The sequence below is a fragment of the Canis lupus genome, chromosome 4 (genome assembly GCF_003254725.2).
Source record: "Canis lupus dingo isolate Sandy chromosome 4, ASM325472v2, whole genome shotgun sequence".
Taxonomy (NCBI): Eukaryota; Metazoa; Chordata; class Mammalia; order Carnivora; family Canidae; genus Canis; species Canis lupus.
Window position 1 is genome coordinate 37120036 of NC_064246.1, and position 232348 is coordinate 37352383.

Consider the following 232348-nt stretch of genomic DNA (forward strand, 5'->3'; position numbering starts at 1 on the left):
ATGAAGTTGAGGCTATCAGATATACCTTAATCAAGGCCACACAGCTAGTTGCTGGCAAAGTCAGGATCTGAACCCACACTGCCAGCTTCCATGCCCTTTTTGAGCTCCCACTCTGCTTTAGCAAATGTTTTGTTTTGCTGTCTAGAAATTTTCATCTTTAAATATGTTTATATAAATAACTCCCCGTAGAACAAAAGTGGTTGGAGAGTGTGACAAAGGGCACAGATGGAAAGAGGTCCTGAGTATGCCCATGTAACAGACACAGCTGGAGCTCTGATCCCTTCAGATGCCCTCACAATTTCTGTGTCCACCAGCAAGACTCCCAACAGGTGGTACCTGCATCTTTGTCAAAAATCTGCCCCTGGGCTTTAGAACCAACTTTACCCCTGTGAATTGTGGGCCAGAAGTGCCTGGGAATTAACACATACATAGCTCCACGGGTTAGCTCTTCATCAATATTTGCCAGGTGCTGGGATATAAACACACCAGTTCCAGTACCCTCAGCCAGGGGAATTCTGAGATGTGCATTTACCCCATTTTCTTAATCTTCCTGCAGGATTCCACTTCACCCACCCACTGGGATAGCTGACTTAATAACCACCTCATACTGGATGCCTTCCCCTCCTGGGTCACCTCCCCACTCCCCTGCTGGTGTCTTTGCACCTCCCAAATAAACCACATTCCTTCAATCTTCATCTCAGGATCTGTGAGCTGCCCCAAGGGTCTGGATCCCATCCTCTTATTCCATCCTGAGCATCTGGGCCCAGCCATTGTGTTCTCCCTTCCTGGCATCTTCCCTTTCCCTCACTACTGGCCCCTCTCATGGGAATTTAAATGCCTCCAAATCTCCTCAGTGTAGCCTCCTATCCGTCTGTAGAGATTATGATATTGCCTGTCTCCCTCCAACCCCAAATTTGCTGAGAGGGTCATCTGCTTGCTTTCTTTACTTCTTTTTCTTTCTAAAGATTTTATTTATTTATTTGAGAGAGAGAGAAAGCGAGCACAAGCAGGGGGGAGGGGCAGAGGGAAAAGAAGAAGCAGACTCCCCACTGAGCAAGGAGCCCAGGATCATGACCTGAATTGAAGGCAAATGCTTAACCACTGAGCTACCCAGGTGTCCTTTTCTTTACTCCTTACTCTGATTTACTCATCAATTCCCCCACCCAAGTTTGCCTTCCACCCCCACCACTCCACTCACTGTGCTTTCATCAAATTTCCATTACCTTCTTTGCAAGTCCAGAGATAATCTCTCAGGCCATATCTTGTCCTCCTGATGCAACTGCTTTCCTTCTGAACCATTCTCCCCTTGGCTTCTGAGGCATCATTCTCCTGGTTTATCTGATTACTGTTTCTCATTCTTCTTTGTAGTCTTCTTCTCCCAGCTGGTACCTTAATGTTGGTGTTCCTCAGGGTGGACATAGGGCCCTTGTCTCATCTTATTTGGTCTATACTCTCCCTTCACGTACTGACACCCCTCTCATGACTTCCATCATCAGAAACCCTGTCTGTCTCCAGCCTGACCACTCCAGAGCTCAGTTTTAGATGTCTCAGCATGGCAGCCCCACAAGCTCCTTCTTTTCCCAGGGCTCATAGGGTATCTGTCTTCCATCCACTCAGCTCCCCAAGACAGGACTTCAGACAGGAAACAATCCTTTCTCCCTTCACAGCCACAACCACCCATAACCAAGAAGATCTGTTGACTTTACTGCTAAATAGATGTCAAACCCAGCCCCCCCCCCCATCCCAATAAAAACTGCCATGGTTCAAGCATCATCATCTCTCACCTGGACAATTTCACAGCTTCCTCACTCATGCCCTGGTTCCACTCCTATCCACCCTCACTCTGTCCCAGGGGGAGCGTGTTAGATCATAGGTTTGTTCTTGCCACTTTTCATGTCTTGTGAACTTCCCCCAAGATTCAATGTCTTCATCTGTATCATGGGGCCAACAATGTTTACCTAGAAGAGTTGTAGGGGGAATGAAATGAAACACTGAATGTCGAATAGGGTTTGTAAACTGTGAAGTGAAGTGCTCTTGTGGGCAGCGAATTACCAATTTTCAGGGCCTGAAACCTTAGGAAGCATCCCTTGTGTGGGCGTTGTCCGTGGTGCTGAAAATTGGTCCTGCACCCCGAGGTTTTCTACTTTTCTGGGATGCTGGTTGAAGACGTTGATCTGATAGATTTTATTAATTTACTACCCGGATTTTTAAAAGATCACGGAGATTTATGGTTCACCAGGTAAGTGGGAGGAATAGAAGCTAAGGGTTTAATGTGAGTTAGCTGGACTATTAACTAGCTGTGTGAACACAAGTAACCCATCAGAATCTGTTTTCTTATCTGAAAAACGAGGATATACATATTAACTTGCTCCTAAGTGATTGGAAATTGAAATTATATGACACACAACAAAAACTTAGGATGGTGTCTGCCCCTAAATAAACGTTACGTTAATGTTAGTTGTTACCATTTTTAATGGGTAGCTTCACGGTGCAGGTGAGAAGGTTTTATCACCTCTCGGCAATTACAGATTTGTTCTCCTCTGGGAGATCAAAGGGGAAGGGACGATTTCTCTGCGAAGAAATGTTGAGGACGGGGGTAGGCAAAAAGGCCTCAGTGATGTCCTTTGCAGTTCAGATTCAACTGGAAGCCCCTGAAAACCTATTTTGGGCTCCTTCATCCTTCCAAGACCACTGTGAGATGATTAATGCTAGTCCCATTTAATAGATTGGGAAACGGAGTCTCAAAAATGGTGAAATGATTTGCTCAAGGATACCCAGAGAGAAGAGAACCGAGCTTGCATAGGCCAAAGATTGGGCGGGCACCCTGGCTGGGGAGGCCGGGAGCGAGGGAATCGAAGGCGCCTCGCTCCCACCCCCTTCGTGTCCCCTCAACTTGCGGGAGCGTGGGCGGTGGCGAGACAAAGGGGCGGGGGCGGGGAGAGAAAGCCGGAAGTGCGGCCAAGGCGGGGGCGGGAAATTTCCTCGCGGGGGGAGCTCGGAGATCGCGCCGACCTGGGCCCCTATCCAGGCGCTGCGTGTCCTTCGAGAAGTGCCTCTCCCTCTCCGAGTCCCAGTTTCCTCCCCGGTAAAACAAGTAGACAGTGTTCGCGGGGCTGGATTGAGTGAGAGACCTGACAAGCAGCGCGCCCCGCCCGCAGCCGCGCGCAGCAAATGGGCAGCCGCTCCGCCCCTCAGTCTCCCTGTCTGTGAAATGGGAACCAGGTCGCGGAGGGCGGGGAACCCAGGAGCCCCGGGACCTCGGTGAGGACGCGGGGCGACGGCACCCCTCCCTCTCTCGCTCTGGCCTCCGCTTCCTCGCCGGCACCGCCCTCTCCCGGCTTCGGAGGCCGCCAGTCGGCCAGCGCGCATGCCCGGGGCGGGGCGCGAGGCGGGAGCGCGGAGCGGGCGCGGGGGACGGCGGCGCGGAGTCCGCGGGTGCGCCCGCCAGCCCCGCCGGAGGCAGCCGAGGCCGCTCGGGCGGCGGCGGCGGCGGCAGCGGCCGGAGCCCGAGCGCAGCGCGCCAAGGAGACGGAACGGCAGCACCGCCGGGTAAGCGCCCAGCCCGCACCCGCTACCGCCTATGGGCGGGCGGCACCGACCCCATTCCTCCGCTCCGGGCCGCCCCGGAGCTGCTGTCCAGGGTCCTCGAACCACCTGGGCGGCGGGGCTCGCGCACCCTGCGCGGCGTGTGCCCAGCGTGAGCCCGGGCTGTGTGTGCGCGCGCGGCCGGGGGCGGCGGATGTCCATTTCCAGGCTCCTCGGCGGGGCGGGGCGGGGCGGGGGCGGGTCCGGCAGCCGGGGCCGGGCTCCCCAGGGCCCCTGAGGGCCCGCCAGCCCTGTGTGTAGGACGGGGACCCCGCGCCGGCCGCGCCGCGTGCGGCCGCATTGTTCCACGGGGCTGTGCGAGAGGGGGCGCTTCCCGCCACCGCGGGGAAGGGGTCCGCCCGCGTTGGTTCATCTTACCCCCCTGGAGCGAGCTCTGTGCTCGAGTGGCTCCACTGGAACCACCGGCACCACTGACACTCGCTGTCGCACACGCTCAGTGTGGTACCCACTCTGGGGCACCATCACACACCCCATCACACACTTACCGCGTTCACGCACCGGCATCTCGCTCCCAGAGGAGGCTACGATCTTCTCTCTCTCTCTTTCTCTCTTTCTCTCTCTCTCTCTCTCTCTCTCTCTCACGCGCGCGCGCACACACACACACACACACACACAAACACTGTGGCCCTTGGTCATTCCATCACACTCATACACACAGCCACCTGTGCACCCACCCAGTACACCAAGTGGGAGCCTTGCTATACACCCAGGCATAGCTACGCATTCACACCAGACATCGCCTATCACAGCACACTCAACTCAACAATACTCCCTTATCACAAAACCCTTACAGCTACCCTGCTGTGGCCTGCTTGTCCCTGTTCACACTTGTTCATGGTGTCCCTCGTGTGCCCCTAGACCGTGGAGCAGGCTGGGCACACACTTCCTCTCCCACACTCTCCATCTCTTAGCTTACTGCCCATCCTCTGCACTCACTCAGCCCAAGTGTGCACAGCCCTGCATGTCTACTCTTGCCCTCCTATGGATGGTCTGGGGGCCATTTCTGGAAAAAGGTAGGCTATCACCCTTTGTTAGACTCTCCCCTGCAGCCCTAGGCAGGAGGTTTGGCCGCTCCAAGGATAGTAGGAGACAAGGGGCCGAGAGGGTGAGGGGCAGCAGACTTGAGTTGTCAGTCACACACTCACACCTGCTGAAGCAAGCACTGCAAGCCTTTGTTGGTCTTGTCGCATGGGGGGAGGTGTTTGCAGGTGCCTGCCAGCCCTGGTTTCATATTGGGAAATCTTAGAGGAACAGGTAAGGGCTGGCCAGGTCTCTGGGCCAGAATAAGCATTCACAGAGGCTGCTCTGCTGAGGAGTGGGGCACAGACACCTTGCATACAGCCAGGCCAGCTCTATGAGTGAGACCCTGAGGCCATGTGATGCATATGTGCATACCCACAGGGTCCAGGTAGCCCCCACAAGACATAAATACATAGGCCATTCTGCACATACAAGTTGCATTGTATACACACCAAGTTCTTCTTAAGCAGAATGTAGGAGCCAGGTCCTGGCTCCCCAGGCTGGCCTAAGCTGGCACAGACATCCAGAGCAGTTCTACATGCTCCTCTGCATGCCAGGTGAGCTGGCCCACACACCTAGGGGATCGTTTCAGTATTTTACCTCAATCAGGCCACATAAGGGTGCAGGCTCATCTGTTCATCTTGGTGGGTATGTGCATGTAGGGACAATCACGTTTCCTCAAGGCCAGGGGATTGGGAGGACCCTTGGCCCGGCCCCAAAGAGCAGAAAGGGACTTTAAGAGCCAAGCGTGACTGTCCCAAAATCTTAGCTGATACAAGCAGGAAGAACCCAGTCTTTGGGTTCAGACACAACAGGCTTTGAACTACAACCTCCTGTACCAGCTGTGTGCCCTTGACAAGTCTTTTCTCCTTCTGACCCCAGTGTCTTCATTTGTGAAATGGAATGATAATACCCGCCTCATGAAATCATTGTGGAGTCCAGTTGACAAAATGAGCCTGAGAGCGCTAGGCCCAAGGCTGAGCACACAGTGGGAGAGCAATGATCTGGGTTCCAGTGGGAGGGCTGGCCACACAGAGGGAGCACCCCAGGTCTGGGCTGCCTCTTGGAGAAGTGGCTTAAGGATATGGAGGATCCCTCAGGAGCCAGGAAACACCCAGTAGAACTGTGAGCAGCAGAGCCTCTGAGAATAGTGTTTTGGCAGATCTTTTCTTTTCCTTTTTCTTTTCTTTTTTCTTTTCTTTTCTTTTTTCTTTTCCTTTCTTTTTTAAGATTTTATTTATCTATTCATTAGAGACACAGAGAGAAGGCAGAGACACAGGGGAAGGGAGAAGCAGGCTCCCCGCAGGGAGCCCAATGTGGGACTCAATTCTGGGACTCCAGGATCACGCCCTGAGCTGAAGACAAAGGCTCAACCGCTGAGCCACCCAGGCATCCCGTTTTGGCAGATCTTAAACCCAGGGCTGGGCCAGCAATTCTATACGTAACTACATCCCTTCCCCCATTTCACAAACTGAGGCCCAGAGTGTGGAAATACTTAACTCAAAAAAAAAAAAAAAAAAAAGAAAAAAAGAAATACTTAACTCAAATTCATGGAGCAAGTCAGTGACAAAGCTGGCAGCTGACCTCACATTTTTCTAATGCCCCGGTCAGGCTCTTTGTCCCTACCCCACACCTTCTTCTATGTCAGAGAACTGCCAGCTAGGAACCAAGAGGCCAATGTCTTCCAGGAGGGGTTTCAAGAGAGGCATGTCACCAGCTGGGCCATGCCTGCCTTTCTGTTTCGTCTTTTGGAAAATAAGAACACAGCACCTGCGCGGCAGGTGTATGGGGTCTGCACATAGTAAACGTTCTAAAGGCTTGATGTGTGTGAGGTCACCTCTCAACCCCTCTTGGTATCTAGGTCAGGGGTCAAAACTCAGGTAGCTATAGGCCAGGGGGATAGCCTGCCTAAGGGACTGGCTATAAGAAAAACGATCCAGTGATCGATTGCAATGGGCTGTCAGCCCCAGTGTCCAGAACACCATAGGGAGGGGTGAAGAATATGGCTAATTGAAGAGCGCATCCCCATCCAAGAAGGCAGCCACTGCTTGGCTCTGGCTGACTGTTGCCATGCAGGAAGCATGCTCAGATTGCCAAATTTTAGTTTTTCCAAGAGAATCTGGAAATCTGATTTTCACATGAAATCTTCTAACTTTTAAATGTTGATCAGTTAATGCCTTTAAATTTTTCTTTTTCTTTTTTTTAAAGACTTTATTTATTTATTCATGAAAGACACACAGAGAGAGGAATCCCTGGGTGGCGCAGTGGTTTGGCGCCTGCCTTTGGCCCAGGGTGCGATCCTGGAGACCCGGGATCGAATCCCACGTTGGGCTCCTGGTGCATGGAGCCTGCTTCTCCCTCTGCCTGTGTCTCTGTCCCTCTCTCTCTCTCTCTCTCTCTCTCTCTCTGTGTGTGTGTGTGTGTGTGACTGTCATAAATAAATAAAAAAATTTAAAAAAATTTAAAAAAAAAAAAAAAGAAAGAAAGACACAGAGAAAGAGGCAGGCTCCATGCAGGGAGCCCAATGTGGGACTCAACCCCGGGTCTCCAGGATCACGCCCTGGGCTAAAGGCAGTGCTAAACCGCTGAGCCACCCAGGCTGCCCTAAAAATTTCTTTTTAGCACTCTGGGTCAAACAAGCAGGTCTGAGGGCTAGATTTTGCCAATTTATACCTCTGCTATGGGCCGTCCGTCCCCTGCCCCCTCCTGGGAGCACAGCTGGGCTCTGACAGGCTGAGTAGATAAAAACAGGCCTTCCTTATAACTCAGTCCAGCCCTAAAGTGAGCAGAACTCTGCACACCCCTCATCTCTAATCCTCACAACAGCCTCGTGGGAGCATGGGCGTCTTTGTCAAGGTCCCCAGTGAAGAGAAGGGACTTGCCTGAGCTCATAGAGCTGCTAAGTGGGGAGCTGCCTCTTCTTTCTTCCCTTCCAACTCCAGCCACTCTGGCCTTTTCATTGCTGCCTCAGATACTACCTCCTCAGAGGGGCCTTCCTCGACCAGGTGTGTAAGCCAGCTGCCCCCCACCCCACCATAGTTCCACAAGCACCCCAGTTCAATTCCCAAAACCAAGTGCCCCATTGTCCTCTGTAAGATGGTGATGACCCCATCTACCCAAGTCCCATAAGCCCAAAGCCTGGTTTGGTGAATTGTATCAGCTCAACCCCCATCCCATGACTCAAGGTCTAGGCAGGGGTCCAGAGGCAGAAAGGGCAGAGTGACATGTGTCTGGTTAGGGGAAGAACAAGAAGCCGTAGGAACTCCTATGAAGCTGGTGGGCAGAGAAAGTTCACTGGGACCTGAACATTTAATGAGAGCCAGGCAAGAGGGTATGTAGAGGCTAAGGTGAAAGATACTGTGAAGCCATGGATGAGCCCAGAGAGGTTATAGCGCATGCATGCATGCGTGCACGTGTGTGTGTTTGTACGGACTTTGGGGGAATGCGCACTGAAAGGTAAAGCTTAGTGGGTAAGTAAGTACACAGGGGCTTGGAAGCACATTATAGAATTGGACTTGACCCCAAAGATAATGGGGATCATTAAGGTTTCCTTTTTCTCCCATTAAAAAAAAAGTAATATATGCACACATAATCAAAATTTCATCCATCACAAAGGGGGATACCAAAAAAAAGGTCTCTTCCACCTCCAGATCCCTGGTCTCACTTCTCAGAGTCAGTTGCTACAAGTTTCATGTGTTTCCCTCCAGAAATTTTCTTTTTATAAATAAACCCATATATGTGTATATGTCCTTTTTCTCATCTGCATGCATGGAATTCCACAAGCTCTGGCTTTTTTCACTTAATTTATCTTGGGCATCTTTCCTCATCACTCCACACATTCTGACAGCTGTTGGGGCTTCCATGTGGCTGTCCCATATTTTATGAACTGGCTTCCTGGTTTTCTTCTCATCACCAACCATATTCTCGTGTACCCAGTGTACCATGGCTCCATCTTCAAGACCATTCCTGGAGATGGGCTTGCTGACCTAAATGCCACGTGCATTGTAAACGTTTATAGGAATTGACAAATGTCTTTCCAAAAAGATTATGACCAATTTACTTCCCCAGCAAGAGCAAGGAGAGGTTGGAGCCAAAGAATGGCATGTTAGACCAATGTCTTAGAAAGATCATTCAGTCATTCATTTAACAAATAGGCATAGGGAGCTACTTGCTTACTAGATGCCAGTTATTGCTCTCAACCCTGAGGGTATATCAGTGAACACGACAAAGTCCCCATCCGCCTAGAGCTGATGTTGTAATGGGAGAGACAAACCACAAGTAGTGAACAAGCTCTGTGTAATGTATCAGCTGGTGATGGGTCCTATGAAGAAAAGCTGAGCAAGGCAAGGGGGATGGAGAGTGCCAATCAGTGCTGGGGAGGATGGGTCAGGGAAAGCCCCGGGGAGCAGACCATGCAGATATTAGAAGACAACGCATTCCAGGCAGAGGAAACAGCCAGTGCAAAAGCCCTAAGGCAGCACATGTCCAAGGATCAGAAAGGCAGCCAGTGTGACTGAAGTAGCATAATCAAGAGAAAGTAGTAGGAGACAAGGCCAAGATCAGTGATGGGGTCAGAAGATGCAGGGATATGTAAGCAGTTTGCTTTTACTTGGCATGGGTTGGGGGATGGGGAGACACTGCATGGTTCTGAGCAGAAGAGGGATGAGCTACCTTGAGTCTTACTAAGATCCTTCTAGCTGCTGTGTTGAAAATGAACCGTATTGGTTGAAGGGAAAAGGCAGGATGATCCAGGTGGGAGATGTAGTACAAGTTCAGCTCAGGAGAGTGGCCAGATTCTGGATGTATTTTGAAGGGAGAGCCATTATGTTTTACTGATGGATGGGAGGTGAGGTGTATGAGAAAAGTCAAGGGTGTCGCTAGGGCTTTCAGCCTGAGCACTAGTGAGATGGCTTTGGGAAAGATGGTGATGGAGCAGGTTTAGGGAGAATCCAGTACACTGCTCACTCTGGCTGCTGGTATGTAGTGGAATGAAGTTGCTCGCAGAGCCAGCTGCTGCCAGAACCTCTCCCTGGATGTCCCCCAGACACCGCACAGTCAGCTTGTCTAAAACACAACTCCTCTTTTCCCCAGATCTCCTACCTCGCACGCCTCAACCCTGGCCAGAACCCTGAGGGCCACCCCAATCGCCACCCCCTACAGCCAGCTGGCTTCTGTCATTTTCCCCAAAGATCTCTCAATTCTGCCAACTGTCTATCCCTTGGACCTTTACTGTACCAGCTCTCATCTAGATTATTGCAGAGGATGGCTGGGTGAATGAATGAAGAACTGGAAGAGCGAGAGATTAAAGACTGGTTGGCTACCCCCTCTCCGCCAGCCCCCATACCATCCCGGAGCCGTCCCTGAAAACATGCATTTCAGACCATGTCCCTTCCTCAACTGTAAACCATTCCTATCTCCCCAGGGCCTCCCACAGACCAAAACTTGGCCTACAGACATACTTTGTTTGACCCACATAGTGTTCTTTTTTCTTTTTAAATCTTGAATTAGGATTTAACTTTACGTTAAAGTTCTGGATTTCCTGCTACTCACTGATACTACCAGGATGCATTTCTCCAAAGCACTACTTGGCGAGTGGAGTATTGGCTCCACCTTCAGACAGGGCATGCACACTCTGCTTTGCTGCTTTCCCTACCATCCCCTATTGTTTTATACCTAGCCTGCTTCCCTCACTTAAATTATCTACCTGGCCCCTGTAGCATCAGAGTTTATGACCTGGGGCCTAGAGGATAAAAACATAACCTCAGGGTAGCATGCTGCATGGGGTGGTGGTAGATGAAGGTGAAAAGACTGTGAGGACACCTGGGTGGCATGGTTGGTTAAGTGTCTAACCCTTAGTTTCAGCTCAGGTTGTGATCTCAGGGTCATGAGATCGAGCCTTGTGTTGGGCTCCTAGCTCAGTATGGAGTCTGCTTGAGACTGTCTCTCTCTCTCTCTCCTTCTGTCCCTCCCACCATGTTCTCTCTCTCTCTCTCTCTCTCTTAAATTTTTTTTTTTTTTTAAAGAAAGACTGTGGGGAAGAAAATGTTCCACTGTGGTCAAGTTGTGAAAAGGGCCTTGAATGCCATTTTAGGAAGTCTGACCTTTAGAAGCACGGGAGTGATATGGTGGGACAGGAGAGGACCAGATGAGGGCAGAGAACCCAGTGAGGAGACCCAGCTTCTAGAAAAAGGGTGAGAGGTAGAAGATAGAGGCTCTTCCGCACTGGATTCTTCCCTGAGTCTGAGTCTGTTTTCTTTGTGTTTCAGAACCAGATAGCACTTGGGGCACAAGTATGGTCATGAGGGCAGTTGGGCAGTGCTGAAGACCCAGCCTGGCTCCAGCTTCTTTGAAAGAACTCCAGCCGCCCAGCACCTCAGCCCACAGCCCTCTGCTGCCCACAGGATGGGAGCCTGGGGGCTGGGAACCCAGCCATGAGGGACTGCTGCCCCTCCCAGCAGAAAACCAGCCCTGTACCCCTTAGGCACAACCTTGTACAAAGCCCAGGCATGGATTCTAGACACAGCAGCCCCAGTGGGGCTGGGGAAGGGACCTCCTGTTCTGAGGGCCCTGGAGGGAGCTCAGCCTGCCCCTCCCTGACCTGTATCCCTCCCCAAGAGGCAGCCACCAAGGAAACACTGGGGACACATAGAGCCTTGATCTCAGGGACAACAGAAACCACTTTCTCTGGGAAGCCAGAGCCTGTGTCCTCAGTGAAAACTGAGCCCACATCCTTGGAGAACAGAAATCCTGTGTTCTTGGAGAAGATGGATCCCAAGTCGTCAAAGCAGGCAGATTCCACTTCTATAGGAAAGGAAGATGCTGGGTCCTTGAGGAAGGCAGATCCCACGTTTATAGTAAAGACAGAGCCTGTGGTCTTGGGAAAAGGGGATCCTATGGCATCTGGAAGGATGGATCCTGTGACCCCAAGAAAGGAGGATCCAGGATCCTTGGGAAAGGTAGATCCGGTGTGCTCTGACAAGGTGGACACAGTGTCCCCAGGGAAGGAGGATCCTGTATCCTCTGCCAAAGTGGGTCCTGAGTTCCCAAGAAAGGAGGGGCCCAGGTATTCAGGAAAAGAGCTTCCTGTGGCCTCAGAAGAGATGGCTTCTGCATCTGTGGGAAAGGCAGAGCTTGTGTCTTTGGGAAAGAGAGATCCTGAGCCCTCAGGAAAGATGGATCCTGGGTCCTTAGAAAACACAGATTCTGCATCTGCGGGAAAGCCAGATCCTGGGTCCTTGGGGACACTGACTCTAGGGTCACCTGGCAAAATTGAGCCTATATCTCCAGGAACAGTGGCTCTGGGGTCCTCAGTAAGGATGGAGCCTACTCACTTGGGGATGACAGATCCTACATTTGTAGGAAGTACAGAAACTGTGTCCTCCACAGAAGAGGACCGTCAGATCCTGGGGCAGATAGATAATGCCTCCTCAGGAAAGGGAGACCCCATGTCTATGAGAGTGATAAAAACCATGTCTGCTGGGCAGGTGGATCCTGTATTTTCAGGAAAGATGGAACCCACATCGTTGACAAATGTGGATCCTGTGTCTTCAGGCAGGGTGGGTCCAGTTTCTTTGGGAAAGGTGGATCTTGTGCCCTCAGGAAAACCAGAGCCCTTGTCTCCTGGGCAGGCAGAACCAATGCCTGTGAGGAAGGCAGAAACCGTCTCACTACGAAAGGAGGACCCAGTGCCCTCCACAAAGGTGGATCTCATTTCTATGGGAAATACAAAAACATCATCTGGAAAAGTGAATCCTGAATCAAAAGGGAGGATAGACCCTGTGCCCTCCGGTCCAGGGCATCCCAAATTCTTGGGGATAGCGGGACCCTCATCCTCTGTAAAAGCTGAGGCAGTGACTGGGGGGAAAGCAGATCCACTGTCCTCAGAGAAGGCAGGTCCTATGGCCTCTGGAATGGTGGGTCCCACAGCCTCAGGGAAGGCTGATCCCCTGGCCTTCCGCAGGGGGGACACTGTGTGCAGTGGGAAGGTGGAAGGTGGTCCCTCTGGAGAAGTGGACTCTGTGTCTTCAGGAATATTGGCCCTCGTGACTCTAGAAAAAACAGTTCCAGCATCCATGGCAAAAGCAGAAGCTGTCCCGGAGGGAAAGGTGGATCCCCTGCCTCCGGAAACAGAGAATCTTATGAACTCCGCGAAGGTGGATCCCAGGGCCCCAGGAAAGGCAGAACCCAACTCTGGAGGCAAAACAGACACAAAGCCCCTAGGGCAGGGGGGCCCGGCTTCCCCGGGAAAAGCAGACGCCGCGTCTCCGCAGAAGGAGAAGCCGCTGGCCCGGGAGAAAGGGGAGCCGGCGTCCTGCGGAAGGGCAGACCCTATTGTCTCTGGGAAGGCGGAGCCTGTGGTCCCCGCGCAGGCCGAGGACGCTGCGCCTCCGAGAAGAGCAGAGCCCTCGTCCTCGGGGAAGTTGGCCCCGCTGCCCCTGAAGAAGGCAGGGGCCGCCTCCTCCAGGCAGTCGGACGGCAAGCCGTGCGGGCCGGGCCCTTCTCCCGCGGGGGCCGCCAGTGGCGGAGGCCTCGCGGGGCCGGCGCCCGCGCCCGCGCCCAGCGCGGAGGCCTCCAGCCTAGGCCCGGCAGACCTGGGGGCCCCTGGGGCTGACGGAAGCCCCGGCCCCGAGCCCGCGGGACCCCCGCCCGCGCCGCGGACTCGCGACAACTTCACGAAGGCGCCGTCCTGGGAGGCGAGCGCCCCGCCCCGGGAGGACGCGGGCACGCAGGCGGGCGCTCAGGCCTGCGTGTCGGTGGCCGTGAGCCCCATGTCTCCGCAGGACGGCGCGGGCCCGGCCTTCAGCTTCCAGGCGGCGCCGCGCGCGCCCAGCCCCGCGCCCGGGCCTCCCTCGCGCCGGGACGCGGGCCTGCAGGTGTCGCTGGGCGCCGCCGAGACGCGCTCCGTGGCCACCGGGCCCATGACGCCGCAGGCGGCCGCCCCGCCCGCCGCGCCGCCCGCCTTCCCCGAAGTCCGGGTGCGGCCCGGCTCCGCGCTGGCAGCCGCCGTGGCGCCCCAGGAGGCGGCCGAGCCCGTGCGCGACGTGAGCTGGGACGAAAAGGGCATGACGTGGGAGGTGTACGGCGCCGCCATGGAGGTGGAGGTGCTGGGCATGGCCATCCAGAAGCACCTGGAGCGACAGATCGAGGAGCACGGCCGCCAAGGGGCGCCCGCGCCGCCGCCCGCCGCCCGCCCGGGCCCCGGCCGTGCCGGCTCCACGCGCGCCGCGCCCCCCGAGGGCCCCGCCAAGCGCCCGCCTGGCCTCTTCCGCGCGCTGCTGCAGAGTGTGCGCCGGCCGCGGTGCTGCTCCCGAGCCGGACCCACGGCCGAGTGATCTGCCCCCCTTTTGTACGCCCGGGTCTCCAGCCTTTTCAGGCTCCCTTCTTGACCACAAGCTCCTAGGAGGGATCCCCTCGACGGTGGGAGGTTCCCCCCCCCCCCCCCCCCGGCCCGCCCCGAGGGGTGGGCAGCCTCCAGCCTTCTCCTCTTCTTTCCGGCCTCCGCGCCCCCCCCGCGCCCTCCCCCCCCTCCCCCCCCCCCCCCCCCCCCCCCCCCGCCTCGACCCCCCGCCAAACACACGAATGAACCCTCTATGCCCAGCCCCCTCCCGGTCATGAGACCAGGAACCCAGCCCTGACACCCACCCTGTCCCCCTTCCAGATCTCAGCTCCACTCCCTCCCGGCCACACTGGGTGATCTCAGGGCTCTGCTCAGCAGGCCCACACCTGAGAGCTGAGGCAGGTTCCTGAGAAGTCCAGGCTGGTAGGCTGAAGTCCTCAGTGGCCGCCTGGTCCCCTGAACGGGAGACACCGTGTACAAAAGCCCCAAGTGTGCAAGGATTGGTATGTGAGACTCCTGAGTGCACAAGGCTCCAAACAGGAGGTGCCCGGGAGAGAGTGTGTGTCCATGCAGTGGGCTGGCCCCCATGGCCCCAGACTGTCTTGCATGCTGGTAGACGTCCCCAGTTCCTGTCTCCCCTTCCTCTGGCCCAGCCCCCAGCCCTATCCATCCTCACTGGACACCTACTCACAAATCCTGACAGGGGAAGGCAGCTGCAGGAATGCCCTGGGGGCACAGTTGAAAGGAGAGTCTCAGACAGGTCTGGGAATCACAGTCAGAAAGAAGCTCATGGAAGGTCTTGGGTCCCAGGCAGCCTGACAGCTGGTCTTGGGTATTAGGGGCAGGACAGAGAGCTCACTCTACAACCACAGTTGTCCTTTAAAGACTGCCATCTCCCACCCCTTGTCCCTGTGTGCTGTGAGCCCCCACGAGTTCCCCGCTGACCACTCAATACCCCTGTCCCCAGCCCTCCAGCCACAGTTTTTGGCTATAAACTGTCACAATATACATTGGTAATAAAATTCCCCCCCAACTCTTGTCAGCTGTGATTGACTACAAGCAGAAGGGGACCGAGCTGCATAATTTATCCTTGTGTTCAGAAAAGGGTCGGTGTAGTTTGGGGTGACAAGACATCCTCCAAGGTGGACCAGAAGAGTGGGGGCCCATGTGGCGCTCTGCAGCAAAGGTCCTGTGGCAGGGACATCAGAGGTCTGTGGTGTCCAGGCCAGCATTGGTGAAGGACAGCTTCTCCTGCTGTCCACCTGTGCCCGTCTTCCTTCCTGACAGCACCACACTCAGAGGTTCCCCATCTTGCTCTGTCGGACTGTGTGTGGGCTCCTTCTGTGGGGAAGACGGAAGATGTGAAGATGTGAAGGGCGGGGATGGGGTGATTTCCCCAGTCCATAGGGGCATGGGGGTGGGCCTTCAAGCCCATGGCATATGGTTCCTTAACTGGGGTCCCACCTGCTCTTCCTGGGGCCTCAGTTTCCTAGCTGTGTCCCAGAGGTGGCCATGGCCACTAATAGTGCAGATGGGCTCAGCTGAGGGGGTGGGCTTGAGGGGGGGTCCACTCTGGCCTTTGCCTTGATCCACGGACACAGCAGGACTTTGGTGCTCTTCCCAGTCCTGAATAATACCAGACTGTCCTGTGCCATGGAGTCAGTCCAATCCAATTCCTGCCGCCTGCACCTGAGGCAGGCACTGTGCTGGGTGCAGTCTATCCGTTACCTAAAGTACCCACAGGAACCCGCTGAGGGAGGGATCATATACCCCACATTACAGATGTGGAAACTGAGGCTCAGAGGGCTCTCATGTCTAGGAAGAGGCAGAGCAAGTTTTGGATCACTGGTCCTGTTGGCTCTAAAGACTGTTGATTGCTGCCCTGGTTGAATTTGGCATCTCCCTCTGCCACCCTCAGAGGGACGCATCACTCCCAGGGCCCCACTTGCAGTTTATCATGGCACACACTCATCTTCCTGCCTTTCCTCTTCCCTTCCCCATGCAACTGGCCACATGCTCACACACCTCCTCACAAGTACACCCTCCTGGGCAGCCCCAGTGGCACAGCGGTTTAGTGCCGCCTGCAGCCCGGGGTGTGATCCTGGAGACCCGGGATCAAGTCCCATGTCGGGCTCCCTGCATGGAGCCTGCTTCTCCCTCTGCCTGTCTCTGCCTCTCTCTCTCTCTCTCTCTCTGAATAAATAAATACAAAATCTTAAAAAAAAAAAAAAAAAGTACACCCTCCTGTGGACCATCCCCCAGGCTCTGCTACACCAACACAGAAACACCTAGGGGACAGAGCCCCAGCCGCCATCCTCTCCAGGGCATTCCACGGGCTTTTTCCAGACTAGGGCTCTTCTGGTCCCTGGTAAACTGGAACATCTGGGGGGCCCCAGGAAGGACGAATCAGGGCTCCCCAGGGTCCGCACCATAGGCTCCCCAGTGGTAGCTGTTGGTGCAGCATAGCCTAGGAAAATTCAACCTGCCCTTGGAGACAGGAGACCTGAGTTCTGATCTGCCCTTGCCTTGTAAGCTTTCTGACCTCAGGCAGGTCAGAACCCAGAGCCTTCTGGCCTTTGTTGCTTGTGAAGATTGGATTAGATCACCGGTCAGTTGTCTCAGACCTTCCACACATTTATGGAGGTCTTGGGTGAGTCAGGGCACCAAGAGATCCTTGAAAAAAGGCCCCACCTGTGTTCCTCACCCAGAGACCCCAAGGCCCACCTACTGTTAGAGGAGAGGCAGCAGAGCCTTGGGCAGGTTCTCTGAAATATAGCAATCCCTCTATCATCCTAGGACAGGCTCTTTTCTGGTTTTTGAAGGCTCTCAGTGGCCCAGCCTCTCTTCCTCTCCAGACTCTTCTCTCAGGCTCTCTACCCCTCCCAACTTACAAGTCCAGCCCCACCTGAGGCCCCCAACTCCACTCCCCAAGAGTCAGCCTTGGCCTCCACTGGGGGCTACCTGCCTGGCCACAAGTTCTAACTCTTCTTCCTCAGTTCCCCCAGACATTCATTGGAGTTTTTCCCCAAAGCATCTTCAACCAGAGATAAGCCATCCACTCAAAGGCCTTCAGCACTGCTTGGTGTCCTGGATTGCCATCCATGACCCTAACCTTTGGGGGCCCATTTGGAGGCCTCAATGTCACTGCCAGATCCCTGTGCACCATTCCCACATACCCCCCACCCCCTGCTGATCTACTCCCTGGTTCTCTATCCTCGCATTAGAACCCCAAGAGTTTTAACAACATGCTCGAGCCCAGGCCCATCCTACCCATTGGGTCAGAATTTCTAGGCTGGGATGCTTCATGGGCATGTGAGGCTATGGCTGTGTGAACTGTTGATTTACTCAAACCATCTAACCTACTGAGCAAATTATGGCACTGCTGTTTTTTTTGAGCCTAATTTCTTTCCTTTACTAGAGTATGTCTACCTCCGGATTTCTTCCCCACACCCCACCAGCTTTCATACAAAGGGTATAAACAGAGGGAACCAGATTTTTTAGCTCTTACTTCATGCCAGGTGGTTTTATAACTGCTCTAACTTCATCCTCAAAAAGCTAAGCGTGGTTAGAATTCTGATCCCCATTTTCAGATGAGAAAACTGAGAACCAGAAGGAAGTCACCCACCCGGAGTCACAGTGAATGAGTAGAAGAGCAAGAATTAGACCCCATTCCAAAGCCATGGGCTTCCCATGGCCTGGTGTGGAGACATGCCAGTGTCAGAAGCAGGTCCTTCAGCTCTGTCCTGAACCCCACTCCTTTGAAGAAGGACCCCAAGTCAAGAAGCCCCAGGCACCAACTCATCCCCCATCTTGCCTTGATTTTCTCCTCATTCTTTTCCACATCGACAGAGTTGTCATCCAGGGAATTGAGACTGTGGGAGAGATGATGGAGCTCGATGGTTAGTAGCCCGAGTCTTCCCTGTCTATGGCCTTGAACCACCATTGCCTCCACCACCATCACCACGATGACCATCTCCACCTCTGTCACCATCACCTCCACCATCACCACCACCACCTCTACCACCATCACCACCACCACTGACCAGAGTGGCTGTGAGAATCACTGCTCACCTCATGTGGTCTAGGTCACTGGAAGAGGATTGGGACTCGAAGCTCAGGTCCTTCGTGGGGAGGTTCAGCACAGGGTTGGCCCTGGAGAGAAGGCCTAATTCAAGCACTTATGAACCTGAGACACTCCATGGAGACTCTCACCCACCCTTTGACCCCTGCTCACCGCTCAGTGGTGTACATGTTAGTCCCAGGGATGGCAGAGACTGAGGGCATCACCCCTGGTGCTGTCCTCCGGGCCTCCATGGCAGCCTTCGTAGCCCGAAGCTTCCGGCTGTAGCTGCAGAGAACCAGGGGGTGGGGGAGTCATTACTTTCTCTGGACACCCACTGTGCGCCCAGTGCAGGCACTGAGAGTGTGACTTCACAACACCCTGGCAGGTGTGAGTGTTAGTACCATTTTACAGAGGGTACAAGTAATAGCCAGAGAAAGAAAATGGTTTGCCAAAAGCCACAGCTGGCCAGTGGCAAGGCCTGGAGTCAAATCCAGATGTGGCTGCTGACTCCAAACATATTGGAAAGGGGAAAAGACAGTATTTATGAAATGCACAGTATGTGCCAGATATCTTTCTGGTGGCAGGATGCACACTGCTTCCTTGTGTGCCTTGAGGAATCTAGTGTTACATTCATGCTGCAAAGGAACATGAGGCTCAGGGAGGGGAGATGACCTATTCAAGTGGTCACCACAGGTCTCTGGGGATTAAATTCAGATATACCAGGTGCCTAAACCCAAGCTTTCTCTACCTGCCAGATGTCTTAGATGGTGGGAAAGGCTGAGTTGGAGATACAGGGGGAGATGGGAGCAGTACCTCTTCCGGGTACACATGAGCGCCGTGGTCATAATCACGATGATCAGCAGCAAAGCCACTCCCAATCCTATGATAACGTTGGTGAGCAGCTTTGGCAGGTCCGACTCCTGGCTCTCCTGGGAGCCCTGGAGAAGTATGAAGGAGGTTGGGTGTGAGCATTCCCCACCCCGCACTCCCGCATTAGCTCCGCCATGCTGACACTCACCAGCACCACCAGCCCCAGCTGCAGCAGCTGCGTCAGTGAGTCCTGGTCATTCCGGATCATCCTGGCCATAGAACCTCACTCAGACCCGAGGGACATTGGCATTCCCTAAGCTTCCTGCCCACCCCAAGGGGAGCCCCACTCACACACTCAGCTCATCAAGTGTCAGGGCTGACCCATTTGAGAAGACAAAATAGGCATCAAGGTAAGAGCGTCCCCGGGCTCTGGAATGGGGCAGGGGTAAAGGGTAAACAGTCCGGAACCACCCAGGAGGCCCCTCATGTTTCTGCTTCTTGTCCTCACTCCAACCACTGGGCCTGTGGACACTCACCGAACTGTGGATTCTATGTCCTGAATGCTCACAACGTAGACAGTAGTCCTGGTGGCCTGAACAAGAGCCCTGCAAAGGGGGAAGATGTCACAGAAGCATGGGGTAGGGGCCTTAGTCTAGGCCTATGGCCAGGACTCTACCAGTGGAATTAGGAATTGTGTGAATTAAAAAGGGGCACCTCCTCTGGACAGCTTCATTGGCTATTCAGGTAGCACCTCTGTGCAAATTAGACAAGGCAGCCCCTTCCTCTGGGGTTGGGTTTACGACTTAGCAAGCAGAGTGCCCTTGTGCAGTGCACAGCCTTCACAACTATACATCGCAGCCCTATTTAGGCCTCTCTCTGCCCAGCCAACCCTAGGCTCCTAGGAAATTGAGAGAGGAAATGCAGGTATAGGTACAGATCAAAGACAGGGACAAAATCAAATGTAGGTCAAGGACAGTTTTCACATACATCCTGTCCATACTCCCAGGCCCTGTTCTTCCCCACAGCCCCCTCTGGGCGCCCCAAACCTACGCAGTAATCTCCTCCATGTTGGCGCCCACCTCCTCCTTGTTCATGGAAAACTGCAACCTCACACGGTAACTCTGGTCCACAGTGAAGAGCTACAGGAGGAAGACATGGGGAAGATGAGGCACAGAGGATGCAGGAGCTGGCAGAGAGTATTGGGGTCTAGAGGCAGGGCCCAACACTCACATTCAGGGTGATTTTGGCTTCCTGAGCAGGACCCACTGAAGGTCTGTCCTGGGCCTGGACTGTCACTTGGTAGGTGCCTTGGAGAGTGGAATCAAGGTTGGTCACCAGCCTATTGAAGGTAGAAGAGCACAACTGAGTCTTGGAACTCAAGCTGGAGTCCTCTGGAACCTACTTATATACCTCCCAGGGTGGGGAACTGTCTTGAGGCCCCCTTACTGCCCCCCATCCAGGGGCTCCCCACAGTTACTCAATGTTGCCAATGAACAAGTTGGCCTCTGAGGAGGTAGAGACCCGGAAGAAGCCCTGGAAAGGGATCATGGCCCCATCCTTAGCGATGAAATCCACTTGGAGGATGGAGAACAGAATGGCCCCGTTGTTCCCTGAGTCATTGTCTCTGGCCTGGGGGAAAGAATAGACAATACCTAGGGGTCAGGCCAGGCCCCCTTTCTTCCCCAGCAGGAATCAGCAGCTGAGATGGCCCAGGAGTCTGGTCCCAGTATCTCTATCAGCCTCTTCTAGGCCACCTCAACTTAGCAAACACCTTAAACGGCGTGCTTGCTCTGCAAATCCAGATTTGAACAAGTCCCTGCCTTTGGGCCCCTAACTCAACGGGTCACGGTCCAAAGTCCATCTGATGTGGAAATCCTGCCTTGCTTCCCCCCACCCACTGCCAACACACACACACACACACACACACACACACACACACACAGGCACACACATGTACACACTTAGGGACATTCAAATTTCCTGAGCACCTACTGTGTGCCTGGCCTTCCCCTAAATCCCTCATTTCAGTGTTTACTGACAATGAGTACAAATTCCCCTAGGGGACCATGAAATGATTAGAGGAGAGGGCACAAACATTCTTACACATTCTAGTGCCTTTTAGGGAAAAATATAGCCAAGATACAGACCCGTGAGTCTACTGTTCAGAATGAGGCCAAAGCTGTTGTTTAAGTTTCAAGAATGAGTCCATGTAAAGAAAATGGCTCCAAGCTATGGCCAGACTCATGACATTAAAATGTAATTCGCTGAAGATTGGAAGACTCTTCAAGGCTTGAAAGAACCTGGAGAGAGAATTACTCTACCCATGTGATGAGAGGAAACTGGGGCTCGGAGGGAGACCCCATCCTGCTGAAGACTTAGCTAGAAGTGGAGGAAGGCCAGTCCATCCATCTTCAGTACCTGTGCTCTTCCCACAGCACAGGGAGGGGCACACACATGCCACCCGACCTCTTCACCTTCCAATATCACTGCCCCCTGGCTCACTGACAGCTTCTTCCCGGAGGCAAACTGAGCCCCAGAAAGGCAGGCAGCTCCCAGGTCAGTAAGAGGCCCCACCAGGCCCGGGCACCTGGGCTGTGTGGGAGGCCTTGCCCGCCCCTGTGGTGCGGCCAGGGCCCTCTAACAAACACACCCACGTCTGACACCATAGAACACTAAAAGTATTTTTATAGTTTTACTCTGGAAATTATTTATCAGCAAGGAACTCATTTAATTTACAATTGTTATGATTTGTCTGTATGACTTGGAATTGTGGTGTAGCGAAAAAAAAATCTAGCCTGCAAATAGTTTTTATAGTCATGAAATTTTTATGACAACCAAGTAACAATTAATGAAGTTTAACCCTATCAATTAGGCAAGTGTTTGTCTCCATTCTGGGGCTTTCTTTTCATAGGTTGGAGCCAATAAATTTCCTTTGTAGTGTTAAAACATTTGGAGGGACAGTGAAAGGCCTGAAAGCCTTGGTCCTGTGTCTCCTGGGACTAATATGATGGGCTTACCTGGACAGAAGCCACCTGCTGGTTGGGCACCACAAGTTCTGGGATGATAACTACAAGTGTGGACAAGAAGGGGTCAGTGGGATCAGTGGAGTCAGTGGGGTTAGTGCCAGTGCCCACCTGGCTGAGAACTGATCACAAGCCCAGCTCAGGACGCAGTCTCCCCATATCTTCCCGCAGCCCCTCTACCATCAAAATCCCCCATTATAACAGCCTCTGAGCCATCAGTTAGCAGCTCAGCCACTCCTACTGTGCAGACGGGGAAACTGAGGCCCAGAGAGGGAGGAGCTGGCTCAGAGTTGGGGCCGAACTGTGGTGAAAAATCAGGTCTCTGGGATCCCTGGGTGGCGCAGCAGTTTGGCGCCTGCCTTTGGCTCAGGGCATGATCCTGGAGTCCCGGGATCGAGTCCCACATCGGGCTCCCTGCACAGAGCCTGCTTCTCCCTCTGCCTGTGTCTCTGCCTCCCTTTCTCTCTCTCTGTGTTTCTCATGAATAAATAAATAAAATCTTAAAAAAAAAAAAAATCAGGTCTCTCCTGTTGAAACCCTGGGGGAGAGGCGAGATTAGAGGTCTTCCTTTCTACACTTGATCTTAGCCAAAAGGCTGAGAAGCGAAAAAGAGGCCTTCCTTTCTAATAGTCCACTTGGGGCCTGAGGAGGGTCTATGGGAGCTGCCCAAGGAAATCCTGGCAGAGTATGGAGGGAAAGCCTGGCCCACTTACCGAAAGTCTTATTGTCAGGCAGAAAATAGGGGGCATTGTCATTCGTGTCCTCAATGGTGATAGCGAGGCTTCCTAGAAAACAAGTTTGGCTGGTTCTGGCCTCTAGGCCCAACCAAAAAGCCTGGGCACTTGCCATGCTCCCCCCTGCCTCCCTCCCAACGTCTCCCATGCACTGTCCCCAGCCCTGCTCCTGGCCTGGGGTGCCCGCTCAGTTTCCACTGGACTTTGTGGCAGGGAATATCCTCCCCATACCTCAGAGAGGGTAAGCACCTATTCCAAGATCATCCAGTAAGAGCATCAGGCCAGGCAGAGCCTGGCCGGGGCATATCCCACCTGACCACAGCATGATACTGACATTGCTAGCGTGTAAGCTAGGTTATTGAGCTGGCCACTGTGTGCCTCAGTTTCCTCATTTATAATATTGGATAGGGATCATCTACCCCACCGATTGCGTGGGAGTAACATAAAGAATGCTTTTAAGGTGTCTGGCATAGCTCTCGGCTATAGGAAATTCTCAAAATAGGCTCGCTGTTAATGTGGTTATTCTAGCCATCACAATCCGAGGTGGGATGTGAGCACTGTGAAGTGTACTTTCCTCTTTACCCTCCCTCACAAGACAGTAGCATCAGTGAAGCACTGACTTTGTGCCAGGCACCTCACTAAACACTTTACATGTGTGTTTTTGTTTTGCCTTTGCTGCCAGCCTACTGCCCAACGCCACCGGAAAAATGGGGACAGAAGCTTAAGGAGATGTCACAACTTTCCCAGTGACACAGCTGGTAAGGACTGGGGCCCCAGCCCACGGTCCCTATCCTGCAGCCCACCCAATCCCACAGGCCAGGCCGCCTCACCGTTGTCACTGTAGGCCTGGAAGCGGGGGTCCGTTGTGAGGTCATTGGCCCGAACAACCAGCGTGACCAGGTCACAGGTCTCGTAGTCAATGGCCTCACTCTGATTGATGACCACAGAGCCATTGGCCAGCACAGAGAACCAGCCGTAGCACAGGCTGCCCACGTTGACCCCGGCCTTGGTACAGATGGTATTCACAAGCTGTACCTCCAGCTGAGCCATGGTATCCACATCCTGGGGAACCAGCTCAGCCACCAGGCCGTGCTGTGAGCCATTCTCGGCTACACGGATGCCCTGGAGCGAGGCTGAGTCCAGAGTGGGTGGTTCGTCATTCACGTCCTCCACAGCCACAAGGACTTGTGCCCTGGCCTCTTTCCCATGGGGATCTGGGTTCTCGGCACTCAGTGTCAGATAGAAGGAGGCCTGTGTCTCGTAGTCCAGGCTCACATCTGCAGGCAGCCGAAGGAACCCCCCAGCGCCCCCAGACTCTAGCACCAAGCCCTGGAGCAGGAAGTTGTTGGCACCACTCCCTGTCAGGCTGAAGCTGATACGGTTGTTGGCTTCTGTCTGATCCGCATCCCAGGCCTTCACCACGCCTACCAGCTTTCCTGTGGACGAGGGCAGACTTCACAGAGACCCCTGGCCCAGCCGCTGGAGGCTTCCTCTCCCCTTACCACCCCCAAGAGCCGCAGGGAGGGCTCAGATGCCTCACTGGGCCCCAGCCCCAGTGCCCGGCCTGGCCCAGGAAGGACTTACCTGGGTCCCTCTCCTTCACCGAGAAGGAGTAGATAGACTGGTTGAAGATGGGCAGGTTATCATTGATGTCCTGTGGGCAGAGGAAGGTCTGAGCCCAGGGACACCAGGAGCCCCACAGTTCAGCCTCCCTAGAGCCAATCTGAGAGCTAGTGTTTCCTCTGACTCAAGGCACAGACTCTCTGCCAGCAGCTCCTCACTTCACAGACGAGACAAGGGCCTTGGCAAGGCTGGAACTAGCCCAGGGCACACACCTGAGACTCACAGACCTGCAGCGGGACCTCTGAAGTTAGTGATACACTTTCAGGGAGCTCCACCTCCTCCCTGCTTCTCTGACTACAACTCAGAGCCATCTCAGACTCTGCTTTCCAGAAGGGTGGCTGAGTCCCTATCAGTGTCCCTGTCTGGCCTAGCTTGACTCCTCATCTCTTGGATTTATCCTATTGGCACCAATACCACTGTTTCTACAAGGCCCTGTGGCCCAAGTTTTCCCTTGTCCCCTCTTTTCTCCTATCCCTCCTGAGTTCAGCTGACCCCAGGACATTTGCTCTGTGCTCAGACGATGCTGAGCTCCAGGCAACTGCCAGGGCTTAGGCCTGGTCCTGCCCTCAGACGCTCACTGTTTTCTGTTCTTGCCTTCCCTCTCTAGCCCTGGCCACCCACACCTACAGAGACTGCCACTGTTGTCACAGCACAGAACCACCTCTACCTGCTGCTTCCTCCCCAATCAGTGATGTTTGCTGGGGGTGCCCTTGGCTTTTCCAGACCTTCCCAGGGCAGCCCACAGATGTCTGCTTTTGGCTTCCACTTTTCTAAATAATGGTTCAACGGACATCTTCAAGAACAAAGCCATCTCCCCCTTAACTAGATGTATTTTCCGATGGTGATTTCCCAGCACAGCATTTCTGTCTCAATGCATGTGGCCAGCTGCTCCCTAAGTCACTGGGGTGGCTAAGAGCACAGCTCTGAGTCAAATCCAGCTTCCCTTCTGCCTCACATGTGACTTGACTTCTCTGAGCCTCAATGTCTTCACCTGCAAGAGGGCTCATAGTCACCCCTCTAGGGACCGTTGTAGGTGTTTGTTTAGTTTGTTGGCGTAAAAGGACCCACTAGCTCAGTAAATGCAATTTTGCTTTCTTCCTTCTTCCTGGCCTACTTCACCCCGAGGACAGCTGAACAAACTGACAAGTTCTAATTCTGCTTCTGTTTCTCCATTTTCCCTGAGGTCTCACTCTGATCCTTGTAGGAAAGCTGCACATCCCAACCCAGTGGGACACAGGGCTGCTGTGTGGGATGATGAAGGCTGTGCACTGCACAGGCCTAGGGGGCACCATCCACATCATGGACATTGTAGAGGTGTACTTTTGTTACAATGCTTTTTTAGAGGGTGGTGCCCTGTGGACTGGTGGCCACCGAAGAAGCAGACGCACTGGGTTCAAAACCCCCTTCTGCAGCCCTAGGCAAGCTGCTCACCCTCTGCGCCTCCACCCTTTTCACCCCTTCTCTTTACCTTTGAATGGTAGTGAGGAATAGGAGCGTTTCAGACAGAACTTCATGAATGATATTTAGAGCCAATACAGTGAGTCGTTCCTGCCCTTATCTGTGGGAGAAACGTTCCAAGACCCCCCACGGAGGTTTGAAATCACAGATGGTACTGAACCCTGTGTATACTGTTTTTTTCCTATACATACCTACTCATGATAAAGTTTACTTTATAAATTAGGCACAGGGCAGACCTGGTGGCTCAGCGGTTTAGCACCACCTTCAGCCCAGGGTGTGATCCTGGAGTCCCGGGATCCAGTCCCATGTCGGGCTCCCTGCAGGGAGCCTGCTTCTCCCTCTGCCTGTGTCTCTGCCTCTCTCTTTCTGTGTCTCTTGTGAAAAAATAAATAAAATCCTAAAAAAATTAAATTAGGCACAGAAAAAGATGAACAATAACAATAAAATAGAACAATTATAACCATATACTGTGATCACAGTCGACGTGAATGCAGTCTCTCTCTCTCTCTCTCTCTCTCTCTGAAAATATGCAATTGTCCTGTACTCATCCTACTTCTTGTGATGATGTGAGATGATAAAATGTCTATGTGATGAGACAAAGTGAAGTAGGTGACATGGCCATTAGATGTAGCTAGGCTGCTCCCAACCTTCTGACGATCTGATGTCAGAAGGAAGATCATCTGCTCCAAAAATGCTATTGGCTGTAGGTTTCCCAAACTGAGGAAAGAAAAAAAAAAAGGAAAAAAAAAAAAAAGGAAAAAAAATGCAAGGGGACACTGCAGGTGGACTGGACACACTGAGTACCTTCCTCAGGTCAGGCACTCTGCAAAGCACTTTCCATTTGTTAGCTCACTTTCTGGTATTTTTGTCACCATTTTACAGATTAGGAATTTGAGGGCATAGGGAGGTTGAGTGACTACCCTAGGCCGCACAACTGAGCCAGAATCCTAACCCAGGCAGCCTGATTCTAGAACTCTCTTGCCCACCATACCGCCAAGGGTGGAAATGTGACTCAACGTGACAAGGATAGAAATGTGACTCGGGAGGGGTAGGGCGCTGGCTATCTGCTGGGAGCTCCCCAGCACGGGGCCCCTCATGGCACCTGGCCCGCGGCTGAGCCAGGTCTTACCTCCACATTGATGGTGACATTGACTCCAGTGCTGAGGACAGGCATGCCACAGTCAGCCACAAGTACTGTCAGCACAATTCGGCCCCCCAGGGTAGGTTCAATGGCCTCTCGGTCCAGGGGCCCCAGGTTTCTTAGGATGCCTGTATCAGGGCCCACTGAGAAGTTGTGGCTGTAGGGGTCTGGAAGCAGGCTGAAATGCAGACGGCTGTTGTTGGTGTTGGGCTGATCGTTGTCCTGAGCCTGCGTGGATAACCAGCATCGCAGCATCAGCTGTCAGGTGCTCCCCGGCTCCCCTGTGCCTCCCCTGAAGCCGGGCCTCCCCCTCCAGCTCTGGACCTCAAGGGCAGTGACTGGGCCAAAAGCCAGTGGGACGCTGGACCAGTCTCTCAGCCTCAGTCTCCCTCAAGGAGGGTCAGATCGACAGCTTGCAAGAGCTTCTGAGGTCTTAAGCACTGAGGTCAGCCATCGACCCTACAAATATTGACTGCATATCAACCATGTGCCCACCCTGGTGTAGGCGCTGACACAGAGCCATGACCAAGACAGTGCCCTTAGGGAGCTGAGATTCTAGTGGAGAGGAGGCACGGGGCAGTGGATTACAGATATCCAAAATTCAGAAACAAACAAGTATAACATAAGCGTGAAGTCCAACAAGATTCTGATCTTCCCACAGTGATGGCTTCAGTGCTGTTTTGTTTTTTTTTAAACAGCACATTCTTCACCCAATTCGTGTATGTGTGTGTGCGTGCATGTGTGTGTGTTCCTGTCCTGCCAGGGTCCTGTACGTGTACGTGGCCTGTCTTTGGGGTCGATCCAGCATGAAGAATACAACCACTTTGGTCATGCTACCAGGCCTTTGCATATGCCTTCCCCTCACCCTGAATGCCCTCTACACCTCTCTGCCTGACTCCAGGCCACACTAGCGATACACCCGGGGCCTCCACATCCCCTGTGCTATCTTGAACACAGCACAAGTGACACCCTTGGGTGACTCTCTGGCATCCTTCCCCTGAAAGTCACACATGGGCAGCAATGATGGTGGAGTCATCTGAGAGGACTGGGGCCCAGGAAAGGACCTAGTGCACAACAGGTGTTCAGGACATGTGGCTTTGAATCCAGAGCTGGGCTACCCTGGCTTGGAATCTAGCTTTTCCCCTTCCTCCTTGCCCATCCCTCACCTTCAGTTCTTTCATCTCAGTTCCATTGGGATCTTGTTTATTAAATGCCTCCTGTACAGGCAGCCAGAGATGGCTTTTCCAGAAGCCTGACCCCGTCTGTTCACCTCTCAGCACTCTGAATTCAGTCCATTTAATTCACCAAGCGCTTCTCAGGGCTCATGCCGGGCGCCATGGTTACAACAGCAGATCTAAAATGCTCCTGCCCCAAGGAACCCACAGACCAGGGAGGAAGTATCAAAGAGCAAGAAGAAAAGGCCCAGGCTTCAGGGTAGAGAGGTCCAAGCTCTGGCTTCAGGGCGCTGCTTATTGGCTATGCAAGCCCAAAGAAGTCACTTAACTTTCCTGAGCCTCAGTTTTCTCCTTCTGTGAAATGGGGACGATTGGAGCAACTATTTCACAAGTAGGTCAAGATACTAGGGATGGGAATGTGCTCTGGAAACCTCATAGCCCCAGGAATATAAGAGTGCTCAGTAGCCACATGATTGTGATTCTGAGGACTTGGTTTCTTTCCCACTTCCTCTGAGGCTCCCTTTCAAATGACTCCGGAAGATGCTTGTCTTTGGTGTTTCTCTGGAACCAACCGTGGATTTTTATCTCATAGACTCTGTCAGCCTGGCCACTGATATTTCCTTTTTTGCACTGGTCATCAGGAAGCTCAGAACTGAATTTTCAGCCCCCTCCTAGCAATTGTGTCGTTCTGGGTTCTAACTTTGCCTCTGTGCCTATTGGCAATACAATTCTTGTTTTCTCTTTCTCCTTATTTCTCCCATTTTTTACCTTTTTAGTCAATCACTCAAATCCTGTTTGGAATGAGACAGGGGCTGGATTTCAAAAGAGCAATATGTTTTTGAGGGCTTGCTCTGTGCTAGGCTTGGTGCTGAGCACTTTATATGCATTACCTCATTATTCCCTAGTGATCCTGGGACTAAGTACCACAATTGTCCTCATTTTCCAAAGCGGGGACAGAGGTCCTAAGAGACGGATTGGTTTCCTCAGGACCACAGAGGAGAACCCAGACTCCAATCCAGGGCCAGCACAATTACAGAGCCAGACTTGGTCCCCTGCCCCTGTCCCACCCCCCAAGTTCAGGTTGGCTCGCACCTGGAGGGATATGAGGACATCGCCATCCTCCTCCTGGACAAAGATGTTGTAGGAGCCACTGACCACAGGCCAGTTGTCATTGATGTCCAGCAGGATGATGTGCAGCGTGGTGGAGGCCGACAAGTTCTCGCCATCTGTGGCCTGCAGTGTGAGGTAGTACTCGGCCTGCTTCTCTCGATCCAGCAGCACGCTGTTCCTCACTGTCACCATTCCTGAGTCTGGATCCACCTTAAAGATCTCTGCCCTGTGCAGGGTGGCCGGAGTGAGCAAGCAACAATACAGGATGCCCACTTATATTAGAATTTCAGATAAACAATAAAAAATATTTTAGGATGTCCCATGCGATATTTGCCATCTGCTTATACCAAATAAAGGATTCGTTGTTTATCTGAAATTGGAATGTCACGAGTGTCCTACGTTTGCCTGCTCTGGTTTCACTGCAAGGCAGAGAGGTGGGCCCAGGCCCCACTCATCCGCCTGCCCTCTGCCCACCCTGAGACCTTACCCGTTCCCTGGAAGCAGGCTGTAGGTGATGCGGCCACCCTCACCCGTGTCAGGGTCAAAGGCCTGTGAGGCAGAGAGAGAGAGACAATGGGACATGATTTGGAAATGTCCCTCACTGCCAGCCATGCAGTTAAGGAGACAGGGCTGTCCCCTGTCACACACGCCCACACATGTGTGCACACTTGCTCAGACCTGACGACATCAGATGATACAGAAACTTGGGCAGGGTCCTCTTCCGTGTCCCTCCCCACCCAGTCCCAGAGGGTTCCTGTCACTCACGTGGATGCTGTTGGTGACCACAGTGCCGTTTGCACTGTGCTCCCAAACTCTGATGTTGTACAAACTGTGGGGGAATGTGGGCCTATGGTCGTTAATGTCTCTGAGGTGGATGGTCACCAGGGCGACAGAGGAGTTCCCACTGACTGAGTCAATCGCCATGACCTGAGGATGGAGGAGGAAGCAGCAGCATTGGGGTCAGAGTGCCCATGGACTGTGCTCCCTGGCGTCCCAGAGCACGCACCCCTCACCTGCACCAGCATCACTGTTTTCCTCTCGTAGTCCACCATTGCAGGAGCTCTCACCAGCACCTGCACGTCCGATGAGCCTGCCGCCCGCTCAGGGGAGACGCTGAAGGCTTCGGCATCAGGGCCCCCCAAGGACAGCAGGAAGGTGCCATTGTTGCCCTGTGGAGATGGGTATATGGTATAGCAGAGACCCCAACCCCTCCAACATACCAACCTGCGTCTTGCCCCAATCCCTGACTGTAGGCTCCTGCATCAGAGGCCCGGCCCTCTGAAGTCCCTTGAGAGAGGGGCTCTCATAACACTGTGACAAGAGGGCCCTGGGGAAACTAGGCTGCTCACTGTCCCTTGCAAATGTGGGCTCATCAGAAAAAGATATCCCCATGTGCCTAGGCTCTTGGGTTGGGCTGGAAAGACAGAGCCTGGACACACTCCCCTCACTCCCATAAGACATTACTGAGTCTTCCTTACCAACTCCCACTCAACACAGTCCACCACCATACCAGCACCAAATACCAGCAACACCCAACATCACCCCATTACCCACACCACCCTCCATTCCACACCCCTTCTGCTTCACTCAATGCCAACCACCAACTCAATATACCCACCCACCTACCACCACCCAATACCATCCTCCACTCCACATTTGGTACCAACCCAATATCACCACATACTACCAAACACCATCCATAGGTATTCATTATTCAATGCCACCCAGCTCACCCACCTCTCAATATCAATTTCCACTTAAGAATACTCTCCAATTTTGCACTCACTCAACCACTTCTATGCTCAATACTGCCACATTCCCCAATATCCAATACCCCAACATCCTGCAACTTCACCAAGTACCCATCACCACCATCTCCTCAACACCACTGAAAACTATATACTCCACTCAACATTACCTAGCATCCACTATTAACCTTCACTCAGTGCTGCCTTTCTGTTCACCACCACCTAGCACTGCCCTGAGCACAAAACTACACACCAGTATAACATCACCCAACATTTGCAAATATCACCTAACAACTCTGATTTTCCAACACTGTTTATGATCAGCACCACCAATCACCCACCATAGCACCTTGTTCTATGGGTCACTCCCCACCATCTTCCCTAGCCATCTCCCACCATCACTCTTGCCCAGCCACCCCTTTTCTGGGTGCACCTACCTTGTCTGGGTCGTAGACCACCATGGTGAGGTTATCAATGGGGATGCGGGTGGAGGCATGCTCATTCACATAGCCAGTGAAGTTGACTTGGGCCTCTTGGGGTGTGAAGGTACAGGCCAGAAGGCTGCAGTTGTAAAACTCAGGTTGGTGGTCATTGACATCCGTCACTGTCAGTGTGACCCATATGCTCACCTTGGCCTCCTGCCCATAGATGTTGGGTTTTGTCTCAGTGGCCTTAGGGCAGAGCAGAAACCAGAGGCCAGAGGTCAGAGAACCAAGGATCAGAGAGAACGGAGATTAAAGGTCAGAAGTTGAGGGTAGGGGTGCAAAAGGGGCAATGGACCCCTCACTCACCATGACCTGGACCTTCACCTCCTCATCCTCTTCCAGCAGCTGCTCACGGTCCAGGGAACCATTGACCATGATCACCCCATCTGACTTGATGGCAAACCAGCCGGGTCTTGTGGAGTCTGATGAGAGGCAGTAGAAGCTACTGCTTCCAGTGGCTGCAGCAGAGCCCCCACCCCTTCCTCCACCTGGGAACACCCCAATTCTCACTGGAAATGCTGTAGATCACTGGGTCATTGATGCCTTTGTCACTATCCACAGCCTCTACCTTCAGCACTGACGTTCCCTGTGCAGAGAACCACGTGGTTCAATGTGCCGGACCCTTTCCCTGCCTCTTGTGTCCACCCAGACCCGTCCAGGTCCTCTAGCACACCTGGGGTGTATCTTCGGCCACAGTGGCTGAGTAAAACTCCCTGATAAACTGAGGGTCCAGGTCTGGCTGGTCGACTACAGAGATGGACAGGAAGACAGGCGAGGAGCACTGGATGGTGAAGACGTTGTTGTATAGGCCGCCTGAGTCCTGTGGGAGATAGGTCTCCGTAAGGCTGAGCCTCATGGTCCTGGCCCCCCTCTGTCTGCACCCCTACTCACACAGGCCCTCAGCTCCAGCTGATAGAAGGCACTCTTGTTGTTGTAGCTGAGGCTGCCATTGAGGACGATGGAGCCATTGGGGAAGATCCTGAAGAGGTGCTGGCTCTCCCCATTGCTAGGGATGACCTGAGGCAGAGCAGTCAGGGCAGGCTCCCCTCTGAGAGACCAGGGCTCAAGTCCTAGCTCTGCTCTTAACCAGCCCTGCCACCCTTACCAGGTCACCTAACCTTTCTGAGCCTCAGTTTCCACCTCTGGGAAATGAGCTCAGACATATCAGCAGTGGGTTGAGAGGAGGGTCCAATGAGGTAAGGTATATGCTAGGCACATCGTGGGCACTCAGTAGACGGGAGCTATAGCTAGCTAACATGCCTTCGGAAGAACTGGGTCACATACTCTGTTGTGTGTGTGACCTTGGACAAGACACTGTACCTCTCGATTTCCTATTCTGTGTACCAGCCACCCCATGAAGCCACATGAACTCAGGAAAAGCCCAGTCGGTGCCCCAAGGCAAGAAGGTGGGAAGAAGGGTTCTGTCCATGGCAGTCACCCTCCTTAGGTGGCTTTATCAAATGAGGTCCAGAGGGGGCCAGCAAAAGGTTTGGGAGCCAGGGCTCACCCCAACACTCAAGGTTCCTGCAGGCTGTGTGGGAGATGCTGCCCCCTGGTGGCTATGAGGAGCAGTGGGGCCCGTATTCCCACAGGACTTGCCTGTGCTCACCTGCTCTATGGAGTACACCACTGCTCCTGCAGACCCCGTGTCTTGGTCCTTGGCCAGCACAGAGAACACCAGGGAGCCAACTGGCAGGGTCTGTAATGAGGAACTCCAATCCATCCCTTCCACGACTGAGCACTCATTTCCCCTCCCTGAGTTTATGTCCCCGATTATACTGCAGGAATAACACCTAGAGCCTGACACTCAATGCTCCCTTTTCCTTCTCACTTGGGCTGGGCCTCTGGAGACCACTGGGGGGAGGGAGGGCAGGGAGCAGATTACCCCCCTTTCCTCTCCCTACCACTTCGGCTGGCTTATGATTTGCAGAGCACCTCAGGAGAAAGAAGCACAATCATTCCAGAATCCAGGATGTGCCACTCCCCTGCTCAAACATCCTGTGGGCTCTCTGTAGCCTACAGCAGTACATCCCAGACAGCACCCTGCAGAGCTGGAAGGTTCTTTGGGGAGGCCTTTGCCCTGTCTGTGACCTGTGCACACCTTCATTATTTCCACAAAGTGGCCAAAGTGATCTTTGAAAATCATAAATCAGACCACATCACTCTTGTGCTAAAAGCCCTCCAATGGTTTCCCTATTTTGTCTAGAATACAATCTTCACTCCCTCTATGGCCCTCTGATGTCAGGCCACTGTCCACCTCTCTCACCTCACCTCCTCCTCACCTTCCACCCTCCATTCACAGCACCTTCCTGGCTATATGCCTAGAACACTCCAAATTCATTCCCAGCTTGGAGCCATTGAATCTGCTGTTCCCCTACCTGGAACATCCTTCTCCTGGAGCATCCCATGGTTGGTTCCTTCTTGCCATGTAGGTCTCTGTTCAAATGTCACCTACTCAGAAAAGCCTTTCCTGGTTGCTCAACCTAAACCAGCCCCCTTCCTGGTCACTTTCTTTCACTTTGCCCTGTTTTACACTCTTCATAGAGCTTAATAGCATCTGAAATAATCCTGCTTATTGAATGTTTCATTGATTATTATCTATATTCTTCATTAAAATGTGACCAGATCTGCCTTATTTACCAGATAGTCTTAGCACCAAAGCCAGTGCCTGGTACACAGCATGAGCTCCATCAGAGTCTGTCAGATGGCTGACTGGACCTCATCAGTCTTATGTCTGGCCTAGTGTGTATTTAGTGTATTTGGGGCCCCACACCAAATACATTTTCAAAGCCGCATGGTAATGAAGATCAAGGAGTGGTGTTGTGTTTGCTGCTCAGGGACCATTAGGGAACCTCCTCCCCATGCAGTCCGTTCAAGTGGAGCTGCCCTCCCTTGCTAAAGGGGAAGGATCATGATGTAGACCTACCCAATCAAAGTATTCCGTATCCCTAGGTTGATAGGTATATGACCCAAAATGGGTCAATGAGAGTCAACTCTGGGGTTTGGGCCAGAACCACAGAGAAAGAGACAGTCTGCGTTCAAGTTGCAAAGCCTGGAGCTGCACGGGACACTTTTATCACCACAATAGAGAATGGCCCCTTACCTAAGGATAGGGGCAACAAGATAAGGAGAGCTGAGAGGTGAGAGAAATCTCTCTCTCTCTCTCTTTTTAAGAAATCTCTTCTTGATGACACAGTTGTTTCTTGTTTTTGTTTTTTAAGATTTATGTATTTATTCATGAGAGACACAGAGAGAGAGAGAGGCAGAGACATAGGCAGAGGGAAAAGCAGGCTCCTCACAGGGAGCCTGATGCAAGACTTGATCCCAGGTCCCAGGATCATGCCGGAAGCCAAAGGCAGACACTCAACCACCAAACCACCCAGGCGTCCCTTGATGACATGTTTTGTTGTTGTTGTTGTTGTTTTTTGATGACATGGTTTAAATGCATGTATCCAACTTGCCTGAAGTTAGTATACCTCTAAATTTTTCAGATACATGAGAAAATAAATTCCTTTTCTTAAAAAAATTTTTGCTTTTATAACTGGAATCATTCTAATCCAGTTTGACTGATTGCAATATGTTGCTATAACTCTTGTTCATATGGTTACATTCCCCCCAATTTGGTTCCTGCAGTGGGCCCTTCTAAGGGGTGCTTCTCCTTGATCCTAGACCCCCTGCTGACCATCTCTGGTCCTTTGCACACTGACAAGAACTTCTGGGATGCCTGTATCATACACACACACACCATTAGAGCAGATGTTACCTCATTGATGCTGGTGGAGAAACCACTATTCTGGAAAACGGGAGCATTGTCATTTCTGTCCTCCACGATCACCTGCATTTCCTTCCGTACCTGCAGGTAAGAAAGCCCAGGTGAGCCTGGAAAATGTGAGAGCTTGAGAAGACAAAAGGGAAGAGTGTCTGAGTGGGACAACTCCTGGTGTTCCAACTCCTGGTGGGACAACTTGCAGTTGGCTTTGCTTCTCGGGCAATTAGGCAATATTCAGGGTAATCTCATTTTTTATACAATTTCAAACACCAGAAAAGTTGCAAGTATAGTACAAAAACTCCCAATACCCTTCATCCAGATTTAGTCATTGTTTGATCTCTCTCTCTTTCTCTCCACATGTTTACAGAACCATTTCAGAGCAAGATGCAGACATAATTAGGTCATTTTTTAAAAATTGAAGATATGTCTGTCCTGCTATAGGAATGTTCATTTTAGCTTTGTCTGCCATAGTTTTTAGCATGCGGACAACCTAAGTGTCTGTCAGAGGAGACCAGCAATAGCATCATGATATGCTCCTACATGGAAAATAGTACAAGAAACAGGGGACTCAGGAGGAAACATAGGCAGAGCTCCAAAGCTGATTGTTGAATGGACAGGGAAGTTCAAGATAATATGGAAGATGGGATCCCATTTGGGTTTCAGGAAATGCACCAAAACTACAATCTTTCTTCCATGGATGCATAAATATGTAAACACACAGTGAGAGATGTGGAAGAAGGGTGACTGTGGACGCTTTGGCTGGGAGTGGGCTGGGAAGGATCACCCAGGGGACTTGAGCTTGAGCTGCAACTCTTGAGATGTTTATGAAGAGAATGCATTCATGAATATCCAAGTCATTAAAATGATTTTTTTTAATGGATGGGGCTTGGAGAAGCTATTATAAAGACAAAATCCTCAACTTTCAGAGACATAGGGCACAGCAGTATAAGCTTGTTATTTCAAAAATGAGCACTGACGTTCAGCAGAGGGAGTTGAAAGCAATAGCTCAGGGTAGGGAAATATTTAGCACTTGTTTTTTATTAACATTTGTATTAACATAAATTAATATAAGTAATGTTATATTTGTAATATAAATGATGTATTTGCATAATTAAAGTAAATTAATATTATTGTGTGACCCAAAAAGGACAAGAATAATTTGGATGAAAATAAATATTAAAATTCAGTTTTTGTGGCATGCCTGGGTGGCTCAGTGGTTGAGCATCTGCCTTTGGCTCAGGTGGTGATCCCAGGGTCCTGGGATCGAGTCTCACATCGGGCTCCCTGCAGGGAGCCTGCTTCTCCCTCTGCCTGTGTCTCTCTCTCTGTGCCTCTCATGAATAAATAAATAAAATCTTAAAAATAAATAAATAAATTCAGTTTTTGTTAACTAGGGCTCTCTCTGCTTGCCTGAGATAGGGGACACACTCAGGAGTGGCTCTAGTCCCTTGCTCCCTGATCCCAGGACCAGTCTCCTCTTCCTCCCCCTTCCAACTCACCGGGTTGTTGTGGCTGTCGCTTACAGAGATGGTGACTGCGAACAAGTAGAGCGTCTGCGGTGGCAGGCAGAGAGAAGAGGCCGAAAGTGAGCCCCTGTTCAGAGTGGGAGCACAGGCAGGGCCCCCATCCCCCTGCCCCCCTCACAGGGTCTTCCCAGGCTGCCACCCTTTACCTCATAGTCTAGAGGGCTGGCCAGCTTCACTTCACCAGTGGCCGGGGTGACAGTGAAGAAATAGGCATATTGGCCACTAATCCCATAGGTCAGAGAGTCCTGGTCCTGGTCCTGAGCCACCAGCCAGAAGGCCTCGGAACCTGGAGGTGGGACACGGAATGCCTATGGTCCACGGCCCCATGTTTTGGCACCAGCCTGGCTCCACTGGGGTAGGGAGCCTGTCTTCTCTGTGTGCAGAAGTCTGGGACCCCCTCAATCCCCAGGTCTCTGGCCTTGGTGGCCATTAACATGGTTCTGAGGTTGTAGGATTGAGCCCCGGGTTGGGCTCCGTGCTGGGCATGGAGTCTGCTTAAGATTCTCTCTGTCCCTCTCCCTCGACCCCTCCACCTGCTCACACACTTTCGCTCTCTCTAAATAAACGAACAAATAAATAAGTCTTTTTTTTAAGTTGGCCTAGAAAAAGAAATTAAATGTAACAAATCAATAAAAGCTACAAAAATAAAAGACATATATTAGGTCCCTATATGTGAAGAATTATATGTTTGTCACTAAACTAAAACTGGTATTTAAAACACCATAATTATAGGGCTCCTGGGTGGCTCCGTCAGTTAAGTGTCCACCTTCCACCCAGGTCATGATCTCAGGGTCCTGGGATGGAGCCCAGCATGGGAGTCTGCTTCTCCCTCTCTCTCTGCCCCTCCCTCCCCTCATGCTCTTTCTCTCAAATAAATACATAAAATCTTAAAATAAAAAATTTAAAAGCCAAAAATAAATAAATAAATAAATAAATAAATAAATAAATAAATAAGGATGGCACCAGGGACTATATATATATATATATATATATATATATATATATATATATAAAGCCTGCCTAACATAGCAAAACTATTGTACAGTGTTAGTGTCAGGAAAAGAGGTCTTCTGTCAGGGAGAAAGGACAGGGAGTGACCAAAGGGACGAGAGAGGGGACCTGGGGGTGTTTGCAGCACCCTATCTCCTGATCAGTGATAGTTATTTGTGAGTCAATGCACTTTTCTGCACATATATTATACCTCAAAATAGAAAGTCTAAATGACAAAGTTTTAAAAAATCTGACTGAAAATGCTTTCCCATTGTAAAAGAGCTGTAGAATTTATCTCAGGTAGAAGAAAATCACCCTTTGGTTTATGAAAGGACCCCCCCACCAAAAGAGAGCCCAGAGAGGAGTCTGTGGTTATAAAAGATCCTTTGGTCTGGACCAGGGAGGGAGGGGGCGCTGTTCTAAACAATGAAATGGGGATGCCTGGGTGGCTCAATGGTTGAGCACCTGCCTTTGGCTCAGGGTGTGGTCCTGGAGTCTCCGGATCGAGTCCCGCATGGGGCTCCCTGCATGGAGCCTGCTTCTCCCTCTGCCTATCTCTCTGCCTCTCTCTTTCTGTGTCTGTCATGAATAAGTAAATAAATCTTTAAAAAAATAATAAATAAAATAAACAATGAAGTAATCAGTTTTCTGTTTCCTGGGGGTTGCAGAGGGCAGCATGCGTCAGAGCCCCAGGGCTGGGGAGGCGAGGAGACATGCAGGGTTTGGGTGACCTGACCAGGCCCAGAGTGGACACTCTCCAGTGACAACAGTGAGTATGGCTTCCTGACTCATGCTACCATCTCCTCCCTTCTCCTCAGATCTTCAGTAAAGCCTGGAGCTGGCTGGATGGCACCAGGGACTGGCCAGGGAGAGGGAGGAAAGAACAAAGGGTGAACCTCAACCTTGAAAAAAACATCCACAGGAGGAGCCTCTGAAACTAGTATGAGAACTCAAGCTGTTTTATTTAGATATCAAAGGCTTACTCTGGAGAATGAGATCTTGAGGGCCTTTGAGTTATAATATTTGTGACATTCGTTTGACCTTTGTGTGTGTGTTTTATCTATGACCAAACAGCTATGAAAATATATGTAAATATCGGGATCCCTGGGTGGCGCAGCGGTTTAGCGCCTGTCTTTGGCCCAGGGCGCGATCCTGGAGACCCGGGATCGAATCCCACATCAGGCTCCCGGTGCATGGAGCCTGCTTCTCCCTCTGCCTATGTCTCTGCCTCTCTCTCTCTCTCTCTCTCTCTCTCTGTGTGTGTGACTATCATAAAAAAAATAAAAAATAAAAAATAATAAAATAAAAAAAAGAAAATATATGTAAATATCATTAACATATATACATTACTTCTCTTTTGGACAAAGAACATTTATAGATACCAAATAGTTTGACTTCAGCCCAGTCTTCCAGGGTGCTCATCTCAGTGTAATGAGACCATCACCTCCCTCATCCTGGGCATTAAATCTTTATTAATATAACCCTAAACAGATTTTGCTGTCCTGGCAACCACACCCAAATGTATGTGGTCTTTGTGCCTACAAAGTCTATCCCCCATCCTTTCCTCACATACTCCAGTCTGGGATTCTGAATCCCAGGGCCAATTCTGGGTTTCACCGTCTTTGATTCAGTCTCTTGTGTCTTCTGGTAGCTTTAGCTATCTGAGATCCTAATTCCAATGCTACGACAAAGACTGTGGATTGTCCCCTAATATTCACACCCTTTCTTTCTCTCAGAGCCAGAGAACTTCAGATTTTGAGCTGGGCACATGGCCAACCAAAATAAAGACCTCATTTTCCAGGTCTCCTTGCAGCTAGGTGTGGATAGGTGGCTAAGTTCTGGCCAATGAGAAGTGAGTGAAAAGAGCAGTGTGTAAAATCTGGAGCCTATCATTATGAGAAAGGGCCGAGCCTGAGGGGCCCCTTCCTCCTCTAGCTGACTGGAATAGGGTGTGACATGAGCCTTCTCGGACCACGTGGATGAGGGCCACAGCCTAGGGAAGGGCAGAGCCTGGAGATGGAAGGAGAATGCCAGACACCAAAAGTGTAGAGCAGGGAACAGTCTAATGGAACAGAGCCCCAGAGAGCCCTGGACTTGTTGATACAGATGGCTATATGAGAGAATGATCAGCCTTGACCTTGTTTACACCTTTGTTATTTGGGGTCCGTAATGCTCAGCCAAGCCTGTATCCCAATGAATAGAGTCTTTTTTTTTAACCCATATCCTGCCTGCTAGGAATTAGGAATTCAGTCCCTGTGGCTTCCAACAAAACGATGTTTCCCAAATCTCATTCCCTTTTGTACACTGCCACAATCTTTACCATATCCAGTGTCTCATTATTTATGATCCTTCTTTTAATTGACTTATCGTTTCATGTAAATCTATTTATTTTAAAAGCAAGTTTTAGGAGTACCTGGGTGGTTCAGTCACTTAAACATCTGACTCTTGGTTTCAGCTCAGGTCATGATCTCAGGTTAGCGGATCAAGCACCACTTTGGGCTCTGCATTCGGTGTAGAGTCTGCTTGAGGTTCTTTCTCTCCCTCTCCCCACTTGCATTCTCCCTCTCTCTCTCTCCTTCTCTCTCTCTCTCTCTCAAATAAATAAATAAATAAATAAATAAATAAATCTTTCTGGGGATCCCTGGGTGGCTCGGCGGTTTGGCGCCTGCCTTTGGCCCAGGGCCCGATCCCGGAGTCCTGGGATCGAGTCCCACGTCGGGCTCCTGGCATGGAGCCTGCTTCTCCCTCTGCCTGTGTCTCTGCCTCTCTCTCCTCTCTCTATGACTATCATGAATAAATAATAAAAAACAAATTAAAAAAATAAATAAATCTTTCTTTAAAAATAAAATAAAAGCAAGCTTTAGATTGTGGCTGTAAATAGAAATCCATTTCACTTGCCATAGATAGAAAGTAGCTCTATAAACAAAGGCAATTAAAGTAAAGCACTGGGGGGCAGCCCCGGTGGCTCAGCGGTTTAGTGCTACCTGCAGCCCAGGGTGTGATCCTGGAGACCCAGGATCAAGTCCCACGTTGGGCTCCCTGCATGGAGCCTGCTTCTCCCTCTGCCTGTGTCTCTGCCTCTCTTTCTCTGTGTGTCTCTCATAAATAAATAAATAAATAAATAAATAAATAAATAAATAAAGTGAAGCACTGTTATTAACTTCTGGCAAGAAGTGTGTAAAAGTCTTTTAGCCAGAAATCTGCTCCCTGTTTAGAGGGGAGAAAAGCAGGGGGTGGAGGAAATTTAGCAAGTGTGAGAGGTGGAAGAGAAAGAATGGTCTCAGGTGGATCCTCTCTCCTCGGGGTATCAGAAACACCAGCAAGAGATGGGATGGGTAACAGAAGCAATGTTCTCATGGGGTATCTTGGTTACTTGACACTGTGTGAGGGCCTTGACACAAAAGCTGAAGAGGAGAAAACAAACTTCTAGAAAAAACTCCCTTCAGGCCACCTTTGCCCCATGATGAGCCATGGAAATACTCCCTTATGGGAAGCCAGCCCATAAGGGAGTCCCTGGGGCCCTCTTTGGGTAGGGGCTTGGCACAGTCTGTGCACAGGGATGGTTACTCACCCACTGGTAGGTCCTCAGGCAAATTCACTCTTGTCATGTTTCCAGAGAATGTCGGGGCCACATTGGCTTCCACTGTAGGAACATAGACCACTGGAACACCTAGATGCCCCTGTAAAGCTTACTCCCCACCTACCCTAATGGGAGCCCACACCAGTCCCAACCTTCAGCCTAGCTCACCCGCCTGGGGTCCTCCCTAGACCTCCCCAGGGCAGCCAAGCATGGAGCTGGGTCATGGGAACTGGGGGTTTGCTAATGAAGCAGTGCCCCTCTCTTCTGGAGGGCCTGCCAAGGATCTCCACATTAGTACTACTCTGGTAGGGGAGGGGAGGCACCCACCAGATACCATGAGGGTAAGAAGCAGGAGGCAGGATAGCCACGGCCACGCCATTATGTCTGAAAAGACCAAGGGAAGACGCATCAGGAAAGGGGCAACTGTACTTAGGCCTCCCTCTCTTTGGTGGGAGGGTCTGAGCCAAGCTTGCCCACCACTACCCTTTCAGGGCCCCTATCACCCGCTGCCACTCTCCAGATGTTCCAGGGTGGAGGAATCAAGTTAGAGGGGGAACCCAGAGGGGTGGGCAGGGTAGCTGAGCCTGGTCTAGAATTCCAGCTTGAGAATGACCCAAACTTGGCTCTAGAATTCAGGGGCCTTGTGTAGCAGGTACTGCTCTAAGCATGTTATATGCATAATCTTGATATCCCTGCAACTATGAGGTGGCTGAGAGAATAAAGGGCTTTCCTGAGGCACACAGGGAATCTATGACAAGACCGTGCTCTGAACATGAGTTTTGGATTCCAGAATTCATTTCCCCAACCATGACTCTACCCTGCCTATGTGAAGTGTCTAAGCTAATAGCATCCTTCACAATCAGGTGCCCAAAGAGGGACAGTGACTTAACCAGGACAATCCAGAGGCTCTATGGGTAGACAGGGTCCTTTGTCCTACTTGCTGACACATCTAATAGCTGCCTTTGCCACCTTTCCCAAAGTGTGCTCCATGGAACACTGGCCCTGTGAGATGCTCCACAGCAGGAGGGTTACCTGGTCAGGTCAGTTTGGGAAGGACTCCAAAGCTATGGGAGAACCAAGAGAAAATGACCCCAATCTCTGGCTGATTCAAAAAAATGGGGTCCTCCAAGGGGGAGAGAAAGAGATAGCAGAGTAAGAATGACTTCCAGAGCTGAACCTTGACAATCAAAACCCAGAAGTCTTCTCCCTCATGCCACCTTCCCCTCCTCCCAAGTTCCTGCCTCAGGGATGTACCCATTTGCTTAGGTCACCCTTGGCTCTCCTTTTTTGGAGTGCCCTACATTTAATCTATGGTGAACCTGGCATTTCCCTCCATCCCACAGTAGCCACACTCACAGCCACCTTCCCCCATCCCCTGGCTCAGCCCCTCTCCAGGCCTCCCTCCCTTGGGTCTTTAAACCAGTTCACTTAGCCCAAGTAATCCTTCCTCAACCCCTCTGATGACCTCTCTCCTCTGTTTAAAGCCCTTTGATGGCTCCCCATTGCCCGAGCCCAAACTCCATAAAAGGGCTTCCATAGACCATCCACACCTGACAGCCACCTCCCTCCCCAGCTTCATTATTTTTAAGATTTTATTTATTTATTCATGAGAGACACAGAGATAGAGAGACAGAGACATAGAGGGATAAGCAGGCTCCTTGCAGGGAGCCCAATGCAGGACTTGATCCTGGACCCCGGGGATCATGACCTGAGCCGAAGACAGATGCTCAATCATTAAGCCACCCAGGCATCCCCCCAGCTTCATTTCTAACTATGTCCCGCTTCACCTCTCATGCCTCTCATGGCCATAAGAGGGTTGATAATTTTAAATATCCACTGACATTTCCTGGGCACCTGCTATGTGCTGGGTACCTGGATTCATTCATTCATTCTTTTAATAGGTATTTATGCACGTCTCCTAAAGGCTAGATCTTTTTCCCAGCATTGGGCGAATAATTGCAAGCAAAAGAGCCAAGGTGCTGCCTTCACTGAGCTCAAGGCTTAGTGAATAAGACAGACCCTAGGGTGCCTGGGTGGCTCAGTTGGTTAAGTGTCTGCCTTTGGCTCTGGTCATGATCCTGGAATCCTGGGATTGAGCCCCGCATTGGGCTCAGCGGGGAATTTGCTTCCCTCTGCCCCTCACCCCACTCTTGCTCTCTCTCTCAAACAAATAAAATATTTTTTGGGGAAAAAGACTCTAAACAAGTAAATGAAGTGCTGACTGCTTGCTGCATTCATGCTATGAAGGAAGGGAATGTGGCCATTGTAGGAGCATAAAAGAGGTGCTACTTCAGGCAGTATGGCAGATAAAAAGGGCTACAAACCTTTTGACTCTACTCCCAACAAGAGATGAAGACTATGTCTGCCCCCCTTGAATCTGGTACATTCATTACGTTTTCATTCTATTTATAAGGTTTTTAACATCTCAGGGCACCTTGCCAACCTTCCCCAGGCAAGCTGGTTCCCAGAGATGGCAGATGACTTGCCTGCAAACACTCCTTTCCTGTACAAACCAACCAATCCAGAGCCCACACTCCAACTTCCTCCTTCATCTAACTCATACACCAAGTCAATATTCTCCCTGCCCTGAGTCACCCCAGATCCAAGCACTGGACGACTAAGGACGACGCCTATAGACTGCCAAAATTATTCCAACTATTCAATCCTAAGCTTGCTCCACTGCCTGACCTGCAGCCTCCTTCCCACCTTCCTTCCCATGGAAAATGCTTTAAGGCTCTGGGTCACGCTTTCTCCTCTCTCCTTCCACGTCCTGACCGAATGCTTCCCCGTGTGGCCCTACATGGCATGGCAGGCCCTCTCCTCTAATAAAAATCTTTCAATGGCCTTAGCTTTTCAATGTCATTACACAGTCATCTCCATAAATTAAAAATCCCACTGGTTTTATGATTAAGACATCTGGGCAGGCCCCATGACTGACTGATAGAATATGGCTCCAGTGATGCCATGCCAGTTTCCAGGCTCTGGCCCCAAGATACTGGCAGTTTCCCCTTCTAGTCTCTTGGAACACTCTCTCTTGGAACTCAGCAGCCATGCTACAAGAAAGCCCCAGCAGTCTCTTGAAAAGACTCATGACCAACAGAGCCCCTGGCCAACAGCCCAACTGAGCTTCCAGTGAACTGCCAACATCCACCCACCCATGTGAGGGAGCTGTGTGCATAAACCATCCCAAAAACGACGCTCTACCTCCCAACGAGCCATCTGGTCTAAGCCCTGCCCGAATGGTAGATTTCTAATATAATAAATGACTGTTGCTGTTTGCCAGTAAGTCTTGGGGTGGTTTGTTACACAGCAGTGAATAATGGAAATGCATAGGGCAGAGTCTCTGAGGAAGTGACATGTCTGAAGGACAAGAAAAGGACAATCTGTGAGGAGTGGAAGAGAAAGCTCCCTATTCAGTATGGAGGAATCAGCATTCATCTCCACTCGAAACACCACTAAAAAAAAAAAAAAAAAAAAAAAAGAAACACCACTAAAACGATGGTAGATTATAGAAGTTTGAAAGAAAAAAAGAAAGAATTGAAAGATGAACAACTTATCAAGCTAATGATAGTTAAAACCAGAGTAGGTGGTACCTGGGTGGTTCAGTTGGGTAAGTGTCCAACTCTTGTTTTAGGTTTGGGTCATGATCTCAGGGTTCTGGATAGAGCCCTACATCGGGCTCCCGGCCCAGTGTAGCATATGCTTGTCTCCCTCTCCCTCTGCCCCACCTGTGCTCACTTGCTCACTTTCTCTCTCTCTCTAAAATAAATTTTAAAAATAAAGTAAATTAAATAAATTTTAATAAATAAATAAATAAATAAACAAACAAACAACCAGAGTAGGGATGGCACCCACAGGTTCCAGCTCAAAAGCCCAGCAAGGCCAAGGATTGAAGGTTCTAGAAGTTCCTGGAAACAGAGGTGCAGGGTGGCCTAAAAGCGGGAAAATTGGTTGAAAGTTTGCATATGAAGCCATTAGACTCCCAGATACTTCTCCCCCCATCCATGCAGTGAGGGAGCTGACACCCCACCCCCCACACACACTAGAAAATATACTTAGAGCCTACTTCCTGGAGAGGCTGAATCGGAAAGATCTGTCCCCAGGGCACTAGGCCTGGTAGAGGTGGGGCACCACAGCAAAACAGGTGGCTAAGTGAAAGACTGAACACCAAATGGTGACCCTCTCAGCCCTTACCCCCATCTCCGTCCCAAAAGCACTGGCAGATGATGATAGAGCATCTCCTCCAACCACCAGAAATGAAAAACAGAGAAAATGGACCCACTCAAGAGAAAAAGACCTACAGATTCTGAAATGTGGGGCATCCATTGGGTCACATTATGACATGGCCTCCAAAAGAAAAGTTCCCCCACAACCCAGGGACCCCACTGGACTTAGAGCCTTGTTCTTAGTCATGAACAAGGACCATCAGACATTGAAGGGAAGACAGATGCCATAGCATGCTGGAGCTGCTAATGAAAACTGCCATAGCTATAAGAATTTTACAAGCTGGTTGGCATTATATTTGTGGCTTGAAATCAGCCAGGGTGGAAGTATTTACACCATGGAAATTGGCAAATACAAAAACAAATTGTAGAAACCTGTACACCAGTGATGGACACTGAAAAATCCAAGCCAAATCAAACAAAAATAATGGGAAGAGGAAACTCAGAAGCTGATTGTTATTATAAATCTTGTAGTCTTATTTAAATTTTTAAAATTCAGTACACAGGGGGTACTTCCACTGGCTCAGTTGGTGGAGCATGAGATTCTTGATATGGGGGTTGTGAGTTGGAGCCACACGTTGGGTGTAGAGAGTACTTAAAAATAAAATCTTTGAAAAAAAATTCAGTCCCATACTACACTGCTAAAGCAAGCACTGTTTTAAGGTTGCTCCGGGTTGCCCGGTCAACATGAGAGAATGGCACCTGGTCAACTAAGATCTGGGTGTGTTCTAGGAATTGGAAAGAGGAGCCCTGTGGCTGGAGCAAAGGGAGAGAAGGGCAGGGAGGGAAACAGGGATAGGGAAGCAGGCAGAGGCAGCCGGTACCTGACCCTGTAAGACTTGGTGTGGATGGTCTGCTGTATTCTAAGGAAAATAGAGGGTCATTTCGAGGTTTTAACCAGGGGAGTGACAGAGACTAAGAGGCAAGAATAGTGAGATATTTTGGAGGCAGGACATTTGAAATTCATGTAATTTAATCTCTGCAGCAACCCATTTTGCGGACAGAGAAACAGACTCAAAGGAGCTCACAGCTACAAGTGAGGGGGTCTCTCCCATGCACAGAGGGAAGAGTGCAACCTTCACCTTCTGCCAGGGCCCCAGCAGGAGGGGAAAAACCCAGTTCAGCTGTGAACCCCAAACCTTCAAAATATTTGTCCTTTCTGACCTGGTAACCCAACAAACCTAAAATAAGGAAGCTCTTTCAGCAGCAAATTGCTCATCACGAGTGGTTATTTATGATCATGGAGAATGGAAGTAACTAAGCGTGGAAACACCAAGGAATGGTCAAGAAAGATGTCACCAACATCTCAATGGAATACCTCAATGGACTGCCTAAGTGGTGGCTGTTAAGCCTTATGGCAGTGAGCACCAATGCTACCACATAAGGAAGATCTACTCCGCGCCAGACACTGAGTTGGGCACTACTCGACACGAGAACACTCACGATAGGCACCGCTATATCCACTTTACAGATGGGGAAACTAAAGGCCCGAGATGCAAATTGCTTATAGACCCTCAAGAGAAGCAACAGAGGCTCTCTGGGCAATTCGCGCCCTCCTCTGAGCCCGTTTCCTCATTTGTAAGATGGGACTGACAACCCTAAGGAGTCATAAGGGGTTGGAGGAATGAATGAGAATAGACTGTGCCCGCTCAGCACTCAGCACACAGAAGGTGCTCAGCAAATGCAAATCCCTTCCTTCTGCCTATTGTGGGGTCATCTTCACCTTATGACTGCTACTCCCAGTCCTCGTGAGAAACAGGTGGCCGTGCTGTGGAGGGTGCTGGCTTGATGTGGCCGAGGTCAAATGTAGTGACTGAGGCAGTCCTGGAGCTGGTCATGGAGGTGGGGTTGGAACCAGGACCTCAGTTTGCCTGGGGGTAGGGATGACAGTGGGGATGGAAGCCATGATGGTGGTGGTGGTGATGAGGTGGGGACGGATGCACTTGTAACATTTGTGATGATGAGGGTGGAGAGGCAGATGGAGCTGGTGGCAGCCCATGGGGGGAGGGGTGGCAGCGGCAAGCGCGCAGCAGCCCCACAGGTGGAGTTGGACACTGGTGATGGTGGTAGGCTGCTGGCATCCACCATGTGGCAAAATCCCAGGCACCTTTACACTGGCTGGATGCAGCTAGCCCTGACTTCTCCTTGCTGTGCAATCTGGGACCTCACCCCTCACCTCTTCTGTTCTCCTGCCTCCTCTCCTTCAGAGGTGACTCAGCAGCCATAGGACAATTAGTGAGTAAGTAATGAGTAGCCACAGGCATGCAACATGTGCTTTTCACCATAGCAAAGTACAATTGGGAAAAGAGGAAACTCCTGCCCTGGGGACCCACTCCTCCTAGGGAAGGAAGCTGGCAAGGATGGGCCATATGCTATGCCTGGCACTTTGTACCCTGTGCCATTCACCTCAGCACATCACAATCCAGGAGCTGAAGGGACGTCATCCAGTCAGTAATGAGATCAGAACCCAAAGCAGGAAGTCTGTGCTCTCTCTTTCCCAGCTTCTTGTTTTCTCTTCCTCATCAGCCAGACTTCCCCCCAGACACTGCAGGGCTCCCAAGGGCAAGGGAGAGGGAGAGCACCCTTCACTGTTAGCTTCATCCTCCAGGGTCACTGAGGTCCCCGTCCTATAACCAGCTACACTTATCGCTCGTGGAAGCTTCTTTCAACTTCCCCTCCCATTCTCAAGGGGCCTCAAGAAGCCTTCCGATCCTTACTCAGAGCAACAGTAATGACCCTCTACACCAGAGTAAGGCATACCCAAAGTCTCGCCCCTGCATCTGGTCCAGACCATCCCTCCAGAAGGGAGAGGTGGCTATCAACCTCCTTTACATCAGAGTTTCAAGGAGGATGAGGCTCCTGCCAATGTCTCCAAGCCAGCTGGGGGCAAAGTTGGATGCCGCCCCTCTGACTCCCATCCCACCCAGTCCAGTGCTCTTTCTGGCCTCCACCCTGAGTTTCAAACAATCTTGGCCCCTTGTTAGAGACTTTTTACACACACGCACTCATTTGATCGTAATGAGGCCAAAGTTCTTTGGTCCAGAGTGTCATTTCTGGATTTGGTCATTTGAGAAAAATGCAAACAGGGCCCGTGTGAGCTGGAGAAGGAACAAGAATAAACCTCCCTCACTGGGCATGGCTACTCCCAAGCACAAACCTCTGCCATGGCTCTGGCTGGCTGCAGGGATACACTTCCTGCCCCTGGGCCCCGCAGGCTAAGTCCTCATGGGTCCTGGGTTTCTCTTCCCAACAAGCTGCTCCCCTTCCCTGTCCTGTGGCCCAGTGGCACTAAATGCTCCTGTTCTCAGTCCACACCCTCTATTTTCCTCCCCCCAGGCATTTGCATATGCTGCCCCCTGCACCCAGAATGCTTTCCCTTGCCTTCTGCATATATGCAAATTCTCTCCATCCTCTAAGGCCTGGTCAGGTGCCCTGCCACTCTTTATGCTTTGGTGGGCCCCGTCTTCTGGCCTCTAAGTTCCTGGTCTCCCAGCAGGGGCATGGGACAGAGCAATTGCAAATGAACAAGACTTGAATGGAGTTGCCTACGGTCTGGGACTGGGGAAAGGCCTTCACGGTGCCCTGGCCAATCCACCCCCAGCTTCTGCTACACCATCTGCCCAGGTCCTCTGCTACACCAGGTAGCCTGGGCTCAAAGGAGGCAGTCTCTCCTCAGCCCCAATATCATGCAGCCACATGCAGAGGCTCTTTCCTCTTTTCCATCTCTCAGGTTGCCTTCTAAAAAATAGGACTCTATACATTCTAGAAATTCTAGCTTCCTTCCTCCCACACTTTCCTTACTCTCAAAAAGTTGCTTAGAAAAGGGGCAAAAAGGGGCACAGAGGTGAATGAGGGTGCTTCTCAACCTTTGCTGGCTGCATGATACATGCAGGGCCCCCGGGAGGCCCCTCTGGCTGGAAGGAGGCTCCCTCGCCCTGGCCCTGGAAGCACTGGATCCTTGGCCCCAGTGGGAGGAGGCACCAGCCACAGGTCCCAAAAGTCCAGGGCTCTCAGACTATCTTCCAGACTGGGAGTGAGGATACTAGATGTGCCCAGGGCCTCCAGAAGGACCAGAGAGGAAAGTGGCCCTCATCACCCACAAGCCACCCAAGAGCTAACTTGCCCACCACGGCCACTACCACCTCCAGCTCACCACATACTTTCACTTCCGCTCTTTACTTCTCACAGCTGTGCTCTAGCTGTAGGAATTATTGTCCCAGGGTCCAGGTGAGAAAACTGAGGCTCAGAGAAGCTTAAAGAGTGATATCCAAGAGCAAGGGACACAATGTTAGATCCAGACTAGCTTTAAATCCAGGAGTCCCTAGGGATGCCTGGGTGGCTTAGCAGTTGAGTATCTGCCTTTGGCTCAGGGCATGATCCTGAATCCCGGGATCGAGTCCCACATAGGGCTTCCTGCATGGAGCCTGCTTCTTCCTCTGCCCGTGTCTCTGCTTCTTTGTGTATCTCTCATGAATAAATAATTAAATCTTTAAAAATAAAAAAAAAAAAACAGGAATCCCTGGAGTCCCTGGGCGAGCCTTCATCTGGGCTCCAATCGACTCCATGGGCAAATGCTGGCCCATCCAGGGAGCACTGGTGCAAGGCTGTGGACCCCAAGGGCACCGGGCTCCCTGCCATGGGGTGCCTCCAGTGTTCATCACCCTGACTGCTTCAACGGCAGACAGATAATGGAGTCAAAGGGTCCTGGTTTGCATTCCAGAATCACACTTACTCACTGTGCTCTATGGCCCCAGCACCCCACTCCCCAGGCAAGCCCTTCAGTGTCCTTGCTAAGAAATGGGGTGAGGTTAAGAACCACAGAGTCCAAAAAAAAAAAAAAAAAAAGAACCATAGAGTTCACACACAGGTTTCCATCAGTTGGACCCCACTGTTCCCTGAGCCCGAGCTGGGCATCTGGTGCCCCAGCCCCGCAGTGCCTGCCTAGGCCTACCCTGCCCACGGCTCTCCCCTGAGTCTCCACCTGGCACCCAAGTCTGGAATGAGCCAGAGCTGAGGGCCAGCCCCCAGTCCAGACACTTCCTAGCGCTGGCTGAGGTGGCACTCAAATCCATGGTGGACCAGAGGTTCGGCTCTGCTTCAGCCCCAGCTCCCTTCCCACGCTGTGACCGCCCTGATTCTACAGATATGGAAACCAAGGTCCAAAAGAGCTACAGAGCCCCACAAAGCCAGGATGGAGCTAAGATCTGAACCCAAGCAGTTGAGGTCAGGGCCCCATTCTTTGTCCTTGCTCTGGGAGAAAGCCCAGTCACTCTGTCTTTACCCCCTTGAGCTTCTTGTGAGAGGCCCAGGCAGGCTACTGTGCTTGCCTGAGGGAACTGCCTCCCTTCTGTCCTATGAAGAAAACTCCCTGTGCCCAAATGACCCCAGGACTCGGAAGGGAGGGGAGCCATCAGAATCTGGGAGTCGTACCAGCCTCGCACTGAGAGGAAACAGGCCTCACTGTCAGACTGGGAAGCTGCTCCAGATCCACCCAACCCAGTACCGGCACTCCCACCCAGCTGGGTGGGACCCCCAGAGCCCACCTCAGCCCCTACAACCCCACTCGGTCCCTACCCCTGGCCAGAAGTCTCCTGAGCCCCTGCTGCAGCCAGGCTGGGCGGTCCCTACCTGTGCCCCAGAGGGGCTGTGGAAGCGGTGGATGGGCGCCGGCGGGCACCTTCTGGGGCCTGTGACAGCGCAGCAGCCGGCAGACTTTGGCACCATCTCCTCCTCCCCTGAGCAATCATTAACCCTGCCAGAGACCACACCTCCCAGGATGGTAAGGATGGGACTGACTCCTCGACAGGCTCGGACCATGGCTAGCGAGGGGGCAAGAGGGCAGGACTGAGGTGACACGGAATGGGAGGCTCCGGCCACGGGAGAAAAGGCCTGGCAGAGCCTGAGCCCAGAGGACCTGCAGGAGGTGGGCAGGGTAACAGTCAGAAAGTGACACCTAGGAGCCCCATCCCCTCCCAGCTAGAAGAGGCCTCAGTGACAGGAAGCCTGTGGAGAAGGCGAGAGAGTGGTTAGGTGAGGAGAGGGCTCAAACGTGGAGGCTTCAGAGGCATCTGTGAGGTTTTCAGAGAAGAGGGAGGGCAACCATGAGCTTGAATAATGCACTCTCCTGCCTATTGTTGCTAATATTCCCGTTCACTGAGCCCCTCAGGAGGTATCTCCCCTCCCCCAGAGGCTCATCCACCCCCGGGCTGGCTTTGGGTTTTTTTTTTTAAGATTTTATTTATTTATTTAACAGAGAGAGAGAGAGAGCAAGCACAAGGAGGCAGTGGCAGGCAGAGGCAGAGGGAGAAGCAGGCTCCCTGCTCAGCAGGGAGCCTAATGTGGGGCTTGAACCCAGGACCTTGGGATCATGACCTGAGCCAAAGGCACATGCTTAACTCCCTGAGCCACCCTGGCTTTAAATACCATCCAGGTGCTGGGGGCTCCCAGTAGGGTCTGAGCCCCCAGATCCCTCTCTGGCCGCTGGCCCAACCATCCCTGTGTTGATCTGGGAGAAAGAAGACCCCCAGTACAAGGTCACCAGCCTCTTCTTTGGTGGCCCTCTCCTCATGGGCAAGGACAGTGCCCAACTCAATAGATATAGATTAGATGCTACTATATGTCAGGCACTTTATTAGGTATGTTTGTTCCCTACCCCCACCTACAACCCCCTAAATTTAAAACAGATGATCAAAGTACACATGCTTTGCGTACACCCATGTTCATAACATCCTTATTCACATTAGCTAAAACGTGGAAACAACCCAGTGTCCATTGACAGATGAATAGATGGACAAAATGTGGTGTGTACACACAATGGAGTGTTATTCAGCCTTAAAAAGGAAGGAATTTATCACACATGCCACAAGGTGGATGAGCCTTGAGGTCATTATGCTGAGTGAAATAAGCCAGTCACAGAAGGACACATACTGTATGATTCCACTTACACAAGGTGTCTAAAGTAGTTGGACTCATAGGAACAGAAAGTAGAATGGTGGTTACCAGAGGGGCTGGGGGAGAGGGAGTAAGTTGTTTAATGGGGACAGAGTTGTAGTTTTGCAAAATGAAATTAGTTCTGGAAAAAAAAATTAGTTCTGGAGATGGATGGTGGGGATGGTTTCACCACATTATAAATGTCCTTAATACTTCTGAATTGTACATTTGAAAATAGTAAAATTGTGAGTTTTATGTGTATTTTAGCACAGTTTTAAAAATGGAAAGGAAATATATGTTTCAACAAGCTTTAAAAGATGAAGAAAACAGGATGAAGGGAAAAGGTATGAGGAAAACAAAAATATAGGCCTAAAGAGAATCCACAAAATATTTGAGTTCTGGTTACTGGTCAGAAGGCCATGAATTGCACTCTTAGCTTCTCAGCAGGGATCCCTGGGTGGCGCAGCGGTTTAGCACCTGCCTTTGGCCCAGGGCGCGATCCTGGAGACCCGGATCAAGTCCCACGTCGGGCTCCCGGTGCATGGAGCCTGCTTCTCCCTCTGCCTATGTCTCTGCCTCTCTCTGTGTGTGTGTGACTATCATAAATAAATTTTTAAAAAGATAAGCTTCAAAGCAGACAAAGCAAAGAAAAAAAACAGGATCCATTAGGTCTAGTATCCACCCACTGAATACACACACACACACACACACACACAGGGGCAGGGATATGGAGGGGAGGGAGACAGAGAGCATGCCAACTGTCAGGATCTGGGAGCCAAGGTGATTTGAGTTCTGATACCCAAGGGGCATGTCCTCTTGTGTGTCTCCAAGGAACAGACACTGCAGGAGGTGGATGGCACTTGCGATGATTATTATAAGGTGATTGTTAAGGGGTGCTTGGCTGGCTTAGTTGGTGGGGCATGTGACTCTTTATCTCAGGGTTGTGAGTTCAAGTCCCATGTTGGGTATGGAGATTACTTAAAAATAGTAAAATCTTGGGTCACCTGGGTGGGTCAGCGGTTGAGTGTCCACTTTCAGCTCGAGACGTGATCTCTGATCCAGGATCCTGTGAGGAACCTGCTTCTCCCTCTGCCTGTGTCTCTGCCTCTCTGTCTGTGTCTCTCATGAATAAATAAATAAAATTAAAAAAATAATAATAAAATCTTTTAAAAGGGGTGCCTAGGTGGCTCAGTCGGTTGGGTGTCTGACTCTTGATTTCGGATCAGGTCATCAGGATCTTGGGATGGAGCTCTGCATGGGGCTCGGAGCTCAGTGTGGAGTCTGCCTGAGGTTTTCTCCCTCTGACCCTCTCCTGCTTCATGCTCTCTCTCTCTCTCTCTCTCTCCCTCTCTCTGTGGAAAATAAATAAAATCGTTTTTAAAAAGTGGTTGTTATGAGATTGGGCTCAGGGGCCAGATGGCCAGGTTCATTGTGATGGGGTAAGTTACATCACCTCTCTAAGCCTCAGTCCCTTGTCTATAATTGTGGATAACGTATGAAATCTATCTCAAAGGTGGTTGTGAGGCTGAAGGGAAGTCGTGCATTTTAAGTCCTGAGCACAGTCGTGGGATTGAGCCCTATGTTGGGCTCTGTGCTCAGCACAGAGTCCGCTGGAGATTCTTTCTCTCCTTCCCCCACTGCCTCTCCCCACGCTCATGCTATAAATAAGTAAGTAAATAAATAAACGTCGTTTAAAAAATAAAGTCCCAAGCACAATGTCCAACACAGCATAGAGTTCCAATGGATATTAGTTTTGTCATGATGTGGTGGGATCGCTGGTGATCTAACTACCGAGAAGGGCAGGCAGCTCCCCAAAAGGCTCCAGCTCCAGGCCTCCCCAGACCAAGGGAGTCAGCCTGGTCTCTCTGCCCAGCTCCAGGTAGGGCAAACCCCAAACCGAAGCCCCTTCCCTCCCTTCCTGCTCTGACACCTGGGGCCAGCAGCTCTGAATCACTGCTCCAGTCACTACTCCAGTCGTTGCTCTAGCCTGCCAGACCTTTGGACAGCATCTGGATGATCCAGGTGTGGCCCAACGGTGCTCTGCCCGTCGCAAGTAGCACCTGTCTGCCTGCCACAATACAGCCTGAGAAGCTCACTGAGCTCAGGGCTGTGAAAATCCAGATCTGAGTAAGCCTCAGGCCCAGGGTCAGCTTCAGGCAAAGGTAGGCAGTCAGTTATAAAGTAGGCTAAGAGGCAAGATGTGGATTCAGATGACGAGGGTCCTAATCCCCTCCCTACCATTTACCAGCTGGGGGCCTTGGCCATCTGCCTGAACCTCAATGTCCTCATCTATAAAATGGGTATAACAGAAGAATCCAACTCAAGGTTTGTTATAAAGATTAGTCAGGTAGGCGCAGCTCTCTCTCTCTTGAGCTCACCCACTCTCATATCTGGAGAATGTACTTTTTGCTTTCATAAACTTTCCTGCTTTTGTTACTCATCCCCTATAAAAAAAAATCAGGTGATACAGTAAAGCACTTAGCACAAGAGCAAGTAACAGATGTACACATGATATAGAAATTCAGATACACACCCAGGGCTCCTTCCTAGCCACTGTTCTAAGTGTGTGGTTTTTTAAAATTTTGTCAGAAAAACTTCTCACTGCCTATCTTTGCTGGCAACCTACTGTGTGTACCCACTATGTACTCAGAAATTGATCAAGTTGAAATCAAATCCTCACTTGCCTCTGACTGGCTGGATGACATTGGGCAAGTCACTCCTCTCTGAGCTGCCCCTAGTTCATCTGCAACATGGAGGTACCATACACCTCCCTTGTCCGCCCCGCAATGTACAACTTCAGAGGTTGACCTGGAGAGCCTGAGCTGAGAGTGGCTCTTTTTTTAAAGATTTTATTTATTAAAAAAATATATTTTATTTCTTTATTTGACAGAGAGAATGAGAGAGAGCATAAGTAGAGAGAGTATCAGGCAGAGGGAGAGGCAGAAGCAAGCTCTCCGCAGAGCAGGGAGCTGATGCAGGGCTCAAACCCAGGACCCTGGGATCATGACCTAAGCTGAAGGCAGATAGATGCTTAACCGGCTGAGTCACCTAGGCGCCCCTGAGAGTAGCTCTTTGCTGTGAATGTGTCCAATCCCTCCTCAACTTCCCAATCACCCCCTCCATGTTGCACACAGCTTAGTAGCATGCAAAATTTCTTCCTTACTCTGTTCTACAGCAAAGGGACCAGCCCAAGAACAGTCCCTTATGTCAGACACTCACCAGCCTTCAACCCTAGAAAGAATTTGGGACCCAAGAAACCAACTCCTCTCTAACCCCAGACCCCTGAGCTCCCTTCCAGGGCACACATTCCCCCTAAAGCACTCTTTCCAAGCAGCTGTTCCGTCATAGCTTACAAGCCTCTGGTGATGGGAGTTCACCTTCTCACATGGCCTCCACTCCATGACCCCAACTATACATGTTTCATTGAGTTGAGAGCTGCCCTGACCACTTCCATCAGGTCTACCTTCTGAGAGTACTAGATCCTGCTTCCTGTCTCTGCTGTGAGACCACTCCTCCAGAGCTTTCCCTCAGGCCCCTCCAACCATTCCCCACTACCACCCAGAGGTAGGCATAGCGGCCACGCAGACCCAGGTGCACATTCCAGCTCTGTCCCTTTCCTGGCTGTGTGACCTAAGGAAAGCCACTCTCTCTCTCTGAGCTTTAGGTTCCACATCAGGAAAATAAGGGAAAATAATCATGCGGCTGTTTCCTTTCAGTGAAGTTAGTGGAGTTCTGAGATGGAAAATAATGTCTCTGAGCCCTCTAGGAATGTGACTTGATGCCGCATGGCCTTCCTGGGCCGCCTCCCCGCCACTTCGGTGTTCATTCAACAGACAGAGATTGACACTTACTTTATGCCAGGCACTGTGCTTGGTGCTGGGCACTGGCAGGATTGGAGGGGACCAGGCCTTCCTGCCCCACAGAGGGATAATCTGTATGAGAGCAGAGTAGACTAGGTAGAGAAGGAAAAAGGGAAGCCCAGGCACAGGGAATAGTGTGTACAAAACCCCCTTCCAGAAAGAGCCTGACCCTTGGGGGAACTGAAAGACCAAGGCTGGAGCTCAGAGGCCATTTGTTCAGAAGATTGAGTTTCAAAATGATTGTACATTTATACAGTGGAATACTATTCCATGATTTAGAGACATCTCTGTGTTCATGGCAGTATCATTCACAGTAGCGGAGAGACATGGAAACAACCTAACTGTCCAGATGAATGGATAAAAAAGATGTGGGATACATACACAGTGGGATATTAATTCAGCCACTAAAAAAAAAAAAGGAACTCCTACCATTTGTGACAACATGGATGGACCTGGATGGCATCATGCTAATAAGCCAGACACACAAATACTGTATGGTGTCATTATATGTGGAATTTTTAAAATTTTTAATTCTATGTTTTTTAAGTAAATAATTTATTTGTGTGAGAGAGAGCATAAGTGAGAGGGGCAGGGGAAGAGGGAGAGAGAAAATCTCAAGCTGGCTCCATACCAAACACAGAACCTGACACAGGACTTGATCCTAGGAGCCTGAGATCACATCTTGAGCTGAAACCAAGAGTTGGACGCTTAACCAACTGAGCCACCCAGGTGCCCCTATATGCGGAATAAGCCCCTATATGTGGACTCTTAAAAAAAAAAAAAAAGCAATGAATATGTAGAAACAGATTGTAACATGGTGGTTGCCAGGGTGCCAGGGGCTGGGGCAGGAGGGAAATTGATGTTGGTCAATGGTACAAACTTTCACTTATTAGATGAATATGTTCAGGGGGGATTTAATGTACAGCATGTGACTACAGTTAACAATACTGTATCTTATTCTTGAAAGCTGCTATGAGAGTAGAGCTTTATTTAGGTTCTCTGTTAACAACAAAGTGGTAGGGGCAGCCCTGGTGGCTCAGCGGTTTAAGTGCCACTGACAGTCCAGGGCGTGAGCCTGCAGACCCAGAATCAAGTCCCACATCGGGCTCCCTGCATGGAGCCTGCCTCTCCCTCTGCCTGTGACTCTGCCTCTCTGTGTCTCTCATGAATAAATAAAGTCTTTAAAACAACAACAACAACAACAACAAAATGGTAATTATTGAGGGGAAGGATGCCACAACCAAGGTTATTGTGGTAACATTTTGCAACATATACATGTATCAAATCATCATATTGTACATGTTGAACTTATAATGTCATATATCAGATATATTTCAATAAAGCTGGGGCTGATGGTGGGAAGGATTGGACTTTAGATAGGATCTCAAAAATATGATGACCACTGAAATTAGGCTGTAAATACAGAGCCAGCCATTCCATCAATCTAAAGTTCTAAACACATATAACTAATCAATAGTGATGGGGTGATGGAAATAGGGAAACCTGGGTGGCTCAGTGGTTGAGCATCTGCCTTCAGCTCAGGGTGTGATCCTGGAGTCCGGGGATGGAGTCCCACATCGGGCTCCCTGCATGGAGCCTGCTTCTCCCTCTGCCTGTCTCTGCCTTCTCTCTCTCTCTGTCATGAATAGATAAATATTAAAAAAAAAAAATAGTGACAGAAATAGATGAATAGTTATGTCTGGAGGGAAATGACTTGGAGGGGGCAAGAGAACTTTCTGGGTTGATGAAAATGTTCCAGATCTTGATCAGAGTTTTAGTTATGTGGAGATACACATTTATGAAAAATTCACTAAACTATACACATAAGACTCGTGTATTTTACTGTATATCTGCAAACTATATCCTAAAATAGGCCTTAATGTAGATGCAGTTCTGATGAAGGGAAGGGGAAGGAAGAAACATGTTTGTTGAGAGATGAACCACATTAAGGCAGAAAGCAGGCTTCAGGTATCAGGAGTGAGTAGAAATCCCCAACTCTGCCACTTCTAGCAAAATCTCTTCACTAATGCCTCAGTTTTCAAATCTATAGAACAGGGATAATAATGATTTTCCCTTACTGAATTGTTAGACTTTAAAGAATAACAAGGTAATTTACATTAACCATTTAGAACATTGCTTCGCACATGGTAAAAGCTCAACAAACAGAAGCTTATTTTTATTTTTCAAGATTTTACTTATTTATTCATGAGAGACACAGAGGCAGAGACACAGGCAGAGGGAAGAGAAGCTGGCGCCATGCAAGGAGCCCAGCGCGGGACTCGATCCTAACCTGGGATCACCCCTGGGCAAAAGGCAAACGGTCAACTGCTGAGCCGCCCAGATGTCCCTATTTTATTTTTTTAAAGATTTTATTTATTCATGAGACACACAGAGGCGGAGACACAGGTAGAGGGAGAAGCATGCTCTCTGCGGGGAACCCTATGCGGGACTTGATCCCGGGACCTAGGATCAGGACCTGAGCCGAAGGCAGAAGCTCAACCACTGAGCCACCTAAGTGCCCCCCAAACGGAAGCTTTAAAAAATAAGTCGGCCTCCAGACAACTGGCAGAGGAGCCAGTCCCTGGGTTGAGAAAAGGCTGCCTCGCGGGGGCAGCCCCTGCGAGGGGAGGTCTGCAGGGACTACGACGTGACCCGGCGGCGCGGGGCAAGCTGGGAGTTGTAGTTCCCGCCAATCCGAGACGCCCACGGACGCCGAGCGAAGAGGATCCGCAACCAGGATCCCCTCTGGGAGTGGGGAATGCCCAGCACGAGCAGAGAGCGAACGAGCTCTGCTCCAGGCTGCCTCTAGCGATGGGCCAACGCGTCCTGTTGCCTCTGGAGTCTCCTAACCCCTCGAAAGAGGTGTCAACGCTCCCAGTTCGACGACCAGGAGACAGGCTCAGAGAAGGGGCCAAAGCCGGGAACCACGCTCCGCTGAGCCCAGTCTTTAGTTTGTCCACCGGCCCTGCCTCCTCGGTGCGAAGCCGGGGGAGGGGGACGGACTCTCTGGGAAGCGAAGGGTCTTTGAACGGCCACGGAGTCGCCTTGTGCTCCTGGTGCCACAGAGGAGACAGAGTCGGTCACTCGCCCAAGGTCACGCAGGCAGCAGCGCGCCGCGGGGACGCCAGACGCCGGGCGCTTTGCCCTTGCGCGCCCTCTGCCGCCGGAAGCCGAGGGGCGTGGCCCGCGGACGGTGGAGGCGCCGCAGAGGATTCGAATCCTTGAATCCGCCCCCCCCGCCCTCGCGCTTGGTGCAGTCCTGGTAGTTCCGCAGACGCACGGGAGCGGGGGTGAAGCTCCGCAGCCGGCGTAGGCGCGGGTGGCGAGGTCCGCGGACGGTTCCACTGCGCGGGGCCAGAGGGGGGGCCGCGGCGGGCGGCGCTCGGGCCGCAGCGGGACCGGGACCCCGGGCTGCAGCGGGAGCGACTCGCCGGCCGCCCGGTTGGGGTGGAGCCCAGCCGCGGCTCCAGGTAACGCCTGGCCCGGACCCTGCGCCGTGCGCCCCAGGCGCGAGGCCAGCGAGGACGGAACGATAGGGGGCGGCCGCGGGCCGACAGAGTAGCTCAGGAACTTCCAGCGAGGCCTCCGCCTGCGTCTGCAGTGCCGAGCTCGCTGCCCCGGGACGCGGAGCCAGAGGTGCTGCGCTCTTCAGTCGTTCCGCTAGGTCCAAGTGCCCCAGTTCGGGGACCCGCTCCCCACCCTGGGAACTACAAGTCCCAGAGTGTCTTGCGCCCCGCACGTGACCCGATCGACCCCCACCCCTGCCCTCCGACGGGTTCCGGCTTCAGCTGGGGCCCTGCGTTCAGGGACTGAGAGCTGAAGAGGCGCCGCGGTCCTTTGGCTCGTAACGTCGGTCCCAGACATTGCACCGGCGCCCCTTGTGCCAGCCGCTGGGGAGCCACAGCTCTCCGAGCCCTGCTTTGGAGCGGCTGCAGGTCCGGGGAACACCACTGCACCCCAGCGCCGTCGATACAACTTTTAGGATGCCGGAATGCCGGGGAGTCCAGAGACGGTCTGTGTCTTACCCGAGGTCACACAGATTCCGTTGCCTAAGGATCTGTACGCTCGAATCGGGCTGCTGCCGGGGGGTCAGGGCGGTGGTGTGGGCAGGATGGAGGCAAGAAGCCGGCCCTCAGGAGGACAGAAACAAGATGGAGGGAAAATGGGGAATTCGGTTGGACTCCTCTCCCTGGGTCTGCCAGGCGCCCGCTCTTATGCAGACCCTGCTTTTCATCTCTCGGTGATGTGATAGTACCTGCTCCCACCGTTGCAGACCCTGGGAGTTACAGTGGCCAGAGTTGCAGGGGGAAGGGAGTCGGAAAGGGGAGCCCTTCCAACACCGTACCCGCAAAGCTCACTCGCACATTCAAGAGCAGACCCAGACCCAGAAAGTTGGGCAGGTACCGCAAGAGATGCACACATAGTAAGAGCTACAGTTGACTCACTGAGGTAGACGTTGTCACCTCCGTTTTACACCTGACCAAACTGAGCCTCAAAAAGGTGGTGACTTCCTCAAAATCACAGAGCCAGTAAGAGGTAGAGCTGGGTTTCAGGCCCAGACAGGTTAGGCTCTCTAACCATCATTGTGTGCTTGTCCTCACTAGCCTATAGGAGGTAACAGTGGTGCAAACTAAGTGCTCAGTAAATATCATGTGTCACTAGTGTTATTGCCCTAATTTTACAGGTAAGACTAAAGTGGAGGGAAGCCAAATAACTGACCCAAGTCAGAACTAAAGTACCACTGACCTGAGCCCCAGGCCCTTGAACACCTTTATAGATGCCCCACCCTACCCCCTTATGCATAAACACAGTTCTTTCAGGCATGCCCTGAGAAAGGACTTGGCAGGGAGCCCATCAACCCCCACACTGGGATGTGAGGCTCTGGGCTCAGGTCTGCAATGCTCTGTGGTAGCTAGGAGGTCTGAGTCCTGAACTGGCTCTGCCAGGCTGTGCTGTGTCTCTGGGTGATCCCTCAGTCTGTATTCCGCAAGCTCCACCTGGGAAGGCTACTTAGCCTTGTGTCTGGAGGACAGTTTGAGGGGTCCTAGAAGAAAGGAGTAGGGTGCTTCCTGACCCTGAGGGAGGAATGGAGGCAGCCAGCAGTCCCAAGTTCTTGGGTAGAGCAGGGAGGGGGCAGGGCCCCAGCAGGAATCCATGATCTTAATCCCTATCCTGCCAAAGTGGAATCCCTCCCACCTGAAGAGGAGATTTGGGGATGGAAGCTGGAATGCAACATCCAGTGCTTTGCACTTGGAGGGACCAGGGTTTGAATCCTCTGCTGCTCATCCACCAGTCCTTGAGCCTCCGTGGTCTACTCTTGCCTTGGAATATCTGTCCTTTTGATTATTGAGCAACCCTTGGGGACTCTGTTTTGACATTTGTGACGCATGAACCAAACTTAATGTTAGATTAGAATGTGATACCTGGTTTGCCCATTGATTATTGAGTCATACCCCCTCATACATTTCCTCATCTTTAAAATACTGGCACCTAACTCTTAGGTCATTGGGAGGATCAGTGAGACGATCAGGAGTGGGCCTGCTTACACTCTGCAGGAGACCCTAGAGCCCTAATTTCTCCACAGAACCTCACTGCAGATGTGTGGATAAGAGTGAGCCACCCCCAACTGTGGCTTCCGGAGCCCACTGGGTCACACTTCTGGGATCTTAGGCAAGGAGAGGCACTTCCTGAACCACTTTCCTCATCTGTGAGATGAAAACAGAAGCTGTCTTCAAGTGGCAGGGGAGAAGTAGGGTGGAGTGATGAGAATGAGGCACACAGCAGGTGTGCAGGCCACATCACCACATTGGGATTCCAAAGCAAAAAAGACCTACTGGTAAACCTGAGGGGATTCACAGGAAAGCCCAGACTTCTGGCTTATCTTGAAAACCTGGGGAAATTGGGCCTCCTTCCCACTTGTTTCAGAGTGATTCTGCATGTGCCCAGGAAGGTTTTTCAGATCAGGAGATATGTTACTGGCCTCTGGCCCTGGGGGAACCCTGAGGGGCTGTGAGTATTTGCTCAAGGTCTCCCAGGGGAGTAAGCCAGAAGGTCATGCATGCGGAGGACAGGTCAGGGATTTCCTGGCCCTGTAGAATCAGAGGTGAGAGTCAAACTCAGAGCCTCTTCCTTAGGCATCTGCCATCCAGTGTGAGCCAGAGCCTGCTGGGAGGAGAGGGGGAGAACAGTCCCTTGGAGATAGTTTCTGCTGTCCCAATGCAGTGTGGTAATAGTCCTGCTGTGCATTAAGGAACTCAGAGCAGCTGACTGCCAGAAGACAGGTCAGGGAGGCTTTGAGGAGGCAGTCTTAGAGCTGAACCCCAAAGGCTGAGCAGAGTTTTGCCAGGGGTAATGGGTGGTAAGGATGTTTTAATTAGAGTTGTACAGTCAGAACTTTGGTGGCTTCGAAGTACATGACTTGATTGTGGCTGAAGACTTGCATTCTGAGGGTGTGTGAGTGGTAAGGTATTCTCACTGTGGCCTTGGGCAAGTACTTGATTCTTTAAGCCTCAGATGTCACACATAAAATGAGGCATTATTCCAGTGAAGGCTAGATGACAGTGCACTTAAAAATTCTGAATAAAAAAAAAAAATCTGAATCCCCTTAGACTAGACAGGAGTAATGGAGTAAGACATAAAGTGAAATGACTGTGGCAGGGCTCTGTACAAATTAGATGGTATGAAGTGAAGGTTGGGGTACGTCTAGGACTGAGTTAAGAGATGGGGAAGTTCAGTACAAGCTAGAGATCTCCGAGCTTCCTTTAAGAGGTAAGAGGGAACAGGGATCCCTGGGTGGTGCAGCGGTTCGGCGCCTGCCTTTGGCCCAGGGCGCGATCCTGGAGACCCGGGATCGAGTCCCACGTCGGGCTCCCGGTGCATGGAGCCTGCTTCTCCCTCTGCCTATGTCTCTGCCTCTCTCTCTCTCTCTGTGACTATCATAAAAAAAAAAAAAAAAGAGGTAAGAGGGAACAGAGCCCCAAAGGACAGAGAAGAGAAATAGGTTGGTAGAAAGGAAGAGAGAGTGCATCTCAGGCAGGCCATCCAGCTAAGCACAGGCAGGAAGGTGTCAGGCAGGGAAGGCCAGTGGGTGCACCATCATGGTTGTGGGAGAAGGACTGGGGAGAGGTGAGCCTGGAAGGCTGGGGGGAGCTTGTTAAGCACAGCTCCAGAGGCAGGCAGTAGGGAGCCGCTGCAGGTTCTGTCCCTACACAGGCAAGCAGGGGGTGGTCTTAACAACATAGCACCTTCCAACGAAGAGAAGATTTTCTAACTTCTTTTACAAGGTGGGAAAAATAAAAGGTCAGAAGTGAGAGCCAGTGAAAGGGGGTTGGCTAGAGAAAGGCATTACCCTGTACTTCCCCATTCGTTCTCATGCACACATAGTGTTTAACCCATGGATAGAGGTAGGCAGGTAACACCTGCAGTACTGCATCCTGAACTTGATCTCCTGTGCTTAGATATCTGCAAACTGCCCTTGGGTACCATCTGCAGTCATTGCATTGCTGGCTGCACACTCACCATGCAGTAACAGATTGTTGCTGGTCTAAACAACACTTGGATGAATATCTCTGCTCCCTAGACTTCTGGATTGTTTCCATTGGATACTTTTCCTGAAGGGGAACTTCTGACTTTAAGGGAACAGAAGTTTTTATGCCTTAGATTTAAAATGCTCATTCTTTTTAACAGTAAATTTCTTTAGAATTTTCTATAGGTTATATGGTATGGTTTTTTGTTTTTTTTTTCTCTCTCTCTCTCTTTTTTTTTAACCTTGATAGGTGTACTCTTTAACCCCTATCCCTTACTTCACCCATGCCTCCACCCAGATTGTACAGGGTATGGGTTGGTTGGTTTTGTTTTGTTTTAAGATTTATTTATCTTAGAGCTTGGAGGGGAGGGCAGATGAGAGTGTCTTAAGCAGACTCCATACTGAGCATGGACCCTGACGCAGGGCTCAATCTCACAACTCTTGAGATCAAGACCTGAGTTGAAACCAAGAGTTGGAGGCTTAACTGTGCCATCCAGGCACTCCGGTATAGGATTTTTTAAAAAGAGCAAATGTACACAAGCATATACAATAAAAAGTCTATCCAGTCCAGTTCTCCCTAAGGACAATTGTTAGTTTCCTGTATATCCTTCCAGAAATATTCTGTGCAGATACTGTATATACCCAGTTTTCAGAAAAATAGATACATATTACACTCTGTTCAGCAAATTGCTTTTTTTATTCTTAAATTTGGGGTTATGAAGTACACCAAAGCAGCACAGAAAATGACACCACACACACACACACACACACACCCTGTAGCCCTATACACAGGTTTAACAAATGTTATGTAACATTTTGCGCTGGCATCTTGTTTAAGGAAGTAACCCTATGTCAGTGCAGCCCCATGCAGAGGAGTCCAGTTTATTGAGTATATGCACACATTCTTTTCGGCCGTGCCCAGCTCTTGGATATTTAGAGTATTACTGACTTTTTTCCTTAAATAATCGATGCGGAGGTAATACTCCACTTTGTATGATGCTGGCCCAGTGTTAAGGCCAAGGAGAACGAAGCTCAGCTGTTCAGCCACACTTTCTAGCTGTGTGACCTAGGGTGAGTGACCCCTTTGATCCTCTTTACCCATCTGTAAAATGCAGTAATCCCTCCATCTCATCGCTGCTGGGAGGAGTACAGGAGTAGGTAACCGAAGACTTCATTAAGCTTAGTTCGCCAATACCCTTAAACAGGTTACCCTCCACAAGGGAGGCCAAGCTTTCCTGGCCACGCGCCGAGAGCTATTAGAGCGGCGGACAACTGCAGCTCGGGCTTAAAACTGTTCCCCGCCCCTTTCCCGGGCCACGCTGGGGGCGGGGCGGTTAAGTGTCTCTGTGACGTCAGCGCACGCAAGACCAATCCCCCTGCCTGGCAGGCGTTAGCTGCTTTGCATGGGCTGCCCGCTATTGGTTCGTTGGGCAACCCAGGCCCTCCCAGCTTTTTAAAGCTGCCGCGTAGTATAAACAAGGAGATGCACAGCGGCCAGGCCATGATGTCATCGCGGCGCGGTAGCTCTTGGGGCTGACGTCATCTCCGGGGAGGTTGCCGACCCAAGGCTGTTAGAGCCTTCCTAACCCAGTTGGGCTGGCTTAAGAGGCCGCTCCTGCCCCGTCGAAGGCCAGTCCCATTGCACTTCAGTGTCCCTGGCGGCGCCCCGTCCCCGAAGAGAAGACCATGACACAGTAAGTCCGGGTTGCGGCTCTCCTAGGGGAGCCCATTTCTCCGGCAGGGAAACTGAGCCTCAGAGGCGCGAGTGGTTCGCGAGTTTGCATAGCGAGTTCGAGTTGCAGCCGGTTGGCCTTGGCCACCCCGGGGTCTCCCATCTTTAGCTCAGGCCATGTGGCCCCGCCCCTTGCTTGTGATGACTGCGGTCACTTTAAGTGCGAAGGTGGGGGCAAGAAGGTTTTAAAAGAAAATCTGCCTTCCAAGATGGCTTCCCATTAGTCACGTGCCGAGTCGCGGGGAGTGATTGGCTCCCACAGCCCTCGCGGGGCGGAGCTCTTGGCAGGGCTGCCGCGGGCAGTGGCCCGCTACTGTTTGCCGGAACCTCCCGGCGCGTCCCCGCGAGTCCCCCTCCCGCCCGACGCGCGACCCCGCCGCTTCGAATGTTGTGAATCAAATGTGGGATTTGTTACATTCCGCTGCCGCCGCGGACAGTTCTTAAAGGGCCAGCCGCCTGCAGCTGCGCAAAACCCGGCTGCGTCCTGCGCCGCCTCCCGCTCCCGGAGGGCCTGGGCTGAGAGAGGCAGACCGCGCGTGGGCCTCGCGAGGCAGACGCCGGCGGACCGACAACAAAGAGAGGGCTCCGGAAGGAGCTGGACTGCCCCCGGACCGGGGGGTGGGGAGGGGAGCACATTGTTCCGCAGGGCGGGGGCTCTTAAAGGGTCCAGGCAGCCCCCCTCCCCACTGCCCAGCTTGGCCGTCCTAGATCGGGAACAAAGGAGCCAACGTGTGGCCTGGCGGCCGAAGGTGAGTAGGGGCCAGAGCTCCAACTCCCTATTTCCGCATCCTTGGAACTCCTGTCTCCCTCCCCTGGGACTGGGGGCTGTGATCCAGCTGGCTCCGCAGGGGTTAATCACGGGCGGTCTAGCGTGGGGACGGCGAGACCTCTAGAATCAGGGAGATCAAGGAGGTTCCCCCCAACCCCCCAAGCCCAGGTTGAGTCTCCCTTCTCCGGAGGCTCAGTGCTGCGGTTGGAGAGGAAGGAGCCGCCCCCTCCCCCTGCCGCCGCCACTTCCTTTGTTGTTGCTTTTGTCTCACGCCGAGCACATGGTCCGGGATCCTCGGCTCTTAAAGTCACAGCGCTCTGGCCCCAACGCCGCAGTCTGGACTCCCGCCCCCCCCCCCCCCCGCTTGTTCTTCCGAGTGCGGTACAAAGGAGTGAGAGGGGGACGTGGGGGTGTCTGCACCTCGGCCCCCTTCCCGGGGAGGGGTGGCCGACGAAGCTCCCCAGAGCCCCGCAACCTGAGCCTGGCCCGCGTTGAGGAGGGACTGGTCCCTCAGGAACACTGGTTTCCAACCCCTGCTAAGGTGACCACCTGGTTTCTTGCGTTTGTTTCTTCTGGCTTTATTTGGGCCTTCTAGGAAGGAGAGGTTTCCACCCCCATTTCACAGCTGTGAAAACTGAGGCTCACAGAAACGGAGAGATTTCCTTGACCAAGGTCACCTAGGGAGCCTGGGCTGACCAGGAACTACTAGTTCCGGGGCTGATGGTCCTGCCCTCAACTACCTCCAGGTAGCACGCTGGCCTACCCGGCAGTGGTGGCCTAGTCTGCCCTTTGTGGGGGTCGGGGCTTCTCATCCTGCCTGAATCTACTCAGGCTCTCAGGCAAACATACCCTTGGGGCAAATGACCGGGCAGGGGTTCCCTAGACTAAGACTGAGATAGTGGCATGGGGCACTGGAAGTAGGGAGTTGGCTGCCTCCTGGAAAAAGGGGTGGATGCAAAGTGTGGTGCCTGCTTCCAGGCAAGATTGGATTTAAGGATGGGACCCTGAAGACCCATTTACCCAGACCTCCTTGGAAGCACAGTACAGAGGACTATGGAAAGGCAGAGAAATTGGGGGTGGTCACCTTTGCAGTTTGACCTTGAGCAAGTTGCTTGCTCCAAGTCTGGGCCTCGTTAGCTTTTCCACAATAGGGTTAGTCATAAGTGCCTGAAACAGAAAACTCTCGATCCCCTTTGGGGACTGGAATTAGTTGGGATTAGGTGGTCATTGGGGTTGCTGATGCTAATGAGAGTCAGGGATTAGGGGAATCTGGGCCTAGGTGGCAGCCAGGCAGGACAAGTTCTGGCTTTGTGGGCTAGAGCAAGTTACTTCCTTTCTCTGGGTCTCAGTTTCCTCAACTGTGAAGTGGGTGTGTCCCTTCTGTGCAACCTCTGTTCTTACTACGACTTCCGAGAACCAGGGATCCCTCGGTTGCCAGCTCGGGTTTTCCCCTATGGGGGCATATTTCCCAACTTTCTCTTGCAGAGCTTGAAGTGGTACCTGACTTGTGTTTGTGGGGGCTAGAGTGGGGGTTCCGCATCCTTGGAATTCCTGTCTCCCTCCCCTGGGACTGGGGGCTGTGATCCAGCTGGCTCTGCAGGGGTTAATCACGGGCAGTGCTTAATGTCTAATGGTGATCACTCACACCCACGTTTTGTAAATCACCTCTGCCTTTGAGCAGTCTTTCCAGTCCACTGGGAGGTGGTTACTTGGCTATTCCCATTTTACAGGTGAAGAGGCTGAGGCTCAGAGAGGGGGAGTGATGTGCCCAGTCCTAAGTCTAGAGACTCTGGCCAGAATTGGGGTATCATGTGTTAAGAATGCAAGGGTTGACACTTTTCAACTTTGGCACCATCATCTATGGCTAGAAGCCCTTTGGTCTGCTGGTTTGGTTTCTCAGCTCCTTGCCACATCCCTTTCCTGAGGAATGGGTGTTTTTGAAGGGGCTGGCCAGAGCAGAATCCCTCGTGCCTGGGCCTCTGTGGCATCCTCACCCCCCAGACTTCAGCAAGGCAGCCTGGCACAGGAGGAGCCACTGAAGCCACTGCCTGGGTTGTGTCCCAGTGCACTCACAGCTCTAGCTGACAGACCTTAGACCTCAGTGTCCTTACTTCTGAGGGTTGCTGTGAGGACCCAAGGTGGCACTGAGAGGTATCATAGTTATTACTATTCAAATTCTGACCCTCAGTGTCCTTACTTCTGAGGGTTGCTGTGAGGACCCAAGGTGGCACTGAGAGGTATCATAGTTATTACTATTCAAATTCTTCATCAGCAGGACTATGGTCTCTCAGGATCTCTGAGGTTAGAGCAGTGGGGCCCAAATTTGGCAGTAGAAACTGCTGGGGATTTGGTAGAATATCTAGATGCCCCTGTTCTCCAGCCCTTCAAAGACTGTGACCCAGGTCTGGAGTGGCCTAGGAGTCTGTTGTTGGAGATATTTAGGGGTTTACTCTGAATCTTTCTTGGCCTTTGTTTGCTAGGCTGGATTGTCAGCAAGAATAGGAAGGCTGTGGGTGTACACATGTGCATAAGGATGTGTACCAGGGGTTACAAACCTAGTCACCTACGATGGGCAGGTAGTGAATGGGCCTGGGGTGGCCTGGAGGGAAAGCTCATGCTCCAATGAGGGGAACCAAGCAGAAATGAGGATCTAGTGGGACCACATTTTCTGCTTTTCTTTCCTCTCAACAAAAGGCCAGATTTTTATGTAATCTCCCAGTTTTTAATCATGGGCACCAACTTCACTGCTGCCAAACTGTGTGTGATTGGCTCTCAAGTGTACATTTATCACATAGGTGCTGGACACAAGCTGGTCACTGGGCCCTGCCTACTCTTCTGCCAAGTGCCAGAGGCCAAGTTAGAAGAAGTGTGAATTCCACTCTTACACTTCTGGCTGTGGCCAGCCAGGCACTGCCCTATTAAGTGAAGAGCTTCCCCTGCAGGCTGGTTTATGAGAGTTAGGGCCCAGGCTTGTAAAGCTGAGCACAGAGGAAGTCTTCTTGCCACTGTTGGCAGGAAGGAACAAGGTGTTGAGGGTACGGTACACTGGGTCCCTAGCTGTGTTAGTGGGCAGGTAGTACTCAAAGCTGGGTGTCATAGTTGCAGAAGGGGTGGACAGAGGAGGCCTCCCTGTGGCAGAAACAGCAAAGGGCTGGTCCTATTTGATACACCTTTCAGCTTTGCAGGACCTGACAGGTTCCAGAGTTTTCTCTGCCAGGACCTCATCCCAACCTCTGGAGTTAGTAAATGGTCCCCCCCCCCCAACAACTTATCCCACCTGGACCCCCAGCTCCTACCTGAGGGAAGAGACCCACCCCACCCCTGTCCCTCTCAGCTTCCTCCTTGAGGTTCTTGCTTCCCCTTTTTTCTCAGCAAGCCCCACTTGGGGGCTGTGTTAGGCCCCCAGAGCAAGGCCTGGCTGTATGCCAGACCTACCCATCCACCAGTGGCCGCTACCTTCATCCCCTCCTGTGAAGCTCTTATTCTGGAACCCTTCCTGCTGGCAGCAGAGTGCAGTAAGAGGCTGTGGCCAGCTCACCTCCCGCTTTGACACTTGGGCAAGTCCTTTCAATCTCTTTGAGCCTCAGTTTTCTCTTCTGTGAAAGGGAGCTAACATTGCCTTCCTTGAAGAGTAGATCAAGTCACGTGTGGATAGGTACTTATGGGAGCTTGTTATGAAAAGAAAGCAAATTGACTTGAATTGGGAGCCACCGAGGACAGGAACCGGCTTGGAACCTCTTACCTGGCAATAGTGCAAAGAGAAGGCTTAATTAGAATCCCCCCCCCTCCCCGGGGGGCAGCCCGGGTAGCTCAGCGGTTTAGTGCCGCTTTCAGCCCAGGGCCTGATCCTGGAGACTCAGGATCAAGTCCCACGTCAGGCTCCCTACATGGAGCCTGCTTCTCCCTCCCTCGGCCTGTGTCTCTGCCTGCCCCCGCCCCCCCCCCCCCCCCCCCGCTCTCTCTCTCTGTCTCATAAATAAGTAAAATCTTAAAAAAAAAAAAAAAAAAAAAGAATCCCCCCTGAGCTGACCCAATGGAAGGGAGGAAACTGGAGTGCCCTTCCAGGAACTACCAGCTTCCTGGAGGTTGAGGTTGAAGTTACAGCTTTGGGGACCCCACCCTGAGGGAACTTACTGGAGCCACCTGGCCTGGAAAGCATGCCAGCCAGCCTCCTGACTCACCACAACCCTGAAGAGGAACTTGACCCCATTTCATAGAGTAGGAAACTGAGGCCTGAACTCCCTGTCCCTGATTATCAGTGCCAAGAAGGCCAGACCCAGAGTGCACGCTGTACCTGGAGCACAGGGGTGTGGTGGACATCAGTAGCTTCTGGAATTAGACCCCTGAGGTTTGATTCTGTCTCCGTAGTCCCTGATGGGGCAAGTGATTGGACTTCTGTGTGCCTCAGTTTGTCTATCTGTTTGCCTCCTAGGGTTGTGAGCCCTGGTCCAGCCCCTCCACCCCACTGCCACCCCTGATGCGACCATGGGCTCTGGCAGTGACTAGGTGGCCACCCTCTGCCCCTGTGGGTCAGCGGCGATTCTCTGTAGGACCTGGCAGTACCCCGGGCCAGCTCCGGGGAAGGTAGGAAGGAACCTCCTAGTCCTACATAGCTTAGAGCCTGGTGCTGGGCTGATGGCCTGGGTTGTGGCCTAGGGGCCAGGGGTGGCAGGGCACAGGACCCTGAGCTGTCTTCCTTCCCTAGTGGGTAGTGACCTTGGTTTCTCTCCATGCTCTCTGAATGAGTGGCTCCCCTCAGTCCTACTGGGGCCTCCTCTCTGTGGTGCAGCCCCAGCCGCGAGGGCCCCCTGGCCAGCCTGCCTGCCCAGGATGAGCGCTTACCCTCCCAGCAGCCACTACCCCGGCCACACCTCCCTGTAGAGGAGCACCGAGCCTCGGCTCCTGCCGGCAGGAGCCCCCGAATGCTGCACCCAGCCTCCCAACAGAGCCCGTTCATGGTTGATCTCCACGAGCAGGTAGGCAGAGCACCCATCACCTTTGTTTCCCACCCTGTTGGCCCCTCCCCACCAGCCTCTGGCAAGCCTGAGGTAGCAGAATCCTGACTTCATCTTGCTTATTAACTCATTGCATGTTCATCAAGGCATTTTAGCCCTGTTTTACGGGTTGGCAAATTGAGGCGCAGAGAAGGGAAGGGCATTCCTTGGAACTAACTATACAGTGGATGAGTGGTAGAGCTGGAAGCCCCTCCCAAGTTCCCAGAGGGTTCTTTCTGCCCTCTAGGGCTTGGGGCAGGGGTACAGCCAGGTCTGTACCTAGGTAGGCCCCAGCTAGGGAAGGGAAGGGAGGTGACCCAGCAGGACTTTCTCATTTGGGGACAGCAGCATGGCCCATTTTTCCTCCCTACACTTCTTGGGTTTCTTTCCACCCACAGGTGCACCAGGGACCCGTCCCTCTGTCCTACACAGTCACCACGGTGACAACCCAAGGCTTCCCCTTGCCTACAGGCCAACACATCCCTGGCTGCAGTGCCCAGCAGCTCCCAGCATGCTCCGTGATGTTCAGTGGGCAGCACTACCCCCTCTGCTGCCTCCCACCCCCGGTGAGTGTGTGCCTTCACCTCCTGCCCTATCTCTACTTGAAAACCCCAGACACAGGCCAGCAGCAGAAGCAAGCTGAGCTTATGACACCCATCCAGGCTGTGAGAGTGAGAGCACTTACCCAGCTCCACGCCTCAACCCTGCCCAGAAACGCATGTGTGTATTAACAGATAGTGAGAGGGCACCTCGGTTCATGGACCTTCCTGCACCCCAGTGCCTGCCTATGGTTTGGAATTGTAACTGTGGGCCTTAGGACTGTAGTGTCCTGACTGGGTGGCCTCTGGCAAGAATAGGGGGGTCCAGAGGGCATGGAATGGCCCCTGGCCCTTAGCACAAGCATAGGCAGAGCCTAGAACACTATACAGCCCCCACCCCCTCCCTCTCTTGGCAGCTGATCCAGGCGTGTACCATGCAGCAGCTCCCCGTGCCCTATCAGGCCTACCCCCACCTCATCTCCAGTGACCACTACATCCTGCACCCCCCACCACCAGCCCCACACCCCCAGCCTGCCCACATGGCACCTCTTGGGCAGTTTGTATCGCTGCAGGCCCAGCACCCACGTATGGTGAGTCTGGGCAATGGGTTTGATGGTATAGGGGATGGCATGGTGGGGGGGCAGGGTTTCCCTCATTACTGATTTTGGCTGGCCCACCCCTGCTTCTTCCAGCCCCTGCAGCGGCTTGACAACGATGTGGACCTGCGGGGGGACCAGCACCCCCTGGGGAGCTTCACCTACTCCACCTCTGCCCCAGGCCCAGCCCTGTCCCCATCTGTGCCCCTGCACTACCTGCCCCATGATCCACTGCACCAGGAGCTATCCTTTGGTGTGGTAAGTACGGACCCCACCCAGACCCTAGGGTGATCAGGAGACAGGCCCACTGGGCTGACCTGCACCTGGTACCCCTCTCGTAGCCATATTCCCACATGATGCCACGGAGACTGAGCACCCAGAGATACCGCCTGCAACAGCCACTGCCCCCGCCACCCCCACCGCCACCCCCGCCACCGTATTACCCCAGCTTCCTGCCCTACTTTCTGTAAGTACCAGCACATCTGCCCCAGAGCCACGTGCTCTGGTTTCCTGGGACTTCCATTTGGACTCCAACAGAGCCCCACACGGTGCCTGGGGCCTCTAAAGCCATCTGGCATCCCTACCAAACCACATGTACTCAACACTCATGAGCTGGGTTTCTCACCTTCCTACAATGCCTTGGGACAAACACTGGAGTCCCTGGTGTGAACGGTGCAGAGCTCTGGGCTTTGTTTCATGGAGGGAGACGGGAACAGCTCTGCACCCCCTACACCTACTGACCTTGACCCTGGGCCCCCCACACCTGTCTCCCCTCCCCTAGCTCGATGCTGCCAATGTCACCAACAGCAATGGGGCCCACCATCAGCCTGGATCTCGATGTGGATGACGTGGAGATGGAGAACTATGAGGTCCCGTGGAGCACTGTCCTGGGAGGTGGGAGCTTAGGGGACCTCAGGCCCTGAGCATTCAATGACCCTCCCCCTCCTGCCCGTATCCAGGCCCTCCTGAACCTGGCAGAGCGACTAGGAGATGCCAAGCCTCGAGGCCTCACCAAAGCGGACATTGAGCAGCTCCCATCATACCGCTTTAACCCAGACAGCCATCAGTCAGAGCAGACACTGTGAGTACTATTCCCTCATCTGCCCCTCTGTGAGCACAGGCGGCTGCAGGGGCCCCCTTCCTCCAGGGGTTTTGTGCTGTGCGATGAGCCTCCCCCCTCCCCTGCCATCATTGTGGAGGTGACACTCTATACTCTCTCTCAGGTGTGTTGTCTGCTTCAGTGACTTTGAGGCACGGCAGCTGCTGCGAGTCCTCCCCTGCAACCACGAGTTCCACACCAAGTGTGTCGACAAGTGGTTAAAGGTAACGCATGATTCCATTATGTGGGGGTGGGGGGTGGTAGACCTTGGAGGGTTTCCCTTCTTGTCAGCTAGAAGTCCAGGCTCTGTTCATGGGTCAAGTCCCAGAAGCAGAATAGACCCAGCTGGGGTGGAGGACAGACAAGAGTGAAGCCTGATGTGTGGCTGCTCCCCCAGGCCAACCGGACGTGTCCCATTTGCCGGGCCGACGCCTCCGAGGTGCCCAGGGAGGCTGAATGAGGCCCACAGCCGCCCAGGATAACCCTGCCCGAAGCTCTGGAAGCTCGGGTTGGGGGGACCTGGGGAGGACGGGGAGGGAGTGGCCCAGGCCTGCCCCGTCATTCCCGCCTGCATCTCCAGAGCTGGTGCCAGGGTCAGCCCCGAGAGAAGCCCCTGCAATAAGCCCCTGCATTTGCCAAGCTCCAAAGACTCCTGCCCCGATCTGCCTGCCAGTCTGCCCGCCATGGAGCTGCCTGACTGTCCCTAACTCAGTCTCCCTCCTGTTTGCCCTTGAATTCGTCTCCTTTTCCTGCCAGCCCTGGGAGCCAGGGGTCCGTCCGTCCCCCCCTACCGCCACCCCCCAGTGCAGCTGGGGGAGATCCTCAGCCCCAGGATGGGCAAAGGGGACTCCATCCTGGGTTGCCTGGTCTCTTGCACTGAAATGGTATGCCGTCTGACTGGATGGCACTGACAGGTGTGCAGACAGAGCGTGGCATGAGGCCATTTCCTGAGCCCCAGACCTGAGTCCAGGAGCCTTGATCTCAGACAGACTCAGATAGCCAGCCTTACCCAGGCTTCTGTGAGGGTTGGTCCCCTCAAGGACCCTCACCCCAGTCACAACATTCCAGCCCCACCCCCAGGCTGGAGGATATCAGAGCCAGCCTCCTCAGTATATGGGGAACTGGCCCTGAGCTGGGGTGGCATGTATCCTGAGGGGGCCCAGGCCATGCAGGGGAGAGTGACCTCCTTTGTTCCTGGTGGCCACCCCTCCCTGGCAGTGAAAGGGGGCCAGACACACACCCTGTCTCCCCTCTCTGTTGTTTTGCATGAACGTGAAGAGCAGCAGTTTTTGTTTATTCATTTGGCCGAAAATCGCGTGTAGGATTTGGGAGTGTGGATTTTTAAATAATTTGTTTCCTTTTGGTTTAATGGGGGATATAGGGACCAACCAGGACCAAGTGCCCAGGTCTGGTGGTGCCGCCTGGTCTACATGCATGTGTGCGGCTGGGGCTGGGCTGGGCGGTTGGCAGTCATGGGTGGGGTTGGGGGGTGGTCTGTGCTCAGCTGATAACTGCCATGCACTGTACTGCACACGTCCCCAGAGCCTACCGGGACCGTACGCTTTTCAGGGCATTTCTCCCTCCAGCCAGGGCCCATCTCCCACCTGACTGGGTGAGTCTCCTCCAAGGAAGTCCCAGGAGGACAGGGACCAGGGAGGGCGTGGACCCCACATCTAGGGGCCCCCTCCCAGCCTGAGCCCTGCCCTCCAAGGTCTGGAGGAGGCCCCCATACAGTCTGGCTGAGCTCCCACCCTTTCCTTTCCTGGTCCCATTCCTTTCCTGTCCTACTCCCAGCTGGGGTTGCTGCCCTGAACGAACTGCGTGTGGGGCCGGCACATCCTAGCAGGCAGCCCCTGGCGCCTGCTGCCTCAGGGATGCTCCAACCACCCTCGTTCTCCCTGCAGCGGCCCTGGCTCCCTGCACCCCCTCAGCCTGCCATGGGGCCCCATCACCCTGGCCCCACCCCCGTGGAGAACCCAAAGTCTTACTGTATATAACTCCAGGTGACGTTTCTATATTTATAGCAGTGTTGAAATCCCACGTGTTTTACACAGAAAACCACCCTCTCCAAACCCCTCCCCTTCCCACCCCAACAAAAGGTTTTCAGAATCCTTAAGGTTCCTGGGGCAGGCGGAAACAGGCTCACGGATTGTGTGTCGGCTGCAGCAATGATTCCAACGAGCAGCTATTGGGGGGGAAAACACGACATTTAAAAAAAAATCATTAAAAAAAAGATTTATAAAACAATTATTTAGGATGTTTGTGATTTGCCGACCTTGCTATAGATGCCATGTTACCAATGATTTCCTGTGGTGGGGGCTTGTCATTGTTTACTCTTTTTATTTACCAACTTCTGGCCTAGGCATGACAGTGGGCACCATCCCCCAGCCTTGGCTGGGCCCAGCACCTGTGTTCTGTGTTAGAAAGGTTATATATATATATATATATATATATATATATATATATATATATATATATATATATAATTACATATATATATATTAAAATATATGTAATTTGGGGGGCCCTGTTCCTTGCACATTTTACAGTTACCTCATTTTTCCCATGTATGTATTTGAGAAAATGCTAATATATAGAGAAAAAAAATGGTTCTTAAAGCTTAAATGTGTGGTTTTTTTCCATTCCATTGGATTCACATTGGTTTGTAGCATTTAACATAACTAGTATGTTGTATTATATATATGTGTATACTGATTGAAATTTTTAACAGATTTGTACTTTTTTTAAAATGAAAGTTGCTAGTTCTGCTTGACCAAGTAGTGCAATCATTATTTTTTTTAATATTGTTGCTGATTTCAGAGGGATATTCACTAATAAATGTATGATGTATATCAAATATTGCCCAAGCTGCCTTTGGCTACCTGTTCTTTTGGTGGGAAGTGGGGGTAAATGTCAGTCTGAGAGTGGGTAGGGGCTAGGGATGAGGTGGGCAGAAAAGATTGTTCTCTGCTATGATACCTTGAGGGTACCTCCTGATCAAGAGGGTCTGCCAAGCCAGGTTAGTCATGACATTCTGGGCCATGTGCTTCACACTCAAAGTAGGATTCTGTTGGCAAGTGGCAGGATTCCATCAAACTGGTTTTAGGAAAGTGTCACTTATTTTGGTCTGTCACTTAAGTTCTGGATGTAGGTTCTGCCTCAAGCATGACTGGATTGGGCATGGGGATGTTATAAAGAACCAAGATGTCCTTCATTTTACAACTTTGTTTTGAAGGAGCTGCCTCAGTGTGGTATTTTTCTTGGTAGCTCTAGTTTAGTTTCTTGTAGTTTAGCATCTTTCCATGGGAAAACCATTTTTTCCCTGGAATTCTAATGGGATTTTTGGGATGGAGTCTTGTTAGACCCAATTTGGATTGTGGGTGCATCCCCAGGCCATTTACTAGCAGATCAAGGAGCTACACCAGCAGGATTGGCTTGACTTGCATTACATACCCTGCTACCCACAGGCCATACTAAGACTACATGGACTGGAGTCCCTCACCACCAGGCTCAGTGGGAGCTAGGGGCCTGAAAACCACCCAAGGGACTAAGTTGGTGATGCAGTTGCATTTCTCTTACCCATGAGTGTATATGGTACTGCAGAGATACCAGCTGACTTGTTAGCATGTCAAAGCAATATGGTCTGGAGCAGGAGCAGTGGGCTGGGGTCCGGAGACCCAGGACCTGGTATCTGTGTGATGCCACTATCTGTAGCCTTGGTCAAGTCCCTTCTCTTTCAGTCTTTGGATCAACTGCAAAATAAGGGATAATTAGTTGAGTGGCTTCCTAATTGTGTTTCAGAGGAAGTGCTATGGGAGCATAAAGGGAGTCAAGAAGGGCTCTGGGGTTAAGTTAGTTTGGGAAATTCCACACTAAAGGTAACAAAGCCTGTATTGCAGGGCTTCTCTGAGCCCTGGTTATGCTGATGTATGTTATAACCCTCTAGGAATGGATACTGTGAGCAGCACTTCCTACATTTGATTGTTTGGCTACGTGTAATACTCAAGTTGCATTTTCTGGGGCACACTGAAAAGTGCTGATTAGACCAGTGATAGCAACAGAGTTCCCAGGGCCCTAGTCTGAAGACTAGGGAAGTCTTTAAGTTTTTTTTTCAGTATTTAAAAAAAACCTATGGAGGGGTGCCTGGATGGCTCAGTTGGTTGAGTGTCTGCCTTTGGTTCAGGTCATGATCTCTGGGGTCCTGGGATCGAGCCCCAGGTCTCTCTGCTCAGCAAGCAGTCTGCTTCTCCCTCTCCCTCTGCCCCTTACCCTGCTCATGCCCTCTCTCTCACTCTCTCAAGTAAATAAATGAAGTCTTTAAAAAAAAAAAAAAAAAACAAAACACTATGGAAAAGAAGACATAAGCTTATTGATGCAAAAAACAAAACAAAACAAAAAAACAACCCTTGCCCAATTCAACATTCATTTATGATAAAAACTCTCAGCAATCCAGAAATAAGAGGGTAACTTCCTCAACTTGATAAACTAACATCTACAAAAAGCCCAAACTAACATGTAATGGTGTGAAAGACTAGGTGCTTTGCCCTTGAGATTAGAACAAGGCAAGGATGGCTATCTACTCTCATCACTCCTTTTTTTTTTTTTTTTTTTTTTAAAGATTTTATTCATATGGGCAGCCCGGGTGGCTCAGCAGTTTAGCACCGCCTTCAGCCCAGGCTGTGATCCTGGAGACCCCGGATTGAGTCCCACATCAGGCTCCCTGCATGGAGCCTGCTTCTCCCTCTGCCTGTGTCTGTGCCTCTCTCTCTCTGTGTGTGTCTCTCATGAATAAATAAATAAAATGTTAAAAAAAAAAAGATTTTATTCATTCATGAGAGACATGCAGAGACAGGCAGAGGGAGAAGCAGGATCCCCATGGCAGGGAAGCCCAACATGGGACTTGATCCCAGGACCCAGGGATCACGACCTGAGCTGAAGGCAGAGGCTCTACCACTGAGCCACTCAGGTGTCCCGACTCTCACCACTCCTATTCAACAACATATTGGAAGTCTTAGCACAAAAGAAAAGGCAAGAAAAATGAAATAAAATTAAACATAGCAGATTGAAAATTTTCCCTATTTGTAGCTTTGATAACCTATAAATTATCAAAATTCCATGGAGAATTTGAAAATCCCAAGGAATCTACCAAGAAAAACTAGAACTAAATGAATTCATTAGGTCATAGGTTACAAGATGAATATACAAAAATTAATTGTATTCTGTATAGTAGCAATAAATATATGAAAACCAAAATCTAAAACATGCTATATAACCACTCAAAAGAGATGAAATATATCTAACAAGACATGAGATTCACGTGTTGAAAAATTTGACAAAACACTGGATGAAAGAAATCATAGACCTATATAAATAGAGAAACCTGTTCTCAGGCTAGAAGACTCAGCAATAGGTAAAGATGTGATTTCTTCCCATATTGGTCTATGGGTTTAATGCAATCCTATCAAAAATGTTTTTAAAATTGTGAGATGACATTCTTCAAAATTTATATGAAAAGGCAAACAAGTAGCTAAGATAACTTTGAAATAACAATAAAATGAAAAGAATCACCCAACCTGATTTTAAGAGTTATTGTATAGCTTTAAGACAATATGGCAGGGCAGCCCAAGTGGCTCAGCAGTTTAGCGCTGCCTTCAGCCTAGGGTGTGATCTTGGAGACCCCAGATCAAGACCCATGTCAGGCTCCCTGCATGGAGCCTGCTTTCTCCCTCTGCCTGTGTCTATGCCTCTCTCTCTGGGTCTCTTATGAATGAATAAATAAATAAATAAATAATCTTTTTTTTTTTTTAATTTTTGTTTATTTATGATAGTCACAGAGAGAGAGAGAGAGGCAGAGACACAGGCAGAGGGAGAAGCAGGCTCCATGCACCGGGAGCCCGATGTGGGATTCGATCCCAGGTCTCCAGGATCACGCCCTGGGCCAACGGCAGGCACTAAACCGCTGCGCCACCCAGGGATCCCCAAATAAATAAAATCTTAAAAAAAAAAATAAAAGACAATATGGCAGAGGGATCAATGGAACAGAAGAAGGATCCCAGAAACAGCCCTGCACAAGTATGGCCAGCTAATTATTGAGCATTCAACGAAGGATAGTCTCTTCAACAAATAATACTGGAATAGTTGGACATTCATACAAAAATGAACTCAAAATAGATCATAGATTTAAAGGTAAAACAAACTGGAAAACTTATAGAAGAAAACAAGTGAAAATCTTCACCAAGACCTAGAGCTAGGTGGAAAGAGCTTAGACATGGCACCAAAAGCAATCCATAAAAGAAAAATAGTGATAAATTGGACTTCATCAGAAATTATATGATTAATTTACAAGTCATATGTGTGAGAAATGACTCATGTCAGATCAATAAAGAACTCTTCAAAACTCAACAAAAGGGATGTCTGGGTGGCTCAGCAGTTGAGTGCCTGCCTTCAGCTCAGGTCATGGTCCTGGGATCGAGTCCCACGTCAGGCTCCCTGTTTGGAGCCTGCTTCTCCCTCTGCCTATGTCTCTGCCTCCCTCTCTGTCTCATGAATAAATAAATAAAATCTTAAAAAAAAAAAAAGCAAAGAGGATACTGCATTTGTTCACCACCATAAGCTATTAGGGAAATGCAAATTCAACCACAGTAAGATTATTACATACCTGTAAAAATAACAAAAATAATAAATAGTGACAATATCAAGTTCTGATGAGGATGCACAGAAAGGCATTTGTTGTATATTGCTGATGGGACTATTAAATAATACAGCCACTCTGGACTATAGTCTGGCAAGTATTTTTTAAATAATTATTTTGATAGGGCAGCCCGGGTGGCTCAGCGGTTTAGCGCCGCCTTCGGCCCAGGGAGTGATCCTGGAAACCTGGGATCCAGTCCCATGTCGGGCTCCCTGTGTGGAGCCTGCTTCTCCCTCTGCCTGTCTCTGCCTCTCTCTCTCTCTCTCTCTTTCTGTGTCTCTCATGAATAAATAAATAAAAATCTTTAAAAAAATAATTATTTTGATACAATCTATCGTAAGTCAGTAGAGGTTTCACTCTGCCATAGATGCATCTCTGAAGAGCCCTGTACCATTCAACTGATGAGTGTCTAAATGATGTACTATCTTTTATCCCAGCCACCTTCCATGTCCATTAATTGCATCCCAATCAATCCAGATGACCAAATAGTTCTTTATCCCCTAAGTAAGCTTAAAATGGTTGCTTCAGGTATTCCTAGATCTGCAACCCTCTTAAATCCCAGGTAAATCATGAGAGGAATCGGCTCCAGTGGGTGGCAAATTGGCTACCCTTGAAGGACTGCTGCAGCCTCTTTGCTAGCTTCAGTCTGGCGACAGCCTGGCAGTTTCCTCTAAAACTAAACATATACTTACTAAATGACCTAGCACTCCTGGGCATTTATCCCAGAAAAATGAAAACATGTCCACACAAGAACATGTATGCAAATTTTCATAGCTGATTTATCCATAATCACCCCAAATGAGGAACAACCTACATGTCCTTCAGTGAGCAAATGGTTAAATTGTCATCCATCCAGATCATGAAATACTAAACAATAAAAGGAACAAACTTGAGGCCCCTGGCTGGCTCAGCTGCCGGAGCGTGAAACTCTTGATCTTGAGGCCATGGGTTCAAACCCCACATTTAGTATAGAGCTCACTTAAAAAAAAAAAAAAAAAGGAACTATTGATCCATGCAACAACTTGGATGGATCTTAAAGGAATTATGCTGAGTGAAAAAAAAAACAATCACAAAGGTGATATATATATATATATATATATATATATATATATATATATGTATATATCCATTTTTATAACATTATCAACATCGGGAGAGATGGAGAATAGATTAGTAGTTGCCGGGGTTAGGGATGGTGGAACAAGGGTATGTGTGTCTGACTATAAGGGTAGCAAGGGGTAAGGTCTTTGTGATAATGCAATGGTTCTGTGTCTTGATTATGGTGTGATTACATGAATTTATACAAAATAATGAAACTTAACAACTACAAACACAAATGGGTGGATGTAAAACTGGTGAAATCTGGATTATATCAATGTCAATTTTCTGGTTTTATATAAAATGTCATTAAGGGAAACTAAGGGTTACACCAGGCCTTTCTGTAATATTTTTACAACTTCCTATAAATCTATATTTAGTTCTAAATAAAAAGTAAAAAAAAAAAAAAAAAAAAAAGCCTGTGGGAAATTAGATAAAGGCTGACATTATGAATCAGATTAAAATCCTTTCATTTTCCGGGGTGCCTGGGTGGCTTAGTTGGTTAAGGCAACTGCCTTTGGCTCAGGTCATGGTCCCAGGATCCTGGGATGGAACTCCATGTCAGGCTCCCTGCTAAGCAGGGAGCCTGCTTCTCCCTCTGCCTCTGCTGCTCCCCCTGCTTGCGCTGTGTGTGTGTGTGTGTGTGTGTGTGTGTGTAATAAAATCTTTAAAAAAAATAAAATCCTATCATTTTTGTACTACACATAGAAAATCCTAAAGACTCCACCAAAAACTACTAAAAGTAATAAAAGAATTAAGTAAAGTGGCAGGATACAAAATTATACCCAGAAATTGATAGCCTTTCTATACACTAGTAATGAAATAGCAGAAAAAGAAATTAAAAAAAGAATTCTATTTACAATTGCACCAAAAAGAATAAAATGCCTAGGAATAAATTTAACCAAAGAGGTAAAAGAACTACATACTCTGAAAACTATAAAACACTAATGAAAGAACTTGAAGATGATACAAACAAATGGAAAGATACTCCATACTCATGGATTGGAGGAATTAATATTGTTAAAATTTCCATATTGCCCAAAGCAATCTAGATTCAGTGCAGTCTCTATCAAAATACCAACAGCATTTTTCAAAAAAGTAGAACAAATAATACTAAAATCTGTATGGAACCACAGAAGACCCTGAATAGCCAAAGTCATCGTTAGAAGAAAGAACAAAGCTGGTGCTATCACAATACCAGACTTGAAGACATACTACAAAGCTGTAGTAATGAAAACACTGGCACAAAAATAGACACATTGATCAATGGGACAGAATAGAGACCCCAGAAATCATCCCAAAATTATATGATCAATCTATAACAAAGGAGGCAAGAATATACAATAGGGAAAAGACAACCTCTTTAATAAATGATGCTGGGAAAACTGGACAGCTACATGTAAAAGAATGAATCTTCTTTTTTTTTTTTTTTTTAACTGTATTTATTTTTTCATCAGAGAAGGGGGTGGGCAGAGACACAGGCAGAGGGAGAAGCAGGCTCCATGCAGGGAGCCCAACATGGGACTCGATTCCGGGTCTCCAGGGTCATGCCCTGGGCTGAAGGCAGCACTAAACCACTGAACCAACCAGGCTGCCCGAAACTAGACTACTTTCTAACACCATGCACAAAAATAAACTTGAAATGGATTCAAGGGGCACCTGGGTGGCTCAGTGGTTGAATGTCTGCCTTAGGCTCAGGTCATGATCCCAGGGTCCTGGGATCGAGTCCCGTGTTGGGCTCCCCATAAGGAACCTGCTTTTCTCTCTCCCTGCATGGAGCCTGCTTCTCCCTCTGCCTGTGTCTCTGCCCCCCCTCCCCCGTGTCTGTCATGAATAAATAAAATAGATTTTATTTTATTGCCCTAAATAAATAAAATCTTTTAAAAAATCATAAAATTAAAAAGAAATGGATTCAAGACCTAAATATAAGACCTAAAACCATAAAAATCCTAGAAGAGAGCACAAGCAGTAATTTCTGACTTTGGCTGTAGCAACACTTTTCTAGATATGCCTCCTGAAGCAAGGGAAACAAAAGCAAAAGTAAACTATTGAGACTACATCAAAATAAAAAGCTTTTTGCATGGCAGAAGAAATCAAGAAAACAAAAATAAGATATTTGCAAATGATATATCTGCTAAGGGATTAATACCCAGAATATATGAAGAACTTCTGGGCAGCCTGGGTGGCTTAGTGGTTTAGCACCGCCTTTGGCCCAGGGCCTGATCCTGGAGTCCCAGGATCGAGTCCCATGTCAGGCTCCCTGCATGGAGCCTGCTTCTCCCTCTGCCTGTGTCTCTGCCAATCTTTCTCTCTGTGTCTCTCATTAATAAATAAATAAAATCTTAAAAAAATATATTAAAAGAACTTTTACAACTCATCATCAAAAAAGCCCAATCTGATTTAAAAATGGGCAGAGGACCTGAAGAGACATTTTTCCAAAGAGGTTACACAGAGAGCCAACAAGTACCTGACATATGCTCAACATCGCTAATCACCAAGGAAATGCAAATCAAAACTACAATCACTTTATATCTGTCAGAATGACTAGAATCAAAATGACAAGAAACAAGTCTTGGGAAAGATGTGGAGAAAAAGCAATTGTTGTTGGGAATGTAATGTAATGTACAGCCACTGTGGGAAACCTAGAGGGACCTAGAAGGTACTATGCTAAGTGAAATAAATCAGACTGAGAAAGACAAATACAATAGTGTTCCACTGATAAGTAGAATCTAAAAAAGAAAATTATTGGGATGCCTGGGTGGCTCAGCGGTTGAGCATCTGCCTTTGACTCAGGGTGTGATCCTGGAGTCCCTGGATCAAGTCCCACATCGGGCTCCCTGCATGGAGCCTGCTTCTCCCTCTGCCTGTATCTCTCTGCCTCTCTGTGTGTCTCTCATGAATAAATAAAATCTTTTTTTAAAAAAGGAAATTATTAAATAAAAAGCAGAATCAGACCTATAAATACAGAGAACAAACTGATGGTTGCCATAGGGGAAGTGAGTGGTGGGAAGATGAGCAAAATGGGTGAAGGGGAGAAGGAGATACAGAAATAAAAGGCACAGCACAGGGAATCTAGTCAGTGATATAGCATTGTGTGGCAACAAATGGCAGCTACACTTGTATTGAACATAGCATAATGTATAAACGTATTAAATCACTAAGTTGTACACTTAGAAACTAATACTATGTTGCATGTCAACCATACTCAAGTAAAAAATAAATTTTAGGGACGCTTGGTCACTCAGTGGTTGTGTCTGCCTTAGGCTCAGGGCGTGGTCCTAGAGTCCCAGGATCCAGTCCCACATCGGGCTCCCTGCATGGACCCTGCTTCTCCCTCTGCCTATGTCTCTGCCTCTCTCTCTGGGCCTCTCATGAATAAATAAATAAAATCTTAAAACAATTTTTTAATCCTATCATCTTGGGATGCCTGGATGGCTCAGTTGGTAGAACATGTGACTTTGGATTTCAGGGTCATGAGTTCAAGCTTCACTTTGGGCACAGAGCTTACTCGAAAAATAAATTTGTAAAATATTTATTTAGGTTATAGCCCATCTTTGGGCTATAGTCTGTTACTTGACGGTGTGGCAGTAGGTGGGAGGTTGGGGTCGTAGAAGGTCATTATGGTTACTGCTGTTCTATCAGAAGCTCTGCCTGCCAGCAACAACCATGCCTGGCCTAAGGCAGCTATTTCTTGAAGAATGAATGAATTGGCAGTAATAACAGTTGGTAACAGTTTAATAACCATAGAATTGGCAACATCTCTCCAAGGGGTGCACACCACAAGTCCTTGGACAGAAGATGGAGCTCCAGGACCAGATGTTCTCTTACCCCTTTGGCCCTGGTACCTCAAAACCCTCTGAACTCAGCCTGTATACTCATGGACAAGACTCTGAGTTCTTCTCTGGGCACAGAAGGTATAAAAGGCTACATACTCTATAAGGGCAATTTCACTGCTACAGAGTCTCCAACACCTTGTAGGGTGTTTTGCATGTTGTTTGTGCTAAATAAAGTCATTCAACAAAGCTGGCTGAGGGTTTGTGCCCAAAGCCATGCACTGTTCTAGGCAGTAGGGGAACACCAGTGAATGAGACAAAGTTCCTGCCTCTAGGAAGCTGGCATTCAGGAGAGACAGACAATATATAAGAAGAACTTTCAAGTATCACAAGGGTCTTGATAATAGAGGTGGTCTTCCAGAGGAGGCTACACTGAGATCAGGGAGACCTGAATGGTGAAAAGGAGCTAGGCAGGAGAAAAGCATTCCAGGAGGGAACAGAATGTGCAGAGGCCCAGAGGCAAGAATGAGTTTGGGCAAGAGCACAGGGTGAAGCTGGAGAGATGAAGTTGAAGGGGAAGGGAGGGGCCAGGTCCCAGAGGCCCTTATAACCCAGTGTTTCTTTTACTCTTCAGCTACCAGAGTTGAGGATTGGCTCAGAGAGGCTCCAGGCTAGCCCTAGGCCCAGGCAAGAAATGGGAGAATCAGAATAATGTGATTCCACTCCTATATTCTCCAAGCCAGAGAACCCACATTTGAAAAACCCTAACGGAGATCTCCCGTAGTCTGTTCCCCCCTCACCTCCTCCATGCTCCACAGCCACCTTACATACACTTCTTGGGATACAATAGGAAAGGGAAGTCCTTTGTCCTTTATGGGTTTCCTGGGAATGACAGCCACAGAGGAGGTCTTGGTTCCTTCTCTTTATTATGAACAGGTAAGCTAAAGTTAGACTGGTTGCAGCCCTGAAGATAAACCCCCCTTGTCATTTCACCAGAAGATGGGTGATGTCAAAGAAATGGGGTTCCATGTGTCTCTCCTTCCTCTACCCTGCCTTCTCTGGCTTCCCTTTGGGAAGGGATGGAGGCTGTAGAACTGTTATCCCAATCTTGTCTCACTCTTGTCAGCCCCTGCCTCTCCCTTCTTCCTTTAAGCCACCTCCAGATTCTCACGGTTTCCCCAACATGCCCTATTTTTACCCCTGTGCTATGCGTGCTGTTCGCCCTGCTTGGAAGATCATTCACATTTTGTGAGCACCCATCATGCTGCTGAGTTATCCCTCACAGGACCCTTTGGTTTTCTTTACTGTAAAAATGTTACTACTTCCCTCATAATTCCTGCTAAGGAAGTGGAGGCTCAGAGATAGGAGAGGACTTGCCAAAGATCCCAGAGTCAATACACGGCAGAGTTGGGATCAAGCCCAGGTCCATCTACCCTCTCTGTAGCCTTTGCCCTTGAACCACACTATGTTGCCTCAAATGTTTTAACATCTCCTGGTAATCATGCTTCTTTTCCAAAGTCCAGTTTGAATGTCCCCTCCTCAAGTGCACTTCTCAAACCACAGGGGGCCACACTTCTACTGTGCTTCCTTAGCACACCATGCAGATGGCTTTCCCCCACGCATCTCACCTGTTATGATCAATCCAGCTGGCTGCCCATTCTCTGCTTTACTAGACCAAAGGCCATCACAGTCACCATGTTCCCAGATCCTAGCAAAATGGCAAGGACACAGTAGGCATCAGTGAGGGTTTTCTCAACAGGTGATTGAATAAGTGAACAAATGAGCTGCTGGGAGGGAAAGCATGTGGGAAGTTGACCCCAGTCTCAAGGCCCAGGTGAGTTTGCACAGGCCCTTTCTCTTTCTTTCCAGTGTCCCAGCATAGTGAATTAACTGTTACCTGTCCCATTCCCAGTGATCTTTCTGTACAATGAGAATTCCTTAAACCATCCCCTGCCCGGCCTCCATAGTCTGATACACTGGGGCAAATCCATTGGCCTCTGCTGTTATTTCAGCCTCAGATCAAATTTCTTGACAGAGAAGTGGGCACTGGGAAAGCCCTCTGAACAACAGAGGGCTCACTGCCACTCAGTGCTCAACACAATGGTAGGTTGCTCAGCCAGAAATTAGTCACATCTGTTGAACATGAATGACTTTATATTAGCAAATGTACAAACATTTTATGTGATTTTAACCAAAGTATATCGAGGGGAAAAAAGCTCGAGGCAAATATGCTAAAATACTAATAATTTGGGGTAGTAGGAATATAAATAAGGGTTATTTTCTTCTTTATACTTTTCCTGCAACTTTTTAAAAAGAAAAGGCCCTGCCATATATGGGGTGCAACTAAACACAGATAGCCCTATCTATTGACCAATTACGTTCCTCCTTCCCAAAGGTAGAAGTCCTGACATCCCAAGGGTGTCCTCTACCTCTGACAACACCCTCCCACTGACCTACCCTTTCTGAGACCTAGACCTCTTCCTTTCTGAGATTTGGCTTTCCATTCTGGGACCTACCCCATGGTCTTTCAACACTTAAATTACCTACAGTGGGTTTCCTATTTGTTACTTGAAACTAAAGATCTTTAATATAGACACCAAAAGGTAAGAGCTATCTGAGAAGATCCACGTGTGTGCAGTTACTGTGTTTCTAAATTGGTATACCATGCAATTATGATTTATATCTACTGTCCTTGCCAGTACCTGTGTTATAAGCCAGTCTTACAAATAGGATTCCATGTTAAAAAAAAAAAACAAAAAAAAACAAATAGGATTCCAGAAAACCAGAATCACGTGGTCTAGGCATTGCTTTCCTGGCAATCAGAGAGGAGTTTGAGAAACTGATTGCATATCTTTTAAATCATTTCTCTTGTCAATTGTGTTAGTCTATAGGCAGGAAGTGCATGGTGTGTTTAGGGAACAATCAAGAGATCTGTATGGTTAGTTAGTGTGACTATGTGGAAGAACAACAACAACAACAACAACAAAAAGCTATAAAGTTCAGAAAGGGCTCTGTTGAAGTCCCCAACTTCCAAGCTGAGAGCTGGACTTTCTCCTGGGGTGAAGGGGGTGCTGAGAGCTTCTGAATACCCACATGTGATCTCTGTTTTCATAAAGAAAATTGGCAGCAGGAAGAAAATAGACTGGTGACAGTACCTGGCTTTTCAGGTCTACTCTCACCATGTATTCTGGTTTCAATCTTACCTGGGCTTTCAGTTTTTCCAGAAAGCCACTTAGGTCTTTCTATACTCTGGTCTGCTCTTTTTTTTTTTTTAAGATTTTATTTATTTATTCATGATAGACATAGAGAGAGGCAGAAACACAGGCAGAGAGAAACAGGCTCCGTGGCTGGAGCCCGACGTGGGACTCGATCCTGGGACTCCAGGATCGTGCCCTGGGCCAAAGGCAGGCGCTAAACCGCTGAGCCACCCAGGGATCCCCTGGCCTGCTCTCTTAAATGGCTAATTCAAATCTATGTCAGTCTTAGACCTCTGACCCCATCATCCCCAACCTGACAGAACATACCATCACATGCGGACACTCAACTTCTGCCTTCAAATTTACAAGTACACCGACTTCTGCTCCCTCCTTCCTCCTGAGGCCAACCCCTTCCACCACCCTAGGTATATCTTTCTCTATGTATCTTCAACCTTTTTCTCTCATAGCTTTTAACATTTACACATAATGGAGTCCCTCCCAACTTAAAACAAATAACCTTTCCTCATTCATACCTTTCTGGATTGTTCTATTTTCTCCAATACCTTCCACTGAAAAATTTTCTGAGAGCTGCCTACATTCAATCTTTCCACTTTATCTCCCACTCATTACTTCAGCCTTCTGATACTGTCTGTACTCCACTAAAATAGCACCAGTGACCATTCCTAAATGCAGCTGTCAGAAACCTGGAAATCCTCAATTTCTCAGTCCATCACCCTCCAAGTCTTATCAGCCTCCAGGTCCTCCCTGATCATTGTGCCTTCTAAATAGTTCTCATTTCCATCATTAATGCCCCACCATCCCCAAACCATTCCTCATCCAAGATTCTATCTTATCACTTCTTACCCCTGCCCCCTTCCCATTCAGTCTCCCTGCAGTGACAGAATTAGCTGTCTAAAACCCAAATCTAATGTATCACCCTTGCTTAAAGCCCCTCAATGGCCCTCGGAATAAAATTCACATAATCTGACCCCCAATCTGTGGGCCAGAAACAAGGGGACACTTAGCTCTGTACATTTACAAAGATCTTGTAATAGACCAATGAACACGGTAATTAGATGACAGTTCACCATAAGAGATGGTTAGTGGATGGAAGTTCAATCAACAGGAGGTTAAGAAAGAAGTGGAGGCTGGTGCAAGCCATCTTGGCAGGAAAGCAGATAGAATGGTAACTTGTGGGTAAGGTTAAGGTTAAAGGTTTTGCTTGACTTTTTAAGATTCAAGCGATTAAAACGTGAAGAGAATCAAGCAATTGAAAAGGGGATAGTTGTTAGGAAAGGTTCTGGCAATGACACAAATGGGAGACTGAGCACACACTGCTAGAAGGAATATAAATTGTAGTCACTTTTCTGGAATATAATTTGAAAATCACATAATCATTTAAAAAAGTAAAATTTCCATCCTTTTGTGACTCAGTAACTTTACTTCTAGAAGGGATTTCTTTTCCCCCTGAGAAAACAAGCATGGATGTGTACTTTTAGCACTACAGGGATGTTTGTCAATTTGTACTTTGAAGGAAAAAAAAATGGAATAACCTAAAATGTCAAAAGAGGATTTTGGTCAGTTTATGGTACATCCATTCAGTGAAATGCTGGGTAGTCATTTAAACAAATATAGAATATGTAAAACTGAGACAATACAACATTTACAATGCCATCCTATTTTTGTAGAAAACAAAGTTTTTATGTGCAAAGTCTAGGAAGGACATACAATGGAATATTAACAAGAGATACCTCTGGACAATGTATTTTTAGTTTTTTTTTATTCTTTGCACTTCCTAAAGTTTCCTATCATGAATAGGAATACCTGAATAAAGAAAACAATCTATGGCTGGCTGGCTTAGTCAAAGGAGCAGGTGACTCTTGATCTCGGGGTTGTTTGAGCCCTATGTGGGGTATATAGGTTAATTAAAAACAAAAGAAAACAAAAACAGGAGTGCCTGGGTGCCTCAGTGGGTTAAGCATCTGATTCTTCATTTCAGCTCAGGTCATGATCTCAAGATTAGCTGGGCATGGAGGCCAGCTTATAATTTTTTTCTCTCCCTTTCGATCTTCCCTTCCTTCCTCTCACCACCCCAACTCATGCACTCTCTCTAAAAAACAAAAACAATTTATAAAATCACACTCTCTCTCTCTCTCACACACACACACACACACACACACTCTCTCTCTCTCTCTCACACACACACACACACACAGTGAGTCCATTCATACGAAGTTTAAGAACAAGCAAAACTTCTACGGTAAAAGCAGCCAGAATACTGGTTTTCTCTGAGGAGCTTTAGTCTGGGAAGACATACAAGGTAACTTTCTGGGATAATTAAACATACTGAGCATCTGGTCTTTGGTGTAAGTATACATAAGGTTAAGCGTTACAAAACTCTAAGATTCGAGCATTTTACCGTGTGTCAATTATATCTCCTTTATTTATTTATTTATTTTTATATCTCCTTTAAAAGAAAAGACACCCACAAGACAGAAGGGAAAGAAGAAGCAGGTAACGTCACTGAACAATTTTGAAGTGAAAAAGGAAGAGGATGAAGTTCTGTGACAAGATCTCAAATTCCTCAGGAAGTAGGCTGTAATGTGTTGAGAGTGAGGAGGATGCAGGTGGGCTTGGATTTGAGAAAGGGGACACAACAGAGCAGTGCCTATGTAGAAATGCACAGGGGCTCCCTAGAACTGGGTCACAAAAGTGGGCACTGACATCTGGGCTCCTTAGTTTGCTGCAATATATGCCAGGATTCTGCAACATAAAGAACAAGAGAGAAATCAAATGGTTCACTTTAACTCTGGGAATTGTGACAGCTCTGGGTTGTAGTGGAGAGGAGCATGAAACCAACAGAATTTTAGTAAAGAGAACTGGGAGGAGTAGTGAGGACAGAAAGGCCTTGAGGGGAGTGTGGAACTGGAGCACTAAAGGCTGTGGTCAGCAAGGGTTTGGTTCTAAGGTCTGGAGGGTGAAGCAGTTCATAGTGAAGGCTATACTCAAAGCACGGCACTGCTGGGAGGGAGAGGAGCAAAGAAAGCAAATATTCACTAAGCATCCATCTACCCACCACCAGGCACTTCAGAGAGAGCAGCCCACTGAAAGAGCACCTGAACTTTGCAAGGATGCACTGCCATTATGTTTATAGATGAGGAAACACCCTAGATCACTCACCAAGGGGCAGTTTCAAATTCAGATTTGACTCAAGGCCTCTTTCCACTACATTCAGCAGCTACACAAGTCAAATCAGGAGCACCAGAACCAGAATTTTAAGAAATCCACATATGTAGACGTTGAGAGTTACCTAGGTAGCTGGTGGAGGGGAAAGTATCAATTGCCTACATCTGGGGAAATACTGTCTGGTAGCAACTAGAAGAGGATAAAGTACTCCAAGGAGATGGCATATGCTTCAGGGGCATTGTCTTAGAAGACAGGGCATCAGAGTGGCAAAAGAGAAACACAGATGCATTCCCTGGTTCCAAGACTCAAGGGAAAATGAAGTTACCTGCTTAAGGGTTTCCTGAAGTGGTATCTTCAAGAGAATATCAGGTTTCAGTTTACCAGGGTTAGAAATCTGGGAGTTTGAGGCATCATTCTGAGAGTTACCAAGAAGGGCAGACAGAAGAGGAAAGGGGTAAAGCCTCCAGAGGCAGGAGAGTCTCAGCATTCTGTTGGCTGAGCTCATAGTCATGAGGGAGAGATTTGAGGGGCTGGTGGCTCCATCAGGGGAAAAGTATATGGAGTACACCACCAGAGGCATGGCAAAAAAAAAAAAAAAAAAAAAAGGTCAGGCATTATCTGCCTCATTGAGAAAAGCCTCAACTTAATCCCTCCCCTTTCTCTCCTTCCTTTATCTGTATCTAGGATGAACTATTAGCAGGGGGCAAGCTACAGACTGTTGAAAACAGTAATAGGAGCTATAACTTACTGAACATCTATTGCATGCTAAATAACTGCAGCAGCAATTCACTTCATCTGGACTGCAAGGCTACAACCCATTTTACAGATGATGAAAGTGAAGCCTACAGAGTTGAAGTCACAGCCAGGATTTGAAACCAGGTTTGTCTGGCATCAGAGTTTGAATCATCCTTTACTCTGTTAATTGATGGCAAAAATTTTATACATAACCCTCACAATCAATTGTGAAGTGGTCATTTTTAAAAATGGATTCTGACCTACGGTGAACAAACTCTTCTTGCAGACTTATTAGACTGAGCAAAAGACATTCTAGTTTACACATATGATCTACATTTAAAAAAAACAAAACAAAAATGGAAGCCCACATCTTCAGATAAGCAACAGGGTAGACTCTGATGGTGACAGGAATTCGTAGCTCACAGAAATGAGTTCTTTGCATAAGGTCAGACAGTGGGGAAGAGAAAGGCAAAGAACTAAGACATTTCCTCTTATTTTTTTTTAAATAGTTTTTTTTTTTTTTTAAGATTTTATTTATTCATGAGAGACATACAGAGAGAAAGGCAGAGACACAGGCAGAAGGAGAAGCGGGCTCCATGCAAGGAGCCCGACGTGGAACTCGATCCCAGGTCTCCAGGATCACACCCTGGGCTGCAGGTGGTGCTAAACCGCTGCACCACCGGGGCTGCCCACATTTCCTCTTAGAAACAAAAAACAAGGACGCCTGGGTGGCTCAGCGGCTTGGCACCTGCCTTTGGCCCAGGGCATGATCCTGGAGTCCCGGGATTGAGTCCCATGTCGGACTCCCTGCATGGAGCCTGCTTCTCTCTCTGCCTGTGTCACTGCCACTGTCTCTCATGAATAAATATTTAAAAAACCAAAAACAATAAACAAGTAAAAATACCTTAGGAGGGGAGCTCCAATAGTCCAGACTTCATTAGATCAAAGGTGATTCTTCTTTAGGTACTCATTCACAAGGACATAGGTCTGTTCTAGCAGGAGTCATGGCATCCCTTATCAAACGGACAGTTACAACTCCAAGAAAATATTCCTTCAAACACACTACCAAGGAGAAAGGAAACAATGACACTTGTTTTGGGCTCTTCATATACATTTGATTTAACCTATAAACCAATCCTGAGACAGATGGTGTACACTTTACAGTTGGAGAAACTAAAGAACTTGCCTGAGGACAGATAAGCCCAAACTTGAACCTGGGTCTGTCTGCTATGTTGCCTCTTTTCACTGAAATACACAATTTTAACTCCTTGCTCATCTTTGATTCTTCCTTGCTTCTCAGCGATGCAATACCCTGTTCCTATCCTCATGTATCCCAAACTTTCCTTCACACACAGGAAAATACCTACCACATCTCTCCTCAACAGAAAGACCCACAACTTCTTAGGAGACTTTTGTTATAAAACATTTAATGTTAACCTACAATACAATGTAAACTTTTATGAAAAAAATTTTAAGTACACTAGATTTCTTCAGTAAATTATCATGTAACTATTCAGGCGCAGTACAAGTTGGGACACTGCATCCTTTGTGGATGGATTTCCTGTTGCTGCGTTCCTCACAAGTCCTAAAAAAAAACCAGTTGCAAAGTGGAGCTCCTTGTTCAAGCACCAGGTAATACTCCCGATTTTGCATTCTGGGGGTTATCACTCTTTCCCACAGTCATTTTCTGAAACTCTTTCCTTGGCCTTGGCACCATTAGCAATTTTCATAATGACTGCTCAGTTGAAGATTCTAGGTTCCTTATTTTATTATTTTTTAAGAGATATTCTCATTTTTTATCCAAACATCATAGTGGAGGCAAACAAGCACAAAAAAGTATTTGCTGCAGGAAATTCTGCAGAAGTGGAAGAAAAGACCAGAAATGCCCCCACTAACTGCAGAAATTCAACGGACTCCAACTGGGTGTCTTTGTTTGGTCATTTCCCATGTTATTCAGTTGAATCTACAACATCAGTTTTGGGACTGCAGAACACAACTTGAAACAAGTGTTTTTGTTAGGTTGATGGCTTGCTGTTTGATAAACAGCTGAAGTAACCCAGAGGTGATGTGGAAATGAGTGAATCCTTGCAGATCAGCTTCTCAGTATTTTCTCCCTTGCAGGTCCCATTGAGTTCCGAGGTCCTTGGGAGTAACAGATTGTACTGGCTTTAAGTGACAAAATGTTCATCCTTCATGGAGGAGGAAGGGAGATGACACCTATGCAGCAGCCCTACGGTAAGGAGACAGGAATGGAGTCTGAACAAAGCACGCTTGTTTCAACATAGACTAGGAAGGAACATGTGCTTCAGATAAAACTTCCTGAAACCTAAAGTAAATAGGTAAGCCATCCCAAGAACTCTACCGACATACACTTTTTCTTAATAGTCTGGCATCTGACCTCCTTCACTGAACAAGTATCGAAAGGCCAAGAGACATAAAGTGCATGTTGTAGAATAAGATGCAGACTGAATTAAGGAAAAAGTTTTACAACTTCCCAAAGAGGTGTGGGCAAAACACCCAAAACAATACCCAACCTAGAGAAGGCCCTTAATATCCTGCCCTTCTGTGTACTGCTAGGGAAACAGCTATGAGTTTGACAGGGAGGGAGACTCAGAGTTATGTGGAAAAATTCCTCTTTGCATGGTTGTAAGCAGGAAGCAGACTTCACATAAGGCTGAATAGAGAATATGCTTTATCCTGGTATTCATTCCAGATACCTTTCATGCCAACAGTGACTTCCCACTCATCTGGCCTTGAGGCAGCAGTAAACAAAATGGAATAATAGGCAGCCAGGAGCAGAACTAAATTAAATTTTCCTAGAGATGGTGTTTTAGACATCTGTGCCAAGACCACTGGGTAATTCCCAGGCTCCCTAGGTGGTGCCTTGTGAGGTTCCTTATCCCATCCCTTACCCATGTTTACCCCAACCACTGTGGGATGCAGAGGAGAAGTCACATACATCAGTGCTACCTAAAAGAGTTGCCCTTAGATTTTTAGGTAAGCAAGAGAGAAAGCCTTTGGAGACTGCAAATCTACCAAGTTATGTTTTATCTTGATATGGGCCCTGGCCTCAAAGCATGCTAGGCTCTAGTTACTTCAGTAGGTTGCTGTGTTACAAGTCTGCACCAGTCTAGCTATAGAACACTTTGGAATATTTGCCAGCTCACGCTGACATCTGTTAATAATACATGGCATGACCCATGTACCCATTACCATAAACTCAACCAAAGAAGAGACATCCATCCTGAAGTTTAAAAACCCCTATTACCTCAACACAGCAACAGAGGGAGAGGATTAAAAACTGCTTCCAGCAGGTGGCTATATCAGAAACTAACTGTACCTTCCAACAGTTTACACACACCTGGAGTTCTGTCTTGGCTCCCTTCAAGGTTTCTAGTTCTATCCTTGAACCAACACCACCACCACCCTCCCACTGAGACAGGCAGGGCACCATCATGGGGTTCTGCTGGTTCTACCATTGACCCTGCTAGTCCTTTGGGAAGGCACCAAGATTGGCAACTCAGGAACACTCAGGGATGGGCAGGAAGAGCACGTACACATCAGAAGAGGAATGAAGAGCTGCTATCCTTTGGTTCAAATTGCATAATAACCATCTAGTACAGATTCCAAGGGACAACTACAGTTATGTGTATAATGAGTATACACAGAGTTCACACTGCATATATGGGGATATCTGTACAGAGACTTTGTGGGGCAATGAACCCAGATTTCCTCCCAATACTCCAAGCGAGGCACAATAGATGCTAAGAAAGGACAGCAAGAGTTGGACCAAAAAGAACAACCTCTCTAGGAATGTGAGAGGGACAATGGCAAAAATAAGCACAAACCAGCCCAGGTCACCTTTATTACACTCTTATGGGCTAAGGAGCCCAGGGCATGAACTCATGGGCTTAAGAATTGGCTTTTTATCAAATAAAAGTTAAGAACACCTATGTCAGCCTCATTCCTTTGGTCATTACAAAGCAACAAAAAATGTTTAGAAGTTATTCATAAATTGTGGGAAGTTCAAGGAACATCTCTGTTCTGTGCCTTCTCTTCCCTCTTCTCTGGTGGTGGGAGAAGCAAGTCCTCAGGAGATGCTGCAGTAGTAGCTGGTCGATGTTTTTTCCACTTTTATTTTCCATAAAAGCAAGAATGAATGAGAACTAGTGGGAATTTCCCCTTCCCCAGTTGGGACAATAACTGGATTGAAGAGTCTCCTTTCGTTGGAAGGTGCGTGGTGCAGAGGCAGTAGGGAAGGGTGGGCTTGCCAGTGGGAACGTTCACTGCTGACCTTCATGCACACACACAGGTGGTGACTCTTTTAGGCAGCATGGTTTCTGATCCTTCCTTAGGATGCAGCAGTCTTTTAAAAAAAATATTGTATTATAATAATAATAATATGAATTTCTCTCTCTTGTTTTGTTTTTCCGTTTCTTTTAGGGATTAGGGTAGGAGGGGAGAGGGAAAAAATAATGTCATTCATCTGTCAGGTCCTGAACAAAGAGAACTTCTGTGTGGCTGAGTCCGGCCTCCTGAAGTGTGGGGGGGTTGGGCCACTCCTCTGAAGGGATGCAAGGCAGCACCCGCCGGGGAAAGTTGGCTTCAATCTGAAACTTTTCAGGGCTTTCTTTCAAGGAGAATAAGAAGTCGTGGATTACCTGCAGATCATATAGGAAAAGGGAGGTGAGAGAAAGACAAAGGAGCACTCAACACAACTATGAAATCAGGTATCTCCACCAGCTCTCTCCAGGATGACTCTGAGATATGAAATTATTGCATGACACTGGAATTCTACTGTGAGGTCCTTCCCTTTCAGAGGAAATACGTAGGGCAGCTCTTTTAAGTGATTACACAGCCCAATGCTAGTCCTACTTCTGGAATGATTCATCTGTTTGGTCTTTTTTTCTTGACAACTTGCCTGATATAAAGCTAAATTTTTTTTACTTAGAAATAATTAGAGAGTTACTGAACAGTGGAGAGTATAGAACACAGAATTTTCTTTATTTTTTATTTATTTTTTATTTTTCAGAATTTTCTTTAAACCAGTTAAGAATGAGCTGCCAACCCGATGTCCCATCACCCCCAAAATACTTGTGTAGGTTTTCTAAACAGGACAATCTCCTACATAACCATAATACAGCTCTCAAAAAAAAGGAAATTTAACTGGCACATTATTGCTATGACAGAGCAATATATATTAAACTATTATTAAAGTTTTCAGGTTTTGCTAGCTGCCTTTTACAGCACAAGCAACCAGTTAGGATTATGTGTTCCATTTCACTGTCACATCTTCTAAGTCTCCTCCTTCAGTCTAGAATAAATCCTTAGCCTTTCCTTTATTATTCATGACCTTGACACCTCTAAAGATTATTGGTCAGTTATTTTTGCAGAATGTCTTTCATTTCCCTAATGTGTACTCACAATTAGGTTCCAGATAGGTTCTTTCGCAGGAATGTTCTAGAACGATGCTGCATTCTACTAAGAGTATCCTATCCAGCTGGAGCACAATTCTGATTTGCCCCAGTACCTATGATGTGCGTTTTGATCTCTTCATTAAGGTGGTGACTGCTAGGCCTCTCCAGTCGCAGCCATTCCTTTCTCCTTGTAATTATTATTTTAAAAAATTTTATTTATTTATTCATGAAAGACAGAGAGGCAGAGACATAGGCAGAGAGAAGCAGGCTCCTCGAGGGAGCCTGATGCAGGACTTGATTGCAGGACCCCGGGAGCATGACCTGAGCAAAAGGCAGACGCTCAACCACTGAGTCACCTAGGTGTCCCTCTACTTTTATAATTAAAGAGATCTTGTGGGGAGGTACTTTGAGACTACAGAGATTTCTGTTCCTCAAACTTTCAACTTATTTATTTATATTAACATAGATTCACGATTTCCTATTTTATTCAGAAGGTTATAATGTTATAGTATTTATTTTAATGTTCAAATGTTTCAGATGGAGTCAGAAGAGCCCATCCAAGGTGACAAGTCTCCATCATTTTTTGAATAATTCCTTGCTTTCTAGCACAAGGTATTTTAGGCTGATCTTGTGTTTTCTTGCCCCAGCTCTGGAATAAGCCATTTCTCCAAGGAACCATGGTTCTTCTTAATGGACAGTGGTACATATATATATTGGGGGAGAGGGGGCAGGTATTTAAAAGCCACAATCGGGATCCCTGGGTGGCGCAGCGGTTTGGCGCCTGCCTTTGGCCCAGGGCGCGATCCTGGAGACCCGGGATCGAATCCCACGTCAGGCTCCCAGTGCATGGAGCCTGCTTCTCCCTCTGCCTGTGTCTCTGCCTCTCTCTCTCTCTCTCTCTGTGACTATCATAAATAAATAAAAATTGAAAAAAAAAATAAAAAAATAAAAAAATAAAAAAATAAAAGCCACAATCCAGGTGCTATGTACATTCATTGCTACTGGGGGGTTGCTGCTCCCAATCACTCTCTGTGGAAAAAACTAGAGACTATGTGTATACACATACACACATCAATGTCTATATTTCTCGTATATAACGCAAAAAACCATGAGTTTGTTTCCCCCTTAATCCAGTCCTGGCTTTAACACCCCACACCCCACCATGGGCTGCGCTCATGCTCGGACTGTGTGGACACTGTCCTAAATTTGGTCAATGATCTAACATCCTTCATGGGCACTTGTCCTCTGTGAGACTGCCCTCCTCACCCTACTCAGGCTGATAAAGGTAAATTCTTAATAATAAGTTAAGGTGACATCAAGAAAACTCATATTGCTAAAACTTAAAATGTGAGGTACCTATGGAATGGGCCACCTTTATTGCTCCCTGTTTCTTGATGCCATGTATTAAGAACGGGCACACTGGATCTACTCTATGGGCCTCTTTATCTAGCATGCTACTTCTACCAGAGAGTCTGAAGGATATGTTATGAAGGGCATAGCATGCTAACCTCCTTCAGGTCAATCCCACAACACTCAAATTACCCTTACTATTTTGAGGGAACCTATTTTCTTTTTGTTGTACCTCACATAAATTTAGTCCCCTTTGTGCGAAGCAGTCCTTTATTGGTCTTAAACTTACCTCTTTAGAGCTTTTAAGAGGCAACATATCACTCCAAAACTTAAGGAGTAAATCCATGCTCCTCTTCTCTAAATCCATTCATGATTTTATAAACTCACATATTTTGATTTTATAAATTAACATATTTTAATCTATCAACCTCATTTAGAGTCTCTGTCTCTCTGTGCAATTTCCATTAACATTTACCTTTTCTTTCTTTCTTTTTTTTTTTTTTTACCTTCTTTTCTTATATTAAGATGCATCAATAGACTTGAACGAAGTTTACTGGTATGAGCCCAACAGGGGCTTTATATAGTGTGAAACAATATTTTGTTTCCATTTCAATCTTGCTTGATAATAGTCAGCCCTGTTATAAAATTGGCATTTTCTGTTGACCACTGACAATGGACATCACCTCCAGAGGTTGCTTTTGGTTTCTAATGGATAGAAAAATGAGTCCTGGGCTAAGTATAATTTGGATTCTCTCTAATATGCATTCATTTTAACAGAAAGTCAGCTTGCTACTTTTCTCCCCACTCATGAGATCTAGAGATTTTTCCAGTTTTTCCTTTTTTATCTTAGCATTTTACTACTATCAAGAACTGAGCTTCCTGCAAATTGAGTATTTCACTGTACATGACACAAAGTCTGCAAGAACATAAAAGAACTGTAAATCTTTACTCAGTTATATTATAAATCCCACGAATGTTAAATTAAAAGCCTATACCATCACTAAAGACTTCTCCTTTACACTTATTTCCCATCTCTGAGCCTTGTCCCCACTTATGATCAACTATTTCTCTCAGTCTGAGATTTGTTTTTCAAAGCTGAGAACCTATTTAAGTGTCTTGAAGGACTGGGGGGCCCAGATGGCTCAGTTGGTTAAGCAGCTGCCTTTGGCTCAGGTCATGATCTGAGGGTCCTGGGATCAAGCCCCACATAGGGCTCCCTGCTCAGTGGGGAGTCTGCTTCTTCCTCTCTCTCTGTCCCTCCCCCCATAGTTGTGGATGCTCTTTCTTTCAAATGAGTAAATAAAATCTAAAAAAATAAACTGAAATAAAATAAGAGTCTTTAAGGATTAGTTAATAAATGGGTTGGTTCCCTTTAGGCCAGAAGCCTATACTGTTTCACAATTCTAGTAGATTTTCTTCTGAAACTCTTAAGAGAATTCATTTTTGTTAGGTTTTTCACACACACAATTAGAATTTGGGGAGTAGAAGCTCCTTAAGAGTCAGTTATACGGTATCCCTGGGTGGCTCAGTGGTTGAGCATCTGCCTTTGGCCCGGGACGTTGGGCCTGGAGTCCCAGGATCGAGTCCCACATTGGGCACCCTGCATGGAGCCTGCTTCTCCCTCTGCCCGTGTCTCTGCCTCTCTCTCTGTGTGTCTCTCATGAATAAATAAAATCTTAAAAAAAAAAAAAAGTCAGTTATACTATGATGTGAAACTGTTAATGAACATGGTTGCAAGCTAAAATCCAAATGCAAACCGTTAGGAAACACACCAGGGAAAGGAACAAACATTTAATAACCACCTACATGGTATGTATTGTGTGAGGCTCATTCATATCATCCCAATTTAAAAATCCAAAGCTAGGGATATGAACACCTTCCCTCAAAAGAAATAAATGCATAAATGAGATAAATAAAATGAGAATGCTACTCATTTTTCTCTCATCAGGGTACCTCCCAACTTTTTACTTTGTGTTAGCTCTGAGTCTCACATTCCCCACTGGCCATAAGCTCCAGGAGTCTCACTCATCTGCAAAACCCCTGGAGTGCCTAGAACAGTGCCTGAGATACCTTCAATTTAAAGTTATCAAAGGGTAGATTATATTTCCATTTAACTGGTGAGGTATCTGAGGCCCTGTAAAAAATTCTGCAACTTGTCCGATGCTCTTTATTTAAATAGGAGAAGTAAAAACGTGCTAGCCAGCCTCCCTTAACTGCAGTGCATCCTTATTTCTATTATGCAGTTTACTCTTGATTATCTCGAGTGATCAGGGAAATGGCAGAATCTACTATATAGTTGGTAAATTTGGAAAGACAACATACCAACTATCAATATAAATAGACACTTCCTTTTGGTTATAAACAACAAAACAACAGTAACCATTTAAGTGCTCACTATGAGCCAGGCACAATGTTGAGCCCTTTACATACAAATTTAATAATAAAAATAATCTCATTAGAGTACCTATTATCATACCCATTTGACAGATGAAGAAACACAGTCAATGAAGTATACTGACCAAGAAAACACACCTACTGATCTTAGAAGAATGAAAATTTGATAATTTTTCAGATGATTTTATTTATTTGAGAGAGCGTGTGTGTACATGCATGAGTGGGGGCGGGAGGAAGAACTGAGGGAGAAGCAGCAGTAGACTCCCCACTGAGCAATAAGCCTGACACAGAGCTCTGATGCCAGGTCCCCGGATCATGACCTGAGCTGAAGACAGAAGCTTAACCAACTGAGCCACCCAAGTGCCCCATCATTCTGTGATAGAATTCTAAGAGTCTCTGCTTTTAACTATTTTCCTATGGAATGACAAACACTACTTACCTCTAGATATCAGATATACAAGGTAGCTCCACAAAGTGGGGCTTCTTATGGGCTAAATGGATAGAAAGGGAGAGTGATAACTGCATGCATTTATATTCAGATGTGTAATTCTGGTGCTTTTAGATCAGTGGAGACAGAGCTTTCTGCGTAGATAGAAGTGAGGAGTTCTGGTGGGATTCTGAGGGCAATGTGAGCTAACTGGCATGGAAGAGCCTCCCATCGACTTAATGTGCAAGTCTTTTGTGGAACTTCTTGGTAAGTTACACTTGTTTCTTAGCAGAACTCAAATATGATGAAAGAAAACCTTAATATGTTTTCCTTTAAGTTGGCAGCTAGAACTGAAAGAATCTAATAGTTCACTGCACTCTTCTCTCTCTGCCCCACCCTTTCCTGCCTTGTTCATGAGAGCAGCAGATATACCAACAACACTCTCAAGAGCCCTTAAAAGCTTCCAAATCTACAGCCCAGACCTTACATACACTTCACACAACTTAGGTGGTCCTTACTGTTAGAGACTGTGAAAAGTGGAATCGTCTCTCTACTCGAGAATCATTGGGTAATTTGAAAATGATCTTGACACTTTCAGGGTCATCAGGGGAAGGCTCCGGGGGCAGGCACTCCAACTTCCTTTCCTTTTCCTCTTGTAAATTCTGTACAGACACAAAGCAAAGTTAAGGCTATGGCTCTAACAGGGAAACAGGAATACTATCACCATGTAGGTTTACCGCGCAGCCAGAAGAAAAATAAATAACTAATAAGAAAAACCTCCTGGCAAGAGTCAGAAACAGAAAGACCCTAATTCAAAGTGCTACTGCATCGCATGTATTATTTATTAACTATGTTAGGGTATTTACCTGTCTGGAAAAAAAGGGAATGGCTAAAAGACACTGGCTGTAATCAAGTGGTAATATACAATGAAAGAGCATGAATGAAATGCCAAATTAGTTAACAATGTTGCTAAGATATAAAAACTACTGCTGTGGATTTTGAACTGCTTGTTGTGTTGTTGTGCATTTGTACTTACTTTTCATGGAATAGAGTTTTCTGCCTGATTTTTGTTCACTGTTGTGATTTAATAAATTTAAAAAATATTTGTGGAAATGTAATAAATATAAAAATGGCAAGGTGGGGGCAGCTGGCTGGCTCAGTCAGTAGGGCATGCAACTCTTAACTGCAAGTTCATGCCCCACACTGGACAGAAAACTTTAAAAAAAAAAATACATAAAAATAAAAAATAAAAAATAAAAAAAAAATACAGCAAGGAATTAAAACACCCACAAATCCCACCATCTTCAAGTTTTTTTCCTTTCACACTTAAGATCAGTTTGGGAATCTTGAGGAGTAAAGACAGGTTCATTACCCGCCGACGTCTCTCCTCTGCCAACTTTTGCTGTTGCACCTCCTCCTCCTTCCGCCGCTTCCGCTCCCGCTCCTCCCGTTTCTTCCTTTCTTTCTCCTGGTCTGCCCTGAGAGAGGCCAGATAGGCCTCGTCTTGCTGTTGTCTCAGGACCTGGGTCTGATTTCGTTCTTCCCTGTGGCCAGACCAAAAAGCAGAGAAGGCAAAGAGCAATCTCTGTTTTCTTATACCAAAATTTGTGGGGAGGTAAAAAGGTCAACAATCTTGACAGGTGAGCATTTCACACTACCATAAAGGATTCCAAAGCACAGCATGGCAAAATCTGAATGAGCCATCTCATTTACCAATTTAATATGGCAGAAAAAGAAATGGCAAACTTTTCCTTTCCCTTTTAACTTTACAAGTAAAACTATCCTCTCTTCCCAATTCTAGCAAAAGTAACAGTATTATTGCCAAAAAGTGATCATCAAGATCGTATTTTACAGTTAAATACCCCTTTGGAGGATTATTGAATTTTTGCATATATTGCTTTCATAAAACCAAAAACCACATAAATGCATCTTAGAATATTTGGAAAATGGAGAAAATCTTGTTCAGAATTCTACTAACCAAAGAGAAAATACTGTAACATTCTGGTATACTCCCTATTTTCTCCCCAAACTATATATCTACATAGGTGTGAGTGAGAGAATGGATCTAAAAAAATGAAAGAAAATACACCAGAATATTAAAAGTTGTGGTAGGATTACAGGGGGATTTTAAATTTTTTGTGTGCTTTTCTGGGTTTCAACATTTTCTACAATTAATGTGCACTACTTACATAATGGGAGGAAGAGTTTTAATAATTCCACATTTTTTACGTTTAAGCTCCTTAGATTATGGTTCACCTAAATGACATGATATATACATTCTTGAGCATACAGCCTTGTCTTTATTTTGAATCACATCTCCAAGAACAGATGATCTGATAGAATTATTTTGGTCAACATACATAAATATTTTAACACTAAATGGGTAAGGTTTTCAAAGTTGCCTCTAAGAGTAAGTCAGGATTTGTGGAGCCCTGGGTCAGCCATCCAAATTTACAGCTGGTCTCTCTCTTTTCAGAGGAACTTCCCCTGTACCTTTCAAGGCGTTCTGACACCAGGTAAGTCTGGTTTGCATCCATGATAAATGTCAGCTGGTTAATAAGATCATCGGGTTGAATGAGGCCTTCTAGCCGTCCCACTACAGTCATTCTCCGATCCTTCAGCATAATCATGGCCAGGAATGGATAGGTGTTCTCTCGTAAAGCCTGCGAGACTGAGAAAGAAGAGTCAACAGGTTAAGGGCAGCCCTACGGATGAACCAGATCAACTCTTAGACTTTCCACAAGGAGCAAGACAGGAAGGTTTTACTCCCCTACTTGGGAATGAAAGGAGGTCTCACTTATTCTCTACATACCTTTTTTCCTCCTAGTTTTTTAATCTTTGCTGTGGTTTTATTTTATTTTTGTGTCCCTATTCCCAGGTAATTTGATTAGAATAGGATAAACTATTCTGGCAGGAGTGGTTGTCATAATGATGCTTGGGAAGACTGCAGAAGTCAAGGACAAAGCCATTTTGGTAAAAAAGGACCTATAAAGAATTTGGCTACTGCTAAGCATAATTTTCCCCTATACTGGGTATCAAGACTAAAGAAAATAAGGCTGTAAATCTCAGCCTTTTATTACTGGTGATGAGATCCACCACTGTCTTCTGCCTTTTCTTCCTCTTACTCAATCCCTTCCTTAGTCCTTTCCTCATGTCTCCCTCACCTACCCCCAACCAAAAGAGCTAGTTTTTTTTGTTCCAAAGAGGTTTTAGAAAGTTAGTTTTCCAAATAAGCAGGATTTTACCATAAAGGAGTTTTATTTATGTTTTTCTTATGGTTTTAAAGAAGATATTTTATAAGCTTCTATAAAAAATATATCTCTTTCTATCAACTACCTTCCATATCCCCAAAGCCATATTAGAGTAGCAAAACGCATGCTGTATGAATTTATCAGATGTTTAAAAACCAATTAGGAGTAAAGATTCAGATTTTAAGAGGTAGGCAAAACATCTTTGATTCTTAGTATCTATGCTAGTATATACTCAAAAGTTGCTGAACACAAGTAACTACAAAGTAACTACATTTTTCTTAATGTATGCTTTATATTGACTTCTAAATATACTTATCTCTAGTGAAGAGTTACTGTCAGCAAAGATCTGAACTTTCTGAATCCCTATCAGCACTCGAGTACCCAACTAATTCAATGTGCAAGAAGCTGTTAAAATTGCTGATGGGGGGCGCCTGGGTGGCTCAGGTGGTTAAACGTCTGCCTTTGGCTCAGGTCATTATCCCAGAGTCCTGGAATCAAGCCCCACATCGGGCTCCCTGCTCAGCAGAGAGCCTGCTTCTCCCTCTATCTCTCTCTCTCAAATAAATAAATAAAAATCTTTAAAATAAATAAAATAAAATCACTCATGATGAGAGTCAACTCCTCAGTAAAAAGCCATTTAGATTAAAAGCGATTAGATTAGTCCTGCTGGATAGGACTGGATGTTTTAAAAATAAAACCTGGCAATGGTTACCTGTAAAGAATGCACTAGAGTCTAACAGACCTGAGATTGCTAACTGTACAATCTCACTTAAACTCTCTGAGCCTGTTTCCTAAACCATAAAGGGAAAATAATACAACCCTCCTTTCAGGACTACTGAGAGGATTACATATGATAATATATAAAATGTAATGAGCACATGTCTAACACAGAATAGTCATGCAATAAACGGCGTGTTTTCCCAGACTATCTCAAAGATATCTCAACAATCTCAATGAGGAAAAAGAAACACAACTTACCCCTATATCCCTCAGGTTTATTTGTGGAGCATGCCCAGAAAAGCATCCTAGTATTTATTAGGGAAATAACTTCAGGGGCACAGAGTGTGTTGCTGTGGAGAGGGATGAAAAGGATATGAGAAGAACTTGCTTACTACAAAACATCAGCAGACAAAAAAATTTAAATAATCAATCAATCCACTTACCGACAGAACTCATCAGAGTCCTGGTGATCATCTCCATGAAGATAAACCAAAAGAAAGCGAAGCTCCCGCTTGGCATCGTTAAGTGCCTGTGAGAAACAGAAGATCACTAATTATTATGACGACTATGCCTTGAGCTTTTCCTTAGGCTAAGAGAACAAAAGGAGAAATGAGGAAAAAATGTGAACAAGAAATCAGATTCTGGGCTCCTACCTTCATACCCCTGGCATTTTTCTCCCTACAAAACGTCCAAGCTAACAAGCTTTAATGAAAAGGTTCGGTGTTAGGATTTAAACTGTATTAGGCACATGAGAGTAGACAGGCTAACAAAGAAAGGTCCCCAACAAATCACAGAAAAGTCAGCTGTTCCCACAGTCTAAAGGAAGATAAAAACGAGAATCTGACCACATGAAAGGGGAGGTGAGAATTTTGCCACTTTACAGCTACAACATCTTTATACATAAAAAATACTGCAAAGATGAGCCTGATCCCAGGCCACATACCAAGCAGGGATGCAAGACTGAGGGACCCAAATACATTCTAAAGAGCACAAAGTTTAAAAGATCTTCAAAGACAACGCAAGTGTCCAAGATTCCTTTGTATGCTTCTGCATTTTGCATAATCTTCAGCACAATACAATTCAATTAGTATCTCTGGAATGACCAATGGTGGTCTACCCTCAGGATCATAGCAAAGAGGGTGCAGAGGTACCAATTTAATTCACAACTGCATCTTTAGCGTTGGTGCTTAATGCTTGTTGAGTAGGGTGGCAGCAGAGCCTCTGAGGAGACCAACTAAGAGAAAAAGCCGATATGGGAGAATCAAAGCAGAAAGCAAGAGTAAGTTTTTTTTTTTGTGTGTGTTTTTTTTGTTTTTTTTTTTTTTTACCAGATAGATTCAGGAATACTGGAGGCTGCAGAACAGAACCATCCTTTGGACTATAGACACAGTGTTACTTCTACATTTTTCTTTGGCAAACTCGAGATATGCCTAACACCCACAGAACTCTTAATTTTCACCCCTTAAGAGGTATCAAAGGTTTATGTGGCTTGGGTTGACTGAGATGTGCTGCCTTCAGTCTATGGCCTATGACCTTACTCAATTCTGTGAGGGATCAAAGACGACTTAGACTTTGCCTTTAAGGGGATTACTGTCTGGTATAGGAGATAAAAAATAAACATAATCAACCATGATATAAGGAAGAATGTGAAACTGCTTTAAGTTTTCAAAAAAACTATGAAAGCACAAAAGAAAAGACTACTATTTTAGTTAGACTGCAAGGTAGGCCAGGTAGGACACGTCAATCAGAAAGGGTTTATAAGAAGGGAGTGATATGACCTAGTTGAAGGATGGGAAAGCTTCCATTTAGCAAAAAACGTGAGGAAGGCATTCCAGGTGGAGGGAAAAGCAAAAGCAAAGGCACAGAAGTGAAAAAATATATAAAATATGTTCAGGAAATGGTTTATCTGGAACCTATGGTATGGAGAAACAAGTTATACAGCAAAGACCTCAAAAGGAGGTTGGGATTAGATCAAGTAGGGCTGGTTTTTCTTTTTCTGGAAGCAGTCAAGAGGTAGTTAAGGTTCTTGAGTAAAAGAATGACATGATCAGTGCTGGGCTATGCTTTCCTTTATGGATAGAACCATATCAATAAATTGGCATCTATATGGTTTGTGGCACTGACCTGGCTGTACGTTCCCTGGTAGAAGACAGGGTGTGCCCTCCCATATTTCTCTTCAAAAGAGTGCATAAATGAAACAATGTCCCCAACGGGGTCAGTGACCCGGCTGCGAGGGTCAGGCCGTATAAAACGAAGAGCAAACCTGGGGAGGAAGGAATAAATATCACATGAATTGGCTTACTGTAGTGGGCCAGTTTGTAAAGATTCCTACAACAGAGCCAGAGGCATGGCAGCAAAAGGAGGTGTATGGTCTGTGAATGGACCATCAAACCTGAGAATAAAGTCTGCAAAGCTTTATTCAAAAAAAGCTGCAAAGCAGCAAGTGTTGTTCCATTGCCTGTTCAAGACAAATGTAACCTACTAGGATTTATAAATTCCAACACTGGCCTGAGCAAATCCAGAGTGCTTTTTGCAGAAAAATTCAGGACTAGAAAAAAAAGGGAAAGGAAGACACAGTCCAAAAAGATCACAGGTCAGGCTGTGCCCCCCAGAGTCTCTAGAATGGCACTGTCTAATAAGGTAGCCACTAGCCACTTGTGCTATTTAAATTTAAATTAGTGAAATAAAATGCAAAATAAAATTCAGATCTTTAGTCACTCTTGCCACAATTAAGTACTCAATAGTCACATGTGGTTAGTGGCTTCCACACTGGACAGTGCAGATACAGAATGTTTTCATTACCACAGAAAATTCTACTGGATAGCACTGCTCTAGAATAGAGCTCTGTCTCTTTCTGGTTGTCCTACTTGCCTCTCCCTCTCCTTTCTGTTGTCCTGGGATTTTGAATTTTTAGTGCATACTCCCACGCTATTCAAATTATGGACAGGCTTCAAACCCGAACTTGTGGTCATGATTTACCTGCTTTTCAAGGGGGCAATAAAATTCTGCTTACTGATTTATGGTTAATGGCATCCATGAAGGAAGTTATAAAACTGATCTAGAGTACACTGGCTGATTTAGAGACCTGGCAGCTATTGTCGATAAGGGATGATACCACATATCTCTTTCTAAAGAGCCTATCTTATCATATTTGTATAGTATCATTTATTTATCTTTTGGGTTTCCAGAGAAGGCAATGGACAGTTTTGGTAAGTCAATGTGCTACATAACATTAAAGTTGCTTGGATGATACAGTTGCATTAAAATTAGTCACACATGCCATGCATATTTTTTCCAAGGAAAGCCAATATTCACATACATGAGGCATTTCAGCACAGAAAAGTGACTAAACTATGACACTTTCCTTAACAAATCTTGAGCCAATTTCTTAGCCCCTCAAATTACCCATGTGCATACAATTTCATTTAGAAATTCTCCTGAGTAATCAAATCAAATTCACTGACACAAACATTCCATAGGAAATTAAAAACATATATAAGAAGTTGTGTATGTGGGGGGAGTAGTTAGAAATCCTTTACAAGACTGATATTTTGATAACTTTCTTTGAAATTAAGTATTTACGGTTATCTTCTAGTCTTTTTAAGTTATCAAATTTTAATGAATGAATGGATAAAGGCTGTAGCTTCTTTCTTTCTAATTACAATATCTTTCCATGGCCTACACAATTCAGGACAATCAGCTCTTAAAGAAAAATAGAGATCTCAATTCAGTCTTTATTAGTTTTAACATTTTATATGTGCCCATTCTTGCATAAAATAGGATGGGAAAAGTACCAATTGATGAACTGCTAAAGCAAGGAAGTCATTAAGCAGGCAGACTCCTAAAACACCAAGTAGTCAAGGTAAAAGATATTACCTGATCCTTCACAACTAACCTGCTGGGTCCTGACCTCCACAGCCCCTGCTCTCTAGAACAAGGCAAAGCTATTCCATATATGGGGGAAAATCCGCTGCCCTGTATGCAAGGTCCAGACCACATATGCTGGCTCCATCTGTTGGCCTGGATGCCCATAAAACATTTTAGTTCCTCCATAAAATCTAGGTATAGGTTCATTTACTACTCAGCTCTAGATCAGATGCCCCAAGACTAATATGACAGAAACTTGGGCCCCTTTGATATTTTCTAGTCCTGACCCTGGTGCTGAGCTGTCTGAATGGTACATGGAGGAAGTGAGAAGAAAAGTGAAAGTGTGAATCAAGGGAGTATACATACAGAAGGGTGCCAGTGTCAGCAACGTATGCATTGCCAGGACAGAGAATGTATGAGTGTCTGAGAGGTAAAACTGTTGTGGGAGAGGAAAAAAATGGATAATCTCAAAGCAAGAAAGTTTGTTGAGATTATGAGTAGTCAGATGAAGTTAGATGGTTTAGGGTAAAAGTTACAAGGAGTGTGAAGCTACTGATAATGGTGGTTAGAAAGAAAAGGGTGTGAAGATTAAGGAATGTAGAGGTGACAAAGATGGTGGGAGGAGGGCAGATAACGATAAATGTAGGTAGGCTGACCTTGAGAATAATAGGCAGGACTACTTAACAGGCTTAATTTAAGACAGTTCCATTTCATAACATCTGTTATGTTTGACCAATTTAAAATACTGTCATATTATATTAAAAGATTGTTCAGGAAGAGTATTCAATGTGATGACAAATTGGCAATTCAAAACTGACAGAGCACAAACCTTATTATTCTGGTCTATGTTTCAGCTCCAAAGTCTACCCTATTGCTACTAACACATAAATACAAATGTACATACCTAAATATATCAAGTATTGTGTAATAGGTAAACCGGAATGGAAGCATTATCAAGTAATAACCCCATCCAAGCAGCCCCTGAAATTCCAAAAACAAAGTTAGACACAATTCTCTCAAACCCTATCACCCTGCAAAATAACTACTTCAGGTTTCTACTCTTTTTGTTCTTTCACATGATTCCTCCCTCTACAATACAGATCCCTCATCCTGGCCACATCAACCTTCTCAAAGACCAACTGCCTTTCATTTCTTTCATTTAATAACATATTTTTCTCTTATCACATAAATTTTTGTATTAAACCTGCTTTAACACTTTCTGTACCTTTATGAGTTATCAAATCCAATTACAAGTATGCTTCCCTAAATCATAAATATTCAATTATTTCCTTTTCAGATTTACACATTAAAATATGGTATACAGGGCAGCCCTAGTGGCTCAGCGGTTTGGCGCCGCCTTCGGCCCGGGGTATGATCCCGGAGACCAGGGATCGAGTCCCACGTCAGGCTTCCTGCGTGGAGCCTGCTTCTTTCTCTCTCCCTCTGCCTGTGTCTTTGCATCTCTCTCTCTATCATGAATAAATAAATAAAATCTTAAAAAAAATAAAATATGGTATACAGAAATAACAATAAAGATAACCACTATCTTATCCAGGGTAAGATAAGATACTACTACCCTGGATATCTGTATATAAAAGAGAAATAATTATATTAACCACAATTATAAATCCCCATATAGCTGCTAATCTTAGTAATAATACTAATTATTATTTTAGCAATATTTATTACTGATTTTTTTAAAAGATTTTATTTATTTATTCATGAGAGACACAGACAGAGAGAGAGGCAAAGACACAGGCAGAGGGAGAAGTGGGCTCCATGCAGGGAGCCTGACATGGGACTCGATCCCGGGTCTCCAGGATCAGGCCCTGGGCTGAAGGTGGCGCTAAACTACTGAGCCACCCGGGCTGCCCTGCTGATGTTATCATTAACTAGAACATATACAGAGGCTTTACAGTTTACAAAGCCTTCCTTATATGTCATATTGTGTTAAACTGAGAACTTCCCTGTGTCTATGGCCAGGGGGTTCTGAAGCCTCATGGCTAACCTTAGGATCCTAAACACTGAGTCAAGCCCAAACAAACTGACAAAGCATTAGGCATATACAGAATTTCTGGAGTCATATAATTGCTCTAGGAATCTGTCTTCTTCTACTTCAGCATACCCTAAAACAACTAGTTAGAAACTCCCATTTTTAAAATGTTGTCAAGTACTCTACAAAAAAGTTACAATAATTGAGTAAATTCTAACTGCTGCAAGGTTAAAGAGACTCCTTTTTGGAATTCTAAATCCAAGTATAAGAGATTGGGGATAACTCAAGAATAAGAAAGAGAAACTCCAAAAAGTTCTCTGGAGTTCATTATCAGTATATACATATCTGACTTTTCTAATTAGACTATAAGTGCAGTTTGAAGAGGGAGGACTGGCTCTTTATTCCTATCTGGATCACCAACAGCAAAATAGCAGATACAATGGAGCACTCTTAACCTGTTGAATTTAAAGGAACCACCATCACCTCCCAGTTACTACCCCTTCAAGATGAATTTCAAAGATATGGCCAAGGTCTCCACAAAGATTCCAAATAACTTTCCCAGAAGTAGCTTAAAATTAAGTGAAATGAAGCAACAAAAAAACCCAGTAAACACTCTTACTTAAAAGTGAAAATGAAACATCTAGGGATGTCTGGCTCAGCTGGTAGAGCATGTGACTACTGATCTCATGGCTATGAGTTTGAACTCTATGTCGGGCGTATAGATTACTTAAAAAAATAAAATCTTGAAAAAGAAATAGTGAAAGATCTATTAAACATGTAACAAACATTTTTAGATATGTAAATAAAACTGTGTACTCAAAACAAGGTGTACAGAACTCTTCAAATAACTAGCAAAGACAAAAATAAAACAAAAAAGGATAGTTACTCTAACAATTCATTGAGGAATCAAGAGAAAATGATAAACCCAATAAATCTGCCAAGGTGCCAGGTCTAACTAACAGATTCACATTCTGAGTATTTCCTTTGCTCCTATCATATAGAGATCAATACAACCTCGTGAATGGACTTATAAAATAAACAAGGGGGAAACTCCAGTTACAAAATAACTTGCCCTTGGCTGTGGTCTTGAAACAACATAACTGTAGATCCTGTGGTCAGCTGTATTAACTTGCAAGGGTCGGGATGGAGGTGGGTTGAAAACACTTGGTACACCCTCTTGTTCATTCAATCGGTCCTGTACAGCAGCCTGAGAAGGAAAAAACAGTAGTAAGAGTTTCAGTGATACTTAAATCCACCCAAAAGAAAAGATGAGGCAACTATTGCTTGGGGTTTCAAAACAGATCACCTGATGAGTATATCTTTCTTTTTTAAATGAGGGCAGATTATTATTTTTTATTTTATATTAATATTATATTATATTATATTATATTATATTATATTATATTATGAGAGAAACAGAGAGAGGCAGAGACACAGGCGGAGGGAGAAGCAGGCTCCATGTAGGGAGCCTGACGTGGGACTCGATCCTGAGTCTCCAGGATCAGGCCCTGGGCTGAAGGCGGCACTAAACTGCTGAGCCACCCGGGCTGCCTGAGTATATCTTTATAAACTTTTAATTTACTATGCTGGGAGGCAATGTGGTGACGACTCCAGAATTCACAGTAGAGGAGTCCAAGAAACTTGTCTGGAAGACCCATTTATGCAGCAAACAAAACTGCTTTTATTCAGATGGTATGTGTTATTTAGGGTGGCTGGGATCTAAGGTGCTTCAGTGTAGGAAGGAAAGCCACCCAAAGAGAATACAATGTAGAAAGTGCCCTTGGAGCTGTGCAATGGAGCAGTCACCACAAGCAGTCTTTGATGGAGGGCTTGGCTTTGAAACAGTAACTTAGGTCTGAATCTTTGCTCTACCACTCAGAATAGTCAGCTGGCTTATGAGCCTCAGTTTCCTCATGTGCAAACTGAAGGAATAGTACTTCTCAGGGTTAATTTGAAAATTTGATGAAATGTCCATTTGTAAAGATTCCAATATAATTCCTGACAGAAAACATTCAGGAAAACCTTATTATTATTATTTTTAATAAAGATTTATTTATTTGAGAAAGACAGAGAGAGTAAGCAAATGCTTGTGAGTGGGGGGAGGTGCAGAGAATCTTAAGCAGACTCCTCGCTGGGCATGGAGTCTCACACAGGACTTGATCTCACCATGAGAGATCATGACCTGAACCAAAATCAGGAGTCAGACACTTAACCAACTGAGCCACCCAGATGTCCCCCAAAACCTTACTCTTTTCTTAACTTTGCCCTAGGAAATGGGTATTTGTCCCAGTGTAGTAAAAAATTTGGTCCTGCCCAAAATGAGATCTGGTTTTGGCTTTGGATTCTGGGAGATAATCTATACCTGACAGAAGTGTTTTTGTTACCAGATCTTATGGCCATCCCAGAAAGACTAGTTATACAGTTTAGAGTGGGGACTTTGGGCAATGTAGTATCAATTGACTTGGACACTGAACTCAATTGTAGGCGATCAATCAAATTTATTTATGACCATGTAATGAAATCCCAATGAAAACTCTGGACTCTGAAGCTAAGGTGAGCTTCCCTGGTTGGCAACACTTCATGCATAATGTTACAAATCTTTGATTCTATGAAAGAGAAATACAGAAGCTTTATATTTATAACTCAAAATTCTGCCCTATATGTCTCTTCCTTTAGCTGATTTTAATCTAGATCCTTTCTCTGGAATAAACTGTAATCACAAGTATAGCTCTTAGAGAACTCTTCTAGTGAATTATCAAACCTGAGGATGGTTTTGGGAAATTCCTGAACCTGCAGTTACTGTCATAAGTGAAGGTGGTCTTTTTAAGAACCTGTATGCTTTTTTTTTTTTTTTTTAAGATTTTATTTATTTATTCATGAGAGACAGAGAGAGAGAGGCAGAGACACAGGCAGAGGGAGAAGCAGGCTCCATGCAGGGAGCCCGATGTGGGACTCGATCCCGGGTCTCCAGGATCACGCCCTGGGCCGAAGGTGGTGCCAAACTGCTGAGCCACCCAGGGTGCCCACCTATATGCTCTCTAACCAAGATAGTTGATTTTAAACTTTGCAGTGTGGCTAATGCCAGGTAGTTCTCTAAGTTTTCATATTTTTGAGTATTAAGGCACAATTTGACGTGGCAAGAACAGTCTTTCAACAAATAATGCTGGGACAACTGGATACTGACATGCAAAAGAATGAGCCTGAACTCCTAAATCTCATTATATACAAAAATTAACTCAAAATACATCAGACCTAAATATAAGGGCTGAAATTATAAAACGCTTAAAAGAAGACACAGATGAAGATCTCCATGACCTCGGATTAGTTAACTGTTCTTAGATATGACACTAAAAGCACAAACAACAAAAGAAATAAATTAGATAAACTGGACTTTCATCAAAACTGAAAACTGGGACAGCCCAGGTGGCTCAGCAGTTTAGCACCGCCTAAAGGTGGGTGTGATCTTGGAGACCCAGGATCGAATCCCATGTCAGGCTCCCTGCACGGAGCCTGCTTCTCCCTCTGCCTGTGCCTCTGCCTCTCTCTGTCTCTCATGAATAAATAAATAAAATCTTAAAAAAAAAAAAAAAAACCTGAAAACTTTTGTGTATCAAAGGACACTATCAAGAGATTCAAAAGGCAACCCACAGAATAGAAGATTTGCAAATTGTGTATTTGACCAGAGTATGGTATCTAGAATATATTAAAAACCCTTACAATTCATCATGAAAAATAACACAATTTAAAAATGGCCAAAGGACTTGAACAGACATTTCTCCAAAGATGATGCACAAATAACCAACAAGCACATAAAAACATGCTCTATATAATTAGCCATCAGAAAAAATGCAAATCAAAATCACAAGACAGTACCTTCACACCCACAAGAAGGCTGTAATATAAAACATTAACTAACGTTGGGGAGGATGTGGAGAAATTGGAATTCTCATACACTGCTGCTGGGTATGTAAAATAGTGTAGCCTCTTTGGAAACAGTCTGGCAGTTCTTCAAAAGGTTAAACACAGAGTTGCCATAGGTTTCAGCAAATACATCCAAGAGAAATGAAAAGTTACATCTCCACAAAAACTTGTACAGTAATGTTCCCTACAACATTACTGATAAGGACAGAAGTGGAAACAACCAAGTGTTTATCAACTGTGGTATATTCATAAAAGGGAATGCGATTTGACAATAAAAAGGAATAAAATGATACATACTACAACATGCATACATCTTGAAAACATGCTAAGTGAAATAAACCAGACACAAATAGACAAATACCCTCTGATGTCATTTATATGAAGTATCTAGAATAACCAAATTCTATAGAGACAAAAAGCGGAATTGTGGTTACCAGAGGGCAGGGGAAGAGGATAATAGGAAATAATCATTTAATAGGTACAGAGTTTCAGTTTGGGATGAAGAAAAAGTTCTGCAAATGGACAGTGGTCAGGTGGCACAATATAAATGTACTTAATGCAACAAAACTGTAAACCCCAAAATGGTTAAAATGGTAAACACAAAAAAAGGATGCAATACTGATATATGCTACAAATATGGATAAACATCGAAAATATTAAGTGAAAGAAGCCAGTCACCAAAGACCATGTAACTATGATTCCATTCACATGCAAGTCCAGAAAAGGGAAATCCATAAACAGAAAGTAGATAAGTAGTTGCTTAGGGGCATGGAGGGATAGAAGTTGGTGGGTAATAGTTTAAAGGGTACGGGTTTTTCCGGGGGGGGGGGTAATGTCAATATTCTAAAATATTTTGGGGAAAATGTTTTAAAACTGATGGTGGTAATGGCTGATGGTGGTAATGAATATACTAAAAACTACTGAATTTCACATTTTAAATAGGTGAACTCTTTGGTATGTGAAATACATATCAATAATAAAGCTGTTATTTAAAACCCACAACTGACAGCAATAGTGCTCAATTATATAAATTAGATCTTCCAGGCAAAAAGTAGAATTTTGGAAAACTTCTGTTTGCCATTGTAAACCTGGCAATTTCTAATACTTTTTAATTTTTTTTTTTTATTTTTTTTATTTATGATAGGCACACAGTGAGAGAGAGAGAGGCAGAGACACAGGCAGAGGGAGAAGCAGGCTCCATGCACCGGGAGCCCGACGTGGGACTCGATCCCGGGTCTCCAGGATCGCGCCCTGGGCCAAAGGCAGGTGCCAAACCGCTGCGCCACCCAGGGATCCCAATTTCTAATACTTTTTAAAAGCTTTTCTGATGAGTTTGGTGGTGTTATTAAGACATTAAATTATACAGTAAAATGTAACATTTAGGAAATCTGTATTAATTCAAGGAACCCTATTTTCCAAATAATCAATGCTTGAAGTTACAAAATCATGCAATGGTCAAAGATCCTTACAAAGTACAACATACATCAATTACTTTACAGTGGGACCTTAGGGAGGCAAGTGACAAGGGGAGTGACAAAGAAAAGTGACAAAGACAGCACAAAAAACAAAAAACAAAAAACAAAAAAAACAAAGACAGCACAAAGCACAAAGCCCAGGATGGTGAAAGAGAGATCAGATGTAGTCTTCAACACAGACAGAATCAAGTTAAACACTAAGTCAATTGCCACGCTGGAAGGATACTCAAGCAGTCCTATAGAGCATTTCACATGGCAGGGAACTGAGTACCTACTGCCAACTAACACCACTACCTTGCTAGATGTGCTTAGATTTCCTCTTTAAACTGGTACTCAACAGTTTGGCTTTTTACAAGACAACCATACCTACATAAGTAATGGGGGTGGTGGAGGGGAGGAGAAGCAGGTGGCAGACACCCAGATATTAATCTGCTGCTGCCAATTCCACTTTTGACTCATGATAGCCTTTAAGGAACCATTTATTCTTGGGAAACAAGTATGGGGGACATTCAACACAGGAAAGAACTAGAGGTATAACTTAAGAAAGAGATGACTGGATCGAGAGTCCTAATGCCACTCATGTCCAAATATTTTCTCCATAGGCAGAGTCAGGGCACAAAAGCAAGAGGTGAGTGGCCAGTGGGCTTCAAGGATGATGGGAGCTAATGAACTGATAAAAGTAGATCTTAGAAGTTTTCATTACGAGAAAAAAAAAAAAAAAACTGTATGTATGGGGATCCCTGGGTGGCACAGTGGTTTGGCGCCTGCCTTTGGCCCAGGGCAGGATCCTGGAGACCCGGGATCGAATCCCACGTCGGGCTCCCGGTGCATGGAGCCTGCTTCTCCCTCTGCCTGTGTCTCTGCCTCTCTCTCTCTCTCTCTCTGTGACTATCATAAATAAATAAAAATTAAAAAAAAAACAACTGTATGTATGTTGACAGATACCACTAACCAGACTTATTGTGGTGATCATTTTGCAATATAAATACTGAAATCATTATACCTAAAACTAATATAATGTTAAATACCAATTACACTTCAACAAAAACCATTTTTAATTAAAACAAATAAAAATTAAGGCTATCCCTCAAAAAAATAATTGAAGAAAAGTGACGGCTCTCAAAAAACTGTGTGTGAAACTATCTACTAATTACATTAAAAAGACCATTCATGGGGCGCCCAGGGGTCAGCTGAACGTCCAACTCTTGATTTCCAGCTGGGGTCATGATCTCATCAGGGTTGTGGGTGTGAGCTCCAAGACAGGCCCCTCACTCAGCATGGAGTCTGCTGGTCTCTCTCTCTGCTTCTCCCCACTGCTGGCAACATGTGTGCTCTCTCTTTAAAATAAATAGTATTTTTTATTTCTTTATTTTAAAGACTGTATTTATTTATTCATGAGAGACACAGAGAGAAAGAGGCAGAGACATAAGCAGAGGGAGAAGCAGGCTCCCTGCAGGGAGCCTCATGTAGGACTCAATCTCAAGACCCAAGGTGAAGGCAGACTGCTCAACCACTGAGCCACCCAGGTGCCCCAATAAATAATCTTTCAAAAAAAGACCATTCATAAGAAACTAAACAACAACAACAAAAATTGCAAGATAGATCAATCGATTTCAATGTAAAAGACAATGAAAAGTTGTTTTCTTTCTTAAATTCTACATATGAGAGGAGGGGCAAGATGGCCGGAGAGTAGGGTCTCCAAATCATGTGTCCCCACCAAATTACCTAGAAAACCTTCAAATCATCCTGAAAATCTACGAATTCGGCCTGAGATTTAAAGAGAGAACAGCTGGAATGCTACAGTGAGAAGAGTTCGTGCTTCTATCAAGGTAGGAAGACTGGGGAAAAAGAAATAAAGAAACAAAAGGCCTCCAAGGGGGAGGGGCCCCACGAGGAGCCAGGCTGAGGCCGGGGCCGAGTGTCTCCAGGACAGGAGAGCCCCGTCCTGGAGAAGCAGGAGCTGCACCAATCTTCCCAGGTGGAAAGGGGCTCACAGGGAGTTGGAGCAGGACCCCAGGAGGGCGGGGGTGCCCTCGGGCTCCCTGGGACAAGTAACAGAGGAACTGCGCCCCGGGAGAGTGCGCCGAGCTTCCTAGGGCTGCAGCACGCACGGCTGGACCCGGGAGCAGCCTGGAGGGGCTTGGGCCCCGGCTCCGCGGAGGGGGCTGCGCGGCTGGGAGCGCGAATCCAACAAGCGCAGGCCCTGGAGCACAGGGCGCCGGGACACAGCCCAGGATCCGGCCTACCCCCGGGGACAGGCAGAGGCCGGGAAGGCCCAGGACCACAAGGACGCTCCTGCCCCAATCTGAGCAGATCAGCGGCCCCGCCCCGGAGCCTCCAGGCCCTGCAGAGGTAGAGCTCTGTAGTTACTGCAGGGGCTAAATCCAGGGCTCCAGAGCTGGCCGCTGCCACTGGGGTTGTTCCTCCTGGGGCCTCACGGGGTAAACAACCCCCACTAAGCCCTGCACCAGGCAGGGGGCTGAGCAGCCCCCCCAGGTGCTAACACCTGAAAATCAGCACAACAGGCCCCTCCCCCAGAAGACCAGCTAGACGGACAAGTTCCAGGGGAAGTCAAGGGACTTAAAGTATACAGAAACAGAAGATACTGCCCCGTGGTTTTGTTGTTGTTTTCGTTTTGTTTTTTTGTTAGTTTTTTTTTGTTTTGTTTTGTTTTGTTTTTTTGCTTTTTGATTTCCTTCCCCCACCCTTTTTTCCCTTTCTTTTTCTTTTCTTTTTTTCTTCCTTTTTTCTTTTCTCTTTTTTCTTTTTTTTCTCTCTTTTTCTCCTTTTCCCAATACAACTTGCTTTTGGCCACTCTGCACTGAGCAAAATGACTAGAAAGAAACCTCACCTCAAAAGAAAGAATCAGAAACAGTCCTCTCTCCCACAGAGTTACAAAATCTGAATTACAATTCAAAGTCAGAAAGCCAATTCAGAAGCACTATTATACAGCTACTGGTGGCTCTAGAAAAAAGCATAAAGGCCTCAAGAGACTTCATGACTGCAGAATTTAGAGCTAATCAGGCAGAAATTAAAAATCAATTGAATGAGATGCAATCGAAACTAGAAGTCCTAACGACAAGGGTTAACGAGGTGGAAGAACGAGTGAGTGACATAGAAGACAAGTTGATAAAAAAAAAAAAAAAAAAAAGACAAGTTGATGGCAAAGAGGGAAACTGAGGAAAAAAGAGACAAACAATTAAAAGACCATGAAGATAGATTAAGGGAAATAAACGACAGCCTGAGGAAGAAAAACCTACGTTTAATTGGGGTTCCCGAGGGCGCCAAAAGGGACAGAGGGCCAGAATATGTATTTGAAAAAATCCTAGCTGAAAACTTTCCTAATCTGGGAAGGGAAACAGGCATTCAGATCCAGGAAATAGAGAGATCCCCCCCTAAAATCAATAAAAACTGTTCAACACCTCGACATTTAATAGTTAAGCTTGCAAATTCCAAAGATAAAGAGAAGATCCTTAAAGCAGCAAGAGACAAGAAATCCCTGACTTTTATGGGGAGGAGTATTAGGGTAACAGCAGACCTCTCCACAGAGACCTGGCAGGCCAGAAAGGGCTGGCAAGATATATTCAGGGTCCTAAATGAGAAGAACATGCAACCAAGAATACTTTATCCAGCAACGCTCTCATTCAAAATGGAAGGAGTGATAAAGAGCTTCCAAGACAGGCAGGAACTGAAAGAATATGTGACCTACAAACCAGCTCTGCAAGAAATTTTAAGGGGGACTCTTAAAATTCCCCTTTAAGAAGAAGTTCAGTGCAACAATCCACAAAAACAAGGACTGAATAGATATCATGGTGACACTAAACTCATATCTCTCAATAGTAACTCTGAACGTGAAGGCAATGACCCCATCAAAAGGTGCAGGGTTTCAGACTGGATAAAAAAGCAGGACCCATCTATTTGCTGTCTACAAGAGACTCATTTTAGAAAGAAGGACACCTACAGCCTGAAAATAAAAGGTTGGAGAACCATTTACCATTCAAATGGTCCTCAAAAGAAAGCAGGGGTAGCCATCCTTATATCAGATAAACTAAAATTTACCCCGAAGACTGTAGTGAGAGATGAAGAGGGACACTATATCATACTTAAAGGATCTATCCAACAAGAGGACTTAACAATCCTCAATATATATGCCCCGAATGTGGGAGCTGCCAAGTATATCAATCAATTAATAACCAAAGTGAAGAAATACTTAGATAATAATACACTTATACTTGGTGACTTCAATCTAGCTCTTTCTTTACCGATAGGTCTTCTAAGCACAACATCTCCAAAGAAACGAGAGCTTTAAATGATACACTGGACCAGATGGATTTCACAGATATCTACAGAACTTTACATCCAAACTCAACTGAATACACATTCTTCTCAAGTGCACATGGAACTTTCTCCAGAAGAGACCACATACTGGGTCACAAATCGGGTCTGAACCGATACCAAAAGATTGGGATCGTCCCCTGCATATTCTCAGACCATAATGCCTTGAAATTAGAACTAAATGACAACAAGAAGTTTGGAAGGACCTCAAACACGTGGAGGTTAAGGACCATCCTGCTAAAAGATGAAAGGGTCAACCAGGAAATTAAGGAAGAATTAAAAAGATTCATGGAAACTAATGAGAATGAAGATACAACCGTTCAAAATCTTTGGGATGCAGCAAAAGCTGTCCTGAGGGGGAAATACATCGCAATACAAGCATCCATTCAAAAACTGGAAAGAACTCAAATACAAAAGCTAACCTTACACATAAAGGAGCTAGAGAAAAAACATCAAATAGATCCTACACCCAGCAGAAGAAGAGAGTTAATAAAGATTCGAGCAGAACTCAACGAAATCGAGACCAGAAGAACTGTGGAACAGATCAACAGAACCAGGAGTTGGTTCTTTGAAAGAATTAATAAGATAGATAAACTATTAGCCAGCCTTATTAAAAAGAAGAGAGAGAAGACTCAAATTAATAAAATCATGAATGAGAAAGGAGAGATCACTACCAACACCAAGGAAATACAATTTTAAAAACATATTATGAACAGCTATACACCAATAAATTAGGCAATCTAGAAGAAATGGACGCATTCCTGGAAAGCCACAAACTACCAAAACTGGAACAGGAAGAAATAGAAAACCTGAACAGGCCAATAATCAGGGAGGAAATTGAAGCAGTCATCAAGAACCTCCCAAGACACAAAGGTCCAGGGCCAGATGGCTTCCCAGGGGAATTCTATCAAACGTTTAAAGAAGAAACCATACCTATTCTCCTAAAGCTGTTTGGAAAGCTAGAAAGAGATGGAGTACTTCCAAATTCGTTCTATGAGGCCAGCATCACCTTAATTCCAAAACCAGACAAAGACCCCACCAAAAAGGAGAATTACAGACCGATATCCCTGATGAACATGGATGCAAAAATTCTCAACAAGATACTAGCCAATAGGATCCAACAGTACATTAAGAAAATTATTCACCATGACCAAGTAGGATTTATCCCCGGGACACAAGGCTGGTTCAACACTCGTAAAAAAATCAATGTGATTGATCATATCAGCAAGAGAAAAACCAAGAACCATATGATCCTCTCATTAGATGCAGAGAAAGCATTTGACAAAATACAGCATCCATTTCTGATCAAAACTCTTCAGAGTGTAGGGATAGAGGGAACATTCCTCAACATCTTAAAAGCCATCTACAAAAAGCCCACAGCAAATATGATTCTCAATGGGGAAGCACTGGGAGCCTTTCCCTTAAGATCAGGAACAAAACAGGGATGTCCACTCTCACCACTGCTATTTAACATAGTACTGGAAGTCCTAGCCTCAGCAATCAGACAACAAAAAGACATTAAAGGCATTCAAATTGGCAAAGAAGTCAAACTCTCCCTCTTCACCGATGACATGATACTCTACATAGTAAACCCAAAAGTCTCCACCCCAAGATTGCTAGAACTCATACAGCAATTTGGTAGCGTGGCAGGATACAAAATCAATGCCCAGAAATCAGTGGCATTTCTATACACTAACAATGAGACCGAAGAAAGAGAAATTAAGGAGTCAATCCCACTTACAATTGGACCCAAAAGCATAAGATACCTAGGAATAAACCTAACCAAAGAGGTAAAGGATCTATATCCTAAAAACTATAGAACACTTCTGAAAGAAATTGAGGAAGACACAAAGAGATGGAAAAATATTCCATGCTCATGGAATGGCAGAATTAATATTGTGAAAATGTCGATGTTACCCAGGGCAATATACACGTTTAATGCAATCCCTATCAAAATACCATGGACTTTCTTCAGAGAGTTAGAACAAATTATTTTAAGATTTGTGTGGAATCAGAAAAGACCCTGAATAGCCAGGGGAATTTTAAAAAAGAAAACCCTATCTGGGGGCATCACAATGCCAGATTTCAGGTTGTACTACAAAGCTGTGGTCATCAAGACAGTGTGGTACTGGCACAAAAAGAGACACATAGATCAATGGAACAGAATAGAGAATCCAGGGATCCCTGGGTGGCGCAGCGGTTTGGCGCCTGCCTTTGGCCCAGGGCGCGATCCTGGAGACCCGGGATCGAATCCCACGTCAGGCTCCCTGCATGGAGCCTGCTTCTCCCTCTGCCTGTGTCTCTGCCTCTCTCTTTCTCTCTCTCTGTGAGACTATCATAAATAAATAAAAATTTATAAAAAAAAAAAAAAAGAATAGAGAATCCAGAAGTGGACCCTCAACTTTATGGTCAACTAATATTCGATAAAGGAGGAAAGACTATCCATCGGAAGAAAGACAGTCTGTTCAATAAATGGTGCTGGGAAAATTGGACAGCCACATGCAGAAGAATGAAACTAGACCATTGTCTTACACCATACACAAAGAGAAACTCAAAATGGATGAAAGATCTAAATGTGAGACAAGATTCCATCAAAATCCTAGAGGAGAGGGATCCCTGGGTGGCGCAGTGGTTTGGCGCCTGCCTTTGGCCCAGGGCGCGATCCTGGAGACCCGGGATCGAATCCCACATCGGGCTCCTGGTGCGTGGAGCCTGCTTCTCCCTCTGCCTGTGTCTCTGCCTCTCTCTCTTTCTCTCTGTGTGACTATCATAAATAAATAAAAATTAAAAAAAAAAAATCCTAGAGGAGAACACAGGCAACACCCTTTTATGAACTTGGTCACAGTAACTGCTTGAAAGATACATCCACGAAGGCAAAAGAAACAAAAGCAAAAATGAACTATTGGGACTTCATCAAGATAAGAAGCTTTTGCACAGCAAAGGATACAGTCAACAAAACTAAAAGGCGACCTACAGAATGGGAGAAGATATTTGCAAATGACATATCAGATAAAGAGCTAGTTTCCAAGATCTATAAAGAACTTATTAAACTCAACACCAAAGAAACAAACAATCCAATCATGAAATGGGCAAAAGACATGAACAGAAATCTCACTGAGGAAGACACAGACATGGCCAACATGCACATGAGAAAATGCTCTGCATCACTTGCCATCAGGGAAATACAAATCAAAACCACAATGAGATACACCACCTCACACTGGTGAGAATGGGGAAAATTAACAAGGCAGGAAACCACAAATGTTGGAGAGGATGCGGAGAAAAGGGAACCCCCTTACACTGTTGGTGGGAATGTGAACTGGTGCAGCCACTCTGGAAAACTGTGTGGAGGTTCCTCAAAGAGTTAAAACTAGATCTGCCCTACAACCCAGCAATTGCACTGTTGGGGATTTACCCCAAAGATTCAGATGCAATGAAACGCCGGGACAACCTGCACCCCGATGTTTATAGCAGCAATGGCCACAATAGCCGAACTGTGGAAGGAGCCTCGGTGTCCATCGAAAGATGAATGGATAAAGAAGATGTGGTTTATGTATACAATGGAATATTACTCAGCCATTAGAAATGACAAATACCCACCATGTGCTTCAACGTGGGTGGAACTGGAGGGTATTATGCTGAGTGAAATAAGTCAATCGGAGAAGGACAAACATTATATGGTCTCATTCATTTGGGGAATATAAATAATAGTGAAAGGGAATATAAGGGAAGGGAGAAGAAATGTGTGGGAAATATCAGACAGGGAGACAGAACATAAAGACTCCTAACTCTGGGAAACGAACTAGGGGTGCTAGAAGGGGAGGAGGGCGGGGGGTGGGAGTGAATGGGTGACGGGCACTGGGGGTTATTCTGTATGTTGGTAAATTGAACACCAATAAAAAATAAATTTAAAAAAATTCTACATATGAGTAAAACCATATGGCATTTGTCATTCTCTGACTTATTTTGCTTAACATAATACACTCTTGTTCCACCCACATCATTGCAAATCACAAAATTTCATTCTTTTTCATGGCTAATATCCCATTGTGTGTGTGTGTGTATGTGTGTGTATACATACACCCCATCTTCTTTATCCATTCATCAATGGACATTTGGGCTATTGATAATGCTGCTATAAACACTGGAGGGCATGTAGCCCTTTCAATCTGTAGTTTTGTATCCTTTGGGTAAATACCTAATAGTGCAATTGGTGGATTGTAGGGTAGTTCTACTCTTAACTTTTTGAAGAATCTCCAGTGTTTTCTAGAGCAGCTGCACCAGTTTGCATTCCTACAAACAGTGCAAGAGGGTTCACCAAATCCTTGCCAACATCTGTTGTTTCTTGTGCTGTTCACTTTAGCCATTCTGACAGCTGTGAGGTGGTATCTCATTGTGGTTTTGATTTGTATTCCCCCTATGATGAATGATGTTGAGCATCTTTTTATGTGTCTGTTAGACACTGAGATGTCTTTTTTGGAAAAATGTCTATTCATGTCTTCTGCCCATTTCTTAACAGGATTATTTGGTTTCTGGGTGTTGAGTCTGATAAGTTCTTTATAGATTTTGCATACTAAACCCTTTATCAGAGATGTTGTTTGCAAATATCTTCTCCCATTCTTTTTAGTTTTGTTGATTATTTTATCCATATATATATATTTTTTAACATTTATATTTATTCATGAGAGAGACAGACTGAGAGAGAGGGGCAGAGACATATGCCGAGGGAGAAGCAGGCTCCCCGGAAGAAGCCGGATTCGAGACTCAATCCTGGATCCCGCATCATGACCTGAGCAGAAGGCAAGTGCCCAACCGCTGAGCCACCCAGGCATCCCCTTATTTGTTTAAAAGAAATTTGAAATAAGTATTGCAAAATGTCTGGCTTTCAGGAGCTGGATGGTAGGTACATGGTTTTTCACTTTATATTTTTCTCTTTTAAAATATGAATTAAACAAATTTATTTCATGGGACGCCTGGGTGGCTCAGTGTCAAGTTGAGCATCTGCCTTCGGCTCAGGACATGATTCTAGTCCCAGGATCAAGTCCCACACCAGGCTCCCTGCATGGAGCTTGCTTCTCCCTCTGCCTGTGTTTCTGTCTCTATGTGTCTCTCATGAATTAAACAAACAAACAAAAAAAATTATATATATATATATACACACACACACACACACACACACATATATATTTCATAACGTTAATGGAACATTATTAAGACACAAAAACCTCAATACATATCTATATGAAATAAAATGAAAAATTAATATGAAAATAATAAACAAAAAAACAAGATATGAGGAATTCCATGTATGTTCCTAAATAACTTTTGGGTCAAAGAAAATCTAAACTTTAAAAATATATTTTCAGAAGAAATTCATAACCTTAAATGCAAGAAAGAACACAAATAAATTAACCAAGCTATAAAAATCAATATGCTAAAAAAAGAGTACAGATCTAAAAGAAGTGTGAAAATATTTTTTTTTTAATTTTTTGGGTTTTTTTTTTAGATTTTTCTTAAATTAAAAAAAAAAAAAGCACAGAAAAAAGGAGCTGATAAATACAAGAGCTTTTCATAAACCAAACACATAAACAATAAAATAAACCAGTCTCCATCAAGTCTCACTTATTAAGAAGGGAAAAAAGAAGTGGTGCCTGGGTGAAACAGTTGGTTAAGTGTCTCTGCCTTCAGTTCGGGTCATAAGTTCAGGGTTCTGGGATGAAGCCCATCATGGGCTCAAGGGGGAGTCTGCTTCTCCCTCTTCCTCTGCTTCTCTCCCCACCTGTACACAAGCTCTCTCTCTCAAATGAATAAAATCTTAAAAAAAATAAAAATAAAAAAAAGAGAAGGGGCAACAATAGATACAGAAAAGAGCAGAAGATATGTTCCTTTGTATAGCCTATGTAAAAAAAAAAAGAGAGAGAGAGAGAAAATCTCTGAGAAAAAAGCATCTTCTAAGAAAGCTTATCAAGAAAGATGTAGTAAAGGGGCACCTGGATGGCTCAGTTGGTTTAACATCTGCCTTCGGTTCAGGTCATGATCCCAGGGTCCTGGGATTGAGCCCCATGTCAGGCTCCCTGCTCAATGGGGAGTCTGTTTCTCCCTCTCCCTCTGCCCCTCCCCTGCTTGTCCTCTGTCTCTCTCTCAAATAAATAAATAAATAAAATATTAAAAGAGAAAGATATAGCAAATTATGAATGATGGGGGGAAACTTGAAAAAGTTAAAAGAAAATTGGCAGAAATAAATTTTCATGTGCTTTCTTTCAAATCTACGCTATGTACCCTTTTCAATTCATTTTATCAAGTCAGTCATCTTATAAAGCCAGCACATGCTTGAAATAAAAATCTAACAAGGAGATAGCACAAAATTATCATACAGAGCAACATCATTCATTCCCTCTGTCTAAAACACATTCCCTGCCCCAAATGCTCATATTCATCATTCAGGTGTCAGCTCAAATATAACCTCCTCAGAAATGCCTTACTTTACCACCCTATTTAGAATAACTCTCAGATCCTGTGACATTTTCTACACTCATCTTATTCACAGCATTTATTACAAATTGAAATTATCTAGAATTAAGCTCCACGGGAGTAGGATATTAATCTTGTTCTCTGGTATAGTGCCAGACCTAGAATTTAGTTGCTCAAAAGTGTGTTGAATAACTAAATATAACTCAGGAATATTTTATGAAATCTAGCACCCTCTTCAATTAACATACTATAATTAAAACAGTAATCTCAACAGAGATCGTATGAATATACTAAAATTGGAAAATAGTTGGCAGATATTTATTGAATGCCTAATGATGTGCTGGAATGTTTCAGATGCTAGGAAGACAGCAGTTATTAACAAAACCAAAAAATAGGGGCAGCCTCGGTGGCGCAGCAGTTTAGCGCCACCTGCAGCCTAGGGCATGATCCTGGAGACCCTGGATCGAGTCCCACGTCAGGCTCCCTGCATGGTGCCTGCTTCTCCCTCTGCCTGTGTCTCTGCGCCTCTCTCTCTCTCTCTCTCTCTCTGTGTCTCTGTGTCTCTATGAATAAATAAATAAATAATCTTAAAAAAAAAATCTCTGCTCTCATGGAGCTTACTAATCTCTAGTGATGTATCTCAAAACAACATCACACTCGATAATAAAACATTAGAGGCCAATGTTTGCTATTATTACTAAGTGACACTGTTGTTCTAGAAATTCAATGATCAAGTAAAAGAAATAAAAGATCTATATATGGGGGAAAAAATCAAGAGTTGCAGATGACACAGCTAGCTACCAAGAAAATATAAAAGAATAAACTATAAAATATGCAATAAGAGGTTCGTTCACATTAAGGTATTTAGTTACAAACCAAATACATAAAAATCAAGTTTTTCCAAAGAGCCACTGAGAAAAAAATAAAGAGGGAGATCATTACACAGAGGGATCTGGTCATTATCCTTTTTAATTTTTTTTATTTTATTTTTTAAAAGATTTTATTTATTCATTCATGAGAGACACAGAGAGAGAGAGGCAGAGACACAGGCAGAGGGAGAAGCAGATTCCAGGAGGGAGCCTGACGTGGGACTCGATCCCAGGTCTCCAGGATCACACCCTGGGCCGAAGACGGCGCTAAACTGCCGAGCAACCCAGGTTTCCCAGTCATCATCCCTTTTATTTTTTTAAGATTTTATTTTATTCATGAGAGACACAGAGAGAGGCAGAGACACAGGCAGAGGGAGAAGCAGGCTCCATGCAAGGAGCCTGATGTGGGACTCGATCCTGGAACTCCGGGATCATACCCCGAGCAAAAGACAGATGCTCAACTGCTGAGCCACGGGGTATCCTCGGTCATCATCTTTTATAAAATTTTATAATACACTTTTCTTCTAAAGATTTTTTTTTTTTTTTAATTCATGACAGACAGAGATAGAGAGAGGCAGAGGCACAGGCAGAGGGAGAAGCAGGCTCCATGCAGGGAGCCTGAGGCGGGACTTGATCCCAGGTCTCCAGGATCACAACCTGGGCTGAAGGCGGCACTAAACCACTGGGCCATTGGGGCTGCCCTTTTCTAAAGATTTTATTTACTTAGAGAGAGAGAGAGAGAGAGAGAGAGAGAGAGAGAGAGAATCTGGGGGGGGGGGGTTTAAAGAGAGAAGCAGATTCCCACCGAGGGGGAAGCTCCATATAGGGATCAATCCCAGGACCCTGGAATCATGACTGGAACCAACGACAGATACTTAACTCACTACGCCACTCAGGTGCCCCTTAATTTTATAATAAACTTTGATCATAATTTTTTTAAAAAGATTTTATTCATTTATTCATGAAAGACAGAGAGAGAGGCAGACATAGGCAAAGGGAGAAGCAGACTCCCCATAGGGAGCCTGATGGGGGACTTAATCCCAGGACCACACCCTGAGCCAAAGGCAGACACTCAACCACCCAGCCACCCAGGTGTCCACTGTGATCATAATTTTTATCTTTCCTACACATTTAAAGACTAAAGAGTTATAAATTTGAAGGAAAAAGAAACTATGAAGAGAGAATTCTTGCTGTGGAAAAGTGGTCTTTGGTTCATCAAACCAGGAAAAAAGAAATAAGCTCAGAATGAATTCCAGTATACCTCTATGTTCCAGTTATGCTGTTCCAAGGTATGGCGACATTGATCCATAGATTCTATGCCAGTCAGATCCTGAAAAGAAGGAAAAACCAAAAAGTTACTTAGGGAGAAACCAACAGTATATAGGTAGATATTTCCCTAATACTTATGAATGCTGCTGGGAAACTACATTGAAAAGTATTGAAGATAGGTCTTCAAAGATGGCAAAAATGTCACTATTCAGAATTTATCTAGTCAGTTATAGCAGGTATTACTCCTATAGAACAAAAGAATGAGTTTCTTACCATTTAAAACTTCAAGGCTTTCAATTAAGATAACTAGTGATTAAAATCAATTTCTCCTCTCAAATTTAAGTTTAAAAAAATTAAATATTTCTTCAACCACTGGGTCCAGCAAAATATTCTTTAATTCAACACTTGTTTATAATACATAATAATATAAAAATACAAGTTTCCTGAGAAAAGGTAATGCCTTTCCATAACTTACATCATTTTGCCTACTAGCATATAACCTACCTTATAACATGAACTGTGTAAAACTGAGTCTGTTATTCATAGACTTCCCTATTTTTTTTAAAGATTTATTTATTTATTATTTATTCATGAGAAACACACAAAGAGAGAGGCAGAGACACAGGCAGAGGGAGAAGCAGGCCCCTCACAGGGAGCCCGATGAGGGACCCGATCCCACACTCTGGGATCACGCCCTGAGCCGAAGGCAGACACCCAACCGCTGAGTCACCCAGGTGTCCCACTTAGATTTCCCTATGGTATTTTTCCCTTTTCCCTTCTCCTTGGACTGTTCTCAGATTTCACTTTGTTCCTTCTCTGGCTCCTCGTCTTCCACCCCTCTACATGGAATGTCCTTTCATCTCTCTATACCTCCCCCTCCCTGGAAATCTTATTTAAAGATTGTTTGTATGTATATATGTATGTACTGAGAGGGGAGCAGGGAATCTGAAGCAGACTCTGTACTAAGCGTGGAGCCCGACATGAGGCTCAATCTCATGACCCTGAAATCATGACCTGAACCAAAACCAAGAGTCAGACACTAAACCAACTAAGCCACTCAGGTGCCTCAACCTCCACACCCACAATCTCATTTAATTCTTAGTCTTTAACTGCCCTTTCTACTCAGATGACTCTTAATTTAATCCCTGGGCCTGCCATCTCTTCTGAAGTTTATAATAACCAGAAATTTGCACAAAGCTAAATCCTAGACTTCTTTTGAGGTCTAATACAAAAGCCAAATCCATCCATCCATCCATCCTTTCATATAACAAATGTCTATTGTTATTGTCTATTCTATATACTGCTTACTATGCCCAAAAGATACATACAGAAATGAATAGGATAAAGTCTCTGTTCTAAAGAAATTCCTCTTAACAACCAGCAAGCAGCAGGAGAAAGAGACTGATCTCAACCTCACAATATTGTGGTAACATGCACTTCTGAATCAGGAGCCTGAGGTTCCGCCTTATTTCTGTACCCTATAACCATGGACACGCTTTAACCCCTTAGGATTTAATTCTAAAATATTTTAGTAGGACACCTGGGTGGTTCAGTAGTTAAGCATCTGCCTTTGGCTCAGGTCTTGATCCTAGGGTCCTGGAATTAAGTCCTGCATCGGGCTCTCCATAGAGAACCTGCTTCTCCCTCTACCTATGTCCCTGCCTGTCTCTTATGAATAAGTAAAGTCTTTAAAAATAATAATAATGATGATAATAGGGAAGCCTGGGTGGCTCAGCGGTTGAGTGTCTGCCTTCGGCTCAGGATATGATCCCGGATTAGGATCCAGTCCCGTGTCGGGCTTCCTGCAGGGATCCTGCTTCTCCCTCTGCCTGTGTCTCTACCTCTCTCTCTGTGTCTCTCATGAATATATAAATAAAATATTTAAATAGAATAAATAATAAAAGATTTAGTTTCCTTTATGTGCACCATAAGGGACTTAGTTTTTGGACTGATTGTCCTTTCCAGACCTTAAAAAAACAAAAAACCTGAAGTTTGTATTATTTAGGTATGCAATTGTTTATTTTTTAAAAACCCAACTAATATGTAAATTTTGATAGGAAAAAGTGTTTTTATGTTTAAAATACTGTACAAATTTCTTTTTTGGGGCAGCCTAGGTGGCTCAGCGGTTTAGCGCCGCCTTCAGCCCAGCCAGAGCCTCAAGTCCCGCATCAGGCTCCCTGCATGGAGCCTGCTTCTCCCTCTGCCTATGTCTCTGTGTCTCTCATGAATAAATAAATAAAATCTTTAAAAAAAAAAAAACAAATTTCTTTTTTTTTTTTTTTTTAAGATTTGTTTATTTATTCATTCAGAGAGAGAGAAATAGGCAGAGACACAGGCAGAGGGAGAAGCGGGCTCCATGCAGGAAGCCCGATGCGGGACTCGATCCGGGGTCTCCAGGATCACGCCCTGGGCTGCAGGCGGCGCTAAACCGCTGCACCACGGGGGCTGTACAAAATTCAAAACTGAAATTGGAAAGCTCTTTTAATTACTCTAGAGCTCTATTAATTAGACCCATTGGCTTTGGGGCAGCTGAGTGGCTCAGTTGGTTAAGTGTCCAACTTAGGTCATGAGATTGAGCCCCACATCAGGCTCTGTGCTAAGTGTAGAGACAAAGAATTCTCTATCCCTGTCTTTCCCCAGCCCTCTTACAAAAAAAAAAAAAAAAAAAGAACCACTGGCTTTCACAGTTCTAACAGTCTGGACTTTAGTTTTGACCATTCCAGGCCTCTTCTCAATTTGGCTACTGCCGACTTTTCTCTTAACTTCCAGTTTTCTCACAGCTTTTTGCAGAAGACTGGGACATCCAGGGTTTCCCCTCCTCATATACATTCTCTTTAAGAATTAGACTCTACTGGGCAGCCTGGGTGCTCAGCGGTTTGGCGCCACCTTCAGCCCAGGGCGCAATCCTGGGGTCCGGGGAATCAAATCCTGCATTGGGCTCCCTGCATGGAGCCTGCTTCTCCCTCTGCCTGTGTCTCTGCCTCTCTCTCTCTGTGTCTCTCATGAATAAATAAATATCATCTTAAAAAAAAAAAAAAAGAATTAGACTCTACTCAGGTGCCTGGGTGGGTCAGTCACTTAAGTGTCTGCCTTGGCTCAGGTCATGATCCCAGGGTCCTGGGATCAAGCCTCACATCAGGCTACCCGCTCAGCAGGGAGTCTGCTTCTCCCTCTCCCTCCTCCCCTCTGCTCATGCTCTCTCTCAAATAAATAAATAAAATCTAAAAAAAATAAAATAAAATAAAAGGTTTAGACTACTTTTACCTTCTCAGGGTGAATGGCCATTCTGCTCTAAATGGTTTTCTATCTCTCTTATGTAACTATTATCTTCTACCTTCTACCATGATTATTATTTTTCTAAAAAGAAATTTATTTTTCTATGAGAAAGAGGGGGAGAGAACAACCAGGGAGAGTGGCAGAAGGGAGGGGGTTGTAGACTCCCTGCTGAGCAGGGAGCCCGATGTGGGGCTCAATCCCAGGACCTGAGCTGAAGGCAGACACTTCACCCACTGAGCCACCCAGGCGCCCCTACCATGATTATTTATACTCATTCTATTACCTTATCAGAGGATACAAGCTCCTTGAGAGCAAGATCTGGGATATATCTATAGCACAGAGTAACTTAAAAAGTTATAGAAAAAGTCCAAATTAAAAAGACCTTTATGTAAGCTTTGGTAATTGTCATTATAAAATTTTTTTTTAATTTTTATTTATTTATGATAGTCACAGAGAGAGAGAGAGAGAGGCAGAGACACAGGCAGAGGGAGAAGCAGGCTCCATGCACCGGGAGCCTGATGTGGGATTCGATCCTGGGTCTCCAGGATCGCGCCCTGGGCCAAAGGCAGGCGCCAAACCGCTGCGCCACCCAGGGATCCCTGCGCCACCCAGGGATCCCTAATTGTCATTATAAACTGAAATCCTCTAGACATTCTCATCAAGTCTCATTACATACTAATACCTTGGCGCTTAAAATTCCAAATGTTTTGAATAGATGTTAAGCTGGCTGTTAAAACACAAATTTGCAGAATCTTCCTGAAGATCAGTAAGTCACAGATGAAGCCCAGGAATCTTTTTTTTTTTTTTTTCTTTAAGCTCCTCAATGAATCCTAATGTATAGCCAGGCTAGGAAATTCATGGTAATATATAGTTCTACCCAGGACAAGAGATTATACTATATGTCACTTACTTTTTTTTTTTTTTTTTTTAGAAAAAGAGAAACATTATAGGAGAGATCAGTAATTGCTCAATATATCTTCAATATACTGAAATACCCTAATTTGCATGCAAAACTCTTGTAAGTAGTGCATCAGGGTAAACTGGAAGTCCAACTGAACAAGCCTGCTTTTGATCACTACTGGTGAGTACTAAAACCATGCACTAGGAATAATGCAATGATGGACACACCTAGGACAGGACTATTTATTTATCTATCAACAAATGTTCACTGACCCAGTATTCTAGATACTCAGGATACAAATTCAGTTCCTGCACTCATTAAGTTTATATCCTACCAGAGGCAGACTGACCAAAACAAATCACACGCATAGAGCAAATAAATAAACACTCTTTTAGGGTAGGGGATTCCTTTGGATTGAGGAAAAGCCTCTAAAAGGAGCTAACATTTCAGCACTAAGCTGGTGAAAGGTAAGGGTCCATTCATGGAAAAATATGCAGAAAGAGTAGTCTGGGCAGGACAACAAGTGCAAAAACAAGTGCAAATGGATATATGACACTATGACACATTTCAGCAGAAAGCTGGTGAAAGGTAAGGGTCCATTCATGGAAAAATATGCAGAAAGAGTAGTCTGGGCAGGACAACAAGTGCAAAACCAACAAGTGCAAATGGATATATGACACTATGTATTTGTCAAAGCTCACAGAACTTTATAGCAGAGTGAATCTTAATGCAACTAAATTTAAAAAAATCATTTAAAAGGTCAGAGGATCCTAAGATGGAACACAGATTACGTACGACAAAGTAATTTAATTATGTTATAAATACATGGAAACAACTTCAATGAAGGGGGTGAAGCATAAAGGAACTAATGTAAATACCTGTGGAAATGAATGGAGTCTGTAAGACTACAGGCAAAGGAAACTCCACATAAGAGCTGTTCTCCAGTGGATACAGCTGTTTGCCACTGGGTGTTAATTTTAAAGCCACTATATCTATAAACATACAGGGGGACACCTGGGTGGCTCAGCAGCTGAGCGTCTGAGCGTCTGCGCCTGAGCGTCTGCGCGTCTGCCTCAGGGCGTGATCCTGGGGCCCCAGGATGGAGTCCTGCATTCCGCTCCCTGCAGGCCCCGGGATGGAGTCCTGCATTCTGCTCCCTGCAGGAAGCTGGCTTCTCCCTCAGCCTAGGTCTTTACTTTCTATCTCTTGTGAATAAATAAATTAATCTAAAAAAAAAAAAACCCACATATACCATATACAGGAACTGAACAATTAAGTTAACAGATGGCAGGGAGCCAGTTTTCTCAGGGTTGAAGTGGGAAATTACAGATAACCAAGGGCAGAAGAAGTCTAGAATGATCTATGTGGTAATGGATTAGAGTTGGAGACATCTGAATCAACTCATGTTTAGTTTAATACAGAATGGTTATAGACAGAAGTAGTTAACTTAGTGTATATATGTACTTGCTCCATCAGCTCAGAGATCCTAGAAGCACAACACACACACCAGTAACAAGCACACAGAATGCCCAAATTTCAGTTGCTAAACCATTCTCCAAAAAAAGGAACCAAGTTCCTTGGAGAAATGGGTGATCCTAGGACTAGGGCAGGAAATACACAAGTGAGCCTAGAGAATCTCCTAGTGCCAAAAAGTAAGGAAGTGCCCCAAAGAACCCCATAATGATGGAGGTATATCAAGAAGAGTCAACTCAAAGAGCTGCCAGAGGCCAAATCTGAGTACCAAAATACAAAACAGTCATAGATTATAATCATAAATACAAAATAAATATCCTGAAGTCCACATAAATACATAACTGAATAAATATGGGAGAACAAACATCCTGTGCAAAACAAATCCAAAAGACTGTGTAGATACTATGCGTTCAAGGAAGCAGAGCATAACTCTCTACTCCTTAAGTGTGAGCTATGTGCAGTGACTTTCTTCCAGAAGAGTACAATACGGGAAAGGAGGGGAAAAGATTAACTTTATAGTTGAGAAACCCTACAACACACTACCAACACTACCACAACCAGGTGATCAAGTCAATGTCAATGGTGATAAATCGTGTTGACATTATGTACCCTTGATAAGATATAATAAAAAAGCACTTTACCTCTGTGGTATTCCTTCCCAAAAATCCATAACTGTCACCCAATCATGAGAAAAACATCAGACAGATTCCAACTAAGGAATATTCCACAAAATACCTGACTAGTACTCCTGAAAACTGCCAAAATCATCAAAAACAAGGAACGTGGGGCAGCCCCGGTGGCTCAGCGGTTTAGCGCCACCTTCAGCCCAGGGTGTGATCCTGGAGACCCAGGTTTGAGTCCCACATCGGGCTCCCTGCATAGAGCCTGCTTCTCCCTCTGCCTGTGTCTCTGCCCCTCTCTCTCCCTCTCTCTCTCTCATGAATAAAATCTTTAAAAAAAAAAAAACCACAAGGAACGTCTGAGAAACTGTGACAGCCAAGAGGAGCCCAAGGAAAGTTGGGTACTAAGGGTAATATGGTATCTGAGATGGGGTCCTAGAACAGGAAAAAAAAAAAATTAGGTAAAAAGAAGGAAATCTGATTAAAGTAGGGACTTGAGTTAATGTATCAATATTGGTTGTAACAAGAGTAACCAAATTAATGATGTAACATGTTAATAAGAAACACTGAGTGAAGGGATCCCTGGGTGGCGCAGCGGTTTAGCGCCTGCCTTTGGCCCAGGGCGTGATCCTGGAGACCCGGGATCGAATCCCACGTCGGGCTCCCTGCATGGAGCCTGCTTCTCCCTCTGCCTGTGTCTCTGCCTCTCCCTCTGCCTGTGTCTCTGCCTCTCTCTCTCTGTGTGACTATCATAAAAAAAAAAATTAAAAAAAAAAAAGAAACACTGAGTGCAGGGGACATGGGGAGTTATGTACTATTTTCCCAACTTTTCTATAAATCTAATTCTGAAGTAGAAAGATTACTTGAGCAAGAAAAAACAAAAGTGGGAGAACACTTCTAATGCAGAACAAACTTGGCAAGCTGGCAAATAAGGTCTCAGAAGGCAGGGGAGAACACTCATCTAGAGTGGCATTTCTCAGTTTGACTTGCATACCTGAAGTACCTGAGGGGAATCTACAGAAGTCTAGACCTCTACCACAAGCATTTTATTTTATTTTATTTTATTTTATTTTATTTTATTTTTATTATTTTTTTTTATTTTATTTTTTAATTTTTTTTCCACAAGCAATTTAATCAGACTCACTGAGTACATAGCCGTGGCACAAATTTTTTCCGAGGGGAGTAGGAATTTCCAGGTGATTCTAATGTACAGGGCTGAGAATCAGGAACCAAGAGCTTTAATTCTAAGTCCAGTAGAAGTGTCATGATCATACGTAGATTTTTTAAAAAGTCATTCCGGGGATCCCTGGGTGGCGCAGCGGTTTGGCGCCTGCCTTTGGCCCAGGGCGTGATCCTGGAGACCCGGGATCGAATCCCACATCAGGCTCCCAGTGCATGGAGCCTGCTTCTCCCTCTGCCTGTGTCTCTGCCTCTCTCTCTCTCTCTGTGACTATCATAAATAAATAAAAAAAAAAGTTAAAAAAAAAAAATTAAAAAAAAAAAAAAAAAGTCATTCCGGCCCGTATGAAGAATTAATTGCAGAGGGCATGAAGGAGAGCAAAAACACTAGCTAAGAGACTATACAGAAGTCCAAGGACAAGAGAATGGCAATTTAGAATAGGATGGTAGCAGTGAAGAGGGAAAGAAGAGGACAGATTTGGGGTATATTGTAAAGCTAGAGCCAAAAGGACTGGATGATAAAGATGCAGGGTGGAAGAGAAGTACTAAGATGTACTCAAGTTTAAATGATTGTGTCATTTGCTAACAATGAGGAAAACTGTTGAAATAATTTTGCATCTCTTTGTGAGAAAAACTTACTGCTGGTAAAGCAAAGTGGCTTTTTAAAGATTTGTTAATTTTAGAGAGAGAGTGCAAGTGGGGGGAGGGCAGAGGGTGAGAGAGAGAGGAGAAGAGAAACACTCCCAGCTGAGTGTAGAGCTGGGCACAGGTCTCACTACTCTGAAATCAAGACTGCCACTTAACTGACAGAGCCACTCAGACACTCCTGGTAAAGCAAACAGATTGCCAAAGATGAATGCACTCTATGCTAAATGCACCATATGTTAATGGACTCCCTGATTTCAATGCTGGCCAGTAGGATGGATAGAGATCTATTCAAAAGGTCATATGCAAAATATGGTTGAACTCATTTGCCACCCCACTCTCTGAAAACAGTTGCACTCATAGCCCCGATAGAGTTGACTACCTTTTCTCAGTTTTGTATTTTTTCCAAACCTAGTGCAAATCAGGTAAAGAAAGTTTAAATTAAACTAGAGAAAGATGGGGAAGAGGGACATTTCCCTGTGGTTCCAATAGCTATTAATACAGCTGGTTTACATTTTAGTATTTCCTTCCAGTTCACTGCACCTCAAGAAAAGGACTGGGATTTTTTTTTTATTTTTTTTTTTTTATGATAGTCACAGAGAGAGAGAGAGAGAGAGAGAGAGAGGCAGAGACACAGGCAGAGGGAGAAGCAGGCTCCATGCACCGGGAGCCCGACGTGGGATTCGATCCCGGGTCTCCAGGATCGCGCCCCAGGCCAAAGGCAGGCGCCAAACCGCTGCGCCACCCAGGGATCCCGGGACTGGGATTTTTAAAAGAGTTTATTTATCTATTTAGAGAGAGAGAGTGCGCAAGAGCAGGGGGAGGGGCAGAGGGATGGAGGGAGAGAGTGAGTAAGCGGACTCCTCCCTGATTAGAGCCGGACACAGGGCTCCATCTCACGACCCTAAGATCATGACCTGAGCCGAAATCAAGAGTCCGCCACTTAGCCAACTGAGCCACCCAGGCGCCCCTGATTTCAGGTTTTGGTTCAACCTCCATTCCAAACTTTTTTTTTTAATTATAGAGGGAACTACTTAATGGGCTTGCTTCTCTTTGCTAGACTATATGCATCTTGATAAGAATTCATCCACTTTTGTTTTTTTTTTTTTTTAAGATTTTATTTATTTATTCATGACAGACACAGAGAGAGAGGGGGGCAGAGACACAGGCAGAGGGAGAAGCAGGCTCCATGCAGGGAGCCCGACGTGGGACTTGATCCCAGTCTCCAGGATCATGCCCTGGGCTGAAGTCAGCGCTAAACAGCTGATCCACCCGGGCCTCCCCCACTTTTGCTTTTTGATCTTTGTAGGACTCTTTTGGTGTTTTCTTTCCTGGCTTGGAACCAATCCCTCCACTACTCCTTTTCCGTTAATCAGCCCCATCTCCCATATCACTGTTTACAGTCACCAGGTGAGGAGCTCTCTATATTTTCTTCCCTGTGAGACTCCTCTTTCCTAGATGCATACAATTTTGAGCACTCTTAGTTATTATATCAATTACTCTTATACATTAGTCTTCGTAACCACTTTAATAACTCTGTAATATTCCAATTGTCCAAAACAATTTACATACAGATGTTACAACTGCTTCTGATTTTCCACTATTAAAATAGCACTTTAATGAACATTTTTCCTTAAAAAGTTTCTCTGTATTTAGAATTTCGCCCTTTAGGAATCAATTAAAATAATGAGCCAAGGAATATACATAATTTTTAAAGTTCTTAATAGATATTGCCAAGATGCACTTTGAAAGGACTATTTCAATTTACACTAAATAGGGCTTGGTTTCAATGTGAGTCAAAAAACTAAATATGTCTCAAGCCAGTATTCATTCTCATTTCAATGCCAAAGTGAGTTCTGCAATGCTAACCTTGTTCGAACAAAGAATACTAGTTTTGACTAGAGACGCTGTATTAGCTTTGCTACTGGCACTTATAGAAGACAGTGAAACAGAGAAGCTGAGGAAATGCTGGTTTAATAACCATAGTCACTGGTTTCCAGCCTCTCCCAAATTAATTTCTTTAGAATTCAAAAGCCTGTAACTCACTTTTAAAGGAGCTTTATTTTTTTTCAAGTATGCTCTATGCCCCGGATGCCTGGGTGGCTCAGTGGTTGGGCGTCTGCCTTTGGCTCAGGGTGTGATTCCGGGGTCCTGGGATCGAGTCCCGCAATGGTCTTCCAGCAGGGAGCCTGCTTCTCCCTCTGCCTGTCTCTCTGCCTCTTTCTCTGCCTCTCATGAATAAATAAAACCTTCAAAAAAAAAAAATTATGCTCTATGCCCAGTGGAGCTTGAATTCACAACCTTAAGATCAAGAGTTGCATGCTCTATCAACTGAGCTAGCCAAGTATCCCTTTTTCCCCCTGCACTCAAAGGAATTTGCTTTTTAATTTAACACCATATGTTAACTATACTGGAATTTAAAATTTTTTAAAGAGGGCCGTGTGCGTGGCTCAGCAACTGAGCACCTGCCTTTAGCCCAGGGAGTGATCCTGGAGTCCTGGGATGGAGTCCCACATCGGGCTTCTGCATGGAGCCTGCTTCTCCCTCTGCCTCTGTGTGTGTATGTGTGTGTGTCTCATGAATAAATAAATAAAATCTTTTAGTTTTTAGTTTTTATTTTATTTATTTATGATAGGCACACAGTGAGAGAGAGAGAGGGGGGCAGAAACACAGGCAGAGGGAGAAGCAGGCTCCATGCACCGGGAGCCCGACATGGGATTCGATCGCGGGTCTCCAGGATCGCGCCCTGGGCCAAAGGCAGGCGCTAAACCGCTGCGCCACCCAGGGATCCCGAAATAAAATCTTTTAAAAAATAAGAATAACATAAAATTTTTAAAAGAAAAGTTTCTTTTGTGGAGAGAACCCATTTATTTCTGTATCCCCAAGATGCAGTGAAGTGCTTCAGCAAATAGAAAATGTTTGAATGAATCCCGTTCTTATGCCATAATCGACTTTTATCTCTATAGTTTTTCTGTTTTTTTTTTTTTTAAAGATTTATCCCGTTTAAAAAAAAAAAAGATTTATCCCATTTAGAGAGATAGAAAGAGAAAGGAGACAGACTGGGAGGAGGGGCAGAGGGAGAAGTTCAGACTCTTCACTGAGTATGGAGCCCAACTCAAGGTTTGAGATCACGACCCAAGCTGAAACCAAGAGTAGGTTGCTCAACCAACTGAGCCACGCAGGCACCCCTAAAGATTTTATTTATTTTCAAGCAATCTCTATACAATGAGGCGCTTGAATTCACAATTGCCAGATCAAGAGTTGCACGTTCCACTAAGCCAGCAAGGCACCCCACCTCTCTTGTCTTTAAATATTGTTCTTCTCATTACACCATTTACTCCTACTTTGTGTCAGAATGCTAGCCATCTTTTACTACATTTTCCTCAACAATCCTCTGAGATAGATATTGCCATCATACCCATCATCAGTTGAGAATGCTGAAACTCTAAAAAGAAATTACGTAGAAGTACCCCAGACACCAAGTCAGGTAGCACAAGCGCTCAATAAGGGTTAGCTAAATCTGCTGACCTTTATCCCCTAACTGGCTTGCTTTTCAGAACTCTGGTTTACATCCAGATTTACTAACATCTGAGATGACTTGGGATGCCACCAGATAAAATAGGTGCCATGGATATAAAGGTTAATTTTACTGCCTGGATATTAATTTTGGGACCTCTTTCTCCCTCTAATCTCCCAGGGCCAATGTCTAATGTCAACTGCTACTACAAATCCTTTATTGGGCAGGTCCATCCAGGTCCATCTTAACTGAGAAATATCCCTTGCTCCAAGATTATCTTTCCTTCCTTCCTCCTCCTCCTCCTCTCAGAGCTAACTCCCTTTCCATTAATTGCTCTCCTAAGGATTTAGGATAATACTGCATTTAGTTACCACAATTTAGGCAAAACTGTAATTGACTTATAGCATTAATAAGAAGGTAATATGTATCTTTAGGGCAAAAAAAAAAAAAATACCCTGAACCTCAACCAATCTCTAACTACTAAGATCATAGGGGAAATTGGAAGAAAGTGTGTGGACTATTCTATATCCTTCTCCTATTTCACCCTTGGTCTAACTATCTCCTCTCCAAAGTTAGAAGACAAGAGGATGGCAACACCACTTGGCAACCCACTTCCATAATACTGTAATCCTTGACCTATCACTTAAGTATGATTCAAAGAAGGTATCACAGACAATAAATGGCATAGTATTTTAACTAGATGTCTCATTCAACGATTTGGATAGGGCTTCGGTAACACTCTAGATTACCCGAGTGTAGTCACTCGAGTGCTTTACTAAGAAGTGTTTCTCTTCCCACCTCTCTCATCTGTTTATATACTAATAGACACTGTAGGAAGTTGATGTGAAATCTCAGTTGAAATTTAAGTACTCTCTAACTTCTGATTGGATTGTTGGCTCTAGGTTGTTGGGGATGGATATTTTAACTTTTCAGTTACTCCTAGAGAGAAACGTGGCAATAACCAGTGATCTTTGTTACCTCCCTCCTACTACACAGATACCTTTGCTTTATGCAGTAAGCAATATGCCCTCTCTGGTAGTGGCAGGAGAAATGGAATCTAAAGTCCCTTCAAGAAGCAATCACACTCAGTCTCTGATCTATAACTAAAACTCTTACACTCAGATCTTTATTATTCGTATTTAATTACTAAACTCTCCCAAATTAAATACCAGCAGCTTCCATTTACCAAGCACCTATTACTATGTAATAGGCACTGTAATAAAGCCCTTATTTTCACCACTGAGAAAGTCAAGGATTAAAGAGGTTAGGTAAGTTGTCTAAGAATACACTTACCTAGGAATAACAAGTGGTATAGCTGAGACTAAAGATCTATGTTTAAAATCTACTGGGACATAATTTTTTATGTGTAGAAAACCCTAAAGATCTCACCAAAAAAGTCCCAAACAAAAAAATCCTGTTAGAACTATTAAATGGATTCAACAAAGTAGCAAGATACAAAGTCAACACAAATAATAGTTGCATTTCTTTACCCTAACAATGAACAATCTAAAATGGAAATTAGGGGATCCCTGGGTGGCTCAGCGGTTAGAGCCTGGCTTTGGCCCAGGGCATGATCCTGGAATCCTGGGATCGTGTCCCAGGTCCCGCTCCCTACATGGATGGAGCCTGCTTCTGCCTGTGTCTCTGCCTCTCTCTCTGTCTCTCTCTCTGTGTCTCTTGTGAATAAATAAATAAAATCTTAAAAAATAATAATAAAATAAAAATAAAATGGAAATTAAGGGGTGCCCAGATGGCTCAGTAGGTTAAGTGACTGATTCTTGGTTTTGACTCAGGTCATGATCTTAGTCAGGACTGAGATCCAGCCCCATGTTAGGCTCCATGCTGAGCATGAAGCCTGCTTAAGACTCTCTCTCCTCCCTGGGACGCCTGAGTGGCTCAGCGGTTAAGTGTCTGCCTTCAACTCAAGGCGTGATCCTGGAGTCTTGAGATCGAGTCCCACGTCCGGCTCCTGGCATGGAGCCTGCTTCTCTCTCTGCCTGTGTCTCTGCCTCTCTGGGTCTCTCATGAATAAATAAATAAATAAAGTCTTTAAAAAAAAAAAAAAAAGACTCTCTCTCCCTTTTCCTCTGTCCACCTTCCTCCCCCCCACCCCCCTTTCTATCTCTTGCTCTTAAATATATAAATAATATAAAAAGGAAATTAAACAATTCCACTTAACATAAAAATATCAAAAAGAATAAAATTAACCAAAGAGGTGAAAGAAAACTGCAAAACATTGATTAAAGAAATTTTAAAAGATCTTCATAAATGAAAAGAATTCAGTTTTCATGGACTGGAAGACAATAGTGTTAAAATGTCAATACTACTCCAAGCAATCTAGAGATTCAAAGCAATACCTTTCAAAATTCCAATGACTTTTTTGTAGAAATAGAAAAACTAGCCCTAAAATTTATATGGACTCTCAAGGGACCCCAAATAGCCAAAACAATCTTGTAAAAGAAGAACAAAACTAGAGGATTCACATCTCCTGATTTCAAAACTTACTATAAAGCTACAGTAGTCAAAACAGTGTGGTATTGGTACAAAGACATAGAGACCAACTGGAAAATAGCCCAGAAGTAAAACAATGTAAATAAGACCAAATGATTCTTGATTGACAAGGGTGCCAAGATCATCCAGTGAGGAAGAACAGTCTTTTCAACAAATAGTGCTAGAACACTGGATATCCACATGGAAAAGAACGAAGTTGGACCCTTACTGTGATTATATATATATATATATATATATATATATATATATATATATTATATATATATATTATCTGCCCCTAGTTCATGACACAGAACTCCTAAAACCCCTGTCATTTCCTAAGTGATAAGAGCACTAGGAACATCTTTTGTTCTAATATTTTGTTTTTGACCCTGGTTCCTGGCAGAGGGATCCTAAATCCGTTGGAGTTTCCTGTATAGTAGCAGCATCTTTTGTTTTAATGAGGTGATCTCAGTGGGCTCCTGGATACAGACTGCTCACCAGACTACATCCTGATTAAAAGCTTGAAATTTTCAGCCCTAACCCCCATTCTCCAAGAGAAGGAAGGGAGAAATAGCACGAACAATCAATCATACCCACAAGATAAAGCCTCCATAAAAACCCAAAGAGAATAAGGTTCAGAGAGCTTCTGAGTTAATGAACACATTAACATGTCGGGAGGGCAATACATTCCAACTCCATAGGGACAGCAGCTCATAAATTTAGGACCCCTCTGGACTTTGCCCTATGTATCTCTTCACTTGGCCATTCTTCTGTACCCTTTATTATATCCTTTGTAAGAATCCAGTAAACAAAAGTGTTTCCCTTGAGTTCTATGTACCATTATAACAAATTATCATCCCCAAAGAGGAGGTCATGGAAACCTCAATTATAGCTGGTCAGTACAGGTGACAGTCTGGAAGACTTGTGATTAGAATCTTAAAAGGGGTAGTTTTGTAAGACTGAGTCATTAGTGGGATCTGACGCTAATTTCAGGTAGACAGCATCAGAATTGAATTGAACTGAATCTAGAATTGCTTGATGTGTGGAAACCTCATACATCTGCTGTCAGAAGTATGGTGAATGTGGTTAACAGTATGAGAATAAAGAAGAAACACAGGAATGTGTTCTTCCCACTCATTTACCTAACACATACATAAAAATTAACCCAAAATAGATCCATGACCTAAAATAAGACCTAAAATAAAATTCTTAGAACAGGACAAAAGCTTCCCAACACTGGATTTGGTAATGATTTCTTGGATATTATACCAAAAGTAGAAGCTACAAAAGACAAACTGGACTTCATGAAAATTTTAAAAATTTGTGTGTCAAAAGATACTATGGACAGAGTAAAAAGACAACACATACAATGGGAAAAGGTTTTTGCAAATCATGCATTTGATATGGGATTAATATCCAGATTATAAGAGATTTTTTTTTCTAAAGGTTTTATTTATTCATGAGAGATGAAGAGACATAGGCAGAGGAGAAGCAGGCTGCCTGTGGGGAGCCTGCTGCAGGACTCAATCCCAGGAACCTAAGATTATGACCTGAGCCAAAGACAGACGCTCAACCACTGAACCACCCAGGTGCCCCCATATAGAGAATTCTTAAAACTAACAACAAAAAACCAACCTGATTCAAAAATGGGCAAAGGATTTGAATAGACACTTCTCCAAAGAAATAAAAATGACCAATACATCCACAAAAAGATGTTTAACATCATGAGGGAAATGCAAATCAAACTATGGGCTACCACTTCACACCTAACAGGATGGTGACTATTAAAAAAAACAGGAAATAAAAAGTAGTGGTGACCATGTAGAGAAACTAGAACCCTTGTATACTGTTGGTGGTAATGTAAAATAGTAAAACCACCATGGAAAACAGCATGCATTCCTCAAAAAATTTAAAGAAGAATTACCGTATGACACAGCAATTCCATTTCTGAGTATATACACAAAATAAAGGAAAGCACATTGCCAGTGTACACTCATATTCACAGCAGCATTATTCACAGTAGCTAAAATGTGGGAACAACTGAAGTGTCCATCAACAGATGAGAAGATTAAATGTGGTGCCTACATACAATGGAATATTAAGCCTTTAAAAGGAAGGAAATCCTACAATATGCTACAACATGGATGAACTATGAATACAGTACACTAAGGGAAATAAGCCAGTCACAAGAAAACAAATATAGGGGTGACACAGTCAGTTATGTGTCTGACTCTTGGTTTCAGCGCAGGTCATGGTATCAGGATACTGAGATCAAGCCCCACACGAGGCTCTGCACTCAGCATCTAATCTGCTTGAGATTCTCTCTCTGCTTCTGCCCCTCCCACTTGTGTGTGCACATACTCACGCTCTAAATAAATAAATAAATCTTAAAAAAAAAAAAGACAAATACTCTATGGTTCTACTTATATGAGGTATCTAAAGCAAACTCATACAGACAGAATAATGGTTGCCACTAGGGAAAAAAGGGGAGTTATTGTTTAATAGGTACAGTAATCTCCCCTCATCTGTGGTTTTCAGTTACATGCAGTCAGCTGCCATTTGGAAGCAGATGATCCTCCTTCTGATGTGTCATCAGAAGCTTATTAATAGCCTAATGCAACATCACAGTGCCTACATTATTCACCTCACTTTTATCTCATCACATACACACTTTATCATCTCACATCATCACAAAAAAAGTACAGTACCATAAGGTATTTTGAGAGAGACCATACTCACAAAACTTTCATAACATAGCTGTAATTGTTCTAGTTTATTATTGTTGTTAATCTGTTATGTGCCTAATTTATAAATTAAACTTTACCACAGGTATGTATATGTAGGAAAAAACACAGTATATATAGGATTTGTTACCACCTGCAGTTTCAGGCATCTACTGGGGGTCTTGGAAGGTATTTCCCATGGATAAGGGGGGGCTACCAAATGGTTTAGCTCTACAAGATGAAAAGACATGGAAATGCATAATGACAATGGATGTACAATATTATGAATGTATTTATGACTAAACTGTACATTTTAAAATGTTTAAGATGGTAAATTTTATATGTATTTTGCCACATTAAAAAAAAGGGATAAAAAGACATTTGTGAAGTGTTGTGAGATGAGCTTGAACTTGCTTAAAAGGTTCTGATTACTTTTATAAATTACTTTTCGGGGCGCCTGGGTGGCTCAGTGGTTAAGCATCTGCCTTCAGCTCAGGTTGCGATCCCAGGGTCCTGAGATCAAGTCCAGCATTAGGCTCCCTAGAGGGAGCCTCCTTCTCCCTCTGCCTATGTCTCTGCCTCTCTCTGTGTGTCTCTCATGAATAAGTAAAGAAAATATTTTAAAACAAATTAATAAATAAGTGGAATCCCTGGGTGGCGCAGCGGTTTGGCGCCTGCCTTTGGCCTAGGGCGCAATCCTGGAGACCCGGGATCGAGTCCCACATCAGACTCCCGGTGCATGAAGCCTGCTTCTCCCTCTGCCTGTGTCTCTGCCCCCCCCCCCATCATAAAATAATAAATAAAAGAAAAAAAATTAATAAATTAGTAACCTTTCACTAAATTCTTACCCCTGTATCTATTAATTTAACACAATGCCACTAAAAAACGAACAAAAACACTTTGGCCTTATCTAACCTTTCCTAATGTGACTGCACTACTCAGGATCAAGCAGAAAAGCTGGTTAGGGAGACATGAAAATATTATTTTCCTCTTCACAATTAATATTATAAGACATCAAACTTTACCAATCTTCCAAAAGTCATCTGAGAGTCTGGCCTTCCCGGTTTCCTCCCCATGTATGTTTCAAAATAACTTGAAATCACATTTTAGAACTTGCCATGCATAAGATATGTGTGTGTATATAAGCATAATCTATATCAAATCACAAAATGTTAATATCTTAGAACTTATTACTTTTCAGTTTCAAAACAGAATGTTCTAGGATTTAGAGTCAACTCTTAAGCACCTATGAGCCAAAAACTATAATATGTGATTTTTAAAAAAATTTTATTTATTTATTCATGAGACACACACAGAGAGAGGCAGAGACACAGGCAGAGGGAGAAGCAGGCTCCATACAGGTAGCCTGATGTGGGACTCAATCCAGGACTCCCTGAGCTGAAGGGAGGCACTCAACTGCTGAGCCACCCAGGTGTCCCAATATGTGATTTCTTACTGATTCCTACCACCTTGTAAAGTTAGAAATATTAGAGTCACTTTGCAGATAAGGAAACTGAGGCCTAGGATTAACTAGCATACAGATCTCAAATGGCCAAGCTCCTAATATGGAGTTCTTTCCCTATACCATGCTGCAAAGATGAGAATGTAGTTAACTGGATTTTTGTTTTCCCCTTTCTCCTAAAAATGGGGTACTTAATGCTGTATTTCCAAATACTTTAATAAACAAAGAAAAAAACTCAAGGACAACTACAACAAAAACTCTCTGGTTAAGTGAGACTTCTGGTAAATTACTCAACGTAACCAACAAATACTAATTCAGCATCTATAGACCAATAAGTGCATCAAATAAATCACAGTACTAATCCTCAATAACCCTGTGGAGTAAAATAACATATACATAATTGTATTGTTGTGATGATGACCATACACCAGTGGTTAACAAATCAAGTCTTTCAGGGGAGGGAAAATGTAAAGGAAACACAAAATAAGCTGAAAATCAGCAAAAGGAAGTGTTTCAGAGCAAGGGAGGATTATGTGTGAAGGCACAGAGGCATGAAAAAGAATGTTACATTAGAGGAACTAGAAAGTCACGAAAGTATGGTTGGAATAGACAGGGAAAGGGTGTGGGGCACTTGGCTGGCTCAGTCTGGCTCAGTCCATAGAATATGCAACTCTTAATCTTGGGATTGTGGGTTTGAGCCCCATGTTGGGTGTAGAGATTACTTAAAAATAAAATCTTTTAGGGCAGCCCGGGTGGCTCAGCGGTTTAGCTCTGCCTTCAGCCCAGGGCCTGATCTTAGGAGACCCCAGGTCAAGGCCGGCATCGGGATCCCTGCATGGAGCCTGCTTCTCCCTCTGCTTGTGTGTGTCTCTGCCTGCCTCTCTCTCTCTCTCTCTCTCTCTCTCTCTCTCTCAGGAATAAATAAATAAATAAAATCTTTAAAAAACAAAAATCTAGCAGCCCGGGTGGCTCAGAGGTTTAGTGCCGCCTTTAGCCCGGGGCCTGATCCTGGAGACCCGGGATCGAATCCCACGTCGGGCTCCCTGCGTGGAGCCTGCTTCTCCCTCTGTCTGTGCCTCTGCCTCTCTCTCTCTCTCTCTCTCTCTCTCTCTCTCGTGAATAAATAAATAAATAAAATCTTAAAAAAAAAAATTTAAAAAGGGTGGGGAAGGATAGAATTTTGAGGTTAGACACTGAAGTATGAATCAGATTATGAGATGTAAAGATTTATGTCTTTCTAATCAATGCAGAGCAAATAATCAATCTTAGTGATATGAAATGTTAGGAAAAATATTCTGGAAAAAGTAGGAAAGTTGAAGTTAAAGAGGAGAGACTTGAAATTAAGAGCATCAGTATAAGGTTACTGAAGTAGTCTAAAGGAAAAATAACAGTAGAGACAATGCAGAGAGATTGAAGGGTTAATTGCGGGTAGTGGATTTTGACTTCTCTTCAACTTTAGTACTTTTATTTTTTCTGAAGCACAGCTGACACACAGTTACATTAGTTTCAACAAGTCTATACATTATCCTTTGCACACCAAAAGTGTAGCTACCATCCATCACCATATTACCATACAATGCTGTTACAATTCTAATGACTATATTCCCTATGCTGTAGCTTTGATTCCTGTGATATTTCTTTAATTCCAATAGAACTTACACACACTAAAACATATACTTAAAAAAAAAAAAAATCCCCAGATGGGATCCCTGGGTGGCTCAGCCTCTGTCTCTCTCTGTATCTCTCATGAATAAATAAAATCTTAAAAAAAAAAAAAAAACCCAGATATGAAGATATGAAGAGATTTTTCTCTTCTAAACATATTTAGGAACAACAAGAAATTTTCAAAATTTCCTTGGTGGAAAAATCCAAAGCCAACATGCACTGCAGTGGTCACAGTGATTTCTACTATTTATCACTTCTGGCACTCTTAAAATGGTGGTTTAAAAACACATATACAACTAGAAGCAGTGGGTTCCCTGGGTGGCGCAGCGGTTTAGCGCCTGCCTTTGGCCCAGGGCGCGATCCTGGAGATCCGGGATCGAATCCCACGTCGGGCTCCCGGTGCATGGAGCCTGCTTCTCACTCTGCCTGCGTCTCTGCCTCTCTCTCTCTCTCTGTGTGTGTAACTATCATAAATAAATAGAAATTTAAAAAAATAATAATAATTAAAAAAAAAAACAACTAGAAGCAATTAACATCAAACCTTCAATTCTATTACTTTACTATATATTTGCTATCCATTTTAAGCAAAAATATTGTAGAAATGGCAATCAGAGTTTGAATATGTGAAATGACCCTCAAATAGCCAAAGGAAAATTGACAAAATTAATCTTTATCAATATCCACTGCAAAGATTTCCTTCCAAAAGAATATCTGCAGTACAGGTAACCCTCCCTTCAGAATAATTTGAATTTATACTACTCTGCCAATAACACAATATTCTTTAAAACACATAGAGGAGTACAAAAACACTGATGCCTAGCCCATTCTGAAGAAATAACCCCAAACTCGAACACCTGAACCAACTTGTTCATATATACCTGTATTTGTCACATGAAGATATACAAAAAGGGCGCCTGGGTGGCTCAGTCAGTTAAGTGTCTGCCTTCAGCTCAGGGCATTATCCCAGGGCCTGGGATCAAGCCCCACTTTGGAGCTCTCTGCTCAATGGGGAGCCTACTCTCTCTCCCTCTGCCTGCCACTCCCCCTACTTGTGCTTCCCCCCTCTCTCAAATAAATAAAATTTTAAAACAACAAAAAAACCCAGATATTATTTCTTAGAACAATTCTAAGTTTACAGAAATATTAAAAGTATAAGCCCCCACCACACCCAAAACCTTGTATGTGGCAATAAAACACCATATACAAAGTAAAAGACCTAAAATAATATTTACAATTTATCCCTAGTATTTAGCTTTTAAAAATAGAGAAGAAAAACGACAACAAACTGACAGAAAAAACTATAGAGTTTGACAACACACTCTGTTGGTGAGACTATTAGGGGCCTTCATACATTGTTAGTGGGAACACAAAATGGTACAATCCTCAGGGAGGAAAATTTGGCAGTAAGAGTTACATACTCAGATGCATATACATAAGCATTCAGAAATCTTTCAGGAATCTATCCCAAAGATACACCAGCAAAAAACAAAGTCATGCATAAGGCTACTTATTTGCCCTACCATTTGTAATAGCTAAAGATGAGAAATAACCCAAGTGCCCACCAACAGGGGGCTAGATTACATATACCCACATAACAAAGTATCACACAGCTGGGAATATGAAAGCGAAATAATTCCCTATTACCCTATGCAAGTACTACCAGGAGACATTAGATATAAAAAGAAGATGGAGGGACACCTGGGTGGCTCACCAGTTGAGCATCTGACTTCGGCTCAGGGCATGATCCCAGGGCCCGGGATCAAGTCTTGCATCGGGCACCCTTCGAGGAGCCTGCTTCTCCCTCTGCCTGTGTCTGCCTCTGTCTCTTATGAATGAATAAATAAATAAGATAGAGAAATGGGTGTGATACATATCACTGTTTATCTTTTTTAAGAGGTGGTGGGGGGCCCACAATCAGTGTTAAGTGACCATCTCTTGGTTCTGGCTCAGGTCATGATCTCAGGGTTGTGAAATTGGGCTCCCCATGTCACTCTGGGCTCTGCGCTCAGAGTGGTATTTGCTTGAGATTCTCTCTTCTTTTCCCTCTGCCTCTTCTCCCCACGCACACGCACTCTTGGTTCTTACTCTCTCAAAAACAAATAAATCTTGGGGTGCCTGGGTAGCTCAGTCAATTAAGTGGCTGACTAAATTTCCACTCAGGTCATGATCTTGGAGTCATGGGATCGATCCCCAGGTCAGGCTCCATGCTCAGCGTCGTGTCTGCTTGTCCCTCTTTCTTCCCGCCTTGCTTAGGCTCTGTCTCAAATAAATAAATAAAATCTTTTTTATCCTTTCTTTCTCTCTCTCTCTCTCTCTTTTTTTTTTTTTTTAAAGAGGGGCACCTGGGTGGTTCAGTCGCTTAAACATCTGCCTTCGACTCAGGTTATGATCCCAGGGTCCAGGGTTCGGCGAGGAGCCTGCTTCTCCCTCTCCTCCCTTCTTGAGCTCTCTATCACTATCTGTGTGTGTGTGTGTGTCTCAAATAAATAAAATTTTTTTTAAAAAAGAAATTCTAGATCTACTGAAAATAACTCTGAAACATCTTACATCAGAAAAAACTATCAAAGATTACTGGGGCCATGACAATATGACAAAATTACTTAGGAGCAATAATATAAGGTTTTTACAAACTCAAAAGGAAAATCTTTTTTGTGTCTCTGAAAAAAATAAACTATGTAAACATGAGGATTAAAAAAAAGTCATCAGAAGCGAAACTAAGAAACTCACAACTGTCAAAGATGGAACAATCTGAGCCTCAAAAAGCACAATGGCAATAAGTTACATTAAATGTGTTTAAATTCCTGAGTTCATATCAATAATTTTTTTAAAACATCACTGGTTACTTTTAGATGAAGTACTTCTAGGAATTCAACTCATTATTTAACAACTAGTAAAAAACTGAAAGAATCAAATCTTTATCCTGCCTTTACTATACATACTATAACTCAGTGTAACTAAATAGATGAGGAAATTAAATCTTTATACAGGAATCCCTATTTAATAAAGAAGAAATGAGAGAACTGGAATGTCCTCATTTTGTATGTGAAAAGACTAGGTAAAAGCTAATGAAATACAATGTACTGATATTAAGCTTATGGAAATGTGCTTAAGGATACTAACACTGTAAGCTAAATTTGAATTAAGTGAAGAAATTCTACAAAGTTTGTCAACACTTTTAATTCCTAAATCACAGGTTTAATTGTGTACATTTGAATAAACCTTCTGCATGTAAAATCTTTTCTGTATCATTTTTGAAAGGACTTGTACTCCTTCAAGCATATTTTTGGTTATTTATCTTATATATTAAATTCCAATTTTTCAAAAGGACAAGGGTGCCTGGGGCGGCAGGGGGTGCTCAGCTGGTTGAGCATCTGACTCTTGGTTTTGGACCAGGTCGTGATCTCAGGGTTGTGAGATGAGATCAAGCCCCGCATCATGCTCCCTGCTCAGCAGGGAGTCTGCTTGAGATCCTCTCCCTCTTCCTCTGCCCCTCCTTCAGCTTCACATGCATGCATGCTTACTCTCTAAAATAAATAAGTAAATCTTTAAAAGAAAATAAAAAATAAAAAAGACAACAATTTCGCAAATTCTCAATTCCACCCTTTATTAAATACTCCCACAAAAAATAAACAGAAATATAAGACCATGTATACAACTGAACATTCTCCAGGACCACCCACCCAATGTCTTAAGATAGGACAAAACAGGATCACAGCCCATTTGGGTTGGGAGAGGTCTGGACAGCTGGGTAGAGTTAGGGGCACTAGAAAGATGCTCTCCCTCCTCTGGGTGTTGAGGATGTGCTAGCCACAGTAAGACTAAAGTAGCTGGCTAGCACAGATCTTGAGTCTTAGATGGGGACCACTTTCCCAGCTTCTAACTAAAAGAGACCTGCCCAAGGTAAAGACCTGCCCACTGAGAGGCCTGGGCAGTGCCTATGCATCAGGGGCTTTACATGCATTATCTCATTTAATCTTTTTAAGAACTCAAAACACCCTTTCATGATGAGAACTTAAACTAGGAATAGAAGGGAGCTTCCTCACCCTGATAAAGCGCATATCAAGGGACGCCTGGGTGGCTCAGTGGTTGAGCGTTTGCCTTTGGCTCAGGGCATGATCCTAGAGTCCCAGGATCGAGTCCTGCATCAGGGTCCCCACAGGGACTTGCTTCTCCCTCTGCCTATGTCTCTGCCTCTCTCTCTGTGTCTGTCTCTCATGAATAAATAAAATCTTAAAAAAAAAGATAAAGCACACAGCTAACTCAATAATGTGAAAGACAATGCTTCCTCCCTAAGATCTAGAACAAGACAAGGATGTCTGCTCTTGCCACTTATATTCAATATTGTAAAAGAGCAATTAAACAAGAAAAAAGGGCATCCAGATCGAAAAAAAATGAAATTTTATTCACAGATGACATGATCTCAGGTATAAGAAACCTACAAAAAAACTGATAGAACTAATAACGAGTTCAATAAGGTTGCAGGATGTAAGATCAGCATATAAAACTCTATACACTAGCAATGAACAATCTAAAAATAAAATTAAAACATTTCCTTTCACGGTACCATCAAAAAAAATAAAATATTTATGAATAAATTTAACCAAAGAAGTGCAAGACTTGTACACAAAAGACAATAAAACATTACTGAGAGAAACTAATGAAAGGAACCCTTCCCATGTTCATAGATTGGAAGACTTAATTTGTTAAGATGGCAATAATCTCCATATTGATCTACAGATTAAACAGCAATTGTATCAAAATCCTAGCTGCCTCTTATGTAGAAATTGACATGATTCTAAAATTCACTTGGAAATGAAAGAGACCCAGAATAGCCAAAATAACTCTGAAAAAGAATAAAGTTGGAGGACTCATACTTTATGACTTCATATTTGTTGTACAACTGCCAATAGTCAACAGTGTAGTACTAGCATAAGGATACAAATCAATGGAATAGAAATGAGAGAGTCCAGAAATAAATCCACAGTTACAGTCGACTGATTTTCAACTGAGGTTCCAAGGTCATTCAACAGGGCAAGAGTCATCTTTTAAATAAACGGTGCTGGGAAAACTGAATACTCACATGCAACAGAATGAAGTCAAACCCTTACCTCACAACTATTAACTCAAAATAGATCAGACCTTATATGTAAGACACCAAAAGATACAGATATGACACCAAAGGCACAAGTAACAAAAGATAAAACAAATAAATTAGGTTTTATTAAAATGTAAAACTTCAATAGATTCCATCAAGAAAATGAAGGCAACCCACAGAATGGGAGAGTATTTTTGCTAATCATATATCTGATAAAGGACTTGTATCAGACTACATAAAGAACTCTTACAACTTATTAGGACATGTAACCTAATTAAAAAATGAGCAAAGATGGGATCCCTGGGTCGCGTAGGGGTTTGGCGCCTGCCTTTGGCCCAGGGCGCGATCCTGGAGACCCGGGATCGAATCCCACGTCGGGCTCCCGGTGCATGGAGCCTGCCTCTCTCTCTGCCTGTGTCTCTGCCTCTCTCTCTCTCTCTCTGTGAGACTATCATAAATAAATAAAAATTAAAAAAAAAAAAATGAGCAAAGAGGGGATCCCTGAGTGGCTCAGTGGTTTAGCGCCTGCCTTTGGCTCAGGGCGCGATCCTGGAGTCCCGGGATCGATTCCCACGTTGGGCTCGCAGCATGGAGCCTGCTTCTCCCTCTGCCTGTGTCTCTGCCTCTCTCTCAATTTCTGTGCCTATCATGAATAAATAAATAAATAAATCTTTTAAAAAAATGAGCAAAGAATTTGGGTATTTCTCCAAAGAAGACTGACAAATGCTAATAAGCATATGAAAAATGCTCAACATCATTTTAGTCATTAGGGAAATGCAAATCAGAACAACATACTACTTCCTCATTACCAGGATGGCTACAAAGATGGACGATTAACATATGTTAGTTAACCTGCTCGCTTTGGCAGCACACATACTAAAACAAATGTTAGTGAGGATGAGGAAAAATTGGAATCCTCACACACTACTGGTCAGGAAAATGATGTACTTAGGAAAAACAAGTTGGCAATTTCTCAAAAAGTTAGAGTTACCAAGTCACTCAGATACTCTACTACTAAGAGAAATGAAAACATGTCCACACAAAAATTTGTATATAAATATTCATAGAAGCATTAATAATAATAGCTGAAAAGTGGAAGCAATCCAAAAGCCCAATAAACAGATAAACAAAATGTGGTTTACTCACACAATGGAATATTATTTGGCCATAAAAATGAATGTAGTACTGATATAAGCTACAACATGGATGAACCTGGTGACTAATGGGCACAGTTTTCTTTTGGGGATGATGAAAATGTTCTAGAAGTAAATAGTGGTAATGGCTCCACAACTTTTTATACCAAAAACCATTAAATTGTATATATTTTTTTAAGATTTTATTTATTTATTCATGAGAGACAGAGAGAGAGAGGCAGAGACACAGGCAGAGGGAGAAGCAGGCCCCCTGCATGTAGCCTGCCTCTCCCTCTGCCTGTGTCTCTGCCTCTCTCTCTCTCTGTCTCTCATGAATAAATAAATAAATATCTTTAAAAAGATGCACATATTCCTGAATATCAACCAGTTCCCAATTAATACACATATTTAATGCAATTCCAATAATGCCACAACAGCACAAAATGATTCTTAAATGTATATAAAGAGCACCTGGACGGCACAGTCAGTTAAGTGTCCAACTCTTGGTTTTGGCTCAGGTTGTGAGCTCAGGGCGGTGCAATCGAGCCCCATGTCAGGCTCTGCACTTAGCATGGAATCTGCTTAAGTCTCTGTCTCCTTCTCCCTCTGCCCCACTCCATGCATAGTAAAAAGCTTGTAAGAATTACCAATAATTTTTCAAAAAATACATAAATAGGGAAGGAGTCCTATCCTATCAGATATTAAAACTCAGTGTAAAGCTTATTGTTATTAATTCAGTAATGGTACCAGCGGACAAATTAATGAAACAATACAGTATGATAAAGAGGACTACTCACAGTGGGGGAAGGCATGGATTATTCAAATAACCTATAATCTCCAGTGGAAGAAGGTTAAATTAGGTTCTTATACATACAAAAAATAAAGTTCTTCATGGATTAAAGGTCTGATTTTAAAAAGAAAACTATAAAACAAAAACAAACAAAAAAAAAAGAAAACTATAAAACATTTCAAAGAAAGCAAATGAGAACATTTGTATAACTTAAGTAGAAGCTTATTTTTTTTTAAGTAGAAGCATTCCTAAAAAAACTGAAAACCCAGGCACGCCTAGGTGGCTCAGCGGATGAGCATCTACCTTCAACTCAGGGTGTGGTCCCGGACACATCAGGCTCCCCGTCCAGAAGCCTGCTATTCCCTCTGTCTATGTCTCTGCTTCTCTCTGTCTCTCATGAATAAGTAAACAAAATCTTTAAAAAAAACAAACCTGAAAACCCAAAAGCCGAAAGAAAAAAAATTCCAATTTGATAACAATTTAAACAAATGTAAATGAAAGATAACAAAATCAAAGATGAAGGATATCATGAAAAATATTTGCTATACATGACCAATATAAAGAACTACAAATTGATAATAAAATGTCAAATAATCCAACAGCAAAAGAACAAAGGATAGGCAGGCAATTTACACAATAACTGTAAATAGCCAGAAGAAGCTCAATCTGTCAGTAATCAGAAGTTTATGGAACAATGGGATTCAATCTTAAAATAAGATTATTCTGCAATCAGCTTGGCCAGAAAGCAAACCTCCCATACACCCAGGAACACTAACATAAAAAAAGAGGCTGCAAAGCAAATCACGGTCTCTAAAGTTCCTTATTCTTTCCTATTAGAAATAGCTTAAAACAAGTGCTTGCACTAGTTATTCAAACTTGACTGAAACCGAAACTAAAAACTACAACCACCACTACCACTAGAAATGCAAATTAAAACAAAAACTTTCAGGACGCCTGAGTGGCTCAGTGTTTGAGTGTCTGCCTTTGGCCCGGGGCATGATCCTGGAGTCCTGGGATCAGTCCTGCGTGGGGCTTCCTGCATGGAGCCTGCCTCTCTCTGTGTCTTTCATGAATGAATGAATGAATAAAATCATAAATAAATAAATAAATAAATAAATAAATAAATAAAACAAAAACTTAAAAAATTTTAATCATACTGACAGAAATTCAAAAAGCTATCGTCCAATGCTGGCAAGGATATGGGGAAACAGGTCCTCTCACATCCTATTGGCTGGAGTGTGAGCTACCAAAACTCCCTTGAAAATAGACTACCAGGAGCTATTAAAACATACAAAGTACATGTTTTGAGCCAGTAACATATTTTTAGGATTCTGTTCTACAGATACAAAAGGTCTGCTATATCAGTAACATCCCCCATATCCATAACTACATCTCTGGACATCTTCACTTTTATATTCTAACTGAAACTTGGCTTTTTTTCTGAATATAATTCTTCCTCTGAAGCATTCTACCATTTTCTCACTTGTATTTCCAGGGTATGGAAATGAGAGAACTGTCCTCTATTCTTTTCCACCTTTGAGAATTCTTCTTTCTACTTAAAATGTCCACTTTTATGTAGAAGAGGTTAAGAGAATTATGAGTGATGATGTCCAGAATTAGAACCATACTTTTGACTTCCTTTGCAGTTTGTTTTCTTAAAACAACCACACAGCAGGGCTCCTGGGTGGCTCCACCAGTTAAGAGGTTGACTCCTGGGGATCCCTGGGTGGCTCAGCGGTTTAGCGCCTGCCTTTGATCTGGGCGTGATCCTGGAGTCCCGGGATCGAGTCCCGTGTCGGGCTCCCAGCATGGAGCCTGCTTCTCCCTCTGCCTGTGTCTCTGCCCCTCTCTCTTTCTCTATCATGAGTAAATAAATAAAATTAAAAAAAAAAAAAAAAAAAAGGTTGACTCCTGATATCAGCTCAGGTCATGATCTGGAGTCATGGGATTGGGCCCCACGTCTGCACTGTGCTCAGTGCAGAGTCTGCTTGAGCTTCTTTCTCCATCTCCCTCTGCCCTTCCCCCCCGTGTGCACATGCTCTCCCTCAAAGAAATCTTAAAAACAAACAAAAAAAAACTTAACACATAGCTACTGTTATTGGTCCTATTCACTTACCTATAGTTGAAAACAAATCAACACTGAGGGCTGGAGAGGCAGTGGCTAGGAAAGAGGAAGAAAGAATCCAGATTTCTGGATCAGATCTAAGCTTGTCACTACTAACCTTAGGTAAATTATGTACTGATCCTAGTTTACTCACCAGTACCAGAAACTACACCATTTATTTTTTGAGAGGAATCAAAGACACAATGAATCTATGGCACTTTGAATAGAATATGGCAGACACTTGAGGAACATAGAAGTCAGAAGTACTAAGTGCCATGCAGTTGAAAATTAAGTATAGCTTTGGACTCCCCCAAACTTATCTACTAACAGCCTACTGTTGAACAGAAGCCTTACTGATAAACAGCTGATTAACAGATATTTTATATGTATATATTATATACCGTATTCTTAAAGTACGCTAGTGGAAAGCACATGTTATTAAGAAAATGGTAAGAAAAATACATTTACAGTACTGTAATTATTGAAAAATATTGGCTTATAAGTGGATGTGTGCAGTTCAAACTCATGTTGTTCAAGGGTCAACTGTAAACACTCAATAAATGTTTAACTGACATCAATAACAAAATCACCTTCAAATCTCAAAATTTCTTTTTGTGTTCTTGTTCCACAGATGATCTCAAACAGTTGGAGGGCTTTAATTATTATCTACATGCAGATAATTTCCAAATTTGTATTGCTAGCCTAGATCATTCTCCTGCACTCAATACTAGCATATCCCCTTAGACATCTTCACTTCAATGTCTAATAGAAACCTCAAACTTGACATGACCAAAACTGAGCTACTTCATCTCACTCCCCAACCCAAATATGCTCCTCCCATGGCCTTCCTTATCCCAGTTAATGACTCTTCCACTTCCAGTTACTTAGGTCAAAAATCTGAGATATCCTCACTTTCTCCCTCACTTCACACACAATTCCTTAGAAAAATCCCATCCATTTTACCTTCAAAATATATTCAGAATCCAACTATTCCTCATAACTACTTCCTACTAGTTCAAGCAGTCTTGCATTATTGCAAAAATCTCCTTACTGGTCTCCCTATGCCTCCTTTACTTTTCTTTATACTATCCTCAAGAAAATAGCCAGAGTGACCCTAAGAAATCATAAATCTTGTCATCACTCAAAATCTGCCTTGCTTCAGAATTAATGCCAAAATCCTCACAATACAAGGCCATTTGTAAACTAGCCCTGCCTTCAACTCTGACCCTAGCTCCTACTACTTTCTACCCTCCCTCAGTTCTAGCCACACTGGCCTGCTTGTCATTTCTGGACAAAGTCACTTGAGGCCATGCCTTAGGACTCTTGTATGCCTTATTCCCTGTATCTGCAATCCTCTTCCCCTAGGTACCACATGATTTGTTTAGTACGTTTTCACACAATTGACAGACTCTCAGCAAGGCCTTCCCTTGATAATCCTATTTAAAATGAAACACCCCCCCACCCCAACCCACCCCACCCCCACCCCCACACATTCCCCAGGCGCCTGGGGGGCTAGTCAATTAAGTGGTTGGCTCTTGATTTCCGCTCGGGTCATAAGCTCAGGGTCCTGGGATGTAGCCCCACCATGCTGGGGAGTCTACTTTCTCTCTCCCTCTCCCTCTGCCCCTCCTCCACTCAGCAACATATCTCTCTCCCCCTACCTTTCTAAAATAAATAAATCTTTTTAAAAAATAAAATCAAACACCTCCCTCCTCAAAATTCCCTATTTCTCTCTACAGCATTTATCACCATCTAACGTAGCATATATTTCATTTGTTTATTTTGACTCTTCTCTCTCTCCTCCACTAGAATGTGAGCCCCACAAGGGTAGGAATTATATTCAATATTCCATTGGATCTTGTGCCCAGAACTATACTAGCACATATTAGATACTGAAAAAAAGTTGATTGAGAATGGGATAAATGTTTGGGTACAAGGATAATCCCTAACATTAGTTGTATAAAACCAAAAAAACAACCTTATTGTTCCATAATTTTTTACAAACCAAAAATGACTAATGTTTAGCATTCACTTAATATTTGCCAGTGCTTTCCATATATTAACATTTAATTACTCAAACAATCCCATGAAGTAGGAAGTCCACAGATGAAGAGACTAAAGCAGAAAGGTTAAGTAACTTGCCCAAGGTCACAAAGTTAATAACTGGAGAAGCTAAGATTCAAATCCAGGTGTCTTACTTCATAGCCGGTCTTCATAACAACTTACTGTGCTGTGCTGACCTTCATAATTTTTTGACCTTCATAATTTTAACATGATCCTACCTCTATTAAGACAAAGACAGCAAAAGCTCTTACTCAATGAGAATAAGACTTACTAGTCAATTAAAAAGTGACATAAAGTGAGGAATAAAAACATTTCATACATTACTTAAATATTTCATTTAAAACATAAAACCCTAGGTTTTTTGCAGCAATCTTTTGATGAAAGCCTACCCTTTTCTTTAGGGAATGCGTCCACTGGCATTCTTTGGAGCCTTTCTAGCATAAACCATATCCATAAATCACTGACTTAATTTCTTGGAGTGCAAGAACTCCAAGCACTTGCTAATAAGCACTAAGTGCACAATACTGATTCTCGATTTTTCTCAAAGTTATCTTTACACCCATCCTGCCCACACCTAACTTAAGAGCAATTTTTTTAGCAACTTGATCCTATACATCTTTTCCAAAGAATTTAATTTAGTTTTCATATAAAAACTCTTGCAGTGATATTTTACGGGCTTATGTATTATATTTTTATGACAAATATAACCAGCACACAATGGTTTGGGAGCAATACAACTGACTCTTGTCAAGAATACAACTCATCTGGTAAAAACAAAAATACTTAGACATATTACAGAGCAGATCTTAGGAAAAAGAAGCCATCTGCTCCAACTAATAAGTCAAATGAAGAGTAAGAGAACTTAGACATTAAGCATGTGTATCTATATACACAAAGAAAAAAGTATACAAAGACACACAACAAACCGAGAAAGAGGAGAGGGAAATAAGATGAAATTTCATTACCCTTTTATAATTTTACATTGCTGACTTGCATAAAGTATGCATTAAGTAAAATTTCTTTTTAAGTAAAAAACAAAATCTCTGTGAATTAGGTAATAGTATCCCCATTTTATAGATAAGAAAAGATTCAAAAAAGTGGGAACAAGGCCAAGGTCACAGAACTCATCAGAAGCTAAGTTGAAAGGCTAATTCCGATTTGCCCCAAGTTTCAAAGCTCATGGCTTTTCTACAATACCAAATTCCTGGGCAAAAAATTCAAACTGATCTCTCTGATTTTTTTTTAAATACATGAACAAAGAGCATTGTATTATTCTTTCTCCTTTAGGTAATAAAGAGATGAAGCCAAAAAGAGAGATTTTTAAAGTGAATGAGAAGCTTGACTCTAAGGCCAGAGTTCAGGCTTAACTTTCTATAATTTAAAAGAACAAAGATCACACCTTAATATTCATTTAAAAGGAAAGAAGTGTCTTACTCCTGGGGCACCTGGATAGCTCAATAGGTTAAGCATCTGCCTTTGGCTCAAGTTATGATCTCAGAGTCCTGAGATCAAGCCCCCACAATAGGGCTTCCTGCTAGGCAGTGTCTGCTTCTCTCTCTGCCTCTCCCCCTTGCTCACACTCTCTTCTCTCTCAAATAAAAGAAAAGAAAAGAAAAGAAAAGAAAAGAAAAGAAAAGAAAAGAAAAGAAAAGAAAAGAAAAGAAAAGAAAAGAAAAGAAAAGAAAAGAGAGGGAAGGGAAGGGAAGGGAAGGGAAGGGAAGGGAAGGGAAGGGAAGGAAATTTCTTACTCCCATACAAAAGCAGAAAGGAATCATTTCTTCCTCCTGGCCTTGCATATAGCTCCTTTAGTCCCTTCTCTCTGTCCATGTCATTTTTCTCCAGGTGTTCAAACAGCAACCTAAAAGCAGTAAACCAAGGCACTAGAGGAGTCTGTTATATTTGGATATTTGGGAAAATGGGGTTCAATAAAGTAACCCTACCCATATCTGCATTAACTCTTAAGACCTATTCTCTTCCATTTGAAACAGCTTAAAACAAACGTGTGCATTCATATTCAATTGGTTCCAAAATAAACAGAAGAAAAGGATAATTAGAAAAAAATTTTAGAGGGACGCCTGGATGGCTCAGTGGTTGAGCCTTTGGCTCAGGGCGTGATCCCGGAGTCCCAGGATTGAGTCCCACATCGGGCTCCAGGCATGGAGCCTGTTTCTCCTCCCCCTGCCTCTCTGTGTGTCATGAATAGATAATAAAATCTTAAAAAAAAAAAAAAAAAATCTTAGAAAAAATCAAATGGTCTGAGAAACACGATAAATATACTCTGGGAAGTTCCAGTCAAATCACATGTCATAAAAAAAAAAAAAAGAAACAGAGGAAACCTAAGATTTCTAAAATATTTTACTTTTGCTAATTTCAATACATCAAATGAAGCAATATTATTGAGAATTCGTGCCTAGCAGTACCACCCGGTTCTGTCCTGACTCCTATGGATATTCCAAGCACACACTCCAAAGCGTTAGTGAAGGAAACCTGAAACTTAAGTGTTATGCTATTCTCTAGCTGAAAAAAACCTTTGATGGCTCCCTATGTATACAGAGTAAAATTTAAATCATTTTGCAAAGCTTTGAAAGGCCTCCAAAATCTGACTCTAATTTACCTTTCCAATCATATTTTCCACTTCCAATTCTCTCAATCCATCACAACAAACATTCCACACTATTCCATCTTCATACATTGCTTGAGCCATTTCCTCAGCTTTGAGCATCCCTCTGCCTACTACCTGTTGAAATTCTATTCCTCCTTCAAAATTAGCAAAGTACAGTGGAAAGAATCCAGCCTTAAAGTCCGATTCAGACCCACTACAGTTCTAATTCTAATTCCATCCTATTTAATAGCTCAATGAACTTAGGCAAATACTTCAATAGATCGGTTTCCTCACTTAGGAGCAGCTCTATCATCTATGGCACTTTATAATGCTATTTTGAGAATTAAGTGTAATAGTTATAAACTATCAAGCACCATGCCTAAGGCACAGTAGATACTTAATAAATAAATGGTTAACTACTAGGTCATCCTCTCTTCTCTCCTCCTCCTACCTCCAGGAATATTCCTATCCTTCCATAAATTCCCATAGCACTTTGTTTATATCATAGCATACTATAAGCACGAATATACCGCAAGATACTCATTATTCACGTATGTATGTTAGCTTGCTTCTACAGTAGGTTATACGTTAGAGGATTATGGGTATGGATCTCTAAATCTCTGCCACTTAATACTTTTGTGAGTTATTTAATCTCTCAGAATCCGTTTCTTCATTAACAAAACGAATGAGGCTTAATTCCTTAGTGTTAAGAGGTTTAAGAGTTAAAATACATTAAATATCTGGTATAATGCTTGACATCTAGTAAGTTTCAAAGAACGTTCAATGGCAATTGAATGATGAACCTGATCCAGCAACTGCTTAAAGAACACAAAAATGCAAAATGCATTTGCCTTGGTAAATCCAATTTCACAAAGCAATCTACTTTTTTGGTTTTATTTTTAAAGTAAGTTCTACCTCCAGGGATCCTTGGGTGGCGCAGCGGTTTGGCGCCTGCCTTTGGCCCAGGGCGCGATCCTGGAGACCCGGGATCGAGTCCCACATCGGGCTCCCAGTGCATGGAGCCTGCTTCTCCCTCTGCCTATGTCTCTGCCCCTCTCTCTCTCTATCTCTGTGACTATCATAAATAAATAAAAATTAAAAAAAAAAACATCTCAAGAATTCTTTAAAAAAAAAAAAAAAAAAAAAAAAAAAAAAAAGTTCTACCTCCAATGTGAGGCTTGAACTCACAACCCTAAGATCAGGAGTTGCATGCTCTACTGACTAAGCCAATCAAGGTACTCCTCACAAAGCAATCTTAATACAACTTTAACCTACTACTCACCTCTTACCAATATAAGCGTCCAATGAAGACAAAACAGAGGTATCCATGTACTGTACCTCAGAAATACTACGTTTTCATGTCTTCGGAGCATCAGCCCAAGTATATCATGACATAATTCATATCACCTCAGAATACTTAATCTGGAACCTTATCCCTAAAGAGCTGTAAGGGGTAAAATGTCCTGCCAAATTAAACAAAACTTTGAAATAAGTGGTCCACCAAGAAGAGGAAGCCGGTTGTCTATTGTTTAATTCATTCTGATCCTAATTTGCTGTGTCCTCAATTTCTCAAGTCAAGAGCTCAGGAAAGGTTCTGGAAAGATGGATCTGGCTTTAAATCTGATACTACCACTTACTGGCTATGAAACCTAAGTATGTTACTTCCTTAAGCCTCATATTCCTCATCTGTAAAATAGGCCTTGTAACAGCATGAATCTCAAGGTTTGTAGTATTAAATACGATCTAGTATGTTATGTGTTTAGCAAAGTATTTACAGCATGGTAAGTACTCCATAAATGATATTTGAACTAGCAGTGCCTGAGCACTAAGGTTCTTGGTAAATAATGCCAAATTAATGAATATTCAGCACATTTTATATTCGGAAGAAAGTGTACCACTAACTTACTCTATCCTAAGTTAAATAATGATGAATAGTAGCAATACCGCTTGGGAACATTTCACAGTTTACAAAGCCCTTCATAGATCCATAAACTCATTTTAAGCTCACGATATCCTTAGGGGGTAGACATTTTTACGAGAAGTACTTTAGAAATAAGGAAACTGGTATCCATTAGGGTGATAAAGGGCCAAGGTTACCCACCCTATTGGTCTCCTCCAATCGTTTTCTCCAACTCAGAAGTAAGTGCTTAGTGCCAAAAGTTCTTAACACGACTACCACTAAAAGGAGGCAGATTTCTGCAAGTTACCACCCACGTCAAGCACTGTCAAGAACGTGAGTCCAGGAATAAGCCCAGGGTAGTAAACCCCGTCAGAAGCCACTGATACTTAAAATTGTTGCCTGGTTTCCTTAGGTGGTGTCCTCCCACACCTTTAGGGCGGGGGCCAGGTCTGCCACCTCCCCCACCAGAGCGCCCAACACAGGACCAGGCACCCAAGAGGCCATCAATATATATTTGCAGAAATAGCATGGGATCCTGGTAGGTTTTCCAGAGACCCGAAACGAGGCCAGCTCCGCGGTAGGGATTAAGCATCTGGGTAGTACTAGAGTCGAAGGGCGGAGAGGGTCCGACGGGTAACTGGGCTGGGAAGAATGGTAGAGAACGGGTGTTGCTAAGGGAAACCAGAGAAGCTGACCCGCGGAGGGGTGATGAGAGGGCCGCAGTCCTGGCTGGAAGGCGGAGGACCGACAGAGGCTCGGGGGCCGGGAGCAGCAGGGCAGTTGGCGTCTGGGGGGGAGGGGGCCGCCGCTGATCTGAGGAGAATCTCGGGCCCAATCTGAGGGAGGTTCTGGGCTCCAACAGGGGCCCACTCCCCAGCCCGTGACGGCATTTCCTGCACCGAGTACTCGCTGCTACCTGAAACTGCAGCAGCTTCTCTGTCTGCTCCTGGGTTAGATCCCGCTCCTCAGGCGCCGCCATTTTGCCGCCGCCTCTACGCTTCTGACCCGTCCGCACCGTCACCCGCCGGAAATGACCTCAGCAGCAACCACGTCCGGTCTGAACGGCCGCGGGCGCGCAGCTGCGTCTGCGCGTTTTGCGCGTTCTGTCACCGGGGTGCTCGTGGTGACAGTTCCCGCCGTCAGAGGGCGCCACTCTCGAGCAATCCCGAACACTTCCGTAAATGGCCGAGAGGCTGTCGCTCTGAACGCTGTGGGCGACGAATGGATCTGCTCAGACCCAAGGCTCCTGAATAAGATCGCAAATTGCCGAGAGGTCCCGAGGGCTCCTCGAGAAGCTCCGGAAATTCCCGAATGCCAATTGGCAGTTTTCGTCTGTTTCCTAAACCACTTTCCCATAGTCTCCCATATTCCAGAGTATTTCTTAGGAGATTGTGGCCGTTCCAAAATATCGGGCGTCTGATGTTTGATTCCTTCCATGACGTTTTCAAGAGCGCCTGACCATCTCTCAGGAGATTCCGAAAGACCCTGAATAGTGTGGTTAGGTATTTCTGATGCCGTCTGGAGCTGTAAGTTGTGAAAGGCTTCAGCCACGTGAAAATCGGGGCTTCAGAGTCGCTTGTTAGGATTGTTTGGACTTGGCCACCTGAGACTTTGACGGTTAATGGCGCTACCAGCCTTGGGCAGAGCTTTCCATCCACTCAGGTGGTGACTGTACCCCTACCTGCCTCAGGCCCATTGGCCCGACATCCCTTGATAGACAGAGGGAAAATCCTGGACTGGGATCGGGATACTTGGGTTCAGGGTCCAGTGCCCACCTGGAAAAGTGCTGGACGTCCTTGGACAAACCACCTCCTCTCTGGGCCATTTTGCCATTGGTGGAATGGGGTTCCCCCGAGGCCACTGACAGACATGCTGCCTCAGCTCATCTCCTTGGAGGTAGTCCCTCACCCTTTCCACTGCCTTATTTCTACCCTTCACTGTCTGACTTCCTTTGCACTTTCCCTGACCCTTCAAACTGCCACCTCTGTTTAGATCTCTTTTTCAATTACACTTTTTTTTTTTTTTTCCTTCTGCCATCTGCTTCTGTCCCCCTCCAGAAGGCCTGGACAAGGCAGAGGGGTCTGGGTCTGGTGTCTGCTTTTCCCAGACTACCTGTATGTGTACCTGGGAAGTCACTCTGGCTCAGCATCCGTGGAATCCCACCCCTACCCACTTTAAAGGTCTGATGAGGCAAGATAGGACAAGAGGTGCTTTGAAAGCTGAAGTTAGTTATGTGAGGACTACATTAAGGGATGGAAGGGCACTTCTTACAGGCCTGTATCATGTAGATCTTAACCAGGTCGGCACAAGCTGCATAACTAATAGCAATACCTTGAATTTTTCTTAGACCTTTAAGGTCAATTTGGAAGTAAACAGATGTGCCTTTTACATCAACTCAAACCGCAAAGGAGACCTAGTACTATTCAATATCTTCGATAATGTTGGATGCAGCCAAACTAGATGAGAGATTGTAAAATCATACACCCTCTGGAGTTATTGCATAATTCTGGTTTAAGATACATTCCTTCAACAGATAAACTTTGTAGTTCTACTAAAAACCATGGAATGTTTTTCACTTCCTCAAAGAAATACATCCTTTCTTGGTCTACTTTTCTGTTTTCTTTGAATTAAGACATTGTTACAAAAATATTTTATTTTTTTAATCTACCAGTAAGAATTTGCCTCAGTGTAGAGAACACAATGTGGCAAACTGGAGAGTTCATTCTCTGTGCAAAGGTGGATTCTGCTTTTTAGCCCTAGCTGATGGCTTACATGTAAGATCAGTATTGCTAGGACTTCCCATTTCTTTTTATAGCTAATTCATTTATTTTATTTTTTTAAGTAAACTCTTCACCCAACTTGGGGCTTGAGCTCATGATCCTGAGATTAATATTCATATGCTCTACTGACAAAGCTAACCAGGCCCCTAGAACTTCTCATTTTTAGTTTTATTAATTTTTTAAAATATTTATTTGAGAGAGAGAGTACATGTGGTATGGAGGGGGAGAGGAAGAGGGAGAGAGAGAAACCCCAAGCAGACTCCAACCTGAGCGTAACTCCATCTCATGATCCCGAGACCACGACTTAAGCCATTACCAAGAATCACACATTTAATCGACAATGCCACCCAGGTGCCCCCAAAAGTTCCCATTTTTAAAAGAGCACCTACAGGGATCCCTGGGTGGCGCAGCGGTTTGGCGCCTGCCTTTGGCCCGGGGCGCGATCCTGGAGACCCGGGATCAAATCCCATGTCGGGCTCCCTGCATGGAGCCTGCTTCTCCTTCTGCCTGTGTCTCTGCCTCTCTGTCTCTCTCTGTGTGACTATCATGAATAAATAAATAAAATCTAAAAAAAAAAAAAAAAAGAGCACCTACAAATGTCCATCAACTGAGGAATGGAAAAAGAAGAGGTGGTATATATATACAATGGAATATTGCTCAGCAATCAAAAAAGAAATCCTGACATTTGAAACAATGTGAATGAAGCTAGAGGGTATTATGCTAAGTGAAATGTCGGAGAAAGACAAATACCATATGATCTCACTCAAGTGGAATTTAAGAAAGAAAACAGAGGAACATATGGGAAGGGGTAAAAGAAAAAGAGAGAGGGAAACAAGCCATAAAGACTCTTAATGATAGAGAACCAACTGAGGGTTGGTGGAGGGAGGTGCATGGGGGGATGGGCTAGATGGGTATTTAAGGAGGGCACTTGTTATAAGCACTGGGTGTTGTATGTAAGTGATGAATCACTGAATACTACTCCATAAATTAATATTGCACTGTAAACTACCTAAAATTTAAATTTAAAAAAAGAGCACCAGGACACCTGGGTGGCTCAGCAGTTGAGCGTCTGCCTTTGGCTCAGGGCATGATCCCAGGATCCCGGGATTGAGTCCCACATCGGGGTCCCTGCATGGAGCCTGCTTCTCCCTCTGCCTTGTCTCTGCCTCTCTCTCTATGTCTCTCATGAATAAATAAATAAATAATAAATAAATAAATCTAAAAAATTTTAAAAATAAATTTAGAAAGAGCATCTATAAGTTTAGAGCTTCATATAAAATCTCCACATTTTAAAATGGTGATAACTTAATTCAGTCTTTTTTTTTCTTTCTTTTTTTTTTTTTTCTTAATTCAGTCTTAAGAAAATCACTCTGTCGGGCTCCTGGGTGGCCTAGTGGTTGAGCATCTGTCTGCCTTTGGCTCAGGTCACGATCCCGAGATCGAATCCCATGTCAGGCTCCCTGTGGGGAACCTGCTTCTCCCTCTGCCTGTTTGTCTCTCTTGAATAAATAAATAAAATTTGGGATCCCCGGGTGGCGCAGCGGTTTGGCGCCTGCCTTTGGCCCAGGGCACGATCCTGGAGACCTGGGATCGAATCCCACATCAGGCTCCCGGTGCATGGAGCCTGCTTCTCCCTCTGCCTATGTCTCTGCTTCTCTCTCTCTCTCTCTCTCTCTCTGTGTGTGTGACTATCATAAATAAATAAAAAATTAAAAAAAAAAACAAAGGAGAATAAATAAATAAAATTTAAAAAGAAAAAAAAGTAAATCACTCTGTCAACCATAATTGCAAGCCATATTCCAGCCTATGAGCTGCTAATCTGCCCCTCTGACCTAAATAGAATCCTGATGTCCTCTGTTTGTCATGGGAGAAGCTGGCCTTGGAAGAAACCTATGATTTTTTGATAAATTCAAGGTGAAAAGTATGGAAAGTATAATTAATTAGTGGCTTGCCCTCTCCTTTAAGAATAATTTTTCCCCCTTTATTCTGCCTCTTGGAGCAGTGCTATTGAATCAAAATCCTTCAGCTCAGCTCATTTTCCCAGGGTCCTGGAATAGAGGCCCACATCAGGCTCCCTACTCAGCGGTGAGTCTGCTTCCCCCCACTCTATCTCCCCCTGCTCATGCTCTCTCCCTCTCTCAGATAAATGCAATTAAAAAAAAAAAAAAAAGGCTTTGTCAATGCTAAAGTCCTTTGCAGAAATTAGTAATGTAGATTGATTCAATATGCATTTGTTACTGTCTTATAATTACTTAGTTCTCAGGATGACCTGGCATCAGGAATCTCCTAGTCTATAGCAGGAATACCAGGCAGGAAATGATAGAGAACCAAAAGTGTGTAGTTGGTAGTAGACTGTATCAGTAACATAGGCCCTATTAGCTCCCTATATCATCTCTCACCTGGATCACTGTAGTTACCTATTAACTGGTCTCCTTGATTTTACTCTTAATCCCTCTCTACTTCAGTCTTGTCACAGCTGCCAGAGAATCTTTTTCTTTTCATTTCTTTTGTAAAGTAGGCCCCAGGCCGAGCATGAAGCCCAATGAAGGGCTTGAATTCACGATGATGAGATCAAGACCTGAGCTGAAATCAAGAGTTGATGCTCAACCAGCTGGGCCACCCAAGTGCCCCAAGAATCTTTTTGCTAAAGGAAATCAGATCCTATCATTCCCCGACTCAAAACTCTTTCTTGGCTTCCCATTGTCCTTGGAATGGAATCAAGCTCCCTAATGTGGCCTACCAGGCCCTAAGTGATCCGGCCCCTACTGGTTCTCTGACCTCATTACTGGGAACTCATTGCTTTCAAACCTCACCTCATTGTTCTCATTTATACCTTGGGGATTTTGCATTTGCAGTGCCCTCTGCCTTGAGTCCTCACATGGCTGGCCCCTTTTGACGTTCAGATCTCAGCACACGTGTGCTATATGCTTAATGAAGACCTAAACATATTATGTTTTCTTCAAAGCACTTTTACCACTAGATGCTATTTTCTTGTTTACCTAATTATTTGTTATTTCCCAGATCTGCATTCCATGAAGGTAACAGAGGCCAAGACGGCTTGGGCCACCACTAAGTCCTTAGTGCTAAGAACTACACCAGGCACAGAGTACAAGGTCTGTAAATATATAGCCCAGGCTAGATCACTAGAGCAGGGCCTTATGGATAGGGTGGGAGGCATGATTATGGGAGTAAAGCCATGGGAACTAAATGGGAAAATTAAGTGACTGTCTGTGGGATATAGAGAGATGGTCTTTAATTAGAGCATCTCAAATCAAAAGATAAAAGAAGGACCACATCACTTTTGGGTGATGGGGGAAAAAGTGCTGCTAACATATGACCTTTAAAACAATTATTTTATTGCTCTTTTTAAAACCCCGTGCCCATAAAAAATTACATGATTTGTGAACTGAGAACAAGTTCAAACAACACCTCAGTTGGCAGAATTGGGGAAGGGAAGAAAAGCAGGAGACCTATTTACAGATGGTTTAAATAACCCAGATGCATTTAAATTGTCCCCACAATCTCAGGCTCTCTCTGATTCAGAGAGGAGGAGCATGGTTCTCAGGGGACAGACTGTGGGTTCCACTGAAATGGGTGCTTTGATTACCATCTGGACACCTTGGGGTGTCCTTTAAGGTTGTAGATCTGGAGATGGTGGAGCTACCATACTGGCTGCCAAGGCCCCTGATGACAATGAGGGGCCAGTGTTCCTGTTATACACAGTAGAGTCAGGAGGAATAAGTCTGGGGGCTGGGGGATTCACTGGAACATCTCTGGGTACTTCCATACCCAGCAATAACAGAAAGTAAGCAATTGTAACAACTACAACTTGACAAAGGAAAGACAACTAAAGGCTCAGACCCTTCAGAAATGAAAGTCTGGGTTAGTACACTGGAAAGCAATCAGGCCAACTGAAGTATTAAGACAAGAGTGAAGGAATCTAGAACAAGTAATGGAGGAAAGATGCTTTGATTATCACATACAGCCTTGGGACCAGATGTAGGTTCAGAGAGCTGTATTGGATTTCTCTGACTCACTTGTCTTAAGTCTTTACAGAGGTTGTGGCTGGTAACCATTAGAGGGATTTTTATAAGTGATTGGACATGCACTGTCCCTCTCGGAAGAAGTGAAGGCATTTTGTCCCCACAATGGCAGAGAACCCATATTGTGTACAGGACTGGACATAATGAGAGGAAGGAGCAGCACTGAGCAGTACAACAAAGCTTATTGTATCAAACACCTCTTAGGTTTTACCTCAGATCTTTGCATTCTCATCTGTCTCCAAGGCTCTTGGCCACTTGTTTCACCACAGCCACTACTATGGTGGCCAACTCTACATCAATTTTGTCTGGTCACCACCCTGGTGACCAACTTAGCCAGACACAATCCAACAGCACCTCACCTCATACATGTACCACAAGCCTCCTGCCTCCTACCCTATGGCCTGTCTATTGCTACTGAAGCACAATACATCACAGGTCAACATGGTGCCCACACATGCATAACTCAGAAGTGCAAGGCAATGAATATCCCGGTGGAGCAAAACCCTGACAAATAAGAAATGGGATCTGCCAAATAAAGACCCATTTCCTGCCCTATGGTGAGCTATCTTGAGATTCAATCATGTAAATGGTCTCTCCCAGGAGAGATTTATGGGATGGAGCAACACATTTGCTATCAAGCAGTAGCCAGACCCTTGTAATTGCCCTCAGTCTTTCCCTGCCCCACTCCCTGGTTCTGCCATGCCTGATTCCCTGGGATTGCACTCCCTGTAAAGTATAAACGAGTATGCTTTTGGGACACCTGGGTGGCTCAGCAGTTGAGCGGCGGCCTTCGCTCAGGGCGTGATCCTGGGATCTGGGATTGAGTCCCATATTGGGCTCCTTGCGGAGAGCCTGCTTCTCCTTCTGCCTGTGTCTCTGCCTCTCTCTGTGTGTCTCTCATGAATAAATAAATAAAATCTTAAAAAACAAACAAACAAACAAACAAGTAAGCGTTTGATTCAGGCTATGTTTTCTATGGAACCCAAGCTGTGACACTGTATATGAAGTTAGTGGCTCAACTACAGAGAAAAATAACAATTTCAGGTTAATTTAAAACACATGATTTGTCTATATATTCTCCATAGGTTATATTCTAAGAACAGAAAGAATAGTGACGAAATCTTAAATGATACTCTGTAATCGCAGTGTCAGTAATAATATTGATATTGTTATTTCAAAACTATATACACATGTAAAAAGAATATGTTATGCATCAGAACCAATTTTTCAGTGAAAGGGAAAAATACATCTAAAATCAAAGAGATTGGGGATCCCTGGGTGGCTCAGCGGTTTGGTGCCTGCCTTTGGCCCAGGGCGCCATCCGGGAGTCCTGGGATCGAATCCCGTGTCGGGCTCCCAGCATGGAGCCTGCCTCTCCCTGCCTGTGTCTCTGCCTCTCTCTCTGTCTATCATAAATAAATAAATAAATCTTTAATAAAATAAATAAAATCAAATCAAAGAGATTAAGTGAAAACATTGTAATATTAAATTTGAATTAGAAATATTAGGGACAGGACGACGGGTGGTTGAGCGTCTGCCTTTAGCTCAGGGTGTGATCCCGCAGTCTCAGGATCAAGTCCCACATCGGGCTCCCTGTATGGAGCCTGCTTCTCTCTCTGTCTATGTCTCTGCCTCTCTCCCTGTGTCTCTCATGAGTAAATAAATAAAATCTTAAAAAAAAAAAAAAAAGAAATATTAGGGACCCCTGAGTGGCTCAGTGGTTGAGCGTCTGCCCTCGGCTCAGGGTGTGATCCTGGATTCCCTGGATCAAGTCCCGCATCAGGCTTCCATGAGGGAGCCTCCCTCTCCTTCTGCCTGTGTCTCTGCCTCTCTCTGTGTGTCTCTCATGAATAAATAAATATGATCTTATAAAAAAAGAATTAGAAATATTAGTTGGGGTACCTGGCTGGCTCAGTCAGTAGAGCATGCAACCATTGATCTCTGGGTTGTGGGTTTCAGCTCCACATTGAGTATAGAAATTACTTAAAATGACAATCTTAAAAAAAAAAAGAAATATTAGTAAGAATACAATGCATTTTTCTAGTTCAAAAAATATATATTTCCTAGTTCTGTTGACTAAAGAGCCCTATAAAAAAGTACTTACCGACTGAGGGACCCTGACAATAGTTTCCAAATATCACTTCACACTAATAGATTGTAGAATTCTTGGAAGAAATAACTAATTTGAGTCTGGGACAGGAAATGTACAAGATGAGCCAGGAGCACCTTGCTTTACTGAAAAGCAAAGAAGCTATCAAATTGTTACAAGGGGCCAAAGATGGGAAAATTCAAGCATCAAAAGTCCAAGGTATTGGGTATATTTATTATCTTTATTGTGCTGAGGGTTTCCTAAGTGTACATATATGTCAAAACTTATCAAATTGGAAACTTTACATATGTAAAGTTTGTCGTATGTCAATTATACCTAAATAAAGGTACTTAAATAGTATAAGGCTGGGTAGCCCCCGTGGCTTGGCAGTTTAGCACTGCCTTCAGCCCAGGGCGTGATTCTGGAGACCTGCAATCGAGTCCCGCGTCGGGCTCCCTGCATGGAACCTGCTTCTCCCTCTGCCTGTGTCTCTGCTTCTCTCTCTCTCTCTCTAATGAATAAATAAATAAATAAAATTTTTTTTATTGACACAAAGCATTTATTAGTTTTTAACAATAAGGCATATAAGGTAGGACTATCAGAAAAACTAGTAGGGAAATTAAAATTTATCTTGAGGTCAGGAAAATTTATTCACAGACAAGTAAGTGGTTAAATGTATAAATTCTATACAAAAAAATCTTTAAAAAAGTATAAGGCTGACAACAAATTGAAACACATCAGATATGTACAGGAGTTCATTATGATATCAAAACATTAAAAAAAAAAAAACCCAACCCAAAAACAACAACCCACAGACAAATAGCTCAATAATCACTTTTGAAGATTATCAGCATATTAATTCATTTTTTTCTGAAAGCTGGCAAATTAAGAGAAATAATCAAGAATTTACTCATTCTCTGCTACTTCTGGGTAACCAAACTGATAATTAGTGAAAGTTCTTCAAAAATTTCCAATTAATGACAATGATATATCACCTCACACCTGTCAGAATGAATAAAATGAAAAACACAAGAAACAACAAGAGTAGATGAGGATGTGGAGAAAAAAGAACCCTTTTGCTCTATGGGTGGAAATGCACTGATGCAGCCACTATCGGAAACAGTATGCAGTTTCCATAAAAAGTTAAAAACAGAACTACCCTACAATCTAGTAATCACACTACTGGGTATCTACCTAAAAAATACAAAAATACTGGGCACCTAGGTGGTGCAGTCAGTTGGGCAATTGACTCTTGGTTTCAGAACAGGCTGTCATCCCAGAGTCTTGAGATTGAGCCCCCATGTGGGGCTCTGCACTCAGCGCAGAGTGGGCTTGGAGTTTCTCTTCCTCTCCCTCTGCCCCTCCCCACTGCACTTTCTCTCTCTTTCATAAATAAATAAATAAATAAATAAATAAATAAATAAATCTTTATAAAATACAAAAACACTAATTCAAAGAGATACATGCACCCCTATATTTATAGTAGCACTATTTACAATAGCCAAATTATGAGAGCAGCCCAAGTTTCTATCGATAAATGAATGGATACAGAAAATGTGGTATATCTATATCTTATCTAATCTATATATCTATATATGTATATATATATATACACACACACACAATGGAATATACAAATGGAATATTACTCAGCCATAAAAAAAGAAAATGAAGCCCTGCCATTTGCAATGACATGGTTGGAGCTAAAGTGTATAATGCTAAGCAAAATAAGTCTGAGAAAGACAAATACAATATGATCTCACTCATATGTGGAAATTAAGAAACAAAACAAATGGGCAAAGGAAAAAGAGAGAGAGGAAGAGAGAGAGAGAAACCAAGAAATAGACTCTTAACTAAAACGAACAAATTGGTGGTTACCAGAAGAGGGTGGGTAGGGGGATGGGTGAAATAGGTGACGGGGATTAAGGAGGGCACTTGTTGCAATGAGCACCAAGTGATATAAGGCATTGTGGAATTGCAATATTGTATGCCTGAAACTAACATGACTCTGTATGTGAACCACACTGGACTTAAAGCTGAATTTTAAAAATTTCCAGCTAATACAGAGATACTGACAAAAATAGGATCACCACAATTTTTAAACCTCAAATAAAGTAATCGATTTAGATGAAGCTCACAAGGGCTGCTAAAACCTGAGGTGAAAAGCTGATCTAGAGAACTTTATTATTGATGGATCAGGCTGACAACACCTAAATCTGTTGATCAATCTTAGTATTACAGAGGGGCAACTAGACATAACATGATGCAGTTGGATTTCCCAACAGTATATATGAAATATTCTTGCAAAAAATATTCATGTGGCATCTGATCAAGCTTCTAAATCAGGGTTTCAACTTGGGCATTACTGACATTTTAAGTTGGATAATTCTTTTGTGTGTGTGTGTGTGTGTGTGTGTGTGTGAGAGAGAGAGAGAGGGGGGGGGGCTGTTTCATGCATTATAAGCTGCCTAGCAGCATCTCTGGCCTCTACTCACTATGTTAGTAACACCTCTCCAAGTTGTGACAATAAGAAAAGTCTCTAGATATTGCCATATGGACTCTGGAAGGTGGGGAGAGGCGGGAAGAGAAAGTGCTTTGGTTTAAGTGGGACTATATTTTGGGGCAGTTAAGAAGTAAAAGTCGGGAGAACAAGAAAGGCTGTTGCAGATCTTAGAGAAGAAAATGTCAACTTAGTGCTCAGGCATAAGGAGGGAGTCCCAGCACAGGCAGATCCTTTAGTTGGATGTCCCTACAGCTTTCATGTGGCCTGTGAGGACCTGAATTTTCAAAGCAGAAATAAGCAGTTTAGAAACAAAAAAGGATGTCACAGGAAAATTGTGAAATTCCAAGATCAGCAACTACGGTGGAGGAATCCTCCTACTCTGCCCCTCTGGGATCCTGTGCCCCACCTAGCACCAGCCAGGATGCAACAAGAGTGCCAGGACCAGGGGGATCCCTGGGTGGCTCAGCGGTTTAGCGTCTGCCTTTGGCAGACTCCCATGATCGAGTCCCACATCGGGTTCCCTGCATGGAGTCTGCTTCTCTCCCCTGCCTCTCTCTCTGTCATGAATGAATAAATCAAATATAAAAAAAAGAGTGCCAGGGTCCCAGAATGTTGTCTCCATCTTTGGGGATGTGTGTTTCATTGTCAAGCAGAAAGTTCTCCTCCAACTCCTTTGGAGAAGAAAATTTTGTTCAAAAAATGGTCTCTATCTAGTTTCAGCAATTCCACTAACTCTCACACATCTTCTAATGAGAATTAACTCTGCTTTTCATAAGCAATGATCCCTTAATCCTTTACAGACACAAATCTTTTTTCTTAACTGTTTTTTTTAAAGATTTTATTTATTTATTCATGAAGAGACACAGAGAGAGAGAGGCAGAGACACAGGCAGAGGGAGAAGCAGCCTCCATGCAGGGAGCCCGACACGGGACTTGATTCCGGGTCTCCAGGATCACACCCTGGGCTGAAGGCGGCGCTAAACCCCTGAGCCACCCGGGCTGCCCGACACAAATCACCTACTTTTCTACACTTACCATGAAGGAAGAACAGGGTTCAAAATTACCCTCCCACTGTAAACAACCAGAAAACTCAACAAACTATGTGCTAGAATTTTTAGATATTGACAAGAGAGGGGGCACCTGGGCAGCTGAGGTTACCATCTGCCTTCTGCTCAGGTCATGATCCCAGGTTCCTGGGATTGAGTCCTGTTTCGGGCTCCCTGTCCCAAAAACAGTCTGCTTCTCCCTCTGCTTCTTCTCCAACTCGTTCTCTCTCTGTCTTTCTCTATGTCTTTCTGCCTCACCCTCTCTCTCAAGTAAAGAAATAAAATCTTAAAAAAAAAAAAGATATTGACAAGAGACAGCACAGAACTGTGATCTTTGCAAGAAAAGAAACAAACAAGATGAGCCCTGTGATTTTCCAGGTTTCCCCTGAAGGAATTTTTAAATTGCTGGTAAGAAAGGGGAAATCAAACAGAACCCGGTGGTCTCAAGACTCAAGGAGACAGAGAAAAGAGTTTGGAAAAGTTGAAGTACCTAGGGTTTACAGGGCAGGGTACTGGAAAGAAGGAGCTAGGAAGATCAAGTACACAGGAATATGCATAGAAGTTGCCCTTGAATCTTTAGCTAAAGAATCTGCTTGTAATGATGTGATCTTATATGTAGAAAATCTAAAGATCACACACACACACACAATTACAACTGATAAATGAATTCAGAAGGCATAGGGATACAAAGTTAACACATTAGTTTCATTCGTATTTCTTTATACTAATAACGAACAATCTGAAAAAGAAATTAAGAAGACAGTTCCATGTATATATAATAGCATCACAGAGAATAAAGGGGCACCTGGGTGGCTCAGTCAGGTAAGCATCTGACTCTTGATTTCAGCTCAGGTCATGATCTCAGGGTTGTAAGACTGAGCCTTGAATTGGGCTCTGCACTGGACATGGAGCCTGCTTAATATTCTCGCTCTCCCTCTGCCTCTCACCACTCACTCTCCCCAAAAAATAAAGAGAGAGAAAGAGGGAGAGAGAGAGAATAAAATACTTGGGAATTAACTTAACCAAGGAAGTGAAAGATGTGTATAATGAAAAATGCAAAACACGGCTGGAAAAAAATTTAAAAAGTTCTACCTAAATGGAAAGACATCCAGTGTTCATAGATTGGAAAACTTAATAATGTTAAGATGTCAATACTACCCAAAGCGATCTACAAATTCAATGTAAATTCAAACCTTATCAAAATCTCTATAGTATTTTGGCAGAAATAGAAGAGAACCATGGCAACAACAACAAAAAATTCTAAAGTTGATATGGATTCTCAAGGGACCCTATAGCCAAAACAATCTGAAACACTAGAGGACTCGTATCTCTTGATTTCAAAACTTACAACAAAACTACAATAATCAAAATAGATTGGTGCCAACATAGACAAATAGATAAATGGGATAGAATAGACAACCTAGAAATAAACCTTCTACATATATATTCAAATGATTTTTGACAAGGGTGCCAAGACTATTCCATAGGGAAAAACAGTCTTTTCAACAAATGGTCCTGGAAAAACTGGACCTTCCCATGCAAAAGAATAAAGTGTGACCCTTACCTAACACCATATGCAAAAATTAACTCAAAAAGGATCCAATGTAAGACCTAAAAAAATTAAACTCTTAGAGGAAAATATAGCATAAAACCTTCCTCTCATTAGATTTGGCAATGATTTCTTGGGTTTAACACCAAAGGAAGACAAATTGGACTTCATGAAAATTTTTTAAATTTGTGCATCAAAAGACACTGTGAATAAAGTAAAAAGGCAACCCACAGAATGGGAGAAAATACTTGCAAATCATATATCTGATAAGGGATTAATATCCAGAATTTATAAAGAACTCCTAAAATGCAACAACAAAAATAAAAAAACCCAACTAAAAAATGAGATAAGAACTTGAATAGACATTTCTCCAAAGAATATATAAATAGCTAATAAGCACATATGACACTAACATTAGAGAAATGCAGATCAAGACACAACGAGATATCCCTTCACATCCAGTATGATGGCTGCTATACAAACAAAATATAGCACTACCAAGGATGTGGGGAAATTGGAACCCTTGTACACTATCGATGGGAATGTAAAATTGTATAGCTGCTGTGGAACTATAGATGATACAGCAATTCCACTTCTTGGTATAGTTAAAAGACTTGAAAGCACAGTCTTGAATAGATTTTGCATATCCATATTTATAGCAGCATTATTCATGATAGCCAAGAGGTGGAAACAACCCAAGTATCTATCAAAAGATAAATGGATAAGAAAAATATGGTATATACATACAATGAAATACTATTCAACTTTAAAAAGGGAGGAAATTCCAACATATATACAATATGGATGGACCTTTAGGGCACTATGCTAAGTGAAATAAGAAGTCATAAAAAGATATTTTATGATTCCACTTACACGAAATACAGTATTCAAAATCATAGAGACAGGCAGTAGAATGGGGGTTGCCAAGACTTGCAGGAAGGGGAGAATGGGGAATTATTGTTTAAAGAATATAGAGTTTCAATTTTATAAGATGAAAAGAATCCTGGAGATGAACAGTGGTGATGGTTGCACAACAATATGAGTGTGCTTAATGCCCTGAATTGCACACTTAAAAATGGTTACAATGGTAAATTTCATGTTATGTGTATTTAGCACAATAAAACATTAGAAAAAAAGATAATAAGCTATTTAAATAAAAATGTCAATAATACAGTGTATGGTTTAAACCATATGTTGAGGGATCCCTGGGTGGCTCAGTGGTTTAGTGCCTGCCTTCGGCCCAGGGCGTGATCCTGGAGCCCCGGGATTGAGTTCCACATCGGGCTTCCTGCATGGAGCCTGCTTCTCCCTCTGCCTGTGTCTCTGCCTCTCTCTCTCTCTGTCTCTCATGAATAAATAAATAAAACTTTAAAAAAAATAGAAAATAAATCATATGCACAAAAACCAAATTGCACAAAAAAATGGAAGGGAAGAAATGAAATTATCCTTCCATTTGTTGTCAACTTTTTTTTTTTAAGATTTTATTTATTTATTCATGAGAGACAGAGAGAGAGAGAGGCAGAGACACAGGCAGAGGGAGAAGCAGGCTCCATGCAAAGAGCCCGACACAGGACTCAATCCTGGGTCTCCAGGATCCCACCATGGGGTGAAGGCAACGCTAAACCACTGAGTCACCAGGGCTGCCCTGTTTTCAAGTTTTTATAAATGAAATATATTACATTTTAAAAAAATAAATTCAGTAGGTTAAAGATGTGTATCATAAAACCTAGAGCAATCACAAACAAATGAGCAAGTAACAACAGCAATAAAAATATACACAAAGAGGGACGCCTGGGTGGCTCAGTGGTTAAGCATCTGCCTTTGGCACAGGGTGTGATCCTAGAGTCCCTGGATAGAGTCCCACATTGGGCTCCCTGCAGGGAGCCTGCTTCTCCCTCTGCCTATGTCTCTGCCTCTCTGTGTGTCTCTCATGAATAAATAAATAAAATCTTTAAAAAGAATACACAACGAAGCATAGTTAATAAGCCAATAATGGAGGTAAAATTGAATCCTAAAATATATTCAGGCAATAAGAAAGAAACAAAGAACAAAAAGCAGGAGGGAGGAGAGAAAAATCAATAGCTAAGGAGTAGATTTAACCTAGTCAGATAGATAACATATTAAATGTAAATGTTTAAACATTTCAATTAAAAGGCAAAGAATATCAGACTTGATAAATAAAGCCAGACTCAACTACATGCTTTCAAGAAGAAAGTCACTTTATTTTATTTAAAAAAAATTTTCCAGTTTATGATTTTGGTTCTATTTGGGGGGGAAGGATTTTTTTTGAGCCTAATTAATGTTGACTGACATTAAAAAAAAAAAAAAGATTTTATCTATTTATTCATGAGAGACAGAGAGAGACAAAGGGAGGCAGAGGGAGAGGGAGAAGCAGGCTCCACATGGAGCAGGGAGCCCGATGTGGGACTCAATCCCAAGACCCCAGGATCTCAACCTAAGCTGAAGGCAGAGACTCAACTGACTGAGCCACCCAGGCGCCCTGACTAACATTTTTTTTTTTTTTTTTTTTTTAAAGATCTTATTTTTCGGGCAGCCCTGGTGGCGCAGCGGTTTGGCGCCACCTGCAGCCTGGGGTGTGATCCTGGAGACCCAGGATCGAGTCCCGCGTCGGGCTCCCTGTGTGGAGCCTGCTTCTCCCTCTGCCTGTGTCTCTCTCTGCCTCTCTCTCTCTGTGTCTATGAATAAATAAATAAAATCTTAAAAAAAAAAAAAGATCTTATTTTTCAGTGATCCTGGGCTTGAATTCACAATCCCAAGATCAAGAGTCCCATGCTCCACCAACAGAGCCAGCCACCTGCCCCTTGAGTGACATTTTATATAAATGTTTCCTTTGTACTATATGGAAGTCTAAATTTACAGAATAATAATGGGAACCCCCCTCCCCCACATCAACACATTACTCACATTTGCCCATGTTCCTGCCATAGTTTGAGAGCTTTACATTTTTTCATCACACTGATTTGATGCCTGTCAGCTTGGGCTTAATTCAGGGGGCACTAAGTATATAATTGGAAAAGAAAAGAATGATGGTGCTCTATTTCAAAAATTTTAAAAATTTTTTATTTATTTATTTATGATAGTTACAGAGAGAGAGAGGCAGAGACACAGGCAGAGGGAGAAGCAGGCTCCATGCACTGGGAGCCTGACGTGGGATTCGATCCCGGGTCTCCAGGATCGCGCCCTGGGCCAAAGGCAGGCGCCAAACCGCTGCACCACCCAGGGATCCCTATTTCAAATTTTTTTTTAAAAAATTTATTTATTTATTCATGAGAGACACAGAGTAAGAGGCAGAGACACAGGCAGAGGGAGAAGCAGGCTCCCTGCGGGGAGCCCAATGTGGGACTCAATCCTGGGACCCAGGGATCACGCCCTGAGCCAAAGGCAGATGCTCAACTGCTGGGCCACCCAGGTGTCCCTCAGAACTTAATTCCAAAAAAAAAAAAAAAAAACAATAAAAAAAAAAAAGAACTTAATTCCAAGATCCAAGTCAGATGAATCAATCCATCTTTCTGCTAAGGGTTTAACTCCAAGAGGCAAACTACTCTTTTGTAGCTCACCATCCAATTTGTCTGACTGTCCAAGTACTGGACACAGCCTTTGTTTTCAGATTTAGGATCAAGCTTACTTTCCTATTGTTAGGCACGACTGTATGCGTGTGAGATTGTGGATTCCGAGGCGTGCCTTTGCCAGGTAGCTAAGCCATTTAAACCAGTAAATCTCCATTCACCTAATCCTTCCACCTCTGCCTCATCTTGGCAGACACTCAGAGTTTGCACCAACTCACAGTTCTTGACCTGCCTCCTTTCTTCTTTGGGTTGCCCAGACAATTGCCAGTGGCCACTGCTTTCCAGGAGAGATGAAGATAAAGTTGGAAAAACTGAACCAGATCTAGAGCAGAGTGCCAAAACACACTTGGGAGAGGCTTCACCATGCCCGAGAAGGAAAATCACTTTAAAAATAATGACACACTTAATGGATGGGGAAAGATACCATGCAAACACTAATCATAAAAAGGCTGAAATGGCTATATTAATATCAGATCAAATAGATATTGGAATAAGGAGTATTGCCGAGGATAAAAAAATCTTACCATCATGGTAAAAGATTAAATTCATCAAGAGATCTTACAATCCAAAATGTACATGTACCTAATAGCAGAGTCTCAAAATACTAAGAGGCAAAAACTGATAGAACTGAAAGGAGGAAAGGACAAATCCACAATTACAGTTGGAGATTTGAATACTTCTCTCTCAGGGGTGCCTGACTGAGCAGTCAGAGGAACATGCGACTCTATCTCAGGGTCATGAGTTTGAGCCCCATGTTGGATGTAGAGATTACTTAAATAAATAAACTTCAAAAGAACATGAATACTTTTGTCTCGGTGAATGATAAAACATCTACAAGGCAAACCAGTAGGTACATAGAAGACAAACAACATGACCCACTACCTCAACTTATGTAATATAAACTACTGTACTCCAGAACTGCAGAATACCTATTTTTTTCATGACCATATGATAGACTGTGCTGGGTCATAAAACAAGCCCCATAAAATTTCAAATTATTGAAATCATGTAAAAAATATTCACTGTAAAACTCCCAAATCTTTGTAAATTAAACAACACACTTCTAAAGGACTAAGTTGGGGCACCTGGGTGGCTCAGTTCGTTAACTGTCTGCCTTCAGTGCATCCCCTGAGCATCCCCTGCTCAGCGGGGAGCCTGCTTCTCACTCTCCTCCCTGCTTGTGCTCTACCTCACTCTCCCTGTTGCTATCACTGTCTCTCTCTCTTAAAAAAATAAATGACTAAATCAATGAAAAATTCATGATGGAAATTAAAACTTATTTTTCCTAAATTAAAATTAAAATACAATATATCAAAGTTTGTGAGATATAGCTACAGTCTAACAGTTTTAGCTTTTATGTCTGGGTCTATGATCCATTTCAAGGTAATTTATGCGTGTGGTGTGAGATAAAGATTGAGGTTCATTTTTTTTCTATATGATGTCCACCTGTTCAAGCTTCATAACTCACCAATAAGAAAACAATCCGAGAACGTAAAACGGTATAACCACTTTGGAAAACAGTTTGGCTGGTCCTCATAAAGTTAAACATGCATTTTCACACAATCCAACAATTCCATTCCTAAATTTCTATGCAAGAGAATTGAAAATATGTCCACACAAAGATTGTGCATGAACTTTCATAATTGCTTTAGGCACCACAGCAAATTCTTGAAAAAATTCTAATGTCCATCAACAGGTGAAAAGATACACAATTTATGTTATAGTCATACTACAGAATTCCACACAGCAGTGAAACGTTGATACACACAATAACATGGATGAACTAACAAAAGTAATCTGTGGGAGCAGAAAGTAGTAGTTGCCTGGGGCTAGGAGTTGTGTTTAGCAGGAGGAGGGGACCGAGAATAAGCACAACAGAACTTTTTAGGGTAATGGATATATTTCATATCTGGAGTGTGCTGGTAGTTACATAGGAACACTGTCAAAACTTGGAGAATTGTACAATTAACATGGGTGCACTTTATCGATTATAAATTTTACTTCATAAAATTGAGTTTTCCAACAGAACTAGGAAGCATAATAAATGCATTGTGGAACGTTGTTTAGATCCCGAGTCTAACAAGCCAACTGCAAAAAAATTTATGACAATTGTGAAAACTTGAATGCTGATTGGATATTTGTATCCAATTTGGTACTGGTATTGTTAACATTAACATTTTTTGATTGGTGATAATTATGTTGTAGTTAGATTCCAGGAGAGAAAAAGACGTCCTTCTCTTTCAGAGAAGTACTTACGCAGGAATTGATAGACCATGTGAGATTTGCTTTAAAGAATTAAAGCACTGGGCAGTAGAATGGGTGTGGACGAAACAAGTTTGGCCAAATATTGATGACTATCAATAGAGGCTGGAGGACGGGCACACTGGCATTCATTACATTACGTCATTGCAATTAAAATTTCATTACTGTACTAACTTTGTTATCATCTCCACATTTGTGTATAGTACTGTACCTATCTGTACTGTGTTGACCTTGCTTGGATCCTAAGCGAGCAAACTCACAGTAAAATGATATTTAAGGGACAATTGGGGAAATTTGCATACTGGCTAGCAAAAGCTGACACTGAGGAATTTCGGGGAGAAAGGGTTTTGATGTTATCGTTCTGTGGTTGAAAGAACCACAGATAAAGATTAAGACAGAGGAGGAGAAGGAGAAACTGCAGCCATAGCAATGATCCCACCTGGCACGCAGATCTTGGTTTCTTCATTTTTCACTCAGAGGTACCAAGTGTCCTTGTAGAAATGGCTTATCCTTAAGCCTGGAACATTTTGTTGTGCCAGAAAGTAAGAAAGTGCTCAGAGATGACAAGGACATAAAAACACAGGAGCCAGCTTGAAGGGGCTCCCACTGACTCGATCTTGGACAATTTGAACACTAAAAGAAATAATGATAGCAAAGTATCACAGCCCATGGGATAAAAGAAGAGTTTGTGAAACTATGGAAACTGGAACAAACAAAATGTTTTCCTTATAGTAGAAAGCCAACCAAGAAATGTATAAGGAATGATGACAGTAGAAAAATACCATTTGGCAACTATCATTACAACACCCGAATCACGCAAAAATCAACAGGTGCCCTAATGAATGAATTGGTGACAGTTCTAGGAGTGACATAAAATGTACACTGTCTTAATGCACCTCTCCACAGGATGTTAATTATAAAAGGGAAAATAGTAATTTTGTGGTGGAGACACCTGACAGATACCACCTTAACCAAATGATCAGTGTTAACATCACCAGTAACTGGACAAATTGCCATGATGTGCTTCCTGATATGACACACTGAGACCTCAGTATCACATCTGTGCAGCAGCTGGAAGAACAGAATTGTGAACTGCAGAAGAAGGTCGACCAGAGAGAAGCCCTGAAGAAAATGAAGGATGTCTATGAGAAGACACCCCAGATGGGAGACCCTGCCAGCTTGGAGCCCCAGATCACAGAAACCCTGAACAACATTGAACAGCTGAAACTGGAAGTGCAGAAGTATGAGGCTTGGCTGGCAGAAGCCGAGAGCCGGGTCCTGAGCACCTGGGGGAACAGCCTTGGCCGCCACACCAGGCCTCCAGACCCCCCAGCCAGCGCCCCACTAGACAGCAGCAGCAGCAACAACAGTGGGTCACAGGATAACATGGAGAGCTCTGAAGAGAGCTCTACACGGAATTTGATGAGGATTTTGAGGAGGAACCGGCATTGCCCATAGGTCACTGTGTGGCCATCTACCACTTTGAAGGATCCAGTGAGGGCACCATCTCCATGGCTGAGGGTGAAGATCTCAGTCTCATGGAAGAGGACAAAGGTGACTGCTGGACCTGGGTCAGGCAGAAACAGGGAGGTGAGGGCTAGGTGCCCACCTTCTATCTCTGTGTCACGCTCAACTGAACCCTGCCACAGGTGGGAAGAAGAGGGCTGTTGGCTGCTGCTTGTGGGCCACAGGGGGCCCTAGGACCTACGCACCTTATTTCTGCCCCCCTGGCTTCAGCTGAGACCTGTGTAACCTGCTGCCCCCCCATCCCACTCTTCATCCCAAACAGATCCGCTGTGCCTTCCACCGTTGATGTACATACTCGTGTTTCAAAACTTTTCTTCCTGCCGCTGGGCTAGGGCCATTTTGTTTTATATAAAAAATTCTATTAAAAAATGCCAAAGATGTTTAGGCTGAATCTAACCATGAGGACACATAAGACAATTCAAATTGAAGGACAAAATAACTGGTTAGAAATCTTCAAGACATCAATGTCATGAAAGACCAAGAGAGGAATGGCTCCAGTTTAAAAGAGATCAAGCAGATACTGCAAGCATAATCTGGGATTTTCTTTTCCTCTTTTGTTCAGGCATTTGGTGAAATCTAAGGTATGTCTGTCGATTAGATAATGGTTTTGTATCAATATTAATATCTAGGTTTTGATAACTGTATAGTGGTTATGTAAGTGAATGTCTTTATTTTTATGAAAGCTATGAAATATTTAGGGATAAAGAGGGCATCATGCCTGCAATTTACACCCCATCAGTATGGGAAAAATAGAAAAGGATAAAAGCCAATGTGATGAAATGTTATCATTTGGGGAATCTGGAAGAAAGACAGATGGGAATTATTTGCAATTTTCTGTAAGTCTGGAATTATGTCAAAATAAAAAGTTGGAAAAAAGTTAAAAAAAAAATAAAAGCCCCAATCCTTGAAAGTAAAATCAAGCAATCCAAAACAAAACAAAAAAGAAATTTTTAGGGGCACCTGGATGGCTTAGGGGTTGAGTATCTGCCTTTGGCTCAGGGCATGATCCCAGGGTCCTGGGATTGAGTCCTGAATTGGGCTTCCTGCAGGGAGCCTGCTTCTCCCTCTGTCTATGTCTGTCTCTCTCTCTCTGTGTCTCTCATGAATAAATAAATAAATAAATAAAATCTTAAAAAAAAAAAGAAATTATTAGTGGGAATGTAAAATGGTATAGCCACTGTGGAAACCCAGTATGGTAGTTCCTCAAAAAAATTAAAATAGGAGTACCTTGCTGGCTCAGTCGGCAAAGCATGTGAATCTTGATCTACTCTTATGTACGCTTGAAATTTTCCCTTAAAAAAGTTTTAAAAATTTCTTCACTATAGACTTCATAAATTGGAATTTAGATTCTGTGAGATTGCCCCATATGTTTTACCCAGCTTTATTTATTGATGTCTTTTTTTTTTTTTAAAGATTTTATTTATTTATGAGAATGCACAGAGAGGAGAGAGAGAGAGGCAGAGACACAGGCAGAGGGAGAAGCAGGCTCCATGCACCGGGAGCCTGACGTGGGATTCGATCCCGGGTCTCCAGGATCGCGCCCTGGGCCAAAGGCAGGCGCCAAACCGCTGCGCCACCCAGGGATCCCTATTGATGTCTTTTGACCATTACTGAGTTTCACAGTTAAATGGAGAATTAGAAAACTAGAATTGTCTTTAGAGGTCTACAAAGACTTGTATGGAGATGTCAAGATACTGGGAATCTCCAGCACATAGAAATGCTACATGGCCCAAAATAGAACTTTAATGATGATGTTTAATATTAATGTAGTAGAAAAATGAGGATGATGTATAAGAGCAAGCACAGTTGCAGAATAATCTGGACCAGTAGCTTATATAATTTGAGCATGGAGCTCAATGCAGCTGATGGGTAAATTAGTTGGGCTCAAGAAGGAAGGAGAAAGTGGGAAGAGGGTCTGCAGTGGATTTGCACATGTGGATATGCTGTGTCGTGTTGTCTCAGTTACAGACTGAAGTCTCCAGGAATCAGAGAAGAACAGCCTATGGAGGTCACAATGGGCACAGTGTTCACAGTCCATCTGTCTTCACAAAACCTGGAGTTGACATCTATGGCTGATTTGTTAAACTAGCAAACCTTCTAGGTTTTTCCAGAACCTGAGCCTGCGGTTGGGGGAACAAGAGGTTTGTGACCATCGTGGAGGAATGTGCTTGGACCAGGTTGAACAGGCAGGGCCTTAAGTATTTTTCTTTTTCACACTCCTAATAAGCAACTATATTCTCATAAAATTGAGGCCTACATTGAAGTATTGCTGAGTAAAAGCGAAATTCCCTTTACCCCAACTCTGCTTCTACTCCCCACCCCATAAGGGAATCGCTACTCAGAGTTTAGGGTGCATCTTTTCCTTCTCTCTTCCAGTTCATAGTTGACCTTCAAATCTCGAAATCAGAAAGAGAAAAGTCCCAATGTCCAAATCTGATGGTGGTTCTCTGGGTCTCCCAGGGAGTTTTTAATTGGGTTTAAATGTTTAATATTCAAATTTCAGAGCACCTCACATAGGATGATGGGACAGGTCATTTGCAGTGTATTGGTCTCACAGACTGTAATCTCTCTGTGGCCGAGGCTGGCTTTTACTACCACGTTTTGTTGCCCTGGTGCTTGGTGAAGAGCTGGCACGTAGGAGGCACAGACTGTTTAATGAGGGTGGCTGGGTGGACGGTGGCGGGCTGCCTGGATAAATGAGGTCTGCAATCCTCCAGCAGTTTCATACTGAAGGGATATTTAAGGGACTCAGTCTCTGCGGTAGAGGCCCAGTCAGGTCATCCAGACTCTGGCGGTGTGAGCTGAAGCCACTCTAAATGATGAAGAGAAATGCATAAGAATTACACTTTAGCAAGGAGGCCTTTCTTTTGGGGAAAGCCCTGGACTTGCAGGAAGGAGGCAAGAGGCAGTGGGACATAGTGTCACCTCTCCAAGTCTCCTTTGCCTCTTATAGAGGGGGAGGCTCATAAGAATGGGATTCACATTTGCCTGCTTAGGCAAAGGAACTTGTAGAATGACTCAGGAGCAAGGCCTGCGTAGCGACCCACCCGGTGCCGCCCCCACACCAGGCCAGGGTTGCCGGTCCGCGCTGGATGAACTAGGTCTTTCTCAGGCCGGTTGATACTGAAGGGATGTTTAAGGGGCCCCGCCGGCTCCTACAAACTCTGCTGTCTGAGCCGCTCACGCCCCGGCCCCTTGGCCCGGCCCGCTGGCCTCGAGCCCCCGCCCAGCGCCGCCCCGCCCCGGGCCGCCCCGCCCCCAGCCCCCGAGCCCCCGCCCGCGCCGCCCCGCGCCGCCCCGCTGCCGCCCCCCCGTGGCCGCCGCGAGCCGCCCTCCCGCCCCCCGCTGCCGCCCCCCCGTGGCCGCCCCGCGCAGCCTCCCGCCGCGCCGCGGGCCCGCTCCCTCGCCCGCTGACGTCACCGCATTCCCGTCCCGGCTCCTCCCGCCTGCAGCTGCAGTGACGGGCGAGCCGGGCCCGGTGGCGGAGAGGACGTGCGGGCCGCCGCGCCGAGCCCGTCCCAGCCGAGGCCGGCTCCCCGGGCGGCTCGGGTGACAGCGTCGCGGCCGCCGGGCGCAGCGCGGGACACGCGCCGGGCACAGCCGAGCGCCGGGCGGACGCTTCGGCCCAGACGCGGCGAAGATGGCTGATGACTTCGGCTTCTTCTCGTCGTCGGAGAGCGGGGCCCCCGAGGCGGCCGAGGAGGACCCGGCGGCCGCCTTCCTGGCCCAGCAGGAGAGCGAGATCGCGGGCATAGAGAACGACGAGGGCTTCGGGGCACCCGCCGGCAGCCATGCGGCCCTCGCGCAGCCGGGACCCGCGGGCGGGGGTGAGTCGGTGCCGGGGCCCGAGATCCGGGGGCCTGGGGCTCGCGCCCTCGTGCCGCGCTGCGCAGACCGGGCCCGGGGCCCTGCGGGGGCGTGAACGGGGCCTGCGGGGCGGTCGGGAGCAGGCCCCGGGCTGTGTGCGTTTGAGAGGGACGTGGTGGAGATGGGGAGGAATCTTTGTGGAGAGCCTCATCCGAGGCCCTGCCTGCCCGGGACCGGGGACCCCGTGGCTCCGCGGACAGGAATTTGGCATGACATTCCATCCCAGGGCCAGCTCCACCACTGCCGGCTCTGCAGTCCAGCACAGCCCAGCCCTCGGAGTCCCCGCCTGAGCCTCCCCTTTGCCTGGTTGTCCCAGGCTCCCAGCTCGGCCCTGCGGGGATGGGCAGAACCACAGACCTCCGAGCCCCTCGGTCTGAGCTCTTTTCTACAGCCGGCCAAACAGGGGAATGCTGGGTGCTTCAAGAACACGCAAACCCCCCTGCATCCTGCAGGCACTGGGCTAGGCACCTCACATGCATTATTGAACCTATTTCAGAGATGGCAAAACTGAGGCTCCAAAGGTACACTTCTGAAACAACTAGTAACTGGCGGTGAAGATTTAAACCTGTTTCTGTCAGACTTGAAAGGGTCTCCTCCTGACCACACTGCCTTCCATACACCTGGCTCTGAGTTAGATACCAAGGTGGGGGCAAGAGCACAAAGGGCTGCAGTCAGATGTGGTCCTGCCCTCCTGAGGTTTCTATTAACCATCTTCTAAAGGGAGTCCAGGGCTACTGAGTTTAGTTTTAGATCTGGGTTCAGGACCTATCACAGGGGTGATAGCATTTTCATCAATGATATTCCTGTCCTGGTTCTGGCCGGGAAGAACAGTTTCTTAAAATATGTAATTAAAAAGTAGATAGCTTCATGGGTGCATCTAAAACAGCCAGTGCTTCTCATTAACATTGTCATTTTGGTGGGGGTTTATGGGCCTATTGGAATAAGCACTAGCTTACTTTTTTTTTTTTTTTAAAGCATTTACAAGTTAGGTTCCCTGTAGTCATATTTGTTTTTTTTTTTGTCATATTTGTATTTATCCAACCTTTACTGAGTGTCTACTGTGTGCCAGGACCACTGGAGATACAGAAATGAATAAGATAAAGTTTCTGTGGCTTGAGGAGCTTGAAACATCTCCAAATCTCTTGATATAATAAATGTAACAAGCCCTTTGTAACATCTAAGAAACTGGAGGCCCAGGGAGCCTGAGTGTCTTGCTCCAAGTCATACAGCCATGAGTGACAGATCTGGGACTTGATCCGAGCCCTCTCAACTCTGGGCCTCACACTCTTTCAAATGCTGTAGCAGTCACCCTAGGAGGTGATGGGTTGGAGGGGTAGCTTTTGCCAACCCAGCTGATAGTGGAGGGCTTCTGAAGCAGCAGCTCCTGGCACCTTGGCATGGATCCTCACATCCCAGGGAGTTCCTAGGAAATGCCTGTGTGTTTCATTATTCATTAGTCCACACTGCCTCTGTGAAACCACCAGCTTTCTCAGTCTGGTGTGCCCTGGAGGAGGTCCTGCTGAGAGGAGCTGATACCAGAACCCCTTGAGAGAGAAAGGCAGGTAGAACTTAGCCTGAGGGCAGTCAGAGCCACCTGGGAGTTGAGCAGGTTGTGGTGTCTTCCAGGACAGTGGGGCTCTAGGGGCTCACAGCCTGGATAGGAGGTTCTCTCTGTGGCAGGGGTAGGGCACAGATTGACCCCAGACCCAAGAGGACAGGGAGAGAAGCAGAGACATGGCCCTCTGAAGGTCTTCCAGACTCCTACCTCTGAAGCTGCAAAAGTTCGGCTGCCCTCCTAAGTGGGGCCTGAGGATCAGGGAGGTATTATGGGATGGTGGCTCAGTAAGTGGCCAGACAGGATGGAATTGATCTGACCTTTCTAGGCCTAGATGGTGCTGAGCAAGTAATCTTCCCCGACCGGTAATGAGTGCCAGAAGCTTGAATGGGGAGGAGGAAAACTGCCTTGGCCTGCTGGGAGCTGGGAGAAGCTGGCTTCTGGAGCTGCCACCAATCAACACCTCTGAGTCTGTTCTCCTACGTGATGCCCCTGTGCTGAGTGCCCGGCTGTTGGGTTCCCTGCTAGCCCTGGGGAAAAAGGTGTCTGATATAAGCCTGAGCCTGAGCCATGTTGAGTCTCTCCTCTGGGGCTGGGATCTGGGGCCAGCCTGAGCAACGGACACTTTGTTTCCATTCGTCAGCCTTGGGTAGGGCCCAGCAGGTTTACATTTTTACACCCAGATTTCTGAGCCCGGTCCTGGCTCTGCCCCTGACTTGCCTAGTCAGTTCCTGGCAAGCCAGTTTCCCCTGCTGGGCCTCAGTAAGCTCCCAGGAATGTTCTGGACCCTCTCTGTCCTTATTCCAAAAGGGGTCAGGAATCTGAGAGAAGCAATGCCCATGGGGTTTGTCCGTGGGACTCATATCTGCTGGGCTTCTGTTCTGGAGACCTCTGAATGCAAACATATGATTGTAAATGTGCAATAACCAGAAAGCACTGTGGGAACAGATACTCAGTTCTGTGTGTGGGTGTGTGGATTCTCAAAGAGGCTGAAATTTCATCTCCAGAAGAATGTTCACAGGACTGAGAAACTGAGGCAGAGAGACTTTCTGAAGGCCAGGGTGGGCACCAGGACTGTGGACCAGCGGCCCAAGACTGGTCTGGTCTGAGTGGTGTGGAGCGGGGCTGCTTCTACTCCAGAAAGGTCAAGCATACAGCCTGGCATCATTGTGAATGAACACTGATAATGTTGGGTCCTGGTAGAGGAGCCCCTTTGCAGAAGATGCTGCCACTAAAACCCCATCAGCCCCAGCCCAACTTAGAGACCAAGCCACCTATGCAGGAGTAACCCTAAATTGAAAGAGCAGGGATGACAGATGACATAGTTGGTCAGAATCAATCCCTGTTTGAAAATTTATATGAATCAGGGATTATTTCCATGAAATTAAGTATCCCTCCTTTCCATTCCCAGGCTGAAATAATGGTGGCTCCTGCTTAAAGCCATATCTGGCTAGTAAAGGTATAGTTGTCCATCTATGGGAAGCTCATGTGGTTTCCTGTGGCTCTTTGCTGGGAGGCATCAACAGTTTCTGAGAGGCCTTAGGCAGGCCTTGCAGGTAACAGTGGACTCCAAAGAACAGTTCGTTTTTCATTTAGCTAACACTGACGGCTCACCTATTCTGTGCAGGAACCCTTAGGAACTGAATAGGATACAGAGCCTGGCTTGACAGGGAATGCATGACCCTTGGGAGGTCACAAATAATTGCATAAGAGGGTGGGAAATGCTGTACAATCTTGTGGGATATCCCAGAGGTGAGACCTTTCTTCAGTGCCTAGAGAAGTAGGGGAAGTAATGGAGGGCTTCCTAGAGGATGTGACCTGTGAACTGGGTCTTGGAGAATGACTGACTCCCAAAGAGCATTCTTTAGAGAGAGGAGGAGGAAGAAAGGCATGGCATGCAGCCCAGTGTGTTTAGGGAAGGAGGAAACCAGAATAGGGTTGTTTGTTTGTTTGTTTGTTTATTTTTAAAGAGTTTTTTATTAGAGCACATGTGCAAAGTAGGAAGTGGCAGAGGGAGAGGGAGAAAGAGTTTCAAGCAGACTCCTCACTAAGCACAGAGCCCGACACTGGCCTTGACACCCTTGATCTCATGACCCTGAGATCATGACCCCAGCCAAAACCAAGAGTCAGATGCCCAACCAACTGTACCAACCAGGTGTCCCCAGAAAAGAGTTTGTGAGTGGGACTGGTGGGAAGTGAGGCAGGAAAGTAGGCAGGGCCCAAGCGTAGAGGTTCTCACGTGCTATGGTCTGAGGTTTGACGTCCTATTCAACAAATATTTATTGAGTCCTATTATGTGTCAGGCACTGTTTTAGATGCTGGGCATCGGACTAAACAAAGTCCCTGCCCTCACAAGGGGCCATTCAAGTGGGGAAGATAGATGATAAGCACATATACAAATAAGCGTACCAGACTGTTGCAGGGGCAAGAGGGGTAAATGTCCCAGCTGGTCGGGGAAGGCCCCTACTAAGACAACGTTTGAACAGAGGCCGAAGGGAGTGAGGGAACAGTGGATATGGGTAGGAAGGCCTTCCAGGCAGAGGGAAAGTACCTGCTGAGTTCCCAGGGCAGAAGCAGACTCCGTAGTCCACTGTGGTCCCTGGTAGGTGGGTTTCTTTTTTGGTTTATTATATTTTTAAGCCAAGAAGTGATGTAGGTAAGTGTACGCTTTACAAAATGTCAGCCCTGGTGGTTGGTTTGAAAGAGGGTTGGGAGAGGGTAAAGCTGGAGTCAGGGAGGCCTATGAGTAGACGAAAGCCATGTGCTCTTTTTTCTGATGCATTCATTCATGTTTATTTTAAACATAAGCTTCTGAGCCTTTGCTAAGTCTTGTGTACCATGCACACCTCTGGGGAAGACAGTGGCGAGGAGGAAGGACCCAGGTATGGCCCTCTAGGTGTTTGCCACTAGCAGAGCAGACAGACTGAATGGGGGACAGAGAGCAGAGGGCAACATTGAGAGTCAGTGTTGCAGCAAAAGCCACAGGAATCTGTGACTAATCAGCTGTCAGGGAAAGGGACCGGGAGGAGTCACTGTTGAAGGCAAAAGAAAATCCTTCTGGGAGGAACAAAGGGAGGAAACATAGGGGCTGCAGTTCCTGCTCTCCAGGTGGAGCAGTTGCTCAAGGCACCGCGGGGACAGGCAGTGACGCGCTAAGCCCCTCTTCTTAGCTCCAGCAGACACCGCCCTGAGCCCTGAGCCCTGAGCCCGCAGCGCCTCTGCCTGCCCACCAAGCACAGGCCCCACAATCAGCCCAGTCCTAGCCATGGCCAAGCATAAATTACTTTCAGGTAGGTGAGGGCTGTTGCTGGCTGGGCAGCTGTTGCCAATCACAAAGCCTCTCCGAGCCTCAGTTCGAGCTGTAAAATGGGATGATAACTTCATCACAAGGTTGGTGAGAATCAAGTGTGACAATGGCCATGAGAAGGCATTGTGAACAGTTACAGATTGAGCCCAACTTATTTATGTATCCAGAATGCCTGCACGGGGAGGGGGTGCGAATACAGGCATGGACATAGAGGTCACTTGGGATGCTCATGTGGGACCATGCATTCTGTGCTTGCTTTAAGCTGAGTAATGGATACTGCCATGTCTTTGTTCTCTCTCTAGCTGGTTCTGAGGATATGGGGACCACGATCAATGGAGATGTGTTTCAGGTAAGCAAGATTCTATCATAGCAGTGGTAGAGACTGACAGCCTGGGTCTCAGTAACTTATGGCCCCATCATCAGTAGGATTAGGGCTCCAAGTTATTCTATTCACTATGACTGATGCACTGGGGTGGGAACATAAAGGGTTTTGACCTCTTTTCTTTCTTTCTTTTTCTTCTGTCATGTTGGGGAAGGGCACAAAGAATAAGCACCACAATAGCCAGGGATTGATGGTGTATGGCCTCAGGTAGCCCATGGTGATGTCCAGCAGGAAGAGATAAAGTGGCCCACAGTGGCATGGTGCCCACTGGCCCCTGCACGCATGTGTGCCACTGGTGGGAAGCTGAACTGAGTGGCCATCTCTAATGTGTCTGAGCATTTTAAGTGGACAGGTCTTTGATCCAGAGATTCCACTTCTTAGAATATTCCCTAAGGGAGGAATTGGACAAGGACTCCCAGATCTTTGCAGGATTATTATTATTTATTTGAGAGAGAGGGAGAGAGTACAGGGAGAGGAGCAGAGGGAGAAGGACAAGCAGACTACCCCTTGAGCAGGGAGCCTAACGTGGGGCTTGATCCCAGGACCCTGAGATCATGAACTGAGCCAAAGGCAGATGCTCAACACACTGAGCCATCCAGGCGCCCCTGCAGGATTATAGCAGACTATGTTCAGAGCATAGTATAACATACACAGAAGTTGAATCACTGTGTCCTACACCTGCAATTAATGTAACATTGTATGTTAACTCTATTCAAATAAAAAGTAAAAAAAAAAAAAAAAAAAAAAAAAGAACAAACTAGAAAGAATTTAAGTGTCCAGGTCAAGGGCCTGGGTGGGTAGGTAAATTGGAAAACCACGCTCTTCAAAAGAGCAATCAGAGCTTTCTGTATTGACATGAAACGATGCCCATAATATATCAAGTGGAAAAGCCCCTTTACAGTATTATATGCACAGTGTAGTCCAGTTTTTTATTTTAGAAATACATTTGCACAAAATATCTGAAAGGATGTGCAATGGCTGTTAACATTGTTAACAGTGCTAACTGGCTGCTGACTGGCTGCTAACTGGCTGTTAGCAGTGGTTAGCCCTGAGCTAGAGGGGTGAGATAAGAAAAAGAAAAGGCTTTTACTTTCACTGGACTGTTTTATTTTATTTATTTATTTTTTTAATTTTTATTTATTTATGATAGTCACACAGACAGAGAGAGAGAGAGAGAGAGAGGCAGAGACACAGGCAGAGGGAGAAGCAGGCTCCATGCACCAGGAGCCCGACGTGGGATTCGATCCCGGGTCTCCAGGATCGCGCCCTGGGCCAAAGGCAGGCGCCAAACCGCTGCGCCACCCAGGGATCCCCACTGGACTGTTTTAAAATTCCTCATAATGACCTTGTATACCCCTCCACCCACCCCCCACAACACCTAGTAAGGATATTTCTAGTTAGACTACTTCTTTCTGTACCCACCTACCCCACTCCCCTCCTTTATACACAAATCAGTTTAAGAGTCCTTACACTGGGAGAAGTTGGACCTCAGATGGCATTCCCGGGACCCCACAGATGCAACATTTCCCCTGACCCATGCTTGGGTAGGGTGAAGTCTTCACCAGATGAGGCTTCATTCCCACTGAACTAGTCAAAGAGCTTGACCCCTGGGGCTGCAGCTACAGGATCTCCTGAGCTCTACCCTACTGAGGAGCTGGCCTCCCAAATCCTCAGTGGGGAATAAACAATACTTTCTTATGTAAGAGGGATGGGCTGGTACCTTACACAGGGAACCTAGCCAAGTCTCATTTCTGGAAAATTACTCAACTATCAGCAAGCTAGAAAAGTCGGTCTCTAGGACTTTAGGAGCTTTGTGTCCTCTTGGGCCTGAGAGAACCCACTAAGCAGCATTTAATTCTGTACAGTCTGGTAAATCATTGAGACCCAGGCTGCCCCTATCCTGGGCACACTCAAAAGGACTTCGCCTGACCCAAAAGGTCTGTGTCCTGAAGTGGACCTGGAGCTGGAGGTACACTTAACACTGCAGAAATATCTCGAACACTACGAGCAAGATGATTTCCCCTTTCTATAAGTTAGGGTTTTTGAGGCTTCTCCATCCCTGACTGCCCAGCCTTACTCTCTCTTTGGTGGATACAGGAGACCCCAGGCCTCCTTCCCATCTCAGTGGGAACTTTTATTCTCACTGCTACTAATAGCCTATGCACATTTATTTGTAAATCATTTCACTCCATGTCCTCCTTGAATCCTGACAGGCAGGAGAGGGGTCAGGAAGTAGGTAAGTCACTCAGGAAGTTAGAGGCAAAGCTCAGGTTCTCCTAGACCTCCTGCCCCTGATCTGTTGGTGGAACTGGCTGGCCACAATGGCTGGATCTTAGATAGAGAGACCTGCTGACTTTTGTAGAATTGACCATCGACCAGGGTCTGGTTTGTGTTGCAGGAGGAAGGTGGGGGGAAGCCTTGCTTGTACATACCCAGTGGTTTCAAGGATCCTAGGCAGAGCTTTCTTGCTATGTTTCTTATTCTTTCCTGGCAACCTCTGGCCCACCAGGGGTCTGGCTATAAACCTGGTCCTCAAGGTGTAAGAATAAGTCTGCCCGCACCTAGTCCAGTTCCATCTGGCACTGCCAGGGACAGGGATAGAAGGCCCCTGCAGGACTCCCTCCTCCTGCACAAACTCTCTCTCCTCCCACGCACTGCCATCATCCCCCTCTGAGCTACTTAGTGGAATCAGCAGCTCAGCTTAGCTTAGCTTTAGCTGGACAATCCCAAAGACAGATATACCTCATTCTCCTGGCTGTCTCTGGAGTCACAGCACATCCTTCGCCAGCCTGACCCCTGGAGGTTCTCACAGTCATGTCCAGCAGAGGGTCCCTCAGGAGAGGGGTGCCAGGGAACTGGACCAACAGAAGCCCGGCTCTGACTGTAGCCTTTTGGTCCTGGTCATTTCTGGCCCCTTCCCTGTTGAGGTGGGGTGGGGGGCTCAGAGCATTCTTTCAGCCCCTGGGGAGCCTGCCTGGCCAGCTGGCCTGTGACCTGATTTCCTCTATGGGATACTAAGTGATTAAAGAGGAGCTATGCTATGTCCCCCCAACCTCACTGCTCACTGGCAGGGTCAGGGGCAGGAAAATTCGTCCAGAGTGGCCAGAGAAGAGGAGCCAGCAAAGTGCTTCTCGGGACTCAGCATGCTGTCAACACTGCTATGCTCTTCCAGGGCGGGGAAGACCGCTGCACAGGGTCTGCTGGGCCCAAAGGTGAACCACATAGCCCTGCTGGCCCTCACAGGTGCACATCCTCTGCAGGTTACAGGAGGCCCACAGCAGATATCCCATGCGGGCCCCACTTCACAGTCTGAGTGGGATGTCACCATTCCAATTTAATAGGTGATGAGACACAAGGAGCCCAGGGAAAGGACTTCTCAGAGGTCACACGTCCAGTGAGTGGCAAGAGGGGACTTAAAGCCCAGTCCCTCTGGTGCTGTGTGCCAGGCTGTCCCTGCACCCTCCACATTGCTTGCAGGCAGCCACTTGTCCCTCTACTTAGTCAACTCATATGCTGTTAGACCACTTATCGTGCTCAGGGCAGTGGATGCAGCAGCAAATATACCAGCTGTTGTCCTCAAAGAGCTTGCTTCTGATAGAGGACAGAGACCTGGAAAGAAGTAATGGTGGTGCGGGAAGGTAAGGGCTCAGGTACAGAGGTAGTATCAAGAACTAGGAGTCCAAGTTCTTAATGTGTCAGGCATCATCCAAGAGCTCTACATGTATTAATTAGTTCATTTCATCCTCCCAACAACCCTATGACGCAGGTTCTGTCATTGTCCCCATTTTACAGATCAAGAGGAGGATGCACAGGGAGGTTTAATAGCTCACTCTCATTACATAGCTGGGAAGAGCTGGGACTTGAACCTGGTTCTGGCTCCAGGTGCTGCACTCAGAGCGCAACAGGGAAGGGATGCTCGAAGTGGGCATGTACATGGTCTTGGCTGATAAAGAAGCATGTGCAAAGGTACAGAGGGTAAGGCAGTCTCTGTGGGCCTTGCCTGGAGCCTGGGGCCTGCCACAGACGATGGTGTGCTGAGGGAGCCCAGAGAGGCCAAAGCTACAGGGATGGTGTGATGGGAGGGGAGTGCCCCCACCCCCACCCTGGAGCAGCTCCCAGCTAGAGCCTGTTAGTGGGTGGTGCTGCTGGTATACAAGTGGAGGAGGCAAGTCTAGCTTAGCCAAGCTTCACACCCTGAGCCTCAGGCATAGCTACCTCTGAGCACAATGTGCTTGGAATAACACTGAGCTGTACACCTGGATATGTGGTGCCCGTGGATTTGCAGTGCGGCTGCTCTAGGGGCCTTGAGAAGCACCCACGGGGGTTTAAGTGGCCCTCAAGGCTGCTCCCGCACCCAGGCTGGGGTGCTGTGGTGGGCTGTGGCAGTAGAGTTTGGATGGGATCAGAAGGCCTGGGCTTCGTTGCTGGCTATCCCCAACCCAAGAGCTTGGACTACTCTCTTGGCTGCTCTGAGCTGATTTCTCACTTGTCAAAAGGGGATTCGAGGCCCTGCCCTGCTATCCCCGCAGGGCTGTTGGGAAAAGTGCTCTGCAGCCCAAGGAAGCTTCTTCTAAGTTCCTGGTCATGCTGAGGAGTGAGCTGAGGGGTGGTAGTGTGTGGGTGCAAGAGAGAGATGGGGGATGGGGCAGGGGGCACCTAGAGGAGTAGGCACCGGCTCTAATCTTGGGGAAGTAGACTCACGGGGAAGACAGAGTGCTTCACAAACCACGTGATGCACAAGTGACTTAGGTCCCTGCTGCGTGGCTGGTAGGTTCACACCCAGGAATTCAGTTGGAATCTCGGCTCTGCCAGTTCCCGGCTGGGTGACCTTGGGACTCTGGAGCTAGAGTTTCTCTACCTGTAAAACACAGATGATGAAATCCATCGTGTAGGGTTGTAAAGATCAAAGAGAACTATTTAATTGTGATTTCTCTCCAAGCTTTAAAGCCCTATAACCTGGTAATCTTAGTTTAGGGTAGGCCTTATGGAGGTGGTGGGCCTGAAGGACAGCAGTGCGACAAAACTCCTGCCCAAGAGACCCTTCTCCAGCCCACATCCCGCCACCCCTTCTCCCATGCCTGGAAACATTACTTGTACTCAAGAGTTTCCCAAAGGCACTGGCCCTACAGGGACCTTACACTGTCGGTTCTGGTCTAAAATGGCCTTTCCCTGTCTCTTCCCATCCTCCTCTGCCCCAGACTGGAATGACCGTGTCCTCCCTTGTCCCTGCTCTTTACCTGGCCTGTGTTAGAGCGTGTACCCCAGTCACGGTCCTCGTTTGTGAGGGACTACCCCTGCCAAACTCCCAAGGGACAGGTTGTCTTGTTCATCACTGTTCCCAAGCCTGAGCATATGCTGCTTCATTCAATAAATGTTCTAGAGATCATCCTACAGCCAGGACTTCCCTGTTCTAGATACTACACAGAGACAGGCAGTCTCAGTCCTTATGGGGCTCACTTTCTTGGGGCTGGGGCACAGGGGTGGAGACAGTAAACATGTAAACAAGTCATTTCAGGTAGCCAGCAGTGCCATGAAGAAAATGAAACAACACCTCAATAAACACATATACAGAAGTAACTGCAGTTATTTACACATGGGACATGCTCTAGGATCAGGTAGGTAGGGGCGCCTGGTGGCTTGGCCTCAGAACAGGGTTGTTCCTGGAAGGGGACAGGGTGGGGCACACTCAACATTAGCCATTGGCTTGTGTTCTCCAGATTAGAGCCCTGGAAGGGCCCCTTGGGTGTGGTGAGAGACTCTCTAAATTGAAGTGTAATACTGTGCCAGAAACTGGAATAAGGCAGTGCTCCACTGGTCCCACCCAAGGGTGGGCCTCACTCCAGGGAGGTGCCGGGCTACACACCCTGCCCTGGGTCTGCCCTTCCCTCTCCCCGCAGACAGCTGGAGACGGCAGCCCTTGTGTTCCCACTGTGTGCCCCTTCACCCTGGCTGCCCACACACCTTTGAGCAAATGTTTACCTAGAACCTCCTCCGACCTGGGTGCATCTGGCTCCTGGGATGTTTATCCACGCAGTCACTGCTTATTGAGCACTGATGGTGCCAATGGCAGTGAGGAGCACCCCTGACACAGGGCAACACCAGACACTGTCTTGTGGGGAGAGGACTTTAAGCACCAATGTTCTTGATTTTTTTTAAAAAAGATTTTATTTATTTATTTGAGAAAGAGCACAAGTGGCGGGGAGGGGACAGAGGGAGAAGGAGAAGCAAGCTCCCCACTCAGTGAGGAGTCCAGTGTGGGGCTCCATCCCAGGACCCCGGGATCGTGACCGGAGATGAAGGCAGACATCCAACAGACTGAGCCACCCAGGTGCCCCTGTTCCTGACAGTTTTGATGAGTGCTTGAAGGAGGAGCACAGGGAAAGACGAAAGGATGGAGCAGGGGTTGAGAGGCTATAAACAAGGTCCTGCTCTGCCCACTGGGAGCTCCTAGTCCAGCAGGGAGACACTCATGCAGAAGGTGAAGGCGGTGACAGAGCAGAGAGATGAAGGGGTGTGAAATCTGCCGAGGGGGGTGGATATCCTAGAGCTGGCAACTTTAGAGGGTGGAAGAAGATTTCATCAGCTGGAGAAGGGAGGGGAGGGAAACAATTCCAGCTAAAGCAGGAGGAGCCAGAGGCTGGCAGCAGGAGTGTGTGGGGGTGTGCGCAGACTGGAATGTGTGGGGCTGAGTGGCAGGAGATGGGGCTGGGCTGGAAAGGGTCTCTGGCTTTGCGAGACCAGAGGGGAGTCACATCCTTGCCGGCTGTATTCTCAGCCCCCAGCACTTGGAGTCCCTAGCTATGGCAGGCAGTGCAGGGAAGTGGGCAGGGCCCTGGCCAGGGAGTCTGAGGCTTGGACACCTGGCACCACATCATGCCATCTCTCCTGGCCTCAATTTCTTCCCCTAGAAGATGAGAATGAATAATAATAATTCTAGCTACCACTCACTGAGCCATCACTCCACACGGGGCCCTCTTCTAGATGTCTTACAAAAACTGTCACGTCAAATCTTCACAAGGCAGAGGTAGTTTTATCATTATTCTCATTTTTGGATGAGAAATCTGAGGCCTAGCAAGGTTGAGCAACTTGTCCCTGCTACACATACATCTAGTAAGCCATGGAGATGGGATCTGAACCCAGACAGTCTGGCTGCAGAGTCCAGATTCACCACTGTGTGATCTTAGTCGTGGCCGTCCTGCCTGTCTCGGGGCTGCCTGTTCACTCAGCAGATGTTTACAGAGTATCTTCTGTGTGCCAGGCACTGTGCTGGGCAAAGGGGACGCAGTGATGAGCAGGCTGGACAAGGACCCTGCTGTCACAAAGGTGACATTCTGATGGAGAAGGCAGACAGTGGACAAGCAAACATATCATAAAGTGAGGTAATTTCCAACTGTGGAAGTGCTAGCAGTGAATAAGCCTACAAGAGAGACTTTAATAACAGTAACACGGACTCAACTGTGTGCCAAGAAGTATTTAAGATTCTTTACATTTTTAAGTTCATTTCATTTCATCCTTCTATCAGTGTTGAGTGGATATTATTATTATTTTAAGATTTAATTAATTTTGGGCAGCCTGGGTGGCTCAGTGGTTTAGCGCCGCCTTCAGGCCACAGTGTGATCCTGGAGACTCGGGATCGAGTCCCGAGTCGGGCTCCCTGCATGGAGCTTGCTTCTCCCTCTTCCTGTGTCTCTGCCTCTCTCTCTCTCTCTCTCTCTGTGTCTCTCATGAATAAATAAATAAAATGTTTTAAAAATATATTTAATTAATTAGTTTACTTGAGAAAGAGAGACAGCATGAGTAGGTAGAAGGGGCAGAGAGAGAAGGAGAGAATCTCAAGCAGACTTTATGCAGAGTGTGAAGCCTGATGCGGGGCTTAATCCCAGGACCCTGGGATCACAACCTGAGCTGAAACCAAGAGACAGATGCTTAACTGACTGCACCACCCAGGGGCCTCAAGGAGTGGATACTCTTACTGAGCCTGCTTCCTAATGAGGGAGGTGAGGCACACAGAGGCCATGTCACTCACCCAGGATCCCCCACTGGGGAGAGCCGCTGGCAAAAGGCACAATGACAATAAAGGCAGAGTATAGTCACAGGAGGCAGCAGGTGGGAGGTTGCTGGAGACCCCTGAGGCAGCCACATGTGGGGGGTGTCCAGGTACTCAGTAAGCAGAGGCAACAGGGCAGGTGTGCAGGATGTTCACACCGGTGTGTGTTTGTGCCCTAGGAGGCTAACGGTCCAGCGGATGGCTATGCAGCCATTGCCCAGGCTGACAGACTGACTCAGGAACCTGAGAGCATCCGCAAGTGGAGAGAGGAGCAGAGGAAACGGCTGCAGGAGCTGGGTAAGTACAGGGCTGAGGCTGGGAGCAGCTCCCAGCTGCGTTGGCTCTTTGGGACACGTGGGGGTGGGGAAGCCTTAGGGTACAGGACCCCCCCACCCCTGTACTGCCTTAATGGGGTATTGGGTGAGGATGGGCCCTGAGGTTGCCTGCTGGGGGCTGATGGGAGGAGTAGCTGGGACAGCTGTGCCCTCACATTCCCACTGGAAAGCTGCCACTTACTCTGCTGTGGGGGTCACAGATGCTGCCTCCAAGGTGACAGAACAGGAGTGGCGGGAAAAAGCCAAGAAGGACCTGGAGGAGTGGAACCAGCGTCAGAGTGAACAAGTTGAGAAGAACAAGATCAATAACCGGTGAGAGGAGCTATGGGGACAGGAGAGGAGTGTGGGGACATGAGGGGAGCTATAGGGACACGAGGGGGCTGTGGGGACATGAGAGGAGGTACAGGGACATGAGGGGGCTATGGGAATATGAGGGGACTTGAGGACAAGAAGCCAGCCATGTGGACAGTGAGAGAAGTTATGAGATGACCGTCTTGAGGCTAGATGATTTGGTGGCAAGAACATAAAGGAGAAAAAAAAAAAAAGAACATAAAGGAGAAGCTGAAGCCCTTGGGACTGCTTCCTCAGTTGCTGTGGAGTTCAGAGCCCTTCAGAGGTGGTTCACTGTTGAGCTGTCATATCACCATGACAGGGAAGCAAGTTCTGCAGTCAGCAGAAGAGGTCTCAGGACCGTGGCACGGGAGCCAGACTGCCCAGGGCCCAGCAGTTAGTGTCACAGAAAGCACAGGCCTGGTGGGGAGTGAAGAACCAACCTGGGTACAGGATTGTACTGCTTGTAGAAATGACAATGCTTCACCCCAGAGAGGCTAAAGAGTAAAAGGAAATTAGTGGCCTGTAAAACAGAAAAGGCCAGGGGTGGGACTGCAGTACTAGGCTCAGGGGCTCAGACAAAGTCACCTGGCACTCACTTTTACTGTCTCTCCATGCCACTTTTCTCTCTTGCCCTGGAATGGGGCAGGGTGGGGGGAGAGATGGCCACCATCAGCTCCAGCCTTCTGCTGTACTCTTTTGGCAACCTCTATGAACATAACATCTTGCTCCCACAGCTCTAGCTGAAATCCTTGACCTGACCCTTATTGGTTTGGTGTGGGTCCTGTGCCCATCCCGGGTCCAGAGATTGTACCAGGGGAGGGACTCTGTGATGGACCCAGCCTTGGCCATAGTCCCATTCCTTAGGTTGTGCACGGAGTCATTCTCACCCAAACCACAGGGACTAAAGTGGAGCCAGCCTGATCCTGCCAAAGATGATCAGGGTGTTCTTCCTGGGAAGAAGGGGGATGGATATGGCAGGCAAAGATAGCGATGCCCACCAAAGGGCACTTCCATAGAAATGGTCTCAGACCACTTCTGAGAGTCTGGCCACCATCTCTGCCCTTGAGGCTGTGTCCTTCAGGGTACCTGGCTTGCACGGAAGGGCATGCCAGGCTCTTGGTTGGGCACTGCGGAGACAGAGCAGAGAGGGACGCACTCTGTATCCTTGAAGAGCTTGGAAAAGAGAAGCACACATGTGCTGGTGAACTCACACTAGGCCTCTCTACAGGAAGGCTGTGGAAGCAAGGGTTGTGGTAGGAGAAGGACCTCCGTGTCTAGGACCTGGGCTTTGAAAGGTGACTGGAAATTCATTAGGGCAGGGTTGGGGAGACCAGGGAACAGCATAATATAAAAGGCTGTTGTGTTTTGGGCCCCAGGAAGTCAGGGAGTGGCAGGAGAGAAGGCAAGAATGAGGGGTCATGTGTGGAGGACCTCTAGTAACCGGGTTGGACAGACAGGGGTGGTGAGGAGCCACAGAAGGTTTGTGAACAGAAGTAGTATGGTCAGGGCAGTTTTAGAAAAGGCACACAAGCCGTGGAGGATCCCTGCTCTCCTCTCTGGGTTGTGGTTAGTTGCTGAGACTTACAGGACTGTGCTTCCTAATGCTCTCCAACTAGAGGTACTAATGCTGTCTCCCTTTCTCTTTAACCCTCCGCCTGTCTGTCTTGCCATCTGTCTTCCCCCACCTAACCCTTTCCTCTCAAGGATCGCTGACAAAGCATTCTACCAGCAGCCAGATGCTGATATCATCGGCTATGTGTACGTGTCTCCTTTGCTCCTGTCAGGGGGAGTGGGAGAGGACAAGGGCCCATGTGTATGGCTTGAGTGTCCTGCTTGTCGGGTATAAATGAGTATGGCCAGGCAGGGGCCCAGGGGGTGGCAGAGCAATGACCAGAGCAGGAGGTGGTGCAGGCACCCACTTTCACTTCTATCCCTGCAGCAAATGTTCATTGAGCATCTATTCTGCCTGAAGACAGCTTTGCTAAATCAGAGCAAAGAAAAAGAATGCACTGGCCATCCCAGGTGGGAGGGGCAAATGGCAAATAGCCTGACTCTGTCCTTTCGAGATGCCTCTTAGGGCTGGGAGGTGGGGTGAAGGAGTCTTCTGTTGAACAAAACTTTGAGTGCCAGAGCCATAAAAAAGATGCTCCCACTAATACCCCAGCCTCTCTCCTGCACTGCTCCTCCTCAAAGCTTCGGCCAGAGTTTGGCAACCAGACCCTGCCTAGACCACCGTGGGCCCCTCTCATGTGTTCCTGTTTGGGGGCTCGTCAGGACTGTGACTAATCTAGACCTGAGATGGCAGATGGTGCCCCAGTTGGTTAGTAGTTGACAGGGTTGGGAGGGTGAAGAGGAAGGAAAAGCAGTGACAAAAGTGTGATGTCTGACACGTGCGTGTGTGCCAAGTATTTGCTGTTCCTCCCTCTGAATTCACCCTCAGCGGGCCTCTGGTGCTGTCTGGGCTAACATTTCTCTCACAGAGCACTGGACCCACCAGAGAACAGCCTTGTGGTCCTTCCTTCTGTCCACTCTCCCATCTGTTCAGTACTTACTGGCACTTGCCCAATGCCAGTCTGTTGGAACAGGAATAAGACAAGGCCTATCTCTACAAGTTGTTCATGGTCAGGAGAGTGTTGTCCTAAAGGCTGTGTGGAAGGACACACTGAGCCCTGGGAGCCACCATCTGCTGAGAGAGCTGGGGCAGGCTTCAGAGGCAGGACCTTCAGTTGGACTCTACAGTGTAAGAAGGGACGAGCTTGGTGCTGAGGGTGAGAAGAAAGCAAGGGCAGCTTCCATGAGTGGGCCATGGGGCCGTGGGGATGGCTGAACACCGAGGACAGGAGGTCGGCTCAGGGCTAGTTGCCAAATGCCTGTTGGGCCTGGTCTTAAAGCTGGGACTTGATTCTGAAAGCAGTGAACATCCATAGGAGGTTTCAAACAGAAGAGTGGGGATGACAGGGGCATAAATGCTGGGCAATATTACCATAGGGGGTTCAGTGCTTGTCACCCTTGAGGAAATAGCACACAGGGCGGTTCTGAAGAGGAGAAGAGTCTAGACCAGTGCTTCTCAGACTTTTCTGTGCCTACGAATCACTGTTCAAAGGGACCTTGTTCAAAGGAGATTCTGGGGATCCCTGGGTGGCGCAGCGGTTTGGCGCCTGCCTTTGGCCCAGGGCGCGATCCTGGAGACCCGGGATCGAATCCCACGTCGGGCTCCCGGTGCATGGAGCCTGCTTCTCCCTCTACCTGTGTCTCAGCCTCTCTCCTCTCTCTGTGTGACTATCATAAATAAATAAAAATTAAAAAAAAAAAAAAAAAAAAAAGGAGATTCTGATTTAGTAGGAGAGAACTTAGGTGAGACCATGATTCTGCATTTCCGGTGGGCTCTGTGGTAATATGATGCCAATGCTGCTGGATCACACACCACATACTGAACAGCAAGATTAGAGGACAGTCCCTTGTTGACCTACAGGGGACAGCTCTTAAGACAACACTCCCTCAGCGCCACTGGTCTTCCAGTGCCACAGAGCACTTTACTTTTTCCCAAGCCTGAACACATTTGCCACTTTGTTAGATTCTCAGGTCAGTAAGACAGATCAGCAAGGTGGAGGCTCTGATCCTCACTTTATAGGTTAGGAAATGAGTACACAAGAGGGGAAGGAAGATCACTAGGGAGGGGCCAGGTCACCTGATCCAGGGCAGCTCATCCTTCGCACAGCCTGTGGGGATCACTTGGAGAGCTCCCTCTCTGGCCTGTGGCAGAACTGATCCTGCATGAGATACAGAAAGGGCCACAAGGAGAGAAGGGCTTTCCAGGGACCCTTGCTGGCCAAATAGGACATAGACCCGGCCCTCTCCACTGAAGATCTTTTATTATCTTTTTCTTGATGAGTCCCACATTGGCATTTGTCCACTACACTGTATTTACTGTACATTGTTTCTCCATTGTTCCTTAACCAGTGGCTTCTAGAACTGCCCACCAGAACTTCTGAACTGATGAAGAAACCTACCAATTTTCAGCCTAACTTGATTTCATCCAAAAGCAAAGACTCCCATGGAATATTCCCCAGGCCGTGGCTCCATGGAGTAAAGTCATTCTGGGTGAAAAAGAGCTCTATAGTCAAATATACTTGGAATGTAGTAGATTCTATCTGCATCTGATACTCCACCTTGGAGGTTCGGGATGCACATTAATTAGCACATTTACAGACTGAAAGTCTTGCTTTGAAGAATCTCTTTAACTGGGTTTTCTTTTCTTTTCTTTTCTTTTCTCTTTTCTTTTCTTTTCTTTTCTTTTCTTTTCTTTCTTTTCTTTCTTTTCTTTTCTTTTCTTTTCTTTCTTTCTTCTTTCTTTCTTTCTTTCTTTCTTTCTTTCTTTCTTTCTTTCTTTCTTTCTTTCTTTCTTTCTTTTTTTCTTAAAGATTTTCTTTATTTATTCATGAGAGAGACACAGAGAGGCACAGACACAGGCAGAGGGAGAATCAGGCTCCACACAGGGAGCCCGATGTGGGACTCAGTCCTGGGTCTCCAGGATCACACCCTGGGCGGAAGGCAGGCGCCAAACCGCTGAGCCACCTGGGCTGCCCTTAACTGAGTTTTCTTTTTTTTTTTTTTTTTTTTTTTAATTTTTTAAATTTATTTATTTATGATAGTCACACAGAGAGAGAGAGAGAGAGAGGCAGAGACATAGGCAGAGGGAGAAGCAGGCTCCATGCACCGGGAGCCTGACGTGGGACTCGATCCCGGGTCTCCAGGATCGCGCCCTGGGCCAAAGGCAGGCGCTAAACCGCTGCGCCACCCAGGGATCCCGAGTTTTCTATGTATATTTGACTACAGCTCTTTTCTGGAGAACACTTATAGGGTCCACAGAACACTGAGGCAATGCTGAATCAGGCACTCTAGTTAGTAAGGTGGTTGGTCAATGTACTGCCTCCGCTAAGTTTTTGGGAATGTTTAAAATAGCTGAGGTACTGCATTAGTTCCTCCAAGAGTCTTTAGGTGTTGGGATTCCCAGTTTGGGAACTCTTGCTGGAGAGGTAATAAATAGAATGCTAGGCTGGGAAAGGGGTGGGGGAGGAAGAGGCTACTTTAGTTAGGGTGGCAAGGGAAGACCTTTCTGAGGAGGTGAGGCCTGCACTCAGACCTGAATGAAAAGTGACAAGCCATGAGCTGGTCTAGGGGAAAGTATTCAAGAAGAGGTGAAAGCAAGTGCAGAGGCCCTGAGGCAGGACCAAAGTAGGCTTCCTCTGATGGCTAGGCTGTTTTTGGGGCCTAGAACTCTGGATAGACCCCCCCCCCCCCCAGAGTGGGCCAGGCAAAGCAGCCTTCCTCAATGGGAGCAGAGCATCACTGATTCAGGGAAAAGGCAGACAGCAATGAAACCGCTTTCCTGTCTCTACCTGCAGGGCATCTGAGGAGGCTTTCGTGAAGGAATCCAAGGAGGAGACCCCCGGCACAGAGTGGGAGAAAGTGGCTCAGCTGTGTGACTTCAACCCCAAGAGCAGCAAGCAGTGCAAAGACGTGTCCCGCCTGCGCTCGGTGCTCATGTCCCTGAAGCAGACGCCACTGTCCCGCTAGGTGCCTGTCACAAGCATGGCCACAAAGCATGGGCTGGGCCTGAGCACAGGAGGAGCAGCTGCTTTGGCCAGGGGGGGCGTTGGTGGCTACAGCACCTCCAGCAGCTGCTACACGCAGCCTACTCTGTTCCTCCCCATCTTCTGGGGCTGGGAAGGGGAACCCTCCCCCTCTCACCTCATTCCCTCCTAGCCCTGTGGCCCAGCCCCTGACACCTCCTCTCAGTCCACAAAATTGTGACTGTCCCTCCTGACGTATTTTTTTTTTCTTGGCTTAAAGGGTGTGTTGTTAACTCTTTTTACACTTATTTATTATCATTCTCATTTCTCTGGAAGCCATAACTGGTGTCAGGGCTCAGTTTGTGCTTAGAATTTTCCCAGCTTCATGGCCTTGAGAGAAGGTGAGGCTATCCCCCTAGAAACCTTCCCAGCTGGAAGTGGATGTCTCAAACCTGTGTATGTCTGCTGCCTCCCTCTCCAGGAGGAAAGACAGCCTCTACTGGAATGCTTTTACAACCTTGCTCCTTTCTGATCCTTGAATAAGCCTGTGAGATAGGGATTCTGTTGTTGTCATCTTACAGCCATGGACACCAAGACTCCTGGAGAGCAGGAAGCTTTAAGTGGGAGGGAAGAGGCCAGACCGGAGGTTCCTGGTGGTAGCTCCCTCTGAGCCCAGGTCAGAGGCTGCTGAAGGTAGCTGCTGCTAGACTCCTTCCTTGGCTTTGGCCGATACCCTCTGGATATGGAAGACTCACTGCTCTCCGTCCTACAGCTGTGCCCCTCTGTGGAGCGGGAACAAATTACCAGTAACCACACCTTTCTCCTCCTCAGTAGAAGCTGCAAACAGGCTATGTTTAAGCCACTGTGACCTACACAATGTTTAAAAAGATTTGAGTAATTGCCAACTGTTTTTATTTTCCTAGAGCTGTCATAACAGAGTACCACTGTGTCTGGCTTAGAACAGAAATTTATTGTCTCACCATTCTGGGGTTCCAAATTCTGAAATCAAGGTGTCAATAGGACCACATTTCATCTGGAGGCACAAGGAAAGGATCTGTTGTGCAGGTTTCTCTCCCAGCTTCTGGCTGCCCTGGGCATTCTGACTTGAAGGTGCATCACTACAATCCTGAGTTCATCTTCATGTCATCTATTCATGTCTATCTTTGTCCACATTTTCCCTTTATAAGGACACTAGTCAGAGTGGATTAAGGCCCACCCTAATGCCCTCATTTTAACTAAATTATCTCTGTAAAGACCCTATTTCCAAATAAGATCCCAATCTGAGATACTGGGTTAGGTCTTCAGTGTATCTTTTTTAGGGGAACACAATAACCCCAATGGCTAAATATAGTTGCCTTCCTCTTTAGAAGTGCCATAGTCCTCACCACTTCCTATAAATTCCTTGAATCTTGAGCCAAGGGCCACCACAATGTACTGCTTTACATTTATAATCTCTGCCTTACAGTTGAGGGACCATCATGGGAGCAAGAAACTTAGTGGGCCCTCCCTAGTCATGTACTCCTCCATGTAGAAAGCTAGGTTCTTAGGGGGCCCAAAGAGTGAGTGTGTCTTTTTTTTTTTTTTTTTTTTTTTTATGATAGTCACAGAGAGAGAGAGAGAGAGAGGTAGAGACATAGGCAGAGGGAGAAGCAGGCTCCATGAACCGGGAGCCCGACGTGGGATTCGATCCCGGGTCTCCAGGATCGTGCCCTGGGCCAAAGACAGGCGCTAAAACTGCTGCGCCACCCAGGGATCCCGTGAGTGTGTCTTTACACTTTGCCTTCTGGTGTTGAAATTGATGGAGTCACACATGGAAGGAACCTGGATCTGACTGACCACACAGTCCAGGAATACTTGTTTGAGACTTTACATGAATGAGAAACTCACAGGTTGCCTCTCGTAGAGTTTGCTCAAGGTCCCCAGCCTTTCTTCCTTAACCCTAAGATGCTAGGTACAAAAAGCAGTGGCAGGTTTTGTGACTATGCTCTTACCACTCCACCAGGCTGCTTCTCTGGGCCTGTTTCCCGTTCTATAAGATGCATCAAGAACCAAGTGGGGATGGTCTACCTCAGCGGAGCCCTTAGATGCTCTCAGGAGATGGGAGTGAGGTGAGGAGCAGAAGCAAAGTGGAGGGCAGGGCCCCTGGCCCGGAGAGGGCGATGGCCGACCTCATTTGAAAGAAGGCTTTCCTGTTGAAAGTTTAAAAATTGTTGGAAAGATCAGTTTTTTTTTTTTTTTTTTTTAGCAATAGCATCACTCTACGGAATTTCTATTTTTAACAAGTCCCCAGGGGTGATTGATTGTTACCAGGGAAGTTTTGGAATCATTAGACTCTTAAGATTTATAAGAGTCTGTCAATTTCCTCTTAAAACCAAAGACCAAAAACCTTGGGGGGCTAGACTGAGAATGAATTCACGAACTACAAGTGGATCAGTTTATTAAGTAGGAAGTGGAGAGAGTGGGGGCACAAATGTAGTATGCGACACCCAAACTCAACCGAATCTGAGATTCCTGGAAAAACCTGTCAGTTACAGAATTGGCCACTCCCTCCCCCGCTGAAACAGGGGCTTGTCAGGGGAGACCAGGGAATAAGTCAGGTGGCAGGACCGGTGGTTGCTCTTGGGGCTGGGGGTGATCTCTGCGTGACTTTCAAGGCCAGGTGGTCTCGGACTCAGGATCGAGACTTCATCGCAGATGCAGCCAGACCCAGCAAGATGGCTGCGACCGTGAAGCCCTGGGCAGCGATCCGGGTGCGCATCATAAGCTGCGAGCGGTGGCTCTGACCCCGGTGGAAGCAGTAGAGGCCGTAGGTTAGGGCGGCCGCCGTGCCCAGGCAGCCTGAGGAGGGGACAAAGTGGGGAGCTGCACGTTCCGGCCCCGGAGGCCCCTCCCCGCTTCAGGCTCCTGCTCAGGATCAGAGCTCTGGAGGACAGCGAGGGAAGAGCGGTGGGTCCGACTGCGAGGGTCCGGTCGAGGTCGGATGCGCCCCCGTCCCGCCCTGCTCCCGCTCCCGCTCCGATCAGGTTCACGTCTCACCGCCGCGCCCCTCCGCCACACCTCCGGTCAGCTCGCCCTCCTGCCCCCTCGGCTTTCCCGGTCCTCCCCTAATTCATTCCCTCAGACATCACTTTCCGTCTGCAGTTCCTACAACGCCTGCTTACCTACGGGTACCATTGGGTTCTCGCGGGTCTTCCGAAGGAATTTTTCCTTGAAGCTTTCCGGAGGGCTGTAGACACTGGGGCTAAAGCCCTCAATGACTGGGGGCTGTGATGGTTCAAAGGGTGCCCCCGGAGTCACAGGGCCAGGAGCCGCCATGTCCCGGGCCACAGCTTTGGGAGAAACACCGACGTTAGGCTCCGCCTCCTGGCGAAGTCCAGGAGAGGGGACAAGGCATTCGCTGAGCTTGTGCGCAGGCGCCAGCCGCTCATTGCCTTCTGGGAGTCGTGGTCGTCAGCCCGAGGTCGCTGCAGGGAGGACTACGTTTCCGAAAAAAGCGTGCAAAGCCCTCGCGCGCATCCGCCGGAAGTAGTCTGCCACACGAGGTGCTGCGAGGGGGAGACGCCTGCCTGGTCGCAGTTGCCGGTTCGGTGGTCATCGCAATGCCCAAGGCCAAGGGGAAGACCAGGAGACAAAAATTCGGTTACAATGTTAACCGGAAGCGTCTGAACCGGAATGCTCGACGGAAAGCAGCGCCACGGATCGAGTGGTGAGGGGACCGGGCTTTAGGAGGCAGGGAACCTCGACTGGGACGGCCGGCGAGGCGACGGTTCCCCGATCTCTGTCTCTTTGCTTGTAGTTCCCACATCCGACATGCCTGGGACCACGCCAAATCCGTGCGGCAGAACCTGGCCGAGATGGGGTTGGCTGTGGACCCCAACAAGGCGGTGCCCCTCCGAAAGAGAAAGGTACTGATACGGCACGGTCCCGGCCCTAGACCCCGTTTCCCACCTATTTAGCTGGCTTTCAGAACTTCTCCTGTCCATTGTCACCCTCACTCACGCTTTGCCCCGGTTTGCGACCTTCCCACAGCCAACTCGGGCAGCCTGCACTGACCGTGGTTGAAGGGCTCTTCACCAACCACCCTCATAGTCCCCAGCGCACACTGGACCTGGGTTGGAGGCCCCCCCGTATCTTCTTCACTCGTTTTTATCCTCTTCGAAATTAACCTGTTTGGGTTCCTTGGCTTCTCAATGGTATTGCCCAGACTTTATCTTTTTCTGCCCTTAACTTTCCTAATAAAGAACTCCCCAGAGTTTGGGATTTTTACCTACTCTTCCTTACACCTTCCCCCAGTCATCTAGTTATTCTTGGTCTGAGGCTTCCTTAGTTTCTCCCAAATAGGTCTTTTTCTGCACCACACTTTCAAAAATAGCACCCATTTTTACTCAGTAATTTTTTCCCTCTCTTAATTCATAGCACTTGTAAATATTTGAGTGCCCCTCAATATTTGCTTAGTGTCTGTGCCCCTTTTTGTCAACATAGTCTCCTTAAGGGCAAGCACTTTGTGTTTTGTCCAGTGGGGCTTAGGATGTGAGTAGTGCTCAGTAGTTAACCTAATAAATGGACTTGCTGATTGGTTATTTATTTTTAAAGATTGTATTTATTTGAGAGAGAGAGAGAGCAAGCATGAGCGGGGAAGAGGGACAGAGGGAGAAGCAGACTCCCTGCTGAGGCAGGGAGCCCGGTGCAGGGTTCTGTCCCAGTACCCTGACATGACCTGAGCCAAAGGCAGACACTTAAATCAACTGAGCCACCCAGGCACCCTTGTCGCATTGCTTTTAGACAAGTTTTTTTTTTTTTTTTTTTTTTATTCCTTCATGCCAGAGGAAAATGGCATTACTATTTCCTCAGATGTGATGCTGTAACCAAGCTCTGTCAGGTTGCTCCTCTTCATAGAGAAGATATCTGATATCTCCTCGTTGTAAATTATAAAAAGCTTTCATGGCCATTGTTTCATTTGATTAGCAAACATGACTTGAAGTAGGCAAGGAATATTATGCCCATTTTATAGATAGGCATAGAAAGATGAATTGCTTCCTTGAGTTCCTTTTGGAAACCATAAAGCCTCTGGAGCACTGGTTCTGTCTGTCATCTGTTCCTGCCTGAATTTGTGTAGGGATTCTTATAGGTAATGCAGTTGTGTTGGGATGGGCAGGAGCCTCTAGAATTTTCCCTCATCCAGGATCCTTCCTTTGTCTACTGGTCTCACAGGCTCTTTTCCCTGCAGGTGAAGGCCATGGAGGTGGACATAGAGGAGAGGCCTAAGGAGCTTGTGCGGAAGCCCTATGTGCTCAATGGTGGGTGCTGGCCACATTGTAAATATTTGAGTGCCCCTTTAGGTCACCATCCTCCACTGTCAGGGCTAGAAGGGCCTTCAGATGTCTTCATTCTACAGATGGAAGAACCGAGGTTCAGAGGGAAGAAGGGAGCTGGTTCAGGGCTCATAAAGTTGAGACTGTGTCTCTGGGACATTTTCAGTCTACTTACTAAATTCTAGCGTGTGAAGGAGGTCACAGATGTTCAGGGAGGATGCAGCCAGGTGCCTGAGACGATAGAAAAGAAACCAGTAAGTCTTAGGCATGTGTTCAGCTTATCATGAATTTAAGGATGAATGGGTTTTTACAGAGATTCCACCATCTCATTTAGTCTTTTCAGTGGCAAATCAATTTCATGTACATTAGTGCTAGAGTGACAATGTTAAAACAGAGCAGAATAAATTCTGCAGGGAAGCAGGAATACTCTGAAATTCTCCATCCATCCTTCCTTTACCTGTCCAAGATGTTTAGCCGTTCTCCTGAAGGTAAAAGGGTTTTAAATTGCCAGACATCTGATAAGAGAATACCTGGAGTTCCTATTGTTAGCCTATCAGTGATTCTCATAAGAATTACTACATAGGATTGCATAAATAAAATCAGGTGTACTTACAGATTTTAAAAGTTTTACTTCTCATTTTTAAAGGATTTTTTAAAATTATGGTAAAAAAAATCACATTAAGTTTATCATCTTAATCATTTTTAATTGTATAGCTCAGTAGTGTTAAGTATGTTTATGTTGTCATGCAGCAGATCCCCAGAACTTTTTCATCTTCAAAACTGAAACTCTACCTAATAAAATCTCCCATTTTGCTGGTAACCAAGTCAAAGATAATTTTTGACTATAAGGGGTTTTGCACTTAACCTCTAGATAACATTTGTTAACATAACCTTGTTTCCGTGAGCAATTTTTCTCCTAGTTGAGATATGGGGAGCATTCGCTTTGCTATTTAATTAAATTAATTAATTTAAAGATTTTATGTATGTATTCCAGAGAGACAAGGAAAGTGCTCAAGCGAGGGAGAGACTGAGAGTGAGGGGAGAGCAGAGGGAGAGGGACAAGCAGACTCTATGCTTGGCACCGATTCTGAACCAGGGCTCGAGGTCACAACCCATGATACCGTGACCTGAGCCAAATCCAAGTGTCAGATGTCTGACTGAGCCACCCAGGTGTCCCTGGCTATTTTAAAAGTGAAGCCACAATTAGTTCCACAACCTGGCTTTTGCCCTCACGTGGAGCAGTGAGGCACCTGGGCCCAGCCGCAGGCCCGGGTTCTTGCAGCATTAGTTCTCATACATACCTTTCCGTTTCATGTTATTGTTGTAACACTTTAAGAAAAGAAATTCTCCATGAGTTTTAGAGATGGAAGAGAGTCCCAACCTGTGGTAGGCAGTGTATCTTCATCTCTTTCCCCAGGACCTGGTAGTAAGTAGAGATTATTATTTTGGTGCCTGCCCTTTACCCAGCTGAGACCCAAAGAGAAGTAACTTGCCTTTTAGGTAGTTGCCATACTGATAGATGATTATGTCATAGGCAGAGCCTGGGATCGCAGCAGCTGAAGGGCACTGAATTTGGGGATGGAGAGGCAAAGCCCATCTGATGGCCATGGTTTATGATGGGGTGAAAGGATGACTGGACAACTCAAAAAGTGCAGGAGGCAAAACCTCATTTTCTGTGTCCTGGTTTCTTTCACCCTAGACCTAGAGGCAGAAGCCAGCCTCCCAGAAAAGAAAGGAAACACACTGTCTCGAGACCTTATTGACTATGTGCGCTACATGGTAGAGAATCACGGGGAGGACTACAAGGTGAGTGGTTTGGGCCAGATCCAAAAACTTGGATCTGTTGGGAAGGCATCCTGGACCATATGGGGTCTGATCTGTTTGTCTCTTGCCTGAGACTGAGTGGAAATGAACGAGAGAGAGACTATAGGAAATCTATCTCACTGACAAATGATTATAGCCAGGATAGACTGACTGCCCTGTGATTCATTTTCTACTCACAGAGATGTTTTGTTTGCATGGTATTTTTAAAGAACTTGAATGAGGTGCCATTTTAATTATGGGAGTTTTCAAATGAAAGTTCATGTTTTTGACCTCTTAAAAATTGGAAGATCTGGCTACACTGGATTCTGGTGCCCAAGTGGGATCAGCTGGCCACGGATGGACATTAGCTACGCATCAGACCCCGACTCCTGCCTGGTTCTGAAGGGCATTTACACCCTTTTCCCCACATACACCAGGGTTTCTGAGGTGAGGAACCTGCCCAACTCAGGCAGTAGTAGGATCGAACCTTTGCCTGTCCAGCCCCTCAAGTGACCCTTCTCCCTTCTTAGGCTATGGCCCGGGACGAGAAGAATTACTATCAAGATACCCCAAAACAGATTCGGAATAAGATCAACGTCTATAGGCGTTTTTACCCAGCGGAGTGGCAAACCTTCACTGAATCTTTGCAGAAGAATAAGATGGAGGTTGAGTGATTGGCTGATACCTACCCTGGGGCTGAGGTCTCCTCCTGGACCAGAGAAGCTGGAAGCCAGGATTTAAGGCAAAAAGGGGCATGTGGCTAGATGAGGTTGGTCAAATCCCATGGAATCAAAAGGTTATACACACATGCAAATAGACACACTCACATTCCCTTCTCTGGGGAAGGAACTGTCTCCAAGAGGCTTCTGAGGGCCCTGAAAAAAGCCAGAACCTACTGTTTTCAGTGGGTGGTTTACATACAGTCTGTACATAATAAAACAAAGCTATTTTATTTTTCTGATGGTTATATGTTCCCCTCATGGCCAAGTGCCAGGACTGCCCCTGTGAAAATCAACTCAGGGTAGAGAGCCCATCTAACCCTTTATGTGCTGCATTCCCACACCCTCTTAGGTGTGGCCTCCCTCCTCTTATCCATTTTGGTTCCATTGTTTTGGTTTTGGTTCCATTGTTCTGCCTTGGTTTCCTGCACAGCATTCACCCTTCTACAGAAGCCTGCTGCTAACCCTGGAGTGCTTGGGCAAGGTCTATCTCCCCAACACTATATCTTCAACTATTACAATACCAAATCTCTCTCATTTTTAATGTTTCCCCCTCTAATCTGGTTCTCACTGCTCTTCAAAAGAATTGGGTGTTTTTACATAGGTCATTTCACATAAAACCTTGTTAAGGTCTGTGGCTTTATTTTACAGGTAAGGAGACTGAGGCTTGATAGGTCAGTGTGAGGTTTGAAGTCAGGTTGGTCTAACAGCTAAGCCTGGGCTTTCACTTGCTATCCTCCTCTTCAGTCCCATACTGTCAGGGCAGGCTGGAAACTGACAGGGTCCCAGAAACCCCTCCTATGGGACGTAGCTGGCTTAGCTCCTAACAGTGACTAACCCTTGTGAGCAGTGCACACAGCTTTTGGAATCTAATCTGCAGCTGAGTGTGTTTTTTGTTTCCTTCTTTAAATAAGTAGGCTCCACGCCCAATGTGGGGCTTGAATTCATGACCCTGAGATAAAGAGTTATATGCTCTACCAACTGAGCCAGCCAGATTCCCTGCTTGTGAGGGCTTTTATTCAACCTCAGAACACATCTTACACAGCATTCCGAATTCTGGCCTTTAATAGCTGTCTGCTTGTTTCTTTAACCAATTCAGGTGCCAATTTTAGGAAGCCTTTCCTACTACTGTCACCCATCCTGTTGTCCCTACACCCCAGACTTGCTTAGCAATACATACCAGTCATAACTGCCTTTTCATCTGCTTGATGTCTCCTACCAGACTGGGCTTGAGTGCAGGCACCTTCCTTGGGAATCCAGAGCTGAGCCCAAGGCAGCTGTTGGGGGAATGTTCCATCCTAACTTCTGGCTCCCAGGGATGGGGCAGCCAGGTTTGGATACCTCCCAAAAGATTTGGAGTTAGGCCAAAACCCATGTTCCTTACCACCTCACTTCCAGGTACACTGAAGGGCTAGGGCACTGGGATTTGCTGTTGACAAATGATTGTGTCACTGGAAGTATCCTACGACCACCCTCCTTACCTGCCCCTCACTGGAACTGTAATACTCAAAATCAGAATTCAAATAAAACAATATTTGAGTTTGGGGCATCTATTTTGTGCCTCAAGTAGCCACTGGCTCTCCTTTATGCAATTTGTCCTTGGCAACCATGGGGTGTGGGTTCACAGGGCTTGGGCTGGGATAGCCAGACCTCTTTACATCCAGCTCTTTGCTGGGACTTCTCCCTATGTACCTCATGGGCCCACCTTGCAGAGGCAGCACATGAGAAGTTTGGTGGTTCTTTTCATAGCTACTAGGCAGGACTGAGGATGTGAGCCAACAAACATGACAGGAAACTCCTTAGGCTATTCCAGGTCTGAGGCATGGGCAGGTGCACGAGGATGAATATTACAGGTGAGTTTCAACAGCTAGTTCCAAAGTGCTGCCAGCTGCTATTAAACGAGCAAAAGAATAAAATATTTTCCAAAGACAAGTGGAAATATTTTTTGCAGAATCTAGTGTTTCATTCAGGCAGACAGGCAAAACTCAGATTTTCATCACCTCTCTGTGATGAACTGATTTCACCACCCCACTCCCATCCTTACTGCTGGACACCAATCTGTGCAGGCTTACAGGCAGCAGTTCTGGGCACTTAGAGGTACCAGAGGAGACTCCTTGGGATAAGCAGCCAGTCAAGGTGGTGGTCTTGGGAGCCTTCTTGCTTAGACCATCCACTCAACCAAGCTTTGGGCTCCTCAGAGGGTTGGCAGCTGGTGAGAAAATGGACGATCAGAAGCCACATTGCATTAAGTGATTCTTAATATCAGAAGCCATCAGTGCCAGGGTGAATGATCAGACATTAGTTCAGCAGGCAAGCAGAAGCTTGCCTTTGATGTGGAATGCCTACCTGTGCTCTCATGTCCAGAGCCTTCCTTCCAGTTGCCTTCATTAGAATAGGAGGGGCCAACATTTGACCCCTATCCCACGCTCAGGTAGGTTGGGAGCTATGGTGTTGGGGCAGTGGTGGGGAATAGTGTCACCCAGGCTAGCTCAGAAAGTTTGAGATGAACAATGGCTGGTTCCCAGGAGCAGCTGATCTGGGCTTTTGAATCAAAAGGTCACATTCAGGAGCAACTGGGTAAGAGCACCACAGGCCAGGCACAAGGGTGTTCACAAGAGCGGCCTCTTCCACCACTTTGCCCAGTCTAGTCCTGGCAGAAACCAGCAGATGAGCACTGTTGGGCACTCTGCCCAGAGGCCAGGCCAGCAGTCCCACTAGAGGGGCACAGCTGTGAGCCACAAATGCAGTGGGGCACACTCCCAGGCCAAGAGAACATGTATATTCTGCACAAGTATCAGAGCGGCGGTACTCTGGACCTTTAGCCCTCCTCAGTGGTATGTATCTTCTGGTGTACCACTGGGACCTTTCCATTCTGGGAGTGGTCTTCAAAGGTTGCTCAAGTAGATAGAGTTAAACTATTCAAGTTCACTCTCACTGGGGACTTTGAAAATTACATTATGATACTCATTAGACCAAAGGCAGATCTTAATTAGAAAAGGGTCCCCTGGGCAGCCCCAGTGGCTCAGCAGTTTAGCGCCGCCTTCAGCCCAGGGCGTGATCCTGCAGACCCGGGATCGAATTCCAGTCGGGCTCCCAGCATGGAGCCTGCTTCTCCCTCTGCCTGTGTCTCTGCCTCTCTCTCTCTGTGTGTGTGTGTCTCATGAATAAATAAATAAATCTTAAAAAAAAAGGGGGGGGTCTCCTACAACAATGCTGGTTCCAGAGGTAAATGTCAAGCATTGGAAAACAAGGTGGAGCTTACAGCACAAAGAAGTTCCACAGTCTTTTAATGTCAAAATGAAAAGTTGCTGGCAAAGTTTCAAAGGCTACTCTAAAAGCTAAGTCATTTCTTAAATATTTAAAATAAAAGCAGACAAATCTCTTCTTTCTTCTGCAGAAAGTTAATCAGAATTTCAAAGAACAGTGATTATTTTGATATACCACAGCCCAAGAGCATGCAGGCCACTCTCAACAGCAGTCCCACTGCTGGACTTTGGTAGCTTCCCACACTACTTTCCCTCCCTGTGCCTCCTCTCATGTAGGCCACAGCATGGAACTGAAGCACACTGAGTCAACGTCAAATGAAATGAAGGCACATAATCTTTAGTCTCAAAAAAACAAATTGAGTTGGATATCTCCTCTTTAAAAAAAGTCCATTTGTGGCTATTGATTACTCAGTGGTCCCTGGCAGACAAAGTCCTCCTTCCTTTGCCTGCACTAAAGAGAAATGTCAGTATATAGACAAACTGGCTGATCACCAGAAACAGAATCATGGTGTGTGCACTGCAGAGAACAGAAATTCTGTCCAACTTTTAGGTGGGGAGTCAGCAGGTCCAGGTACCAAAGCCTCAGGTACCGTCGGCTGATCTGCTAATTCCCATTTCTTTTTACCTGGATTTACACACTTGAAATGTCCTCTCCTGGAGTCACCATCTACATGGAAGGGGGCTGTGTCCTTTTGACACACTAGGTCAAGTGGTGGAGATACAGTTCATGTGGATCAACGTAAAGTATGAGACCGATTACAGTGGGAAAGCTAAAGCTTTGTGCCCACTTACATGTAAAGGTTATCACGTGTCTCAAAATTCCAGCTATTTCCTCAAAAACACAAATTTTCATGACCATTATCTGGGGTTTTGATAACAGCACCTAGAAACAGAACCTAAAACTTTGGTCTGTTCCTCGTATAAATAAATAAATAATTAAAATACAGTTCTGAGGCCAACACCCAGCTCCAGTTGACAGTCTTCTCCCCAGGGCCACAGGCTCCTTCCCCAGACTTCTGTAAACGTGGACATTGGCACAGTTAGGGCAAGAGCAGCAGCTTCTGTCTCCAGATTGGGCATGCGTGGGCAGGGAAGCCTTTTGTTTTTCTGATTAGAGGTGAATACCACTTGATACTATAGTCTGGCAGGCAGGCCTTGGCTTGCAGAAGCAGGGAGGTTCCAGAACCTGCTAGGTTCTTCAGGTTCATCCTAGCACTTCTTACCTTTATGGCTGGAAAATGTATCTCTAAGTTAGAAAAAACTATGGAGACCACCTCTTTAAGAATGAGGGCCCCATGTGATCCCGGGGTCCTGGGATCGAGTCCCACATCAGGCTCCCTACATGGAGCCTGCTTCTCCCTCTCTGCCTGTGTCTCTGCCTCTCTGACTCTCATGAATAAATAAAATCTTAAAAACCAAAAAACAAACAAACAAAAAAACAATGAGGGCCCCAGGGCCAGAGAGGCAAGGATAGCACAAGGCCTTGAGCCAGCTGGTCAGGCTTGGAGCCAAGGCTCATTGTGTACTGCCCAGAACCTGCTGGTATGAGAGGGGCATGAAGTTACTGGGAGTGTACTTCTGACACTATACTCAATCACCAAAACTACAGAGGGGAGAACTGAGCCTGTGGAGCACCTTACTATACTCATCAGAGAAGGAGGGTGCCTTCAGTGGTGAAAGTTGGATCCACTTTCAGCCTGGAGTGAGCCAGACACTAAGCTCTTCTGCTGTCTGCCTCCCTGACCTTCCCAAACTTCAGCCTCATGGCCACCTCACTGGGAAGGCTTCTGTGTGGTTCTTGACCTTGCCCAGGCCCTGCTCTGGAGGGTGGGAAGAGAGAAGTGCTGCCACATGGCTCCCACCTCAGGCCCAAGCTGGTAGTAGAGAAGTAGGAGCAGCAGAACTGGGGTCTCCAGGGTTGAGTGGTGAGCAGGTGGGGGCCAGCCTAGGAGAGAAGCTCCAAGAGCAGTCTCCAGATGTGCACGGTGCCGGGGTCTTCAAAGCCGGGTCCTGCGGGGGCGATGCTGGCTGCCAAGAGGAAAACCTCTCGCTGGGAATCGATAGCCTGCAGGCCCAGCTCCTGTTGCAGTTCCACCATACTCATGGCCTCACTCAGGTCCTGGGATGAGATGGAGAAGCCAGTTGGAACACAGCTGACAATTTCCCAGCACCCACACTGTCATCTATGAAAAGAACTGTTCTTTAGCTACCCTGGGGAACACTGGGGTCTAAGTTCCCAGAAGTGGCCTCTGGGCCCCTTGGTCTAAATTCTCTTCGTCATCTCTGACTCTGTACCAACCTTCTTTTCATACCACCATCAGCCATTGTAAGAAACAGCACTTCCTATAAGCCAGGCATTGTGAGAGGCACTTGGATTTATTCTCATAATCTACACTTGTGACTGATGAGGAAACTGGCTTAGGGAGGTGAAGTCATTTAGCTAAGGACACAGTGGCAAAGCCAGGTTTCAAACTCAGGTTGGTCTGATGACCAAGCCTGGAACCCTTACAGAATCCTAGCTCAGTTTCCTAAATAAACTCAGTAGTGAGGAGATCTTATAGTAGGGTCATTTCCAGACAAGAGCTTCACCTCCCCCAGACTCCTAGATACTAAGGCAAAAAAGAGGCTACTACATATAGAGCATGGCTGATGAGGGTACATTTTAATTTCAACCCTGACCCCAAATTAAAAGAATTCTTGGAGTAATTCATGTGATGCCAGAACCTTAGGTGTTATCTCCTGTAGATTCAAGACTGCTATACATTATAGTTTATAATTAGAATGGCGATATAATTTAATCATTCAAACCAGGATACTTCTAAGACTTAAAGTGAGCACTATTAATAATTATACTAGAACAACAGGCATAAGCGGGGACCATCCCAGGCAGACCAGGACATATGGTCGCATATTTATAAATGATTGTCAAAGATTTTCTGATAGGCAGGGGAAACTGGGGTCAAAAGATGTATAGCTTCTTTCCAAGCCAGGTTAGAAACAAGTGCCACAGCTCTCAGGGACATGTGCAAGGCCATGGGAAAAATGACTGAACTCTCTCCTGTGACAAGGTTTTACCTAGTATGTATTGAGAATGGTGTCTTAGGTCTATGCTGAGAGTTGTTGAGCTAAAGGCCCAGGGGTATAGCGTGGTTAAGAGCAGGATCTTTGAGGAATAGCTGAGTTCAAGTCCTGACTTTGCCACCTACCAGTTTTAATTTTGAGCACTGAGGGATAATATGAGGCCTATCATAGGGGTTTTGTAGGATTTAAGTGAGTTAATGATTGTCAGGTGCTTAGCCTGGCGCACTATAAGCACGCTTATAATAAATGTTATTTACTATAGTTATTTCAATCTGCTTAGCTTCTTATCACTTCCCAGCTTTAGCTCTCTGATTTAGAAGATCAGAAGGATGTGGCAAGAGTGGAAATGGCACAAGTTTTGGAGTCAGACATCCCAGTTCCACTATTTTCAAGGTGTACAACCTTAGGGAGATTATAAAACCTCTCTGAGCTTCAGATTCCCAATCTGTAAAATGGGAATAGTATCCCATGCCTGGTAGGTTCAATTAGAAGCATAATATGAAATGTCATTCAAAACTATACTTGACATATGGTGGATGCTTAATCATTATTTTTCTCATTTCCCCAGGATGATGGGTGACAGAGCAAAGAGGAAGGCAGACAGAGGAAGAGATCAGGGATGAGAGAAAAGCACAGGTAGAAGAGCAAGGGACAGTATCTCTGCCAAGTGCTCCAGGTCTCAGGCCTGGGCCTCAGTCGCTGTCCTGTGCTCCCTGCCCCTGTCTAGGGATCAGCGGATCCAGCCCCACTGGCCGAAGCCAGCCGCCTATGGCCCTCACCTGCTTGTTGGCCACCACGACGACAGGCAGATCAGGGTCCTTGTCCAGCAGCTTGTGCAGTTCCTGCCGGGCCCAGGGCAGCCGCAGCCGATCAGCCGAGTCCACCATGAACACCAACACGTCTACTTCATTCACAAACTCCTTCCAGTAGAAGCGCAGGTTCTGGCTGCCACCGACTGAGGAGAGGCCAGGGGCCAGCTGAGCCTCCCTGGGCCCTGGCTCTCTGTATATAGCCCCAGTACCAGCCCACTTCCAGCTTCTCAAGGCTCCATTAGCCCAGGGCAAGGGAGACCACAGGCTCTGGAGCCAATCCAGGTTATCTTTGGCTCTGGTAGCTGGGCTCCCTGGGCAAGTCACTACCTTCAAGCAGCAGCATTTTCCTCCTCAGTAAACCTACCTACTAACAGGTTGCAGCAAAACCAAAGATACCATACACAATGCACCTTTCATAGATTAGCATACAAGGTACTCATTTAATTGTACTCTCTGGGAATGCCTGGTTAAGCGTCTGCCTGCGGCCCAGGGCGTGATCATGGAGTCTCAAATCTCCAGGAGCCCATGCTAGGGCTCCTGGCATGGAGCCTATGTCTCTCTCTCTGTCTCTCATGAAAAAAATAAAATCTTTTTAAAAAATTAAAAAGCAAAATAAATAAAAATAAATCGTACTCTGGTTCTTTTTCCTGGGCTGCTTCCTGCCAAAGCAGGAAAAAAAGCTTCCTAGCTTTCTCCCAGGACAGTGACGGTGTTGTCAAAGCCAGGACTCCCTGCCCAGCCTGTGCACAGCCATTCTCCATTCAATGTCTCTCGTTCAGTTTGGTCACCCCATTTTCTTTCTTCACAAACAGCATGCTCAGTCTTGCCACCAGTCTTGCCACCACATGGCCACACCTGTGGTGCTGCCAACTTGGGTTGCTTTCTTGTTCCTCTCTGCCCCTCTGCACAGCCTCTATTAGCCACGCTGCATCCTAGTGTTTTTGGATATACTTCTGACACTGGACTCTAAGCCCTTTGAGACAGCTATTTACATCTGGATCCCCCCAAAGCCCTCAGCACAATGCCTGGCACATAGCAGGCACTCAACAAGTATTTACTGAGTGCTTACTAGGTGCCAAGCACTGATCTGGGTGCTGGGGATACAGAGGTGAGCAAGGCAGACAGGGCCCTGCTCTCAAGGAACTCACTCTGTAACCAAGATAGACACAGCAATAGCACATAAGCACATTTCAGAGAGGAAGGAAATAAGAGAAAATGAAAATGGCTGGGGGTGGCTTTGGATTGGGTGGTCTGGGAAGGTCTCCCTGAGGAGGCAGCATGTGAACTGAGTCTGAGATAATGAGAAGGCACTAGCTAAGAGAAGATGCAGAGGAAAGCACTGTAAGCAGAGGGAAGAGCAAGCTCAATGTGTTTGAGAAATCTGCAGAAGGCTACCAGGGTGGCCAAGGCAGCGCCAGAGAGAGGAAGATGCCACAGCCAAAAAGGTTGCTCAGGGCTTGACCACACAGGGGCTGTCAGGCTACAGTGAGGCTGTGAGGGATCCCCTTGCAGGTTTTACACAAGGGTGACATGGGTTTCTGAAAGATACTGCTGGCTGACACTGGGGACAGAAGTGAAAGCAGGCAGACCAGCAAAGAGGCTGTTATAGTACTGAGATGATGGTGGCTCAGACCAAGCACTCAGTGGCGGAAGTAGGGAGTAGACAGATGTAGAATCTATTGGAAAATAAAGCTGAAAGAACTAGCTAATAAAATGGATAGGATATAGGAAGTGGTGGGGCAAGGGTGGGGGTGGAGTGGGGGGCAGTCATGAAAGATCCACAAAGGGCTCATTCTTGGCTGGGCTCCAGTCCAGGCACCGTAGACCATTACCAAGTGAGTTGTTGTGGGAAGGGAAAGTTCCAGGACTTGAATGGGAAATCTGGGTTTGAATCCAGGAGTGACCTTATAGAACCTGGATTGCAACCAGTCAGATTGTTGGGTAATATAAAAACACCAAACTTTTCTCCTAAGGCTGGGGGTTGTGGGGTACTGTCTGCCAGAGTGGGTGTCAAGTGCAGAATCCCACTTGACCCTTCTGCGTCCCTGGCACAAGAAAGGGAGATCCCAATGGGATATTCACCTGGGCCAGATTCCAGGTGAATATCAATATTTGCCACAATCAGGAAGGAAAGATGTAGCCAGACCCTCAGAATCTGACCCCACCACCTAGCAGTTAACTAAACTCACCCAGTCTTTATGGTCTGAGCCCTATGGCTGGCAGGAAGTCCACTTAGCTCTCCCACCAAGTCTGTGGTTGGGCCATAGGTCACTAAGTACTGCTGTCCTCTCAATAGACCCAATCTCTCCTGGAATCCCAAGAAGACTAACACTGAAGACAGGGGCTGCCCAGACCCTCTCTGATCACTCACTCAACAAGCTCTTCCAGTTACCTGCTTGAAGCAGGGCCCCAGGGGCCAGAGCTGGATCAGACTCATCTGTGTCCCAAGTGCTTGCCTAGTCAGGGACATAGGCTGGTAAGAGGCAAATATCAGCTCAGAGGAAGAGCCGTTAGACTAACCTGGGAGTCAGAAGGCTTCACGGAATATTGTTTGACCTAAATTTTTTTTTAAAGAGTCATTATTTTTTTCAGTAGGCTCCACACCCAATGTGGGGCTTGAACTCATGACCCTGAGACCAAGTTGATGCTCTACCGGCTGAGCCACCCATGTGCCCCTCCCCTAAATCTTGAAGGAGATGTAGCATTTATCAGGGGAAAAAGGGCTTTCCAGGAACACCTGGGTGGCTCAGTGGTTGAGCATCTGCCTTTGGCTCAGGTTGTAATCCAAGGGTCCTGGCATCAGGGAGCCTGCTTCTCCCTCTGCCTCTGTCTCTCTCTGTGTGTCTCATGAATAAATAAATACAATCTTTAAAAAAAGAAAAAAAGAAAAAGGGCTTTCCAGACTGAGGGAACAGTGCAAGCACAGGATAAATAAAATAAAATAAAATAAAATAAAATAAAATAAAAAAATAATAAAATAAATAAATAAATAAAATAAAATAAAATAAAAAATAAAAAAATAAAATAAAATAAAATAATAAAATAAAATAAAACAGCAAGTACCCTTCAGAAACAAGCAATGTGTCATGGTGCTTAAAATTGAGAGCCTATAACCAGAGTCTGCATTAGCAGACTGGCAAGCTAGGTGAGCCAGGATAAATTATTTAACTTGCTGGGCTTCCCTTTCCTCATGTATGTAACAAGGGTAACAACTGTTTCCAGTTTTTTGGGAGTTGTTGGGAGAATTTTATCAAGTAATGCCTGTCAAGTGCTTGGCATACAGGAAACTGTGGCTTTTGGCATCTCAGTGTTAGGCATAGGAGCTTCAGTTGGGGTGAGGGATAGTCAGTGACCAAGTTGGAACTGCCCGATCACGAATGGCCCATCATGCCAAAATACAGAGCTTGAACTGTATCCTGTGCCCAGAGAAGCAGGGGAAGAATGTCATACAGGGTCGTGTCCTGCTTAGATATACGTGCTGGAGCCACCCCCAGGCAAAAATCCCCGGCTTGGGTCCAACTGAGGTGACGGGGAGAAGGTATGTGTGTGTGGGGGGGTCTGCTCACTCTCTAGCAGGTCCACCTCGAAGTCTTTGGTGGGCAGCCGCGCAGAGTTGAAGCCCCAGGTGGGGATGTGGCCTTCCAGCGGCGGCTTCCCGGACAGCACGCGCAGGAACGTGCTCTTCCCCGAGCCATCCAGCCCCAGCACCAGCACCTCGCGCTGCTCCAGCTCCTCCAGCGCCGGCTCTTCCTCCTCCTCGTCTTCAGGCTGCAGGGCACAGGTCAGGTTGCGGCCGGCACCCTCCCTCCGAACCCTTCCCTAGGGAAGATCGAAGACACCAAAGCGCCCATCCCCGTCCTCCACCCGTCAACCGGCAGGCAAGCAAGGTCCGGCGCAGTGAGACCGGTGCTGCCTTTGGAGTCCTGAATCCCAAACCCGGTTCTTCTGGCTTTCCTGAGTGACCTCGGAGAAATTCCTTTCATTCGCGATGCCTCAGCCTCCTCAGCCTGACAATCCCCACGTCCAGGGTCGCGGGAACCCGGGAGGAAACCAGCCCCGGAGCTAGAGAAGGGGGCGGCGGCCCCTCGCGGCACGCCCGAGGCGCGCGCACTGCGCAGGCGCCGGGAGAGCGCGGGCTCGACACCGCTTCGGGGCCGCGCCCTGCGAGCTCGGCCGCTCACGATGAAGCCCAAGGCTCGCGGCCGCGCAGGGCGGTGCCTCACACCCCCTGAAAGGCCCACCCAACCCCCGGTTCTGGGACTCACGGATGCCCCGCTGCCAGCCGCGCGCCCTTTCGCAAGGGGCCTGCGGGCTGCGGCGCCAAGGCCCCGATCCTGGCGCTTCTGCCCTCGCGGGGCGCCACACCCCCGGCTGCACGTGCGGAGGCCCAGACCCCGGCCCGGCACTCACGTCCCACTCGTCCCACTCAGGGAGGCGGGCGGGCTCCGCGCCCCACCAGGCCTCGCCCCGGTCCCAGCGCCGCTCCCGTCCGCGCCCGAAGTAGGCCTTCCAGAGGATGAAGAGTACTGAGCCCAGCACGGCCGCGGCGCCGCCCAGCGCCAGCACCAAGGGGCTCAGCGGCCGCGGAGCCATTAGGCCGGGGGAGGGCCACGGGTGCGGGCTGCACAGGCCGAACCCGCGGGCCCGCGAAAGATGGCCCCGCTGCGACTGCGGCGTCCGCGCCCACCCACCCGCCGCCGGCCCCGCACTACAAGCCCCACAATGCACCGCTGCTGTCGCGACAGGCGGCCCGCGGCCGCCCACTGGAGCCCGGGGGCTTTGCGCTCCGCTCCCGCTGCTAGGTTCGGCTGCGGAGCTAGGGGCTGTGCCTGGGCAGGACGGGAGGTGGTGATAAAACTGGCACCTCCCGAGCACTTCTGTATGCCCAGTGGTTAGCTGACCGATGTTCTTGGTCACTTCGTAAAACAGTGCTTTTTAGAAGGGAAAGTCAGATCTCTCTTGTTTCAGCAAACTGTCCTCCCTTACTTGTCACTACCTCTCTCTCCTTTTCATGGCAGCCCTTCTGGATAATGTGTGTTTCCTATTCTTCACCCAACCCACCCATGGAAACTGCTCTCATCTGGGTCTCTAACAGATGCTTCCTTGTTTAATTGGTTGTTAACATCTTAGTTCTCATTTTGCTTGACCTCCTTGTACCATTTCACATTGTTAAATGAAGACTTAGCAGAGATGCCGTTCAAAACCTGGACAGGATGCCAGCTCATCCCTTGGGGGATCACCTCCTTGGCGGGACAGGAACGCAAGGTTCCGAATGAGAAAATTAGCACCAATGAGTTTATCCAGAGCTTTGCAGTCAGAAAATTAAAAAAAAAAAGAAAAAAAAATTTTTTTATGGAATTTGGTCTTGGCATTCACGTAAGTTTTATGTCATTTCAAAAGAGAGCACTTAATCCCTTGAGAACTAAAGGCTTCTCAAGGTCCAATTAGGCCTTGTCTTACCTTTCCTGCCTCCTGACACACAGTGGGTGATCATCCTCTTGTCTCTCAGCTGGAGTTCAGTCATCCTGTGTGGTCACAGTGTCTGCCTGAAACTATCTTTCTGTCATTCTACTTGAGGATGTTGACCAGGCCTTTGCCATCTTAGGGTCTGATGTGCTCAGTGTAAGACTGAGGCCCAGAGTTCACACCTAAGAAATATTTGGAGAATTGAATCAATTGTACATGCTCCTCTCTTGGCTTGCTTGACACTTTCTTTTCTTGATCTTCACCCGCCTCTCTATCCAAACCTTTTCAGTCTCTTACCTGGCATTGGCTGCCATTGACTGAAACTAACTGGACCATTTGGGGAGGAAACTTTGGAAATGGAATTGTCAGGGGTTGGCCCCCATACAGAGCAGAGCATGTGAAGGGTGAGGGATGGAGCCATGAGTAAACTAATGACTGGCACAACTGAGACCCTGGACTCTGCATCCAGTTTTACTTTTATATCCTCTTTTAACTTTGTGCTTCCACCATGATGCAATAACCATCGTAAAAAGAGTCACTCTTTACCTTCTGAGAAAAGAGAAGACAAAGTCCCATCAGTCAATATATCCATCTCTGGATGATGTTAATTCCTCTTCAATCATAACCCCATCTGGATATTCTTCAATTAAAGATTAAATTCTAAAGATAACCACTGCAAACTTATACAGTACAACTTCCATATTGCTACACAGCAGTCTTTACAAAAGAAAAGCTGGCAATGTCATTTTTCAGCTTAAAATTCCTCAGTGGTTTCCCATCTCTACTAGGATAAATACTATGTGTCTCTGATGATGGAGCAAGAAGGGCAGCAGGGAACTGACATTTAATGATCATCTACTATATATCAGCCTTTGTTCTGGTGTAAAGTGTACTGCTATGCAAACATTTGTTTGTCTTCATCTCCTGGGAATTGTTTTCCTAATGACTAAATTAACTGGAAACCTGCCATGTTTATATGACACTTGGCTTGAATAATTAGTCCAAGGATAATGACTTGGATCAAGCTGGATCTACAGGATGCAGCTGCAAACAAGATAGCATCCAATGAGGGGACCCACTTTACAATGAGAGGTGCAGGAGTAGCTTCCAGACCAAGGGGTCCACTGGTTATATCATGCACCATACTATCCAGAAGTAGCCAGCTCAGACTACACTGGCTTAACCTTCTACTTTTCAGTTATTTATACCTTTGTCATACCTTTTAGGAAATTTTCTAAACCTAATCTTCATACTTGCATATTTGGTCCTTGGCTATATCTACTCTGCTATTCACCACAGTCTTTGAAGGCTTTATTTCATCTACATTTTTCTTTTCTTTTCTTTTTTTTTACATTTTCCTTTTTTTAAAAAAAGATTTTATTTATTTATTCATGAGAGACACAGAGAGAAAGGCAGAGACACAGGCAGAAGGAGAAGCAGGCTCCATGCAGGGAGCCCGGTGTGGAGCTGGATCCCAGGATTACAGGATCATGCCCTGAGCCAAAGGCAGACGCTCAATCGCTGAACCACCCAGGCATCCCTTGTCGACATTTTTCATA

At 46.0% G+C, this 232348-nt stretch overlaps 8 protein-coding genes, 1 long non-coding RNA gene and 1 pseudogene across 34 annotated transcripts; 4 read left to right on the forward strand and 6 right to left on the reverse strand.

Moving 5' to 3' along the window:
- Positions 1-3404: 3404 nt before the first annotated feature.
- GPRIN1 (G protein regulated inducer of neurite outgrowth 1) lies at positions 3405-14094 on the forward strand. Its single transcript, XM_049109113.1, has 2 exons — positions 3405-3549; positions 10893-14094. Exon 2 carries the CDS (start codon positions 11058-11060, stop codon positions 13956-13958), a length of 2901 nt encoding a protein of 966 aa, XP_048965070.1. The 5' UTR covers positions 3405-3549; positions 10893-11057; the 3' UTR covers positions 13959-14094.
- A 937-nt stretch (positions 14095-15031) lies between these two features.
- On the reverse strand, positions 15032-51153 carry CDHR2 (cadherin related family member 2). Of its 4 annotated transcripts, none has more exons than XM_049109114.1 (32): positions 51050-51153; positions 41526-41582; positions 41190-41261; positions 36775-36914; positions 36602-36655; positions 35097-35186; positions 32943-33032; positions 32225-32350; positions 32007-32153; positions 31844-31919; positions 31640-31755; positions 31286-31519; positions 30114-30269; positions 29866-30027; positions 29588-29649; positions 29083-29326; positions 26804-27043; positions 24178-24247; positions 23424-24029; positions 22573-22644; positions 21854-21903; positions 20314-20465; positions 20067-20175; positions 19887-19975; positions 19373-19441; positions 19188-19265; positions 19045-19105; positions 18840-18964; positions 18198-18311; positions 18035-18115; positions 17778-17835; positions 15032-15301 (listed from the first exon to the last, which is right to left on the reverse strand). In XM_049109114.1, exons 2-32 carry the CDS (start codon positions 41575-41577, stop codon positions 15167-15169), a joined length of 3930 nt encoding a protein of 1309 aa, XP_048965071.1. In that variant the 5' UTR covers positions 41578-41582; positions 51050-51153; the 3' UTR covers positions 15032-15166. The 4 variants fall into 4 exon arrangements, with proteins under 4 accessions (XP_048965071.1, XP_035570983.2, XP_025290586.2 ...); XM_035715090.2 differs by lacking the exon at positions 15032-15301 and adding an exon at positions 49582-49673 and having other exon boundaries at positions 17580-17835; positions 51050-51108; XM_025434801.3 differs by lacking the exon at positions 15032-15301 and having other exon boundaries at positions 17580-17835.
- Positions 51154-59573: 8420 nt separating this feature from the next.
- Positions 59574-94283, forward strand: RNF44 (ring finger protein 44). Of its 10 annotated transcripts, none has more exons than XR_007410197.1 (14): positions 59574-59681; positions 70670-70821; positions 70997-71213; positions 71630-71797; positions 72187-72360; positions 72463-72624; positions 72708-72832; positions 73148-73235; positions 73326-73447; positions 73590-73689; positions 85023-85168; positions 90701-90851; positions 92095-92289; positions 93663-94283. XR_007410197.1 is itself a non-coding variant. In XM_025434884.3 (11 exons), the coding sequence occupies exons 2-11, from the start codon at positions 70715-70717 to the stop codon at positions 73923-73925; spliced, it is 1326 nt and encodes a 441-aa protein (XP_025290669.1). In that variant the 5' UTR covers positions 59839-65430; positions 70670-70714; the 3' UTR covers positions 73926-76322. The 10 variants fall into 10 exon arrangements, 2 of the variants coding, with proteins under 2 accessions (XP_025290669.1, XP_025290670.1); XR_007410195.1 differs by lacking the exon at positions 59574-59681 and adding an exon at positions 59839-65430; XR_007410198.1 differs by lacking the exon at positions 59574-59681 and adding an exon at positions 59839-65430 and having other exon boundaries at positions 71027-71213.
- On the reverse strand, positions 75470-166618 carry FAF2 (Fas associated factor family member 2). 8 transcript variants are annotated; one of them, XR_004814966.2, is made up of 14 exons: positions 166463-166618; positions 129897-129965; positions 112637-112771; positions 110476-110552; positions 107829-107967; positions 106148-106233; positions 105963-106054; positions 104227-104404; positions 103106-103277; positions 102252-102395; positions 93050-93207; positions 86656-86735; positions 77045-77217; positions 75470-75650 (listed from the first exon to the last, which is right to left on the reverse strand). XR_004814966.2 is itself a non-coding variant. In XM_025434887.3 (12 exons), exons 2-12 carry the CDS (start codon positions 162838-162840, stop codon positions 96624-96626), a joined length of 1323 nt encoding a protein of 440 aa, XP_025290672.1. In that variant the 5' UTR covers positions 162841-162902; positions 166463-166593; the 3' UTR covers positions 93553-96623. The 8 variants fall into 8 exon arrangements, 5 of the variants coding, with proteins under 5 accessions (XP_025290672.1, XP_025290673.1, XP_025290671.1 ...); XR_007410203.1 differs by lacking the exon at positions 86656-86735; XR_004814964.2 differs by lacking the exons at positions 86656-86735; positions 93050-93207 and having other exon boundaries at positions 75534-75650.
- On the reverse strand, positions 77235-81196 carry LOC125754962 (mitochondrial import receptor subunit TOM7 homolog; annotated as a pseudogene).
- Positions 166619-190384: 23766 nt separating the features above from the next.
- On the forward strand, positions 190385-210623 carry CLTB (clathrin light chain B). Of its 2 annotated transcripts, XM_025435212.3 has the most exons (6): positions 190385-190758; positions 195963-196009; positions 204269-204386; positions 204625-204736; positions 206462-206515; positions 210163-210623. In XM_025435212.3, exons 1-6 carry the CDS (start codon positions 190572-190574, stop codon positions 210332-210334), a joined length of 690 nt encoding a protein of 229 aa, XP_025290997.1. In that variant the 5' UTR covers positions 190385-190571; the 3' UTR covers positions 210335-210623. The 2 variants fall into 2 exon arrangements, with proteins under 2 accessions (XP_025290997.1, XP_025290999.1); XM_025435214.3 differs by lacking the exon at positions 206462-206515 and having other exon boundaries at positions 190389-190758.
- LOC112651889 (uncharacterized) lies at positions 199727-212701 on the reverse strand. The gene is made up of 2 exons (XR_007410204.1): positions 212322-212701; positions 199727-200900 (listed from the first exon to the last, which is right to left on the reverse strand). It is a non-coding gene; the product is annotated as an uncharacterized LOC112651889 (long non-coding RNA).
- A 49-nt stretch (positions 212702-212750) lies between these two features.
- HIGD2A (HIG1 hypoxia inducible domain family member 2A) lies at positions 212751-213645 on the reverse strand. Its single transcript, XM_025435217.3, has 2 exons — positions 213492-213645; positions 212751-213168 (listed from the first exon to the last, which is right to left on the reverse strand). Exons 1-2 carry the CDS (start codon positions 213643-213645, stop codon positions 213002-213004), a joined length of 321 nt encoding a protein of 106 aa, XP_025291002.1. The 3' UTR covers positions 212751-213001.
- A 105-nt stretch (positions 213646-213750) lies between these two features.
- Positions 213751-225295, forward strand: NOP16 (NOP16 nucleolar protein). 2 transcript variants are annotated; one of them, XM_025435215.3, is made up of 5 exons: positions 213751-214036; positions 214127-214235; positions 215558-215627; positions 217342-217448; positions 217976-219733. In XM_025435215.3, exons 1-5 carry the CDS (start codon positions 213930-213932, stop codon positions 218117-218119), a joined length of 537 nt encoding a protein of 178 aa, XP_025291000.1. In that variant the 5' UTR covers positions 213751-213929; the 3' UTR covers positions 218120-219733. The 2 variants fall into 2 exon arrangements, with proteins under 2 accessions (XP_025291000.1, XP_048965076.1); XM_049109119.1 differs by lacking the exon at positions 217976-219733 and adding an exon at positions 225080-225295 and having other exon boundaries at positions 213783-214036.
- On the reverse strand, positions 214904-230018 carry ARL10 (ADP ribosylation factor like GTPase 10). Of its 5 annotated transcripts, XR_004814970.2 has the most exons (7): positions 229734-230018; positions 228890-229091; positions 225291-225466; positions 223293-223549; positions 216944-217062; positions 215818-215873; positions 214904-215719 (listed from the first exon to the last, which is right to left on the reverse strand). XR_004814970.2 is itself a non-coding variant. In XM_025435216.3 (4 exons), the coding sequence occupies exons 1-4, from the start codon at positions 229914-229916 to the stop codon at positions 223376-223378; spliced, it is 735 nt and encodes a 244-aa protein (XP_025291001.1). In that variant the 5' UTR covers positions 229917-230018; the 3' UTR covers positions 221435-223375. The 5 variants fall into 5 exon arrangements, 1 of the variants encoding a protein (XP_025291001.1); XR_004814972.2 differs by lacking the exon at positions 216944-217062; XR_004814971.2 differs by lacking the exon at positions 216944-217062 and having other exon boundaries at positions 214904-215873.
- Positions 230019-232348: the final 2330 nt, after the last annotated feature.

What these genes read in the sequence shown, in the direction of transcription:
- FAF2 (XM_025434886.3), bottom strand. Translation starts at nt 166,525, where the DNA reads ATGGCGGCGCCTGAGGAGCGGGATCTAACCCAGGAGCAGACAGAGAAG. An exon ending in GACTCTGATGAGTTCTGTCG is followed by an intron (nt 106,055 to 106,147) that starts GTAAGTGGATTG and finishes CCCTCTCCACAG; the next exon opens with CAACACACTCTGTGCCCCTG. An exon ending in ACTTTTCACAGTCTCTAACA is followed by an intron (nt 96,807 to 102,251) that starts GTAAGGACCACC and finishes TATGATCTGCAG; the next exon opens with GTAATCCACGACTTCTTATT.
- CLTB (XM_025435212.3), top strand. Translation starts at nt 190,572, where the DNA reads ATGGCTGATGACTTCGGCTTCTTCTCGTCGTCGGAGAGCGGGGCCCCC. An exon ending in GCCGGGACCCGCGGGCGGGG is followed by an intron (nt 190,759 to 195,962) that starts GTGAGTCGGTGC and finishes TTCTCTCTCTAG; the next exon opens with CTGGTTCTGAGGATATGGGG. An exon ending in AAGAACAAGATCAATAACCG is followed by an intron (nt 204,737 to 206,461) that starts GTGAGAGGAGCT and finishes TTTCCTCTCAAG; the next exon opens with GATCGCTGACAAAGCATTCT.
- NOP16 (XM_025435215.3), top strand. Translation starts at nt 213,930, where the DNA reads ATGCCCAAGGCCAAGGGGAAGACCAGGAGACAAAAATTCGGTTACAAT. An exon ending in TGCCCCTCCGAAAGAGAAAG is followed by an intron (nt 214,236 to 215,557) that starts GTACTGATACGG and finishes TTTTCCCTGCAG; the next exon opens with GTGAAGGCCATGGAGGTGGA. An exon ending in ATCACGGGGAGGACTACAAG is followed by an intron (nt 217,449 to 217,975) that starts GTGAGTGGTTTG and finishes CTCCCTTCTTAG; the next exon opens with GCTATGGCCCGGGACGAGAA.
- CDHR2 (XM_025434801.3), bottom strand. Translation starts at nt 41,577, where the DNA reads ATGGCGTGGCCGTGGCTATCCTGCCTCCTGCTTCTTACCCTCATGGTA. An exon ending in TCTTACCCTCATGGTATCTG is followed by an intron (nt 41,262 to 41,525) that starts GTGGGTGCCTCC and finishes ATGTTCCTACAG; the next exon opens with TGGAAGCCAATGTGGCCCCG. An exon ending in AGCTGGGGCTGGTGGTGCTG is followed by an intron (nt 18,965 to 19,044) that starts GTGAGTGTCAGC and finishes ATACTTCTCCAG; the next exon opens with GGCTCCCAGGAGAGCCAGGA.
- RNF44 (XM_025434884.3), top strand. Translation starts at nt 70,715, where the DNA reads ATGCGACCATGGGCTCTGGCAGTGACTAGGTGGCCACCCTCTGCCCCT. An exon ending in CCGGGCCAGCTCCGGGGAAG is followed by an intron (nt 70,822 to 70,996) that starts GTAGGAAGGAAC and finishes GGCTCCCCTCAG; the next exon opens with TCCTACTGGGGCCTCCTCTC. An exon ending in TCTGCTGCCTCCCACCCCCG is followed by an intron (nt 71,798 to 72,186) that starts GTGAGTGTGTGC and finishes CTCTCTTGGCAG; the next exon opens with CTGATCCAGGCGTGTACCAT.
- HIGD2A (XM_025435217.3), bottom strand. Translation starts at nt 213,645, where the DNA reads ATGGCGGCTCCTGGCCCTGTGACTCCGGGGGCACCCTTTGAACCATCA. An exon ending in GAACCCAATGGTACCCGTAG is followed by an intron (nt 213,169 to 213,491) that starts GTAAGCAGGCGT and finishes TCCCCTCCTCAG; the next exon opens with GCTGCCTGGGCACGGCGGCC.
- ARL10 (XM_025435216.3), bottom strand. Translation starts at nt 229,916, where the DNA reads ATGGCTCCGCGGCCGCTGAGCCCCTTGGTGCTGGCGCTGGGCGGCGCC. An exon ending in CTGAGTGGGACGAGTGGGAC is followed by an intron (nt 229,092 to 229,733) that starts GTGAGTGCCGGG and finishes TGTGCCCTGCAG; the next exon opens with CCTGAAGACGAGGAGGAGGA. An exon ending in CGAGGTGGACCTGCTAGAGA is followed by an intron (nt 225,467 to 228,889) that starts GTGAGCAGACCC and finishes GCCTCTCCTCAG; the next exon opens with TCGGTGGCAGCCAGAACCTG.
- GPRIN1 (XM_049109113.1), top strand. Translation starts at nt 11,058, where the DNA reads ATGAGGGACTGCTGCCCCTCCCAGCAGAAAACCAGCCCTGTACCCCTT.